General features: G+C 43.2%; 1 protein-coding gene across 3 annotated transcripts; it reads right to left on the bottom strand.

Moving 5' to 3' along the window:
* Positions 1-13717: 13717 nt before the first annotated feature.
* Positions 13718-237232, bottom strand: PDE7B (phosphodiesterase 7B). Of its 3 annotated transcripts, XM_084827613.1 has the most exons (15): positions 236891-237224; positions 160054-160114; positions 129407-129493; positions 121652-121909; positions 59340-59423; positions 54774-54925; positions 51079-51142; positions 47454-47549; positions 42192-42292; positions 38129-38260; positions 32268-32359; positions 29172-29316; positions 20786-20882; positions 19301-19381; positions 13718-15116 (listed from the first exon to the last, which is right to left on the bottom strand). In XM_084827613.1, the coding sequence occupies exons 4-15, from the start codon at positions 121887-121889 to the stop codon at positions 14896-14898; spliced, it is 1503 nt and encodes a 500-aa protein (XP_084683739.1). In that variant the 5' UTR covers positions 121890-121909; positions 129407-129493; positions 160054-160114; positions 236891-237224; the 3' UTR covers positions 13718-14895. The 3 variants fall into 3 exon arrangements, with proteins under 3 accessions (XP_084683739.1, XP_084683738.1, XP_084683740.1); XM_084827612.1 differs by lacking the exon at positions 129407-129493 and having other exon boundaries at positions 121652-121912; positions 236891-237207; XM_084827614.1 differs by lacking the exons at positions 121652-121909; positions 129407-129493 and having other exon boundaries at positions 236891-237232.
* Positions 237233-247760: the final 10528 nt, after the last annotated feature.

Genomic DNA, 247760 nt, shown 5'->3' with positions numbered 1-247760 from the left:
TCAGTCACACTCTTACTTAAACATCAAGATCTTAAGAGCAGTTAGTACAGTTCTAGGAGTGATTAGCACATACAACTAACCACAAGAGGGCAATCGGACACTATCTGCAAAAATAGGATTGTTTTCATCTATTCCAGTTTTCCGTAGGGAACATCTTTTCCCCCCAGAGGTGTAGTCTCCCAGTTTAACAACCAAATATCCTGTTGTGTTGAGTGTTAGTCTGAGATTTTCAAGAAACATGCTACAGTTTCTAGGTTTCTGTAGGTATGGAGAGAACTTGAAATGTGAGGCTGGTGTCTCTTAAGTCTCAAACGTTCTGGTAGATTTGTGATGAACAGGGCTTTCACTAGTCCACAGGTAGTGCCCTGTCTCTGTGGGCTGTTCATTATCACACATTTTATTTATTTATTTATTTATTTATTTAATATACAATATTTGTCTACCACTCCATATCTAAAACAGATTTCAGAGCAGTGAACACAAAAGATAAAACAGTAAAAGAATAAAAAGATTAAAACACCAGATTAAAATTATGCTTTAAAAACAGAATGCCAATAGTAACCATGGCTGGTCAGTTAAGGAATGCCCCCTGGAACACTGCTGTTTTCAGGAGGTGCTGGAAACAACACATTGCTGGTGCCTGCCTGACCTCCAGGGGCAGGGAGTTCCAAAGAAAGGGGGCTGCCACACTGAAGGCTCTTCTCCTGGTGGACTCCAGTCGAGCCATAGGCCCATGTGGAATCACCAGGAGCAAGCCCTCCGATGACCTCAGTGACCAGGCAGGTCGGTAAGGGAGAGTATCCTGGTCCCAAGTTGTATAGGGCTCACTTACATCTAAACTATGCCTCTTGTATATCTCACTACTGCTCCCTCTTTCAGTTTTCTCTCCAGTCCTGATTTGTATTGTAGCCCCATCCTCTGGGTGCCTATCAAAGGCTGCTGATGTGCACTGGCCCATGGACCAGTGCAAGCTAGCTGGCTAGCTATTCCTAACTGGTATTGTGTGGATTTTGGTGACCTGGTGTTTTCCTGTCTGAGCTCTTTGCTCAGTGTGCTTTCTGCTGTTTCTCTGTCCCCTGTGCTTTGAGGTTTGGGGATATGTAAGTATCAGTGGAGTGAAATCTTTAGCAGCGCCATCTTGATCCATAGTTTGTCTGTGTATGCTGGTGCTTATGCTATTCAGGAACTAAAAGCCTTGGTACTCATTACTTTTCATATTGGTCCATAGGACTGGTCCCAAAAAACAAATGGTATTGTTAGACAAGTGGGAATCTGCACCAAAATACCTCAGAGTATGCCTAGCCTTGAATAAGGAGCCTTGTCATGCTCTTTGGGGCTTGCTGAAGTGGATAGGCTCCAAGATGGGGAAAGGAAAAAGAGGATGACTTCTTTCCCATCATTCTGAAACCTTCCCCCTCTGTGCTGTGTAACACTTTGAAGGGCTCAGTTTCAGGGAGGTTTCCAGCCCTGAACCTGAGTGCTTCATTGCTATATAACTGGGCGGAGGAAGGTTTTTAGAGAGAGGGTGAAAGTTGTCCCTTTTTCCTCCTGAGACTGCCCCATTTAGTACATTTAACCTTGTGGCATGCATCCCCCAACCCCAGTCTCCCTACTGTGATGCTATAAGCAGTTAGGGGCTCAGGCAGGCTAAACCGCCCAGAGAGCTTCGGCTATGGGGCGGTATAGAAATGCAATAAATTAATAAAAATAAAATAAACTTCCTCCTGCACCCCTCTTTTCTTCTCTCAGTTGATTCCATGATCCATCTGCCCTCAACATTCCATAATTCCTGGAAATCATAGCTTAAGTCCTTGTGATGTTCATTTTGTTCCTCCTCCTTTAAAAGAAAAAATTAATTTCCAAATATATATATTTTGTGTATGTGGGAATCCCCTATGTATGGAGAAACCATAATTTTGGGGTGGCTCTGTTTCACTTCCAAAGGGATAGTGCAGTGTTGCCTTGCACACATGCAGCACCTTCATTTGTGTAGTACAGAGAGAGCTTTGTGTGAAAGCAAACACATGTGCAGGGTGTTACTTCATCCCTGAATAAAAAGGACCGTCGAGGTGGCCGGCATCATTTGGCAGCTGTAGGTGATGAAACCGCCCTCTTGAGCATTGGTCAATGAGAGGCAGGTGAGCCATTCGGCCCAATATATTGTGTCTAATCTGCATTAGGCATGCTTGAGGAGTTTGAACTTTGTGAATTCAAATACCAGTTCACCTGATCCATGTGTATGGATCGGAATTTAGTTATCTGCTGGCTTTTACACTTTCGAATGTTCTGACGCAAGCTCAAAACAAAAAAAAAGTATCAATGTGTTTAGAAATGCATCTTTAAGAGAGAAATGTGTTTAGAAATGTGTATTTTGAGAGAAATACAGGCCTAGAGGTTATTTGGGAATTGCTGTTACAGAGCTTGCCATCGAGTAGGAATGTCTGAGTGGCATCTCTTGCTGCAGTCCAGCACCAAGCCATTTGTGGGGCTGACCTCAGGCCTTCCATACACACAGGTGGCTGAAAAGCACTGTGGAAATGGTGTGACAGGAACTGCAGTTGGTCAGTTTAGACTCTGGCAGCCTTAATGCTCAGGTACCTTAACGGCACAATCTTATGCATGTTTAGACAAAAAAAAAAGTCCTACATGGCTGGCTGGGGAATGCTGGGAGTTGTAGGACTTTTTCTGTCTAAACATGCATAGGATTGTGCCCTAAATGTCCTTACTGGTAGGCCCCTGCCTGCCTGCCCGCCTGCCTGCCCCTGTTGCTGAACGTACTGGAGACAGTACAGTGAAAAACAGGTTCCTTTTGTCAGAAGCATACTCTAAGAGCTCAGTAAAGTAAAAGCGTCATCTAGTAATACAATGCTGTAAACATATATATGAGCTTTGGTGCAATAACATAGTTACAAAAGTCCAGTAAGCTGCCCTCAAGTTAGGCTAATGATCGTAAATACTGCTTTCATGGGATAAAATTTTCAAGTTATGTACCTTTATGCGTTGGTTTACCTGTGTGGTCTCACACTTTGTACATTGAATTTTTTCCTGTAGTCTTTCATCACTCATTCATTATTCATTTAACAAAAATGGAGGGAAAATAACTTATCCAGATAGGGGCTATAGAAAATATCAACCTGAGAATATAGACAGCAGTTTATGTCTGTGTAGTGTGGCTATTTTTAAATCTGATTTGTTATCTCTGAGTAGATAAAATAATTTCTGGTATATGTTTTATACTAGGCTTAATTTAATTTGTGCAAGTTTTGTGTGGTTGATATCAATGAACTTGTTTGTGGATTTATGATTTCCACACTGCCTAGAGGTCTGAAACTTGATAAATTATGTATTGCAAGATGTCTTTAACAACTAGAAAGGCCTGAACCTGGGCTACAGGCATACATAGTGATCAAAACTTGGTGCATGAGTTTTACCTTATAATAGAGACCAGTACAAAGCAGGCCAAGTCGCAAATACCATGGGCTTCCATACTTTTCAGTCTTGCGTTTGGGGGTGGAGAATTCCTACTAGCAGTTAGGAATACATATTTTGCCTCCTTGACAAACAGATCAAAATGATTAGGGTACTTAATTAGGATGCCCATAAAAACAGAGTGGGTATTCAAGACACCCTGATTATAGGAAAGAGTGAAAATAGGATATTTGACATCCAATGGCTGAAACTTGCTAAGAGAGTATGGACCACAGTAGTGGTAAATTTACACACACACCAGTCCTGTATTGTTGAGTGATTATCAGTGGCAGCCTGCAATGCTCAACATGCTTGTAGAATGCAAACTGTACTGAACATAAACAGCATTTGGAAGTGTTGAAAATGTTCTTGCTTATGAAAGAAAGCACAAGGTTTGAGCAAGCACAAATGTTTTTCTAAATTGGCTATCATTTGAGGCATGCATGCATGCACCTATGCATCATCTTTTTTAATTTTAATTTTTAACACGAATACTTAGAGCGGTATGTTAAAGAAAGATACAATTAGGTCTCTTTAGTTCTTGGCATCACTGCATAGCAGTCACAACATTTCACACAAGGCTGCATTTGGATGTAACGCATGGTTTGTTCAGGCCAAATTTTTATGGCTTGTTTTGTAGTCACCAGACACTATCTAAAACCAAGCTTTGAAATTTGCTTGCAAATCTCTGGTTGTATTCACTGTGGTTTGTCATTAAATCTGAACTCACTCTCCTGGCTTAATCCTAATTTGCTTTGGTGCTCCACCCCAGCCACTTACCTGGCCAAAGTGACATGGTTAGAAGACAAAACCGCTCATGGGAGTAAGCAAATTTCTCCAGGCCTGACCCTCCTTCCTCCTGCCTGCCAACAGGCTCCTTTCCCTGCCCACCTTCTCACCCTCCCTCTAACCTCCCCACGTAGCTCCACGGCAGCCTCATAAGGGCTGCTTTACTAACATCTATCCAGGAATACATGTTGAAAGCACGCCTTTGCTTTTAGCAACTTACCCCAATTTGTTAAAAGGAGACATTTTCACAAAAACCCTCTTGAAAGGAAGTACATGACTTTTTTTTCTTCACACTTAAATGTACTTTGCAGCTCTGTTCCTGGGAAAGTCACGCTCATGACTCCTCAGTACTTAGCACCTCCTTGACCAAAAAGTGAGCCCAGAGAGCTATCTCATGAAGCCAGGAAGTTCAAGGAAAATTGCTCCCTCAAGGCAATTGTGTGAAGAGCATGTAAACCAATTGTTTGGGAAAGTGGGGAAAATGTTTGCATCCTGTGTTTCTTTGTGTTTCCTTGAAAGGGGATAAATACCCTAATTCAGCCTTCCCCAGCATGGTTCCCTTCAGATGTTTTGAATTACATCTCCAATAAGTCTCAGCCAGCATGGTCAATGGTCAAGAATAATGGGAGGAATACTCCAAAACATCTGGAGGGCACCAGGTTGTGGAAGGCTGCCCTAATCTTCAAAATCTAATTTGGGGTCAGTGGGACGTAAAGTGTACAGGTCAGGTTCTGTGCCACAACCGTGTTAGCAACAGCTGGACTATGGCAGGTAAGACCACACTCTTGCAGATACTCTTTGTTGCTGATGATGCCTTCCAGGTCTCTCAGCCGCTGTTGTCCCAAAGGGCCAAATATTGGAATGAAGAAGAAATATGGGTCTTGATTGATTGACTGATGGCAAAAGGAAAACTCCACTCTATACTGCAGTGATGTAGTATTTAATTGGCTTTTTAAAGAAATGGGCCTGGGGCAGAGATTAATTAATTCAGCTCGCCAGACAGCTCTGATGCCAGCTAGGTGGACTTCCTCATCCACTCCTGGAACATCTGGACAGGCAGGTTTGCTAGCAAGGCCACCTGGCCTCTGCTTCTCTAAGAGAAGTTGGTGTTTGTCTCCCCCACTCATCACTGTGAGCTCTTTTCACAGCCCAGCAGAAGGACAATGCCAAATGGCCAAAAATGCTCTGGACTGACTTCATCTAAGCACGTAACCAGCCAACTTGTGTTCACTTTGATAACCGAGAAGTGATAACCATGGGAAGCGCTACCGAGCAAAAACTGCTTCAAGATCCAGAGAGCTCTTTTACCTGTGGAGCTGTGGTGGATCAGCACAATGACATCACATCAGCCATGTACAAACAGCATGAGCAGGAGGAAGAATCGAATGCAACCCTGGATCTTGAGGTGGATGTCGCCTCCAACCTCTTAAAAGACAACGTTGCTCTAGAGGTGACTGCTACCCATATCAGCCTGAATGCCCTGTCAGAAGTCTCGGAACTATATGGTGGGGACGGGTAATAACAAAGCCCATGGATTTGCTATGGTCTTTTAAGGATCAATGTTTCACCGCCCATGGGTTCGAAGACCGCAGCCCTGGCCAGGAAAGCCTTGGCAGGAAAGCCTTGGCCTTGCAAACAACCCCACTGTATAGTACCCCAAACTACCTAGAGTTCAGAATTGACTTTTCTGTGTTCTAACTTCTCCACTCTATTCCTCTACAGCTGAAACTCTTGTTCAGGAGAAAGAGGGTGAAATACTTGAAAACGTGGATGCCAACCATGTTCCCTTGGACAATGTGGGGATCTTAATGTGGGTGGTGATATGGATGCAAGTGTGTTTGGAGGGCAACTATTACACTACGTTGCACCTGCTAAAGGAAGAGGCATTATTGCTCAACATGCTAAGGGCCACCAGACTTGGGAACAAAAGAGAAACAGGGCAGAGCTAGCCAAGGATCTTGTTGTAGCAGCCAGGGAAACTGGGGAGGGACCACCCTAGCCACTGATGTCACACAACTCTGTTTCTGGCTCGCGCATTCAAGCCCCTGTTAAAGCCCAACTAAAACTAATGTTTTTGCTTTTACCTGTTCTCCTTGCTAAACCATAAAGTTTCTAAATGAACCAAAAGTTGTGTCTTTATTGTTGATGGTGAGGGGAAGGGTTGGAGTCACAGACTGGTCCTCGGGAAGTTAGGTGCTGACTTTAGTAGTGTTCAGGAGTCATGTAAAGCCTGGTGTTTGTGGGTACAAACATGTCTGAGTTCACTTTACGTGGCTTCCAGCTGGGGACTTGGGTGTTAATTAGCAGGTCAGAGGTTCTCCCTGGAGGAAGACATTTTATTTATTATTTAATAAATGTATATACCGCTTACCATATTTAAAAACATCTTTAAGCAGAAATGGGGTAAGAGCTGTCTTAGTTTGTTGGATAATTGGTGAAGTCGGAGAGGGGTAGATTTCCTTTGAAGCTTGTTCTGGGTGACTGAGTGTTCAGTGGAGCAGTATTTGCACATCAGTCACCTTTTGGGGCTGCTATCAAATTTCATTAAAAGGCCATGGGACTATGGGCAGAACTAGCAGTAAGTGATTCAGGAAATTTGGGAGGGAAGTATTCAGAAACAATGGCAACAAGCCTCTGTAGTGCATGTCTAGGGATGGGGAAAGGGAGGAAAGCTTTATGACTGTTGGACACTGGGTGTGCTGAGAGCAGCCAAAGATCTCTGAAGAGAAGAGTGTTTGTGTTCCCCGCCCCAATTCTGTAGCTGGCCAAGAGCAGAACTGGTGATGCCATGCTAGTCCCCAGCAGCTTGCAAAGGCATTCGGCACAGCAGCTGGGTATTTATAGAGGAGGCAGGGGGACAATAAACATGGCTGACTGGGGGATTCTGGGAGTTATACTCCAACATATCTGGAGGGCACTAGGCTGGGGAAGGCTGTATTAGAGCAAAGAAATAGAGGCTTCCTTGCTCACCTGTGAGCTGGAACCTGGCTTGTTCAATAAACCGTGGTTAACCCAAATTATGGATTAGCATTATGTCCAAATGCAGCCTGTTGCTCATTTTCAGATGAATGCATATTATTTATTCACATAAATAGCAGCTGAATCTTGGTCCCATTTAAGCCCGTAGACATTGTTTTTGTTAGGACCATGACTTGACCCATATACTTATCTAACATATATTTTTGTGTCTGTTAAAAAAACACGTACTATCTTACATAATGTTGTGTATTAAAAAAAAATTAATAGAACATATTTTATACACAAATCAAACTTTTTCTCTCTGCATGTAACATTTCTGTGCCTAAAATATATGTGCTGAGATATTTGCACCAATACAAAAGTAAGATTTTCTTTCAGTACTTTCCCCCCTAAACAGTGTGTTATCTTGCCCTTTGTGGTAATAAAAAGTACATTTTTAGTGCATATTTGTTTACAGGCACTTCTTAAGCCCTTAAATATTAGGGAAGAAGCCTAGATTGATCAGGGACTATACTGCACTTGGTGCATGGCTGCAGGGCATCATTGTCCATGATGCAGCATATCCTGAGAGTTATAGGCAGACAGCCTTTATTCCTTGGGGGAAAATGGAAGATGAGAACTGCCCTTGAGAAATATTTCCTGTTTTTCAGATTAGTATATGTAGGAGCCATAAATCTCACTGTAGTTGTTGTGTTTGTCACTTAAAAGGCTGCAATTCCTAAGCACATTTACCTGGAAGTACGTTCCACTGAAATCAGTATATGAATTTGGCTTGGAAATATTACTTGAGTGAATTGAAGTTACGGGTTGTACCTGATGGTGTTATTCCACTAGCACAAATAACATTGTGCTTGCGGAAACCATGTTCTGAACTATGCACAAGGGGAGAATCCAACTAAAGTTCTGCTTGAGCAACCACTTGCAGATCTGAGTTTTACAAAGTGGTCTTCTAGCACTTGCATAACTGGAAAAGGCAGCGGAGGTTTGCCAGCACAGCTATTTCTTCTGCTAATGGTACACTGGAAGTTCATTGTCATTACAGTGTGGGAAATGGCCCACACCACCAATAGCAAAAAGAATCTGATAAGCTTATAAAATGCATGAAAATGTGAAAACAGAGTTAAATATTAAGAAATTAGGTTATTTATCCCTTTTCAGTTGTTTGTTAATATCCCCTTTTTGGTTGACATGAATCTTCAGAAAGTGAGGCAAAAAGAATGATCTGCTATGGAATCCTAAGTAGTTCATTCTTTCTCTTTTATTTCCCTTATGTTATGTTGGATGAAAATCTTGGGCTGTCTTTGCTATACTTTTGGCATGGTTAATCCTGCTATTACTGCCTATATAAAGCTCCTTTCTGCACAGTATGAAATTTGTCTTTGAACTCAAGTTAATCAGATATTTCTCCCTCCCCATCCCAACCAAAAGAGATCAGTAACCTTTTAGTATCTCAGCCTTAGCATTCCTTTCAGCCGTGAGGCTTGCTAAGGCTGCAGTTCTTTGGCTTGAACAGTCTGTGGCTGTTATGTATCCTAGCAGGGGTACTGTGGCTTGGTTGTTGTTTTGGCCCATGCAGCTCCTGTGGAGTTGGGAGTGGCAACAGTGGGTGGGGCTCCTGCTGGGTTCCTCACTTCTGTGTGTGATAAATAAAGAACAGTTGTGTGTGAGGCCTGCTGATTCTTGCAGCCATTCCTTCTCCCTGTGCAACATTTTCTGCCAATGAAGGTGGGTTCTGAAAGCTATACAGGCGGCGAGGACTGAATCCAATGAATACAGCTAACTGGTAAGCAGTCAACTAGGCCCACTTAAGAACTTGAGCAACTGGGGGTGGGGTGGGGGCAATCAAAATTAAAATGTCTGCTGTTGGATATATTGAAGAGTATGATGTAAGTCAACCTGCTTCCTGTGATTCTTATGCAGAACGGCTTTCATTTTATCTTGAAGCAAATAAGATAGCCAATGCTGAACAAAAGCGAGCTGTGCTCTTAACTGTTTGTGGGCCACAGGCATTTGTCATAATTAAGATCCCTCACTGCTCCTGCCTCACCCAAAACTAAGACATTTGATGAACTTTTAGGATTACTGAAGATACATTTCTTACCAAATCCTTCAATTATTATGCAGAGATTTAAATTTCACAAACAAATGCAGCAACCTGGAGGGGGCATTGCTGCTTATTTGCATCATTTTTCTCAACACTGCAACTTTGGGGATTTTCTAGATACGTTGAGGGATCACCTTGTCTATGGGGTTTATGATGAAGCGCTACAGCGCCGCCTCTTGTCCATGCCAAACTTGACATTTGCAAGGGCTCAAGAAAAGGCATTAGCCAGTGAGACTGCATATGTCACAGAACTCAAGAGACATGCAGATGATGTAAATGTCATCCAGAGCAAGCATGAGAATTCTGGGCAGCAAGGTCAACAACCAAGGTCAACAACAAGAAATACCCCCTCCATAAAATCTGTAGATAGGCCCTGGCTTACCTATTTCTGCTCAGGCTGTGGAGAACCACATCAGCACTCTCTGTGCAGATTCAAGGATGCTGAGTGCAGGTTTTGCAAGAATAGGGGTCACCTTGAGTGAGTCCACCATTCTAAATCTGTCAGCACAAGGCCAAGGAGCTATAACAAAGAGTCACTCCACCTAGCCTCTCATGGGGTTGATTGTCCACAGGGTGATGAAACTCAACAGCTATATCACATTTAGAAGATCTGTGGCAAGGAACCTCATGATTCTCTGTGGTATATAACAGTATTAATCAATGGCCAGAGGTGCAAAATGGAAGTGGATTCAGGGTCAGGGATATCCATAATTAACAGGGACACCTTTAAGTGCATATTTTCTGGGATCCTTGCTCCAAGGTTGTCAAGTCCATCATGCATTCTATGTGATTAGAATGCAAAGAAGGTTGATGTTGGATGCTGCACTGTAGATGTACAGTATGGCCCCTTCCAAGGAAAGTTTCCGCTTATAATTTTGGAGAGGCAGCGAAAACACCTCATGGGGAGAAACTGGTTCCCATCAATAGGAAACTGCGTTCAAGGAATTCATGCCCGTACTACGGGTTGGCTTGCAGCAATTGTTAATACATTTCCAAGGGTATTTTCTGAAGAATTGGGAGAATACAAGGGAAAGCCAGTGCCACTCCATCTGGATCCATCTATTGCACCAATTTGCATGGAAGCTAGGAACGTGCCTTTTGCATTACGAGAGAAAATTGAAGCGCTTGAGCATCTCATCAAACAAGGTGCACTAGAATCAGTTACACAGACCTAGTGGGCTACACCCATTGTGCCAGTATTGAAACCTGATGGTAAGGTGAGAGGATTACAAGTGCACTGTGAATAAAGCACTTAAGCAGCATCCATATCCAGTGCCTGCTGTCAATCAACTCCTCGCTGTTCTTGGTGGAAGGAAGGTCTTTGCAAAAACTTGATCTGGCCCAAGCATATCAACAATCAGTCATCGAGGGACATTCTGAGTAAAGCGTCTGCAGTTTGGAATTTTTGTGGACTCTGGACTGTTCCAACAATTCATGGAAACCCTACTTTCTGGAATTCCAGGTGCTATACCTTGTTTTGATGATGTCCTGCTCATGGGATCAACAGAGAAAGAACTTGCTGAACAACTTCAAGAAGTCCTACATATTTTTGGCACATCTTGCTTTCATGTAAAAAAGGAGAAATGTGACATTGGAACCTCCAGAGGAACATTTTGGGGCTAACATTTTTGCTTCTGGCATTCACTCCACTGAAGGAAAAATACGTGCAATTCATGATGCGCCTGCTCCAAAACCAAAGCAGGAACTTCAAGCCTTCTTGGAACTTCTCCATTTCTACCATGTGTTTCTTCCACAAAAGGCTACTGCTGCTGAACCACTGCATAGCTTGATGGGAAAAGGAGTTCCATGGAAATGGACCAGCCAGCACACGAATGCTTTCCAGAATATCAAACGCTTGTTGAATTCAAATTCTGTGCTTTTACATTATGATGAAAAAAAGCCACTGATCCTTATTACTGATGCTTCTTCTTATGGGGTTGGTGCTGTGCTAAGCCACAGTACGCCCCCTAGGATACATAACAGTGGCTCTTGTGTATTTCATAGTAGTTCTGTTTTTTGCCAGATCACTCAGTGATATTTGGCTTCCAATTGCCTGCTTCTAGCTCATGCTTGAAAAAAACAAAACAAATAGAGATAACTGATGTCCCTGAGAGAGCTGCCTTATTAACTGAACACTGTATCCATCTATGGCAGGGAAGCTGCGACATAAAAAACTGATAACCACTAGTGGTGTGAATTGGCCCTAAGGAGTTGCTATAGACATAATTAAAGTAATGGAAGTTTGGATGTTTCATAACCACAGACGTACCATCTTGAGAGAACATTTGAGTTTAATCAAAACTAATGGGATTGTATAGCAGTATGTGTTAAGAGTTCTCAAGCACTCTTTTTCTGTGAATTCCTTGTAGTATGTAGCAGCTAAAGAGAGTGCTTGTACTTGAAGCTCTATATACTCAATATGCATTCTTCTGTAGTAGTAAAAGAGGGAGAAAATACCTTAGAATTATACGGGTGTAGAACTGTTTGGGGGGGGGGGCTGGACTGCCTCCCCATCCCTCTCTGCAGGCCAGATGACGGGGTGTAGCCCCACATCACACCCTTTTTTCATTACTTCGTCCTGGCAGGAGCCTTCACCCAGCATGGAGAAAGAGAGCCAGGCCACCCCACCTCCCTGCTGCTATTTCCATGCCTAAGCCCCACCCCTGGAGGAGCCCCTAGAGCTGCCCAGGTGAGAGTAGGGTGTCCCATGGGCTGGAGTATGCCCGCAGGGTGGAGGTTCTGCATACGTAAGAATCCGATCTCTGAGCAAAGGTTAGTTCTTCGTTTGCAAGCAAAACCTACATCCATTTGCCGTATGATGAGTCCACTTTTTGCTGTGTCAGACAACTTCTAACATTTCATAGTAGTTGGTAATGAGTTGGAGCCAATGCTGTCTGTCTGCCAGTAGAACAGGAACCACTGGTGGAATGGGTTTCCCCTACCACTGCAGCTGCTTTCACACATTCCAAATCTGCCCTGGAGTGGGGAGACCCTCTGGAGCAGATGGGGGTCAGGGGGAGAGCAGGGGGAAGCCCCACTGCATGAGCAGAAGTCTGCTTCCACAACATTGGATCTAACCTTTTGTCTCTCACTTTCATATTGAACTGATTTAATTCGAAGCATGATAAATTTTTGCCATGATTCCATGTCTGCTGCATGATACACAAGGAGAGTTTGGCTGGCATGTACTTGTATGGGCCCACTTGCCTTTCGAAGTTAATTTGTCAAGCAAACTCCCCTCATTGTAGTTGTATAACTTTAGTTATGTCAGTCTGCCAACCTGAACTTATATTTATGTGGAAATGGTATCCATATAATAAGCAATGATATAGTAGGGCTGGAAATAGAGCCTAATATTGATATAAATTAAAAAATATAATGGGTTGGAATATAAAGATTTTTCTTGGAGTTGCTAAGCACATTCATTGCAATTTACCAAACAAGTGCAGCATAGTACCATGCACACATGGTGATTTGGGGAACAAAAGTGGGGGACTTTGCATTCTCCCCCCGCCCCCGAAATTCAGCAGCCCGTCATGTGTGGATGAGACTATCATAATGAAATATGCTAAGTAAACTGATCACTAATAGGATAGCTAAAATAACCAAAGCCATTACTGGATCTACTAACATGCAGGCCAGGCTAGCTCCATCTTTGACTTCTTCCTGCAGACAAAGATATTCAGACAGCTTTTGGGCCTATAAGCTTACTTGGCAGTTTGCTGAAATAGGTTTAACTGGTGAGTGCTGTTTATTTCTTGATTTGATTGGTGTGTTTTTAACTGATTTGCTTTTACATTTTGAATATAATTTTGTTTTATCCTATATTTTATAGTTTTATAGCCTTGACTGCCATTTGTGGTGGGAAAGTGGGATATAAATTTAATTAAATGAGAGCAGACATTACTGACCATTGGAGCTTTCCTAAATATTTGGCTGTAAGTTACTGCTGATGTGCTCCTAATTTTGACACACAGCGCTCCATTGTTTTGAAAGAGATCCTGAGCTTGAAAATGAGCCCCTAATGACTGTTGGATGGAGTATATCCCATTCTATGGCAAAAACAATTGAGCACACATTTTACAGGAAATGTGACCTTGAACAAATTTTCAAAGGTGTATGGCTCTGCTGCTAGTGGTATTTTTAAAAAATGGCTATATAGATACATTTCAGTACATATAATGACTGCACAATTTCAACAAAATCTATGACTATGACGGTACCCTCTTTTGTTGTTGATTTGACATAGGGAGCTTCAGTGTCTAGTTCAAGATTAATCTCCAGCCCTCATTTTGTTACAATCTGCCGTGGTGTTGCTAAACAGAAGTAAAATGTGATCTATATGGATTGATCCACTTAGAAAGGGTGGGGGGAGGAAATGCCAACAAATGTGTTGAGCTGTATCATGATTAGTCACTAGAACCGTGTGGCTTAAACACCGTGGGTCCAAAAGGAATATGTATGAACCTTTTAACAACACAAAAAGCCCAGGTAAATTTTGTTCTTATGTAACTTGGCTGGACAGATAAAAACAGGCCACACTGAAATAACTACTTTTGTAGCTATCAAAAAGTGAAGGATGCTAGAAGTTAAGGCCTTTATCTGCAAACAAAAGTGTATTAATAGTCTATAACATATTTACAAATGCTTCCAATACTAAAACCAACAGTATTTTGTTCACAGTGCCATTGTTTATACGGTAGCTTTCCCATAATACTTCGGTATTCTGGTATGGGAATCAGTAGCGCTTTATATATACAGGAGACATACATGTGTGAATATAAACAGGTCACGGATACAGTCATCAAAAGAGACATGTGAAAACATTTAAACTGTACAACTCTTCCCTTTTGATTTGATAGGAAATACTGTTCTTGCAGTGAGAAGAATGTCAGTCTTTTTATCTAAAGTGGCATAAAATGATTAATGGGTACCACCATGACAAAGCTTTGTGTACACAGAATAACCTTACTTCAAGGTTTTTTAGATTCCTTGTCCAGTGCACCGAATACAAAAATTTTAAAAATGCTTCAATTCTTTAAAATGAGATACTTTTCTCTTGCGTGGCCAGATTTCCTCTGAGTACTGGCAGTGCTGGTGGTGGCTTTTAATGTGCAGCCCAGCTGCTAGACTGAAGACTGTGCATTGCTCCAAGCCTTTGTTCAGAAGCACATGTCACAGTATGACCCGAAGTGAATGGAACAGCTGACCAGGAATGTACTGGTCTTTCCCTGGGCCCTCTAATCCTCCAGTTAGTTGGTACCTGCTCACTGGCCTAGCTTCAGCACTACTGAAAGAAACTTCTCATTCAAGCAGTTTATGATCAGAAGTGACGAATGGCTTCAGATATTAAGATGAGGAAGTGGGGTTTGGCAGAGCGTCACAACCAAACCCAGAAGTATCGTAGGTTTCCTTGCGGAGGACACTTGTAGCTTCACCGTTCCTCCCTGCTCTCTTCGCTTCCTGCATTGTTAACGATGGCCCAACAGACCCTTCGGAGTTTGTTCACTCTTGTGAAAGAGAGTGGCGCTGCAGCATAGAGTGCTGAGTTGCCACTATGGGGTTTCTCCTTTATTTAAAGTCTGTGCTTCATCGTCAGTCATTTGAACGGAGTGGTCAGTGCTCCTGCTGGTGCTGCTGTGTTGCTTATGAAGCAAACTCCTCCACTTGGTCTTGTTCCTCCTCAGGTGGTTTAGCATGTTTTCAGATAAGGGAGTGTTCCCAGTAAAGTTGGCCCATTCTTCAAAGAGTGGCTCCACAATGTAGGTCATGAAGCCTGGGGGAAAACACGAGGCAAAGCATATCAGCAGCGAAGTCATTCAGCAAAGTCACTTTTCCGCTAAGCCAACACCCTAACGCGGAGCCTGAAATAAAGTCTGGGGACCACAGTTTTCCTCTAGAACGGGGGGGGGGGGGGGATGCAGCAGCATAGTTCCAAGCTTGAATTTCTTTGGATGTATTTACTTTTTACATTAATGTAAAGGGCTTCTTTTTTTTTTTTCTTAAGTTGGCAGCAGCATCAGATACTGCCACATCAACCCCACTCCTCTGTTGGTCATAGGTCAAATAAAAAGGTAACTGTGTACCGTTAGAACTCTTCGAGCTACCCAGATTAGCAGGATGAACATTTATGTCTGTCTTGTTAGTTTGTGGCATGCTCTTGCACAAATGCTTAGATGGGGATAGGATATGATAGCTCTTGAATACAGCACAGGTAAGCACCCTTGCGTCCACTGAAACAAATGGGCTTAAGCTTGCTTCACCCTGTGTTAGACTGTGGCCCAAGTACTTAAATCTAATGTTCTTACCTATTTCTTGCTTTGAATTTCAAAAACAACAGAGTTCCTTAAGAATACTAACCCTTGTTGATTCGTTTTCTGTTTCTAATAACTGCTTGAACATATGATGTCTGTGTCTGTGGTTTGGTATGCCCTGCCCATCTCCAAAAGGCCCAAGAATCCAACTGCAATAAAACTCATTCACACTCTTATCAGTTCTATTGCCACAGCTACTTTTGTTTTTCATAGCAAGGCATAAACCATGATTCTATCACTTTAGGAAGAAACTAGTACCTTCTCTATTTTCCAGTCTGTCTATATGAGCCAGTCAATGGGTATTACCATCAGATAATAATACTGTTGTCCTGCATACAGAGATTCTGTTTATCTGTCTTTAAATGAGAAATCCAGAGCTCTTCAACAGTCTAAGGTGCATTAGCCTCCACAGACACCACAGCTTTAGCAAGCCTCAAAAAGGAGGTTAATTGAAGTGTGGTGAGTCTGGTGCCTACTGGAGCCTTATCATGTCCCTGTGGATATTTCTGTGGTATTGAAAAAAATTCACTCTAGGACAAAAATGGACTCTACCCACATGGATAAGAAAAGCTCTGGTTTGAAGGAATAAGGTCATATTCCTGGACGATGCCACTGAATGTAGTTCAGCCCTCTTATAGTATAACAACTGTTGTGTGTATCTTACTGCTGCTGAGGTCTTTACAGGAATGTTGTGCTGTTTTAGGTTTCCTTCTTTTCTTAGCTTTATCTATCCAGCTCTTACCAAATTCTGCTTTACCCGCACAACAGGTCCACTGGTGTTGGCTGCAGTAAACTTGCCAAGTGCAAAGGGGAGGCACATGTCTTCAGACTCTCAGTGGATATGCTCCAGAGAGCTTATGTCTCTTACAACTGCCATGTGCAAGTCCTCATGTGTCCCTGAAATTGGGAGATGCACACATCTCTCTCTCTCTCTCTCTCTCTGTCTCAACATGCTTACTGCAGCAAACATGATTCGAATACTGGTGCACCTTTGATGCTATGCAGAAGTATGTCTAATGCAATTGTGTTTTTTTGAATTTAAATCCAGTGCCTCCTTTATAAACGTTTGCACTTGTGCAATCCTGGTACTGCAGGGACTTGTGCCAGCACATCTGTTAATGTCCTTGTCCCAAGAGCTTATTTACTAGTTCAGGAAGTCTTAGGGCTACATCACACATTACAGAAAAGGGTATTTAACTGTGTATTTTCATAGTGACCACTTATGTGTGATGGGGAGATGAGTCTAAGAACTGGTAAATGTGTTTGAATTGGAGCTGGTCAAGATTCTTGGGAGCATTTAACTACTTTTTAAGACATATTGGCTGGGTTCACATAACATGCTAACCTACATTCAGTGGCTGAGTGTGGGTTGTTGTTGAACCATGGGTTGTTTGTTGAACCGTGGGTTAGTGTGTTGTGCGAACCCAGGACATTTTCCACAGGGTAGCTTGTTAACCATGCAGTGTGGCTTGTTATCCATCCTGAACAACCCAACAGCAAACCATGGGTTCTCAAGGTGGCTTGTTTGAGAAAAATAAGCCATACTGCATGGTTAACAAGCCAGCCTGCAGAAAATGTCCTGGGTTCAGACAACACGCTAACCCACAGTTCAACAACAACCCACACTCAGTGTTGTGTGAACCCAGCCATCTTCTCTGCACATTACAGTGATTGCCACAGACACACATGGTGAACAAACTCTTCTTAACGTCTGAAACCACCATTAGAGTTGGACCATAAGTTGTTACAAGTTCATTCCATGTGAAACTATTACTAATATTGATATATTAGGGAAAAATTAGCTGTTTGAATTTGATCTCTAGGGGAAAATCAACTTTTATTGCCCAAAGGACAAAGGTACTAGAACAATTTCATCTGTCATTGCTGTAATCATAGCTGGTCCAACATTATGTGCCCCCAAGCCTCCGAAGAAAGCACAATTGCATCTTTTATGAATAAGGTTCTTAATTGTTAACAGTGGGTATAACATTTTAATGGTTAAAACTGTCCTTTTTACTTGGCATGCACATTACTAGAAAACAGATGGTTTATTTTAAACAGGAAATGCCCCTTGGATTTTTCAACAGACCAATGGGTTAACAGGCAGCAAAGTTATAGCTTGAGTCTCTTGCCCTTTCGTTATGTTCTAGACTTAAGAGGACTGTGCAAATAGTTTATCCTGATTCTGGAGAATGGAAGCTTCTGTCATCTTAGTGACTTCAGACATTCTGGACAGTAAAGGGGGATCAACTCTTCCGTTTGCCTGTTTAACATGTGCAAACCTTTGTTAGATCCCATGGTGCACACAAACTTGAGAGATACATGTGCTTCAGATGCAGAGATTTGCAAAATCTCCCAGTGTGAACACTCAGCTTTGGGTATTCTAAGCAGATATAGGAGGAGAAAATACATTTGTGCATGTCTGCTCCCTAACCCTCATTTCAGATGTCTGCTGTTGCTCTTATGGCAAGCGCATGTACTGGGCTTCTCACTAAATTCTGCTTTTGGTTAGTCTTTGAAAGCAGATGCAGCCAACCAGCTGTGGAAAAAGGCAGGTCTGCTGGGTGCGTGGGTAGGTGGAAAGGATGAAAAACGGACGCATGGATGATTTGTGAAAAACAACAACAATTTTATCCCTCACATAAACAGTCTTTCAGATTTTGTTTGCTTGTTGAGTACTTCTTTGTGGGTGTGTTGCTGAAGGCAAAGAAGACTCATCTGGAGCTGAGAGGCTGTATGAAGCATGCTTCTTGACCAAGGCAATCTATGAATGCTTGTCCTTAATTACAGCTAGTAACAAAACCACAGTGTCTGGTCCCATTACACATAGTCTGGAGACTTTATTTTTCTCCTCAGAATGCTGATGGTGGTTTGAAAGCAGTGGCACTGCCTGTGGTGTCTATAGTCATCCTACTTTTCCTTCTTGTATGCAGGATTTGTTTTTCTGTGTGTGTGTCAGAGGGGGGTGGATTATGCTGTTTCAAAAACCTGCAAAAACTGGCAAATTGTGAATTAATTAACCAGTGATTTGCTGTGCCCAAGTGGGAGTGCGCTGCCTCCCGCATCTTCCACTTTGACTCAACAACCTATGATTGGCCCATTCAACGGTTGTTCAGCATGACATTCAAGCTCAGAGTGCTGGATTGTCTAGGGGCTAAACAACCGAGCGCTCTGGTTTGCATGTCATGATCAGCAGCATATAACCCAATCAATCGTAGATCGTTTATTAAAAGTGGAAGTGAGGAACATGCGGGAGGTAGCGCACTCATGCACTCCTGCTTGTGCATGGCACATCACGGGTTATTTAACGCATGATTGGCTGTTACGTGCAAACTGGGTCATTGTTTCCAGTGAAATGTCCAAGGTTTCATTTTCATTTTCAGTGGCATCTTATCTTGCCACATGCACTGAACATTTCACTTGTGACCTAGAATCAAATCATGGAAGTGAAAGGGGAACTAAAGACTGTTCTGTGTTTAAGGTCTTTTCTGTTACATACACATTAAATTTGTTTCCTGGATTATTTGCGAAACAGGCTTGATGTTCTTGAAAGGCCTTCCTGTGGTAACTTTTTCTATCAGTCTGTTCATGCTTCATTTTATGATGTCTGGTAGAAGGTTAGGCTACTGGTGCGAAGTATACTCACCAATTTGTATAGCAGGTATTGTGTCTTTCTGCTGATTACAAAGAGGGCTTATTTCCAAGTTAAATTTCTGCTCCAGGTCACCTATCAAAAAGAAGGAAAAACTTTTGAAGGCATATCTGCTTTTTGTGTATATGTAAGACATAAGATATAGATATAGGTTGAAGAAATTAACAGGAGAATGGAAATCCATTTTGATATGGTAATCAGGCTAGATATTACAAATTTACGAAGAAACTGAAAAATAATTCTGTCTTCATTTAGTACTCAAACACTGCTTTCTAAAAGATAGATTGCCCTGGTTCACATGCAAAACAGCTGACTGTGGGTTGTTTAAGCCACAGTGAGCTGCGGCACATGCCAGCCAGTATTTTGCATATTCAACCTCCAACCGTGGGTTGTTGTGTCATGTGAACCCAGCCAGCAGGGTTATGTAAGGGCTAAACAACCCAGATGATAGGTTATGCAAGGCACTAACCCTTGCATAACCCCTGCCAGCTGGGTTTGCAAGGCACAACAACCCACAGTTGGGGGTTGAATACGCAAAAGGCTGGCTGGAACACACCATTGCTCACTGTGGCTTAAACAACTCATGGTCGGCTATTTAATCCTACAAGCTGGCTCACTGTAAAAGCCTATTACCAGACCATATATGCCTAAGACATTTTTCACCATGACATGGCTCTGGCTCTCCACTTTCCAAGTTATTTAACACCAGTTTGTGTCCTTCAGATGCTGTGCTGAAGAATCTTAGACTTTCACAGGTTAGTTGTTTTAATATTTATTTACTTTACATTACGGTATTAGATTTTTGTAATGAACAGTAACCCGTTAAATTGTAATTTCATGTTACTTATTTGCAATGCCTTTTGAGGCCTTTTGAACTATGTGAAGCTCCATGAATAAGATATACCTTGCAGTGGGTGATATGCTGGCATCCCCTAGATATGCCCAATAAGTGCATTCCAATCAGCAGCAGTTCTGCAGTAACACAAGGACAACCTTTGAGATGATGCCTCACTTAATTTGGAAGCAAGCAGGGGTTTGCAAGTAATGGATAAATTTCTGAGTTGGGTTCTTGTTGCCCTTGTATGTTACTGTACCATATAATGTGAGCAGACAGAGCCTTCGCTTAAGACTCCTTCAAGTTTCTGAATGTGGTTTGGCACTGGTGTGGAATGGTAATGGGAGGCCAACATTTTGAGCATTCTACATACTTGACATGATTGTCCAAACATCTGGTTTTTAAAAAATAATGGCTCATTAGCACTGTTGTACAAGGTTAGTCAAGCCAATTACAGAGCTTTTGCCCTTCAATCCCAGACACTTATTTAATGAGATCACCTTTCTGTCAGCATAATTTTGTGGGGGACTCCAAATGAGCAGGCAGGGATGCGGAGTTGACTGGTGAGTAACTGACAGTTTAGGTTAACACGATTCTGATTTAGTGGCTGAGAGCACAAGGTGAAGGTATATCAGACTGCTGACCTTGCCTGTAGAATTCCTCACAAACTCGCTCGCTCCACTGTTTGCTCATCTCCCAGAGCCGACAAGGATTGCAGATGTCTGCACACTTCAGTGCAATCTGAAAGTAAAGGACAACATGGTATCGATGCAGCAAAGAGGTCTTTCAAAACTACTGTATATTCCAAGTGTGATGTTGTACTAAAAAGTGTCATCTTTGGGAATGAAAATTGTTCAATCCAGTAACAAAACTTTAACTCTTTTGTTGTTAAGCTTCAATTTGTTCGTTGTCATCCAATTCATTACCGTCATCGGACACAAATTTAGAGCTTGAACAGCTTCCTTAGATTTAGATGGAAATAAGAGTCAGAGCTGGGGGTTCTCAGCATACTGGTGGTACCGAACCTCCAACCTCCAGATGACCTCTCCCAGCGGTTTCATGTATATGTTAAACAGTATGAGGAACAAGATGGAACTATAGGCCAATAGCCCTTTCATCTTTCTGAAACCTAATAATTTTTGAACAGTTTCTGGTCTTAGAATTGTATGTTGCATGATATCTTAAATACTAATAGCAAACTCATTCTCTGAGTGTGGGTTCTTACGTAAACTTGTGCAACTGCTATTGGAACATGCAATCACTAGCGGAATAATACTTCTTTCACAAATGTTATGTTAGCTACAACCCATGGATTCCTTTCCTCTCCTTGCAATCTATGGCAAAATATGAAGCCTCTTTCTACAAATGTTGTTCTATCTGTACCCAATTAGAATGGGCTTCCTTTTTTCCCCACAGGCTCAATGCTCTTACTAGATAGGCAAAGCCACCATATATGTCTGATGTCATAAATAAAACATGCTTCATTGTACATCTACAGACTTCTAACCCCATCTAATTTAACATTCTGGAGAGTTTGAAATTTTATTCTTGGTAATTTCTTGTACTCAGGTAAACTGACATTTTACCTTCTGTCATCCTTTTAATAATGGCTTGAGAAATGACTATTGCAACCCTTATTGTGGCCATGATCAGGATTTCCAAGCTATTTTTTTTCTGCCTGTTTTTTCCTAGTTAAAAGATTTTTATAACCTTCCTGCCCCAACACACACACACCTTATTGGACATACGTACATGATAACTCCCTAGCACCAGAAGCTCTGTATTGCTTATAATGTTCTTAGAATGTTTACTTTAGTTGTATATAATCCCTGTCAAACCAGCTATTTGCTCTTATTAAATTGAGGTGTTGTACGTTTAATTGACCAGAACCTCATGGAAAACTGCAATTCAACCATAGTATTAAAGACAGCAATTAAAGTATCACTTCCCAATGCAGCCTTAAGGTATAAACATTCAAGGCATTTTAAAAGAGTACCAACTTTAGTCTCCAAATTGGATGACCACTTGAGCCTCTGGGGGTTAATTCACTCCACAGCTTTAAAAATAGGTTTACAGAACTTCATATAGAGAGAAAAAGTTGTTAATCATACTTATGGCTCTTCGGCTTAGAAATGGAGATGAGCACCACCCCCTAGAGTTGGACACGACTGGTTGGGGACACCTTTACCTTTTACTATACGCTTATGGTCACTCGAGACCTGAGAATTCAACAGTAGATTCTAATTGACTGGAGATCAATATATAATCTATAGTACTACTTCCAGATAAAGAATTATAGGTATATTTACCAATGAGACCGCCACATACAGAACTCAACTTAAACTGAAACAATTTGAACCCTGCAACATTAATCATTATATATTTGGAGTTTCTTGAACTAATTCCAAAGTCCTCGCTTCATCCATTACCACATGGTTCAGTATCTAGCCCTCAGTAGATACTGTTCTAAATTAGACCAGCAAGAGTTTAAACAGTCTTTAACAGGTGAATATATATATATATATATATATATATATTTTGCCCAAGTCTCTTGGAATAATATATTGTATTGATTTATATATTCGAGATTCTGGAAACTGGAAGGGCATGAAATATACAATAAAATTAGGCAAACCCATTTTTTTAAATAATGCAATCTTTCCAAACCAGGAAAAGTGTAAATTCTGCCAGTGATCTAAACTTTAATTCTCCCCATTAACTTTTCATAATTTTTGACCACCCCCAAGTCTGAGAGAGAGAGAGAAAAGGGTGTATTTTTCTTTGTGAGAGTATTTGTGTGAATGTGGGGGGGTGGGGTGCCAACTTTGTGTGGTGAGCCCACCCTCTGCTGGCATGTAGCCCCTGATGTCCTGGCTCAGGGCCAATTTGGCCCTCTGACCAAAAATGGTTCCCCACGCCTGCTTATAAACTACAGTGAATTAATTCACTGAGTTCCAATCCTTATGTACCTGAAACACTATCCCTGCACAAGAGGGAGATATCAACAGGCTTGGGGGGAGACCCAAAGTTTGCAGAAGTACAAGAGACAACTTTAGAACAAACTCTAAGGAGAGGACTGTACATATCCAGTAGCCACAGAATGCTGAGTCCTGGGCCAATTCCCTGAATGTGGAAGAGGGAGGGGACAGTGAAGCCAACTGAGTTGCAGCCTCGAGGCTGTGGCTCACTTGCTCTCCCACCCTTCTCTCTTTGGAGGAAGCAGAGCTTAGGGGAGGGGCCTCGTGTAAGGCCCAGCAGACCTGTTGGGCCAGCTTGGTGGCTGAAGGTTCCTGATCCCTGCTCTGTTTACAATGTTCAGAGGTGAGTGTTGTTGCTTAGGTAGTCAACGTGGCACCATCCATGCACAAGGAAGAGGCTTTAGCAGTTTTGGGGGAGGCCCAAGGTTTGCAGAAGTACAAAAAATTCTTTAGATAAAAACCCCAAACAGCCTAAAAGACACAGTGGACACAGAATGCTAAGTGGCTGTTGTGTAGCGGGAAATAATGGAAAATCAGGTAGGTGGGGGAATGGAATGGAGTATCGTAGAGGAGGACGTGGCTGGCTGTCAGAAACATTGAACAGGAGCACTCCACACTGCAACATTTTGTTGAAGCCAAAGATACGATTCTTGAATTTACTTGTTACTTCCTCATCTTTATCAATCCATTCAGCCAATTTTACCTTAGCAATTCTTTTGTAAAACCCTTTAATTGCATTCTCCAAATCTTTGAGAACTTTCACCACAAAGCGTTGGAGAATCAGCTGGCTGATACCTTCTAGCATAATTTCTTCCCCTTCTTCACTTCCTTATTTTCTGATCTTTTAGTAATCCTTCTATCCACCTAGTAAAAAAATGTTCAGATGTTTCTCTTGCTTTGTTAATATTATCAATATAATTAACATCAGTTGATTAATCATTTAATTACATCTTTCTATTAGTCTAAATCCTAAATTAATCCTCATAAGATATTAATCACAAAGTCAGCCAAGTGATCAAACAAAGTAGATCCACGATTCATCAAGCAGCCAGAAGGTTCATCATTCAGTTTAATTAACTGACTCGCATCCTAACTTAACTCTAATAAGTTGTTAATCAAATGCCAGGAAATCCCTTACACAACACAAACATTCAGTCAAGTAGACAAGACAGGTATCTTAGTGGCTCCACTTAATACTTCTTTCATTAATGCTCAAAGTTGTTCACCTTGTATCACAATGTTACTTATCTTGATCAGGCATTGAGCCTAAAACAAAGGTGTGCTATGTGTATAGTGGTAACAAAACAAGCAATGCCTGGATTTTTGGATGCAGTTTTTGCTTGGAGGGTCATGGTGGTGGCAGTAGCAAGCTAAGGAAGGGGCTAATCTCCTTCCTGCTAACTTTTGGGGCTCTGGCACCCTGATTCCATATATATTTACTTAATTCCACTCATTTCAGTGGATATTACTTCTGAGTTAGTATATTTAGGAATACGGCCTATATCCTTCAGTTGAAAACAAAATAAGGAAGATCAAAGATTTAGCATAAGAGTACTTGGGCGTCATTTTGTTGTGGTCCTAATGGATGATTCATTGGGTAGGGGAATAAATCAGGGCTGATAGTCAAGTTGCCTGACTCATTTTGGGATTACTAGGCCTCAGTGGCTCAAAAACCCTTTGTGGTCCTCAATCTGCCCCCCCCCCCATTCTGCTAATAGACCACAAATACAGTATTTGAGTCTGTGCTAACAGTAGTTGTTTCAGTTTTGTTTGATCTCTCCTGCAAATGTGGTTATGCCATGAAATACTATTTTGATGAAAGATGGAATGTTAGGTAAAAGGTATGGAAGATGGATGGATAAGTCTGTAATTATTCTTCTGAAGCAGTAGTACCTACTTTGTATTTTGTCATCATTTGTTCCTCTCTGCCTCCTCCACAGTAGCAAATATGTTAAGCAGTCTGCAAGACAGCTTTTCATTTGAAATGAAATAATTATCTAAGCTGCTGCTGCTTTATTTTTTTTAAGCTAAAAGCTATTTTGAAGTAGAAGGCATCTTCTAGTGTCATTTCTTTTGTAAAGCGCTCATCACAAGGTACATTTCAAGTTAATCACAATAAATGGCTGGTGGGGCCTTATTCTGAAGAGCCTATTAACGACTGCATTATGGCTAGAGCAACTAGTTTGAGCCCTTTTCAGCCTAAATTGGATTTGGTTTTCTCTGCCTTGTGAACAACCAAACCAGAAGTAGTTCCTAGAGCAGAGTCTCTCCACAGACAGAATGTAGCAGCTGAAACTTAAGGATGGGTTGGATCCAATGTTAGTCCTACTTAGAGTAGACCCATTGAAATGAATGGGACTTAAGTTAGTCATCACTAATTTAAATTCCAGTCATTTCCATGGGTCTGCTCTAAATAGGACTAATACTGGATACAAACCAAAATTGGGGGAAATACTTCCTGATAGCGGAAACTTCTAAAAGCAGGGTTGCCGGTTTCTCTTCTGGCAGGGCTCTTGTGCTTTTAGTAAAATTCCTGACAAACAGAAGTTTCTCAAGTGAAACTCTTCCTAGTATGGAGATCCATATCTACAAAGCTTCAGCTGCTGATTTTTGGCGAGCAGAGAGCTTCGATCCTTCATGTAGAACTCTAGTGGTGGTATACTGATGGGGTAAATTGCTGGAGACTACTTGGTCCTGGACTGTTCTGTGTCCCTTCCATAGTTAACAGGTTGTAAGCTAGTAACACGCAGGAATATAATTCTGCACAACTCAAAGTTTACTGCATGCTGTAAATGGCTTCTAGGAAGATGAATCTCTGTGGAATAACTGTCAGCATGCTAAAACAGCAGTGTGAAAAAGAGAACTTTTCCAAGCACCTACATCAGGCAAGGAATAGCAGTTCATATTAACTGCTGTATATTAGTTATCCTCTAGCATCTCTGCTGCTGTAGTTTTATTGAACGTTTATACAACACCATACCAGAGGCTCTACTGGAGATGTGAAAACCCAGGAAAAAAAACTCGAAAAAACCTGAAAACCTGTTTTTATGGTGAGGCGGGGGGAGAGTTCCCCAAAGTCCCATTTTGTTTTTTTTCTGAAAAAGGAACAATTTTGGATTATGAAATAATTTATTTTAGAAGTATGAATAAAATGTTTGAAATGAGGTGTTCATTTGGCAACCCAGCCTTTACTCCCTCAAAATGATTTATAAAAACTACATAATAGGAAGACTTTTATGTAATACTAGAGATATAACATCTCTGGAAATTTTGAAGCCATGGGGGAAAATGTTTTTAAGCCTGTCTGTAAGATTCCCAGCATAGTTATTTCTTCCATTCCTTATTACAATTCTAAGCGAAGGGAGGCACAGGGAGCACTGAAGTGCAAGATGAAACTGAAAAGTTTTTTGACAAGTACAGAATATGGCTCTGTTGGGCTAAAGGAAGTAGTGTATGGAGAAGATGGAGCTGACGAGGATATTTACAAAGGGGATATGCCTCTGCTGGACTAGCAGTCAGGTGGACTTGCACATGTGCACAAGACCCTGATTAAAAAATGTTTTTTAAAAAATTATGATCCCATTTGCACAAATTTAAAGACCGAAAGAAAGAAAGACCATCCCACCACAATCCCATTTGCACAAATTACAGGACCCAATTTTTTTTTGGTCTATTTAATGTATGCAAAAACCCTGAACATTTCTGGAATTGGAAAAAAAATCCATTACAGTGCAGCTGCTTATTGGAATGGAAACACTAAGAAATCCTGTCAGGCTTAAACAGAACAAAATTCCCAGCATCGCACATCCCTAGACGGAGGTGATTTTGCCTCCTTTTCTCTGTTCAAAATACAAAAAGCAGCTAGATGGGCTCCTGAGCCCATCTAGCTGACTTGCCTTTTGGTGGGCAGCGAGAGGACTGGAGAAGCCATATGATACTATGTATCCTGGCATTTTCCCTCCCCTGCCCACTAGCACATTGCCTTTTCTCCCTTTTGGACTTTTCTTACAAGGTTGCAGTTTCTGCAGCAGCTGGGTAGGGGAGGGAAGATCCACAACTGGATCTCCATGCTTGTAGGTCTGTCTATGGGTGTGGAGGAGGAGATCTGCAGCATCCTATGGTGCCCTTGACACTGGCTAGGGCCCACAGGATTGCTCTCTAAATGACTTATATGTAATGTATCCAATGTCATTATATTCCATTCATTCCAATGGGTCAACACTGAGTAGAAGTAACATTGGATACAACCCAATGCATCCAACATATCTGCAGTCAGGCCCTAATTTAAGGCAACAACCTGAAGTTTAGAAAGCTGCTAGAGCTGGACTTGGTGCTACAGAAACACCTTCATACGGATACTGTTTGAATTTATTTGTTTGCAATTGTCCCACAAGCATCTTGCATGAGGAAATGTTTCATGGGAATTGTAACTTTCTCATCAGCAGGAGCTCTAATCCCTGTGGAGCTTGGCTTAGCAGAGTTCTCATGTTTCTGTGTTAGCTCGTCGGAGAATTCCTCTGGAAAACAAACTATTGAGTGCAAAATGCCATGCTGGATGATGTCTCAGAGTGGACTAATAGTAGAAGAGAGGATGGAGGAGGAGAATACAGGATTTCCCTCACCCCTGTTAAGCCAGGAGGCAGCTTAACAGATTGGAGATAGAGAGAGCCCCCCGCTGTAATTCATTATGTGTTCAAGAGTCCCTCACCCACCCCCGGTTACCAATACTACTCTGATGTTTATCGCAAGGGTAGCTAAACATCAGCTGTGGATGCCCAAAACCCAAACCAGCATTACTTCCCATCAATCCTGTCATATCCCACCAACGTTCCTTGTAGTATATGGGCGGGAAAATGGTTTAACAGTGCATTTCATTTCTTTTCATACTGGTAATTATTGTGACTCTAAAAAATAAAGCAGGGGGTTTGTCAGCAGCCAGGCATCTAGTTCATCACCTCAGGGGCTTCACTCAGTCCAACTAGACTTGGGTGAGCCAAGTTACATGATCACAAGCACTTTTCTCCATATAGGGCTGGTCTTACCATTATGCAGGTGCTGGGGCAGGGTGTGGAAGTGCGGAGTTGGGGGAAGGACCTGTGTGTGCCCCAAGGCCTGCTCTGGGTCCCCTAAGCTAGCCTGCTGCCCTTAACTACAGTGGAGGATGCAGTCCCATTGCCAGTGCTGAGGTGAAATTCAACAGCCAGTCTGATTGGCTTCTGTATTTGGGACAGGGGGCATCTTGCCCTTCTCCTCAGGCACAAAATGTTTTGGGCCAGCACTGACTCCATATCAGGGATGCAGAATCTCAGGCCTCAGAGTCAAGTCTGGCCCTCTTGGGTTCCCTAGATGGCCATGCCCCCTTCCCCTGGCCTCACTCGCTTTCCCCTAGCCTCCAATCGTTTGGTGGTTTCCTGGCTCTTGTACAGTTTTTTGCCGTATTCTAAAAGGTTGCAATGCCTCTTTTAAGGCTTAGTTACTACCAGGAAGAGCTTTAAGCTACAATATGGTGGTATTTTGGCCACACCCCTTTTGCTTTTGGCACCACCCACCATTGGAATGCATGCGTACACACACAGCCCTGAGGACTCTCCGAAATGGAATTAAGCACTCAGGCTGAAAGAGGTTCGGCACCCCTGCTCTATGTCTGATCAGGAAAGTTCTTTTGTGTAAGAAGCATGTTGCATGGAGAGAAGTGGTATGTAATGCAAATTCTACACAGACGTGCACATACACACACCCCGAAATGAAATGAATGTACAATATTGTATTTTTAAGGGTTTTTTCTTTGTAAACGTGCCAGAGAACTTTGGTTATTGGGCAGTATAGAAATGTAATACATGAAATAAATGCAAACCACTCAGGATAGAAAATTGTCAGTTTTGACTCCCTGCTTCCCTGCCCCAATATATCCAAACTTTGACAAGACATTGGTAGGCAATCCATGCATTTTAATATCTATATGGATTGCTTAGTCACAGTTGCTTAGAAAAAGAGATGTTCAGAAAAATAACTATTATTTTCATGAAGAGGTAGGAAAACATTTACCATTTACCTGAAGCATAAAATGCCTATCTGGAGCATCCTCTAATTTCAAATCCTGATTTTTGAGATGGGTTTTCAGCCGGGTCAAAAATTCATTCTGCCTGTTGATGTCTGTTGCCAAGATCAGGGAGCCCAGCTGCTGTTCAATATCATGCCTGCAATTTACAAAGAAAAAAAAAAGCTGTGCTTTGAGCAAAAGATTGTTAAATGCCCCTTCATGCCATCATTCCCATCTTATGATGCCAATTCCTGCAGTGATTCCTCTTATTTAGGGGCCCGCCATTTATTACATTGCAGAACTACCACTGGCATACCATATAACCCTCACCATGCATCCTCCCATAGTTTCTCCCTCATGCCAGGGTTAAGCCTCAAGTCCGTTTCAGGGAGAAAGCAAGCACTCTGGGGTGGCATAGCTCCTATCAACACATGCTCTCTAACTGCTTCCTGCCTGGTAACCTGTTGGGACCTCACAGGTACTTGTTCTCTCCTTTCTTTGTACAAGACCCAAGAGCACATTTGATGGCAGGTGGAGGAGGGAAATCTATGGCTTTTAGAAGAAAACTTTGGTGGGTGGTGGTGGTTATAACCTCCTTGGAGATGAGAAATGTTTGGGATTGATATGGGAACTGGCATTGCCAAACCTGGCTAACAACTGAATAGGAGCGTGACACAAGACTGTGGATTCTGGGACTTGTAATTTGTTTAAACCTGCCTTCCCCAACCTGGTGCCCTCTGGATGTTTTAGACATGAACTCCCATGAGCCCCAGCCACCATGGCCAGTAGTCAGGAATCCTGGGAGTTGTAGTCCAAAACATTTGGAGGATATGAGGCTGGGGCAAGCTGGTTTAAATGAATTATCCTCCCAGAATACAGCATACCCCACCTTTCTGATGCTGAGTGGCAGGAGAGGTGGTCAGGGCGGAGGAAGGCGCTCTCTTTGGCCTCACTGCTGCTGCCACCACTGCTGCACCTCCTATTGCGAAGCAAGGTAGGAAAGGGAGGGACTGTGTGTTGGATATTGGGGATGGTCCGGGGGATCTCCCACTCCGATTTTGAATACTTAGGAGAGGAAGTTCGGGGGCTGGAAGGCTTGCGTCCCATGTGGACTCCTGTCCTCCAAATTCCCCAAGTTTATTTCCAGGTCAGGCATGGGTGAACTCTTGCGCCATCCCAAACTGATGAAAAGCTAGGCTTGAACCACACTGGCCAACGAGGGTGGGGTACCCCCAGGCCAGCTCTGTAATACAGCGGCGTTTTAAATGCTCAAGAGTTGCTAACGTTTATATTAAGAACCAGCTGAGCAGGGGTACTCAGTGCCCTCCAGATGTTTTGGACTGCAACTCTCAGAAGCCTCAGCGAGTGTGGTCAATGATCAGGGATTATGGGAATTGTAGGTTAACAGGTACCAGGTTGCCCAACCCTGGCGTAAAGAGCACTTTTTCCCATGGGAATGATAAAATCCCTGACTTTTTTTTTTACCATTATGACCAGATTCTGAATACATAAGTAAAATAATACTTCATAACAGATACTTGCTATTGCTATCCTACTCTTCTGTTTTTGTACTCAAGAGGGGCATTGATTTGTATAATTTACCCAGCTCATGAAATTAGTTGTCTGAGAAGACCGCTACATAGGTTTAAAAAAATCAAAGAGAGCAGATGTTCTGCTCCGAGAACACTAAGAAAATCCCTTCAAGTTTTGAAACCAGTCTATTTTAGCATTTTTGTCCAAAACCATGGAGGCTAAACTTGATACAAAAAAATGAGAACTGAGATTCTCCGAATTCTACTTATGTATTTTGTCTATACCGGAAAGCAGAATTCATGGCTTGATTGTGACTCTACCTTTCCAGAGCAGGAGTAGACAACCTCATGCCCTCTAGGCACGAGACAGCAACTCCCATAATGCCTTCACATTGGCCATGCTGCTGAGATTGATCGGAGTTGTAGTCCAAACATCTGGAGGGCAGCAGGTGGCCTACCTTTGTTCTGGAGCAGTTGTCTCTCATATTTGCATGCCTGCTGTCAGTATAGTGGGACGCTTTACATTGCTCTGGGACAACTTATCAGGCCTGTGTACATGTACATTTCAGGCCTGTTGGTGGCCGAATGGGGTTTTTCCAATTAAAAAAGTGAGCCAATATCTTATCCTTGGTCTTGCTTTGACTATTATTTAATCAAACAATGAAACATGCCATTATTTTGCCCCTTAAAACCAGTGGTGTAGGTTGAACAATTTTCTGTAATGGAAGATTTCCCACCACCACCACCACCACTACAGTATTTTAACTTGTATTTCCTCCCCCACTCCATTTCTAAAAATGCATTGTTTCACAACATGATTTGCTAACAAAATGAGTGAATTACGGCAGAGTCAGAAGTTTAAATATCTGAACTAACAGTTTAAACTTCCAGTGAGAAAGAGAGATTTTAGTGGAGGGGCAGCAAAATTACCTTACAAGTTTGGGGATGGTGGAGGAGTAGCAGCATTTTTTCCTTTTATTGTTGTTGTTGCTGCTGCTGTCTCTTTAGCAGCAGCAGGGGCAGAGCTGCTCTCACTGTCTATTGGCTGACAGCCACCAGCTTATTTTCCCAGAATGCCCTGGGCATAGTGTCTTTCCAGGGCACACAATGGGAAAAATGGTAGTCAGCAGTCAAGAATAGCACCTGCAAGGGGCGTGTATGTGGTTTATATATTTATTTTGCCCCAGAACAGCACTATGTTTGGGGCATTCTGGGAAAATAAAATGGCAGCTGGCAGTCACTGAAAGAAGCTCTGCTGTTGCTGGGAGGCAGATTTTCCCACACACCCCTGTAATTTGCCACCACCTCCCCAAACTCACAAAATGAGTAACAAAATGGGAGTGGGAGAATTTTGGTTTGGTGCTGGAATGGATACAATACCAGTCAAATTGGGCAGTTTCAAGGTTTATTGGATGACTATCACTAGGAAGCATATATATCCAATCTCCCTCTCTCATGCACACACCTATCTACTACACTTCTACCGCTAGGGCTTTGTAAAAATGTCTGATTCAGTTTTTTCTGGGAAAGATACATCAGTCCTGTGTTAGCCCATTTCCCAGAGTGCGGTGCTTACCTCTCTTCTTTTGGCAGATGTGAAAGCAGCCTTGATTCTCGAAGCATGCCTATTGTAGATCTCCAGTGATGGTTTTCTAATACAGAGACATTCTGGAGAAGGAGGAAGCAAAAGCAAAGACATTCCCACCCTGATCAAGCAGGGTGCCAGACGCATGCAGAAGCAGGCATCTGTGCATATATCCCTAATCAGCTGGGGAAATGACATGCCAATGGCTGCTGCATACATCATTCCGCATCCTATATACCAATCGGTTACGTGTGCAAAGCTCCAGCTCGATACTGACCTGCCTCCTTCCAGAAAGAAGAGTTTCCACTCATTTCAGGTTGCCCTGGAAGTGCTAAAATCACTACTGTGCAAGCAGCAGCAGCTGCATGCGTAACAGTAACAGAATTGGTGGGGAGTAAGATAATCAGTGGGAATGTAAGCACCCCATTGGATTCTGCCCTTGCCATGCTGTCCATCAGCTGCTTGGAATGGGTCAGGGACCAGGGCTCCCTCCTTAGCTTTATCGATGTAACGGCATTATGGGTCTTCACAGTGGAGGCTGGTGGTTCCAGTGTCAGTGGGGTGGTGAATCCATTCTGAGTTTCATTCAGAAATCTAAAAGAACCATCCAAGGTGCACCTTGGCTAGCTCCTTTAGAGATCTGACTGAAACCTGGAGTAGATTCACCACCCCACTGACATCGGAACCATCAGTTTCACTAGGTCTTCAAGTAACTAACAGAATGTTGTTAAATATATGTTTATAAAGTCAAGACAGGAAAGTGGGAGAAAAACTAGAGCTCATGTTTTCATTTTCAGTTGCCTATGGAAGTTAGAGGCAAAGCCTGCACAAGGTAGCGAGGCATATTTTAGTGGGAATAGTGATTCCCAGGTCCTTGTCATCATTGTTGAAGGCTCCCCTGCTGTCCTTGTGACATTAGAGGCTCAGATTAGACCTTTGTATTTTGAGAGGCAAATGATGGCACTTGGTACATGCTGTTCCCATCTGGAAGGCAGCTTCAACATGCATAAATGATTGAGTGTATTAGAAATAAAACATTGGGTGGAATCCAGCTAGTGTTTTTCTGCTGACAAGGTTTCCATCTCTAAAACGGGGAGGTGGCAATTCCTCCTTCCCTCTGGAGCCCCCTGCACTACTCCCCAAATCAGTTACCTTCACTTCTTCAATTGCCCTCACATTAACTGGATAAATTCATGTTCCAGTCACAATAAAGATGTCAGATTTCTAGATAACCTACACCAAGGCTGGGCAGAAGGTAAATTCCAGATATTTTGGACTTCAACTCCCAAAAGCCCTTGCTGGTAGAACCAGTGGTCAAGGATGCTGGGAGCTGAAGTCCAAAACATCTGGAGATCTTTCTGCCACCCTTCCCTAAACGACTGTGCCCTAGAACAGCTGGTCATGGAACCGACCAGAGGGGAGGCGACCCTGGACTTAATCCTAAGTGGTGCTGCCCAGGACCTAGTGGTGGTGTGTGTTGTTGAACCAATTGGAAACAGTGACCATAGGGCTATCAACTTTAATTTCTATTTAAGTGGGAACTTGCCTAAGTCCCAGCACAGCCACATTTGACTTCCAAATAGAAAAGTTCTCTAAAATGAGGGAACTGATAAAAACGGAATTGGAAAGGGGGAGTCAAGAGAATTAAATCTCTCCAAAATACCTGGGAGTTACTCAAAACCACAATAATAGAAACTCAACTGGAATGTATACTGCAGATCAGGAAAGGTAGCACCAAGCTCAAGAGGTCATCAGCCTGTTTAATGAGCAGTGTCAAAGAAGCTATGGGGTGGGGTGGGGTAGAGCCTTCCTTCAGAAACTGGTTTTTTTGCCCAGATGTGGAGAACAAAAAAGGAACACAAACTTGCACAAAGATGATGCAAGCAGACATAAGAGATGCAAAAAAATGTTTTTAGGAACATATCGCTAATAATATCAAGGCCAACAACAAATAATTCTTTAACATCATAAGTAGGAAATCACCTAGAGAAGCAGTTGGACCATTGGATGACATGGGAGTTAAAGGAGAACTAAAGGAGGATAAGGACAGCCAGTGTGGTGTAGTGGCAAGAGTGTTCGACTAGGAGTAGGGAGATCCGGGTTCTAGTCCCCACTCGGCCATGGAAGCCCACTGAGGGACTTTGGGCCAGTCACAGACTCTCAGCCCAACCCACCTCACAGGGTTGTTGTTGTGAGGATAAAATGGAGAGGAGGAGGATAACGTAAGCTGCCTTGGGTTCCTTGCAAGAGGAAAAAAGGCGGGGTATAAATGCAATCAATCAAGGATACTGCAGAGAGGCTGAATGAATTTGTTTTGTCTGTCTTCACTGCAAAAGACATAGGGCAGATATAGGGCTGAGCTGATTTTTTAGGAAGGGAGGAGCTGAAGCAAATAGTGGTGACAAGAGATGAAGTTCTTTATCTTATCGACAAATGGAAAGTAAATGAATCACCACATATCTGGTCCAGATGGTATACATCCTAGAGCTCGTAAAGAACTCAAATGTGATATTGTTGAACTTCTTAGAAAATATGTAACATATCCCTAAGATCAGCCTCTGTACCAGAAGATAGGGGACTAGCCAATGTGATGCCAATTTTTAAAAAGAGATCCAGTAGACTCTGGGGAAATTACAGGCTGGTTAGCTTAATGTGCTGGGAAAGATTGAAGGCAAAAGGAGAAAGGGACAGCAGAGGATGAGATGCTAGATAGCATCACCGATGCAATGAATATGAACTTGAGCACACTCCGGGAGAGAGCGGAGGACAGGAAGGCCTGGTGTCCTATGGTCCATGGGGTCACAAAGAGTCAGACACGACTTAACGACCGAACAACAACAATAGCTTAATGTCTGTTCTGGGTAAATTGGTGGAAAGCCTTATTAAAGATAAAATTATCAAGCATATAGAAGGACAACCCTGCTGAAAAAGAATCCACATGGCTTCCACAAAGGTATGTCCTGTCTCACTAACCTTTTAGAATTCTTTGAGAGTGTCAATAAAAATGTGGACAGGGGTGATTCAGTAGACACTGTTTACTTGGACTTCCAAAAGGCTTTTGACAAAGACCCTCACCAAAGACCCTGAGCAAATTTAGCAGTCATGAGATAAGAGAAGTCCTTTTATGGGTCGGTAACTGGTTAAAGAACCAAAAACATAGAGTAGGTCAATTCTTGTAGTGGATGGATGTAAACAGTGGATTTGTATTGAGACAGGTGCTTTTTGACTTGTTCATAAATGATCTGCAGTTAGGAGTGAGCAGTGTGGTGGCCAAGTTTGCCGATGACACCAAATTATTTAGGGTGGTTAAAACAAAGAAGAATTGTGAAAAACTCCAGAAGGATCTCTCCAAACTGGGAGAATGGGCATTAAAATGGCAAATGTAAGCAAGTGTAAAGTGATGCACATCAGGGCAAAAAGATCCTAACTTTATACTGGTGAGATCCCAGCTGACAGTGACTGACCAAAAAAGAAATCTTGGAGGCATGGTGAATAGCTCGATGAAAATGTCAACCCAATGTGTCCTGCTGTGAACAAGGCAGATTCCATGTTGGACATAATTAGAAAAGGAATTGAAAATAAAACTGCCAGTATCATAACGTCCTTATACAAATCTCTGGTGTGAGCACACTTGGAATACTGTGTACAGTCCTTGTCATTGCTCCTCAAAAATGATTTTGTAGAGTTGGAGGAGGTACAGAAAAGGACAACCAAAATGATGAAGGGGCTGGTGGAACTCCCCTATGACAAAAGGTTACAATATTTGGGACTGTTTCGCTCAGAAAAAAGGCAAGGGGACATGACAGAGGTATACAAAACTATGCATGCTATGGAGAAAGTGGTCAGTAATACTAGAACCCAGGGTCATCCCATGAAGCTGAATGGTGGGAGATAAAAGGAAGACAGATAAAAGGAAATACTTCTTCCCACAACAAATAATTAAACTTATGTCTGGTGCCAACATTACAATCTTTTTGATGCCAGATGAAGACTTCTTTTGTCAAGGCATTTTAAATGATAATGTTGCCCCTGCCTGCTTTGTAGGGTTTTTTTATAGTTTTACCTGCCTGTTGTCTGTTTTAATTGTTGTGGATGTTTTATTGTATTTATACTGGTGTTTATGATTTTATTAATGCCAGTGTACACTGGCTTGGAAATCCATTTGAATGAAGGGCAGTTAAAAATATTTTAACTACATTTCTCTTTCTCTCATATATATGAGAGAAAGAGAAATTTAGTTAAAATATTTCTAAACTTCCCTTCCTCCTACATAGAATATCAGGTCTACCTGTGAAAACTGTGCAGTTGTCCAAGAGTAATTCTGTCTTTATTGTATAGGGCATTAATGGTCCGCTGTCTTTTCTTTGCACCCCTCTCCAGAAGCCCTGACATTTAGAGGAGGCTGGAGCAGTGCCTCAGTTCATCCCAGCTGTATGTCTAGTGTTTGGCTTTGGCTTGTCAAAACTGATAGAACAAGCTGAGCTAGTCATGGGGTATCTCAGCATCCCTCTGTCATAGCCTTGGCTCTCATGGCCCTGTCTGTTCCTTTATCTAGGCTAGAAGGACAGTCTGGACTGTTACGCAATTGATATCTCTAAGGAGAAAGAAAAACATATGGGAAGGAGGCTTTAAGAGACAGAATGCTTCACTTCTTTTTCCTAATTTGTTAATTATAAAATCAGGGATTCTACTGGGAGACATCTACAGACCAGCAATACTGATCAAGTTTCCCAGGCATGAGCAGTGTACAACTGAAAGCAGCCCAGTCAAACCCACCCACTGAAACCTAATGCACGTGTTGCAGGATGGGAGCTGCTTCTGTGTGGTCAGGTCCCATCATGCCACACCAATAACATCTGTTAAGAGGAACTATGTGGATCATACAAATTATGTGGCTCCTCCTATGCCAGCATAATTCCAATGGTCATTGTTTATCAGGCTATTAGGTAGTATATAATGCAACCTGTATCCCTGAGGTTCTTTGGTCAGTGTTAGACACTTAAAAGTAATACTGCTCACTGAAGGCAGTGTCTCACATAGGTGCTGCATTGGGAGATTCACTTACATCTCAAAAGGTATCAGATTGCAACATTAGGCTTTTAATAGTATCCATCTGTCTGGGAGAGGACATGTAAACCCTGGAACCATTTCCATGTACTTTTCCTTCATGCTTCTTTCCTATACAGATAAATGTATTCTGGTTCCAGCATCTTAGATAATCAAACACAATTTTATATCCAGGGTGGTGTATATGCTGGGTGGTGGTGGTGGGTAAAACCTCTGCACCCAGGCAATCCAAATTTTTGACTAGAAAATCTGAATTCTGCAACTGGTAAAAATTATGAAAAGTAAGCAAATATGCATAATTTATTTTGTTTTGCCCAGTACATCCTGGTTTTGCTAATCATGGAGAGAAAGGAGGGATGGTATATTTTTGCAGCTATAACCTTTTTTTAAATGCATGATCTCATTATTACCATATTCTTCACTTGTCCTGCACAAAGCCATCTAGTGTTATCTCCTAGGAGTAGACCTGTGTCTTTCAAGAATAAGAAATGTTCCATATAGGTGCAGTGCTGTAACTAGTCACTTCATTTTTCATGGTGCTTTCTTTCCACTTTTTAATAGAGTGAATGAGTTATCTGAATTGTTTGGAGCAGGCACAGATGGCAATTTAGCATGCCCCCTGCCTAATTCACATCTGGAAGGGTTCTGTGGGACGGCAATTTGTGTCTGGGAAGTAGAGGTGGTGGAGGGGAGAAGTGGTTATCCATTTGCAATACAATCATGAGAAATGTAGACGTTTCAGCCCTTAATCAAAACAATAATTTACAGCAGAGTGACATTCTCACCTGATATAAACTGGCAAGATGGTGTTTGGTTTTTATCAAAAATGGTTGGTTGACTCCTGGATGATCTACATCATGTGCTGCTGCAGCCAGTAGTCCAAGCATAATGTCTAGAGGTGTGAGGAAGTGAGCAAGCTGTACCATGGGAAAAATAATGCAGGGTTAAATGAAATATAAAAGATGTCTCTTGCCATACATTCAGCTTTTATGGTTTGTATCCAATGTTAATCTAACGTAAGTCTCATTCATTTCAGTGGATCTACGCTAAGTAGAATTACTTAGACTCGACCTTGGGGGAGCTGGGGGTGGCGACGGCCTACAGGAAGCTCTGGCGTGGGCTGGTCCATGAAGTCACGAAGAGTCGGAAGCGACTGACCGAATAAACAACAACAAAAACGCTAAGTAGAACTAACACTGGATACAATCCTATGTCAATACACTGTAAGCTCATGATGGGGCTCATTTTTAGGATACTTAACAGGGCTAAAAAGTTTATATCACAGCCTATATTAATATAATATTAATATAGATAACCTATATTATAGGTTGGCAACTTTTGAAAATCTGCCGCCAAAGGGTGATGTAGATATAAATGATACCAGCTTAACCTTATCATGCAATTCAGTGCTGCCACAATGACAGATTTTAATGGTAAGCAAAGGTAGTGTATTGTAAGAAAACATGATGTTATCTCAAATCAAAAGCCAATGTTTTGATGTTATCTCAATCTCAAAAGCCAATGTTTTCAAAGAACGGTGCTCACTACTTAAAAAAGCAAAAGCAAGTGCTTAGGCATATTGAGTTGGATCCAGTCTTCATCATGATTACTTTGATTTCAATGTGTCTACTCTAAGGGTGTTTCTACATTAAGCAAAAAACTCACAAAACCCCACATCCTTTCTGGAGCTTCCTGCTTTCAGGTTCTTTGCGGGATTAGGAAGGGCTTCTCTACACGGCAGCCACATGGTTTGAACTGAGGGAGTGCCTTCCTCCCTCCCTGGCATGTGTGCAAAGGAAGCAGGGGAGTCTTGTTTTCGTAGCTCAACTTCTTCTGTACTGTTTTCTCGCAGCCCCCAGGAAACCTCTGACTTACTTCTGAGTAGAGATAATACCACGGTATAAGTCTGCAATCCTGGGCACACTTACTTGGGAATAAGCCACACTGAACTCAATGGGACTTACTTCTGAGTAGACATAAGATCACCCTGTAAGTCTGCAACCCTCAGCACACTTACTTGGGAGTAAGCCCCATTGAACTTAATAGGGTACTCTGAAACAACAGAGGACATTGCTTCTGAGCTTGGTGGGATGGGGGATCAGATGTGTCTCCCTTCATTGCAGGGAGGCATTTTATCCTCTTCTCCCTCCAACTGAGAAATGCAGAGGCAGGAGATGCAATCAGCAGGCGATTCTTGCCCTCCCGCCTGGCAAATCTGCTCGGGTCTCCTTCCCTGCAACCCTGCTCCCATTCTCAGTGCCTTCGTCATCCTGACTGCACCCCCAGCAACTGAAAACAAAAGCCCATAGCAGGCATAGCAGTTTCTTCTGCTATTGGAGAATTTCACGTGGAGGTCATGGCACTCCTGCTCTGTGGGCTGGGAAAAATACTGCATTTTCTTTGTTTGGGGAAAACACAGTACAGGCTGGGGGAAATGGCAGGAGACACACTGGAGTGGAACGGCATCATCTGAAGAGCCTGCAAACTTCCGCGACAGAGCCGTCTCAATAGCAGGATACAAGCGCCGTATGCTGAACCCCTAAGTATAACTAAGTCTGGATCAAACCCCAAATATATAAATAGAACTCTAAATGCATAAAACAAGCATTTCATATGGGGTGTTGGGGGGAGACACATTTTCTTACTTCAGGTTGCTTTGCTATTCTCTTCAAAAAGTTGAAATTGTTCTAAAATCCCTTTTCATATCACCCAATATAAAATATGTGTTTCTTCTTTTGGGATTGCACCTTTATTGACTTCCTCAGAAGTGTTACTGCTACAAACTCCAGAGCATTAACACTTTGTCATGGCAGAATGCAGGTGTGTTAATCCTGTCTTCCTCCACAGCATGTAGGTAACTAGACCAGGTAGATGTGAAGAACTCCAGTTTCTAAAGTTTCCTACCAAGAATGATGCCAGTGCTTCTTCTGCCCACAGAGAGGGGGTGGGATGGGGAGAAAGATGTTACCCTTTCCCTTTTGAGACCTTGCCAAAATGGGTTCCCACAGTTCACCCCCACCCCACCAGCCTCTCGCTCATCAAACTACAAATGCTGAAAGGAAACACAAGCAATTTCTGTTGGTTTATTATAAAAAAAAAAAAAGACTGGAAGAAAAGTTTGTGAGTAATTGAGAGTGGGTGGCAACACCATTTCCGAATAGTCCTGGAACTAAACTGGGTTCGGTGGGTAGTACAATATGTTTGGGACTGAGTTGATTGGGGTTTTTAAAATCACATCTTCAAGCCACCTTAAGTTACAGGAAGGCTGAAGGTTTCAAAAAAGAGATCCAAAGCTTTAGCCACAGCAAGCAGTGACCTCATTTCCTCCTCTTTCTCACCAGTGTTCTTCCCCCTTCTTCTTCCCATGGCTCTTCTCTACCTTCCCTGTGGCAATCTCACCTGCCTCCTTTCCTCGTTCACCCACCCTGCCTCTCCGCCTTGTCCTCTCCTCTCTTCCTCTGTTTCTTTCCTTCCCTCCCCCCATTTTCCACTCAGCCGTTCTGTGCTCCTTGCCTCCTCTCACCAACTCTGCCTCGGAGGCCTCCCCTGTTTCTCTCCCCGCCTTGCAGTTGATCGGCAGTGTTTTGAACAGGGTGTCGGGAAGCTGCAGGCTGCCCCAAGTGCCAGCAGGAGACTCAGGAGCCTTGTCCGGTGAGGAGGAGGTGTGGCCGCAGCAGCCCAAAAGCAGGCTTTAAAATAATGCTGGCGGGCAAGGCTAGTGGAGCGAAAAACAGGAGGCAGAGAGGTGGTGAGATGAGCAGTGGTGCAGCCAAGGCAGGACTTGCAAGGTCGAAGCCCTGACGCTTTTTGATCAGCAGGGATGATGACATCTCCTGCCACCCCCTCAGAATTCCCTGTTCCTCTGACCATAGCTGCAATCCTCACAGCAGGGGAGGGGGGAATGAATTTTCCCAAGAGCACTATGTTGTGAGCTATCCCTGTTGTAATGGCAACTATTTTGGAGTGTCTTGCTCTTGAATGGGCAATTAAGCCCCATTAGCTTTACAAAAGGCCTGCTCCTAGTGGAGATGAAAATTGCCAGTTCGTTGTTATGTGGATCAACACAGCTGCCTGCATTTTTGGACTCTCCTTAGGGGAGTGGCTGTAGGGCATGGCACGAGGAATGCCCGCACTTCAAAATGTACCACTATGTCACTGGAGAAGAGCCAAGTGGGAAGCGGAGGGAGGAAAGAGGCAGGAGCAACCTCCGCGATGGCTCAGTCGTGTGCAGGGGGAGGACATACCCAGATGCAGGAATAGTCACAGTCTATTTCAAACTGGAGAGGGTTGGCAAGCAGAGGCTCCAATTTCGTTCAGGGCTCTCAGTAAAACATTTGGGGTTACAGTCTCATCTGTGCATCACTGCCTACACCCTTGTGGAACATTGTTTCGATTTGGCCACTCTTACTTGTTTTATTAATTCTTCTGTGTGGGAAAATGTGTAGCTTTAACATTGCCTCGTTCATATCTGGCTTCACTCTCATTGGTAGAAATACTCATTTATGCATGTTCAAGCCATTATCAAATTTAGGAACCTAGATCAGCATTTCTGACTTCCGCCTGACCTGAGAATGGCCTATTATGATTTCTTGGTACAACTAGGGCCTATGCTGTTTTTAACACCGGCTCAATGATTGCCCACTTTTTAGTGCCGGCACGACTGAATATTCCATGCCTCTAAAGCAGCTCAGCCAAGGTGTGTCAGAGGCTTCACTGCCAGAAGGGCAATACAGTACAGATTTTGAGAAGTGCAACCTAGGCCATTTTTATTTTATCAGTAGAGAATGGGTTCAGTGTGGAATATGGAATAGTGCCTGGCATTTCTCAGTGGGAAAGTAGTATGGTTACCTTGGGCTCCTTTAGGTAGCAGTGCATAGCTTGTGTAACATCAGCAGCATGAACGGCATTGTGGTATGGGTTTTGGCTATGGTAATCTTCTTGCACCATAACTAGAAGCAAAAGAGAAAAGATTAGGTTAGCTTTTAGCCAAGCCATGATCATGCTTTGAAACTTTGATTCTAGGCCTCCAATTCAGCAGACTGGAGCTCTTTCTAAAAAAATTTATGGCCTGGTGCTCTAAGAAGACTGTCCCTTGGTGAAAGAAAAAAACACATACATTCTAGAAAAGATTTGTCAGACCTTAAAGGAAATGAGGCCTGCTTTATAAATCACCCTTTTATTGCTTTTAATGAAAGCACTGATTCAGAAGAAAAATAAATAGCATTTGGTAGGAGGAGGAAAGCAGGGCGGGGGGAATATACTATGGTGCAATTATTTAAGACTGTTTTCCTATATGGAAATCATATTATAAGTATGTAAGACGGTGCCTGCTTTAAAGCACAACAGCAAGGGGTCCTTTACTCCCAGTTTGTCATTCCCTTTACTTTACCAATAAATTAAAGGGCTCCTGCCTACTTCAGACAGTGCACCAGTGGCCAAACCAGACATGAACTGTGGGAATGCAATCAACATGCCCATTTTTTGTTGTGCAAATAGCAACCAAGGCGAGCAGGGATGGAGGTTTTTTTTTTTAAAAAACTTCCCGTCTTCCTACCTCGGTCCTAATAAAAACAGCCTCTCCAAAACTGCCATTTGCATGTCAAGAAAAGCGTCCTTCAGTGTCCATTGGAACTTCCCCCTGCACCTTTGCAGAGGCCATTTTTGACAGAGCTGTGGCAGGGAGATAAAGAGTTAAAACCCTCCCTCCCCATAGTCCTGAGGCTGCTCAGACTTCCCTTTGGCGGCTGTTTGCAGAACTAGAATGTGCAGGTTCATTGCACTCACACACGATTAACGTCATGTTTGGCCCTGGAGCTTTGTCTTCTGAGGGGTTGGTGGCACTGTTTTTAGCATATTTCATTGCTGCAAACCATGTGGCACCACAAGCTCAGCATAGGTTGGTCCCCTGCATCTTTCCACTGCAGAAGGTGACAACACTATGGCCAATATGGAGAGTGCTCTCTGCACCATCCGGTGTGTAAAGCCATCAGGGTTTTTTCCTGCCTCACAACCTTCCTACCTTTTCAAGAGTTTCCTCCCACCCTTTGGGTTGAGCCGTACAATGCGAAGCTCTTGTGCACATTCACACAAGGACTAAATCCACGTGACCCATTGTTAGTGACTTCTTTGTTAGAAAGGTCCGACATTCATTCAGATAACAGGCCCAGGTAACTTCAGCAAGTGTTAGAATCAGGCTTCCCAAAATCACCCCAGCACAGAGGCAAATGTAGTCCACACATTCTCAGCTTGAATCCTCACTTTTTGAACTCCAGCTCTTTTAAACTCCCTGTTTTCCAATTCTGGAATAGTTAACTTTCCTCTAGAAAACTGGCGGAGAACTTTACAGCTCCCTCTACCCCCATTAGCAGAAGAAGTGTGAAGTCTCCCATTTTGCCGCTGGAATCTGATTGTGCCATGTAGTGGTCTGGTTTCTATTCACCGAGGACTGATAAAGAATATGTCATACTATTCCAGCACTTAAGAAAAATATATTATATCCTCAGACGTCCTCCTTGAGAAAGCATTTGTTATAAACGGGGCAGAGCTATTCTGAAGGGTGAATAAGAACACCAGCCCACAATTCAGTTTCCCAAGAACACAGGAGACTAGTGGAAAGCACACCTTTAAAATAAGTCTCCACAGCCCTCCTGAGTTACCCTTCTCTCCCAAGAGATGGTGCTAAGACAGTGTGCCAGGGCCAGATTTCTAAAGTTATCCATTATCTTGTTGCATATGTGGCTATGTTGTGGGCTGAGGTTGCCTAGTTTGCTTTTGATGCTGCTATTCCACACTGACAAAACTTGTCAAGAGAAGGGGAGGCCAAGTAACTGGCAGACAGCAAGGACCACGAACAGCTTGGTTTGCAGAGAAGGCACATGGAAATATGGGAGTAGGTGGTGGCTCTTAGTGTAGAGGTGAGAGACCTCAGCCCCCAGCAGGTGTATCTGTGTCCTGGTTTGCATGATCAAAACAAGCCGTGGCAGCCTATGAAAATCGTAACGCAGGCGGGGGTACAATTTATATAAACACCACCTGGGTGCAGCTTGACGTGTTGTCCAAACTTGGCTTGTTGGCATGCCAAAAAATAAGACAGATATTAAAACCGTACTTGAAACATAGCATAAAAACAAATCCATTAAAAACACAATTCAAAAACCTCAACATTAGACGGAGCTCAAAGAGACTGGGCTCAGAGCTCTAGGGGCACCAGTGGCGGCATAGTGGGGAGAAGGAAACAAGCTAGAGTCAAAGATATGCTTAATTGGTGACACTATAGCATACAATGCAGCCTTCCCCAACCAGGTGCCCTCCGGATGTAGTATGCCACAACTCCCATTATCCCCAGCCTTGGCATGCTGGCTGGGGATGATGGGAGGTGTAGCAGAATACAACTGGAGGGCACCAGGTTGGGAAAGGCTGATACAGTGAATACATAGGATACAGCTAAAGAGTTGCCTGCCCTGACCCTGAGGCGGAAAATAAGTTAGCTGAAATGCCACCAGTGCTGACTAGTAACCAGACAGTGAGGTTGAATCCAGAGTTAAGTGCGTGTAAAGGGGCTGGCAGAAGTGGGCATCCCTGTCCCACTCCACCCCGTGGCAGCCCTTCCACCACCACCCCTAAATGCTACACAAAATAGCATTTTGAGGACCCTCTTGAAAAGGGTAGGATGTGGGGCAGGTAGGGTGGGGGGATTCCCAAAACCAGACAGAGGCACCTCCTGTGAGCTAAACAGAGTCCCCTGATCCACTGTGAAGCATTTGGAGTGGGGGGCTGGAGGGGCCGCTGTGGAGAGGAGGAGAGAAGGCAGGACAGGACGTCTGCTTCTGCCAGCCCAGATTTATCTAAATCTAGATTTAGGCACACACCTAAATCTAGATCCTCAATACCCACGTGGATTGTCCAAAACACATCAAAAGTCTTGAGGAAGCCCTCAGCCCAAGACTGTCATAGCTATAAATGACCAACAAACTGGACCTTTGGTAGTGATGGGATTGGCACATGTCTTGTGAGGCTCATGTGTAGGCAAAAAGAAAGGCTTGACTGGAGCACTTTCATGGATGATGGTACTGTGAGGAAGAATGGTTTCCAAATTGGTGAATAGATATTATTTGTACAAACTTTTCTGCATTAGATTTAGTGGTGATACCCTCTTTGAGGAAAACTACAAAGGCATATAATGACTTCTTTTAAAGGTGAAGAGGCCTCATGTGGCTGCACATCTGCGTAGAGGGGGAAAGGGGGGGCTGAACCTTTTCCTGCAAGCCGTTTTCCTGCTCAAAATCCTTTCCCGGCCTCTGTTTCCCTTGTGGAAAGCCAGATCCGTATTTACAAGGGTAAATGGTTAAATACCTCCTGATCCTTTGCTCAAAATCACAGCCAGCCAAAGCTGCTTTTTATTAAAAAGAAAACAAGTCAAGGCTTCATTACTTACTTTTGCTTATAGAAGGGGTGGGCAACTTGTGGCCCTCCAGATGTTTTGCTCTACAACTCCCATCAGCCCTAGCCAGCACAGGCAATGGAGAGGGATCATGGGAGCTGTGGCCCTCCAAATGTTTTTGCTTACAAGCCTCCCCCCACCCCCACAAGTTTATAATAAATATGTTAAGGGGAAAGGAGGTGGGTGGTTTCTTCGTTTTGCTTCTGTTACCCAGCTTCCACCTTGTATGCACATCTGAGGATCTCCAGTGACTCAAGGTGGTGAAAGATGCTATGGCTCTGATCTTTGACCTTGCATTAATTGAGAAAACAGGAGCCTAGGCACCTATACACACTTGCTTTGGTCACCATCTGGGGTCATTCTATGCATACCTTTGTGCCACCTGCCACAGTGAGCCAATAATAGTGCAGCCTTCCCCAACCAGGTGCCCGCCAGATATGTTGAACTGGAAGTCCCATCATTCCCAGCCAACATGGCCATTGGCTGGGAGATGGTGGACGTTGTAGTCCAACGCATGTGGAGGGTACCAGGCTGGGGAAGGCTGTAATAGTGGAACATGCAGGTAAGCCCTACTTTATTTCTTTATGTTATTTAGTTATTAAAACATGTATATTTCCCACCCTTTTGGTACAAAAGCACAATTCAGCATTTGCAACATTTAAGAAAATTACGTATGTTTGATTATGAGTGACAGTAAATGTATATATGAAATTGTTAAGGAAAGTACTATATCTAGGGTTTTTTTCCTCCTTTTCTTTTTTCTTGTTTTTCTGGTTGAAGTTCCTGTTTTAAGTTTGTATTGTTCACAAACCTTGGTTTTAATTATTGCACTGTTGTATATACGAAGACAAAAGATTGATTTAATGTTTTCGTTTTGTAAATTACAATTTAATAAAAATCACTCAAGGAGACTAGGTTGGCAGTTAAAACCAAAACATGAAAATATCATCTGCTACATTCAACAAAACCTGCTAGAATAAAACTGTTTTCAGTGACTGGCAAAAAGCACAAGGGAGGGTTCAACCACACTTCATGGCAACATGTTCCATAAACTGGGTGCAACCACTAAGAAGGCCCTCTCTTTTCCTACTCATAGAACATAGGAATATAGGAAGCTGCCTTATACTGAGTCGCACCCATGGTCCATCTAGCTCAGTATTGTCGACACTGACCGGCAGGGCTCTCCAGGGTTTCAGGCAGGATTCCTTGCTAGCCCAAGCCAGGGATTGAACCTGGGACCTTCTGAATGTAAAGCAGGTGCTCTACCACTGAGCTATAGCTTCCACCCTGGATAGGACAAGGAGAGAGGCCTTGCCTAATCACTGTAAGGTGCAATCCTATGCATGTTTAGACAGAAAAAGTCCTGGGAGATGCAGGACTTCTTTCTGCCTCAGCTTGCATAAGATTTTGCCCTTGGTGTGTGGGTAGGATGATATGGAAGGAAGCAGTCCCTCAGACAAGGTAGTCAACCTCATGCCCTCTAGATATTTTGGAATACAGCTCCCATAATCCCTGACCATTGTCATGCTGGCAGGGGCTGATGTGAGTTGTAGTCAAACATCTGAAGGGCACCGGATTGCCTAGCCCTGCCCTAAGGTATCCTGGACCTAAAACCATTTAAAGCTTTAAAGGTAATCACGAACACTAACAGAGTTGAAAGAAGTACTTACCTAAGAATCTGTGTAATGTAACCATGTCTAGCTGGAAATGGTGGATAAGCCCATGTACATTGAAGAGGTGGCACAGCAAGGTTACCAGGCTGTTTCCTGAGAGAACAGAAGGACTCATATTAACTCAATAATACATCCTATAATGTTTGTAGTACAGTTTGCCAATTGTTTAATTAGCAACCTTGTTAATTCTGCTACTGTCTTGTCTCACCTTCTCTGCCCATGGTTAACTGTATATATGAGTAACTTGCATGTGATAAGGTTGAACTGCATGGATGATTTTGCTAGAAGTATTCATCATGGCATTGTCTCCCATGGCCCTAAAACAAATCAGGTATGCAGGCTCCCTAGTCCTAGAAATATTTTTCCTACTTCTCCATGGTATAAAAATAGCATTTAGCACAGGGGTATTGCACCTCTTTCAGCTGGAGAGCCAAATTCAGTTTGGGAGAAGCTTTCAGGGGCTGCATTCCAGTGGTGGGTGGGGCAAAAGGGGGCAGGCCAAAGGCAGGGCCAAAAGTGCCAGCATATTTTAGGTTAAAGCTCTTACGGCTAGTAGCTAAGCCTTAGAAGATGCATTTCAACCTTTTAGAAAGGGAGAAAACGGTGCAAAAGCTGAGAAATCGCAAAATGATCGGCTGTCAAGAGAAAAGGGCTGGAGCACCAGTCTGGTCTCTGAACACAGCACCATCCTGCAGATGCACATTGCAAAGAAAGATGGGTAATGGCTGTGCTTTGGACAACTTATCCACTATTACCAATCTTCTTACTGAAGAAAATCCTGCTGAGCTTTGAAGAACAATCTGGGTTCCTAACTAAGCCTGTATTGAAATTCCCACCACAATTTCCTGAAAATATTCCTCTGTGGAAACAGCAGCTGATTTTCTATTGATTTCTTGCCCGGGGGGCGGCGGGTGGGGAGGCGCTGAAACTTTCAGGGAGGGTTGTGTATCCTCTGCTTAAGCTTTTGAGGTGGCTGAAGGGTATCCTTTCCTCCACCCCCACTCATGCTTTAAACACTTGTTTTTAAAAGCCCCATGCCGCTATGGAGGCACAAAGCTGACTTGGCAGTTTTCTTCCAGCTACATTTCCTGGAATGCCTTGGGAACTACACAACATGACACCATGCCATTCCCAAGGCATTCCAGGAAGTGTGGCCAGCAGGAAGCCATGGAAAACACCTCATGCCACTTCCTGCTAACCACACTTCCCAGAATGCCATGGGAGCAACACTATGTAAGGTAACGTGATGTCACACCCTTAGCATTCTGGGAAGTGCGATCAGCAAGAAGCAGTGAGGCTTAAAAAAGTTTTAAAAGACAGAGAAAAAAATCTCCAACAGCCTAATATAGTTAAGTGGTAACCCCGACCCCAAAATTTGGGAGAAATTTATTTCCCGCCAATATCTTTCAGGGGGGCCCATTTCATGCCACCCCCAACCACCCAATAAATGGTTGAAAAAGACATTTTTGGCCCAGTGTTATTCCCAACATCACAGTGTGAAGACTACTAAACTAAATAATGAGATGACTATGTCTAGTATCAAACAAATTACTGGGAAATCAACTGTTGTCTTTGTTTTGTTTTTAAGATTAACAAACAAGCATCTGAATAATGCATGTGTTCCAACAAGTACATTAACTGTAATTGAATTTCATGGTTTTAAAAATGCTCCATTTACCATAGAGGATGGGATACCTCCATAATTTGCCCTGTGGGATAAATAGCAGCTTCATGCAAATAGCTGGCATGGCTGCTTTGATCTTTTTCTTAAAAGAGTGAATGATCTCTTTTCTCTCACAGATCTCTCATATCACATCTGGTTTGGCCTTTTGTCTGTCTTTCTTCTCACATTCAGAACAGGCATCAATAGCAAAACCTCCAACCACTGACATTCAGATTCAGAATTCCTGGGGTTGGATCCAGATTTAGCCATACCTAGATTGGACCAACTGAAATCAATGGGACTTGTGTTACCATGAATAATTGAAGTCCTATTAATTTCAGTGACCCTACTTTAATGACTAAATCTGGATCCAATCCATTAGATATTCTTGATATTTTCAAAGTTCTGCAAATTCTGGAAACAGAAATCAGTGATTGTTAGACATTTATCCTGCTCAGTCTCAAAAGCTCATGATAGATAATAGCATTTCTTTTTTAAACCAAGGAACATTTTAAAAAATTCCAAGAAAATCGCATAATTTAATTTATTGAACATATTCCAAAGGCAAAATCTGGGTTTATAGCAGAAGATGGGCAGGATGATTGTTTTTAACAGGATCTGGGGTGGTGGAGACTGGTGAATGAGTGTTGGCAGATGTCAGGGAGGGGCAGGAATAAGGGCATCAACAGCCAGGAGAAGCAACATGCATATGCTGTACATCCTAACCACTGGAAATCACACAAATCTCTATTGCCTTCTGAGACCATACAGATTATGTGTGTGTGTGTGTATCCTTTTTTCATCATCCATGGGAACTGGAGATTTTGGTCTTTAAAAAAAATATGGTAGATATTTTTCAGAATTCTACACATGCCAATACATTGTGAATAGGACAGATTCCAAGATGCATGATGGTACAAATGCAGTTATACACATTTCTAATGCCCTCTGTTCATTTAGTGCGTAGAGAAAAACTCTAGCAATAAAAAGGTGAAAGGTTGACATAAGAAGAACCATACTGGATCAGACCAAGGTCCATCTAGCCCAGAATTACGTTTACACAGTGGCAAACAGCTGCCTATGGGAAACCCATGAACAGGACATATGTGCAACAGCACCCTCCCGCTCATGTTCCACAGCAACTGGTGTACATAGGCATACTGCCTCTGATACTGGATGTAGCATAGGGGCATTAGGACTAGTAGCCACTGATAGCCTTCTTCACCATGAATTTGTCTAATCCCTTTTTAAAAGCCATCCAAATTGGTGGCCATCACTACATGTGGTAGCAAATTCAATAGTTTAACTATGTACTGTATGAAGAAGTACTTTCTTTTATCTGTCCTAAGTCTTCCCACCAAGAAGCTTCAGGAGATGACCCCGAATATTATGAGAGACAGAGAGAAATGCCTTCCTATTAACTTTCTCCACATCATGCATAATTCTGTACACCTCTATCATGTCCCCCCTTACTTGCCTTTTTTTTTTTTTTCTAAGCTAAACAATGTCGGCTGTTGTAACCTTTCCTCATAGGGGAGTTGCTCTAGCCCCTTGATCATTTTAGTTGCCCTTTTCTACAATTTTTTAAAGGTACAGTGACCAGAACTGTACACAGTATTCCAAGTATGGTCACACCACAGATTTGTATAAGGGCAGTATGATATTGGCCGTTTTATTTTTGATCCCTTTCCTAATTACACCTAAAATGGAATTTGTCTTTTTCACAGCAGCCACACACAAGGTCAACATTTTCATTGAGCTGTCCACCACAACCCCAAGATCTCTTTCTTGGTCAGCTGCCGCTAGCTCAGATGCCATCAGCTTATAGGTGCAGTTGGGTTTTTTAGCCCCATTGATGCTGATGTTAGTTAGTTTTACTAACCTAGTTAGTAAAAAAATCAATAGCATCACTATCTGAAAGAGATTTCACAGCATAGTTTGTTCTTTTTTGTAACTTACCATTTGTCAAGCGGTCAAACAGGAAAATGTCAAAATCCCACATTCCCACTTTGGAGAGCATGTGCTGGAAATATAAATATGAAATGCAGAATGATTGTGTGTGCAAACTAACTTAAAACAGCTTTACATTAAACAGTACTTTACATTAAAAGCAGAGCCTGTATTGAGTAGCAAGTTTAACAAGATGATCTTCAAGGTGTCTTTCAATTTTCATCTACAAAATCTGAAGAACTGCTGTTTTGGACAGAGTAGCCCAAAATGGACACGCGTGGAATAGAAATATGTAACTTCAAGTGAAGAATCCACTCACCAGGCTAATTATGGTGACAGGCTCTCTCTGCTCTGGTGAGTGAATGAGGTAATAACAAGAAGTAGACTCTGGCCTCTAAAAAAACTATCCCCCGAAGAAGTTGTTAGTTTTTAAAGTGCCACACTTTAAAACTCTTTGAAACACTGGTCATTCACCTTTGCGATACAATTTCTTCAACAGAAAAATGAAATAAGCATCTTTCTGTTCAAATTCTGTACTTTCCCACACTTTGTGGTTGTACAAGTAAAATGGCAGGTTAAAATGTTGTTTAATATTTGAACTTATATAAAACACATATTTGAAAGTGGAAAAACCTGTCAAACACTGTGGAATGAAGCAAACAAAGCAACCTACATAAAGCCTGAGTTACATGGCTTCATCGGACAAAAAGTAATGTTGATAAATTCTTATAACATTCTTGTGCTATTATGGTGAGACTGGACTTTATAGCTGGTTCTATAGTAGAAATTAATGCTTGGCTACCAGGCCCAGCCATAATTTGTAGACCCCTGTGTATCTGAACAGGTCACGTACAGAGAAGGGGATGATCCAGAGTTTTTATTCCATGAAAGGAGCATCCCTGAGTGGAATTCTACTCAGAACACTGGTGGAACTGGGGAGGGCAGGGGGGAGGTGATTTTTGCTGATTCCCTTCCCTCTGCAGCCCCAAACACCACCTCCCCCACTGTTCTAGAGGGGATCAGATAATGTTTTATTAAAGTTTACCTTTTAGCTAGCTGAATTTTAACCATAGGGGAAGACTCTCTACAGCAGGGATAGGCAGAAAGTAGATCTCCAGATGTTCTGGACTTCAGTTCCAACCATTCCTGAGCATTGGCCATGCTGGCAGGAGCTTACAAAAGCTGAAATCCAAGACATCTTCTGCCTACCCCTGCTGTACAGAATAATATAGGAACACTACATAGGGGCTTGGATCCTAAGCTAAGTTAACTTATGGAACTTCACAGCAGGAAAGTCGATCGTGTTCTCCTCTCCCCTTCATCTACCTGCATCCCTGATTTGTACCAATTCCTGCCTCCCCCATAAGGTCCCCCCCACCATGCCCCATTGCACATTGTTCAGAAGGAGCCCTCGACCCTCTGGAGAGGTTTTTGGGAGTTGCAAGTGGCTGCAGTAGGGAAGAGGAGACAGGAAACTTTCCTTGCTGTGAACAACTTTAAGTTCACCGGTATCAGGATCCAAGCCCATTTATCTAACATTAGATTCTGGGGAGAGCAATCCTGTGTCCCCTAGGCAGCACCTGGGGGACATAGGATTCTTCAATTCCCTGGATATGAGGCCATAGTCAGGGCTCCGATCTCATAGCCAGGAAACTGCGCTCCCCTCCCTCTCCCCTAATAGCTGGCACATAGAGAACCACATCGGCTACCTCTTCGTTCAGAGAGGTAGCCGGCGTGGTTCTCTCCATGCCGGCTATGAGGGGAGGAGAAGGGGAGTGCAATTTCCTGGCAATGAGGTTGGAGCCCTGTCTATGACCTTATATCTCAGGCCAGAAGCCTCTGCTGGAAGGTTAAACGCAATGTGGGAAGCACAAGGCACCTCCTGCTCTGAATCGGATACTCATAATCGTCCGAGTTTGGGGGCTTATGAGTACCCATATTATTGCGCCCTTAAGTGCAATCCAGTAAGTTTCACTTAACCGCAGCTTTCCATCACATTACACTTGAACCAAGGCTCTCTTCACATGTGGCATCGTATCCCACTACAAACCAGTCCTTTTGATTCCAGATCCTTTCTGGGATTTGCACTGGCCCTGTAAACAGGCATCTCTCATAGCGCGTCCCTCTGCTCTATACCTTTTCATGGCTGGGTGGAGCTGCATGGAACAATCAGGACAGAAGGGGGCTGCTGGATCCATGCCCCCTCTCCTCCCCTGATCATTGGCTCCTCGCTCCTCCCCTGATTGTTGGCTCCGCCCATCCCTGCACTCCTCCACAGCAGGAGGGAAGTTGGAAGCCCTTCTAGTGACCTGGAGAGCAGGCTATGGGAGCTCGTCCCTTTCTCTGAGGGAGAGAGAGTCCTCTTGGTGGCTTACCCTGAGATTGCTGGTGTTGCTAGTTCTTCTCTGCTAAATATGTCAGTCTGTGATGGAATTACAGTAAATGCAGTACACTGCTTGCACTGCTGAGTTTGAAGGGTATACTTATTTGCAGGTTCCCAACTAGAAGTAAGAAATCCACAAACGGATTTGTATACAGTCAATGCACCAAGCCATCCCTAGCAACCCCCACCCCCAGGTGACTGCTTTACGGGGGACATCTTCATTAGACTCGGCTTGCTTCCCCCCTGCCCCCGTGCTGTTGTTGCTCTTTCCTCTTATTCTGGCTTCCCAACGACCCTGCAAGGTGGGCTAGGAGAAGAGATAGTGGCTGGCTAGGTGGGAGGGAGTACTATGGAAAACCGCCTCAAAATTACTGCCTTATCTAAAACAACTCTACACCCAAGAAGCAAACCTTTAAAAATGACCATTCCAAGCTCTGCACGATGAATTTATTCAGGGGAGGAGAAAAGGCACTTTTAATACCCATTGAAATCCTGACTGTCAAGCCTTTCTCCTGCATGGCTGAGAAGGGAGACTCCCCCATCCATCCTGGGAGGAAAAAAGCCTATCAATCTGGTGAGCAAAAGGGAGAAGAAGCAGTCAGTGATGTCAATGGGAGGGGGAGATTCAAAGTAAATGCATTGAAGGGGATGGGAGACCTTAAGACTGCTACTCTAAGTGGACTTACAGGGCACTTCTATGCATGCCTATTCAGAAGCAAACCACACAGATTTCAGTGGCACTTACTCCCAGGAAAGGAAAGCCTTACAGCCAATGGGTTTACTTAGAAGTAAGCATTGCTGTATTCAGGGGGATCTCGTACAAGCATTTGGGATGGTTAACCACTTTACAGTTGAAACGCCCATAGTGGAATGGGAGAGATGCAGAAATAGTCACTGGAAGCGTGGTCATTGACCTCTCCCCCCGTCCCGATTTGTTGTCATGACAATGTTATTCAACACTGCCCAGCAACACCTCCTAGCACAGGCCCACACAAAGCAGGACAAAGCACTACAGGGGAAATACACAGGGGGGAAATGGTGTTTTCAATCGCAAGCGCAGAAAATGCCAGGTTTTTCTTATTCTCAGATAACACAGGAAGAGGGAGGGGAAGTTGTGAGATAGCAGCAGGAGAGCAGTGGCATTGTTTAAAGCTCCTGTGAAAACCAATGATTAAAGAAGAGTGATCCTGCTATTAAAAAAAAAGGTGTGAAGACGAGAGTGCCCAGGAAGCTCACACATATCCTGGATGATTAAGCCAGGATTTTATAGTCTGAATGCTGCCTGTTTTTAAGAACTGAGTTCGTTAGAGATGGTTCTTACCCTTGCTTGTCCAAGGTAGTCTTCATCCAGCAAGTACAGAGAAGCTTGCGGTACGATTCCACGCAATAGCCTCGATGCATGGAAATATCTCTGGAAACTTAATAGCCTTTTTACTTTTTTCTTTGTTCCAATTTCCCCCGAATAAATGGTATCTGTGGGAGGAAAAAAATGGTACAAAAATCTTCACTAAACCAACAAGCTAGAACTCAACGAAGGCCAAATCTTGAGTGCCTATTTTAAAAATGCACAAATGGTAAAACTGGTTCCCCTACATACCCTATATAAGTCAGATGTGTTTCTACCACCATATTCTGTTCTCCCAAGGGGAACAACAAAATAAGTGATAAACTCATGAAGATACAGAGCATCAAAGTATGGTTCCTTTAACATTTTCTACTGGCAAAACAAATTTAACGATAAAGAGAATTATTTAAGTTTATCCTCATGATGTTTCAGTGAAAAATAAAATACAGAAGAGATATGGAACAGCAGTGTGATCCGTAGCACCCTATGCCTGCAACCAGCATTAATGTTTTATAGAATAATGTATTAGGGAATATTAGGTAAACCTCTCTCCTACTACCTCAATGTTGGGAGAAGAGCAGTGTTTTGCCTTTTATGTTGGGGAGGCTGGAAGAGAGAAACTAAACCCAATTTCAAACATAATGAAGCATCTTCTGCAGCCATAATTGTGTAAATAACAGAACTTTGTACAATAGCTTTAAAATAAACATTATTTCCAGTAGCAAAATGTGATGGTTTTCTTGGTTTGTATTTATAGATGAAAATACCCATTTACTTGAAGAGATCCTAAATTGAGCCAGAAAGTATAATAGATCATTCCACAAAGGAATCAATTGCTTCTGACTGATTTGAACCTTGCTTAGAATCTGATCAGCCCACAGCTGCCTCTGCTTGTGAGTTTATTCTCTGAACAAGCCTTGTTTTCCCATCTTCTAATCCAGTTCAGAAATCCCACTGAAAATTAGACTAACCAACCAAACAACCATTGACCACTGTTAGAAAAGCCACTGTTTTTCCAGCTGACCACTAGACAGGAATTGACTCCACAGAATGCACTGAAAACCCACTAAATTTAGTGGGGAAACCACCAAAATTAACAAGACTGCATTGGTGGGATTAGATGAAGGCAAGCAACCGAAGCACTCATTTACATTCAGCATGGGTCTGGGATCCCTGATCACACATTTGTGTGATCCCCAAGGTAAAGTGCTGCTTTAAATAAATATTATTTATTTATTGCATTTCTACACCATCCCATAGCCAAAGCTCTCTGGATGGTTTACAAAGATTAAAAACATTAAAATACAGTATACAAAGTTTAAAAACCATTTACATAACACACACAGACAATGTACACAAAGACAACATATATCTAGAGCAAGGGTGGGGAACCTCTTTCAGCCCAAGGCCCAAATTCCATTTCAGAGAAGCTCTTGGGGGCCACATTCCAGTGGTGGGCGGGGTTGAAGGCAAAGGGGTGGAGCCAAAGCAAAAGGGGTGAGGCCAAGATACAACACACACACTCCGGCACGTTGTAACTTAAAGCTCTTACTGCCAGTCATTAAGTCTTAGGAGGGACATTTCAATCTTTCAGAATGGGAAACATTCACAAAAGTGGGGAAAACACCAAGCAGTCAATGGATGAGGGAAAGGGTTTGGGACCAGAGAAAGAGGTGTGACCATCTGGGGAACTCCAGAGGACTGGACTGGGACCCCAGGAGAGCTGGATTGGGACCCTAGGCCTGAAGTTCTCCACCTCTGCTCTGAAGGGTCAGTGAATTGTCCTGGAAATGCAGTTGCAACATAGATCTCCATTGTGTTGCAGTTTTAAATGCAATGATTAAGGGACTTTAAGATTGAGTGTCTTCACCTAGAATAAATGAGTTTTTTTTTTTAAGTGTAAAAATATGACTGACTGCAGAGTAAGTGAAAGGAAATAGCCCTTCTTCTCCCATTCCTGTTCCCCCTTAAGGAAAATGAACATAACCTGTAATAACAGAAAACCCTACTTTTCATTTATCATCTTAATGGCCCTTTTGCTTTGTCCTTTCTCTTCCTTGTGTCAGCTGGAAAATCTCCTCAATGTTATCATCAGAATGCCTTTTTCCTTGGAACAGAAGGTCAGGTAACAAATTTAACAACTCATCATTTGCTTTAAAGGGAATAGTAAAAACATATATGGAAAAAGATGGAGTGTGGAAGTAGTCAGATCTGTGTGGAAGTAATGTCCAAGTAATATAAAACATCCTTATGGGATTAGAAAAGTAATTATTCACCGTGTTTGCAACATAATGCTGGAACATTATTTTAGTGAATAAAAATATCTCACCGGGTTGGTTTGGTTTTTCCAAATAAAATGAATTGAAGACTCAAATTTACTTTCAATAGTGGTTTTAACTGTTCAAAATGCTGGTGAGAATTTGAAAAAAAATTAAGGCACATTTATTGAAGCAGCATTCCTTTAGAAATGTTCAAGAATTCCATAATTACATCCTGTTCCATGTTATTTCAGCTTTTTCTGTATATCTTCTAGCCCAACGCCTCACCACATACTTTAACTTATGCAAGTTAGGAGTCAGCTTATTGGGAGGCTTGAACATACAATTAGTCATGACTAACTTAAGTTCCATTCATTTCAAAGGGTCTATTCTAAGTAGGACTTTTATTGGATATAACCCCATTTGACTGAATTTTATTTGATTACTGGTATTCAGTGTATCAAGAAATCAGAATCTGAAATCCAAAAGTGCGGGAGTTTTATCAATGTTTCTTTTATAGCTATTGGTGGCGAGTGAGTGTTCTGCAAAATCTAAAGGTGCATCTAGATGGCTCTGATGCTGGGTATCAATTTTAGTGCTTCCAATCCCTGCGTTTAAATATGCAGTGTCCTTCAGCCTGTGCTAATGACCAAGTCAATATTGATGTTAGGCAGCAGCATGGCGCAGACTACACTTTTGATAGTACGCACGGGAGTGTTGCAGGGAAAAGACGTCTGCCTTTCCCCAGGGCGCTTTCTCCACTCCAGTTGTGTCCTAGTGTTCAACCATAAGTGAAGGCAACCCCCCGCCCCCGTTATCTGGAAGCACACTAGAAACGATATGTCTGAACTTCATGACCATGTCTTAGAATAGCCTTTTTTGTCTGACTTGTTAGAATTTAGCATTTCTATATCCTTTTGTGAGGAACCTCTAAAGTGGTGGTGGCCAACCTTTTTGGCAAGTAAGTCACAAGTCAAGTCCAAGGTACAGAACTTGCTGTCCTAGAGCAAGGGCTGACTCAAGACGTTTTGGAGCTGAAAGGCGAATATTCCAATGGCAGTTCCCCCCACCCCCTTCCACCACTATTCCCAGCCCCATACTCATTAGTGTGAAGCTGTTTGGAAGTCTGGAGTCTGAAAACGCAACACAATAATTGCACTTATGTAGTTGCTAGTCAAATCAACATCCTAATGTTACATTTTTAGATATGGAAGTGACTTTGAAGGAGACCCTTGTGTTACTTGTTTGAATAAGTAATAATGAATGCAGTTCTCATTATCTACTGCTTATGTGGATTCATAATGGAGTATAGTAGAGGCTGGTGGCTCTGATTTCGGTGGGGCTGTGGATCCATTCTGGGTTTCAGTCAGAACCAGCCAGAACTCTAAAGGAACTAGCCAAAGTGCTGAACCTAGTTGGGGATATGATTCAGCACTCTGGATAGCTCCTTTAGAATTCTGGCTGGTTCTGACTGACACTCGCAGTGGATTCACAGCCCCATTGAAATTGGAGCCACCAGCCTCCACTGGTGGAATAGGTTGATATTGTTCCTAAGTCTAAGCCCTTTGTAGCGGGGTCAGTTTTGGATGCTTAGTAACAAGTTCTCAGTAAGGAACACGCATGAGAGAAAGCATGCCCAATTCTCTGCAAGCCGTGCTGTGATTCACTAATCCCACCGCAACGGCGCTGCATGGAATTCCCTCTTGTTCTTAATTAAGGCAATCAACAAATGTGCTGTATCAGTCATTGACAAGCTACATCATATGAAAATGAAAGTTAATTTTAATCACCACATGTGAGTCACTGAAACGATCTGCTTCAGTGAGTCACTGAGCATCTTAGTCAATCAGAGAATTAAATTATTGCTGCCTTACCATGAAAACCTCTTTGAGAATCCTTGCACAGAAAAGTGGCATATAAGTAGCATAAAAGTATTAAGTGCCATGCTCATTGACAGCACAAGAACAACACAGCACTTTGCAGCCACAGGATGGTGCCTGTGATTCTTGTGTGACAGCAGGCATGTACACTACTACTGGTGTGTACAGGCCGCTGCTAAACAGCTGGGTCCCCAAGCCCATGAATCCCATCCTCTGAAAACATTGTTCAGAGTTCATCAAGGATCAGGAAAGCAGTTTTTACTTGATGCTACAGCCCATGCAGGTATGTAGCAATTTTTACAGAATGTAAAAACAATCCTTAAATAATTTTTGGTATAACCATTTGAATAATGTCTTTTTTTTAATCCTCTGTGAACCCATTTCCCAATAAGTGTTGTACTTACTATTGAGAAGACGAAAGTCTATAAATGGGTAGGAACCACGCCTCTCAGAGAGAACCCCTGTCTGACCTCTCAGCCGTGCATCTCCTGCAAAACATGATCATCCAGTCAATATTAGAGACTTTGCTTCACCTTAGAGAACCTTCTTAAGCAATAAATTAGGGATGTCCATTGCTGGAAAATCTAGTTCTTTTTTTGGCTCGGTGGAGTTCCGCGGTATGTACCACCTGCTTGGTGTCTGTGAGCTGTGCTATGGGCTGTTCCCCAAACTTGGGAAACTTTTTTGTCCATTTTTTGAGGAAGGTTCTGCAATTTGTGCAAATTTCTAAGCAATCTGCACAAATAATGACTGAATTCGCTCAAATTATGGCCAAATTTGTGCAAATCACACAAATTCAGACACAATTTGCACAAATGTGGCCATGATTTGTGCAAATTGCTCAGAAATTCACACAAACTGCAGATCTCCAAATTTGTAAACTTCCCAGAAAATCCACAAGCTGGCCCAACTCGCTGCAGATCGAGTTGGGTCTCACTGGGAAATGAAACCAAGTCCAGGCGGGGGGGGGGGGGGGAGCGTCAGACTTTGAAGCTTTAGGAAGGAAACTCAAGAACTTTGAGGCCCAGATAGTTTTCTCATCCATCCTTCCAGTAGTTAGAAGAGGGATAGAAAGGGAAAGAAAAATACTCCTGGTGACTGACTGGCTACGAAGGTGGTGCTGATGAGAGAGATCTGGATTCTGGGACCACGGGCTATAGTTCCTGGAAGATGGACTGTTGGCAAAGGATGGGTTGCACCTCACAAAGGCTGGGAAGAATGTGTTTGGCCACAGCATGAAGAACTTTATCAGGAGGGCTTTAAAATGAATCCTATATTTGGGAGAAGTAAAGGTGGGGGTAACAATGGACGAAGGCTCATGCACTGCAATGGAGAGAACAGCTCTAATAGCACCCAATAATAGGCTTCACAAACATGTAGGAAGAAAGCTAGACTATGAAGCACATGGTCTTTGATGTCTATATACTAATGTCCAGAGTATGGGAAACAAACAAAACTCTTAATACAGGAGGGAAATTATGACTTGATAGGTGTAACTGAGACTTGGTAGGATGACACTCATGACTGGAATACAGCAATTGAAGGATATAACTTGTTCAAAAAGAACAGGAGGAACAGAAAGAGAGGTGGGGTTGCACTATATGTTAAAAATACATATCTTTGCACAGAAATACAGGAGGATGGCCTTGGTAGCCCCATCACATCTGGGTTAAAATAAATGGAGCAAAGAATAAAAGGAACCTTGTGGTCGGAGTCTACTACCGGCCACCCAATCAAGGAGAAGATGAGGATGAAACTTTTGAAAAGCAAACAGCCAATGTTTCAAGGAAGCATGATGTAGTAGTAATGGGGGACTTCAAATTCCCCGATATTTGTTGGAAGACAAATTCTGCAAAACATGGCCCCTCCAGGAAATTTCCAAATTGTGTTGCTGATAACTTCCTCCTACAGAAAGAAAGTAGAGGAAGGAACTAGAGGATCGGCTATCCTTGACTTGATCCTAACCAACAGAGATGACTTAGTGGATAAAGTAGCAGTTACAGGAACTCTGGGGGCAAGCGACCATGTTATACTTGAGTTCTTGGTTCTAAAGGAAGCAAAAGCCAAGTGTAGCCAAACGCATACCCTGGATTTTAGGAAAGCCAATTTTAATAAACTCAGAACAATGATAAGTAAGGTCCCATGGCAAGCGACTCTAATGAGAAAAGGAGTCCAGGATGGGTGGGAGTTTTTTTTAAAAGGAAATTCTAAAGGCACAATTTCAAATAAGTCCAACAAGAAAAAAAGGCAGAAGACAACAGAAGAATCCAATGTGGGTTCACAAAAAGCTTAGAGATGACCTGAAAACAGAAAAGGACACATATAGGAAGTGGAAGGAAGGACAAGCAACAAAGGAAGATTACAGGCAAGTAGCACAGAATTGCAGGGATGGTGTCAGGAAGGCTAAAGCTGAGAACGAGCTGAGGTTGGCGAGGGATGCTAAAAGCAACAAAAAGGCTTTATTCAGCTACGTGCATAGTAAAAGGCAGAGGAAAGAAATGGTTGTTCAGCTATTAAATAAGGATGGCAAAATGATAACAGATGACAAAGAAAAGGCAGAAGTGCTCAATTTCCACTTTGGCTCAGTCTTCTCCTGAAAGAGGGTCTATGATCCCCCTGGCAAAAGCAAAGTACAGGCTGAAGGGGCAGGATTGCAGCTTGAGATCGATAGGCATATGGTCAAGGAACACCTCATTACTTTGAATGAGTTCAAATCTCCAGGGTCAGATGAACTGCATCCTAGAGAAATAAAGGATCTGACAGAAGAACTCTCAGAACCACTGTCTATTCTCTTTGAGAAATCATGGAGGACGGGGGAAGTGCCAGATGACTGGAGGAGGGCTAATGTTGCCCCTGTCTTCAAAAAGGGTAAAAAGGAGGAACCTGGGAACTACAGACCAGTCAGTCTGACATCAGTCCCTGGGGAAATTCTAGAGCAGGTGATAAAGCAATCCATCTGTAAGCACCTTGAAAATAATGCAGTGATTACTCGAAGCCAACATGGATTTGTCAAGAACAAATCCTGCCAGACGAATCTGATCTCATTTTTTGATCAGGTAACCTCCTTCATGGACTGTGGGACTGCTCTGGACTTAATATACCTCGACTTCAGCAAAGCTTTCGACAAAGTGCCCCATGATATCCTGATGAGCAAACTAGCTCAAAGTGGGCTAGATGAAACAACAATCCAGTGGATCCACAGTTGGCTACAGAATCGGACTCAAAGAATGCTTATCAGTGGGACCTTCTCAAACTGGAGAGGTAATGAGTGGGGTACCACAGGGCTCAGTCCTGGGCCCAGTGCTCTTCAACATTTTTATTAATGACTTGGAGGAGGAGGTGCAGGGAATGCTGATCAGATTTGCAGATGACACAAAATTGGGCAGGATAGCTAATACCCTGGAAGGCAGAAACAAAATTCAAAGTGATATTGATAGGCTGGAGCGCTGGGCAGAAAACAACAAAATGAAATTTAATAGGGATAAATGCCAAGTTCTGCACCTAGGAAAAAGAAACCAAAGGTACAGTTACAAGATGAGGGATACATGGCTCAACAACACTGCAAGCGAGAAGGATCTTGGAATTGTTGTCGATCACAAGCTGAATATGAGCCAACAATGTGATGTGGCTGCAAAAAAGGCAAATGGTATTTGGGGCTGCATTAATAGAAGTATAGCTTCCAAGTCCTGTGAAGTACTAGTTCCCCCCTACTCAGCACTGGTTAGGCCTCATCTTGAGTACTGTGTCCAGTTCTGGGCACCACACTTTAAGAAGGATGCAGACAAGCTGGAGAGGGTTCAGAGGAGGGCAACAAAGATGATCAGGGGACTGGAAACAAAGCCCTATGAGGAGAGACTGAAAGAACTGGGCATGTTTAACCTTGAGAAGAGAAGACTGAGGGGAGATATGACAGCGCTGTTCAAGTACTTGAAAGGTTGTCACAGAGAGGAAGGCTAGGATCTTTTCTCAGTCATCCCAGCATGCAAGACATGGAATAATGGGCTCAAGTTACAGGAAGCCATATTCCAGCTGAACATCAGGAAAAAATTCCTGACTGTTAGAGCAATACAACAATGAAACCAATTAGGGAGGTAGTGGGCTCTCCCATGCTGGAGGCATTCAAGACGAGGCTGGACAGCCATCTGTCAGGGATGCTTTGACTTGGATTCCTGCATTGAGCAGGGGGTTGGATTTAATGGTCTTATAGGCCCCTTCCACCCTACTATACTATGATTCTATTATTCTATGAAAACCTATCGAACTCCACCCTAAACAGATTTCTCTGAAATCCCTAAAGCAAAATGATCTGACTAGAAAACAATGTTTAATCTGCTGAGTTAAATGATGCCCCTCTAAAACAGGGGCGCACAACCTGCAGCCCCCCTCCCCAGCCTTAACTGCAGCCCACAAGTGCCCTGAACCTCTCCCCACCACATTCTCCCCTATTTCCCACCAATTGTACCTTTGCTCCCAGAGATACAGATCACTCCTTCCAGGCCCTGCCCCAGCAATCCTCATACAGATCACCCTTTCACCACTGCTGCTGGCAGTGAGAAAAGAGTAATCTATATAAGGACTGCTGGTGTGTGCGTATGTGTGTGTACGGATACGTGTGTGCATGCATGTGTGGCCCCCAGCCCTGAGCCAGCATCACATGTGATCTTTGGGGCCAAAAAATTTGTGCACTCCTGCTCTAAAGGTAAAATGTCTTTATAGGTGTGTGGAGAACCAAGAATTCTGAGGAAAAAAATGTTTACATTTTATTTAAATGTAAAAACCAGAATGTGTTATGAAATGTTGTTGTGACTGTAAGTGCTTTAAAGTGAGAAGTTAAAAGGTTATCTCTACACATGTGTTCTCCAGGGGTTTTCTTTCTCTGCCTTTCTGTATGTTCCATTACACAACCACAAGATGGTGCTGTGGTATAACGGAAATGCTCAAATACACTAGGGTTTAATGCTGCCATTCACAGATATACCAGATATTCCTCCTTAGAAAAAAAAAAAGGGCTAAAATGGTTCCAAAGAACAGGAGAGGCCCTGGAGGAGGATAACATCATGTTAAGCACTCGTAAATTACTGTGGGCGAGGAATCACGAGCGTAGAATAAATGACTTGTGTAGAACGGCTTCAAGACTCTAGAGACAGTTCTCCAGGAAAGCTCCTGGCCAGATTGTCAGCTGGAAACAGTCAGCCTCAAGAAGCAGGAAGATCTCAGAGGAGGCAATTGAGTGTCTTCTTCTTTGCTGTGTCCTTGTCATCAAGGCCCTGACCACAAGGAAGATGTTAGGGAAAGCTGAAGTGAGCCTGCCAGAGGGATAATTCATCTCAGGAAGCTGGGAGTCCATCATGAGAGGCATATCCTTCCACTGAGTGGAAGAGGAAACATCAGCTCTTGTCCTCTGAGTCAGTTTGGGAAACCTAACTGGGGTGGAGTTAGGAAACAGGTAATTGGAACAGGACCTTAGTTAGTGAAGTGAACTTGGCTAAGATTATAGCAGTTTTCTTAAAGAGTTCTAAGCAAGGAACTAGTAGAATATATTGATATCATTTTGTAATGTATATTATTAAACTTCATTATATGTAAAAAGATTTAAATGAATATTAATATATTTGTTTCAACTTTTAAATAAATCTCTATGTTTTTTATCCCACATCTATAGCCTATAACCCTACTACTTCATGGTATGCTAAGGGGATACAGTTTTATAAAAACATGTATGGTGGCAGCAGAAATGTAAGGGATAAATAATTAAGGCATATGGATGAAATAATTTATGAGGTAGGATTGGTGAGTCAGATCCTCCATATTTGGCAATCTTGGTGGGATTTAATCCCCCCTTCCTTCACAGTTTGGTGGCATACCGGTGGGAACAATTCCCCAATCCTTGACAAAGATTATAAAAAGTAAAGTAATGAAGCTGAAGTCTGTATCCAGATGAGTGTGTACATTTTGAAATCCTAGTATGCTATCCCACTGATCATAATATTATAATCACTGATATTCTGATGGAGAAAGAAGACAATGCGGCCACTGAACTCAGCTACCTGCCTCACTCCCCTGTTTGTGCAAAAAAGCATTTGAGCACAATAATAAGAAACAATTCCTTTGAAAGCATTGGGTATCTTAATGGGAGTTGTGCAATAACCAATTGACAATTCAGTGACTGAGCCCAAAATTTTTTAGTCATTTCCCTCTTAAGGAGTAATTTACGAATTTCACATCCTGGAAAGCTATGTCTGCATCAGTATCTGGTTAGCAAAAAAAAAAAAGTAACCAGATGGAACATATGGAAAAGATCTTAATAGCTCTCTCCTGTGGTCTTGCCTTTTGCTCATTGATCAGTCACTTACAAATAGTGAACTTGTCAATTGTCATCATGTATCTCTAGGCCGACCCTACATGTCTTAATCTTTATTCTATGGGAAAATACATAGGATGAAATACCAAAGCAAAATCCCCCTTGAAGAGCTTGAAGGTTCTTGCCCTCTCTCATTCAAGGATCCTCACTGCAAAATCAACAGGCACTTTGCAATCCTACATAACATTTTCACAGGCATTTTTCAACACATTTTTTTAATGAAGGGAAAACATTACTCTGGAATCAGCCTTCTCTAGTCCCAACCCAACTACAGTTACTCATGAGATAAATACAAGCCTCTCACCCAAATTCTGCTAAGGGGATTCTATATGCATTATCAAACTCTCACATATACTTTCTAGATCAGCGATAACAGGCATAAATCAAATGTGCATGAAACTGCACAAATAAATCAGCACTGCACATCTGAGTCTAGATAGTATCTATCTGCACTGCATCCATATCCACAAGCTGAGTAACTTGTCACACGTAAACACTTTTAAAGTGTGTCTATAGTAGGATCCAGGTGACTGTCTCTCACGCCTATCTGAGGGTGGTTACCATTAGTTACAATCATCCGTGCCTTGACTACTTGATATTAGAGTTTGGAATATGTTTATGTTTCTCACGTGCCCCTCTTTAACACAGTGGAAAGGCGATGTCTATCAATAAATCTGGCCTTTTCTTATTTTATGCAACCTGACATCTAATTTTTACATTTCTAGGAATTCAGTTAACATTCGTTTATGGCTTGTATTTGTGAGCCTCCTGTCCCACCATCTTTTGTACTTTATTAGGCTGTTGCTTATTATACTAGATGAATAATAAGCCTAATGTCTAATACTACTTAGTGTGTTAACAATTACATAATATTTACCTGCTGAGATTAAAGACTTTCACTCAGATAGTGTATCCATTGCAAGGAAATTATATTTTCTCATCATTCAAATTGCAGTATTTGTCACTGGCAGATTTGAGCCTCCCTCCACCCCCACTAGCATATCTTCTGTAGTTCAGAATGCTGTATGAAATGTATGAAATGAGAAGTAGTGTCATGGATGCATATTGGCTAGTACCCAGGCCATCACTGATGAAGAGCTAACAGGGCACAAGAAAGAGTACCAGTGGCAAAGCATCTCAGACCCAGGGCCAAAAAGCCAAGTAAAAAGAAGGGAAGCACACACACATTAAGCACCTGTACAAGTTTACCAACAGGGTGAGGAGGCCAGGGCAGTCAACCCTGCCTTGCCCTCTCCTAGTAAATAACTTAGTTTTCCAGGTAAACAACCCCAATAATAACAATAAAAGAAAAAACTGTGCAGAAAGAAAGCTAGCAGAGATGTGGGAGCTATCCAACTCGATGGCCTTGTAGGCCCCTTCCAACCCTGCTATTCTATGATTCTATGTCTCTCTCAGTGCTATAGAGACATAGAATCATAGAATAGCAGGGTTGGAAGGGGCCTACAAGGCCATCGAGTCCAACCCCCTGCTCAATGCAGGGATCCAAGTCAGAGCATCCCTGACAGATGGCTGTCCAGCCTCGTCTTGAACGCCTCCAGTGTGGGAGAGCCCACCACCTCCCTGGGTAATTGGTTCCATTGGCATATTGCTGTAACAGTCAGGAAGTTTTTTCTGATGTTCAGCCGGAATCTGGCTTCCTGTAACTTGAGCCCATTATTCCATGTCCTGCACTCTGGGATGATCGAGAAGAGATCCTGGCCTTCCTCTCTGTGACAACCTTTCAAGTAGGTTGAAAGGACAACCTTTCAAGTTTCACAGAGACAACCTTTCTCTGTGACAACCCTTCAAACTCTGTGGAACTCCCTCCCTAGGGAACTCCGTCATGACCCCTCTTTAATGAGCTTCCGTCATGCATTAAAAATGTTGTTGTTCAGGCAGGCATTTGGGGTGGGTTAGGGTATTTTAGAAAATGTTTTTATTGTAGAATTTTATTGTTTTAAACTGTTTTTATTGTATGTTGTACATCGCCCAGAGTGGCTGGGTGATCAGCCAGATGGGCGATTAATAAATTTAATAATAATAATAATAATAATAATAATAATAATAATAATAAAAAAAGTACTTGAAGAGCGCTATCATATCTCCCCTCAGTCTTCTCTTCTCAAGGCTAAACATGCCCAGTTCTTTCAGTCTCTCCTCATAGGGCTTTGTTTCCAGTCCCCTGATCATCTTTGTTGCCCTCCTCTGAACCCTCTCCAGTTTGTCTGCATCCTTCTTAAAGTGTGGTGCCCAGAACTGGACACAGTACTCCAGGTGAGGCCTAACCAGTGCTGAGTAGAGGGGAACTAGTACTTCCTGGGATTTGGAAGCTATGCTTCTATTAATGCAGCCCAAAATAGCATTTGCCTTTTTTGCAGCCACATCACATTGTTGGCTCATATTCAGCTTGTGATCGACAACAATTCCAAGGTCCTTCTCGCTTGTAGTGTTGTTGAGCCACATATCCCCCATCTTGTAACTGTGCATTTGGTTTCTTTTTCCTAGGTGCAGAACTTGGCATTTATCCCTATTAAATGTCATTCTGTCGTTATCTGCCCAGCGCTCCAGTCTATCCAGATCACTTTGAATTTTGTTTCTGTCTTCCAAAGTATTAGCTATCCCGCCCAATTTTGTGTCATCTGCAAATTTGATCAGCATTCCCTGCACCTCCTCCTCCAAGTCATTAATAAAAATGTTGAAGAGCACTGGGCCCAGGACTGAGCCCTGCGGTACCCCACTCATTACCTCTCCCCAGTTTGAGAAGGTCCCACTGACAAGCACTCTTTGAGTCCGATTCCGTAGCCAACTGTGGATCCACCGGATCGTTGTTTCATCTAGCCCTCTTTGAGCTAGTTTGCTCATCAGGATATCATGGGGCACTTTGTCGAAAGCTTTGCTGAAGTCAAGGTATATTATGTCCACAGCATTCCCATGGTCCACAAGGGAGGTTACTTGATCAAAAAATGAGATCAGATTCATCTGGCAGGATTTGTTCTTGACAAATCCATGTTGGCTTCAAGTAATCACTGCATTATTTTCAAGGTGCTTACAGATGGATTGGTTTATTATCTGCTCCAGAATTTTCCCAGGGATTGATGTTAGACTGACTGGTCTGTAGTTCCCAGGTTCCTCCTTTTTACCCTTTTTGAAGACAGGGGCAACATTAGCCCTCCTCCAGTCATCTGGCACTTCCCCTGTCCTCCATGATTTCTCAAAAAGAATAGACAGCGGTTCTGAGAGTTCTTCTGCCAGTTCCTTTATTACTCTAGGATGCAGTTCATCTGACCCTGGAGATTTGAACTCATTCAAAGTAATGAGGTGTTCCTTGACCATATGCCTATCGATCTCAAGCTGCAATCCTGCCCCTTCAGCCTGTACTTTGCCTTTGCCAGGGGGATCATAGACCCTCTTTTGGGAGAAGACTGAGCCAAAGTAGGAATTGAGCAGCTCTGCCTTTTCTTTGTCATCTGTTATCATTTTGCCATCCTTATTTAATAGCTGAACAACCATTTCTTTCCTCTGCCTTTTACTATGCACATAGCTGAAGTAAGCCTTTTTGTTGTTTTTATCATCCCGCACTAACCTCAGCTCGTTCTCAGCTTCAGCCTTCCTGACGCCATCCCTGCAATTCTGTGCTACCTGCCTGTACTCTTCCTTTGTTACTTGGCCTTCTTTCCACTTCCTATATGTGTCCTTTTCTGTTTTCAGGTCATCTCTAAGCTTTTTGTGAACCCACATTGGCGGCTTCTGTTGTCTTCCACCTTTTCTTCTTGTTGGAATTGTTTGTAATTCTGCCTTTAGAATTTCCTTTTTTAAAAGCTCCCACCCATCTTGGACTCCTTTTCTCATTAGAGTCGCTTGCCATGGGACCTTATTTATCATTGTTCTGAGTTTATTAAAAGCAGCTTTCCTAAAATCCAGGGTATGCGTTTGACTACACTCGGCTTTTGCTTCCCTTAGAACCAAGAACTGAAGTACAACATGGTCGCTTTCCCCTGTAGTTCCTGTAACTACTACTTTATCCACTAAGTCATCTCTGTTGGTTAGGATCAAGTCAAGGATAGCCGATCCTCTAGTTCCTTCGTCTACTTTCTGTAGGAGGAAGTTATCCACCACACAAGTCAGGAATTTCCTGGAGGGGCCATGTTTTGCAGAATTTGTCTCCCAACAAATATCGGGGAGTCACATGGATGACTATCGGTCTGCTGAACAAAAGTCGTGGGTGTATGCCCATTGTAATGAGCTCCTGGCTCTCAGGGAACAAGTTCGTTCCTTTGAAGAAAAGGTTGCTGACCTGGAGAAGTTGACAGAGGTGGAGAGGATGGTGGACGAGACCTTCTGGGTCCTGATAGCGGTGCCCCAATCCCTGGGTGACTGGTCCTCTGTAGTCACGGAGAATGTGGGTTTCCAGGAAGGAGGGTATCACTCCAAGGAAGAGGGAAACGAACCCTTAGAAGGGACCCATTCCTTAGAGGGCTAACAGATAACTTCTTCCTTGAGGATATGTCTCTGGGGGCTGCGGGGTGCTTGTGGTTATTGGAGATCATTAGAAACATAGACAGCTGGGTTTGTGATGGGCATGCAATTAGGAGTGAGCACTGAGGTGACCAAATTTGCTGATAACACCAAATGATCTAGGGTGGTTAAAATAAAAAACGATTGTGAAGAGTGCCAGAGGGAGAGAATGGCAAATGCAGCTCAATGTAAGCAAGTGTAAAGTGACGCAATTCGGGCAAAACATCCAAACTTCATGTGTACACTGATGAGATCCAAGCTTGCAGTGACTAACCAAGAAAGAGAACTTTGCATTGTGGTGGATAGCTTGATGAAAATGTCCCATTGTACAGCTGCTGTGAAAAAGGCAAATTCCATATTGCACATAATTAGAAAAAGAACTGAAAATAAAACTGCTGCTATCATACTGCCCTTACACAAATCTAGGGTGTACAGTTCTGATCACTGCACCTAAAAAAGGATACTGGAGAGTGGGAAATGATGCAGACAATGTCATTCAAAAAGATGGAGCAACTCCTCTATGAGGAAAGCTTACATCTGTGACTGTTAGGGTTGGAAAAAAGATGAACATGGATAGAGGAGTTCAAAATTATGCATGATGTGGCAAAAGTGCTAGGGAGAAGTTTTTCTCCTTTCTCATAATACTGGCACCCAGAGTTATCCCAAGAAGTGGAATGGGAGGAGATTCATGAGAGATTAAAGGAAGTACTTCTTCACACAGCGCATAGTTAAACTATGGAATTCACTTCCATAAGATGTGGATGGCTTGGATCTTGGATGGCTTTAAAAGGGGATTAGACAAATTTATGGAGGATAAGAGCACAATCCTAAGCATGTTTAGACAGAAAAAAAGTCCTATAACTCCCAGCATTCCTTAGCCAGCATAGGATTTTTCCCTTATCAATGGCTACTAGTCATGATGGCTATATATTACCTCCAGTATTGGTGGTAATATGCTTCTGTATACCACTTGCTGGGAAACACAAGCAGAATGGTGCTAGTGTTCTCAAGTGGCCTTCCCATAAGCAGCTGGTTGCATATTGTCTGAACACAATGTTGGACTAGATAGGCCTTTGGTTAGATTCACCATGACTTTTTCATTTCCTCATGTAAAAGCAATACTTCCTTCCCGTGTCTACATGGTTTTATCAAAATGACAGATTAATTTATACTGTAGGCTTCTTTGTCTCCTTCAAAGGCTCATCTAAGTAGTGGTTTTCCACTGTTGTTCTTCTTATTTAGTTTGTGGGTATTTACTCTTCTTTCTGCAGTGCTGGAGTATGTATTTCCCATGTTTACAAAAACAAAACATCCCCACTAAACAACCAGGCCAGCGGACTCTCCGTCCACTGTGAGTTTCCATATCCCTGCTTTGTGTTCCTGATGGCCAATGACTGTGCTTTTGGAAACTCATGAAGTGATGAATGAAAATCACATGGTGAGAACTTGCAGAAGTTACAGCCCAGGTGAGGTCATCTTCAATAACATCTCCATGGCAACTATAATGTGTGCTCTGACCTTCAGATTTCTTAGATCTGATAGCAGTGTCATTAATTCTAGGAACCCAGTCTGCATTTTAGGCTTCCTTGTGTGTGTTCCACCTTCTAGTCTTATTCCTTCAAGCCAAAATAGAATGGATATTAAGTTCAAGTATTCCTCCTTTTCTTTTAAACCTTCCCCTCAGGTGAAAGGAGGATTCCATAGGAAAAGAACAGGAAATGATACTGTACAGCCAAGAGCATTGATCCAGACTCCAAAGCAAAACAAAGATAAATAGAACGTCCCCCCTTCCCCCCCCCACACACACACTCCTGTTTATTTGTCAAGCTGAAGTCAAAAGATAACATTCTGGAATGTTTAATGTTACAAACAGCTATATCTCTGTCAGAGCAAACTGCTAGGCCACTGGATGTCCCAGAGGAGACATTTCTTGGATTAATCTGTTGTCCACTTGGCAACTTGGCGTCTTACTTTGTCTCTGTTTAATAAAAGTCTGTGCTAGGTAACAGTGCTTTAAAAAAAAACAAACGGCTTATTATGTAACTGTCAGGGGGGGCGGATACTCTGATGACAGCTTGCCTTTACTGGAACATCAGCTAAACAACACACACATGCAGCTGGCTACAACTGAGCTGTCAAGGTCAATATGAGATGAGGGAGAAGAGAGCAAGAAAAGAAAGAAACATAGCTCACAACATAATCAGTTAAGAGCAGAGCTATGGAATGTGCTCTGCACTGATATTGCACACCAGAGAAACATCCTGAGCTGGTTGGTCACGTAAAACTTACTTTGTTTTAACGGCAGGTGATCCACACAATTTATATGTAATATCCAGGAACATGGAGTGACTCCAAACAACCAAACCAAGAAAAGGGAATGTATGTATACCTTGACACACAATATACAACAACCAAAAAAGTCTAAAGTTATGCCATTATTTCTACAACTTCAACATAATGTAATAAAGTATAAATACTGAGCACAAAATTTATTTAAACTGTTAGTACAATCCCCAATTATTTAAAAAGCACAACACAAAAATCAAAATCTGTACAATGCCATGTAACAGCTTCTCACAGAGCCTAGCACAGGCTACATAGGAATGGGGAAAAAAATTAATATATAGTCCATAAGATGAGAATGATGGGTTAGTAGTTCATATCTGTGCTGGATGCTCATGGAATTGGTGAACAGAAGAAAATACTCGTTGACCTCAAAACAAAGCCAAACGCATTTTGGCCTATGTGGCCTTCCTCAATGGCAGAAGGGATCCAGATGCCACTTATGCAATTCATAATATGCAGACTAGCTATCCGATTTTTGGTATATCAATATCAAGAGTGCTCGCTGCGTATTCTGCATTCAGTATATCCAGGTCTGTTACCCTGTGTGCGCAAAGAGATAATGAGAACGAAGGAACAACTGCTATGATCTATCTCCAATAATATTTGTGCAGCAATGCATGGCTCTACTGTAGTGTACCTCTGTCCAAAGGGAAAGAAATGCTCACATTAAGGTGGGGAAAGATAGGGGGCCCAACCTGAAATCCATAAGCCCCTCCCCTGACCCCCTCCAATTTTTATTGGTCCCCTTCAACTTTCTAAAAAAAACAGCAGCTAAGGGGGCCATCACAAAAGGTAAAACCCCTGTAATTTCAGCCCCTTCATGGATCACTGAAATTACAGGGGCTTTACCTTTTGTAATGGTGAGGAATAGATTTAAGGGATTAGACCTGAGAGACAGAGTGCCTGAGGAACTATGGACGGAGGTCCGTAACATTGTTCAGGAGGCAGCAACTCAATCCATCCCAAAGAAAAAGAAACGCAAGAAAGCAAAGTGGCTGTCTGAGGAGGCTTTACAAGTAGCTGACGAAAGAAGGGAAGCGAAAAGCAAGGGAGAAAGGGGAAGATATACCCAACTGAATGCAGAGTTCCAGAGAATAGCAAGGAGAGACAAGAAGGCTTTCTTAAATGAGCAATGCAAAGAAATCGAGGAAAGCAATAGAATGAGAAAGACTAGAGATCTTTTCAAGAAAATTGGAGATATCAAGGGAACATTTTGTGCAAAGACGGGCATGATAAAGGACAAAGAAGGCAGGAACCTAACAGAAGCAGATGAGATTAAGAAGAGGTGGAAAGAATACACAGAAGAACTATACAGGAAAGATGTTAATGTCCCTGATAGCCATGATAGTGTGGTCACTGAACTTGAGCCAGACATCCTAGAGAGTGAAGTCAAGTGGGCCTTAGGAAGCATTACTAACAACAAAGCTAGCAGAGATGACAGTCTTCCAGCTGAGCTATTGAAAATCCTAAAAGATGATGCTGTTAAAGTGCTGCACTCAATATGCCAACAAATTTGGAACACCCAACAGTGGCCACAAGACTGGAAAAGGTCAGTTTACATTCCAATTCCAAAGAAGGGCAATGCCAAAGAGTGTTCAAACTACTGTACAATTGTGCTCATTTCGCAAGCCAGCAAGGTTATGCTCAAAATCCTACAAGCTAGGCTTCAGCAGTATGCGAACCGAGAACTACCGGAAGTACAAGCTGGGTTCCAAAGAGGCAGAAGAACTAGAGATCAAATCGCCAACATTCGCTGCATCATGCAGAAAGCAAGAGAATTCCAGAAAAACATCTATTTCTGCTTCATTGACTACGCTAAAGCCTTTGATTGTGTGGATCACAACAAACTGTGGCAAATTCTGAAAGAGATGGGAGTACCAGACCACTTTACCTGTCTCCTGAGAAACCTGTACGAGGGTCAAGAAGCAACAGTAAGAACCAGACATGGAACAATCGATTGGTTCAAAATTGGGAAAGGAGTACGACAAGGCTGCATATTGTCGCCCTGCTTATTTAACTTATATGCAGAGTACATCATGAGAAACACCGGGTTGGATGAATCACAGGTCGGAATTAAGATTGCCGGGAGAATTATCAACAACCTCAGATACGCAGACGATACCACCCTAATGGCAGAAAGTGAAGAGGATCTAAAGAGCCTCTTGTTGAGGGTGAAAGTGGAGAGTGCAAAAGTTGGTTTGAAACTCAACATTAAAAAAACGAAGATCATGGCATCTGGCCCCATCACTTCCTGGCATATAGAAAGGGAAGAAATGGAAGCAGTGACAGATTTTATTTTCTTGGACTCCAAGATCACCGCAGACAGTAACTGTAGCCATGAAATTAAAAGACGCTTGCTCCTTGGGAGGCAAGCTATGGCAAACCTAGACAGCATAGTAAGAAGCAGAGTCATCACCTTGCCGACAAAGGTCCACATAATCAAAGCTATGGTTTACCCAGTAGTAACGTATGGCTGTGAGAGCTGGACTATAAGGAAGGCTGAGCGCCGAAGAATTGATGCTTTCAAACTGTGGTGCTGGAGAAGACTCTTACGAGTCCCCTGGACTGCAAGGAGGTCAAATCAGTCCATCCTAAAGGAAATCAACCGTGACTGCTCATTGGAAGGACAGATACTGAAACTGAAGCTCAAATATTTTGGCCACCTAATGCGAAGAGAAAACTCCCTGGAAAAGACCCTGATGCTGGGAAAGATTGAAGGCGAAAGGAGAAGGGGACGGCAGAGGATGAGATGGCTAGATAGTATCACTGATGCAATGAATATGAACTTGAGCACGGTCCGGGAGAGAGCGGAGGACAGGAAGGCCTGGCGTGCTGTGGTCCATGGGGTCACGAAGAGTCGGACACGACTTAACGACTGAACAACAATTTGAGCACTGCAAGAGATGCAATCTTAGTATAATCCCAATAGCAGATTGGCATTGTGCAGTGCCTGCTCCAGGTTTGGGGGGGCATGCCCCCCCTGCTTCTGTCACGCTTCCCAATCACTTGCCCTCTTGCTCTGGACCCAGTTTTTACAAGTATCCAGACAGAGTGCCAGGCAAGTGAAGGCAGCTGCTCTTAAATTCTCACTCTGGTCCCTGCTTGCATGCTCAGAGAACGAAGGTAGTGGCAGCAAGGAGGAGAAGCCACAGGGCCAGGAGGCTTTGGGGATTGACAGTGGGCCTCTGCAGAGGTTTTGGCCTCAGCAGGTGCCCAACAATGCCTACCCCTGATAGTCACTGTGGGCCAGAACTCTTTCCGAATGAAGCGTCTTACTGCTTGGTCAACTGTGGTGCCAGGAATAATTCCAGGTGCCCCCTCTCCCCCATATTCCCCCAGAATGCGACTAGCAGAGTCGTAGGGTGAAAGTCTTCATTCAGAAGCAGTCCCCGCTCATATGTATTGTGCAGGCTTTCCCAGTAAAGAGACCCACAGCAGTTTAGGTGGCTGAGTCACAAGGACAATGAAAATGGCAGGACTGGAAGTGACTCCACTGGCTTTACAAGGCCATTCACACCACACTGCCCGTTAGGTAACCCTGGAAGGGGCAAACAGCAGCACAGCCAGGGCTAGGCCAGCTAGTACCTTCCATGTGTTTTGGATTACAACTCCCATAATCTGGCTGGGGCTGTTGGGTGCTGTAATCCAAAAGATCAGGAGGCCGCCAAGTTGCCTGCACCTGGCCTAAATAGTTTGTCTGCTGGCTGCAATGCAATGCCAGCCTGTGAAACGACTTGGTAGAGTGTGTGTGTGTGTGTGTGTGTGTGTGTGTGTGTAGAAAAAGCCATCCTTCACTGAGCTGCACCCATGACTGGACCTGGTGACCCCTGCTTTCCTCCTCTCCAAGGAACAAGTCATACAGTGGCATCTGGCAATAGCATGGTCAACAGCAGGCCCAGCAGCAGTAGTAACAACAACAGGTAAAGCCATCCAGGCTTCAGACCATTCCCAAATCTCCAGACTTTCCTGTCTCCATGACTTTATTATAATGTGAGCCTTCTCACAGGAGTTGGATTGTAAGGCCAGTTTTATGGCTCTCCAAGCAATCGGAGTGGAGGGTCTTGATTTTCTAATCTGTGTAATGGGGAAGTGACTGCGGAGACATCTTTCCCCCACTCCCATCCATTTTGCCCTTTGACCATACAGTAATGTTAGAACACTCACAAATTCCAGCTAGAAGTTTCGACACATGTTGTTAAAAAAATATAGAGTTGGATCCAACGTTGGTCATTCACCAGGGAACAGAAACTGCTGGCAGAATGGATTTCTCCTCCCCCTACAGCCCCCTGCACACACCCTAAATCTGCTCTGATGGGTTGGAGCATGCAGGAGGAGTGGGGCGGGGCAGGGGGAGGAAGGCAAGGGGAAGTCCTGTTGTGTGAGTGTAACATTGAATGCAGCCCATACATTCTAAACTAAGCAAAAAAGAACATTTAGAAAGCCTAACTAAGTGTCTGAATTCACAATGATGGCCAGAGGTGTGTATTCTACACACGTGCAGAATTTGGCACCCTGAAAATATCGCACCACTTTTTCCTTTTTTTAAAGCATAATCCAGTAATAGAAAACATGCTGAAGTTGCACTGGTTTTTAAGAGAGTGATGCAAACACATATTTAATGGTGCAATCCTATATATGTCTACAGAAGTTCAATTGGGCTTACTCCTAGGTAAGCGGGTTTAGGACTGCAGCCTAAATCTTCTGTTTAAATAAATGGGGACTAAAAGAGCTTTAAATTGGCTGGATTGTGTTCCAAATATCTAGTTTCCATGCCTGTGAAAATGTACTAATTTCTGGTAATCTGGTAATCTGATGCTGAAACAACAAAAACAGAGAACTAGAAGGGCCAGGTATTTATTTATTTTATTTACTATTGCATTTATATCCCGCCTTTATTCCTCTTGCAAGGAACCCAAGGCGGCTTACATTATCCTCCTCCTCTCCATTTTATCCTCACAACAACAACCCTGTGAGGTAGGTTGGGCTGAGAGTGTGTGACTGGCCCAAAGTCACCCAGTGAGCTTCCATGGCCGAGTGGGGACTAGAACCCGGATCTCCCAGCTCCCAGTCCAACACTCTTGCCACTACACCATACTGGCTCTGTATGGTAGGCATTCTGATAGTTGGGGATTAGTCCTCCGGTACATTACATGACTTCTTTGCCCAGCCAATAATTAACAGAAGAAAAATAAAGGATTCCAAAGAATATATGGAATTCAGCCTCGGAGGACAAAGAATTTTGGTTATATTGTACAGATATGTTCTTTAGTGCAGAGTACGTGCTGTCTGATATAGCTAAATTGCTCACTTAGGAACAGATAATGCATACTGTTGCTATGGCAACATTACAGCCAGGGCCTTCATTAAAATACTTCTAAATTGTTTCATTACTATAATGCATGTTATTAATTATGTAAATATTGGTTGATGACACTTCATCTGCCTTGTAAAAATGCCTTTCGCAAGAACAATGTTCACATATACTGATACACAGGACGGAATTGAGAGTGAAACTAATCATGCTTTTTAAAAAATGTGCATAACTTTTCTTTTGAAAGAAAGCCAGTTCTGGATTCAGGCCCTTCACTGGTCTTCCGCTGAAAATCCCCTCCCTGCTGGTTTTGGCCCCCAAAGATGCTGCTTGCAGTTCAACACTATGTGCAGTAAGCTTCTGGCCATCTGCAGCACCTCTGACACATGATTTGCAAGCAATCCTACCATCAGTGGAGGCTGGTGGCTCCGATGTCAGTGGGGCAGCTCCGAGTTTCAGTCAAAACAAGTTAGAACTCTAAAGGAGATATCCAAGCACCTCGGAGAGCTCCTTTAGAGTTCTGACTAGTTCTGGCTAGTACTGATTCAGCTGCTAGTCATGCCTCAACCCACATGCTTCAGGCAAACAAGGGGCTTGCCCGTTTTCTTTCTTTCCAAAGCACTGCTTGTACATTTTGGCCAGTCTTCCCCAACTAGGCGCCCTCCAGATATGTTGGACTGCATCTCCCATAAACCCCAGGCGGCATGGCCATGTTATTTCCAAGTAGACTTACTTCCAAGCAGACGTGCCTAGGACTGTACTGTTAAGCAATCAAGAGCCTGTTGCTTATTTTGGGGGGAGGGTGTAGGGAGGGTGGGGGAAGAATCCTTTTTAAAATATTGTACCACTGCCCTGGGGAGACAGGATGCCTGATGTCACAATGTCACAGATGTCACTATGTCACGGGCTATGGCTGAGTCCACTTAGTTTCCGCCCTCACCGGCTTTGCTCCCCTTCCCCTTCCTCGATCAGGAGAAGTGGGGAGCAGAGCTGACTGAGCTGAGGCTCACTGGTTCTCCCCCCACCCTTCTCTGCCTTGAGGGGGGGTTGGGGGTGGGAACAGGTCAGATCGGGACGATGAGTAGTAGGTGGAGCTGGTGCGTGACTCAGCCAGCACCTGGAGGAGGTGACGTTTTCCATGTAGAGTGGCGTTTTCTGAGTGACATTTTCCATGTAGAGAGAGGCATGGAGACCCTGGATGATGCCAGGGGGGAGGGCTTCAGGGAAGGGGAGGGGCTTTGGGGAAGGACCCACTCCCTGACACCATCCAGCCCTCCAGATTGCCCCCAGGTTCCTCACCCCTGCTTTATATGCTAGTTCTTTTAATTGCAAGACTTTTTTTTTAAAAGAAGTCTGAAATGGTACAGCCTGATCCCCCTCTTTATTTTGCTGTATATGCAGACTAGGCCATTTTCACCAGACTGTTTGCAAATATGAGTTCAGCATTCCTGCAAAGAATGCCATCCCAAAGCTGCGGTTTCTAGCATTGTACTGGTTCATCAGCTGGTGTATATGCTATTCTATGAACTTATTTGCAGATGAAGCAAGACAGAATCAAACTGTTAACCTTTGATAATTTAGGCAATTGTGCCCTCCCCAGTTTCCTGAAGTATTTCTTTTGTAAATGACAAACAGATGTCTAATTAAGAACTGTCCTGGAGATCATTGATAGCTTGTAGCACATGCATATCCTTTCTTCTGTGCTCATGGATTTTATGAGTCACACAGCGTATACTTTGCTCTATGATTGTGCAATTGACGTAATTGTAGTGTGGCCCCAAGAAATAAAGCAAAATTAAATTGTTGTGCACCTTTACATGTCATCAGTTTCACTATTTTGTACTCTCAAGAGATTAACGATGAATAAACTCAAAGAGAAATATGAGCTGCACATTTCAGTGATGTGTGTGCTATTGGCAATCAAATGGAACAAGATGGCATAGTAGCTTATTTCCCTAGTATTTTTGTTCTGTTCACTGATCTCTCTCTCTCTCTCTCTCTCTCTCTCTGCATGGAATGCTAACTAATGCATCCCAATGCCAAGTAGATTCTGTAACATCTGGCTCCTGGACAGCCTCCCTTGCCAGATGTGTTACTATCATTGGTATAATTGAGCCAGTTGGAAACCTAAACCAGCTCATCTTTGATTTAGTTTATTCTTCCAAGTCCACCTGCATTATGTATATTTGCGGGGGAGTAGGTGGGTCAAAGGCTAGAAATGTGCTTTTATCACTTCTCCCAGTCTTCTGGATTGAATCATCTTTTTGTATCATGGGAATCTCCCCCCCCACACACACACACTTTTCTTTCTTTTTTTGAGCACTGAACCCAAGTTCGGGGCTCAATCATATTTGCATAATCTGGATATTTAGTCTGCAAGACTCTGATTGTAGTTTCTACAGAAATCTGAACATTTTGGCGATGGAGGAAAGAAAAAAGCATGGCTCTGGAAAATACAGTAGCAGTATGGGACTTAGTAGTAGGAGTTACAGAATGAGAGGGAGTGTTTTGCTGGGCACAGAAATAACCTTGTGCGAGACTTTTAGCAATCTCTAAAACCTTGGCAGAAATCACTCTTTGATTTCTAAAAGAGCTGCAAGCTTTAATTGATTTAATCAGTAGATTAATCAAGTAAAGCTTTGCTTGTTTAATATAGTGGTAAATTTTAATCACTAGGGGGCATTTTAATCAGTAGGGCTGAGACTGACAGGAACCCTTGCTTACTTTTTAAAGCTATTGTGACTCTTGTGAGTTCCTGTAATAAGAAATGAAAAGGTAAACATCAAAGGGCCCTTTCTGATATTGGGTGGTAACTTTCAGTCATGAAAAATGGCAAGTTATATCAACATTCCTTCAGTTTCCTCAAAAAAGACACCTACAAAGAGGTTTTGGTAATATTCAATTTTATTTCAATTTAATAAATTAAAATACTTAAAATTTTAATTAAAAAGATTAATCTACTAAAATATTCTTATTAGTGGATCACTATAGACAAAAAGTGGGCAACTGGTCACTCCCTCCAGATGTTTTGGCCTACGACAACCGTTGACTATGCTTGAGAGGCTGATGGAAACTGTAGGCCAAAACCCCTGGAGGCCCACCAGATGCCTACGCCTGCTATAGACACAGGGTTGGATCTAGGCTTAGTCATATTTAGAGTAGACTAGTTGAAATCAGGGGCACTTAAGTTTATCATGACTAACTTAAGGCCCATTGATTTCAATGGGTCTACTTTTAAGTATGATTAAATCTGGATCCAACCCATACAGCACCATCCTGTGCATTTCCAAAAGGCATTTTGCTATGAGGACTGTTGTACCTATATGAAGAGAGCAGTAATGAGAGCAGGGCTGTGTCTCAGCCAGAAGGAACAAGCACGCTGTAGTGTCTTCGCACCCCATCCAAAATCTGCCACTGAGAGACTGGCATACACAAGGACAGAGATTCTTGTGTTTCAAGCCGGGCCCCAGTGAGGAGAAGTCAGAAGTACACCTAAGTTTAGAACAGCTTATTTACAAACAGTCCAGACGTTCCTAGCTATCTCCCTCCCATTCTCCTACCTAAGAATCAGGGACATTCTGGCTTTCAGACAGTAAACTTTTCGGATAATGGATTTTGTATTGACTTGTATGATATGTTGTACATGCACCAAGGAAAATAGCTCAATAACAGCTGGCATTTCAAGCTGTAATCAGGCTCCTAAATGACTTGTTTTACATTTGAATTTTCTTCAATGGCTGATGTGCTTGCTACCCTCCACATTCCAGTGGCATCACACCAAGGTTTGAGCCATAGGCTTTCTTTACACCAAAGTTTTTTAGCAGGATCATTCTTCTTTAATCACTAGTTTTCACAGGAGCTTTAGATGACACCACTGCTCTCCTGCTGCTATCTCACAACTTCCCCTCCCTCATCCTGTGTTATCTGAGAACAGGGAAAACCAGGCATTTTCTGTGCTTGTGATTGAAATCGTCATTTCCTCCCCTGTGTATTTCCCCTTTAGCATCTTGTCCCGCTTTGTGTGAGCGTGTGCTAGGGGGTGTTGCTAGGCGGTGTTGAATAACATTGTCATGACAACAAATTGGTGGGAAGGGGGGGCAGGTCACTGACTGCTTCCAGTGACCGTTTCTGCCTCTCTCCCATTCTACTACGGGCTCCGAGATCCCCTTGAACACAGCAATGCTTACTTTTGAGTAAACCCATTGGCTGTACGGCTTTCCTTTCTTGGGAGTAAGTGCCATTGAAATCTGTGTGGCTTGCTTCTGAGTAGGCATGCATAGGAGTGCACTGTAAGTCTACTTAGAGTAGCAGTCTTAAGGTCTCCCATTCCCTTCAGTGCATTTACTTTGAACCTCCCCCTCCCATTGACTTCACTGACTGCTTCTTCTCCCTTTTGCTCACCAGACTGATGGGCTATTTTCTTCCCAGGGTGGATGGGGGAGAGTCTCCCTTCTCAGCCACGCAGGAGAAAGGCTTGACAGACAGGATTTCAATGGGTGTTAACAGTGCCTTTTCTCCTCCCCTGAATAAATTCTAGGGATGTACGAAACGACTTACCTATTTCGTTTCGTACATCCGCAATGGGGGGGAAGCTCCATCCTTCCCCCAGAAATTCCCTCCGGCCGGCTCCGCTCTACGGAGATTCTGTGGCAGAGATTCTGCCACTGGGCAGCCTGCAGGGGACTATTCAAGCCTGCAGGGGACAAATTCAACTGTAAAACACTGGGCAGCCTGCAGGGACACAAATGGCGGCTGCCGTAGCCATTTGTGTCCCTGTATTTTGCCGATAGGCTATGTAAATATTTACGTAGCCTATCACAGCAAAAAACACAAACAAACAGCGAACACAAATGGCAGCAGCTACAGCGGCTGCCATTTGCATTCCCTTTTTTTTTTGCTGTGATAGGTTACGTAAATATTTACGTGCCTATTACGGCAAAAAAAGAGGGGGGAACACAAACGGCAGCCACTACACCATTTGCGCCCCTCTCTTTTTCTGTAATTGCCTACGTAAATATTTACATAGGCTATCACGGCCAAAAAAAAAAGGGAACGCAAATTGCGGCCGTTCCCTTTTTTTTGCCGTGATAGGCTATGTAAATACTTACGCAGCCTATCACGGCTTCCGCAGGGACGCAAATGGCGTCCTTGCGTTAGCCGTGATAGGCTACGTAAGTATTTATGTAGCCTATCATGGCTATAGTGATGAAGCGAATGGCGGCCGCAGCCACCATTCGCAAGTCAGCGTGAACAGCAGCAGGTAGGTGTCCCGTTTCGTGCGCCTTTCGCAGGGGTGGGTGGGGGGGCTTCTTTCCACCACGGATTTTGGGGGGCCGAATGCACTGGCATTCGGCCTCACCGAGATCCATGGTGGAATTCTCTGACATCCCTAATGCCTCCACAGGGACACAAATGGCGTCCCTGCGTTAGCCCTGATAGGCTACGTAAGTATTTACGTAGCCTATCATGGCTAAAATGGTGAAGCGAATGGCGGCCGCGGATGTGGCTGCCATTCACAGAGCAGCGCGAATGGCAGCAGGTGAGTGCTCCATTTCGCGTGCCTTTCATGGGGTGGGGGGTGGGGGCTTCGTTCCGCCCCGTTTTTTGGGGGGGCGAATGCACTGGCATTCAGCCCAACCGAGGTCCGTGGTGGAATTCTCCACCGTCCCTAATAAATTCATCATGCAGAGCTTGGAATGGTCATTTTTAATAGTTACCTTTTGGGGTGTGGAGTTGTATCAGATAAGGCAGTAATGCTAAGGTGGTTTTCCATAGTACTCCCTCCCACCTACCCAGCCACTATCTCTTCTCCTAGCCCACCTTATAGGGTTGTTGGGGAGCCAGAATAAGGGGAAACAGCAACAACAGCACGGGGGGCACGGGAAGCAAGCTGAGTCTAATGAAGAAGGTGTCCCCCATGAAGCGATGAAGAAGGTGTCCCCCGGTGTGGAGGCTGCCAGGGATGGCTTGCTGCATTGACTGTACATAAGTCCATTTTGGATTTCTTACTTCTGCAGTTGGGAACCCGGAAATCGGTATACCCTTCAAACTCAGTAGTGCAAGCAATATACTGCATTTAATTTCATCTCACACTGACATATTTAGCAGAGAAGGACTAGCAAGGAAATCCCTGGGAAAATTCTTCTTTCAGGAGAAGACTGAGCCAAAGTAGGAATTGAGCACTTCTGCCTTTTCCTTGTCATCTGTTATCATTTTGCCATCCTTATTTAATCCTTGAACCACCATTTCTTTCCTCTGCCTTTTACTATGCACGTAGCTGAAGAAAGCCTTTTTGTTGCTTTTAACATCCCTCGCTAACCTCAGCTCGTTCTCAGCTTTAGCCTTCCTGACGCCATCCCTGCAATTCCATGCTACCTGCCTATACTCTTCCTTTGTAGCTTGGCCTTCTTTCGACTTCCTATATGTGTCCTTTTCTGTTTTCAGGTCATCTCTAAGCTTTTTGTGAAGCCACATTGGCTTCTTCTGTTGTCCTCTACCTTTTTTTCTTTTTGGAATAGTTTGTAATTGTGTCTTTAGAATTTCCTTTTTTAAAAGCTCCCACCCATCTTGGACTCCTTTTCTCGTCAGAGTCGTTTGCCATGGGACCTTACTTATCATGCTTCCACTCATGCAGAGTGCCTTCTAGTTCTTCTGCTGTCACCCTTTTCCAAGGAGTATCCTCTACTTCATTTTTTCTTGCCTCAGAATTTTCCTCTTCTGCTTCAGCTTGCTGTTGCTCTTATAGCTCCTGTACGTCGCTTTGCTGCTGTAGTTCCACTGTTCTGTCTAAGAACTCTTCATCTTCTCTTAACCCTCAAGAGTTGACACTCGCCGCTCCAGTCCTCTTACTTTTTCTTCCAACAGTGTAATCAACTTGCACTTGTGGCATGTGTAGGCCATGTTGATCTCAGGCAAGAAAACAAACATTGCACACACCTTGCAGGACCACTGGAGAGTCTTTTCCTTCCATAATCTCTATTCCCTTTTTGTTTCTAGCTTTCTGATTGTACTGGAATAGCCTGTGCTTTGTCCTCTATTCATTGGAGGTTAACAACAGAGTCCCACTGGTATAGAAGTGTGTGTTACAAGAAAAATAAAGTTTTAAAAAATTGTTAGGGATCTCCCCCTTGACCTCCCCTGCCAAACTCCTGTTTGCTCTCCCTGTTTGCTCGCTCTGATCACTCACTCTCTGGTAGCTTGCTTGCTTGTATAGCCCCTAGACCAGCTGGGGCACCTTCCTCTGCTCTGCTCTGTTAGGAGTCAGGAAATAGAATGCAACTCCCTGCCCACACAGCTGCTGAGAGTAATCAGACCATGCCCCTTCAGTTCCAGCTCTCAGGACATGCCCCTTCAATTGGAGCTCTCAGGAGCACATGGGGAGCACACGGTAACTCAGAATAGAAAGTCCTTGGGCTTACTCCAGCCCACCAGTGGAACCTCCACCACATAAATAGCATCTCCAAGTGCTGATTTTCATTGGGACTTTAGCAGGGGGACCTGGGTTAACCTCTTCTTCCCCAACCCCTGTGGTCCCAATGCTGCTCGGGCTTCCCTGCAGCTACCAATGTTTACATTTTTAAAAAATATGCACATTTATTGCATTTATGTAATTAACATTTAGTTTGGCCCTTCGATGTGCCCAAACACAGATTTTCTCAAGGGGAAAGGTTTTAGCTTAGCCTTTCCTCTAGTTATACATATACCTGTTTTGTATGAGAACTCAGAAGTAGTGGTTTGCTTCCTTCTCCAAAGTAGACTCTGGGATTTTTTCTGCTTTACTAATGGCTATGTAATCTGGCTTTAGACTTGTTTTCCCTTTATTAATGGCACATGAAAAGCTGTTACAATTATATTTGTTTGATACATACCTAGCTCTTTAAATGATATCGTCTCTGTTACATTTTGTGATTATTTTCATACATCCAAAATGAAGAAGTACAAGAAACCTATGGTTTATTCCTTCCCTGTAGCTTGGGCCTTTAAATTATGAACATCTGTATTAATTAAATACTTCAAGCATTTACTCAATGGGCTTTAGCTGCACCATCCAGTTCCCCAAACTATTCTTCAAATCATATTTGGAAACACATGAGCAGGATGTATAAAGGACTGGGTTGTATGATGAAGGTTCACTTTTGCCTTTTCATAAACCATTTTTTAATTCCAAAATAAAGTAACCCCAGGGCAAGTCTTTTTGGCAACTTTGTGCAAAGACAGCATATATAATGCAATCCTTAACTCATCATATCCTCATGCCATTTGTACAAAGTAGAATGTTTTCCCTTCTGATTCTGTTGCCCTCAGTGCCCATGCTTCATAAAGTATAGGTCAGAGTTGGAAAAACAGTGAAGATATTTATTTTGGCAAGAAAGTCCTGCAATCATATCTCTGTCCTTTATTCCATCCCAGGCAGTAGTTCTTCTTGTGAACGTGTGCTCCCCCCCCCCGCCCCCCAGTTTGGATGTTCACACAAAACAGATGGATAGTCTAAAATTCTAGATGAAAACATTTTGCAAATCTTCAAGTAATATAACCAACAGTTGCTCCCATGCTGGAGCTCTCAAACTGAGAGCTTGAATACTTAAATATGTTTTTGGGAACCAGCCAGCATCCACTTCTAATATATAAAAACATATGTCTGTGCAATATTGAATGTGAGTGATATGGCTGCTCAATGTAGCCTATTTTAGCATGTGTAAATTTGTGTGAAAATGTTGGACATGTTTGGGCGTACGCAATGGCTTTCTAAATTGTACTTTTTGCATTTTAGTAGGAGAAAAAAATCCAAAAGTGTATTTTTAACATGCCAGAAAAAGAAGTTAATAACAGGTGTCCAGGTGCTTCTGAATGTTTATTTTATTTAAAATATTCATTTATCAAATATCTGCTTGCTCAGTATATAATAGAAATGATTATATATAGATACAGAGATGATCATGCTGTTGTTTAGCAGTATTAAAGCCAAGCAGTGCCTTGGAAGCCTGTGTAAGCCACTCCAAGCTTTCCAAAGAAAGAGCTAGATATGCGTGTAATAAATACACACAGTTGCACAAAATGGAGAAATCAAAAGGTTATGAACCTTCCACTTTAAAATAATGAGAGTATGTCATCCTTACTCAGCCTGATGCCCTCCAGATGCGTAAGAGTACATGTCCCATCATCCCTAGCCAGCAGCCATCCTGGATGGAGATGATGGGAGTTGCAGTCTCATGCATCTGTAGAGCACCATGTTGGGGAAGGCTGGTGTATGCGATATAGGTATAAATATCTATATATATAAATATAGTATTTAAAATAAATGTAACTTGGAAATGCTGTAGGGAATATTTACAATTTGAATCAGAAAATCAACCCTAGAATACATGGGGTTGGATCCAGATTCAGTAATACTTAGAGCAGACCCAGTAAAATCAATGGGACTGAAATTACTCATGACCAACTTCAGTCTCATTGATTTCAATGGGTCTACTCTAAGTATAACTAAATCTGGATCCAACCCATGAAGTAATAGAGTCTAATTCAATGGATCATATGTAGAATGCCTTTTTCCATTTTTCCCTAATAGAGGCAAATAACACTTTCTCTCTCTCTCTCTCTCTCGCTCTGTGTGTGTGTGTGTGTGTGTGTTGTGTTGATTTGCTACACTGGGAGAAAATGGAACCAGGTAAACTAAACTCCTAGCACCACAATCCTGTCTGAATCAAGGGGTCCTGTGGTTGCTTAAAATAATAATAATAATAATAATAATAATAATAATAATAATAATAATAATAGCTGATTTTTTAAAATACAAATCATGTTAATAACATTAATAATCTGACAGAACATCTGATCTCAGACCTCCAAAGTCTTGTTTAATTTGGCCCTAAAACCAACAGCCTACTAAATATCTGTGATGAGGGAGAAAAGGTTTCAGGTTAGAAGACGTAATTTTACCATAGGTTTGAGCCTTGGCATCTTTCATTTTATGTAAAGCGCAAATTATTTCATATAAATACTATCTATAAATGCCATATTACATTAACAAGCATTTTCAAATGAAGATTATTATAATGGATACCTTCAGAAAATGACAGGCATGGGGTGTGTTCATGGTAATAGGAAGGGATGGGATAATGCCCAACTAGAAAACTCAATTAAAAATGGAAGCTACTGATTCAGGAACCATCATCAATTACTTTTGACTAAGTTGGTCAGCTGAAAGTGAGCGGCAGACATAAGTACCATGCTGGATCCATCTAGTTCAGCATTCTGTTCACACAGTGGCCAACCAGCTGTTGACAGGAGACCCTCAAGCAAGACATGAGTGCAACAGCACCTTCCTGCCCATTTTCCCCATCAACTGGTGTGGATATGCATTCTGCCTCTGATATTGGAGGTAGCATATAGCCATCAGGACTAGTAGCCATTGATAGCCTTCTCCTCCTAGAATTTGTCTAACTCCCTTTTAAAGCCATCCAAAGACAATGAAGTACTCCATTAAAACCTTGGTTTATTATGTAATGGAGTAACAGAAGCCAAAGAAAAGGAAAGGAGGCGTTCCCTAGGACTGTTCAGTAGGGTTGCAGGAGTTGTTTCTGAAAACATTTCCTCTAATGGCAGATGCCATGAATTGGAGGGGGTGAACTCAGGTGAACTGCTTTCCCATTGAAATGACTAGAACTTAACTTGATGGTTTGAAGACACAGTGCTTCCCATGAACAGCCACCATCATCTTATATATGTTGCCCTGAGCTTCTTGGAGGAAGGACAGGCTAAAAATGTAATAAATAAATGCACAATCAGTGTTAGATTAGGCCTCTACAATGTAGAGTCCTGGCATATCCACAATTTACCAGCCATTTTGTTTGGCCCACAAGGTAACTGATAAAACAACAGGAGTGTATTAAATTTGTCAAACTCCAGCATTTGGACAGTTGGCTGCTGCGAACAGGATTAGATCCAGATTTAGTTATACTTAGAGTAGATCCATTGCAATCAATGGGATTAAAGTTACCCATGGCTAACTTAAGTCTCACTGACTGCAATGGGTCTACTCTAAGTATGACTAAATCTGGATCCAACCCACTGTATTGAGTCCACTAGTTTTCACAAGACTGTGGTTAGCTGCCATTTCCACCTACAGTGAACATTTTTATATTGAGCTTCAGTTTCTTCAGACACATGATCCGCGCTAACTTGATCTTAATCAAGCAGCTGAGCTGCTCAGCAGGTAGCTGAAATCAAGCTGGAAAAAATGATTTGCAGAAATAAAGAGCAGACATGTCACAACATGTCAGAACGTGTCCAGATGCCTGGCTTCTTTCCTTCTTAATCAGCCAAGTAATTTCTTTAGCATTCCTTTATTTTTGTTTGGTTCAATTGGAGTGTCTACAGGTGTGTGGTGTGAAAATTGGGGAAGGGGGCAACCATCAATGACTCACACATCTTTATGGGTGGAGGGGAATGTTGCATATCAAACTCTCAAAATGGAAGTTCTTCAGCCTCCCTGTCAGCAATGAACTTTACTCCACACACAGCAGATGAGGTGAGGGTTAAGGAGGGTAAGGCACCAGGAATAATGTTTCTCCTGGCCAAGCTGACACAGAGGTCACAAATTGTGTGTCTGTATCTTCTAGTGGGGCTAACCCCAGCATTTGGCAGAGTGAGATGGCCATGTTGGGAGGCAGATGCTGAGCAGTGAAAAGCGGACAGCGCTCTGTGTGCAACACAGCCTTCAGGTGCAATGAAGGAAGCTGTGCTACTATTAGTGTTGAGGCAACACCGATCAGTTGCCACTCCAGCCAGCTTTTGTTGGGGAATGCTAGCTGGGGAATGCTGGGAGTTGTAGGACTTTTTTCTGTCGAACATGTGTAGGATTGTGTCATTAGCAGTTACTAATGGCATTCTTCCCTGCTTTTAGCTCACTAGGAGAGGCACTCTAGCCAAGTCACTGCAGTCCTCAGTTTCCCTACCTGACTGTGGCTGATGCAGCAGAAAGAAATGACCAGAAAACACAACTCCTGACTTCAAGGACTACTTTAAGAATCAAGTCTCTGTTTCAAGAATGGCAACAACAACAAAATCCCTCAAGGCAAAATGTTCTCAAGCAAGCACGGAATTCTATTATGTCTCCCCAACTGGTACAATTTACTTTGATACTGACAAATGAACTTGCCTCGTGGGGGGGCGGGGCAGGGGGCAGTTGTATAATCACTCTAGTGAACCAGATGTCCTGTCTGTGGCTATGCTTATTTTTAAAGGGCCAATACACAGAACAACCCTTGAGAGCCTTAGAGACAAAACTAACTTCCTTAGCAGCTGGGCCAAAGCAACAGAACAGGCTGCCAGGAGAAATTAGAATAGTTTGTTCTGTCTACAGGAAACACAATGTCAGTGCTCACAGCAGCACTGACACAGGTTTTCCACAATTTTCTTTTTGACAAGCCAAGCAGTAGACAATGTGTGTGAGAGTTCTCAAGGGAACTGTATAATGATCACCTCAAGAGTACATTGTTACCCCATATTGTATTTGTGCCCACTCATTTCTCCAAGGATCTCAGGATAGCTTACTAGTAATGGAGGTAGGTCCAAAGTCACCAATTGAGCTTCATGGCTAAGTGGAGACTTGAACTCAGGTCTCCCCAGTCCCAGCACCCTGACCATGACACCATCCTGGCTTTCTTCATTCAGCAGACTATACCAGGGATTCTATTAAAGCAGCGGTTCCCATATTTCCTAAAGAACACACCAACAAATTATTTTCTCTTTTAAAAACCTCTTTATTTTGATATGTTGTTCTACATTACAATATAAACCCGTGTCCCTTAATAGATCAAGCAGTGCTGGCCCCAGGTTTTTGAGTTCCTTTGGGCAAGACACCCTTATTGGCCCCCCCTCCCTCAGTGAATCTTCCTTCTAATCACCATTGTCACCAGCTTCTATTGCTCCTCACTAGGGCTGTGCATGGACCCCCGCTTTGCTTCGGATGCTGCTTCAGACCCTCCTAATCAGCCCTGTTTTGACTCGGGACCAATTCAGACCCACTCCATTTCAACTCGGTTCCAGATCCAAAGTGAGATTAGGATATCTGCAACACTGATCTGCATCAGTTTTCATGATAAATACATAAGACTTGGGGGCCTCTCTGCTGAAACTGAAGGGATCCCACCTGCTAAATTTCAGACAGTTTGGCCCAGTACTTTTTGTGCTATGTGCAGCTGAACTTTGAGTTTTTCCACAAAAATTCTCAAAGCAAAAAGCTATACCTCTCAGTGCCGCCCCGCCGCCACCCCCTGCCTGCTCAGCTGTCTGTGGCTGTGTTTTCATGACAATAGAAGGAGAAGCTAATGGAGGAGTACTGGATTTTAATTTAAAAGGGATCAGCTTTGCTGCAATGTGGTCCATGTAGGGCTCCACAAGCAGGTTCTCCACACCAGTTAAAATAGCTTCACAGAACATACTTCCCGGTGGGGCTGGGTGCTGGAGTGAACATCATCTGACTGGCAGGGGCTGCTCAACTAAAAAGAGAGGCTTCCCCCCTCTCCCCCGCTTTCTCCTTTCCCCTGAAAATCCAGATACACCTGCATTTCAGGAGCAAGCCTCATTGAGAACAATGGGAGTTACTTCTGAGTAGACAGACATAGCTTTTGCTGGGAAAGAGCAGTAAACACAAAGGGGACTAGGTAGAATGAGGATCCATAAAATCAAAAATGGATCCTCCTGATATCATAGGATTTTTAAAGGGGAGACCCACAAAACCACAGTCCAATCACAAAACACATCTGCCTCCATGGACTGAAGCAGAAAAATTATGGATTCACCACTCATGGGTGCAGCCACAGTGGAAAAAAAAATGGATTTGAGGCAGGGATCCTTAGGGATCCTCATGATTTTTACAAGAAAGTAGGGGTGTACGAAACCCTGCTTACCTGGCTCTGCTGGGTTCCGCAGGTGGGGGGAGGCGATCCGTTCCTCCCCCCTGGAATCCTGCCTGGCTGGCTCCACTCCGCGGCCAGGCCGCGGAGCTGCCAGCCGGGCCAACCCACAGCGGGACCTCCAGCCACTGCCGGGCTAGTGCGGACACAAATTGCTTCCTGAGTAGGGGACGCCATTTGCGTCCCTATGGTAGCCCGTGATAGGCTACGTAAATATTTACGTAGCCTATCACGGCCATTTGCGTCCCTGCTTTAGCCATGCTAGGCTATGTAAATATATACGTAGCCTATCACGGGGCCGGCGAAGGGACGCAAATGGCAGCCACTATGATGGCTGCCATTTGCGGCCGCAGCAGCTGGAGCCGCCACCGCCGGAGCCGCAGCCACAGCCAGGTAGGCTCCGTTTCACAGGGCTTTCGTGGGGTGGAGGGGCGGGGGGCTCCATTCCGCCACGGATTCCGGGGGGCCGAATTCACTGGAATTCAGCCCCCTGGGATCTGTGGTGGAATTCTCTAACATCAAGAAGATACCCCCAAACACCGTCATATCACAGAGCACATCTATCCTCATGGATTGAGTGACAAAAAACATTTTTTTTGGTTTTGGGGCTTCATAGCACCATCATGTTATAAGGCTATGGATAAGATGCCCAATTCAGTATGGATCCTCTGAATTTTTACATTGGGTCCCCCCTGCCCACCCACCCCCATCAAAGCACAGAACTCATTTTTGTCCAAACATCTGCACACTAAGAATCCCAGATCTGTTGCTTCACCTCAAATGGTGTGAAAAATCATATGAAATCAAGAGGATCCTTGCCTCAGATCCCTGTTTTTGTGCCATGGCTGTGCCCATGAGTGGTGAATCCATGATTTTTCTGCTTCAGTCCCTGGAGGCAGATGTGCTCTGTGATTGGATGGTGGTTTTGGGAGTCTCCCCTTTTAAAATCATATGAAATCATTAGGATCCCTTTTTGATTTCATCGATCCTTGTTTTACTTTCTTCCAACACAAAGACGGAAACCAGCCCCCATTTTAACCCTCAGGATCTAAATAATGAAGGGGCGCTGAGCCTTGTCAACTGAGGGGGTAAATCGCTGGTGGAAATACCCCCAAAGACTGCTTGCCATCTCCTGCTCATGAGGAGGAGACAGCTAGTGAGCGACAGTGACATGTGCCTCACCTCCTCCTCCTGCCTGGATGATTCACAGCACTTTTTGCATATAAGTCTACGTGCACATAGACTTTCAATTGCCATGTTTTTTTTAGAACATGGCGATTGTGGCAGAGGCGGAGGAACTGGCGAGCAGAGCAGGGGTGGGGGCTTTCTCACTTCACATATCCCTAAGTAACACCACCAGAATGACCTCTGTCTCTGAAACGCAGCCATTTTTCTCCAGTTATTCAATTGTCCCCCCTCTTCCACCACTGTCTCTGATTGGAGATTGCTGGGCTACGTTCAGCTCTGATTTGGCAACTAGAGTTTCCATTCGCCAAAGCTCTCTCTCTCCCTCCTCCTCCTCCTCCTCCTCCTCCACCATCTTTTACTGAACTTTCTGAAGTTGATACTTTTGGCGCCAGGCTGTCTGGGTTGCTCAGAACGAGTCACTGAGTTGGATGAGTCTCTTCATATACAAGCTGCTTTGCTCTGGGGTGCTTTGTTGCTATTCTGCTCCACCTCGTACCACATGGAGGCACTTCCAAAACAGCCTGCTTCAGCTCATTATTCGGGCTTTGGACAGAAGCAGTGCACAGCCCTACTCCTCACCCTCTTCCCCAGCATTACTGCCCCTTGCTTGCTTGATAGGCAGAGAGCCAGTGAGCAAACAGGCATCTACTACCCTCACCAACACTGTTATTTAGGTCAGAGTGAGAGGCAAGTGAACAAGCAGGCTGCAATAGTGAAGAGGAGGAGCAAGTCCAGGGGGCTGTTGTCAGTGGGCCCCTATTGGAGTATGGGGCCTTGGCAGGTGCCAACCATGGCCACCTTTGACGCTGGTTCAAAGATCAAGTATGGACAACTTAACAAAACAACAAATATACAGGGTTGGATCCAGACTAGGACAGTTGCACTTAGGCCCCTTGAATTCAGTGGGTCAGCTTAAGTTATGATGCACTTTTCACATAGATTCCAATGGAACCTAAGTGCAACTAACTTAGTCTGGATTAAATGATCAAATCAAATATTTAAAGGCTTATTATATAAACTTTTGTAAACCACTTTGGAATTTGTTCAGTGATAAGTGGTATATAACTATTGCTAATAAAAACAACAACAACAACAACTGATGGGGAGAGTAATCCTATGACCCCTAGGCTGTGTCTGGGGGAGGCACAGGATAGTTTGGATTCCTAGATCTGACATCAGAGTCAGTGCTCCAACCTCAGACCCAGGCATCTGGGCTTCCCTCCCCCTGCCTCTCCCTCTCACAGCTGGCACAGAGAGAACAGCACCAGCTGCCTCTCCAAGATCACAAAAGCAACCCTGGAGGGAAGGTAAAGGAGGTATTGGTACAAAGGGGACTGGGGAGACTGGCTTATGACGAATCCGCTGGCATCCCCAGCCTCCTTCTCCCCTCCATGACACCTCAGCTAGATGGGGGAGAAAGCCCTTCTAGCTGAAATGCAAAGTGGAAGGAACAGGGAGGATTGCCTCCGCTGCTTCTCCCTCTCTGCATTGGATGGCCGAGTTCGGAGGCTGATGGCCATCCCCAGAGGATTGCGCCCTTACAATGCAATCTTATGCATGTCTACCCAGAAGCATGACTACACAGGGGTTATAAACTAGCCTGGCCTATGGGCTTGTTGAGATGATAGGAAAGGCATGAGGTCCCATGAAGGGGGATAGGAAAGGCATGAGGCCCTAAATCACATCTTGTCATATTCAGATTCCCTTGCCACTGGCAACACAGCTGGTAGAGACAGGCCCCTCAGTGGTATGCTGCCCTTTCTTGTAAGAAATGAGAGATTGTAGGTAGTGACACATCCTTCCTGTCCCTGTTATTTTGCCAGCTATGGGAGGTCTGGCTGGGATTGAAAGGCCCCTTTTAGTAACTAGCGAGCCACAGGTGTGTGTGTGTGTGTGGGGGGGGGGACTGGCAGTCATTCATAGGCTACATTCTGCCTTTGGGCCACCAGTTGCTAACCTGTCCATTGAGAAGCAGTATTTGCATTTAAGTCAACAGGACTAAATTCGGTGAAGTTAAGGGCCTAGTCCTATGATTTGGTGCTCTGCTGCTGCATCTGCCTAGGAAGGGACAAATAGACCCTACCCGATAAATGTACAACTGTGTTCTTGCACTAACAGTCAACTGAACCCCAGATGCCAGCACAGCAAGCAATGTTGCATCCGGGGCCTCTCCCTTCCTTGCCAAGAATAGGACTCTGGAACAAGTTCCTATCTGGATTGTGGCAGCTACTGCTGACTGGGCAGCTTGATTATGAAAATAGCTTACTACCAAATGACCATATTTGAGACTGAAATGACAATCAGTTAGACCTAATTATTTTGACTTCACTGGGTCCTGAACAGGGGTGCAATTTACACTTTCCCCATCTCCATTCTTAGTGCTGAAACCAACTGTGATGGGCAATTACAACTTTTAGCCTGAACGTTTATTGTTAGTGTATTTTCTGGCCATCTCAGCCAGAAGTTCTCATTGTACTGCTGAAGCAACAGGAACCTTTATGTATACCTTGCCTCCTGCATTCTTCTTACGTAAGAAAAACAAAAGCAAATCCAGAACTGAATTGTTATAAAAATGTGTGTGTGTGTGTGGCAGGGGAAGGGTCTAGAGAAATAGCATTTCTGGTTAGCAAAGCTGTTGAGGCCCACCACCCACTGTTGCAGAAATAATCTGAATCTCATGGGAAAGATTTGTCTCTCTCCCAAAACTATATAGCACCAAATCTTACTTCATTTTGGAACTGCCCATTAGCAGGTTCATGCCAGAAAATTATAAGCACCTGAGAAATGTTAATCACAGGTTCTTTTAATGTCGTCTACTTACATGGGTCCATTTTCTTAATTAATATGAATGCATTTTCCTGAGATTTTGGAATAGGTGATACTCAGCAGGTGCTGAACACTGTACTGCTTGTATTGTGGTATGAGGAACATTCAAGGGCTACAGGAAACTTTTAATGCATTCAATGTTGTTAAATTTCTTTAGCACCATCAATGTACATGTTTCTTTAGAGCAAGGGTGGGGAGTAAGTGACCCCCCAATTCCCATCATCCCTGACAATTGACCATGTTGGCTGGGCTGATGGGAGTTGGAGTCACACAACATCTGGAGTCCCCGCACATTCCCCTTCCCTGCTTTATAGAGCAACATAATTAACGCCTACTGATGTACCATCAAGGGCGCCTGCCAGCGTCAATGGCCAGATGTACCTTTTGCTCTCTCTTACATGAAACCATTTCTAGTCAAAGATACATACCATCTCTTCACCACCCTCCCTGCCCAGAATTTCTCGATTTCCATTGCTGGATGACTGGGGAAGACCTGGCTTAAAGTTGTATATTGGTTGCCACCTCCATGTTTAGTTTGGCCCTAGATAAATGTTAAGTTATCACAAACATTTTAATTCACAAAGCTAGATCTGGAGATCTGTCTATACAGTTTGCCCTTTCATTACAGTGGAGGTAGCAAAAGACAGCATGTGTGGGAGCGCTCACACTAGTGAAATGTATGGAGAAGCTCCACGTGCACACCAGAGACAAGAGTTCAAGGTGATGATGTCATGCGTTAATTCTGTACCCAGTTCACTAGATTATGCCACAGTACAACCGTAGCAAAGTCATCTCGAGTGATTATAGTTCTGATGACAGGATTGATTCTGGGCCCAAAGTGTATTATATTTTAGGATGCACTATCACAGAAAAACAAACAAACAGCTTGGCAGTGTCACTTATACAAATCTTTCCTTTCAGTCCTTCTACAGCAGAGGCTTAATTCCATGTGGCCATCACCTTAATTTCATGCATCCCTAATTTCAGGCAGCCTACAGAGATGGGGTAGTCTAGAGAGAGATGGACATGGTGAGCATGTCTACACCAGCCTAAAATCCCACATTTAAAACGTGGCTTTCTGCTTCCATTTTAAAGGCAGGATCACAACGGACTCCCTTTACCTGTGCTTCCTTTCCCCCCTCCTTCTCCCCCTTATCTGAGTCTTCCATATGTTTCATTGATCTAGCTCCTCTTCTTGTGACCTTTCCTTTTTCACGGAGGGAACTCAAGTGGAACACAAGTGGGGTAATTTGATATCTCATTATCTCTGAACTATTAAAAAATGGAATAAAGGTCATTTAGTGCAGAAGATGTTTTGGAGGTTAACAATGTCATCTAAAGGGCTGCAAAGTTCTGTGAGTGAGCAATCTCAATAGGAGGATAAAAGCTCGGTGTGAAGAAGCCCGGTGGTTCAGAGAGTGAGGGGATCTCTACACCTCAAGTTTATTGCACATTCATGGTTGCTCACTCACTGAATTGTGCGGGTCCATTACATGACGTCATCATTATCCAGTCATTATTCCACTATTTCCTCCCACCTATCCTGTGTTTTCCTCAAATGGAAAAAATGGGGCATTTTTCCAGATATGTGCAAATGGAGCGCCATGTCCTCCCGGGTATTTCTCCCCTAGTGTGAATGAAGCACTGAGTGTGGTTGTTGGGGGTATGGTCATGATGTTGAAGGTGCTAACGAAGGTCTGATGGGCATTCAGCCTTCCCACGCCTGAGCCATTTTCAGCCTGCCTGTTCAAAACAGAGTGGCAGAGCGGCAGCGCATGGTGGTGGTGGTGGGGCGAAGCAGAGCAGAGGAGCAGCAGAAGGGCTGAGCAGCAGGGACTGGCAAAAAGCATGAAAGAGGGAGGGGGCCCAGGGAGATCGGAGGGGGCTGTCCGTGTGTCTCCATCCACCACTAATGTGCAAGAGGAGGGAAAGGGGCAGGAACCCAGGAGCAAGTATCACTGAACCTGGAGCGTGTGTAATGCCGCTTCACAGAAACATAACGCTAGGGATGGCGGAGAATTCCGCCACGGATTTCAGTGAGGCCAAATGCACTGGCATTCAGCCCCCCGAAATCCATGGCGGAACGGCCTGCCCCCCCGCCCCCCCACGGATCCCCCCCAGGACGAGACTTACCCGGGGCGGATGTTCCGGACGGCGGCAGCTCCAGCAGCAGCTCCAGCGGCGGTGGTGGCGGCAGCTGGTCTTTCGACCGGCTGCCACAGCCGCCATTTGCAGTCTGGTCTTTGCCGTGATAGGCTACGTAAGTCTTTACATAGCCTATCACATCTGGGTTAAGAAAACACAAACAAACAGCGTACGCAAATGGCGGCGGCTACGGCAGCCGCCATTTGCTTTCCTTATTTTTCGCCGTTTTAGTCTACGTAAATATTTAGGTAGACTATTACGGCGAAAAAAAGGGGAACGCAAATAGCGTAGTGGGTGCTATTTGTGTTCCTTATTTTTCACCGTTTTAGTCTACACAAATATTTACGTAGGCTAAAACGGCGAATAAAAAAGGAACGCAAATAGCACCCACTATGCTATTTGCGTTCCCCTTTTTTTTCACCGTAATAGTCTACGTAAATATTTACGTAGACTAAAATGGTGAAAAATAAGGAACGCAAATGGCGGCCGCTTATAGGCCATTTGCGTACGCTGTGTTTTTGGGGTTTTTTACCCAGACGTGATAGGCTACGTAAATACTTACGTAGCCTATCACGGCTCCCTGGCTGGATACAAATGGCAGCTGCTACGGTGGCCGCCATTTGCGTCCGCAGCAGCCAGTCCGCGGCCGGAAATCCGGCTGCAGACGGCCCTGGCCTGGCTGGCTGCTCCGCAGAGCCACTGCGGAGCGGAGCTGGCCATCGAGGATTCCAGGAGGGAGGACTGGATAGCCTCCCCCCCCCATTGAGGATTCCGGGGGGAGGGATGGAGCGCCTCCCTGCCCCCACAAACAGAATCTGCGAAAACATAAGTGACTTTCGTACACCCCTACATAACGCTATGGGAATGGCCATCTACAGAGAACGAAGCGCGTGTAAAGGGAATCAGTTGTGATCCTGCATTTAAAACTGAAGCAGAAAGGTCTCTTTTAAATGCAGGATTTTAGGCTGGTGTAGAAATCCCCTGAGAGAGAGAGAGAAACAGGGTAGGTCAGAGAAAGAGAGCTGTACCATGTGGCAAATACCACCCACTTTTGGCTCTGGCTCCACTCACTGCTGGCTCTGACCCTGCTCATCACCAACATGTAGCCCCCAACAGATTAGCCCTTGAGCAAATATGGCACCAGACAGAAAAAAGTTCCCCACCTCTGTTGCATAGGGTGAAAAATTTCAGCTTGTGGGAGAGGGGGGAATTGTTCTGAGGAACTGTGTATCAATACTGTGTAAAGTACTTTGAAAACCATTGGCACAGAACTGAAGTACTGTTTCTTCAGGAAAGTAACATAAGGTGGTGGTGCCATTAGCAAAGACAACCAGCACCATAAATATTTGCATTTGGCTTATTCTTACTGGAACAATAATAGCAACAGCTTACAGTACAGTTTTAAATGGCTGATTAAAATTACATACACCAGGCAACAGGCTTTCAAATAAGAAGGATGCGCCCCTGAAAAATCAGAGTGTGGGCATATAATAAGAACTCAGTCAGGTTTAAAAGTGACAGTGTATAGATTGTTATGAGAGAGAGAGAGAGAGAGAGAGAGAGAGAGAGAGAGATCCAAATCTTGCTGCCTGGAACATATTCTTCTTTCTCATGTCATGGTTATTGTGCCATCTTTAAAATGTCTCAGTTCTTGTGTGCAAAAGATAAGATACAATCAGCTGCTCCAGACCTATATAGCAAGTTTAACATCTCTCCCCTTTTGTGCAAGAATCTTTTGAGGGGGTAGGTATTTCTTGCCGAACCCATTATAATTGCTCTCTATTAGTAATTATCTGCATTATTTTACAGTTGCCATAGAATCCTGAGACAATTCTGTTCTTTCTCCCACCCTGCCTCCTTTTCCTCTGAGAATCATTTCGAGAACTTATGCTTAACAGGATCACATCCTATACATTGTTTTCTTGCTGAAGACAAGAGACAAAAGGAAAGAACAGAAGTCAGTAAGTTGGAAATCCTCATTGTTGCAGAATAGATGGATGCAGATCACATAAAGCTATGAAGCTCCCTTTAAAAAAGGGGTTGCTTTGTCCTTCACAATCTGAATAAAGATCGAAAGCAGTAAAAGTTTCGATCTGCCACTGTGACTGTAGACTGTAACAAGGGGGTCATTCCACAAAGGGGAGCAATGATTTGTTAAATTTATTATTTCATTAAAGTGTACGATGTCATCGCTCTTACTAACCTTTCTCAACTTACTCCCTCCTTATGGGAGAAGTAAACCATAAACAAGCCTTCTCAACCTGGTGCCTTCCAGATATGTTGGACTACAATCCCATCAGCCCAAGCCAGCATGACCACTGGCTGGGGATGATGGGATTTGTAGGATAACACATGTGAAGGCCACCAGGTTGGGGAAGGCTGCCATAAATGATTTCACATTTGGCAATTCAAATCCCTTCCTCCCCGCCCCACCATTGGTAGACCCTTTTTTGTGTGTGGCAGCTGCCATATTTTGCCCACAATGCCCCAGAACAACACTATATTATAATGGAAACAAAATGGTGGCTGAGATACTGAAAGAGGAGCACTGATTTTGCTGCTACTGCTGTCTGCATCAGTGGGGGAGGGCTGAAGAACAAGAACAAAGGAAGACAACAACCGTTGCTATTCATGGTGAGCTCACTCCCAGACACCCTCTCTGGTGACAAATTTCTCCCCTTGCCCAGAAAGTCTGGATACTTTTGGCTTGACCCTAGTATCAGCATAACTAAATGATGAATGTATGATTGCAAAAAAGGGAAATCTGCTTTTTATATAAATGGTCTCACAAATCCATGTTCTCTAATGCTTTTATTCTATCATGAAAAACAGTTAGTTTTGGGTATAGCAAAGGTATATCACTGTCTTCTATGACTTGAAAGATCCATTTCCCCCCAATGTATTTATTTTTTTTTTAGTTTAAAACCCCCCATTTAGCTAATGAGAACAATTTCAGGCTACATCTGTGATGGAAAATTGGTCCATCTTGAAACCATTTCAGACAGGAAGATAGCACTGGTTAGCGAGTGCTTGGCAGCAACCTATTTTAAGACTGGTCCATAAGAAAAATGTTTCGGTGGCTGGGTGGTCCTTAGGAGGCCCATCTTCAGCTAATAGTCTGGGCAAGCCTGAACACAAGATTGCTGTTAATGATGACAGAAGTTCTGCCTATGGATGATTAAGGCCTCTCAGCACTAAGACATCTTTATTTAAGCAGGAGAAAAACACTGGGGGTGAAAAATAGACCTGGTTTGTGATTACACTTAGCAGCAGGATTCCTACTGCTTATCAAGTTTTCATTTTCTTTTTTTATTCTCCTTGTCAAAAGCTATTTATTTCAGATACATGCATTGCTGAAGAAAATCTGCCAGCTACTCCTCCTGACTTTCTTTCTTTCTTTCTTTCTTTCTTTCTTTCTTTCTTTCTTTCTGATAAGAGAACCAGACCCATTTTTAAAATAACTGGATCATGTTTATGATGCAAACTTTTGAGTTAAGAGTGCCACGTTTGTGTCCAGCATCAATGGGCTATTAGATTTAACAAAGTCACTACAAAACATGGCACGCAAACAAATCACAAATAAATCAACCCACTGATTCAACCAACTGTAGCAACGTTTACCACATGGAGATCTTGAGGCAATTCTTGTTGGTAAACAGAGCTTTATTTCTCATCTAAATAGGCTTTGGTACACAGTCTGTTTGTTCTCTCCTAAGAGCTTTTCATTTGTGTCTGACTTTAGAAAGATCACACAGTTGGGGAGGTTGAAATATACTGTGCTTTCTAAATCTGTACCATCCCACTCCTTGTCCTGGCAATTTTAGACTGGTATTTTAAAATGGCTTTGCCACTGAAAACCTTTCCCCCAAAACCTTTCCCCCATGGAAAGCTACAGAATAATGAAATCAGAGGAAGCATTGTTGTTGGAGAACTTAATTCTTTCAAAATACGTCCCCTGGATATGATGCTGTTGTATGAATGAGAGGGAAAGTCCTGTGCAGCCAAAGAAGGCTTGGTGAATGCTTTTGACATAGCTAATCACCACTCCAAATGGACAGCCATCTTTTCCATTTAAAACTGTCTTGCCTGTTCAGTTGAGCAATTAGTTGCAGTGCATGCACATTTCTCCCCTGCCTATGCTGTAGCAGTCTCTATGAGTCTCTTTAACCTGGACTACTACTACTAATTGCATTTCTATACTGCCTCATAGTCTAAGCACTCTGGGTGGTTTACAAAGATTAAAAACCATTAAAAACACAGTATACAAAGTTTAAAAACCATTTACATAAAACAGACAGTACACACAGAGGCAACATATATCTAAAAAAAACTTTAAGCCATCAACCATAAGACAAAACATGATGTAACTCATCATATGCTGCTAAATGCCTGAGAAAAGAGAAAGGTCTTAATCTGGTTTTGAAAAGGTAACAATGTTGGTGCCAGGCAGGCCTCATTCCTGGAGGGCCACCACTGACAAGGCCCTCTCTCTCCTGTTGCCACCTTCCAAACCTCCCTCAGAAGAGGCAAACTGGAGGAGGACCCTAGATGCTGAGCGTAGTGTATGGGTAGGTTCATGTCGGGAGATCTGACTGTCTGATCTAGAAAGGAACTATGGCTTAGATCTATGATTTAGATCCTAAGGTTGGTAAAGCAAGTTCATAGACAGAGAATTTTCCACGCACTCTTCCCCCTGCAGCCACCTGTACCCCCAAAAGCCTTTATGGAGGGTCAGGGTGGGTGGGACTCCTGAACAATATGGAATAGGGCATGAGGGGCTGGTAGGAGAAGTGGAAATCAATCAAAATTGGGCTTGGATCCTAAGATGAGTTAACACCCATGAAGAAAGTTCATGGATGAAGTTTTCCATTCCCTCTTCTCCGCGTCTCACCCCACATTGTTTAGGAGGGGCTCCTGAACCTCCAGAAAGGCTTTTCAGGAGTCAGAGATAAGGGGCAGAAAGGGATAGAATTTTTTTCCCCTTCCATTCACCTTATATTACCTTATCTTAGGATCCAAACCTATGTTCTTGCATGTAGAAAGTACCTGTGTGCAGAGGGCAGGACCAGATTTTGGCTTAACATCTGCAAAAGCTTCCTAATGGTATGAGCTGTTTAATAGTGGAACAGATAGTCTCAGAAGGTGGAGTGCTCTCCTTCTCTGGAAGTATTAAAGCAGTAGATGGGCAAACGTCTGTCAGGGATGCGTAGTTGCCCACTGGCTTGTGTGCTAGGCGCAGGTGAAAATTGACTTTTCCACCAAAACTCCCAAAGCAAAGAGCCGGAACTTCTCCCTGTTTCCATGGATGCATGTGAAACCTGGGCATCTCCAAGCCCCCCTCGAGGGCATCCCACCCACCAAAGTCCAGGCAGTTTGGCCCACTGGCTTGTGTGCAAGGCGCTGGTGAAATTTGATTTTTTCCACAAAAACTCAGAAAGCAAAAAGCTGTAACTTTCCCCCGTTTCCACAAAAGTGCGTGACACCTGCCCCCTCCCAGCCCCCCTCAAGGGCATCCCACTTGCTAAATTCCAGGCAGTTTGGCCCACTGGCTTGTGTGCTAGGCACAGATGAAATCTGATGTTTTTCAACAAAACTCTCAAAGCAAAGAGCTGTAACTTCTCCCTGTTTCCATGCATGCATGTGAAACCTGGGCATCTCCAAGCCCCCCTTGAGGGCATCCCACCCACCAAAGTCCAGGCAGTTTGGCCCACTGGCTTGTATGCTAGATGCAGGTTGAATCTGATATTCCTAGAAACTCAGACCAAACTCAGAAGGGAAAGTGTGTTGAAGCAGAGGTCACTATCCCTAATCTCTGCTGCAGGTTTCTTTGAAGTGCAAAACAACCCTTATTCAGAAGAATCACTGGCTCAGCCTCTCAATGGCTGAATACACACATTACCTGGCAGGCTGGCTGAAAGAGGTTATTTTTTAATCTGCTTTTGTTTATTTCCAGCACACACCAAATGAGTATGTTGAATGTATCTTGAATGAACATGGTCGGTGCCTAGCCCAGAAGGGCCACTGATTTTTGAACACTGGAAACCTCCACCTGGTGGACCCATACTTCCCCCACCCCATCTCCTCCATGGTGGTCTGCCTGAACCTCTTGGCGGTGAGAGATGGAGAGCTTGCAGGAGTTCTGGAAGCACTACCAGACTTAGGCTTGACTGTGCTGCCGGCCTTGAGTCTGGGGGTGCACCACCAGAGCAGGGGGAACAATGGAAGAGGGGTTGGGTGCTGGAACCTCTGCCTGCTGCTCCTCTTCCAACACACCCTGGAGGATCTCCTCCTCTTTGCCCTCCACCATGCTGAGGATGTCAGACACATCTGACCTCATGTCCATCAGCGGGCTCCCCTCTTCCACTACAGAAGGAGATGCTGCTCCGCCTTGGGCAAGAGTGCGACTACTGCACCTGCTCATGCCACCCTCCTCAAACAGCGACCACTGAGCACTGCAACTGGCCTCCATGCTCTGCTGCCCTACTGCACCGGGATGCACTATCTGGACTAGGGGACAGACAGCTGGCCTAACGGTGCTGCTAGTGACAGCAGCCCTTCGCCCATCTCTGCCCTGGCCAGTACCCTGAAGATGCCTCATATTGTGCTGGATTGCTTTGCCACATAGTGGAGTGTTATTGAAATAAGAAGGTGATTAATATAAATACTATATGTCTTGTGCTTTTTCCACACTGTCTTGAAATTTGGACATATAGTGTTGGTGGAACAACAACCTAGCACGTATGCGCACACACGCACACAAACACTAAAGAAAAGCAGAACTACCTAAGCAAATGATGGGTGTCTTTAATTTTTTGTTTTATCTTTCATGTTCTTTTATGGAAGGCAGGGTAACTTCAAGAAAAATGGGACAACAGCGCAGGCGATAAGAGCCAAATCAAGCAATAATTTTTAAAAACTCTTCTTTAATTTCTGTTTTGGGAGGATCAACACAGAGAAGACACAGATGGTTCGCTTCAGCACGGGGGCAGGGGGGACCAAACACTACACATATAGGCTGCTATGCCTTTCTTTAAGAGTTTAGAAAGAAAGAAAAAACTGAATGTTTGAATATGACTTAAAGGGGGGTGAGGGGAGGAACGTGAACAGAAGTCAATGGTTGCTTTTAAAAATCGAAGTAAGACTGGCTTTTTAAAAATCTACAAGAGACAGAATTGACTGACAAAAACGACAAGGAAATAGAATGGAGAAAGCAGAAGTGAGGGTTGACCTTAAACAACAAACACAGCCTTTTCTGGAGTCCACGAGCAACATAAACAAACAAACACAGGAATGGCGGGGAGGGGGAGCATAGCAGCAACTTGCAAGGAAAAGCTATGTTACTGGAAGAGGTGCTGCAAAAGGCACCATCCCAAATGGGATAGAAGAACAAGGAGCGAGGGAAGGATCCCACTACAACCTAGCTGTTTCCTTTTAATTTAAATTTTGAGGAAAGACTAATGGTGATCAAAATCAAATAATTTGAAGGAACAAGTCCTAGGAATGCACGTGCGCGCGCACACACACATATACACACACACACACACTCAATCATCTGCCCACACCAGCCCTCTCCCAAAGACACAGCTAGCACAATAACCGAATGCAGCCTTTTGCCGAAGTATATATACCCCCTTCCTCCACCACTCTCTCTGACGAGACTGCTGGAGTCAGTTCTGGCTGAGAGCTCCTATTTGCCAAAGCACACTCTCTCCTCCTCCTGCGCTCACCTTCTCACCTCCCACCACCTTCCTGTGTCCACTCACCTTCCCCCCCCTCCTCGTGCCCCTCCGTGTGAGCATTCAGAAGTTGCTACATTTTGGAGACAGCCTGTCTCAACTGCTCAGGCATTAAGTAGAGCTCTGAATATACGAGGCGGAGGAGGTGCTTCATCGGGGGGGGGGGCGCTTTGCCCCAGGGCACCTCAGTACTGCTCTGACCCACCTCATATAGTGAGGATTTTGCTCTGAATAAGCCCGCTTTGCCTCGTTATTCGGGCTTGGTAACAAGCCAGTGTACAGCCCTACTTTTCATGTCAGAAAAGTGTTGCATGTGTAGTAGATTAATTCAAAGTTGAGGTGGCCCTGCTTGGATGGCCTGGGAGATCTGCTTGGCTTTGTATCAATGTTTTGATGTTTTGTATCAAACTGAGGATCTTTATGTTCCAGCAGACATTGGCAGCTGAATTATATTTTTTGGCTTCCCTCTTTTGTTTTCTTCCTTGTTCCTGCCCTTTTTGTGATGGTTGTTAGCTGCCATTCCAGGATGTTATTAATTTATATATTTTTAATTTTTATTTGTTTGGGGGAGTGTTCTTTAGTCTTTTGTGAGCTGCATTTTGTGAATTGTGGGTTATGAATCAATGTGCGCACGATTTGTCATTCAAAAAGTCCCCCAGGGAGAACATTCAGATTCACAGAAAAGAAAATTGTACATCACAACTGAACCTAAATCTCCTAGTTGGCATGAGAGATTTCCACTGGGAAGAGATCCTTTGACATGCTATCACTCAAATTGTTTACAAAACTTTTTCCCCCCATAAGATATAAGAGACGGAGTTGCACAAAGATTATGAAAGCCCTTTAATAATTCTTTAACATTTAACATATACAGGAGTATTGCAACTACAGAACCACCTGAAGTTCAGAGTTTTGAGGAAAATGTAATACAGTTTTGTTTCCTTGCATAAAAAACAATATGAAAATGTTTACTTTTCAAGCTATGTAAAAATATTAATTGTGTTTTAAATGTAAGATCTTTTTCATTTATTCCCACAGTGCAGAGCACATTCTTTCTTATTTCAAAGGAATGCTTGTAATTTTGTGGTATTATGAAACCCCAATTAGTGATCCACAAGATGTGTGGAAAAATAGTGCCTAAGGTGTGACACAGATATTTGGTGGCTGACTTCCAGAGGCCTGGCTAAATGTCTCTCTTGGAAGAAACATTAAGAATTGAGTAACTACAGTCTGACTGGGAAATACTCGTTGAAATAATTCCTCTAACAGTTAATAAAAGTCTTTCTACTGGGGAGGATACAATGTCTTCTGTGTACACAGCAGGATATAGGAGGTGACAAGAGGGCGATGTTACCTTTCACAGTATGGAGACTGGCAACTAAGTGAGATGTTGTTTACCGCCATGGTCTGTCTCACTGACTGGGAAACTATTTCAGGTTGTTGATTAATAGGTTCTGCTTGGCCACTGGATAATTCTGATTGCTAAACTGCCTATTAATTTAAGCAACGCGTCTAGTTCCGTAGTGATACTGCTGTTGTGAATAGCTGCTGTGCTTATTTTGCCTACATTTGCATTTCAGTTTGAATTGTCACAGACAGTACTTTTTGCATTTTGTGACATCTGACTGCACAGTTTACTTCTTTGATCCACTGCACCCATGTATATAAATGCCTTCCAGCTGTGTGTGTGTGTGTGTGTGTGAGAGAGAGAGAGACAGAGACATATGTACCTTCAAGCAGCCTGGAAGTGTTACTTTCTCTTTCCTTTCTGGAGGCCTGGGTGGGCCTCTCTTGTATCCTCTTTGTGCAGGCCTTGGAGCTGAGGCAGTCTGGTGTGTGGCTCTTCAGCAGTTATTCTCCTTTCGTGTGTATAACAATAAATAATGCTATTGTGAGAGTCTGAAGTGCACTGCCTGGAGAGCAAGGCCTAGGGGTGGACTGCAAGTTGAGCTGGTAAGCTCACTCCAACCACGCCCAAAGACCATTGCACAAACTGAGAACATCAGATGAAGTGGACTGTAGCCCACAAAATTTGCCACCATATTAAATGTGTTAGTCTTTAAGTTTCTACACCAGGGATGCAGAACTTCAGGCCTAGGAGTCATCCGAAGGTCCCAATTGCTGAATAATAGAAACAACTCTGCATGCTTCCAGATGCTAAGGACTAATAGAGAATGTCCTTGTTGTCTTATCAGTTCCTTCTCCTTTCTCCCTCCCCTTCCTCTTCCTTGTGGCTCTGCCTCTGCCACAACCAAGCACCATATGGTCTCGAAACAATTAACCATATCTCATGCATTTGCTCACTTACACTCACACACCCAACTTTAGGGGGTGCTTGTAGTTAAACAGTGTTAGCCTTCTCTGATGATGTGTATAAAAATAGGGCTATGCAGGGACCCTCTGATCCGATTCAGAAGCCACTTTATGGCTTCGGAGGCAGGCCTGATTCAGCTCAGGCAGATTCAGGGCCCCCAACCTGACTCGGCCCCCAACCCGAAGTGGGATTCTGATGTCAAACCCCATTTCAGGTCCCCCCCAAAGCCCTCATACAAAACCCCTTACCTTGCTGCCTCCATCGCCTTCTCCACCACTGTCATCACCATCACCGCCACCATCGCTATCATCCACACTGACTTCTCCGCCGCTGTCCTCGCCGCCGCCAACTCCTGGTGTAGGTGGAAGTGGCGAGGATGGCGGCAGAGAAGGTGGCGAGGATGGCGGCAATGATGGCAGTGGCAGCAGTGGTGGCGAGGGTGGTGGTGGCGGTGAGGACAGCGACGACAGCAGCGACAGAGGTGGCGGTAGAGGTGATGGCAAGGATGACAGTGGCGAGTATGGCGATGGTGGTGGCAGCAACAGAGACGGCAGTGGCAGCTCAGGTAAGGACCTAGCAGGGCTGGGCCAGGGGTGCCAAAGCTCCTAAGCACACTGAGTGCTTTGGGGAGCCCCCGACCCACTCCGAGTTTCTTCGTGCCCCCTCTGCTTCACCTCAGAAGGGGCTCAAAGCGACCCAAAGCAGCCTGCTTCGACTCTGGGTTCGGGCCTTGGGCCGAAGTGGTTCACAGCCCTATATAAAAGCACTAATAAAGTAAGTTGATTTGAACTTCTTTTTAACTGGCTTTAGCTTGTGTTTATTACCTCCAATACTAAATGCTCCGTTGTTACACTTTTTCTATATGAAGCAACTCTGTCGTAAGTCACTCCGGACTTTCCAACACTAATCTGGCCCTTCTTGTTTCTTAAAAGGTCCTTGCCCCAACCAATCATCATTTGGTGGATTCCCATTTTTTTGTGCATGTTTTTTCCCACTCTAAAAGGCTGAAATGCCTCTCCTAAGGCTTAGTTACTGGCAGTAACAGCTGTATACTAAAAAATGCTGGTATTTTTGGCTCCGCCTTTTGCCTTTGGCTCTGCCTAGCATGGAACGCAGGCCCTGAGAGCCTCTCCGAAATGGAATTCAGCCCATGGACTTAAAGAGGTTTAACACCCCTGCTCTAAAGCATGCTGGATTACATCCTCTAGCTCTATCACCATGCCTGCTCCGAATTATACCGGCTGCAAGTTGTGCTCAGGTACTAGAATTTATGATTTCAAGTGTTCACAACTCTATTTGTAGTGTAGTCATTTACTGTCTCCCTGGTGAAATTTTTCATGGCTGAAGGAATTAATTGCTATTCCTTTTATGCCTTTCTACCTTTACATTTCTACACATCTGAGTCTTAAGTAACATGAGTGTTTAGAGGGATACATGCACCCTAAATATTGAGCTCAGTCATGGGAATTAATTAACTAATTAAAAAGTAAAAGAGATTACTCACTTTTAACTTTAGTAATGTTTTACAGCTGTCATCTTTTAACTTAAACTTTTTTAAAAGCTTAACTTTTTTGAAAGTATAAGTTAAAAGTAAAAAAAGAAAAGAAGAAAGAAAACTGGCTTTCCCAGAATTTTCCCTGGCAGAGCTATTTTCAAGGAGTCTATATAGAATGATACTTCTTTACTGAAACTCTAGGACTTTTTGTTTGAGAGACAGAGAGTAGTTACCTTTCTCTGAACTTTTAAGAACTACAAGTCCCAGAGTTCCTTAGTTCATGGTGGCATTTTCTGTGCACTTGCAGAAGTCAAGGAGAGCCATTTGGCTGCTGGAGAGGGAAGAAGTATAAGCATGCAAATACTTCGATCCCAGTAAGAGTGGGAGCTATTTCTGCTGCTAAATTTACAGGCCCCAGGAGAATAAGCTATCGGTAATTTACAAGGTCTGGATATATGTCTTTGTAAAGTTACTATCAAGAGATCAGTCTTCTGAGCTGACAATAGCAGGCCAGCTTAAGTGCAAGCGTGCCAGCTTAAGTGGTTGATGGATTGCTGTCAAAGGTTGCTTACAGTTACACCAGAATAAATGGGACATCTCCTTCCTAACAGAATCCAAATATTTTGGATTAATTCTAGGCTAAGTGTGCATAGGCACACTTTGGCCTCTACATTAATATGCATTTCCATCCAACCAAAGTGCTCTCTAATATATGCCGTTCTGTTGCAGTATGAATATACAGGCCCAGTTTTCCCATGTTTTTCCTCCGCTCTTATAAACCAGAGGAAAAAACATGGTAAAACTGGTGAAAGAATCTGCCACTATGATCCTAAATAATGTGGATTTAGTCACGGGCTTTATTTCAAGTTCCTGTTAGTTTTGGAAAAGTGCCACTCTAGCTCAAATCTTTTCTGCCTGAAGCTGGCCATTTTATGCTGTGCAGAGAAGGAAGGGATGCGTACAGCTGCAAAGAAAGCAATATGCCTTCAGATTCAGCACTCACAGATCTGACTGATTTTGCATAACTAGAGCCATGAGTGAATGAGTGTCTGCTGGCCTGCTTCTTGCTAAAGCTCTGGAAATCTAACACTATACCACACAGCACGAAGGTAGTGCCAGACCACCCTTGATCCATATGAAGATCATCTATGACACATCAACACGTTTTCTCCAAAGAATTTCACATAATGGCTTACAGATCATTTATTCCTTCTTTCAAGCGGTCTAGGGAATGTTCAGTTTGCCGAACCTCTCAGACCTTGTTTCTCAACTGCTGCATGTCAGTGCATATGGGCTTAAGTACTAGCTGGCTACTCTCTTCTTGTGTAAACCACCAAGTTGTTCAGATGTGATTAATTTCAAGTTCTGTGCTGATTCCCCCACCTCACCCCACCCCAATTCTGATGTTATTAATTCCAGGGTTAACTCCATTGTTGTACCAAAACAAAACATCCTTTGATTTGTGCTGCTCTAGGCAGCTGCCTGTGGCTACACCATCAAGCCAGCTTCCAGATTTGTAAACAAACCATTTATCACAATGACATCATAAGCCACTGGGCCACTTCACACAACAACAAACCATGGACTAACCCACCGGTCTGGGTTTGCACGTCATGTTCAGCAATCTATGAAGGTGCCAATTGTGGGTTGCAGAATTAAAGTGGAAGTGGCAGGCACACTGCAGGCAGTGTATCTGCTCTCTCCCACTTGTTTAACCCATGGGCTCTTGGGTCATGCAAACCAGGTCACTGACTGTGTAAAAGGCATCTTCCGCGAACTTTGCCAGCTGGGGAAGGTGAGCGCAAAACAAATTTACTCTGCCCTCCTATTTTCATGCTACCCACAAACGTTCTCAGTTGCCTCCCCATTCAGCTGAACCATCCAGTAAGTTCACCTTGAAGAACCATATATAGCATTAGACTATATATAGCATCTTTTACATTTTTAATAGTACAGCAGTGGTATTTTGTGGATATTCCACACTGGATTCACTTATGTGTTTGATCGGAATGTGGTTGGATCTTCTACTGCAAAGCTTGAAGCTCATGCTTATTTTGATCATTTTAAATTTACATTTTAAATAAGTAAACTCTACAAAGTGCTCTTGGATCACTTAAATCAATCAACATACAAGTAAATTGGGTTGAGAACACACTTTAAGGATTGTTCTGTGAGCATCTCTACACCAGCCTAAAATCTCGCATTTAAAATGGGACTTTCTGCTTCCGTTTTAAATGCAGGATCACAATGGACTCCCTTTACATGTGCTTCTTTCCCCCCTTTCCCTCCTTATCTGAGTCTTCCATATGTTTCATTACACAGCCGCTAGATGGCGCTGTGGTCTAGCGACTCTTATTGCGGGTTTCCCTATTTTCACGAGGGAACTCAAGCATCTCTGATCTTTTAAAAATGGCATAGAGGTAATTTAGTGTGGGAAATGCCCTGGAGCTTGACGACGTCATCTAAAGGACATGCAAACTTCTGTGAGCAACCAATCTCAATAGCAGGTTAAAAGCTCCATGTGAAGAAGCCGTGTAATATGCTGCCCAGTCCTGACCAGTTCCTATTAGAGAGGCATATTTTTAATGATTCTCAAAGTTTGAATTGTTTGAAACTCAAAAAATCTGAGTTTTGAAGCTTAGGTTTCCACTAATTGATGATTCTCACATTTCTGCTAATTGTTTTTTTAATGACTCATGCTATTCATGAGTTTGCACATAAACAGTGTGCTCTTGAGTGTGTGCGTGCGTGCGTGTGATCAGCTATCTAAATATAGAGTATGCATTTCCCCTCAACGCTACAGTAATCTGACCTTGTCCAAACCATATAATTTCCCAGCCCTCCACTGTAAGCAAAGCCAGACATAAGCACATTTCTGGGTACACTATGCCTACAGAAATATTAGTGAAAGGCTTGTGAGGTCTGTGTGGCAAATGTGGTCAAGAAACATGAACATTTAATTAGCAACGGGTGTTTTGCACTTTTGTTACCCAACTTGCAGCATATAATTAGGAAACCTTGTTAAGCCTTTGCTCTACTCTGCCATTCATGTAGTAAGTGCTTTAAAATGATGCACCCTTTGGTCAAAATAAAATAAAATGAAGATCCTTGTATCTTTAACCACTGAGAGAATTTGTGTGAGCATATGAAGTTGAATTTTAGGCATGACTATATTTGGCTCTCACCTGATAAAGCTGGGCTTTAAAGTATTTCCCAGCCATGTACTCAAAGCATTTCAAAGCACTCTACAAGCCAGATTCTGGTACATATTTTTGCCACTATATGGACAGGATCAAGCTCTCTTTCTTTTTTTTAAACCAAGAAATACTGGCCCTGCAGAATTCTGCAGATGGGATTGTGAAGTTGTCAGCAATATATCCTCTCATTCTTTGTGCAGTAGCATGCATTATATGCATTATTATTAATACAAATAAATAAATATATCCAAATTCAAATGGACCTCCTGCCTGCATTTGGGTGTTTGCAGGTATACTGTAAAATCAGATAACTTCTCCACAACAAAAACAAACCTTATTTGTATTATATTGATTTCATGTAAGCTAAGTTGTGTACTTTTTGTAAAAAGGGCCAGGAGGGTTTACATTATTTGATTATAATAATTCTCACATTCATGAAGGGTACAGAAACATACTTTACTGTTTTTGTTCTATGTTATAACTGCCATTCATTTTAAACAGTGCTTATGCAGGTATTCTTGTGCAAGCTCCATTGAAATGAAACAAGATTGTGTAACAAGACCAGCAGAATTTTGTGGATTGTGTTCACAGATTATTTAAGGCTTTGTAAAGTTCACTGCCAACATGTAAGTAACAATCCATGAAAAGCAAACGTTCAGATGGGTTAAGTGGGAACTCACAATATTTATTTATTCATTACATTGATATCGCACCTTTTTCCCTCCTCAAGGAATGGAAGACGGCATACATAATCCTCTTCCTCTCCATTTTATCCTCACAACAACAACCCTGTGAGGTAGGTTGGGCGGAGAGTCTGTGACTGGCCCAAAGTCACCCAATGAGCTTCCATGGCTGAGTGGGGACTAGAACCCAGATCTCCTGGCTCCCAGTCCAACACTCCCACCACTACACCACGCTGGCTCTGGGTGGTTCACACAACATGACAGCCCACCATAGATTATTTAATTCAAGGTGAGGCTGTGGCACATGTGGGGTGCATGTGGCCACCATTTTGAATACCCAACCCCTGCTCGGGCGTTGCCGTGTCATGTGAACCTAGTGAGCATGAGTTATGTAAGGGTTAAACAAACCTCACATAGCCCATGGTCTGTTTTAGGGTTCAGACGACACAGGTTTTCACAACACAACAACCCCCAAGCGGGGTTGCACATGCAACTTGGTACCTGCATGCGCCGTGGTTCATCAGTATATTTTCAGTTACTGCAGTCTTTTGTGTACACGTTAATAGTTCAGCCCAAAGATGTTCATGAATGTGGTGTCTGAATAAATACCAAGCCCCCTCAGTTGTACGATCCATAGAAATTAAGCCAGGGGATATCAGGGTATGGAGTCATGGTTCAGTGGTAGAGTACATGCTTTGCATGGAGGAAATCCCAGGTTCAATCAGCAGAGCCTCTAAGTAGGGCTGGCAAATGCCCTTATCTGAAACCCTGGAGAGCTGTTGCCAGTCAGTGTAGACAATACTGAGCTAGATGAACCAACAATTTGATCTGACATAAGGTAGCTTCATATGTCGATGTGGATCTAAGATAAAATTCAGTGCCGATAAAGTGCCACAAGACTGTTCATTGTTAATGCCAGTAATGTCACTCATTGTCTTTGATGTTTAAAAACACACACATACCCAACTTCGATGACTGTTTTTTTTCTGACTCATAATAGGTTGATTGTATGATCAGCCATAACTGACTGAAAAGTAAACCACACAAGGAACTGAAATGAGTTGAATGAATAAAGTCTAAGGAAGTGTCATACCTGACCCAAACCCAGGCCAGGATGACTCTTCAGATGAAGACTCTGGGTAGTATCCAATGTTAGTCCTATGTAGAGTAGATCCATTGAAATGAATGAGACTTAAGTTAGTCACAACCAACTTAAGTCCCATTCATTTCAATGGGTTGGGGGTACATATGACTAACATTGGATACTACCATCTGATACCGCAGAGTCTAAACCTGCTGTGGGTCTCCTGCTACTGATGATACCCCAGGCACCTCCAGCATTGGTGGAGAAGCTAAAGCAGGTCCTCTCGCAATGATGGTCTCCAAGAAACCCCCAGACACGCCCCCTGAGGACTGCAGCTCCCCCATAGAATCAGAGGAGGCCAAGCTTCCGCCCAGCCCTAGAGCGAGCTGGTGCCAGAAGGTGGAGGCACAGACTGCTACTCAGAGGCTGTAAACAAGCTACTCAAGGGTGAAGGTCTACTCAAGAGCAAGGGTCTCCTTGGAAGTAGGGAAATGCTGAAGCCAGACCTAATGGCTTGTATCTGTACTTGGGTGTGGGCTGGGAGACTTGACTATATTACCTCTCAGTTGAAAGCTGCTGGGTGCTGGAACAACACCTTTATTTCAGTTCTAGGTTTCCTGATCCAGTTTCTCTGATTCTGATCTCTCATGCTTTCAACCCTTGGACGCCTGATAAGCCCCTGTTCCCTTGGCTTGTGCTTGGCTTGTACTGCTTGCCTCTGTTTGATTTTGGCTCTGCCTCAGACCCTGCTTTTGGACTGCCCTCCTCCTCCTCCTCTTCCTCCTCCTCTTTCTAGTCTTACATCACTATTGATGACACCAATAGCATATAGAGGATTTGCTTTTCAAATCACAGATATCAGATATCCTACAAAGTAAACAGAATGTGGTCCCTATGCAATCATACTCACCACTCACTACAATGGGAGGCCAACCCCACTCACTCAGGCTTTGCTCTGGAGATTATGGGGTCTCAAGGTGAGCACTTTCCTTTTTCTTTTCTTTTTAAAGAAAAACAAAACACAACAACAACCCTTCTTCTTGACTGGTAATACTGTGCTTCTGATCTCTGCCTGCCTTCCGACTTCGCTGAACAGATTTGCCCCACAGTTTGCCCCAGGACTGAGCTTGACCCAGCCATAGAAGGGCAGGAAGAAAACAAGTAATTTGGCTCTTAATCGAGATAATAATTATATTATTATATGACATAATTATATGTCAATAGGACTTCTTGTACTTCATGATTTTAATTATATTTGTTTTGCCACCACTAGATAGATACCACCCAGGTTTGTGAGCATCAGATACAATGAAAGAAAAATCAGCTCGGTCAAATGAACATAGGCATACTATCATAGCTATCAGTGCTACGGTCTCCTCTATGTCCTGCTACAATACCTATGGAAAATGGGAGAGTGATCTCTTAATAGTGACTCTCATGAAGCAAGTACAAATGGTGAGACAAGCAAAAGGTTGTTTTGGTGGCCGCTCTAAAGATTGAACTTCCCTTCTTCCCGTGGTTTCTGAAAGACGAGCTTGACTAGGGAAGGAGTGGGTACCTGTTTATTTTTAATTGAAATTGTATTAATTATTCACTCAGGATTTTGTGGGACGAATACACAGTAAGGAGATTTTAGAAAAATATAGGTTTCTAAAGGATTGACATTTATTCCAACCAGGTTGATCAGCTCTAATTTTTTTCCCTAAACAATTTCAATCATCTGACAGAAAGCTGCAGTTCTTTGTGTTGACATACCTTGGGGAAAACGTTCGTGCAGTGAAGTTGTTAAAAGATCTACAGGAAAAGGGAGAGGCTACTAAGATGTTTCACTTCCTGATGGCATCTGAAAAATAAAGTAGCAACTACACACTTCTGCATCCTTATTGTATGTAACCACATTTGTAGTGATTGCATGTGTCCTTCCCATTGGTGGATATAAAGATTAAAATATCAAGGCAGGAAATGGAGGGAGACTGATAGTTCTGAATGATGACAGGAAGCCCAGAGTGATAATTGCTGTACCATAGAACAAAGCTGCCAGGCTTAAAACAGAGCTCATTTGACAATTGGTTTAAGTGTTTAGGAACATAAAATTAAATTCTGCTCTGTTATGCTGGAGTTAGTCCAGTGAAATTCTGTTTTACATGACCACTAAAGCGTTCACCTATGTTGTACTTTGTAGCATGGGTTGCTTTTCTTTGATGCGCCAGAGCTTTTAGACAATTGTTCTGATGCTCATGGCTTGCAGTTCCACCTCAGTGACGCATGTGAAGTTCAAGCTGAGAGCAGGGGTAGATTCTTTCCTCCTGTGAATATCCTGTCATGCACTTCTTTGGAAACCTATGAATCTTAATTTTCTCTTGCCTTTCCAGAAAAGGAATGAAGGGTACACTGATCCTTGTGCTTCCTCCATCAGAATCTGCCACTTTACACGTCAACATCAAACATAATGGTCCACAGTGCCTCATTGCTACAAAACAACAGTTTCCATGGTACTAGGAAACAGCAGTTACACACTGCATTTTTAGTGGGTTGGATTTAGAATCTGTCTCCTGTGGATAAAAGGAGTCCTTCTGTCTGTGGGAGGCTTCTCATAGGATAGTAAGGTTGGAAGGGGCCTATAAGACCATCGAGTCCAACGCCTTCTCAATGCAGGAATCCAAGTCAAAGCATCCCTGGCAGATGGCTGTCCAGCCTCGTCTTGAATGCCTCCAGTGTGGGAGAGCCCACCACCTCCCTAGGGAATTGGTTCCATTGTCGTATTGCTCTTACAGTCAGGAAGTTTTTCCTGATGTTCAGCCGGAATCTGGCTTCCTGTAACGTGAGCCCATTATTCCATACACTCCATGCACTCTGGGATGATCGAGAAGAGATGCTGGCCTTCTTCTCTGTGAGAACCTTTCACGTACTTGAAGAGCGCTGTCATATCTCCCCTCAGTCTTCTCTTCTCGAGGCTAAACATTCCCAGTTCTTTCAGTCTCTCCTCACAGGGCTTTGTTTCCAGTCTCCTGATCATCTTTGTTGCCCTCCTCTGAACCCTCTCCAGCTTGTCTGCATCCTTCTTAAAGTGTGGTGCCCAGAACTGGACACAGTACTCCAGTTGAGGCCTAACCAGTGCTGAGTAGAGGGGAACTGATCCAGTGGAGGAAAGCAGGGGAGGAGAAGTGATCTTGGTCAATTCCCTCTCCTGCTACAGTCCCCTATGCCCCTCCCCAAATGTGCTGTGAAAGTTTGGAGGACCATCTGGAACAGTGGCATAGGTGGTGCCAGGGATTGCAGAGGGAGGTGGAAGTTGGCATAGATTGCCTTCTCCATCTTTCCACCAATTTGGCAATTTGGCACCAATTTAGTACCTTTCTTCCTCACATATACGAATGGCACTGGAGAAGTGGTTTGGAAGGGAATAGATAAAGCAGGGTACAGTGAAGAAAGGCAGTTAATTTGATGAAGCGTGATGTACTGAGAAGGTAACGAGAACAGATGATTGCTGTTGCTGAACAGATGATTGCTGTAAAGCTCTTGGTTAAATGAATTCTTAAGAAAACACATGGAAAGCAACTAATTTCTTCACAATTCTGGACATCTCTCAGCCTGCCCAAATAACTGGTAACAATAATCAGTTAATTATGGAGATGAAAGTGAAATCATTGGATAATTTATTGAAGGCACTTTGTCGTTCTTAAGGTGTACCAGTAAATGTTGGAAATGTTCCTGTCATGGAGCTTTCTTTGGATATTTACAGACTAGTTTATGGTAAATGTCATTGTAAGAGAGCAATCCTATCTGGATTGGGGGTCGCCTCGGAGCCTGGGGTCAACTGCCAATCCAGTGCAGGGCGGGAGGAATGGTGGGGAGCGGATCTCCTTCTCGCACCCCCCACTCTGCTTTTGTGGCTAGATAGCCGATTTTGGCTGTCTATCCATGGGACCTTGGAGCGTGGGAAGCGGCAGCCAGATGACACATAGGATGTGTCATACCAGCATGTCCAATCACCCTGCCCCTGGGAACGCCCCATTTTCGCCGCTCTGTGCTGCTGTTCTGAGCACGGAGCACGGGGGCGATCCACACTGCCTACAAGGCAGAGTGGGAGGGGGTGGGTTCTCTGGAACTGACCTCAGAGAGCAGGCTCCGAGGTCGGTTCCTTGGAACAGACCTGTCCTATGACCATCTGGCCACTGACTAGCGGCCCTAGGATTGTGCCCTAAGTGACTAAAATGACAATCACAGTGACAAGTGGCACTTAGTTGTCCTTAGAATTTACTGATTAATGTTGTGTGTGTGTGATAGACATGCACACACATATTTACTTTCCCCATTAGACTGCTAAAATCTTAAGAAATCAAATTTCTGAGATTTATTGCAACATGTAACCAATTTTTATACATACACACTTTTATTAGAATACTCTTCATTTCTACAGAATATAGTAAATGCACCTGCTCCCTATACAGATACACGTTCCTCACAGACATACAAGAGCCAGTGGTAGCCTTAGAGGCAACCATTTTCTGTTGAATTAATAGAAGGAGGTTTCCTCTGGCTCTAGCAAGTAAATCACAATATTATTTTTCCTGCTCTAGTAGGCTTTTCCGATATTTTCCAGCATCACTAGCCCACAATATGTGGTTGATATAGGATTAGCTCATGCCTTTCTCACCGAGGACCATTCCTCAGAATATTCAATTGCTAATTGCCCCACAAAAGTTCAAAATCCTGCTCCGGTTTCTCTACCCCCCTTCCCAAGCCATAGCACTTTAAAAATCATACACGGCTTGGTCTCCTTCCTTTACCCAAAATAACCTCTCTCGAAAGACATCTAATTTAGTGTCATTTTTATATAAATTGTTCCCAGCTTGCAAAATTGAATATATAGTACTTTTTCTCTGGAGGCTGACATTATTCTCTCCCTTATCAGACCCAGATTTTTTTTTAAAAAAGTAGAATATTTAATCCCCCCGCCATTTTGATTACTAATTTTAAGCTGCAGTTGCAGGGCTACATCCACCTACCTAAGCTAGTCATTCCCTCCACATTCACCACAATATCATGTGGACTAGAAGCCATCTTGACAAAAGCACTACATACAATCTCCAACTCACCCTGCCCCCTCCAAAGATACTGTTCCCCCCCCTTGATGATTCAAAGGAGCAGCAAAGTTTTTCATGCCAATCTTAATCTTCAAATCAGGACCCGTGCATTCCTACAGTGGATTACGTACTGAGCACTCACGGCATGCCTTCGCTGGCTGAAACCTTTCTTTCTGACTGCAAAAATATTGTGCAGCCAACACGACATCTGCATACCGTACCTTCATGTTGCCTGCTTGCTTATCAAAAACCTCACCCTGACCACTTTTTACTTAGATTGTAAAGTGCTATTTGTACAGTAGCAAGAAGAGAAAAGCCGGGGGGAGCAGTTCTTGGTATTTACTCCTCCAAATCCCCATAAAGCACTAATATTCTTGCTTGTCCTAGTATCTAAAAATCCAAATTGAGATGGGGCTCCCAATATGTTATAAACTTAAACAAATACTCATTGGGCTTGTCCAGGAATGTGCCCAGGGGGCACAAATCTCTATGGCTTTAAAATCCAAACACTATCAAAGTTGATGCAGTAGATACAAAGTGGAAAGACAACAGTAGAAGCAGTTGTGATACCTTTGCCTTTTACTTCCCTCTACTTATTACCTGTGGTGGCCTATGTTATGTTTTAGCATACTGCATCTAGATCTATTCATATTTATGTTAGGGATGGAAGAGAAATGCATTTGCTTCGCATTTTAATGCAAACCTACCTAATTCGCACTTCCTCAACTAACATGTGAACTGACATGCAGTTGTCCTTTGGTATTTGCACTTTGCCAAATTTTGCAATTTAGTTCTCCAGTCAAAAAAATGCATACCAAAATTCACATATTAGGGAGAAGTGTGCACATATTAGTGAAAATAACATACAAAAATGCATTATATTAGGGGAATTGGCTGCTTGCAAAAAATGCATATATCAGGCAAAATTGCAAACAAAAATGTGTATGTAAGGAGAAATGCACATGAGAATGCTAACACATTTTTGGATGGGCCTCTTTTAAAAATTCACAGACAGATGTGGGATGGAATGAGCTTAAGACTGAAAAAATGAGAAACTGCAAGAAACTGAAATTGAAGTCCATCCTAATTCATATATATATTTGGAATTTTTTTTATATTGCCTGTCTAATAGCACAAGTCTTCTGTGATCAAAATAAGGGCAGGTCAGTAGACCAAATATTCAATACAGAGTGTTTTTACATATTGGATATCCCCCATGCAACCAAACTTTAGATATAGTCCTTATCCAAACAAACTACATAGAGCATAAATACAAATAATCAAGACAAGAATGATATCTCAAAACCAATGTTACTGTCCTATTTTGAAGATAAGGAACACAGAAGAGAGGTCTGAAAATGACTGGGTTTTTCCCCAGTGGTATCTTATTGACTTTACTGACCTTTATGCAAATAGAAATACATCGGTGTTGATAGTTTCATACCATCTGAAAATGTGGATGAAATTAAGATCTCAGCAACTGTCAGTATGAATACAATGCCTCAATGACACAGGTAAATTTGTCTTTTCGAGTTCTTTGAATCTTTTATTTATAAATACACTAAATAGCATCTACAATACTTAGTAATGCTAAGTATTGTACAAATGCATTGTTATCTTGTTTTAATTGACATTTTTAAAAGAATTTACTTGGCCTGCATATTTGACTGGAAATGTGCACTGGAAAAAAATACATGCATTTAACATGTTTGCAAAAATGCAGTAGCACTAAAGGTAACATCTTCAGAAGTGCCCAAGCACCCAAACCACTTAAAAAAATGATTTTAATACCAAAATCCAAGCTGTTTATTTTGACTTTTGCCCCTACCCTATCCTCTTAGGCTCAGGACAGCCAAAACATTTATGAACAAGTAATAAAGATATTTTGGATACACTCCTGGCAAAATTAAGCACTCCTAACTCCCTCTGATGTTTTGCCCCACTCATTCCCTTCTTCGCTTCTAGAACATATTGAGGCTTGGTCTGGAGAAGACTCAGATTTTGAAAGCTTGGGAATAGTCACCAAGACTATGTCTCTGAATGCCCAGAGGATTTTGGGTATATGGAGGTCAGGAGAAGCCATTCTTGGTGACTCTGAATACACTATCCCAAATGTAGAAGATTCCTTCTTAGCATGTTAATTAACCGCACAATACATGTCTGCTCAGAAGAAAGTCTCTTTGACTTCAACGGGGTTTACTCCCAGGAAAGTGGATGTAGGATTGCAGCCTTAATGATGCATGCAAAAGAGTTTGATTTTTCATGGCTGACTGCAGTTAGGGAGGTAGACTCTGGAATGCTGTTTCAAATTATATAAGTAAATTGGTCCTACATCTCACAACCCTGATGCTCTTAATCACCTAAAAATACTTTGCCACATTTGGGGTAATGTACTACATATACATACTTCATTGGTTCAGACGATACATGATTAAATATACAGCTTGTCTGCTTTGATTTTTCTCAAGCCTATTAGAAATGCACCTGCACAAATTACAGATTTTAAATTTACCTGATAAAGCATCTGGACCACTGTCGCTTGCCAGAACTCCTCTCTGCTTCGTCCCCCGCAGCTCACTTTTTGATTTCCAAAGGAGCTTTACCATTCTGAACATCTTGGGCAACTCCCAGGCTAGGATCCCTTGCTGACAGAAGGGCAGGCTGCCCATGGACAGGGACATCAGATCTTCCTCAGTTCCCCACCGCCTACCCATGTCCGAGACGTTGAAAAGCCCATTCAGGACTGGCATCCTCAAAGCGGCTGCTGCTACTGCTGGAGAGGAAAACTCCTTAGACTCCAGGAAGAATAGAAACACCATACACCGTTGTCCCAGCCTACAGAGAAAGTTTCTCTAAGCTCACAGCAGCCTCATTACTCCTAAAGTTGAATCGAAAAACTCCATGGAGAAATGTACTTTTCAAAGTTTCCCAGCCGTGAGCGTTCAGAAACTGTTCCTTCCCAGATAAATGCAAATGTTCTCCCTCTTCCCTTTACCTCCCCCTCTCTCAGGTTTCGAGTGAACTGTCCTTGATTAATCTCAGCCTACAGCTGGAACCAGAAGAAGAAGAAAAAACAAACAAACTGGGAATATATTTCATTTCTTTTGCTTCCCCACCCTTCACTCCTTTGTTGGCGAAGACCACCAGCCAAATGAAAAGTACTGGCAATTACAGCCACAGGAACATTTTTATTTACCAGTTCTGTGATAATTAGACACTATGATGTGAACAGCTGCTGGCTCTAACACGAAAGCTTCTTGCCAAGCTATGCCCTGTATTTATTTATTTATTTATTTATGGGAGGTGGGAAGATACCTTGAGCAGCCCACCAAAGCCAGCTGAAATTTACCTCACTCTGACTGGCTTAGTCCTTAAGGCCATTTTCCTGCTCAGCTAATGACTGCCTTCTGATGAAGATATTAAGAAGGCCGTGTTTGAATTTATGTGCAAAGCAATCCAATTAAATAAGCGTCCCAACCCCCTCTTTCCTCTTCCCAGTTGTTTGGTTTTCAATCTCAGCAAATCTGGAGCTCAGACTATTAATCAAGCCACTTTGTAACCTCAGCTGCCCTTCAGCTGGACAGGAAATAACACTGATTCACATTCCAGAATGAACTGTGAATGAAATGAATCAGGGAAGCAGTAAGATTCAGAGGTGGCGTAATATCTGACAAACTGCTTGGATTTGTTTTGAATGTAAAATTCCAGTTTTTAAAAGAAAAACGATTGTGCGTGTGTGTGTGTGAAAGGGAGAGAGAGAGAGAGGGAGGGAGGGAGATGGTACCTTGGTTGACTGGTAAATAAAAAACAAGCCTTTGAAATTTCGCTCTTTTTCAGTTCCATTATGAGCTCATTTAAACAGCATAAAAAGACGGGTACTGTATAGAACTCCACCTGAGTGAAGCAGCAAGTTCATGTGAACACATCCATTGGGTGGGCTAGTAGATTAGACAAAGAACTAAAAGGGTCCTCATTATTCACCTTCAAAGGCAAAACCAGAACCTTCTTTCTCACTGCTCTGTGTGGACACTTGTGTCATCAATAGAAATGGAGTTCCGTTCATTTCAAATGTTTTTGCTAACAGCCAGGTGCCTATGAAGGGAGGCAATTCCAGAGCGACTAATGTTTTTATTAATGGATGTAATTGATTACATTTTAGTGTATAAAGGGCTTTATCATTCTTAAATAATTCATTTTTGTTAATTTCATCATTTGTCTTCATTTACTTTATTTACTTTGGTAGGTTAACAGAGTAGCTCTGTTAACCTACCAAAGCAAACAAAAGAAGTGAAACAGGCAACAGTCCTATGGAATTTCAAAGACTAAGAAGTGTATTGGGACACAAGAAGTGGGCTCTAATCCAGTTGTGGGCAGAAGGAAGATCTCCAGATGTTTGTGACTTCAACTCCCAGAAGCCCCTGCTAGCATGGGCAATGGCCAGGAATGTTGGGAGTGAGGTCCAGAATATCTGGAGATCCACTTTCTGCCCACCCCTGCTTTAATCCATGTTAAATTTTTACTGTGGCATAAATTGTTAGTCTGCAAGGTGCCACAGGACTCTATTAGTTTGTAAGAAACACAGGATACACTTTTGTTTATTCTAGAGCTTCTAAGTCACCTTTCTGCCATATGGCCCTCAGAGCAGTTTACAAATGATTACATTGTTTTGTTGTTGGGCTTTAAACTGAATTGTCCATGCCCTGGACATGTTTTATTTAAAGGGAGATGGCCAAAGTTTTAAATAAATAGATTCCCCCCCCCCAAAATAAAATATTAAATTATAAACTATATCTGTAGGAACACTTTAGTACCAGTCTAAGAAAGGTTAGCTATGGTTAAATTCCATTTAAATCAATAGAGATTAAATCAGCCATCACAAACATCAGCGGGACTTATAGCTTCATGAATAGCTCTGTCTGGAATGGGCATTTCGTTGCTCTTCTCTCCTTACTGATCTACTCTACAGCGACATCATTTCTGTAGTGCAGAGACAGCACAGATTCCGTATCAACTCCCTAGCAGTTGCTGGGAAAGGCTGGCACGGTGGATTGAGACTTGCACCGAGGTTCAATCCCTGCTCAGTGATCAAGCTCATTGGTTGGCCTTGGACCATATTTCTCCAACCTAGTGCCCTCCAGATATGTAGAACTGCAACTCCATCATTCCCAGCCAGCATAGCTGTTGGGAACGGCAGCAATGATGTGAGTTGAAGTTAGGGATGTATGGACTGTGTAAACTCCGCTCCGTCTGTGTTTTGCGGATTGTCAGGTGCCTTTTGTTCTGTCGTCCGCTCACAGATGGATGCAAAATTTGTTTTTTCATCACACAGAAAAATACACAAATAATTATAATAAGAGGTTTCATAACAATTTGCATAATTTATCTTACTACGTAACATTTAGCGTATTGTCCCCCATTCTATTTAACTTTTCCTTAGCAGAAACTTGTGCATTTTCTTACGGATAAATATGAGTACATTTCAGGAAAGTAAAAAAAAACATCCAAAAGTCCATGGACTCCACACGCCCTGAGGGGGGTCGCTCTGCAGCAGATTCGGCAGGTCAGATTCTTATAAATCCAAGCTCATTTTAGTCCATCTCAATTTTCTCCAGAATTCCTAGTTGTAGTCCAACACATCTGCAGGGTCCAGGGTTGGGGAAGGCTGCTGTAGGCAAATAACTATCTCTCAGTCTTCACTACTTCACAGAGTTGTTGTGGGAATAAAATAAGATAAACCCATGTAAACTACCCTGAGCTCGTTTGAGGAAGGCTGGGATACTAATGCCTTAGTAAGGCTACAATCTGAAACTCAGTAAGGGAAAAGCCCTATTGAACACAGTGATATTTACTTCTGAGTAAACATGAAGAGGATTTCATTGTCAAATAGCTAATAAGTTTGCATGATGGCTAGTGAGCCAATTATCTGAGCTCTCACGCAAGTTAGGCTAGACACAGAAAACAAGTTTTAAGTGTGTTGAAAGTACTTTGAAAGAGGCATAGCATGCTACAGTTTCTGTAGAACTGTACAAACACCTTGCTTTTGTTCACTGTCACTTCCAGTCAGACAGATTTGTAGGTTTTAAAACCATACAAAAGCCTATAAACCCTGCTTAATAAAGGCAAAACTTTTACAAACTGCTTTTAGCACTCTGGGGAAAAAAGCCCTCTCACTCTCTAGCCTTTAAGCACTTCTGCCTCTTTTAGAGTACAGTTTTATTACAAATAAAATCATGAGATTCATTAACTTTGATTTTAATTTCACCATCCCATGGTTTAATTTTTATTTCCCTCCCAGGCTAAAATTAAGCATATTGTCTTTTTTTTCTAGACAGAAAAATACATGTGCAGATAAACAGGATCTTCATTCATAGACGAAAGAGGAAAAACAGAGTGGATTGAATTTTAACATCCTCAGGTTTTAAAAAACAGAACATACAAGTTTATCTTGCTGATGCCAAAATCATCAGAAGGAACAGCATGATACTTCCACTGTCCAAGCAACCTTAGTGTTCCCACCTCAGACAGAAGATGGTTGTATTATTAAGAGTTTCTCAAATGTTTTCCAATGTGCTCTGTTATTAGATTACTTCTTGAATATACTCTTATAGTAAGCACTTTAATGGCATGAAGAGTGATGTTCTTAAGTATAACACCACTGTTGTTGTAATGATATTATTTCCAGTAGTGGTTAGCACCAGGATATCCTGACCTTTAGAACAAAGGGGTTATGAAGAAAGAAAACAATCATATTCTGTAGCATTGCACAGATGCACTGATCCATTCATAAAACGCATGTTGCCAAGCATGTTATGTCCCAGATCAGTGGAAGTTCAACTACTTTTTAAAATATTTGATAGCATTGGCAGCGCTCTCAGGACTTTCTTTCTGGAAACTCCCAGGCTGGCTGAGCTCTGATGGAGTTGCAACCATGCTACTTTTGCCTTGGTGTACTAAACGTCAACCATCTGGTATTGACCAGACTTGCCTCACTTTCTGGCTGGACCCACCCAATATGGCTGGAACTCTGATATGGATTATGTGGGGATGGGGAAGACTCTTTCATCTCCTGCCCAAGGCCTGAGTTTTTTTTTAAAAAATCTGCAGTTATATGGCAAAAGCTGATCTGTGCATGATAGCATGTCACATGACCTGGAACTGGAAGCCAGTATAGGTGGGCTGAACCGTCATGTGATTAGAGTCCCTGACGAATAACAGTCAAATCAGCAATGCCAGCTGTTTCCTAATATGACCAGCTCCCCAGGAATGGAAACAATCTTTTTTGATGTTGGGTGTGAGGATGAGATACTTCTGTGGCTGTGGTAAGAGTAGGAGCGCACGAAAGCCACTTACCTGGTCTCGCAGTTTGCTTCGCGGTGGGGGGAGACACTTCGCTGCTCCCCCCGAAGTTCAGGCCGGGGGGGGAGGCTTCCCACCTCGCCCGGCTGAAATTCAGGCCGGGGAGGAGGCGCCTCGCCTCGCCCGGCCGCGAAATAAAAAGTTAAAAAAAAAAAAACGCCCCCGTGATAGGCTACGTGACGATTAACGTAGCCTATCGCAGCTAGATCTGCAAAGTCAGCCGTGATAGGCTATGTTAATCGTCACGTAGCCTATCATGGGTGACTTTAATAAAAAAAAAAAACGCGTACGCAAATGGTGGCCCCCATAGGGAGCTGCCATTCGCGTTCCTTATTTGGTCGCTGTAGTCTACGTAAAGATTTACGTAGACTACAGCAACCAAATAAGGAACGTGAATGGCGGCTCCCTATGGGGGCCGCCATTAGCCGTACGCGCTTTTTTTTTTTTTAAAGTCACCCGTGATAGGCTACGTGACGATTTACGTAGCCTATCACGGCTGACTTTGCAAATCTAGCCGTGATAGGCTACGTTAATCGTCACGTAGCCTATCACAGGGGCGTTTTTTTTTTTTTACTTTTATTGGAATGGCGGCGGCAGCAGCCGGTCGAAAAACCGGCTGCTGCCTCTGCCCCTGTCGAAGACCTGACGAACCGCCGCCGGGACCCGCCGCCGGGAGGGACATTCGGGAAAGGTAAGCCCCGTCCCGGGGGGGGGTGCGGGGGGCGGGGGGTTGCGGAGAATTTCTCCCCGAAACTACTTTGGGGGGCCGAACACGTTGGCACTCAGCCCCCCGAAGTTTCGGGGAGAAATTCTCCCCCATCCCTAGGTAAGAGGTACAGAAAGGGCAGAGGGTTAGATGGGCAAAAATAGGATATGGCCGATTAAGGATTAATTTTCTTCACACAAAGGATGTGGATCAATGACAGTACCCCTAGTTGGGGTCTAGGTGATGGTGGGATGAACTTTCAGCAGAGGAGGCCATGTCAGGGTTACAGTCAAGAACAACATGCAGAGCATGCAAACTACCTACTGCCCATGAACCGTTTGGATCTTCTGGACAGAGTCTACATGCTTACAATCAACGTACAGAAGTTTGAGGGTGGCAGTATGGTCCTGTTCCACCTTCCTGGCATTGATTAGACACTAAGGGCACAATCCTCTGTGGATTGCCAACAGCCTCTGAACTCGGAGGCTGCTGTGTATCCAGTGCAGGATGGGCCATCTTCGCCTGTGCACTCCAGCTGCCCTGCATTTCTGCTAGACAGGCAATTTCGCCCACCCAGCGGGGTCACCTTGGAGGGGGAGGGAAGGAGCCTTGGGCAGCCATAGGATACTTCATATCGCAGCCACCCCGGTCTCCCCCCCCCGCTCCTGGGAACGCCCCCTTTTCCCCATTTCTGCACTCCATTTTCCAAGCGCAGAGGGGTAGCTGGCGCAGTTCTCTCTGCACTGGCAACAAGGGGAGGAGGCGGAGGTGCTTTCCTGTCTCCAATCTTGGAGCCAAGAAACTGAGCTATCTTATTTCCCCCCACCCCCCCATTGCCTGAAGCGAGGCATAGGATTGTGCCCTCCACTGTTGTCTGAATAGGACTACAGAGAACAGGCATTGGACCGAAAGCAAAGTGTTGCTTTATTTTATTTTAAAATATGACAGGTCTAAAATCAGTGCTTTTATCTTCCTAGGGATGAAATAATGTAAAAGTGGATCCTATTAAAGATCTCTTCCTCTATTAGATGGGCAGCTTGATCAAAATGGCTGGTTAGCTAATAGGTAGGTTGCATCTTTTCACTCCACCTAGCAAATGCCACTAGAAATGATAGTTCAAATTAAAAAACAGAACAAAAAAGCATAGAAGTATCCAGCCTTGCTGTATGTATATCGGCCACTCTTGAGAAGAACCTCTGCTATGCTGAATTCCTCTCCCAAGCCCATGCTAAGGAGAACCTGGAATGAATGAGAAGACACTTCTGTAGTTGTGAAATTATCAAAAGCCCTATTCATGCATTCTGAAGAATATGCAAGGGCCCCAAGCGGGGATGGGACTGTGCATGTTGGCCCCACCTGCAATGTCCCTGTGTGCACTGGGCCCTGCTCCTTCCTTCCCTGGGGTTCTACTTGTGTTCAGTTGAATGCGACTGGGGATCCTGTTTTATCAGGGTCCCTGATAGCCCAGAGTTACTACTTGCGTTCAACTGAATGTAAGTAGGGTCACTGGGCAAACCTTTCTGCTCAATGCAGGGAGGGTAGGGAATGGAGGGGAGGGGCCTGGGATGCACTGGGATGTTGGGAGTGGGGCTGGTGAACAATGCCTGTTCTCTGTAGTCCTATTCAGACAACAATGGAGGGAGCAATCCTATGCCCCCCAGACAGCGTTTGGGAGAGGGGCATAGGATAGTTTGGCTTCTCCACTTTGAGCCCTTACATGTCTTCAGAATGTGTGAATAGGGCTAGAGTTATCTGAACACTACCACCACCATTTGATTCCTAACTAACTGAGGTGAACAGCTATTGGCTGTGCAAGGATTTCTGCAGTAGCTCACACCAAGATACAAAAATTAAAGAGAGACTGGTGATAATGTGAGGAAGAAAGGTGATAAAATGAAGAAAGGGAATGAGTAGCTATTTTTGTTGCTCGTGTTTCACAACTGCTAAACCTGAAGAATGTTTTATATATTTGTATTTCACTTTTAATCTACACAGCAAGATAATCTACAGAGCAAGATCAGCATCGCTGTGTGCCTGATGATAAAAGAAATGTCTCCTGTATATAGGGTGGTCCCTTACACATCACAGAAAAAGAAGAAAAAGAAAATGGGACACAGTTTAGTACAATATTTGCATATGCTAATTTATATATGCTGATACAAATTTAGAAGTGATTACTATAACTTAAATAGAAATACAACACACCTCACCATAGTGGAGAAGACTGACTAGGTGACCCGTGTGCCTGTTCAGTCTGCTGACCAGGGGCTGCATCTTTAAACTGGAGCTGCCCTATACAAAGAGAGGATACCTTTTAATAGAAAACTGTCCTCTGTAAAGTGGGACATACGGTCACCCTAACTGTGTATTTTGCCAGTCTGCTGCCGCATACAGGGCCATCATTAACCCAATGCACTGATTTTCATTGTAGTTTCTGTCTCTCTCATCCATTCTCTTTGAAAGGATTTCAGTTGGCACAGAACTGTCCTTTTGGCTCTCCGCTGTCTTGGCCTACTGCCTCCAACAGCAATCCCACAGCAAACAAGTCAGGTCCCACAAAAGCTGTAAAAGATCCTTCTTCCCTCCTCTCCAATCAGTTTTGATACCCACAGTCCAGATATCCATTTTCCAGAGATAACCTCCTTCTCCTGTTTCAAGAACTTAAATGATACCCAAACGTCCAATTCAGTTTTCCCCAAAGATGTCATTAGTATTCAGCTGTTGTGGCCTAAATAAACAGAACAAGGGGAAGACCAATTTTTATATTTTAATTCCCAACACTAGTCAGTATCACTCCAGTGTTGGGAAGCTCCTGGGTCTCATTGTAAAATGGTAAGTTCATGCTGTAAGGACATAGGGCTCAGAAGAATACTTTGGAGGAAGAGGAAAGATGATAATATAAATTAATGTAATATAATTATAATACCATGTAATGTAATAGAAAATATGTTGAGAAGATGAGGGTTCAACAATATTTTCTGGCAGTTTGTTCAATATCCTTTAAGAAGGTCAGTTTTTTTTCCTGGTATTAAATTGCTTTTCCTCATAATTGTTTGCATCCATTATTTTTTAGCCCCTGGTTTGCATTCCATTTGTTAAGAGTACTCAATCTGTGAAGGTGGGGGCTTCTCTATTTTGGGCCCTCAGATTTGGAAGTCCCATCTGAGAGAAGCCTACCCAAACCTGGCACTCCAGATCTTTTATCAGGGGATGACTTTTTCCCCACTTCAGAAAGATTTCTGGTAAACTGTGCTGAATAATAATTGTTTTAATATTTGAGGAAAAGAAGAGTACTTTTATGTGGCATCTCAGGCATCATCAAAAAAGAGGACACAGATTTACATAACATTTGCATATGCTAATTTATATTAGCACATTTAGAAATAATTGTTGTTGTTGTTCAGTCGTTCAGTCGTGTCCAACTCTTCATGACCCCATGGACCATAGCACGCCAGGCCTTCCTGTCCTGCATTCTCTCCCGGACTGTGCTCAAGTTCATATTCATTGCATCAGTGATACTATCTAGCCATCTCATCCTCTGCCGTCCCCTTCTCCTTTTGCCTTCATTCTTTCCCAGCATCAGGGTCTTTTCCAGAGAGTTTTCTCTTCGCATTAGGTGGCCAAAATATTGGAGCTTCAGCTTCATTATCTGTCCTTCCAATGAGCACTCAGGGTTGATTTCCTTTAGGATGGACTGATTTGACCTCCTTGCAGTCCAGGGGACTCGTAAGAGTCTTCTCCAGCACCACAGTTCGAAAGCATCAATTCTTCGGCGCTCAGCCTTCCTTATATTCCAGCTCTCACAGCCATACGTTGCTACTGGGAAAACCATAGCTTTGATTAGACGGACCTTTGTCGGCAAGGTGATGTCTCTGCTTCTTACTATGCTGTCTAGGTTGGCCATAGCTTTCCTCCCAAGGAGCAAGCGTCTTTTAATTTCATGGCTACAGTCACCGTCTGCGGTGATCTTGGAGCCCAAGAAAGTAAAATCTGTCACTGCTTCCATTTCTTCCCCTTCTATATGCCAGGAAGTGATAGGGCCAGATGCCATGATCTTCGTTTTTTTAATGTTGAGTTTCAAACCAGCTTTTGCACTCTCCTCTTTCACCCTCAACAAGAGGCTCTTGAGATCCTCTTCGCTTTCTGCCATTAGGGTGGTATCGTCTGCATATCGGAGGTTGTTGATAATTCTCCCAGCAATCTTAATTCCGACCTGTGATTCATCCAACCCGGCGTTTCTCATGATGTACTCTACATATAAGTTAAATAAGCAGGGCGACAATATGCAGCCTTGTTGTACTCCTTTCCCAATTTTGAACCACTCGGTTGTTCCATGTCTGGTTCTTACTGTTGCTTCTTGACCCTCGTACAGGTTTCTCAGGAGACAGGTAAGGTGGTCTGGTACTCCCATCACTTTCAGAATTTGCCACAGTTTGTTGTGATCCACACAATCAAAGGCTTTAGTGTAGTCAATGAAGCAGAAATAGACATTTTTCTGGAGTTCTCTTGCTTTCTCCATGATCCAGCGAAAGTTGGCGATTTGATCTCTAGTTCCTCTGCCTCTTCGAAACCCCGCTTGTACTTCCGGTAGTTCTCGGTTCGCATAGTGCTGAAGCCTAGCTTGTAGGATTTTGAGCATCACCTTGCTGGCATGTGAAATGAGTGCAATTGTGCGGTAGTTTGAACACTCTTTGGCGTTGCCCTTCTTTGGAATTGGAATGTAAACTGACCTTTTCCACTCTTGCGGCCATTGTTGAGTGTTCCAAATTTGTTGGCATATTGAATGCAGCACTTTAACAGCATCATCTTTTAGGATTTTAAATAGCTCAGCTGGAATACTGTCATCTCCGCTAGCTTTGTTGTTACTAATGCTTCCTAAGGCCCACTTGACTTCACTCTCTAGGATGTCCGGCTCAAGTTCAGTGACCGCACTATCATGGCTAACAGGGACATTAAGATCTTTCCTGTATAGTTCTTCTGTGTATTCTTGCCACCTCTTCTTAATCTCATCTGCTTCTGTTAGGTTCCTGCCTTCCTTGTCCGTTATCATGCCCGTCTTTGCACAAACGTTCCCTTGAGATCTCCAATTTTTTTGAAGAGATCTCTAGTCTTTCCCATTCTGTTGTTTTCCTCAATGTCTTTGCATTGTTCATTTAAGAAGGCCTTCTTGTCTCTCCTTGCTATTCTCTGGAACTCTGCATTCAGTTGGGTATATCTTCCCCTCTCTCCCTTGCTTTTCGCTTCCCTTCTTTCGTCAGCTACTTGTAAAGCTTCATCAGACAGCCACTTGGCTTTCTTGCACTTCTTTTTCTTTGGGATGGATTTCGTTGCTGCCTCCTGAACAATGTTACGGACCTCCGTCCATAGTTCCTCAGGCATTCTGTCTATCAGGTCTAATCCCTGAAATCTATTCATCACCTCCACTGTATATTCATAAGGGATATGATTTAGGTCATACCTGAATGGTTTAGTGGTTTTCCCTACATTCTTCAATTTAAGCCAAAATTTTTCAACAAGCAGCTCATGATCTGAGCCACAGTCAGCTCCAGGTCTTGTTTTTACTGACTGTATAGAGCTTCTCCATCTTTGGCTGCAAAGGACATAATCAATCTGATTTTGATATTGACCATCTGGTGATGTCCATGTGTAGAGTCGTCTCTTGTGCTGTTGGAAAAGAGTGTTTGCTATGATCAGCGTGTTCTCTTGGCAAAACTCTATTAGCTTTTGTCCTGCTTCATTTTGTACATCAAGGCCATGCCTGCCTGTTATCCCGGTGATTTCTTGACTTCCTACTTTAGCATTCCAATCCCCTATGATGAAGAGGACATCTTTGTTTGGTGTTAGTTCTAGAAGGTGTTGTAGGTCTTCATAGAACCGATCAGCCTCAGCTTCTTCAGCATCAGTGGTTGGGGCATAGACTTGAATTACGGTGATGTTGAATGGTTTGCCTTGGATTCGTACTGAGATCATTCTATCGTTTTTAAGATTGTACCCCAGTACTGCTTTTCCCACCCTTTTGTTGACTATGAGTGCTACTCCATTTCTTCTAAGGGATTCTTGCCCACAGTAGTAGATATGATGGTCACCTGAATTAAATTCGCCCATGCCTGTCCATTTTAGTTCGCTGATTCCCAAGATGTCGATGTTCAGTCTTGCCATCTCATGTTTGACCACCTCCAGCTTACCTTGATTCATTGATCTGACATTCCAGGTTCCTAAACAATATTGTTCTTTACAGCATCGGATTTTCTTTTCACCACCAGACACATCCACAGCTGAGTGTCCTTTCGGCTTTTGCCCAGCCGCTTCACTCTTTCTGGCGCTACTTGGAACTTCCCTCTGCTCTTCCCCAGTAGTATATTGGACACCTTCCGACCTGAGGGGCTCATCTTCCGGCGTCATATCTTTTAGCCTTGTGATACGTTCCATGGGGTTTTCTTGGCAAGAATACTGGAGTGGGTTGCCATTTCCTTCTCCAGCAGACCACATTTTGTCAGAACTCTCTGCCGTGACCTGTCCGTCTTGGGTGGCCCTGCACGGCATAGCTTATGGCTTCACTGAGTTACGCAAGCCCCTTCGCCACAACAAGGCAGTGATCCATGAAGGGGTAAAAATAATTACTATAATTTAAATAGAAATAAAATACCTCTAACTATACTGTGGAAGACTGAGATCAGGTGAGCCATGGGCAGCTTTAAGGCCCCTGTGATCCTTCCCTCTTTATGGCTCTTTATCTTCAAAAACACTTTGGTCAGCTCTTCTAATAGAGGACAACTTCAAATAGAGGACTGTCCCCTGTAAAGTAGATAGATGGCCACCCTATGTGGTGAGGAGATGACCTGATTTCTAATCTTTTATTTACTAATTTCCTTAATCGGCACTCTACCTGAAGGATGGATAGGGGCTCTGGATAGGGGTGCCACAGGGTTCCATCCTCTCCCCAATGCTATTTAACATCTATGTGAAGCAGCTGGGGGCTATCATCAGGAGGTCTGGGGTATGGTGTCATCAATATGCAGATGACATGCAGCTCTACCTCTCATTCAAATCTTCACCAAGGCTGGCCGTAGAATCCCTGTCCAAATGTCTGGAGACAGTGAGTGGCTGGATGTGGAGGAACAAGCTGAAGCTGAACCCTGACAAGACCGAGGTACTTTTGGTGGGAGACAAGAGGAAGTTGGGGGTTGTTGACTTGGTGTTGAATGGGGTACGGTTACCCTTGAAAGACCAGGTCCGCAGCTGGTCATCTTAGTCTCCCAGCTTAGTCTCCGCAGGGGGTCATCTTAGTCTCCCAGCTGTCCATGGAGGCTCAGGTGTCAGCTGTGAGCCGGACAGCGCTGTACCAACTCCATCTGATACGGCGGCTGTGCCCCTACCTTCCCGACCACCTGCTCCCATCAGTAGTACATGCCCTGGTCTCCTCTCGTTTAGATTACTGTAATTTGCTCTACATGGGGTTACCCTTGAAGATGGTTCGGAAGCTGCAGCTGGTACAGAACGCGGTGGCTCGCCTGATTAAAGGCAGCCCCCAGCGAGATCACATCACTCCAGTGCTGAAGGAGCTGCACTGGCTACCAGTTGTTTTCTGGGCCAAATTCAAGGTGTTGGTTTTGACCTTTAAAACCCTATATGGTTCTGGCCCAGCCTATCTCAAGGAGTGCCTCCAGCAACACCAGATAGGCTGCTCAACAAGATCAGCCTCGGATGGCCTTCTCTCTGTCCCATCAGCCAGGACAGCTAGGCTGGTGATGATGAGGGAGAGGGCCTTCTCTGTGGTGGCCCCCACTCTGTGGAACTCCTTCCCTAGGGAACTCCGCCATGCCTCCTCTTTAATGAGCTTCCACCATGCATTAAAAACATGGTTGTTCAGGCGGGCATTTGGGGTGGGCTAGGGTAATGTTAGAAATGTGATGTTTTTAATGTTGAATTTTATTGTATAAATTGTTTTTATTGTTGTACATTGCCCAGAGTAGCTGGGTGACCAGCCAGAAGGACGATTAATAAATTTAATAAACAAATAAAATAAAATGGGGCCTGATATTTATGTGTAAATGGTTTGCAAGAAGGAGCCATGATCTTGGGCGCTCCATAGGCATACTGTTTGCTTTGGGGGAACTGACATGCTGCTTTACCATGCAGACTATTCAGTTATTTATTTACTGAAAACATTTGTGCCCCTCCTTTCAATAAAATATTTCCAAGGTGGCTTACAACATATAAATTAATAAAAAATAAAACAGTTATATATTAAAACAATTTTGGCTGTAGCTATCTTTTCAAGAGCCAACTAAACACCTATCTAAAATCCATGAAAAGATGGGAAAATCAAGATAGTTTTAACCTAGCACCTAAAAGACTAGGCACTAGGTAAGATAAGAGAGGGAGTAACACGTAGCCAAGCTGCGACCACTGAGAAGGCCCTACTCCTGGTAGTGATCCACCTCGCCTCAGAAGGCAAGAATACCCAGAAATGGGCTTTTATTCAATATTGGGCAAGTTCATAAAGGAGTAGGTAGTCTTTCGAATACTCTTGCCTGCACCACCACGCCGAACTTCTATATTTTCAAATGAACTGCTTTTAAAAGGGCCCCGAGGGTCATTATAGTGTACCACTGGGACTTCTCATGAAGAATGGGCGAAAATGCAACATGATAATATTTTAAGTACTGTGTTTTTACAAGCTGGATGTACTGAGTTTGGATTTTTGTTAGCTGATTTGGAATCCTATTTGAAAAGGAAAAGCAGGCCAAAAAAAGAAAAGGAAAGGAAAAAAAGGTTCATAAATAAATCTAAGGAGAATGTAGACTTAGAAAATGGGGAAGGAGTGAATCCAGAACATCTTTTACTCTAATCTAGAGTTTAGGGTGGTTATTGCTAATGTACCTATATTTGTATACCTGAATAACAATGAAGTAAGATCATGCCTTTTAGTTGCCATTTTTGTGCCCCAACAAGAGTGTATAAAGAGATTGACTTATAAACTAGAAGAGCTCTTGTTTCATATAGGATGACAAACGGTTTTCCTCTAGCATTTTGGCACACTGTGTGAACTCTGGTTTAACATTCTTTCCTAGAAACCACTTTGCAGCAAGAGTAAATGGGGCATGAATATTGTAATAGCCAGAGGAGAGCAATGAGGTACTTGTGTGCCTGTTTGCTTGGAAATGAGATGTGATGCGCCTGTGATATGATATCTTCATCATAGTTTCTGCCTTTGACAACAGAATGAGGCAGCACAGATGCCCTCCTTGCAATGAAAACTCCCACTGAAAATACAATGCCTACTGGTGAAGTTTTCTAAATAATTGGGGAATTGCATTCACTGAGGTGGAAGAGTGCATCCACTGCTTTCTCCCTTTAGTACAGAGTTCCCCAACGTGGTGCCTTCCAAATGTGTTGGGTTTGCAGACCCAGCACATCTGGAGGGCACCAGATTGGGGAAGGTTGATTTAATGCATAGTTAGAACTTTAAGGATTTTGTTACTGGATCAGATGAAAAGGCCCATCAAGTTTTCCCTTTGTCTCTGACTGTTCCTAACCAATTAGGAAGCTTGGTCTTGATGGAGACAGCTTTCCCTTGTAGCAGGGGCTGTTTATGAACGTAGGGTTTCTTTTCGGGCTTCTACAGCTCATTCATGGATCACTGCCTTGTTGTGGCGAAGGGGCTTGCGTAACTCAGTGAAGCCATAAGCTATGCCGTGCAGGGCCACCCAAGACGGAAAGGTCATGGCAGAGAGTTCTGACAAAATGTGGTCCACTGGAGAAGGAAATGGCAACCCACTCCAGTATTCTTGCCAAGAAAACCCCATGGAACGTATCACAAGGCTAAAAGATATGACGCCGGAAGATGAGCCCCTCAGGTCGGAAGGTGTCCAATATGCTACTGGGGAAGAGCAGAGGGTATTTCCAAGTAGCGCCAGAAAGAGTGAAGCGGCTGGGCCAAAGCCGAAAGGACACTCAGCTGTGGATGTGTCTGGTGGTGAAAAGAAAATCCGATGCTGTAAAGAACAATATTGTTTAGGAACCTGGAATGTCAGATCAATGAATCAAGGTAAGCTGGAGGTGGTCAAACATGAGATGGCAAGATTGAACATCGACATCTTGGGAATCAGCGAACTCAAATGGACAGGCATGGGCGAATTTAATTCAGGTGACCATCATATCTACTATTGTGGGCAAGAATCCCTTAGAAGAAATGGAGTAGCACTCATAGTCAACAAAAGGGTGGGAAAAGCAGTACTGGGGTACAATCTTAAAAATGATAGAATGATCTCAGTACGAATCCAAGGCAAACCATTCAACATCACAGTAATTCAAGTCTATGCCCCAACCACTGAGGCCGAAGAAGCTGAGGTTGATCGGTTCTATGAAGACCTACAACACCTTCTAGAACTAACACCAAACAAAGATGTCCTCTTCATCATAGGGGATTGGAATGCTAAAGTAGGAAGTCAAGAAATCACCGGGATAACAGGCAGGCATGGCCTTGGTGTACAAAATGAAGCAGGACAAAAGCTAATAGAGTTTTGCCAAGAGAACATGCTGATCATAGCAAACACTCTTTTCCAACAGCACAAGAGGCGACTCTACACATGGACGTCACCAGATGGTCAATATCGAAATCAGATTGATTATGTCCTTTGCAGCCAAAGATGGAGAAGCTCCATACAGTCAGTAAAAACAAGACCTGGAGCTGACTGTGGCTCAGATCATGAGCTGCTTCTTGCAAAATTTCGGCTTAAATTGAAGAACGTCGGGAAAACCACTAAACCGTTCAGGTATGACCTAAATCATATCCCTGATGAATATACAGTGGAGGTGAGGAATAGATTTCAGGGATTAGACCTGATAGACAGAGTGCCTGAGGAACTATGGACGGAGGTCCGTAACATTGTTCAGGAGGCAGCAACGAAATCCATCCCAAAGAAAAAGAAATGCAAGAAAGCAAAGTGGCTGTCTGATGAGGCTTTACAAGTAGCTGACGAAAGAAGGGAAGCGAAAAGCAAGGGAGAAAGGGGAAGATATACCCAACTGAACGCAGAGTTCCAGAGAATAGCAAGGAGAGACAAGAAGGCCTTCTTAAATGAACAATGCAAAGAAATCGAGGAAAACAACAGAATGGGAAAGACTAGAGATCTCTTCAAGAAAATTGGAGATCTCAAGGGAACGTTTTGTGCAAAGACGGGCATGATAAAGGACCAAGAAGGCAGGGACCTAACAGAAGCAGATGAGATTAAGAAGAGGTGGCAAGAATACACAGAAGAACTATACAGGAAAGATCTGAATGTCCCTGATAGCCATGATAGTGCGGTCACTGAACTTGAGCCGGACATCCTAGAGAGTGAAGTCAAGTGGGCCTTAGGAAGCATTAGTAACAACAAAGCTAGCGGAGATGACAGTATTCCAGCCGAACTATTTAAAATCCTAAAAGATGATGCTGTTAAAGTGCTGCATTCAATATGTCAACAAATCTGGAACACTCAACAGTGGCCACAAGACTGGAAAAGGTCAGTTTACATTCCAATTCCAAAGAAGGGCAACGCCAAAGAGTGTTCAAACTACCGCACAATTGCGCTCATTTCACATGCCAGCAAGGTGATGCTCAAAATCCTACAAGCTAGGCTTCAGCAGTATGCGAACCGAGAACTACCGGAAGTACAAGCTGGGTTTAGAAGAGGCAGAGGAACTAGAGATCAAATCGCCAACATTCGCTGCATCATGGAGAAAGCAAGAGAATTCCAGAAAAATGTCTATTTCTGCTTCATTGACTACGCTAAAGCCTTTGATTGTGTGGATCACAACAAACTGTGGCAAATTCTTAAAGTGATGGGAGTACCAGACCACCTTACCTGTCTCCTGAGAAACCTGTACGAGGGTCAAGAAGCAACAGTAAGAACCAGACATGGAACAACCGATTGGTTCAAAATTGGGAAAGGAGTACGACAAGGCTGCATATTGTCACCCTGCTTATTTAACTTATATGCAGAGTACATCATGAGAAATGCCGGGTTGGATGAATCAGAGGTCGGAATTAAGATTGCTGGGAGAATTATCAACAACCTCCGATATGCAGACGATACCACCCTAATGGCAGAAAGCGAAGAGGATCTCAAGAGCCTCTTGTTGAGGGTGAAAGAGGAGAGTGCAAAAGCTGGTTTGAAACTCAACATTAAAAAAACGAAGATCATGGCATCTGGCCCTATCACTTCCTGGCATATAGAAGGGGAAGAAATGGAAGCAGTGACAGATTTTACTTTCTTGGGCTCCAAGATCACCGCAGACGGTGACTGTAGCCATGAAATTAAAAGACGCTTGCTCCTTGGGAGGAAAGCTATGGCCAACCTAGACAGCATAGTAAGAAGCAGAGACATCACCTTGCCGACAAAGGTCCGTCTAATCAAAGCTATGGTTTTCCCAGTAGCAACGTATGGCTGTGAGAGCTGGACTATAAGGAAGGCTGAGCGCCGAAGAATTGATGCTTTCGAACTGTGGTGCTGGAGAAGACTCTTACGAGTCCCCTGGACTGCAAGGAGGTCAAATCAGTCCATCCTAAAGGAAATCAACCCTGAGTGCTCATTGGAAGGACAGATAATGAAGCTCCAATATTTTGGCCACCTAATGCGAAGAGAAAACTCCCTGGAAAAGACCCTGATGCTGGGAAAGACTGAAGGCAAAAGGAGAAGGGGACGGCAGAGGATGAGATGGCTAGATAGCATCACGGATGCAATGAATATGAACTTGAGCACGCTCCGGGAGAGAGCGCAGGACAGGAAGGCCTGGCGTGCTATGGTCCATGGGGTCACGAAGAGTCGGACACGACTGAACGACTGAACAACAACAACAACAACAGCTCATTGCCATGGATAGACCTGTTAGGATTTATCTGAGAGATAAAAGAACTGTACCCCTGTGCTTCTTCTTACACAAACTTCTACAAACCTCTGAATAGGTAAGATATACATGGTGGACAGCACAGTGTACATAGTTTATAAAAGCCTCCCCCAACCTGGTGCCTTCCAGATATGTTGGACTACAACTCCCAGAATTCAGTTGGGGAAGGCTGGCTTCTTCTTCTTAAAGTGCCATTTCCTATTGGAGGTTAGCTATCATTACAGCTATTTTAGTTTTTGACGCTGCTACTCTGAATAGTTGTATAGAAGTACAGCTGAACCATTCCCTCGGATTCTTTAACCATGATGTTCGTCTTCTTCCTATTGATCTTTTCCCATCCATTTCGCCTTGTATAATGAGTTGGACTATGGTGTATTTTTCACCTCGGATAATATGACCAAGGTATTGTAACCTTCTTCTTTTGATGGTCTTTACCAATTCTGTTTGTTTACACTGTATAGTACGTTCTCATGTGTTGATCAGTCCATGGTATTTTCAGCATGCACCAATATATTCATATGCTTCTAAGGCTGGCTTAGAAGATGCAAAGAGCAGAGCAACCCTCTCCACCCTCAGGCTACCTGTTCATAGAACTAGACATGGGAGAACCCTATGCACAACAAAAAATATTAGGGAATTCATTTTCATACATCAGGCTCTGAGGTCGGCATCACATGTGTGTGCACACCCATGCCCACACACACACCAGTGATGCGTACACTGGTTGTTGTTTTCCTGCCTGTGCTACCAGTGACGAAAGAGTGATTTGTACCAAGATCTCTGGGGGAGGGCATGCCGTCTACCCCTTCCACAGTGATCCTGATACAATTGCTCTTTCCTCGCTGGTAGCAGTGGCAGGAAAAAAGCCATCTGTATCAAGATCGTTGGGGGAGGGGATGGAGAGATGTCTAGCCCCGTGGGGGCGTCTGTTAAGGCCTTGGGTGGGTGCATGGCCTGTGGGTTGTGTAGCTCTGCCATACAAAGTGGTGATAGCCACTAACATAGATGGCATTAAAAAAAAAGTGTTGAGAAACTCATGGAGGATAGGTTATCAATGGCTATTGGCTAAGCTAGCCAAAAATGGAACCACCATATTTAAAGGGAGCATTCTTCTGATTACCAGATACTGGGGACAAACAACAGGGAACAGCGCTCTTCATCATGTCTGTCAGGAATGCCCTTGCTGCCTTCTGAAATCCTCAAGTAGCCAGAATCAACACGCAGACGATAGGGCTCTTTTCCAAGGCTTTATTTCCATTCAACCTAATGACGCTTACAGATGCTAATTGCATCAACCTAATGAGGGAAACTTAAGTGAGCTGCCTACCAGAGGTTTCTAGCCTTAGTGAATCAGTTGATCTCCGTTTGGAGGGCAGAGGTGGGAAACCTCTGAATTTAAGGGCTAGGAGGCGAAAGTCCACCCCTTTCCTGTGGAGCATCGGGACACAGCTGTTGACGTCGTGCCAAGTGGGCTGAGCGCCTCCTCTCGGCACCCTCCATCTCCCACTTGTCCTTTCGCCGGTGCCTAGCGTCCCAAAGCTCCAATTGTCCCTTCCCCTGCCTGCCAGGGTCGCTACCACTCTCAGGAATGTGAGCAGGGAGGGACTCTCCCTCCGGTGGCACCTCTGAACAGCGCGTGGGTTCCTCTCCCACGGTTTCTATCTCTTGTTCAGAATCAGAACTGCTTTGGGGCTCTCTGGGCTCCAATCCAACCCTGACAATGTCCTGCTTGTGAGTCTGTCAAGAGTGGATAGCTAGCTACTTTTGAAGGGAATGTTGGGCAAGATGGACTTTTGGTCTGATCCAGCAAGGCAATTCTGATGTTATTCCTGGAAGGGTTCCTGTAGTTTCAATAGCTGTGTGTTAAGGAAAAGTTCTGGAGATGCAGCTTCTCTTATTACTTTAATAGGGGGAAAGTGCACCAGTTGTTTGCTATACAGGTATTAAGAGAGACAAAAGCAGCCCCTGGGTTCATAATTTGGCAGCCTTAGCATCTTCATAAGAATGTAAGAAGATAGAAGAACCCTGCTGGACCAGACCAAAGGACGACTAAATTCCCCAATGGGAAGCCCGCAAGTAAGATATGAGTCCAATAGCACCCTCCTGCCCATGTTCCCCAGCAACTGGTATACTTAGGCATACTGCCTCTGATACTGGAGATAATTTATAGCCATCATGACTAGTAGCCATTGATAGCCTTAATGTCTATGATAGCCTTTATCAAACTACATGTAATGAAACCCTGATTTCTTCTCCATTGTAAAGCACTTGTGGGAGAGGGTGCATGGAAACAGAAAAGTGTGTGTGTGGGGGGGGGGTAACCATTCCCCTGCTGGTCACTTTCCCCTGGAAATATCTCCTCAGTTGCTTTAACACATGCTAGTATTCTCTACTCATCTTTACATGCAGACATAGATCTGGAATAAGAACATAAGAACAGCCATGCTGGATCAGACCAAAGATCCATCTAGTCCAGCATTCTGTTCACACAGTAGCCAGCCAGCTCCCATGGGAAACCCACAAGTAGCAAAAGCAGTGGGGTGCAGGATTTCAAAGGGAATGAACCTGGCACTCCCATCTCTACTCTGATGCAAAATGCTCTCTCCCCAAAGGGCGTTTGCAATGGAGATGGAACCATTGTGCTTTGCTACATGCACCATGCAGTGTAATGTGTACTTTGTTCCTCAGACAGAGTGACTGAAGAGAGACCAAGTAGCCAGCACTAGGGTGGCCATATATCCTCTTTTACAGAGGACAGTCCTCCAATTGAAGGGCTGCCAGAGGACCGCCCTCAATTTGCAGGGCTGTCTGGTTTAATCTTCAGCAAAGGAGATCGTTACCTTGTCGTGGTGCTGGAGCTTGAGCACCTCAATGACGTCATGAGCTAAACCGTGAAGGGACACCCAAGATGGGAAGGTCATGGCAGAGAGGTCAGACTAAATACGATCCCTGGGGAAGGAAATGGCAACCCACCCCAGTATTCTTGCCATGAAAACTAAATGGATCAGTACAACCAGAGATATGTCGATATATCATCAGAAGATGGGACTCCCAGGTCAGAAGATGGTCAAAATGCTACTGGGGAAGAACAGAGGATAAGTTCATGTAGCCCCAGATATGATGACGCAGCTAGCTCAAAGCCGAAAGGACGGCTAGCAGCCGATGGTGCTGGTGGTGAACGACGAATCCGATGTTCTAAAGATCAACACACCATAGGAACCTGGAATGTAAGATCTATGAGCCAGGGCAAATTGGATGTGGTTATTGGGGAGATGTCAAGATTAAATATAGACATTTTGGGTGTCAGTGAACTGAAATGGACTGGAATGGGCCACTTCACATCAAATGACCACCAGATCTACTACTGTGGACAAGAGGACCACAGAAGAAATGGAGTAGCCTTCATAATTAATAATAAAGTGGCTAAAGCAGTGCTTGGATACAATCCAAAAAATGACAGAATGATCTCAATTTGAATTCAGGGTAAGCCATTTAACATCACAGTGATCCAAATATACACCCCAACCACAGATGCTGAAGAAGCAGAAGTAGATCAGTTCTATGAGGATCTGCAGCACCTACTGGATAGTACGCCAAACAAAGATGTTATTTTCATTACAGGAGACTGGAATGCTAAGGTGGGTAGTCAAACGACACCTGGAATTACAGGCAAGCAAGGTCTGGGAGAACAAAATGAAGCAGGACATAGGCTGATAGAATTTTGCCAAGACAACTCACTGTGCATAACAAACACTCTCTTCCAACAACCTAAGAGACGACTTTATACATGGACTTCACCAGACGGTCAACACCAAAATCAGATTGACTACATCCTTTGTAGCCAAAGGTGGCGGACATCTATGCAGTTGGTAAAAACAAGACCTGGAGCTGATTGTAGTTCAGATCACGAACTTCTTATTGCACAGTTTAGAATCAGACTAAAGAGCATAGGGAAGACCCACAGATCAGTTAGATATGAGCTCACTATTCCTAATGAATATGCAGTGGAGGTGAAGAATAGATTTAAGGGACTAGATTTAGTAGATAGGGTCCTGGAAGAACTATGGACAGAAGTTCGCAACATTGTTCAGGAGGCGGCAACAAAAAACATCCCAAAGAAAAAGAAAACCAAGAAGGCAAGATGGCTGTCTGCTGAGACACTGGAAGCAGCCCAAGAAAGAAGGAAAGCAAAAGGCAACAGTGATAGGGGGAGATATGCCCAATTAAATGCAAAATTCCAGAGGTTAGCCAGAAGAGATAAGGAATTATTTTTAAACAAGCAATGCCTGGAAGTGGAAGAAGATAATAGAATAGGGAGGACAAGAGACCTTTTCCAGAAAATTAGAAACATCGGAGGTAAATTCCAGGCAAAAATGGGTATGATCAAAAACAAAGATGGCAAGGACCTAACAGAAGCAGAAGAGATCAAGAAAAGGTGGCAAGAATATACGGAAGATCTGTATAGGAAGGATAATAATATCGGGGATAGATTTGACGGTGTGGTCAGTGAGCTAGAGCCAGACATCCTGAAGAGTGAGGTTGAATGGGCCTTAAGAAGCATTGCTAATAACAAGGCAGCAGGAGATGACGGTATCCTAGCTGAACTGTTTAAAATCTTGCAAGATGATGCTGTCAAGGTGATGCATGCCATATGCCAACAAATTTGGAAAACACAAGAATGGCCATGAGATTAGAAAAAATCAACTTATATCCTCATACCAAAAAAGGGAAGCACCAAAAAATGTTCAAACTATCGAACAGTGGCACTTATTTCACATGCCAGTAAGGTAATGCTCAAGATCTTGCAAGGTAGACTGCAGCAATTCATGGAACGAGAATTGCCAGATGTACAAGCTGGGTTTAGAAAAGGCAGAGGAACTAGAGACCAAATTGCCAATATCCGCGGGATAATGGAGAAAGCCAGGGAGTTTCAGAAAAACATCTATTTCTGTTTTATTGACTATTCTAAAGCCTTTGACTGTGTGGATCATAACAAACTGTGGCAAGTTCTTGGTGGTATGGGGACACTGAGTAATCTTGTCTGCCTCCTGAGAAATCTGTATAACAACCAAGTAGCAACGGTAAGAACAGACCACAGAACAACGGATTGGTTTAAGATTGGGAAAGGAGTATGGCAGGGGTGTATACTCTCACCTTACCTATTCAACCTGTACGCAGAACACATCATGCGACATGCTGGGCTTGATGAAGCCAAGGCTGGAGTTAAAATTGCTGGAAGAAACATTAACAATCTCTGATATGCAGATGACACCACTTTGATGGCTGAAAGTGAGGAGGAGCTGAGGAACCTCATGACGAAGGTGAAAGAAGAAAGTGCAAAAGCTGGGTTGCAGTTAAACCTCAAAAAAACCAAGATTATGGCAACCAGCTTGATTGATAACTGGCAAATAGAGGGAGAAAACGTGGAGGCAGTGACAGACTTTGTCTTTCTAGGCGCAAAGATTACTGCACTCGCTGACTGCAGCCAGGAAATCAGAAGATGTTTACTTCTTGGGAGGACAGCAATGACAAATGTTGCTAAAATAGTGAAGAGCAGAGACATCACACTGACAACAAAGGTCCGCATAGTTCAAGCAATGGTATTCCCTGTAGTAACCTATGGCTGCGAGAGCTGGACCATAAGGAAGGCTGAGCAAAGGAAGATAGATGCTTTTGAACTGTGGTGCTGGAGGAAAATTCTGAGAGTGCCTTGGACTGCAAGAAGATCAAACCAGTCCATACTCCAGGAAATAAAGCCAGACTGCTCACTGGAGGGAATGATGTTAAAGGCAAAACTGAAGTCCTTTGGCCACATAATGAGAAGACAGGATACCCTGGAGAAGATGCTGATGCTAGGGAAAGTGGAAGGCAAAAGGAAGAGGGGCCGACCAAGGGCAAGATGGATGGATGATATTCTGGAGGTGACGGACTCGACCTTGGGGGAGCTGGGCGTGGCGACGGCCAACAGGAAGGTCTGGCGTGGGCTGGTCCATGAAGTCACGAAGAGTCGGAAGCGACTGACCAAATAAACAACAACTGGTTTAATAATACAGAACCACAGGAAGAGTTGCCCATCAACCATCAGCACCTGGGCAGCAGACTGAACAGGCAGGCACACAGGTCACCTGTGTCACTGCCTTCCACGCTATGGTGGGATGGACTGTATTTCTATTTAAATTATAATAATTATTTCTAAATTTACATCTATACATATTATATTGCAAATAACATATTGCAAATGTTATGCAAATTAGTTCCCTCTATTGTCCCCTTTTGTGTGATGCATTTCCTCATTTTTGGCCATTCAAAAGTGGCTACCCTAATGCAGCCCCTGAAAGGTTTTCCCCAAGGGAATGCGGCTTTCAGTAGAAAAAAGCTTCCTCAGCTCTGATGTAGGGTTTCTCATCTCTAAGCCTGCAGTGGAGATCAGATTAGACCAAGATTGGAATAAACCCCCAGTACTCAGTTTTACAGCATGACTATGGCTTGTATGTTGTATCCACCTTCACAGCTTTAGAATAGTGTCAAGCTCTTTTGGTTGAACAAAGCTTCAAATTGAAGGATGTCAAGAATATGGGGCAATAAATCAGGAATTTTGCCAATTTGTAAACAACTGCAACTGGAGAACTTTTTACTAGACATCTGTCAGCTACTACTGTGTGGAGGGATGTTTTGCAGAGCAGGTGTGGGCATGTACACTTTGCATCTGTTTACATTTTTTGCAAGCTATGCATCAGGTGAGATATCATTGGCAGCTACTTCTTTCTTCCTTCAAGGCCCTTTCAACCACAGGCAACTTAATGGACTTGATAGAATCTATTAAGAGCTGTCAGCAGGGCTCAAACAGCCCTCTCCTTTGGATAGCAGGTTTAGCACATGCACTTCTCCCACTTGAATCACAGATGTTGAACAGGTGGTTTACATGCTGCTGGTTAAGTCCTCCCCTCTGCTTTATTACACAATAACAAATCATATCTTGAATATGTTCTTGCTCACATAACTACTTTTGTTCTGAAATAATAGTGTACGTTTGTTTTACATCAGGAACTGTGCAGTTCCTTCTCTATCAATGAATGGAACACCCTCCGTTCTGGAACCCATCTACTGAAAAGTGTGGGATTATTGCAGTGTGCTGAGATACCCAATGGCTAGATTAAGAAAATAGTATTAAACTGCCAGTCAGCTGTAAATCAAAGGCAAGGATTTTGAAGCAAGGACGCTATGTCCTCTTGGAAAAATGTATGGTGTAGTGGCAAGAGTGTTGGACTGGGAGCTGGGAGATCCGGGTTCTAGTCCCCACTCGGCCATGGAAGCTCACTGGGTGACTTTGGGCCAGTCACACACTCTCAGCCCAACCTACCTCATAGGGTTGTTGTTATGAGGATAAAATGGAGAGGAGGAGGATAATGTAAGCCGCCTTGGGTTCCTTGCAAGAGGAATAAAGGCGGGATATAAATGCAAAAAAAATAATAATGCAGCATTAATAATCAGATAGAGGTTCCTTTATGCGATCCCAAAGCATTTTATAACTATTTGATCTAGGGCTTCATCTCTTTAATTTTTTTCCTTACTTTGCAGCAGAGAGATATCTCTCATTTAATTTTGGAGACAAATGATAGTGGGATTTTTTTAAAACAGTTGAAGGTAATTTGAAACAGGAATTGTTTCCTCTAGCATGTTCATTCATCCCACTCTTGCATCTGGTAAAACAGGGTGTATTTTTGTGTATTGTTTCAGGAACCTGCAAAATGTTCTTGACCTGAAGCAACAGTGGGATAAAAGAAATGGCAAATTATGCTTTTCTCAAACCACTCTTTGGTGCATCAGTGCTGATACACCAGCAAAAGCTGACACCCGCAATATGGTGCACTCACACCATATGGCACCTTGGGTGGGGAAGGTATTGGTAGCATGTTCAGGGAACTTAACATAGCACACCACAGGGCTTGCTCTGTTGCTGTATCACTATTGTGCTTAACAGGCAGCCCTTTTATAATGGGGTTGCACTGTACTAGATTGGACTTGCCCCATTTACGAAGTGTAGAATGGCAGTGTAATTACATTGGGAAAGCTACTCCACACACTATTGTGGCTAGTTCTTTATAGAATCGAGATATTAGACATCCAACCCTCGGAAGTCCACCAGTCATTTTCTGCATGAAAGGTAGGAAAAGCCATTCTTCCAACTAAAAATACTTTAATGCCACCCTTGTTTATGGACAATTAGTGCACTCCTGGGCTTCAATGCCAGTGCCCTCACTTTTTTTAACAAAAAAATTACACTAACTACTAGGATTACTTGCCTATTGGATTTAAGTTGATGAGGTCCCAGTGACTTCAGATGTCTTGGGCATGTCAGGTTTGCAGCTCCCTGAGAAATTTTAATGACGACATAATGCTGTCACCAGAGGGCGCACGTTTAAGTCATGCAGTGCTATGAGCTCCAAAATGGAACACTTAACAATAAAATGATATCAGCTGCCAAGCAGAATGTGAAAGATATTGCCATGTATCTGTTTCTACAAATTGGGAGTTCTCATAATTTTCCAATAGATTCTTAATGTTCTATTGCCATTCTCTTCACAACGCTGTGGCATCCTCCAGCCATATGGTGCAGCTGTCTCTAACCATGCTGGTACTAAAATAAGCCTTTATCAGCTTTTTAGATAGTTTATTGAAAGGATGGAAACATTTTGGTAGCAGTTTCCCAGTTTCCATAGAAAGCATTTCTGTTCAACTGGAAGGCTTTGATCCCAAGGGCTTCTTCACACAGAGCTTTTATCCTGCTATTGAGATTGGTTACTCATGGAAGTTTGCAGATCCTTTAGCTGACATCGTCAACCTTCAGGGCATCTTCCCACACTAAATGACCTTTATTCCATTTTTTTAAAGATCAGAGATAATGAGCTATCAAATTACGGAGCTCGAGTTCCACTTGAGTTCCTTCGTGAAAAGAGGAAAACCCACAATAAGAGGAGCTAGACCAATGAAACATATCGAAGACTCAGATAAGGGGGGAAAGGGGGCGGGGGAAAGGAAGCTCATGTAAAGGGCGTCTGTCATGATCCTGCATTTAAAATGGAAGCAGAAAGCCCTATTTTAAATGCACGATGTTAGGCTGGTGCAGAGGTGCTCCAAGGGCCACACCAGATTCAAAATTTCCATACATCTACATACATACATGTGTGTGTACGTATGTGTGTGTACACACACACACACACACACTCAACTTTTAGAACAATTAGAATTCCTGTCCTGCAGAAAATGAAGGGATGTCAGTAAACAAAGAGAGGTTCACAACTATACGAAAAATGAAGACCTGTACTCCTGTGTAGCTTGACAACCCTGACTATTCTCCTGATTCAGTGACATCATCAAATGTCACATGGCTTATTCCAGTTCTACCTAATTCCTGCTTTTTTCCAGATACCATATATTTTACGGATAAAAGTTGAAGTAAGAGCATGAGCATGGCTCATATACACAACTTTTAAAGCCCAGTTTACAAAATGATCTTCTCACCATCATTAGAATTCTTTTCCAGACAGCTGAGAAAATGTGGTCCAAGAGTGAGCAATTAAAATCTCATTAAGCTCCATAAGTGGAGGATGAAACATACTTCTAACAAAGTCCAGCCAATTATTTTTAGTAAAAACAATACCCTTACATAGTAATCTACAACTGTTTCCTTCACTAACAGTGCACTTGTATGATGGTTTATGGTGGTATTACTCCAGATGTTTGGTGTTGAGTTTTTATTCTCTAGCTGCTTGTGCATTGAGGAGGAACCACCAGAAAATGCTTAGCGTAGTTTTTTCTTTGCACCTTGTTTTGCTCAAAGAAATAACCTGAACAATAGCCTGTGCATTGTTTTGTGTGTCATTGTCGCAAGTTCATTGGCTTCCATGTGTAGGCAGCATATCGGTATCTTTGCTGGCACAGTCCCTGATTGGTGGAATATGTTAGTGTTTCTAGGAAGGAACACTGGGGACATGTCTGCTGCAGTTGTGCCATTTTCTGAAATTCTGTGTTATGTGTTTTCTCCTGTCCTCCCATGCTGAGCAGGTATAGGATATGGAGGCTGTTCCCCCCAGTGCAATTTGTGTATAGGATTGCTCAGCCCAAATCTTGCGGGGTGAGAATGTGGTTATTTACAATGATATCAAAAACTTCTTCCTAGCAAGAACTTTTCCCATTTGTATTTGACCTTAGTGCCATATATTATTCCATAAACTAATGAAAATATATTGTTTGATTTTTAACAGTGTACATTTTGAAGTCGTGGAAATGGCTGGTCTTTGACAGAGTATAGATCTCACTGCAGCAGGGAAACTAGACTGAAATAAAATGGAAGCTTCAACAACATTACTTTCTGTCCAAACTCTTCTGAGAATAATTATTATGTGATTTTTTTTCCCTTACAGATATTACGCAGACTTCAAAGGCCTATACTTTGTTTTCCTACAGATGGCAGCAAATGAGATTAGACAGCCAGATTTATGCTCCTGCAATTCTGTCTTCCCTTTTAAAAAATGAAAGTATGTTAACAATTAAAATCACATGGGTTTCAATTAGTCTGGCTCCTAAATAACAGCGGTGTGTATTTGCTTCGGACTAAGTCCGAATCCAAAGCTGAAGTGCGTTGCTTTGGGGCAACTTGGGCTCCATCCAAAACAAAGTGGGGTACTTCCAAAGTGGCCTCAAATGGATCACAATGCTTCCAAAGCCTTGGGACCTGTTTCAGAGATTCAGAGGAACACAGACATCTCACAGAAGTTAGTTTAAAATGGATACATCCCCCACATTGTCCATAAAAAGAAAATGACAGGCAGGGGGGAAGGAGAGTGTAGTATTGTGAATGGCAGCTCTAGCTTCCAACCAGGGAAAAACTACCAGGGGTCTCCTTTTGACTTCCAATTGCAGTGCTTTTGGGAAGGATGTAGAAGGAACTTATCAGCTGGTGTCAGCTGAGGAGAAAACAAAACAGAACAAAAACCCCTCAAACCATTTCTCATTCATCATAACTCCCTAATCCCTGCACATATCTTTCTGAAATTTTGCAGGTTACTTAGGGATAGCTCTGCGATGTCTGCCATTTTCATACAAATGCCCCCCCTGCCAAAAAAACATGGGTGGGGAGAGTAAATCCCTTCTCCCCAAAAACCCTTAAGGGCTCCCCTTACACAAAAATCCCTGTACCTATCTGTCTGAAACTTGGCAAACTTTCATCATCTACTCAGAAGGGGCCATTTATGCTTGTAAATTGGATGTAAATTTCATCCAATTTAGTCAAAAGGTTTAAATAGTTATAGCCATTTGTTCATTTCCCCATGTTAATCAATGGGGAGACATACAAAGCCTCCGATTTCTGAAGCTCCACTTTGGACCTGAGGTGAAATGGGTTGCACCCAAAGTGATCCAAGGCAAAGGATCACTTTATGAAGTACTGAAGCAGGATCCAAACTGTCTTCAGTGCACAATCCTACTAAATAATAAGGCAGATGATTACTTTGATTCACTAAAAGAAGAGCGGGTATTCTGTGGATCACAGGCAGCCCACCAGAGTTTTTCCTGCTTGGGTGGGGAGGAGGCAACACCCTTCTTGCCCAAACTGGGAAAGAAGAACACTTTGGAAAGCATGGATCTAGCCCCTTTTCTACCCAAGTAGGGAAAGAAGACACTTTGAAAAGCATGGATCCAGTCAGGTCTGTGCTTTCCAAAACCTTCCCTGTGTGTATGAGTCTTGTGAGAGCCAATGGGGTATTGTGAATGAGTGTTGTGAATGGAAGGGGTGGTGTGTGTGTGTGTGCGCGTGTGTGTGTAAGAGAGAGAGAGAGACAGAGAGAGACAGAAAGAGAGAGAGAGAGAGAGAGAGAGATGTATGAATATATGTGTCTCTCTGTGTGTGTATCTGTGTAAGAGAGAGAGAGAGAGAGAGAGAAAGGGTATGTGTTGGTCATGGCCTTACCATTAGGACTGTGCACCAACCACAAGATTAAGTTCAGACCCTGGATCGGTGATTCGCAAAATGTCAGACAGATTCAGAAACCATCCTATTTGACTCAGGGGCTGAATATGCCTAGGCAAGAAACCTACATATTATCAGAAGGATAGGTGCAGGGGCTAGAGAGTTATGATGTATGAAAAACAGTTTAAGGCTTTTTTGTTTTCTATTGAATAGGCACCAAAGTAATGGAAAATGCAATAGGACGGGTGGACAATGGATGTGTAGCATACAATGGCAGAGGCAGAAGAACTTGAACATCCAGCATTTTTCCAGCAAGCACCCAACGTGACACTTTCCCAGGTCCCACAAAAACTCTTAAGTTTCCTGCTCCTGGGAGAGAAGGCTACTTGCCAAGGCTACTTGCCAATTATACAATGTTGCTGTAATTTTCAGCTGCACAAGCCCATTAGTGCGCCACTGCAGAATTTTAGGACTGTAGTGTGAGAACAGCAGATTCTAACGATTTAGTCGAAAGAGAAGCTGTGGAATTTGTCCAGTGCTAAACTATCTGCTTCTGGGATACCAAAAAACTCATAAGCTTTCCAGGCATGGAATGCATTATTCATGTCTGTCTAGTTTTTTCATGGTTTGCATAATCATGCTAAAACAAAAAGCCCTCAACAAAACCCAGTATAATTTATCTCAATCTGTTTTGCACTCCTGCACTATACCATTCACCCAGGAATATGATAAATAATCTCCAAACAAAAAGTACAATGAAATAATAATTAGAGATTTAAATCCAGAGGCAGGCTACAACATTTCCAATTAGGCATTTGCTCCAACTGGCCCAGGAAAAATCACTGTCCCTGTTTTAGCTTTGATGAGATTATGGGGAATGCCGCTTACATATTTTGTTATTATTTACTACTACTACTACTACTACTACTACTACTACTACTACAACAAATATTTCTGTCCTGCCCTTCCATCCTTGTGAGATTCTCAAGATAGTTAGCTATCATAAAACAGCAAAAATGAATACAATAATATTAAGAATAAAACCCCAAACGAATAACAGCTTAATAAACCAGGGGGAAAATAAGACAGAAGAACAGTAAGAATCTGGTCATGGATGGTGACTTTCCCACCCTGTCCAGCCCCTGAGAGTTTCCCCCCAGCCCCCTGAAAAGCATTTCCTAAGGGTAGTGGGCCCCTCCTGAATGGTGCAGACTGTGGTGGTAGGGAGGAAGGGGAGGACTGCTGAAAATCAGGCGAGCAGGATTCACCTTCCACTAAGCACCTTCAGACAGCGCTTGCCTGGATCCAAGCCATGGAGTCTAAACCTGCAGTTGTTAGTATATGTTGCTGCTATTCCTATTCTTCAACTCCATCTCCAAGTTAAATCTCTTGAGAGAAGGGCTGTATTGTGGCTTTAGTGCACCCGCATACACAAGCACAGAAACACTATGCGCAGAGCCTGTCACAGGATACGCTACCGCATACGAGGTTAATTTTGAGTGGCTAAGTATGATACTATTATAAGACAGTCCAGGCAAACTGTCATGGAGAAAGTGCACAAAGCATACATCACACAAAGAAGAGCTTTCAGCAATGTGGAATAGTAGTGGGTGGGAGGGAAAGGAAGGAGAGGCTCCGTTTGGCTAAAGTTCCTTGGTATGAGAACAGTGGTGTTACATATATATAGAAATTCTCCTATATTCATCTGTGAAATGCTGGAGGGTATGGGAAAGGAATCTGCATTCATGTATGGCATGGCAACATAAGGGAAGCAGCCTCCTGCCCTCTCCTCCATATTATACTGTGGTCAGGTTACCCACACAGGCACCAAAGACAGCCAGGCTAGATTAACTGACATAACACAGACTGTCTGTTTACTCAATACTTAACAACTGTAATTAATTGGCATCAATTCAGGAAAGAGCAACAGCCTTGCAGTTTCAACACAGCATCTGTGAGGAAAAGCCTCCCTCAGTTTCAGATTCATTTACCCAACATCGGTCTACCTAAGTATTGTCAAAACAAAATTAATCTCTCTCAGATGTTCCAAGGGCAGTATTGCCTCTAAGCAACGCTAGACAGGGCAGCCCTGCTTCCATGGCAGCAGACTGGTGGAATGTTCCCTTCCTGGCACCGTCTGGCCTCACATGATTCTTTCTGAAGATCAGAAATGGCAGAAGGCAAAGGAAAGACAGGGGAGCCCAAACTGTAAGGGTTCAAAAAACGGACCACGCCACAGCAGCATTAGGTAGGCGTGAGGAATCTAGTGGGTACAGAACCGGAAGAACTAAGGGAGGTGCATTTATGTGTATGAAGGAGGCCCTGTTCGTCCTGAAGAAAAATCCAAAATGGGGGGAAGAGAAGCCATTAGGCCATGGTAGGGTGGCCACTTTTGAACTGACCAAAAAGAGGACATGCATCACCAAAAAAGAGGACAAATAAGGACACTGTTCTGCATCTAATTTGCACATGTAAAAATGCAAAATTATTAATAATTATTGTAATTTAAATAGAAATACAATGCATATCACATGGTCGGGAAGGCTGTGACCAGCTGACATGTGCTCCTGCCTGTTTTTCCTGCTGTCCAGGTGCTAACTGCTGATGGTGCTGCTTACAGTTCTTATGGTTCTTTATCTTTAAACTGGACTTGGACCGGACAACCCTTCAAATAGATGTCACCTTCAAATAAAGGACAGTCCTTTGATGGCCCCTTAAACAGAGGACAGTCCTCCCTAAAAGGGGGACACATGGCCACCCTAGCAAGGTCCAGTGCACAATAGAGGAATACCATTTTTAGAATTTCAACTACTGCACCTCAATCTGCCCTGCAGATGTTTTGGCTGACAACTTCCATGATCCCGCATCATTAGCTATGCTGGCTAAGGCTGATGAGAGTTGTAGACAAAAACATCTGGAGGGCCACAAGCTGCCCACCCTTAACTTAGAAGAAGCACTGATGATGATGATGATGATTCCTTTAAACTGACAGAAGAAAGCACTTAAGTAGAGCAATAGTAGTGTACCTACCCTGGAAACAATGACAAAAAATGGTCAGTACTCAGAATGTAGGCCCCGGTACAACATGAGGAGCTGTATTTAGATGGGAAATCTGGGAAACAATGGTACTCCTACGGAACAACTTGGGAATGTGCATGGGGCTATTTGGATCCTGGCCATAAGGGAGTATGTGAAGTCAATTTAGGATGCAATCCTATGCATGTTTAGACAGAAAAACTCCTACAGTTCCCAGCATTCTCCAGCCAGCATGTTAATCACTGATGTACTGAGTGCAAATAGGAGCTTCTGTCTCTAGTTAAGGTTATGCTTTGCACTGAAAGTCATCCTAAAATCTTGCACGGTCCTTAATTATCTTATACAAGTGGGACCTGCAACAGAATGTTGCGTTGTGGAATATTCCTGATCAGCCATGCCCTCTTCCAATTTCATTCCCCTCCCTGCCACACCAACCACTTTTCTATTCCCTCACAACAGTCAGTCAGTACTCTATGCTGAGTGAGCATACTGATGCCTCATTGGACTGTCCTGTGTGGTCACCCCATCCCCTTCTCTAGGTTTTGTATCTCAAGTTTTTGTGTATTTCTACAAACTTTGGGGTTACCCTGGGCCTTCTGGTGCCTCCCAGTTGTGTGTGGATGGTGCTGTTTGGCTGCATCAGGATCCACACTTGGAAATGAGTTCACTGGTAGTATATAGGATGAATGATAGATGCTGACAAGAACAGGGAGTTGTGCCAACTGACACAACATAAGGGACCGATTGTTATCTTAATTTCTGAATAGAGTTTTAAGCGCAAGTGTATTTTGAATTGGCCCGGCCCAGCTTTCAACATTGGCAACAGGGCCTCAGTCATATTCGAGGGTGGTGATTTATAACCTACTATTCATTTGGTCACAATCATTCAGATTTTTCATCCCAAATGAAGAGCCGTGTAGAAACTCTAGGGACCTGCGAAGGATTTTGTTGTATTTCTGTGACTTCTAAACAAGCTTATTTCTCAATGGGGACAAAAGTAGGATGGCACGCCTGAAACCTGCAATGAGAAGCTGTCAGTCGGGAAGTAGTTGCATCAGGATTAGAGAAGCCTCTACCCAAAGAAGAAGTCAGGCAAGGACTATGGCTATGGCAGTGTGACAGAAGAGTAAGCTATGGGAAACATACGCAACAGCTTCTGCATTTGACAAACCTGTTGCTATGGCTACCTATCCTACCACATTTCAGACAACCAGAGCTCACTCAGAAGAACAATTAATGCTGCATACCCAGGGGAACTATACCACATACATTTGGTATATATGTACAAAACGTGAATTTAAAAACAAACAATATTTTAAAGAAAGCTTGATATTATCACCATATCTTTATATACTGGTGAACCAAAATGTCCATAACTTAAAACAAACAAACAGAAATTTGGTTATAAGGGTTTTAATGAAAGCTGGGAGCTTTTCTGTTTTCTACAGAAGGTATATGGTTTGAAGGTATATGGGTTGAAAAGACTGAGAGCAGACAAGCTGAGTGAGAAGGGTCGTATTAACCAGGCATGAGTAAAAAGAGGGGCAGCCCCAGAACAAAATAGAAAGAACATGAGAAGAGCAGTGCCAGATCAGACCAGGGGTCCATCCAGTCCAGCATTCTGTTCATACAGTGGCCAACCAGCTGTCGACCTGGAAACCACAAGCTGAACATGAGTGCAACAGCACCCTCCCACCCATGTTCCCCAGCAACTAGTGTACAATAGGAATACTGCCTGTCACGTTCCTTCATCCTCTCCTTTCTCAATCAACGCACTCCAAGATACCAGGCATCAGGCTCACTACTTTATTAGTTAACAGCCAAGTTCCTTACAAATGTAAATTCTAGGAAACTCTGAGGCTACAAATGAAACAGCTGCTCCACACAATTACGAATACCAATAGCCAAAGTGGAAGTTAGAGAAGTTGCCGGCAGTTTGAGCCAGAACTTCCCAGCCAGACTAGCTTAGGGGGAATGCCCCTCCCTCACAGTGGCTCCCGCCTACATAGGCTATCACGCCAACCTGGAGGAGCATCTGGGGTCCACTTCTAACTTTTCCCGCTTCACTCTGTGGCGGACCCTAGCATCCCTCAAGTCATGCCCCTCACTCTTGTCCCCACAAGAGAGGAGAAGAGGGGAGCCCCTTCAGTTTGAGCCATCTGCGTGTCAAGGTCTTTAGAAGAATGTCTTGCCATATCTGAGCTCACTAGGGAGGGAGCCTCCCCCGGTTCTGGCTGTTCCCATTCTGAGTCCGAGCTGCTAACTATCCCCACATGCTCAGATTCATTTCTGTCACTGCCTCAGATACTGGTGTACATCAACCACATGACCTTGAGTGGAACCAGAAGGAGGAATACTACTACTATGCTACCTAAATCTCCCACACCCCCCAGAAATGACCTTTCTTTCGAAGAGAAATCCCTTAGAATCCTTTTTGCAAAAGCTAGGTCATCTGGGGATGATGAGATATAACAGATGACTGGAAATGAGCCCATGTGATTCTGAGGAAGGAAGGCAAACAAGAGCTAAAATGAGTATGGGAGAGAAGCAATGTGCTATTGCAGGGGTCAGCAATGTGGTGCTCTCCAGAAGTTTTGGACTTCAACTCCCATCAGCCCCAGGCAGCATGGACAATGGCCGGGGGAACTGTCAACCAAAATATCTGGTGGGCACTGGGTTACCTACCTCTATATTACTGGGATCTGTTGGTAGTTTGAAATCCTTAGGGGCTCTACTATAGCTACTGCATCCACTATTAGAGGTAGCCCACAACGTGAACACAGCATTGAGAATTAAAGATTTTAAACAATTAATTGATTAGCTGATTGAAATAAACTTAGTTGATTAAAACAAATGTATCGTTTCATGATTATTACAGAATGAATATACATGAATTGGAGACTGTTTAATGAGGATAACAATTATTGTGACACAAAGTATTAATTGTATGGAACCCGATTCATGGTACAGCTGTCCATCAGTACTGAATGCTGCACTATGCAGGACAACTGTGACTAAAAGCCAGAGTTTAATAACTGACATTAATGAGTTATTTGTACCACTGTCCTCTTTGTCGTATTTGCCACTAATGCGCAAAACTGTACGAACTGTTTTGTGAGTACCATAAAGACTTATTGGCAAACTTCACGTAACATACACCCATCCAGTTAAAAAACAAAACAAAAAACAGTTCCACAAGACCAGAATGGTATCCAGGAACAACCTATGAAAGGATTAGTAGGACCAAGGACCAAGAAGAGAATGTGACAAAACACCACATAATCTAATGATGGTGCAGTGGAAGCCTAACGTGGTGCTGGTGTAAACCAAAATTTGGCCAGTGCTAAATTTCAGCAGCAAATCACCACTAGTAGCCTAGTGGCTACTCAAAATGGCTACTCTTCAGTAGCCACAGTCCACATAACAAAAACACAGACACAGCAGCCAGACTCTGCAATAAACCCAGATGCCAAGTCTGTCCACATTTTATTACAGGACAGATCTACACCTCGCGTCATATCGATGCAATCCCATCATGGTGACCCTATATCCCTCTTGCACATTTACACCTTGTAGTACACACAATTACATCTGTTGTAGTATTTTGGATAATACGGAATAAATAGCGGGGAATAACTCTAGGAAAGCAGTATACGGAATGCGTAATGTGCCCCAACAGTTATCAGTGCATTTCAATACCTATAAAAAGCACTAGTGTAGATCTAGCCTTGATAATATGAACAATAACATCTGAGGCTCATTCACCTAATTGTCCTCCAACATGATATATGTGATCAGCTGCCCCCAATACCATTCTGTTTTCTCCTTAGGAAGAATAAGTTCATCTCTACATGAAAAAACAAATGGACAAATCTGACATCAGAAATGGCAACATTTAGAAATCTGTGGAAGAACAATTCCGTCTCCCATGACACTCCATTGCGGATCTGTAAGTTGACATTCTCCTACAAAGTTTAAATTTTAAAATGGAGCATCCAGAGAAAACCTATTGACTTAAAATCAAACTTTGTATACATTCTATCAATTTAGGCTTGAATTGAAATAATGATTTCCTATCCCAATAATACCAGGATGAATGTGTTATCGCGAGTTACTGCTCTTAGGAGTCGTTACTTTGCTTATTGAAAGCTTTTAACAGAATTGTCACAGGCTGTATTTTTTTTCATTTGACCTCACCGTTTACAGTTTTCCCCTTCTTTATACATTTACTTGCCAACTGACTTGCCAACAGATTCCATGGATCTGATGAAGTGGAATCTAGTCCACAAAACTGTGCCATAATAAATTGGTTCGTCTTTAAGGTGCCACATGCCTCTTTGTGGTTTTTGCTGCTAAAGACTAACCTGGTTACCCCTTCGGAAGTTGCACATACATTTCCTACAATATTTGGGAATCCTGACAGTTTAAAAAAATAAAATGGTTAAATACTGAAGCTTTCAGTCATCACAAAGGCCCTTTTTGTCCTCCTAAACATATACTGAGTTAACAGAGTCCTAATTTACTTCTCAGTTAAAAGAGTACCCATCAGACCATTGCAGTGAAGCTACTTGGATGTATAGCAGATTTTTTTTAAAGAACAGAATGAAAATGTAAGAACCTCAGCTCTTTAGCTTGCTAAGATCCGAAGGAGTTAAACATGCGTTTCTAGTTACACAGTGTTTTACAACAATCTGCATTTAGGATTCATAAGCAATAGTCAGAAATCACTCTGTCAACTTTCTACAAGTGAACTGAGGACTCATTATAATCAATTAGTACTCATATGCATTCAGTATTCATACCATTTGTCCCACAGCCAACTATACATCCAGAAGAATTATGGCTACAAACCAACCTCATTAAAATTCAGACACTCTTTCAAAAGAAACACCTCATTAAAACAGTGCATATTTCTCCACATACCAAAGCCCAGATTAGGAGAATGGACACCACTTACCTAGCATGCGAACACATTTGGCATTCTGCTCTGGACCATCAAATGAGATTTCTCCGCACCTCTGAAAAAGGAGGGGAACAAATTCAATACAAGACCCTAAGATAGAAGACATATATAATCCGTATTAGCTTCACAACTTCACTTTTGCTTTCCATGTGGTCATTCCTTGATCCAAATATTAGAAGCCAAAGTTCTACGTAATGAGAGCCTTTTTATTATGTAAGAGAAAATGACTTGCATGGAGTGATAATAATGGAGAAAGAAAATCCTAAAAAATGAATCTAGGTTTCAATAAGGCTTAAATCACAGTAAACTCAAGTATGCAATTTAGATGGGAGGCTAGAAGAACAAATACCTACTGGTATTTCCCCTCACCTCCCAGAAGTATCATAAAATCAGAAGGATGTTTTTTATAGATTGATAATTGAAATAAAGCACTGCTTTAGTATTGTCAAAAACAAAACAGATATGATAACAGAAGAGCAGTTATCTGCAACATTTTTCATAAACTATGTTAATGATGATACTTCCAGGAAAAAGTTAACATCTTTTTAGCAGCTCCAAGTTTAATACCTTTTATTTCCTTGATGCAGAGGCTCTTTGCATATGTTGTGGAACTCTAGTGCACGTAGGGTTTCCATCAGGGACAGCTCCAAATACACCACTCCATGGCACATACAGAGAAGCTCTGAAATGGGTGTAAATGAGGAAATACACATACTCCCTCCTCAGAAATTATGCTCACACCTTCAATCAACGTGTGAGATGGGCTCCGTTGACTAGCGAGGCATGGGGTGGGTGAAGATGTCCCAAAAGGGCACTGGGGAAAACTTTCATTGCCAAGCACAGTGGGCTGGGAGATACACACACTGCTGTCACACCTGCCCCATGCTTGGTGGTGGTGGGTCCCATCAGGTGCTACAACCAGGTTTATCAGGCAACACATATGGCTGTGGGGCATGCATTTTGAATGTTGATGGTGTGTTTCTGGTGTCTCCACAACTCTGGGGAACGTGTGATGAAGACACCCGAGAAGGCAGCCAAGGTCATGATGGTGTGTTTCATGCTGTAACCCAGGAAAGAACCCTACAAGCTTTAAGCTGAAATATGCTGATATTTTTTGTTATTTGGCCCCACCCCTATTGCCTTGTGCCCTGCCCACTGGTGGAATGCACCCATGAGAACTCCCTGAAATGGAATTTGGGCCGTTGGGTACATGTTACCCATTGTGCCTGCAGGGCCAGGCCAGAATGCTTCCAAGGTCCCACCTGTCACTGAGAAGAAGCCAGCACTGCACCGGGCCAGATCCATGTAGCATCATGGTCAGGGAACGCATCACTAGGAACTTTTCCAGGGATGGAGGGCGAGCACAGAACACCCATTTGGGGTGAGGGAGCATCCAGGGGCATCAAGTTGCTAGATCAAAGTGAGCTGGCCAGCTGGGAAGCTCATGGCATACCCACCTGGTATGTGTGGTTGGGGGTGTGGGCAGCAGGGGGATGGGGGTCCAGGCAGTCATGCCAGGATTGTTGGGTGCAGGGGCTAGTGGGAGTAGCCATCCGTTTTTTAAAAAACCAAGAATACTCCTGACATAGCATTGTTCTCATTGTACTGGGCTGTACCTGCTTGAAGCGGCAGCAAAATTTCTTTCTGGTAAAAAGAAGGCTGCAACCCCCCCCCCCCACACACACACATAACATAGTAAGCCAACCACCTCCACCAAAAAAGAAGATTTCTCCAATCCCCCCAAAGTCTCTAAAAATCTCCCCTTTTTATGGGAGACAAATGGCCCCGAGAAAAAGGGGGGGGGGATTTCAGCTCAGCTATAATACATGTACCAGATTAATTTGTGCTTTATTCCCTTTTGCACTCTTTCATGTTTAAGTTGCTTTGTTGTTAAGGCTTTTCTTGAGTAACAATTTTACCACTTGTTGTTCTGCTGAACATAACATGGGAGTTTAGAGGAGCTCAGTTAACAAGACCCACCTGTGAGACTATACTAGATTTTAGGGCTGCAGGGTGTTGGAGAAGCTGGAGCCTAAAGCGCAGAGGGGAAGCTCTATTGACCAAGCAAGGTCAGGCAGCCAGGCTTGTGGTATTTATACTAGGCCTGGTCAATCCAGAGTCTTCCTAGTACCTGCCAATTACAGGGGCTGACGTACATTCCTACTTTCCTTCTGTGCCTGAAGAGGGCTCCAAGGCATGTGCACATATAGTTCAAGATAGCCAAATGGAGCTAGGTCCCAAACTCAAGACTATGTCGGCCAACAGACATTACTCTACATCCGTGTCTAGCATCTATCTCTTTTGTTCGTTTTTACTCTAGAGTGGGTGCAGGGCCCCTGATTTGGCCCTTAAAAGCCCCCCTACCCCTCATGCTAATGTCCCAATCTGAACTGGGACCCCTGTGCCTAGGGCCTGTGCAAGACCTCCCACCACCTGAGGTGGGAGGTTGCATCGCTGCCCTTCCCCTCCTGCAATGATGATGAGGATGGCAGCAGTGGGCCCCACCTGCCTCCATGATGGTGGCTGTTGCAGTGGCCCACCCCCATGATGATGGTGGTGGCGGCAGTGCCCTCACCTGATGGTGGTGGTGGTGGCAATCACTACCACCACCCACTCTCTTTTCCCTCCCTCCCCCCAGTGGCAGTGCACTGCAGGCCTAACCCTCGATGCCTCACAGTGAGGGCGGGGTACTTCCTCAGAGTGAGGCATTGGCAGGGAGTTGGAGCTCTAGACAGCCTGTGCTGTGGCAATTTCAGGGACCCCCTTCCTGCCAATGCCTCGCTCTGCCCCCTTACAGTGAGGCATTTAGGCTAGACTCGCTGGGGAACTGTGCTAGGTGGTTGGTGGGGCTTCCCAGAGGGTCTACCAGCCTGATGCCACACTCTGAGGAGTCCTCAAAGTGAGGCATCAGGTGGGTGGCTCTCCAGAGAGCTGTGCCAGCCGCTCTCCCGCTGCAGTTTGCCTACAGTTCTCTGGCTAATGGTGGCAGGACACAAAGGATCCACCACCCCTTGGATCTACCACCTGAAGTGGGGGATTCGCCCCATCTCATGGAAGGGCCGACCCTGCCTGCACCTGCTTTAGAGTAAAAATGAAAAAAAGACTTAGCCACTAGACACAGATTTAAAGTAATATCTGTTTTGCTCCTAAGATTTCTAGTTGAAGCGCTCCAGTCCCCAACAAATACAATCCATTTGATATAAATAGCCATGAAAGCTAAAGATAGATGGAAGAGCTGGTTGAAAAAATTATCCCATTTTCCTTCTCAGTGTGCCTTTAGTGAAGGACCATTTATAGATAGGAAATCCTTTCCATTAATTTGAAGCCATGGTAGCAGCCTATGCATTCCTTTTTAAAATGTATATGTGTGATGTGTGTGTGTGTACACACACACACACACACACACACAAACACATCTCCAATATCTTTTGGAAGAGAAGAAAGGTGGGATGAGAATTGGACATCATACACAATATACTAGATTACTGGCAAACAAATTTCTATCCTTTTGCGACCATTTCTGATTGTTGAGAAAATATAAATAGTGTCAACAGTCGCTATATTCTGTTTGGTTTGCTTGCTTAATTAATTTCAGTGTCTACCATTTAAAATTCTGTACTCCAGTTTACAGTTTTAATTGAAATAAGCATATCCACTTTGGAAAAGATGGAATCCAAAAGACATTGTAAAAAGTGACTTAACTGAATAGCAAAAACATTTTTGTTCCAAACATGTTGGGAGTTCCAAGATGGTTAACTTGGACTTCTATGTATTCTTTACTCGGAAATGAATGGGAGATTTCCCTTGGACTTTAATGAAAAATGGATTCATCCCTCAAGTATATTTTAGGAGCCACGGCTCTACACTGGTGAGCTCATTCAATATTTTCCAAGAATGCAATACATTTTACTCTGGTTTACCACAGGAGGAAATGGACTATACAGTACAACATCGTTTGGTTAAGAAAATCATTTTTTCCTTTCCTCATTTCACAGTATTTAATAGGCTTCTGCATTCCTACAGAATTTTTTTTCATTTAATAGAGCAGAAAATGCCCTGCTTTAAAAGATATACATTGAAGTTATTAGTGTCTGAGTAGAAAGATAGCTGTATATTTTTCTGAGAAATTATGTGTAGGGGTGGGGGTGGTCTGTTTTTGAGAAAGCAAACACTTTCATTTCCATGTACCTTTTTTAAAAAAACATTCACTGTTATTAATATATTTTCCAGCAAATAAGGCACTGACAAACACCCCAAAGATTTATTTCCTCTTACAATGTGTTCCTTTCAAAATCCTCATTTTGAAATAACAAAACAATTGTGAGGCCGGCTTGTCGAATGGACCTGGTATGTGTAAGTTATGAAAGAGCTGTGCCTCCTTTCTCCTTTGTTCCTGTGGTGTTTCTCCTGTTGTGTTCCCCTGTAGTGTTTCTCCTCGAACGCATGAAGCTCAGCATGGGGCCAGTGAAAGCAGTTCTTGACTCCTATAGTCCATGCATTCATGTATATATGGGAATCAATAACTGGACTGGCTTCCAAGCCAATACATATGTCACATGCAGTCGCTGTGATATGGCTGCTCAGAAGTGGCTGCCAGAAAGTGTCATAGGAACATAGTAGACTGTTGTGTTCCCCTGTAGTGTTTCTCCTCGAACGCATGAAGCTCAGCATGGGGCCAGTGAAAGCAGTCCTTGACTCCTATAGTCCATGCATTCATTTATATATATGGGAATCAATAACTGGACTGGCTTCTACACCAATACATATGTCACATGCACTTGCTGTGATATGGCTGCTCAGAAGTGGCTGCCAGAAAGTGTCATAGGAACATAGTATAGACTGCCTTATACGGAGTCAGACCCTGGGTCCATCTAGCCCAGTATTGTTGACACTCTCTGGCAGCGGCTCTCCAGGGTTTCAGGCAGGATTCTTTCCTAGCCCTACCTGGAAATGCTGGGTATTGTGCTTGGGAGCTTCTACATGCAAAACATGTGCTCTATTACTGAGTTACAGCCTCTCCATAGGTTTGCTAACTCCACTTGCCATGGCAAGCACCCCATCCCCCTTTTGGTGAGCATGACAAGCTCCAGCCCTCCTCCTAATTACCTGGGGAGGTGGTGGGCTCTCCCACCCTGGAGGCATTCAAGATGAGGCTGGTCAGCCATCTGTCAGGGATGCTCTGACTTGGATTCCTGCAGTGAGCAAGGGGCTGGACTCGATGGTCTTATAGGCCCCTTCCAACCCTACTATTCTGTGATTCTAATCTTGGAGCGCTTCCAAAGTATAATGCAATTGGAGGAATTATTCTTTGTTTTGGAGGTCTTGTGAGCACAACTCAACACAAATACACTCCTGAGTATGACACAGGGAGCAGAACAGGGTGATCTCACCCTGAGCTTTAGAAGTGCTTCAAGTACCCGTGAAGCTCAATATGGCACCAGAGACAAGCCTCTGCCCTTCACAGGTTGGAGGAGCTGCAAGTTCCCAGTGGCCGCAAGTTTTGAAAGGCCACCAAGCGCAGTCAAAATCTGTAGCACACTGGCTGCTGCTAACCTGTGAAACAGCCATTCAGTTGAGTGGATTGGGGCTGCCTGCCTGGTTCATTTCTGCGCCAACTCGGGCACTGATAGTGTAGAAGATACCCAGACTGCTGGCCAATGCCTATGAAACCATACAACAAGCAGTGGCCCAGAAGCAATCAGGTTGCAGTGGGCTGCACTGCAATGGAAGTCATGTAAAAAAAAACAAACCTGTTGGCTCAAACTATTTTAGTTTAGATTTTATTTATCCCCCATTGTGATAAGTGGCAAATTTAGGCTTTGGGGACAATGCACAAAATAAGTCATATGTCCATCCATTTAACATCATTCTTTTTGTATACACACTAACAATAAATGAGGATAGCAGGAAAACTTGATCAATATCATGTCCATATTATGGACAAATTGCACACATCCAATGCTAACAGCAAAGACTCACACTCAAAAAGCCCTACAAGAAGCCTTATTAACTTGATGGAAATATTGAACCTCATATCATGAGCTGTGCCCAGTCTAATCTCACATCATCTTCTCCTTGATTTTTAATTGCACTTACTGGGAGTCTTTTGGTTATTTGCCCAAGGCCAACCATTTAAAGTAACTGCACCGACGTTTATAAATAACAAAAATTCAACACACTATATACAGTAGCATCCATATGAAATCTAGATCTTCTGTGCAAATACCACAATTCAAATATTTGTGGGATGCCTCTCCAGCATGTGACCAAATGGGTAATTGACATTGAACAGAAGAGCATTTGTAAAGGCCTCGTTGCATCTCCAGCCCAAGATGCTCCAGCATGCGAAACTAACAATCAAATGTTATTTTATTCCCTTCAGTTTTCAAAATGCTAAACCAAGCCATGGAACTAAGTAACTTCAATGAACAGTGAAAATGAATTCCAGAACTCCAAAATGTAGCATGTTCCTAAAAGGCTGTATGAAGTCATGAACTAGTAAGTGGCATTTCTGTAGGTGGGGATGGGGAGATCGGGGGGGGGGGGGAGAGAGAGAGAGAGAGAGAGAGAAGGAAGCTTGCCTTTTGCCATTGATGGCAACAAACCACTGAATGCATCTAGAAATCTCCCCAAATAATAGCTGTGAGAGGAGCACACATTTAAGTTTTTATGCAGATCAGAATATGAAGTCAGTGCTGCTTTTTGCACTTAAGGGGAGGATGCATTTGAAACTATTTGAGAAACAGAAGTTATACAACTTAGATCCTTCCCAAAAATAAAGCTACCATTTAATGATGATGATGATGATAAGGAGAATCCCTTCCAAAATGGGCAAGCTGAAATCTGAATTTGAAGACTTCTTTGTAAATGCAGTCCTCCAGAGGTCCCCCCACTGCAATTTCACCACATCCCAGCAATTTGCTTCAACTTCAGTATTCAAATTCAGATTTCAGCTTGCCCATTTTGGAAGGGATTCTCCTCTACCTCCTCCTCCTCCTCCTCCTCAGTTCCTCTTTTTGTTTCTCAGAACTCCTTTGGGAGACGTTGGCTGCAATTCTAAACCCAGGGGAGAAAGGGGAGACAAGCCCCATTGTTCTCTTACAGGGGAGAAAGCCCCATTGAACCCAATGGGACTTACTTCTGAGTAGAGATGCTCAGGATTGCAGTGTTCCCCATTTCAAGCTTCCCATCCCACCCCAATTGCCACATCCCAGCAATCTGCTGCGGAGTTACTGCTCCCCACTCCATTTTTCCCCATGTGTGCACTTTTGCCTACTGCTTCCACCCTCCTCTTTTTCTCCCTTTCTCCTTCCCCCTGCAATGAGAAGGCAGGATCATTACTGTGATCAAGTGGAGAAGTGATTTTACATAACAGAGAAACTACAGAACGTCAAAGAAGCACAATTTCGCAGTCACGATTTGAGAGAGCAACGGAGAAGCAAAAGAGTGTTTTAAGCCACATTTCTACAGTTAGCCTTTAACCTTCGGGTTCACGATGGAAAGGCAATGTGCTATTCCAACGTTGTGCTTTTAAGGGGATCTTTTAAAAAGGTAGAGGCTGCTGAGCAGAGCACACCCATACTTTCAGGGGGATGTCCGCCAGAGGTTAGTGGTAGGCAAGGTGAAGTAAATACCATGAAGTAGCTCAGAATTCCTGAACAGCCAGCTGCAAAAGGGCGGAAACACTGGAGAAACATGGAGAGGAAATATTGGGGGAATAACCCTTAACCAGGGTCAGTGAGGTTATGGCCAGGTGAAAGACACAACCCTGGGCAGGGCTATCATGCTGATGTAAATGCGGAAGGCTGGTACATACCGCAACAGAAGTACAGACAAGGCGAATTAAGAAAAACAATCAGACTAAAAGTAGTCTCAGAAAACACTTTTTTCTGTGAAAATCTCCAGGATGGCTGCGAGATGGCCATGATGTCATGTATCCCTAGTGACCTCCAAATGAAGCCAGCTCAGAGTAAATCACTCATGGAGACACCCCTCTGGAGGGGACATTCAGCCCCTATCCCTTAAAGACCCCACTTGTTTAAATTCTCAGAGGAAGTGAGAAGACTTTAAAGAGATTTAACAGATGAGAAATTCACATCTCCTATGGTGTTAGCTGTAAACAATGCTTGTTGACCTAATATTTATAAATGTAAATTTTAAGAGTTCCCAAAAATTTAGCCGAGCTGTCTGTAAGGTTGTAACAGCAAGCTTGTAACAGCAGTTCTGGGATGATTTCCTATCCCTTGACAAATATGTGACATCTCCTCAGTCAGCCCTGGCCAATGTAAGTTCTCAACTATGGGCCTAACTACCCATTACACACTGAAATGATGAATTTCCAGAAGCACAGCATGCCTGCTATCTACATCTCTTTCTAACAACTAGGCAAGGATTGCTAGGTTTTCATAACTATGAAGAAATATTAACATCTCTTTCTAACAACTATATTGATTTAAACCTGGAAACTCATTGGTAAACAAAATGAAAAGGCCCCTATATCAAAATGTATAGGGCCAATGGTATAGTGGTAAATTTGAAGTGAAGTTGCTCATTGTGGCAGTCCCACAGCTAACACCCCCAAGGAGAGGCCAAAAATGCAGGCAGCTCTGTTGATCCAGATCAACAAACCAATTCTAGCCGTTTTCCTCTCCACTAGGAGCAGGTCTTTTATAATACTATTGGGACTTAATTATCCATTCAAGACCAGGCCGCCCCAAAATACTTTGCATTACCACTGGAATAGTTCACAAATATATATTGTTGTTGAGAAAATTCATCCCCCCACCCCAGCTACTGTGAAGATTACAGCTAAGCTCAGAGGGAAGAGGGGAATTCTGAAGGGAGGTGGCAGATGATGTCAGTATTCCTGCTAATCAAAAAGTGGCCTCACTACATCCCTGTGAGCCCTGACTCCCAGGCATACAGTTATTGCCCTGTAGAAGAGATGGGGGTAATGGTAGTGCCAAAGCTGAGAAACATGCCTTGCCTAAGGCTAGCTAATAAATTCATGACTAAGGCTGCAATCCGGGACTTACCTCTGAATAATGTAAGGCGGGGTTTAGAACCAGCAGCTTCCTGGCTTGCAGCTCATACTCCCAGCTGTTGCATTACACCAGCTCTTAATCAAGCAGGAAAACCATACCAATGGATCTCTTTGTTTTATTGACATAATTCGTTTTCCAGATGTTTACAGAAGGATAAATTTGTTCCTGCAACATCCTGCTTCTTTTGCACCCAATGGCCTTCTAGGCAAGGACTATTGGGTTTTTATACACAAAAAGCAAGCATGTCCTTTAAGCTCGTCCATTTGGTTAGTTTTGGAATATGAGGAGGAGAAGCAGCAGCAGCAGCAGCAGTAGCCGCGGGTTTTCTACTGTGTGTTTGTTAAACACAGAAGAACTCTGTTAAAATTACCAGCAGGCAGACAATGTATATATATCCTGCAGACTGACTTCCAGTCTTATTGAAATAATTAGAATGCACATATACAATGGATACCTTTCAGCAAAAGGGATGGACAGCAAGAGGGAAGGTTTTGACCGTATAAACCAAGTTAATGCAAAAATGCATAATTCACAAAATTTCAGGATTCATACTCAACATTTTGCATTTCAAAAACATTTTCTTTCAAAGGACTCATTAAGCACATATGTAACATTCTCCAGTTGGGAACAACGAAGATTTAATTTTGGATGGAGTGTGCCCTTACACCATAAGTGTTTTTCATGATTTTTATGGGCTAGTGAGAATTTATTATCTTTATTTATTTAATTTATATCCTGCCTTTCCACTAGAAATGGTACTCAAGGTGGCTAACAATAATAACTACTGATTAAAAACAGAAATGTAATTAAAACCTAACATGAAAACAGACATGTTAAAACACAATTAAGAACACAACAGTAAAAGAAATAGGCAGCACCCAACCAATTAAACCCCCCTTAAGCAGCAGACTAGCTTATATGCCAAAGGCCTACCTGAATAAGAACATATTTGCCTGCTGGTGGAAGGAAAACAGATATGGAGTCAACCTAGCCTCTCTCAACAGGGAGTTCAACATTTAACTTGGTAAATTTAAAAGTTTTGCACCTTGTTTTCCCCTCCAAAGCCCATAAACCAAACAGCACCCATAACTGAGTATGGGGGGGGGAGTCCCTGAATTATGAGAATATAAATTATAATTTGCTTGCAGAAAGTTGATTTTGGAAAATTTTGGTTGAGCGGTAAACAATGCCCTCACTCTTATTTGCCTTTGTGATGTCATCATGTAGCCAAATCTAATGGGCTAAGAATGATGTCACATTGTTGTATTGCCAATATGATTCCTAACTGACTGGGACCATCTCAGGAAGAAGCCCTTTGCTTTTAAAGATGTTGTGCTAAACCAGCAGCTCAGGGAAAGAAGCAGCTGTGGAGAGGCAGCGAACAGCATGCACAAGTAGTAAAGGGGTGTGTGAACTTGTTGTCTGCAACCTCCCTTTGAGTCATAATATTATTGTGGGTGAAAATTTGGTGGGACCCTAGTTAAGTATGCAATACTGACATTTTTCAAACTCTCCTCCCTTTAAGCAAGAAGTGATGCTGCAGATCAGGCTGCTGGCCTGTACTTAGGCACTGCTCTGTGCTTTTGAGTAAGCACAGAGTAAGCCCATGGAAAGTCTTGAGTAAGACTTTCCATGGGCTCCATTTTCATCATCCTAAATCATCTTAGCATATTTAATATTTATTTTCCATTATGTTTGACATATGCTATAATGTCTCATATCATTCTTTCAGCATTATAGCGAAGTTGATCATTTAGGACAAAGGGTCAAACATAATCTCCCTCCCAAACTGTTACATAATTTTTGAAACGATGAGGATGGAGTAGTATGGGGAAATGCCCATGAAGAAATCTGGTTCACGTGTCTCAGGGCCCAACTAGACATTGGGCTGGTTTGCAAGAAACAAGGGTGGTTATTAATAAGCCACAGTGGCTTGTTAACCACCCTATGTATGCTGATTATTACATGCTGCCCAGTTTACCTAATTATCCTCGCCGGCTGCAAGTTGTGATGTCTGAGCCCAGCAAGGCTGGGTGTCTAGGGTGGTTAACAAACCACCCAGAACCCATGGTCTGTTCTTGGGTAGCTGGGTGGTTAGTTAACCACCTCAACCACCCAGCCTTGCTGGGTTCGAGCACCACAACACAAGCCATGCCCGGTGACGATAATTAGGGAAAATGGGCGGCACGTGACTAGCACGCATGGGGATGGTTAACAAGGCACTGTGGCTTATTAACCACCCTCATGTCATGCAAAACCAGTCATTACCTTAAAGATGTAGCTGCCATTTGCTTTATGGATCACAATTTTGCTTCATGGATCACTATTTATGGATCAATATTTTTCAATAGAAATTACAGGCGTCGGGAAGGCCAATCTAGAACAGACCCATAGTAGGAGAAGGGAAGGGTTAAAGCCTCCCCTATATCCACGCTAGAATCTTTATCATGCCTGCTGTACAGTGAAAATGAAAGAATGTCTAATTTTGGACTTCGGTAAGGCTACAATCCTGTATGCAGTTGGGCTCCTTAAACCCAAACTGATTGTGCATAGGATTGAAACCTAGGGTGCTTCCACGCTAGAGGTTTAATGTGAAAATGCCACACTTTGTTCACTCACTTTTTAGGGAGCATCCACACAATACCAGCATCCAGTCATAGTCATCCTGTATTTTCATGGATTCATCTGTCTTTTCTCAGACCACAGAAAATTCAACTTTTTTTCAGAAGAATGAAAGAGTTGTGCAATCTCCACTGGTGTAGATGCTTTTAGTGCTAATCTTCCTTTTTTAAAAAAAAGAAAGAAAAAGGGAGGGATTTTGATGTGGGTGATGACATATCAGGGAAGTTAACCTATCACAGCTTGGCACACATCCATTATAACCTTTGTGGTGGATGCCATTTCATGGCCAATTTTAAATTGATATTTTAATTTGCACTAAAATGCTTTTCCTGCTATAATTTTTTTTAAAATTGAAGAGAGTTATAGCATTCACATTATGATGCTATAACATTAAATTAAAAAAAAATCAGGTTGCTGCAATGGTGTGACTGGAAAGTCTTTTAAAAATAATGTTAAAACATTTGCATTATTTCTCTTATAGTGCTATAGCACTATAACACCATAATGCAAAAAAGTAGCATTATAGCATTATAGCAAAAATTAGCATTATATATTATATGTTATAATGCTATACCTCCGTTTCATTAAAAAGAAGCCAGAAAAGTATTTGAGCACTAATTAAAAAATAAATTTTAAAATGGGATCATGTATGCTTACCTTCTAGTGGTCACACCCACAGCTACGACACACCCACTGATGTGGGTGGAATACAGCAGGATGTATACACAGAGAAAGCACAGTATTTCCAATACTATGGACAGTTAATTGTAGTTCTGCTTGTAGTCAGTTGGAAGACCAATGCTTCAGTAGTGCTAGAAACAGCCCTAAATACTTCTGAAAGGGGTTACGACCCCACATAACATTTCCTGTGAAACCTGCTGCAGTTATTCCTGGGAAACTGTGTGCTTCTCCAAGACACATAAATATAGATGCACCAATCATCTTATACAATAGAATCCTCTTTTTTACTCTATCTCAGAATTCTATTACCTGAAGTAATTGGCTATATAAATTAGCAAAAGATAATTAGCCTACATTAAACATCTTCAGACTACTTTTGTGTCAGAGTTAAGGATGTTTGCTCATTTACATTAACTAGTAATTTTATTTTATTTTATTTATTTATTGCATTTATACCCCGCCTTTTTTCCTCTTGCAAGGAACCCAAGGTGGCTTACATAATCCTCCTCCTCTCCATTTTATCCTCACAACAACAACCCTGTGAGGTGGGTTGGGCTGAGAGTCTGTGACTGGCCCAAAGTCACCCAGTGAGCTTCCATGGCCGAGCGGGGACTAGAACCCGGATCTCCCAGCTCCTAGTCCAACACTCTTGCCACTACACCACACTGACAATTCCCTTCATTAAAAAAATGCCATCAGTATAAAGCAAGCTCAGTATTGATGGTCCAGTCCTATTAGCAACTACGAAGGAAGGAAGGAAGGAAGGAAGGAAGGAAGGAAGGAAGGCATTCAAATTGCCCTTGGTTTGGATTTTCACATAGACTTATATAACCCCAGTTAATGTCAAATGTCTGTTACACGTGTACACCTGAGTGAAGACTTGGGCCTCTCAATTGTAGAGTTTTACATTTTCTTCCTATCTAAATAAATATGCTTCCTTGAACCTAATGAGAACAAAATGTAACAACGTATCTGCAGCATAAAAATAAAAATAGGTTGTTGTAACTTTGTTTTTATAGATGCATCATATAATTTTAGTCCCTGATTCAATGCATCTTAGAAAGATCAGACATTAAAAAGGGAGTCTGTATTTATGGCCTAAAACACCCCCAACCCACCAACATTAAGAAACCTCTTAGGAAGGTTACTCTCGCCATCTGGATGTAATGTAGTCCAGTGAAAGGATAACAAAGTTATGGTTTGGGTTTATAATGTTTTCTTTAGTGTTTTATGTGGTGTTTCACAATCCATCAGGGCCTCCTCAGTTAGTACATTAGGAAATGTCTATTGCAATATTAAATTCACTATGTGAAAAATGACAGTTTGTGAGATACAAGTCTTTTAAAGGAACATCCCTGTTCAAGCAACGAAGATCTCAGTCATTTGGAAGTAAATTAATTAAATGATCCAATAGACAACCAGTTTGATCTCTAACAGTAAATAGAAAAATGATCATATATTTTAAAGGGTAGCAATTGGTCAGTAATAATAAATCCCCAAACCTACCATACAGGTTATAATGTAAATCCACAAGAAAACCATATGCTCATGAAATCACAGATATAGAAACCTGAAATGGTAGAGGCCAACACTTTTAGTTAGATTTGCTATTATCCTTTAGTGGATCTTGAGATCTCAGATCAATAGAATGGGACAGTGCTATACAAGTATTGTGGTGTGATCAGAGAACCTTGATAATTTAATTCTATTCCTACTCATACTATGTTTCAAATATCTGTTAAGTGGGAATAGTGTCCTTGGTAGGGATGTACGAAAGGTACTTACCTTTCGCGGATTATGTTTATGGTTGGGGGGGAGGCGCTCCGTCCCTCCCCCCCCCGGGAATCCTGGGTGGCCGGCTGTGCTCCACAGGGATTCTGCGGAGCCACCGGCTGGCTCCGCCAGCAGCCGGACGTCCAGCCGCTGGCTAGCAGGGACGCAAATGGCGGCAGCCGTAGCCGCCGCCGTTTGCGTCCCTGCAGTCAGCCGTGATAGGCTACGTAAATGTTTACGTAGCCTATCACGGCTGACTAAAAAAACCACCAAAAAACGTGCGTACGCAAATGGCGGTGGCCATGGCCGCCGCCATTTGCATATGCGCGTTGTTGTTTTTTTAAAAAAAAGTCAGCCGTGATAGGCTATGTAAACATTTACGTAGCCTATCACGGGTTTTTTTAAAAAACCTAGCCGTGATAGGCTACGTAAATCTTTACGTAGCCTATCACGTTTGTTTTTTTTAAAACTGGAAATGGTGGTGGTGGCAGCCGGTCGGAAGACGGGCTGCCGCAGCCGCCGCCGCCGCCGAACCGCCGCCGAACCGCCACCAGAGCCGCCGCCGCCAGGAAGATCAGCCCAAGGTAAGTCTCGTCCCGGGGGGGCGGGAGGGGGGGGCGGGCCGTTCCGCCACCGATTTCGGGGGGCTGAATGCGCTGGCATTTGGCCTCCCCGAGATCCGTGGTGGAATTTTTGTACATCCCTAGTCCTTGGTGAAATGATACAGATGTGGTACCATCACCTCTACGCATTGTGGCATGGTATTGCCTATATCCAGCTACAGGCTGACATTCCCTGTTTTGCTGAGTTGCACTGGCAGTTTTATTGCCTTCCAGCACTGCAGGCCAAGGCATTCACCCTGATCCAGTGTCATTCACACATAGTTCTACACGACTAATTGTTGGGGCAGGATGTCAATGGAGATGTGCATTCAGAAGTAGAACTGAATCTGCATCCCATGAAAAGTGGATGGATGACATCTGCATCTGCTTGGCTTCCCTACTGACGTTCTATCCCAGATGGTCAACTTCACGTGGCTGGATTGGTCCAAAAATAGCATCAGCCTCATTGCTTTGTCAGTGGGGACATCTTCATTCTTTCCCAGGCACCTGCCAAGAAGGGGCACAAATATTCACTAAACATCCGCCCCCGCCCCCATGCACACATCATTTCAGCTCAGCACTGTTAACTACTATTGACCAAATGAAACAAACACAACCTAGAAAAAAGGGCCTTCCTTACCAAATATCCTGGACAATGTAATGTATGATGCTTGAAGGAATCCAAGGCTACCAGCACTTTTTGTGCCAAAGATACTAAGCCCTGGGTAAATTCAAGGTTCCCTTCATAATGAAGATTAATTATCAAAAAGTTCTCAGCCTTCCACTAAAAGGACTAGACACAGCATTCTAGTCACCAGGATATATAGCCAAGGTTGTTCACAATGCAATGCTCTTTGAAATGGATTCAGACAGTTGCTCCCCAGAATCCAGCTGGGTGTCTCAAGTCAGACACCTTTACAAACTCGACTGTTCAAAGAAATCCAGAGAAGAAGAAACATTGCTGGAGTATAGAAAAACTGGCTGTCCTTAGCTGACCTCACCACAAACTAAATGAAGAGCACTTAAGATCTTTTCAAAGCCACAGGGCAGGATGTTTGAAAACTAACTGAAAACCAATTCATTGTGTCATAAATACATAGCAAATTAATGTTGCCCTTTCCATTTCCACCACCCGTGAAAAGGAACACTTAGGCTGCGATCCTATGCAAACTTAGCAAAGAGTAACCCTAACTGAAGGCAGTGGGATTACTTCCAAGTAAACACACATGGATTGCATCGATAGTGATCTAAATTCTCCACTTTAAATTAAAATACCAGGTCCTTACCTCATAGTCACATATGCATTATTCTATGCACATTAATTGGGTCCAGACTTTGTCACATTTAGAGTAGACCTAATGAAATCAATGAAACTGTTAGTCATGACTAAAGTCCCATTGATTTCAATGGGTCTACTCTTAAGCATTTAGAATTGTGCCTGACCAGCCTTATCATAAGGGCATAAGCTGTCCTGGAAAAGTGTGGTAGAGGAGTGCAGAACCCCAAGTCTGGGGGCCAAATCTGCACCACCTAGGTTCCTTATCTGGCCTTCTGGGGTTCCTCAGGTGGCCTTGCCCTTTCTCAGATGGCCTTGCCCTTTCCTCAGATGGCCCTGCCCTTTCTCCTGCCCCTGGCCCCAGCCACTGATCATTTGGTGGTTTCCTGGCTTTTTGCAGTCCCCCCCCCCCAAGGTTGAAATTCCTCTCTTAAGGCTTAATTATTGGCAGTAAAAGCTTTAAGCTAAAATATTCTGGCCCCTCCTCTTTTGCCTTTGACCCCACCCACCACTGGAATGTGGCCCCCAAGAGCTTCTCCAAAACTGAATTTGGCCCTTGGGCTGAAAGAGGTTCTGCATCCCTGATGTAGTAGATAAGACATGGAAATTGACCCCATACTTCACTTCTGCCCTCACTTTCCCAGCTGATGGATAAATGAGCACCAAAAACCGAGGGTGGTTTGAATAAAAGTTGAAAAAGTATTTAAGAGAGGCATCGCTTGCTATTGCGTATGCAAATTTCTTTTGTCCTACTGTTGCCACTGGTCAAGCAGATTTTGAAATATCTTGCACATGTTTACCAGAGGCAAAAATGGGCTGAGTGGCAACTCCGCTGTCAAATGGCCGTCAACTCTGGTAAAAATCATTTTTAAATCATTTGTTTCCAGCCTAATTCATCCCTGCAAATCATTTGTTTCCAGCCTAATTCATCCCTGCAGAACCATTTCTTGGCAGGAGGTCAGAAGAAGGTTTCTGACAGCTTGCAATTGAATCACCTCAGTTACACAAGTATTTTCACTGTGCAAGCAGGCAGATGTTTATGAACACTGACAAGACACAGCACCACACATGTCACTGAACTTCAACTTCAATGTTGTTTCCTATTATACATACTACACAGGAAGAGGAAGTGAAAATCTAAGGAAGACCAACTAACCTGAGAGCCTCACTGCATGATTAATGAGACCAGGTGTTTAAGCCATTGTGCAGATGTTCTGCAAGAGACCTTTCAATGACAATAGTGTCTACATATAACAGACAGAGGATTTTCAATGACTATGGGTGCCTCTACACCTGTTGTGCATTCGTCATTCCTCAAGCACGGAATTTTCTGGGTGCTTTACATGACATCATTATCCTCCAGTGGTTTCCCCCTGCTTTCCCCTTGCATATCCCATGCTATTTCAGAACAGGGAAAATGCAGTAATTTCTCTGGTTGCACCATGAAAACACCAGTGCCAGCCCATGTACTTTTACCATGAGCCACTGTGTGTGGGCGGTCATGGGGGGTGCAGTTATGATGACAGCGGCAGTGACAATGGGGTGGGAGTGTCACCCCATCATGCCTGCACCCTTCCACCTCCTCATTCCGTATTGTTTGCTAGCACAGCACAATGTGGTGGACGTCTGTAAGAGCAGCAGAATTGCATGCCGCCATGCTGTAATCATGAAACAGCCAACCTCGGTGCAACACGGAATGGCCGGCACAGTGCCATTCTGGCAGTCTGTTGGGCAACCAAAAGCCATGTCTTGGGTGGGCGTGGGTTTGGTGGGGTTGCTGTCTGTCTGTATTATGTGGCTGTGTCAATCACAATCCACCAACCAGTAATCTGTGAGGGGAGGGAAAGGGGCAGATACCACGGAGAAAATTGTGCAATGCCCCCGCCACATGTAAGGGTTTGTTATGCAAGAGTAGCAATGCTTACGAGAGGCTCTGACCTCCTGAAAAGATAATAAGCAGAATGTAGTGAGATAAAAACAACCAGTGTAGAGAACCTGTGCTTGAACAGGAATTAGAAACAGTGGTACAGTGGTGGGATAAACCAGTCATTTGGAGAAGCCCTGCATCTATATAGACAGAAGATTAAAAAAGAAATTACTCTAGTTTTATCCCTCCCTTCCTCCAAGGAGCTCAGGAATGGAGTATGTAGTTCTGCCTCCCCATTTTAACTTCATAATAACACTGTGAGGTAGGTCATGCCTATTTATTTATTTATTTATTTATTTATTTCTATACCACCCAATAGCCAAAGCTGCCAAGAGAGAATTACTGGCCCAAGGGTCACCCAATGAGTTTCATGGCTGAATGGAGTGTCCTAGCAGCAATAAGATAGCCATCCTGTTCTTTCATTATTGGTATTTTTTAAAAAATGTTGCTAGATATGCACTCCAGCACAGGAATCCTACAGCGGGACAGCACCCAATCCACAGATGATTAAAATAATAAATATTCATAAAACGGTGGAGGAATAGCTTCTGGGGTTCTCTTCACATTTTATAAAGAAAAAAAATGTCTTGACAGGAGTTGTCTGGTGACAGGAGCAAACAGCTTCCAAGCGGTGTTTTTTCTTTTTCTTTAAAGCTATTCAAACATGTTTGAAGAATGGCATGTGGATGGGGAAAGGAGGAAATTCTGTTGCTCAGCATTAATTACACCACAAACAATATCCAACGGGTGCTCATGACACTTTTGTAGTAATCACAATAGCAATGTGCTATCTGGGGAAGTATCACATTTCCCTAAATACAACACCTTCCTCTTGAGTGCTTTGGAAAGGCAACAGTTCCCACAACAAAAGCATAGCAAAGGCAATATGTGCAAAAAATGGAAAAGAAATGCACAGAAGAACATAGGAAGCGGTCTTATCCTGTGTCAGACCATTGGTCCATCTTGCTCAGTGTTGTCTACAACAGCCTTCCCCAACCTGGTGCTCTCCAGTTAAGTTGGTCTAGAACTCCCAGCATCCTCCAGACATCATGGTTGACTGGGGGATAATGGAAGTAGGAAGGCTGGTCTGCAACACTGACTGGCAGCAGCTCTCCAGGGTTTCAGACATGGGTCTTTCCCAGCCCTACTTGTATATGCAAAGTATGGGCAGTATCCAATACTGCTGCTGCACTTCTGCTTATTCCCTTGTGCCATTGGGACCCACCGCTAGCAGAAAGGGGAGTCAGCACTGCCTAAAGCAAGCCCAGAAATGAGCAGAAACGCTCATTTCTGGATTGGGACTGGCCAGCGGAGCTCCCTTACGTGAGCTTCGCTGACCTGCCCAGTTCTGGAAAGGAGAGATTCCACTAATTTCCGGGCTTGCTTTAAGAACCACTAACTCCCTGTTATGCTAGCAGTGGGTCCTGCTGGTGCACTGGCAGTGCAGGATACTGTCCTGTGTGCCTTTCCAGTGAGCTACAGCCCTTAGCGTAATTATTGCCTGAGAAAAATGTGATCATGTAGAAAAGTCCAACAACTAAGCCACATATGATAGGAAACGTATTCAGACCTCTACAAGAGAAAACGATACCTTCCTGGTGTTGGTAGTTTCCCCCATTTAAATGCTTGTGAACCCAAATGTTTATTGGCTTGGGAGAAAGAATGGTCAGGGTGGTAACATGTTCTATACATCCACTGGTTTGTTGGGCAAACAGAATCTGCTCACTTGCACCCACCAGCATCTTGGGAATGCCATTTTTATTTTTATTTTTTAAAGCTAGTTTCTAGCCCTCATGAACACTGAGAAAAGCTTGGAAACAACTCCTTCCCCCCATTCCTTCCCCAAAATGTTTTCAAATTATCTGATTTTTTAAAAAGCTGAATTATGGAAGCAAAATTAATTATGCAAACCTAATGTATGCAAGGGGCCACGGTGGCTTAGTGGTTAAGACGCTGAACTGCAGACTGGAAGGTCAGCAGGTCAGCAGTTCGAGACCCGAGTGCCGCGTGACGGAGTGAGCTCCGTCTTCAGTCCCAGCTTCTGCCAACCTAGCAGTTCGAAAGCAAGAAATTGCAAGTAGATAAATAGGTACCGCCTCAGCGGGAAAGGTAACAGCGTTCCATGCACCTCGGTGTTGAGTCATGCCAGCCACATGACCATGGAAGCGTCTTTGGACAGCGCTGGCTCTTCGGCTTAGAAACGGGGATGAGCACCGCACCCTAGAGTCGGACACGACTGGTTGGGGACACCTTTACCTTTTTTAATGTATGCAAACATGCTTGATATATACTTTTATACACACTTGATAAAAATGTTGTCTCCTTGGTTGGGGTTTTTGCAGAGGTTATACAGTAGGCTGAAGAATAGTCATTGCAGCCCTTTGGTTCCTTAGCGCAGGGCAATGGCTGAGATATACATCCCATGCACACCTGACCCAGGTGGCTATGATCAAACCACACACCTTTGAAAACTGCATTAGTAGGACAACAGATTTGTCTCTAATATATGTGTATGTGTATGTGTATGTGTGTGTGTGTGTGTGTCTCTCTCTCTCTGTCTCTCTCTCTCTCTCTCCAGAAAGAGAAAACATAGTTTAATTAGTAGTCTAGTCATGTCCTTGTCTGTGCGATTTCTTGTTGCACACAATAATAAAAGAGAATTTGTGTGCTTTGAAACCAGTAGGAATAGTGAGCCAGCTCTCCAGGAGATGGCTGAATCCTATTGTTTGAAGCCTTTGTAGCATATTCATTGGCAGAGACTCAAGAAGCCTGACGTGGGTTTTGCTGGAGGGTCAGAGAGAGTGCTGTAGTTTACAGCCAAGCTCTGCAGATGAAACTGAGAACTAAAAATACCCTGCAAGTTATAGGATGGGTCAACAGGGGGAAACCTCTCTTCATTATATGATTGTGTAAACTAAACTTAACTAAGAACACAGGATTCCCCCAGAGAGTGGTTAGTCTCAAATGCAGATGATAGGTACATTGCAAAAAGAAGAAGGGGAAAAAAGCAAGGCCAGATTAATACTAGGAAAATAACTGGGTGGAATAAATCAAAATCTTACAGAACCTGCCTAGGTCTTACAGCCATTGCCAATATGTACGTACATTACCCTAAAGATATCCCCTTAATATATCCACTATGAGCTGATTTCCCCAAGCATTTTATCTAGGTGAGCTGAAATAGGGACAGTTGCTGCGGGAGGGGGGCAGTATTCTCAAATGCTTTCAGCAGCACTGTATTTTGGAGATTTGCGGGGGGCAAAACACACAACAAAATGGGGCAAAACACTTTCCCACTCAGGCCAGAGAACAAAATGAAAGATAGGAAGCATTGCCCTCACTCTGAATTGGCTTCATTGCCCCCACAGCGATGATGCCACAGGGCCAAATCTGATTGGATACATAATGTCATTTCTTTTATTCATTTTTATTGTGAAATTGAAATTGCATCAACAAAAACAACAAAAGAAAAGAAAGAAGAGAAGAGAAGAGAAAAAGATAAGAAATTATATACATGCATAATTTGTATATATCCATATCAATGAATATATACATATATGAAATGCATATATATGAAAATACAACTTTCTTGCAATTAAACATAAGCTTCAATAAAAGTTATCCAAAAGATATCAAAATAAGTAACCATTTGTACGTGGCGTACACAGAATACAGAAAACAATGTAAGGCCCTCAATCCACTGCTTTATAGGAGGTGGGTGTTTATCCTTCCAGTGTTGTAATATCAGTCTTTTAGCTGTCAAAAGTCCATGGAGAATCCATTTATGCTGACCATTCATTAATTTCCAAGAAGCAGGCGGATAATTCTAAAGAGCATGTTCATCAGCTAATGTTATTTATTTATTTATTTAATTTCTATACTGCCTAATAGCTGAAGCCCAATGGCCAAATATTAAAGACTATTCCAGTACAAACGTTATCCATATAAAAACGTCCTCCCCAAAAGAAGCCGCTATTGGTCATTGCCAAAAGATATGTTTAAAAGAAGCATTAGCTACATTGCACTGCCAGCAAATAGCCGAGTTAGACAAACCCTTATTACAGAGACATTGTGGCATCCAATAGACGTGAAACAAAAGGTTTTGCTGAATAAGATACATAGCACTATGACATCATCACATTCACTACATGAATTTGTCATTATTTCAAAGAAGGCAACAGCCTAGGTGTTGTTTTTTTTTTAATTAATTGCACCAAAGAAGCAGCAGGACTGGGCAATGAACAGATACTGTAGCTAACAAGGTGAGTAAGGTGGTGCAAACATTTCAGAAAGCATTTTAGTTCCACCGCAAGTCCTACTTTTGTCCCTTAATTTGATTCAAACACTTAGTGCAGCCCTAAGTTTAATCAGGGGTGCTTTAACTACTAGACAGTATGTATGCTTTCTCAGAGGAATTACTCCCAAGTAGGTCTGCATAGGATTTCTGCCCAACATCTTTTTGGCCTAAGACAGTTTTTTGGGATCAACAAGTCAACCAATCAGTACAAAAAATATATACAATATATTTATCAATGGTGAAAGGGAGATGTATATACAACAGTAATGCCCCAAACGGCCTTCAACTCCACAAAAACAAAACAACAATGTCTGTCTCAAGCCAAGTCCCCCCACCCCCCTTATCTGATCCAGGATCAGTAGTTTCATCCCTGGTCTAGATGAAGATTAACAAACTAAAGCTGGATCCAGGTAAATAAAGACGTTATAATGATTGATGATCTATGGGATCAGTCAGGGTGTATTTTGTGTGCACACCTATTCTGGATTATTTATTTATTTAATATATTTCTTACTTGCCTTTCAAGACCAAGGTCATTCCAAGGTAGCTTATAATATAAAACAATAAAATTCAATATAAAATTATACTTCAACATTTAAACAGTTTTAAAATAACCTAGGAATGAAGTCATTGATCTAGAAAAGATGTATGGGGAGAGAATGGGCTCATGGCAGCTCGAGTGTGGATGGGTTCACACCCTTCCTGCTAGTGCAAGTTTAAAACGTGGGATTAGCCCTAGACCCAGTTTTCAACCTAGATTCTCATATTGTGGCTGTGACACAGGCACTTTTTGTCAGTTCCAGCTTATTTGCCAGTTCTGCCCCTTCCTGAAGAATAAGGATCTGGCCATTGATATTGGCAAAGTGTCAAGATAGACAGTTAAGTAGATAGGCAAGTTAAGCACCTGTGCAAGGAGAAGGCAAGTACTACCCGTTTATTTAATTTATTAATCATCAGCTGAAGCTGAAAGAAGGGCACAGCAAGGGTGATGCATGCCAGCAGCTAAATCCTGGGTGTATGTGTATTAATACTGCAGATATTTACCACTCAGAAGCTGAATCGGATGGTGGGGGGTAATTAAGGAGGCCAGATGCAAAACAGGATAGGGGTCCTGCTCCTTTAATCGTTGTGCAGAAGAAAGAATTTCAGCAGGTGAAGCTTGACCTGCAAGCTACACCTGCTGAATTTCTTATACACAACTAGTAAACGGTAGTCTTAGCCTTCAGTTCAAACTCAATGTACGCTCAGTTTAGGCTTTAACTGGAGCTTATAAGCTAAAGGGTAAGTGGATCCATCACTGGAGACACAGGTGGCTGTGGCATAGAGTGCCCTCTACCAGCTTTGTTTGGTGGCCCAGTTGCGACCCTATCTGGATGGGGATAGCCTGGCTTCAATGGTCTACACTCTGGTAACCTCTAAATTAGATTACTGCAGTGCATGAAAAATTCTTGAAGGAGAATCCTGTGCCTTGTCAAGGAGACTGAGCTCTTTAAGTTCATGAGTGATTTTAATATAATTTTATATAGGTTATGTAAATTTTAGCTAGAGATCCAGAATTTTAAGTTTATTCTATGTGATCTGAGTTTGTATTAACTTTATATGTCATCTTTGTATTGATATCTAGTGTCTTTTGCTAAATGTTTGTTCTGTGACAGTCTGAGGACTATGTGCTGAGGCTGAATTGTAAGCTACCAGCCGCATCCACAGGTTGCGGATAGTGGAGTAACGTTCAGATATGATGACTGGCTGTGACAGAAACAGATATTTCTGATGACTCAGCAGTTGTGGACAATCCAATGGCAACAATAACAGGACGTAGCAGGTAGCCCTTGGGAAGGCTACCTCAGGAAATGCTACAAGTCCAATGACGTTTCAACGCGGTGAGTTATGAGTCAGAGAAATGGTTTCGGAATGGCTCAGCTGAAGAAAATCATGGATATCAGGCAGCGGCTATAGTGGTCATGCTGCTGCCATGAGGAAAGCACTGGGAAGGGACCTCATTAAATAACCCTAGTATAATCTTTATGGCTAGAATGTGTAACAAAATGGCCCTCAGTCCCTGGCAGACTTTAAACGGTCAGAGGGTGCTAAGAATCCCCGGGTGTACACTCAAATAGCCACATGAAATGTGCAAAACATGTTCCAGGCTGGAAAACTAGATAATGTTGTCGCCGAAATGCAAAGATTGCATATAGATATCCTAGGAGTCAGCGATGTTCAATGGCCAGGAAATGGAGAATGCCCTTTTGATAAAGGGTTAATGTATTATGCAGGAAGAAATGGCAAGAATCATAGGTATGGAGTAGCAGTACTGGAACGTGAAGAAATTAAAAGATCGATTTTGAATGTTGTGAGATACTCTGAGAGATTAATAATAATACAGCCCATGTCAGTAAAATAAATATCATTCAAGTATATGCCCCTACAGCAGATAAGAGTGATGACGAAATTGATGACTTTTATGATCAAATAAATGAGGTTCTTAAAATGACTAAGGAACATGACATCACTATAATTTTAGGAGATTTCAATGCAAAAGTAGGTGAAGGAAAAGTTGGCAAATATGTTGGAGCAAACGGGTTAGGTAACAGAAATGATAGAGGGGAAAAGCTGATAGAGTTTTGTCAAATGAAGGATCTGGTTATAACAAATACATGGTTTAAACTCCCAAAAAGAAGACTATATACATGGACATCACCTGGACATACAAAAGAGAATATCATCAGAAATCAAATTGATTTTATCATCATTAATAAAAGATATAGAAATGCTATAAAGTCAGTAAAAACATATCCAGGCACTGATGTAAAATCGGATCACAACTCACTTGTTGCAGTTTTTAATATAAGATTAAAGAAATTAAGAAAAAATAACAACACAACGCTTAAATATCGATATGCTTAGAAATACTGAAATAAAAGAAGAGGTGAAGAGAAAAATAAAGGAGAATTTACAAAATATTAAGAGCAACAATGAAACTCATTTAAATGTCAATGAAAGATGGAATGAAATAAAAGAAGCTATATTGAAAGCAAGTAAGACCAACTTCAAAAAGAATAGATTAAAATGAAAGCAAAAGTGGATGACTTCTGAGATCCTGGCCTTGATGGAAGAAAGAAGAAAATATAAGGGACATGATGTAATAAAATATAATGATATACCTAAAATAATAAAGTATAGGATCATAGAAGTGAAACAGAAATTTATGGTAGACAGATGTAAAGAAATTGAAGACTAGAAAGCAAGCATGACACATTTGGGTTACATAAAAAAGTGAAGGAAGTGCCAGCTGTAGGGAAAATGAAACAGTCCAATTTACTAAAAGACAAACATGGAACAATTATAGTAGAATTATCACAAAAACTTAAGAGGTGGGAAGAATACATTAAGGAATTATTTGATGATATGAGACCAGAGTTGAATAAAGAGGATGGAGTTAGAAATGGACCTGATATTATGTGTGAGGAGGTAGAATATGCTATAAGGATTACAAAGGGCTGCAGGCTCTGATGGGATACCAAATGAACTACTCAGGTTAATTGAAGGGGATGAAATACAACTCTTGGTACATTTATATAATACTATTTATAAAACTGGTATCATACCAAGAGAATGGCTTAAATCAGCGTTCATAGTATTGCCCCAAAAAGACAATGTTAAAGAATGCTCCGAATGTAGAACAATCAGCCTTATGTGCCACGCATTAAAAATATTTCTCAAAATTATTCACAGTTGAATGTATAAAAAATTAGAATTGTATATAAGTGAAACGCAGTATGGATTTAGAAGTGGAATGGGAACAAGAGAAGCTTTATTTGGAGTTAACATCTTAATTCAAAGATGTCTTGATATGAATAAAGACATATACTTGGGATCTATTGATTATGAGGGGGCATTTGATAAAGTTCAGCATGAGCGATTGTTTGACATACTGAGAAAAACTGATATTGATAGTCAGGAGATTTGGATTATAGAAAATTGGTATTGGAATCAAACAGCCTCAGTTCGTATAGATGGAGAAAGAAATTCAAATCCAAAGAGGAGTAAGACAAAACTGTGTCCTATCACCTACGCTGTTCAATGTATATTCTAAAGCTATGTTTAATGAAGCACTTGCTGAACAAATGGCTGGCATAAACATAAATGGAAAATAATTAACACAGTTCAATATGCTGATGACACCGTAGTAATGATAGACTTACAAAAATTACTAGATCAGATTAATAAAGTAAATAATGAGTATGGCCTTAAAATGAATATCAAGAAAACAAAATATATGGAGATAAGCAAAAATCCCTTTACTGAATTTACTATTACAATAAATAATATGCCAGTTGAGCGAGTCGCAAAATAAAAATACCTAGGAACTTGGCTCAATGAAAGAAATGAACAAACACAAGAGATAAACGCAAGAGTGGAGATGGCAAGAACAGCATTTGTTAAAATGAAACAATTATTATGTAATCGGGACCTTAATCTTGCAGTAAGGATTCGTATTGTAAGATGCTATGTGTTCTCAATGTTATTTTACAGAGTGGAGGTTTGGACACTTAAGAAGAACAATCTGAGGAAAATTGAATCCTTTGAAATGTGGATATACTGAATGTATTGGCCCCCGGTCTATAGTTTTAGAGGGGCTTAGAGATCCATAATGCTTTCTGACTTTAGTCCATCAGCTGCAATTTTCCTCTTGATTGGTAAGATGACTCAAAGCTTGATATTGCTGCCTCAGCACATCCCATGCTAACGAGCACAGGTCTTATCAGGGCCTAGGATGCACTTGAGAAGTGAGGCTATGTTTATGCTAAGCTACAGGTGGCTGTGCTGGGAAAGTTCTGATTGTTTTCCTTCTGAACAAGCAGTATGCTGGGAAAGTTGCAGATGAATGCTAATTAACACTTGCTGCTGTCATGCTGCCTCACTACTAACATGTATAGTAAGAGACCCATTGTACCCCTTGGCTTGGTGTTCAGAGAAGTTGTCTGATCCAACCATTGAGTACGCCTGTGTGCTGTAAGTACTCAATAAAGTCTCCTTGTAAGCAAACCTGGATCTGGCTTATCACTATCTTGGCACCTCCAAACCTTAGCAGCCCACGGCCAGGGCATACAGTGACGCATGCTGAAAATACCGTGGACTGATCAAGTAACAAATGAGAACATACTATGCAGAGTAAGCAAACACACAGAATTGGTAAAGACCATCAAGAGAAGAAAGTTACAATACCTTGGTCATATTATCTGAGGTGAAAAATGTGCCATACTCCAACTCAGTATACAAGGGAAAATGGAAGGAAAAAGATCAATAGGAAGAAGATGAACATCATGGTTAAAGAATCTGAGAGAATGGTTCAGCTGTACTTCTATATAACTATTCAGAGCAGTGGCATCAAAAATGAAAATAGTTGTAATGATAGCTAATCTCTGATAGGAGACAGCACCTTAAGAAGAAGAGGACTATATTCAAATAAACAAATCTGAATCTACTGCAATGCACTTTACGCTGAGCTGCCTTTGATGACAGTCCGGAAACTGCAGCTAGTGCAGAGTGCTGCAGCCAGACTTTTGGCCAGAACCAGGCATTCTGAACATATAACTTCAGTTCTGGCCCATCTGCACTGGCTGCCAATTCCTTTCCAAGCCCAGTTCAAAGTGCTGGTTTTGATGTATAAAGTTTTGCACAGCTCAAGGACTGCCTTCCCCATATGAACTTGCCTAGTCCCTGAGATCAACACCTTAGGCCTTTCTCTCCATGTCCTCTCCAAGAGATGTGGTGATGAGATAAGAGGCCTTATCTGTGGTAGCTCTCTCCCCGATTATGGGAAGGGTTGCCTGGCACAAGCTTTATCATTTTTTAGGAACCAGGAGAAGACATTTCCCTTTTCCTGGGCATTTGGATAGTTTTATTTATTTATTTATTACATTTATTTATCAAATTTCTATACCGCCCACTAGCCAAAGCTTTTTGGCCTGGCTTTGGTGGTTATTTTTGTGGTTCACTCCTGTATTGGACAGGTGGTGGGGCAGTTTTTGTCCTTTAGATGATCTTTTAGATGGTTACTTTTCTAAATATGTGTGCTTTTAATGAACATGTTATTGTATATTGCACTGTGTGTGTGTGCTTCTTTTTCTTTTGTAAATGGCTTTGGGACTGCTTTTGGTTGTGTGAAGTGATACATACGTGTAATAAACTGAACTGAAGTAAACTAAACTTCAGTTCAGCGTAACAGTTCCATTTTAAAATGTGGAGTGCAAGGTTAGAAACATGCACACTGAGGGTTGTGTCTAGCGAATCAGGCCCTTGCACTTCCAGAGAAGCTCAAAATGCCCTTATCTTCTCCTAACCATTTATTGTCCAGTCCTCTGATTAAAAATCACCATCTCAAGGCTACTGTTTTCATAGGCAAGAAGAACATTCTTCATTAGAAGAGAAAATTGGGAAATCAAGTTATTTCATTGCTCTTGATTTCTACCCCCACCCCCCAAAATCCCGGTGAGCCAAGGTGTATTACATAATAATATTTATTTTGCCTGAAAAGAGAATGTTTTTTAAACAAACCACCTTTTATTGAAGTAGGAATAAGCTGTCTGTACTAAGCAGGTTTTATGATGTATGTATATTCAAAACCACCATGCTTTCCTTAATGAAACTGGATGATGTGGAAACAAATTTATTATAATTCTATGCTGTACTGCAGTGGGGGGGACATAAACATGTCCAGAGTTCATAGGTGAAAAGGAGAGACAAAGTCCCAGGATGAAAAAATAGAGTTTTATTCCTCCGAGTAGCCCACATCAAAGAATAAAACTCTATTTTTTACATCCTGGAAATTTCTCTCTCCTTTTCACCATGTGACTTTGGATGTTCTCCAGTTTTGTTTGACCAGAGTTCATAGGTACCTTAAGTATTATACCAAGATGTACCAGAAAGAGATGAAGATCTAAAGGATAAGCGTCTAGGAAGTATTTCCAGAGGGGCAGCCATGTTAGACTGTTGCAGCAAAAGCAACAGATTCTTGTAGCACCTTATAAGGACAACAAATTTATTATGGCCTAAGCTATCATGGCTTAAGGTTCACTTCACTTCATGGATCAAGGGGACCTTAGTCCATGAATGCTTATTCCATAGTACATTTATTAGTCTTTAAAGTGCCAGAAGACTCTTTGTTGTCCAGGAAGCGTCATCAAAATGACGGAATCCCTACCACAGCCTTCCCCAACCTGGTGTCCTCCAGAGGTTCTGGAATACAACTCCCATCATTCCTGCTGTTGGTCATGCTGGCTGATGGGAGTTGTAGCCCAAAACATCTGGAGGGCACCAGGTTAGGAAAGGCTGCCCCAAGGGGAAGAAAGGTAAAGATGGAAGCAAAAAAGGGGGGCAGCTTTCTCTAAGGTATAGTAGTTCCAAAATCATCAATTAATCTAGTAGAGAACCAGGAAAATAAAAATGGTGTGGCATGTTAAAGATTGGATTCCTATTACTGTAGTGCAACAGCTGGATTACTAAATAAGAAGAGACTGTGAAAAGTGCTTACTTCAGAAACAATACTGGAATAAATAAAACGGAATCACATCTTCATCACACTTTAAAAAGAAAAGAATGAATTTTCAATAGCATGAATCAAGATTTCCTTCTCTTTTTCTAGAAGGGCTCCTGTACCTTTACCAGGCAGCATGACAAGCAAGAAAGTAACAAATACAAGCTTTTCTTTGCCCAGAAGTGCAATGAGGGGGGAATTCCATACCTATTCAACTTCTGCTTGACATGTGCAGACGTTGCTGGGGAACATGGGATGGAGGGTGCTGGTGGACTCATGTCCTGCTTGTGGGTTTGCCATGAGCAGCTGGTTGGCCACTGTGTGAATGGAATACTAAATCAGATGGACCCTTGGTCTGATCCTTGGTCTGTTCTTATCTTCTTAAGGCACAGGAGCTGTGCCAGAATAAAATGTTGGAACCACAGCCTGATTTTTTTTTTTAATATACATTAAAAAATGTTGAAATAACTGAGAAATGTTACAGAGGCAATAAATGGTACAACACTGAAGATGTGACCTTACAGAAAATGAACAAAGTAATTAAAAAGGCAAAATGTAATCTGCATTTGCCAGTTGGAAAAACCTTTTCAATTGAGTAAACTGATGTTTTGGCACTGACACATCTCAGATTCTATTACCACTTCATATTAATTAATGTTTGGCACTGATCAGTTTCACTTGCCACTGTGGCATTATGTTAATTACAAACTACCTAGAAATGTCTAATTCCATTTGATTTATTGTCTTTAAATAAGGCCTTACCCATTCAAAACAGATATCCAAATACCTAGTCAACAACCTGGTGCCCCAGAAGGATGAATATGTAATCTCCATACTTGGGAGTAAATATACTGGGTCTAATACTATGCATGTTTACTCAGGGTTATGTTTCATAGAATTCAGTGGGACTAAACTCCAGGTATGCATAGATAGGATTGGGCTGCAAGTTGGGGCAAAAAATCCCAACTTCAAGTATAGCCTGATGGGATCAGAGCTAATAGTGACCGACTAGGAAAGAGATCTCGGGGTTGTGGTGGACAGCTCAATGAAGATGTCAACCCAGTGTGCGGCTGCTGTAAAAAAGGCAAACTCCATGTTAGGAATAATTAGAAAAGGAATTGAGAATGAAATTGCCAATATAAGCCCGTATACAAATCTATGGTGCAAACACACTTGGAATACTATGTAGTTCTGGCCACCACACCTAAAAAAAGATATTGTAGAGCTGGAAAAAGTGCAGAAAAGGGCAACTAAAATAATGAAGGGTCTGGAGCATTTCCCCTAAGAGAGAAGGTTACAACAGCTGGGATTATTTAGCTTAGAAAAAAAGGAGAGTAAGGGGAGACATTATAGAGGTCTACAAAATTATGCATGGTGTGGAGAATGTGGATAGGGATTTCCCTGTGGAATGATTTCCCCCTTGAACTCGGACAGGCATTGACTTCGTTGAACTTTCAGTGCCTTTTGAAAACTCATTTGATTTTAACTTGTCCTGGATCATGGCTGTATTGTATTATTTGGATACTTTGATTTATTATTTAATGTATGTTTTAGATTGTTTACTTGTCTGTATGTTCTTCTTCTTTGTACACTGCCTTGGGATGTTTTATGAAAGGCAGTATAGGAAGACAACAGGCAGACAGGCAGGCAAGCAGACAGACAGACAGTTGTCCTCCTGGTTGCAAAAGGGTATCCTGCAGAAAATTCAAATATTCTGTAAGAGCACAGTTCAGCAAGCCAAGCAGTGTATATGTTTGAAGTTATTTTAAAAAATTACATTTATTTTGATATGAGAGTTCAGCCCCTGCTTTAATATCTCCCATGGAAATCAAAGGGATTTAGAAGTGCTTAATAGTGACTGGATCATGTCCTAAGTAAGTATTCATGCACAGGGCGCATCCTTTAGCTCCAACTTTGATGAGCAATGTTCCACAAACTTGTTTTCATCCGATACACAGATGGTTCTTGTATTGTACTAAAAATATTGACTTCAGAAATACTGAGAATAGAATCACACTGCTAGTGTGTCGTTAGGAGTACATCTCCCAGGGAAGCAGGAAAAATCTCCTTTAAAATTGAGACTGGCTCATACAGTCGTAGAAAACAATCCATCACTGGCATGCAAATAAAACAAAGTAACCTATCTTCCCAGTTTCTCAGTTCATACAATCCATTTCAGAGTAAGAGTTCAGCATACTTTATTATGTTTTCTTAAACGATGTCCCATTTTCTGAAAGAGCTCTGCCTAAATACTATTCCTTCACACAATGTGTTACAAGGCAGATTGTTTGCAAACCTGTTCAGATCTTCAACTGTGCAGCATCCATATTGTTTGCTATGTCAGTGCGGTTGCACTTTACAGCAAAAACTCTGTTCTTCCAATGTATGAAATGTGAGACATTTATACAGCTTGGTGTGCTGTTTGTTTAAGATGGAAACACAAGATTCTTAGCATGCCAGGTATGTCCTGTTTTTACTGTAGCAACAGGAGAGAAAACCTAATACCATAGTGCATGACAAGTTTGATAGCTATGGAGGAAAACAATCTGGTTTTAACAGTGCAATCCTATATATGTTTACTCAGAAGTAAATCTCATTGGGTTTAGTGGGACTTATTTCCAAGTAAATGCATATAGAATTGCACCCTAACAGCCTGCTCTCTACTCAGAAGTAAACACTTCGGGAACACTAAACTGAAATCTGTGCTCCCATCTACTGGCTTTGTTCTCTGCATGCTGATGGATTTCTGGTGTTTCCTGTTGGCAGGACTCTCTCTCTCCTGGTACTTCCCATTATTTCCTGCATCTTCCATAAATGTGGTATAGACCCAGGCTACGCATTGTGATGTGTGTGTGCTCTGTTTCCCTGCAGTTGCATGTATGTGCCTAGACCTGTGATGTCATTTGCCCTAGGCTTTTTCTCAAATCCCCTAGGCATTTGCCTAGGGCTTGATAGGATCCTAACTTCCAACCCATGCAGAAATTCCTCAGTCATACTCCCATCTACATAGGGGTGCATGGACTCCTTGCACTTGAGTGGAGATTTCAGTGCATGCCCATCGTCCTCTGTGCATCCCAAAGTTGTCTCCATATTATTGTCCCTGGTATAAACTCAACATTAAAAAAACTAAAATCCTGGCATCTGGTCCCATCACTTCCTGGCATATAGAAGGGGAAGAAATGGAAGCAGTGACAGATTTTATTTTCTTGGGCTCCAAGATCACTGTAGACGGTGACTGTAGCCATGAAATTAAAAGTCACTTGCTCCTTGGGAGGAAAGCTATGGCAAACGTAGACAGCATAGTAAGAAGCAGAGACATCACCTTGCCGACAAAGGTTCGTATAATCAAAGCTATGGTTTTCCCAGTAGCAACGTATGGCTGTGAGAGCTGGACTATAAGGAAGGCTGAGCGCCGAAGAATCGATGCTTTCGAATTGTGGTGCTGGAGAAGACTCTTATGAGTCCCCTGGACTGCAAGGAGGTCAAATCAGTCCATCCTAAAGGAAATCAACCCTGAGTGCTCATTGGAAGGACAGATACTGAAGCTGAAATATTTTGGCCACCTAATGCGAAGAGAAAAGGCACTGGAAAAGACCCTGATGCTGGGAAAGATTGAAGGCAAAAGGAGAAGGGGACGGCAGAGGATGAGATGGCTAGCATCACCGATGCAATGAATATGGACTTGAGCACACTCCGGGAGAGAGCGGAGGACAGGAAGGCCTGGCGTGCTATGGTCCATGGGGTCACGAAGAGTTGGACACGACTGAACGACTGAACAACAACAAAATTAGCAGAGTAGCCTAAGCTCCAGGTAAGGCAGTTGGTCCCCGTTTGAAGGAGGAGGGCAGGAAGACTCTGAACTTATGGGCTATGGAGAGGTCCACCCTCTTACCATTGGGTCCTCGGGATGCGACTGTTGTTTTAGCGCCAAGCGAGCAGAGTGCCTCCTCTCGGCACCCTCCATCTGGCGCCACTCCCTGCGTCTGCGCCGAGCGTCCAGCAAGGCCCCATCCGCCGCTCTCTTGCTGTCAGGGTCACTATCTCTCTCAGGAATGCAGGCAGGAGGAATCTCTCCCTGCCGCTGTGCCTGTGAGAGATGAGTGAGCTCCTCTCCCACAGGTTGTTGCCCTTCCTCAGAATCAGAACTGCTCTGGGGCTCTATGGGCTCAGTTTCCACCCTGACAGGCAGCAGTATAGAAATGAAATGAACGAATGAATGAATGAAAGTAGGTAAGTTTACATTAAATGTGAATGGAGTGAATTTCTCCCCATCCCTAGAGACGGGTGCTCTGTAGAATACATTGGTGCTGCGCCTGCACCTGCAGCAACTCCTGTGACTGTGACAGCTGAAAGAAAACCATGTCATTGTGATCACAGGAATTGCTGCTGGCTGTGTCTCAAATTACCGAGTTACATTTCTCAGTGTGAATGTGTGCTTAGAGACAGTTTGAACTGCTCACATGGAGGAAGCAGGAATGGCCCCAGTTTGACATATTAAAAAGAAACAGACTTTAGCCCCCTTCAGGTGTGCATCACATGAAGGGGAATTTGTGCACAGAATGGGCTGTGGGACTGTGCTCCATGGTTACACAGTAGTGCTGGGCCTGCCCCCCAAGCACACATTAGACACCAACATCTGAAGGGGAAACTATGCATGTGAATTTTTCCCCCATTCTGGAATCCTGCACAATTGGGGTTCAGAGTCGCACCTCCAACCAATCATTAAGGCTACTCCTGGCCTATGATCTCTCCTGAGGAGTCAATATGCCTAGATCGTGTTACTTTAACATTTTTACAATTTAAAAAAGTGAATCACAAGTTTTGAAACCATCCCAAAAAGCCACAGTGAGAAGGTTCCATCTGTGAGATGACATCACTGTGGGACTTCTACCAAACTGTATGTTCTGGTAAACAAAGCTACTGTGCCAATTGCCACAGGACAGGAAGAAGAAAAACATCAAACCCAATATATGTTGCCTCAGTAATTGTTAGGCTTGCATGTCAAAGGACCACAAAAAGAACATGGCAATAAGTGGGGTACCATTAAAGAAAACCTTAGAGGGGCTAAGGATTTTAGAGCAGAGCAAGTCACTACATGTCTACACCTTTATGAATGGCATCAGGGTGTATTAATGGTAGGTTTTGCTTGAAAAAATACACGATACTAGGTTGGACCAGAGAATAAGATGAGCTTTGGTCTATGGCTCTGATCAGCAATTAGTTTTGCAAAAAGGACACCATGACCTTAAAGAAGTGTTGGTGGGGTCCAATGACCTACTACTGCTCAACTTTTATACTCCTGGCTAGCTTCCCCCAATTTCTGGTACAGATTGGCAAGCTAAGCCTGTGCACCAAGCTCCAGTGAGTGGAAATGTATAGGGGGCTTTACGTCAGTTAAAACAGTAAAACAATTTTCTTGCCTATGAAAATTCATGCACCGGTACATCTGTTAGTCCTTGAGGTGTTTTTGTTGCAACAGACAAACATGGCTGCTCTTCTAGAATGATCCATTCTCTTTCTGATGTTCAGGCTTTGAGTGTGCTACTTGCGTAGCCAAAATGGTAACATGCACCCATAAAAATGAGGTATCAGCAGCCTTGAGGAAACTCAATTTTTGCAGAAGTACAACATTTTCTTTTAGAAAAATAACCCTAAGTGGGTAGCGGTGGGGAATGCCAACAAATAACCAGATAAGAACTGAGCATGCTGAGTGCCCACAGAATGCTACAGCAGAGGGAATGGACCAGAAAACCAGGGAGGGGAAATAGAATGGAGTGGCTGGAATCCTGAACAGGGAGAACTCCACACTGCAAAATGGTTATTCCCTTTTTTCTAACTTTTCCTAAAATTAATTATAAGAATATAAGAAGAGCCATAATAGATCAGACCAAGATCCAGCTAGTCCAGCATTCTGTTCACACAGTGGCCAAACAGCTGCTTGTGGGAAACCCACAAGCAGGACCTAATTGCAATGGCACCCTCCCACCCATGTTCCCCAGCAACTGGTGTACATAGGCGTACTGTCTCTGATGCTGGAGGTAGCATATAGCCATTAGGACTAGTAGCCATTGATAGCTTTCTCCTCCAGGAATTTGTCAAGTCCCCTTTTAAAGCCATCCAAATTGGTGGCCATCATTATATCTTTTGGTAGTTGATTCCACTATGTGCTGTATGAAGAAGTACTTCATAAGTGCACTCTGAATAAGGCACTTAAGCAGCATCCATACCCAGTGCCTGCTGTCAATCAACTCCTTGCTGTTCTTGGACAAGGGAAGGTCTTTGCAAAACTTGATCTGGCCCAAGCATATCAACAGTTGGTCATTGATGATGCTACAGCAGATGCCCAAATAACAATTACTCATTGAGGGGCATTCTGAGTGAAGCATCTGCAATTCGGAATGTCTGTGGCCTCTGGACTGTTCCAACAATTCATGGAAACCCTACTTTCTGCAATTCCTGGAGTTGTACTATATTTTGATGATGTCCTGCTCAGGGGATCAACAGCAAGGTTATGCTCAAAATCCTACAAGCTAGGCTTCAGCAGTATGTGAACCGAGAACTACTGGAAGTACAAGCTGGGTTTCGAAGAAGCAGAGGAACTAGAGATCAAATCGCCAACATTCGCTGGATCATGCAGAAAGCAAGAGAATTCCAGAAAAATGTCTATTTCTGCTTCATTGACTACGCTAAAGCCTTTGATTGTATGGATCACAACAAACTCTGGCAAATTCTTAAAGAGATGGGAGTACCAGACCACCTTACCTGTCCCCTGAGAAACCTGTACGAGGGTCAAGAAGCAACAGTAAGAACTGGACATGAAACAACCAAAATTGGGAAAGGAGTACGACAAGGCTGCATATTGTCACCCTGCTTATTTAATTTATATGCAGAGTACATCATGAGAAACACCGGGTTGGATGAATCACAGGTCGGAATTAAGATTGCCGGGAGAATTATCAATAACCTCAGATATGCAGACGATACCACCCTAACAGCAGAAAGCGAAGAGGATCTAAAGAGCCTCTTGTTGAGGGTGAAAGTGGAGAGTGCTAAAGCTGGTTTGAAACTCAACATTAAAAAAACGAAGATCATGGCATCTGCCCCCATCACTTCCTGGCATATAGAAGGGGAAGAAATGGAAGCAGTGACAGATTTTATTTTCTTGGGCTCCAAGATAGGGATGGCGGAGAATTTCTCCCCGAAACTTCGGGGGGCCGAGTGCCAACGTGTTCGGCCCCCCGAACAGGTTTCGGGGAGAAATCCTCTGCACCCCCCCACCCCCCGCACCCCCCGGGACGGGACTTACCTTCCCTGAAAGTCCCTCCCGGCGGCGGGTCCGGCTGGCGGTTCGTCCGGTGTTCGAGCGGGGCGGGAGCGGCAGCCGGTCTTTCGACCGGCTGCCACCCCCGCCATTGCAATCAAAGAAAAAAAAAAAAGTCCCCTGATAGGCTACGTGACGATTCACGTAGCCTATCACGGCTAGATTTGCAAAGTCAGCCATGATAGGCTACGTGAATTGTCACGTAGCCTATCACGGGTGACTTAAAAAAAAAAAAAAAAGTGTGTACGGATAATGGCGGCCCCCATAGGGAGCCGCCATTCCCGTTCCTTATTTGGTCGCTGTAGTCTACGTAAATCTTTACGTAGACTACGGCGAAAATAAGGGCAACGCTATTTGCGTTGCCCTTATTTTCGCCGTAGTCTACGTAAACATTTACGTAGACTACAGCAACTAAATAAGGAACGCGAATGGCAGCTCCCTATGGGGGCCGCCATTCGCGTACGCGCTTTTTTTTTTTTAAGTCACCCGTGATAGGCTACGTGACGATTCACGTAGCCTATCACGGCTGACTTTCCAGATCTAGCCATGATAGGCTACGTGAATCGTCACGTAGCCTATCAGGGGACTTTTTTTTTTTTTTTACTTTCATGTTCGCGGCCGGGCGAGGCGGGAAGCCTCCTCCCCGGCCTGAATTTCGGCCGGGCGAGGCGGAAAGCCTCCCCCCCGGCCTGAATTTCGGCCGGGCGAGGCGGGAAGCCTCCCCCCGCCGGCCTGAACTTCGTGGGGGGAGCAGCGAAGCGCTCCCCCCCACCGCAAACAAGCTGCGAGAAAAGGTAAGTGACTTTCGTCCGCCCCTACTCCAAGATCAACGCAGACGGTGACTGTAGCCATGAAATTAAACGACGCCTGTTCCTTGGGAGGAAAGCTATGGCAAACCTACAGCATAGTAAGAAGCAGAGACATCACCTTGCCGACAAAGATTCATATAATCAAAGCTATGGTTTTCCCAGTAGCAACGTATGGCTGTGAGAGCTGGACTATAAGGAAGGCTGAGTGCCGAAGAATTGATGCTTTTGAACTGTGGTGCTGGAGAAGACTCCTACGAGTCCCCTGGACTGCAAGGAGGCCACTTCAGTCAATCCTAAAAGAAATCAACCCTGACTGCTCATCGGAAGGACAGATACTGAAGCTGAAGCTCAAATATTTTGGCCACCTAATGCGAAGAGAAAAGTCACTGGAAAAGACCCTGATGCTGGGAAAGATTGAAGGCAAAAGGAGAAGGGTGCGGCAGAGGATGAGATGGCTAGATAGCATCACCGATGCAATGAATATGAACTTGAATATGAACCGGGAGAGAGTGGAGGACAGGAAGGCCTGGTGTGCTATGGTCCATGGGGTCATGAAGAGTCAGACATGACTTAACGACTGAACAACAACAAGTCTAGGGATGTTGGAGAAATCTGCCACGGACTCCAGTGAGGATGGATTCTAATTAAGCCCCACCACCACCCTGCGGAATCCCCCTGGGATGGACCTACCTGGCGGTGGATGTGGCCGCGGCAGTGGATGCAGCGGTGAATACGGCGGTGGCTCCAGCTCATCCTCCGGCCACTGCCTATCACGGCAAAAGGCAGGGACGCAAATGGCATAGCGGCCGCCATTTGCGTCCCTGCCTTTTGCCGTGATAGGCTACATAAATACTTACGTAGTCCATCATGGCCTAATGCAAGGACACAAATGGCGGCCACTACGATGGCCGCCATTTGTGGCCACAGCAGCCTGGCAGCGGCTGGAAGTCCAGCTGCGGTCGGCCCTGGTCAGTGGCTCTGCGGCCTTGCTGCGGAGTGGAGCCGGCTGGGGAGGATTCCAAGGGGAGGGACGGATCGCCTCCCCCCCACCGCGGATCCCCGGAACGGAACAAGGTAAGGGATTCGTACATCCCTAAAGTAGTCCTACATCGCTTTAACGCATCTGGCCTTCATGTAAAAAAGGAGAAACGTGAAATTGGAACCTCCAGTGTAACGTTTTGGCGATATCATATTGATGCTTCTGGCATTCACCCCATTGGCTAAAAAATCCATGCAATTCACGATGCCCCTGCTCCAAAAACAAAGCAGGAACTTCAAGCCTTCTTGGGACTTTGCCATTTCTACCATGTGTTTTTTCCACAAAAGGCTACCATTGTTGATCCACTGCATTGTTTGCTGGGAAAAGGAGTTCCATGGAAATGGACCAGCCAGCATGAGAATGTTTTCCAGAATGTCAAGCACTTGTTCAAATTCTGTGCTTGTACATTATGATGAAGAAAAGCCAGTAATCCTTACTACTGATGCTTCTTCTTACGGGGTTGGTGCTGTGCTAAGCCACAAATTTCCAGATGGTACAGAGGCACCAATAACTTATTATTCAAAGACTATGTCATCCACTGAAAGGAACTTTGCACAGATTGACAGAGAAGCCCTGGCTATCATTGCAGGAGTCAAAAAGTTCCACAACTATTTCTACGGCCATGCTTTTGAAATATGCACAGACCACAAGCCTCTTTTAGAAATCTTCTCTCCTGGTAAGCCTACCCCCTGCATGCTATCACCTCACATGCAGTGCTGGAGCATTCTGCTCAATGCTCATGATTATACACTTGTCTACAAACCAGGAAAGGCAATAGCTAATGCCGATGGATTGAGTCGGGTACCACTTCAAATTCCAGATTTTGTTGTACCTCTTCCACTGGAAGTCTTGATGCTTGAAGCCCTTCCTGACCCACCTCTTCAGGCTGATCAGATTGCTAGGCTGACTGCTTGAGATCCTGTACTGGCTTATGTTTTAAACTAGGTATGGTGAGGATGGCCAGATGAGGAACTGCTAGATGAATTTAAGCCATTCAAACGCTGAGATCAGCATGAGATGTCTGCCCATAAGGGATGTCTACTATGGGGAAACCGTGTTGTTATTCCAGATAAGGGTTGTCAAACCATCTTGACCATGCTGCATGCAGCTCATCCAGGGACTGTTTGTATGAAAGTATTGGCCAGAAGCTATGTCTGGTGGCCAGGTATCAACTTAGAAATTGAAAAAACTTGCCTTGATAGTCTCCACCCAGATTTAGCTGAAGATTTACAAAACAAATGGGAGCAAGCTCTGGATGCTGCCTTCTCAGGTCCTACTCTCCATTCATTTGCCCCACAAGATGAGGTGTTTGCTAGGAACTATGCTGCTGGACCAAGGTGGGGTGCTTCCTGTGGTCCCTGAACCTGTGTCTTACATAGGGATGGCGGAGAATTTCTCCCCGAAACTTCGGGGGGCCGAGCGCCAACGTGTTCGGCCCCCCAAACAAGTTTCGGGGAGAAATTCTCCGCACCCCCTGCACCCCGCACCCCCCCGGGATGGGACTTACCTTTGGCGAATGTCCCTCCCGGCGGCGGGTCCGGCCGGCGGTTCGTCGGGTCTTCGTCCGGGGCAGGAGCAGCAGCCGGTCTTTCGACCGGCTGCCGCCGCTGCCATTCCAATAAAAGAAAAAAAAAACGCCCCCGTGATAGGCTACGTGACAATTAACGTAGCCTATCATGGCTAGATTTGCAAAGTCAGCCGTGATAGGCTACGTAAATCGTCACATAGCCTATCACGGGTGACTTTAAAAAAAAAAAAAAGCGCGTACGGATAATGGCGGCCCCCATAGGGAGCCACCATTCCCGTTCCTTATTTGGTCGCTGTAGTCTACGTAAAGATTTACGTAGACTACAGCGACCAAATAAGGAATGCGAATGGCGGCTCCCTATGGGGGTCGCCATTTGCGTACGTGCTTTTTTTTTTTTTAAGTCACCCGTGATAGGCTACGTGATGATTTACGTAACCTATCACGGCTGACTTTGCAGATCTAGCCGTGATAGGCTATGTTAATCGTCACGTAGCCTATCACGGGGGCGTGTTGTTTTTTTTTAACTTTTAATTTCGCGGCCGGGCGAGGCGAGGCGCCTCCTCCCCGGACTGAATTTCGGCCGGGCGAGGCGGTAAGCCCCCCCCCCGGCCTGAACTTCGCGGGGGGAGCAGCGAAGCGCCTCCCCCCCACCGCAAAAAGCTGCGAGACCAGGTAAGTGACTTTCGTGCACCCCTAGTCTTACAAGGTCCAGTGTACATATGGGTCAGTGTGGCATTGCCATGTTGACCAGTTGAGAAAGTGTTCTGGCCAGAAGGGGTTGTCATCAACAGAAGTAGCTGCTGAAGATTTATCTGGAACTGATGTCTTTCACCACCAGTTAAAGTGCCAGAACCACTAAGTGATGGAAGCAATACTCCTTCCTTACCTATGGCAGTTACTAGGGTTGGCGGAGAATTTCTCCCTGAAACTTCGGGGGGCCGAGTGCCAACGTGTTCGGCCCCCCGAACAAGTTTCGGGGAGAAATCCTCTGAACCCCCCCCGCACCCCCCCGGGACGGGACTTACCTTCGCCGAATGTCCCTCCCGGCGGCAGGTCCGGCTGGCGGTTCAGCAGGTGTTCGAGCGGGGCGGGAGCGGCAGCCGGTCTTTCGACCGGCTGCCGCCGCCGCCATTGCAATAAAAGAAAAAAAAACAATGCCCCCTGATAGGCTACGTAACAATTAACGTAGCCTATCACGGCTAGATTTGCAAAGTCAGCCGTGATAGGCTACGTCAATCGTCACGTAGCCTATCACGGGTGACTTTAAAAAAAAAAAGTGCGTACGGATAATGGCGGCCCCCATAGGGAGCCGCCATTCCCGTTCCTTATTTGGTCGCTGTAGTCTACGTAAAGATTTACGTAGACTACGGCGAAAATAAGGTTTAATAGGTTTAAAAATAAGTTAAGGAAAATAAGGAAAATAAGGTAAATAAACATTTACGTAGACTACAGCGACTAAATAAGGAACGCGAATGGCGGCTCCCTATGGGGGCCGCCATTAGCGTACGCGCTTTTTTTTTTTTTTTAAAGTCACCCGTGATAGGCTACGTGATGATTGACGTAGCCTATCATGGCTGACTTTGCAGATCTAGCCGTGATAGGCTACGTGAATCGTCATGTAGCCTATCAGGGGGCGTGTTTTTTTTTAAAAAAAAACTTTCGCGTTCGCGGCTGGGCGAGGCGGGAAGCCTCCCCCCCCCGGCCTGAATTTCGGCCGGGGCGAGGCGGGAAGCCTCCCCCCCCGGCCTGAATTTCGGCCAGGGCGAGGCGGGAAGCCTCCCCCCCCCGGCCTGAACTTCGCAGGGGGAGCATCGAAGCGCCTCCCCCCCACCGCGAACGTCCTTCGAGGAAAGGTAAAGGACTTTCATCCACCCCTAGCAGTTACTGAAAGAAAATCATCTGAGCAATCTACACCTACTAGTCGAGTACAGAGACCATGCCGTGAAAGGATACCTCCTTGCTGGTTGGAAGACTATGATAGCTAAGGGGGAGGAATGTTAGGTATCCTGGGGGAGGGGGTACTGTGGGTTAGTTATTGTTTTGAACCTTGGCAGCTCCTGTAGAGTTGGGAGTAGCAGCAGTGGGTGGAGCCTCTGCTAAGTTCTTCACTTCTGTGTGTGAGAAATAAAGAACAGTTGTGTCTGAGACCTGCTGAGTCTTGCAGTCATTCCCTCTGCCTATGCAACACTTTCCTATATAGAACTTGAACAAATGTCTTTCAACATTTTAAGTAGGGTTTCAGCTAAAATTTGATCAAGAGGTGCCGAGACAAGCAGAGATTTGTTTGCCTTGCTAGAGCAAAGTAACAACCTCTAAAACAACCTTGATCATTTAAAGCATTGGGCCCAACAAAATAAAATGCAACAAAAAGACACATCCTGCTAAATTGCAAGATGGGATATAACTTGCTAGATCCCAGCATATCCAGGATGGAGCGTTGAACTAAAGTGGATTACAATCTGAATAGGAGACACCAATGAAATTCAGCAACGACAACATAGCTCCAGTCCTGCACACATGCTGATTAAATTTCATTAAAGCCAATGGGGACTGACTGACATAGTCAGTGGATAAGTCAGTGCACGGACATAGATGTTGACTTATTAAGTTAATATTCTTATTATGATTTCTAGACAGTTTTCCCATTTGTTAATTCAAAGGTTGGGTTTTGAATAATTTTAAAAAATAATAATATTTCCCTTAAATATTGTTTCTAGTTTGGCACATTTACCATAAACAGAACAGCCAATCACAATGGTTTTGCCTAACTTGGTACCTGATTGGAAGTGATAAGAGGTTAATGGTCCTTAGAGGCCAGAAATCTTTTCCCAGCCTTTAGAATGTCAGACCCATCAGAGTTTGGGGTCAGGAAGACAAAAAGACAATTTGAGGCAGTTGGGCAAGAGAGCTGAGAGCTTTGCTGGATTTAACTAAAAATGGGATGACACCTTGGGGTTGCTTTTTGAGAACCTGATGCAGGATTAGCAGTTATGCTGTCTGCTTTAGGAGTTCACTTGCTCCCAAATTGTGCTGCTTGTAAATTTCTAACGGAACAGATTTTGCAAAGGCGCTACAAATCTCCATTGCTCTTGTAATATAGAAACAAATCTTGTAAAGAGGCCATCCTTTGAATGTCCTACTACTCAGGAAAGTAGGGCGAATCTCCACTATCATGAGAGTTATGATGTATTACTGTCCATTTTAGAAAACAAAAGTTTCACTCCTAGTTTTGAATGCTTCGTACTGGAAATCTATACCCCCTTACTTGGAAGTAAGTTCTGTTGAACTCAGTAGGACAGGACTTACTTCAAATAAATTGCTAAGATTACGATTCCATACTGATGATTTCAATGGGGCTACAGCATATGTATAAGCACATAACTGTAGCAAGAGTTTCAATTATGTTACCTCAAGGCATTAACCTTAAAGTATTTTCAACAAGATTTCTGTAATTATCCAAGAGGTACACACAGTATAAAAAAGATGGCTATTTAAATGTAAATGAACAGAACTATAAACAACAACAACAACGTTATATTAAAAAAGGAATGGATAAAGTGTTTTATTAATTTTATTTGTGCATATTGGGTCACCTTGAATGTCCTGGGCTTTAATCCTTGCTTTTAAAAGTTCCACATTAAAAAAAAAAGTCCTTTATCCAAATTAGGAAAAAAGTAACATTCTGGCATTTAACCAGGAATATTTGCTTCTAGCTTCAAAGGAGTTTTGCTTCAGCAACAGAAATATAAGATAGGACAAATGTTCTAGAAAGAGTATATCACAAATGACCTCAGCCAGTAACATTAGTCTACGCTGACATTCCACTGTATGTCACTAAACCCACGTCAGCTCCAAGAATAGTAGGGGATAAAATAAGCCAGTGTGTCAGCAAAGCAAGAGCAATCACTACGTCAGCAAATATTCAGAACTATCTCTATGCCTAAGACCACATGAGACATCTGAAGTCACTTGTCCTTGATCATGATACATACTTGGAATATGACAATATATTTACATGCCCACACTGTGTGAAGTAAGGAGAGAGAAAACAAGACAAATCTGTTCTTCTCCAAGGCTGCCATCCTGAATGTACCTGAAGCATGATTAGTTGAAATGAATGGGACACCAATGTAGCAGGAATGAGGAGAGTGAAATTGTATTTGTCTTGGTCCAGTATAATCTTCTTGTGAATCCAGGGGGGCAGACATACTTATGTGGTTCAGCTTCTAGAAAGGTCTGTCCCCAAAGCCAGGAATCAAGTAGATGCATTAAGGTCTTAATACAACCTTTATTCTAAATACAGCACAGCCTAGAACAGCCTTCCCCAACCTGGTGCTCTCCATATGTTTTGGACTGCAGCTCCCAGAATTCCTGACCATTGGCCATGCTGGCTGGGGCTGATGGGAGTTGAAGTTCAAAATATCTCAAGGGCACCTGGTTGGGGAAGGCTGGTCTAGAACATGGGCTGATGGGGGGAGTCCATCAGTGAGGTAGAGATTCCCCCTGAGAGATTTGGAGGATGAGCAGTAGGCTTTGTAAAGATACATTCACATATATCACACCCAGCAGTTAGGTCTAAATCAAACATCAATTAGGTTGTATCCAATTGGCCCCTCTCACCTATGGGATAGTATCTGTCAGTAAACAGGGAAGGGGCAATTTCCCCACCCGCTGTAGCCTTCCCATGCACCCTCAAGAGACCATCTGGAGCAAATTTGGGGGTGGGGTTACGGGGCAGGAGGAAAGGAAGTTAGCTACTGTGGCACTGGATTTCATCCATGTCACACTGTCATGTCACACAATTTGACTTCCTCACAATTTGTATGGAATGGATTACTTGTTTGAAAGTGTCCCCATTAAAGCATAATACTTCAGCGAACAAGCTTTCAAGCTGGCCCTTCTCTCAAAGATGGCCACCTCTTGACTTAGAAGATTATGTTATCTGAATTGGGCCTAGGGAGACAGCCCAGCGCAGCTCTGGGTAAAGAATCAATCATTTCTGACATTCCTAGCGCTGGAACTTCAAGTCTCCTGGTGGGTCCAGGGTATGGATAGATAAATCTGTCCCTTTTGCTTTCTCTTGCATTCAGTTTTTTTAAAAAAATCTGAAGTTATGTTTGTCCCAGAAGAAACTTACAAATTTTGATAAATTCTTATCTGAAACAAATATTTTCATCTGTCTGCACCAGACAAATTCAACACGTAGAGCTATTCCTAGCATGGAAAGGAGCTGCCTGCCATATAGCTGTTAAAGATCAGAAGCCAGTCAGAAAAAAGAGGTGGCACCCTAATTCAGCAACAGAAACATGGTTGAATGCACTGGTATTCAAACAAGACTTTTAAGAGCAAAGCACTCAAATCCATGGGTCTAGAGGGACAAACCCGTCAGTTTTGGTTTCTCTGACTTTAAAAAAAAAATCTATCTAAAATTATTTCTAAAATCCTCTGAAGTTCTTTCTGTCCCATTTATGAAGAAATTTGCAAATGTGAATAAATTCTTACCAAAAACAAATTTAACACATCCCTAGTCTAGGGGCAGCACAAAAATTGTCTATTCACAAGGAGCTCTCTTTTTTCTTTACTAAGACAGTTAAATAAAAACAACAAACCCTGGCCTTTCACCTTGTTTTTCTGGCAACTGGCCTAGAAGCCACAACAACAACAAAGAGGTCAGCCCGATGTTTTAATGGTACGTTGGGAACCCTATTTCACTCGGAGATGATAGGTTTTAAGTTGAATTGTGCTTGTCATGCACTGGGTTTTTCAAAGCAACCCCCCTCATGGGCTGTACAGTGCATGAAAGGAGTGATCTGTATCCGTTCCCAAATGTCCCAGAACCATGTTGACTTAATCACTCAAGCATTTGACAAATACGCATGTAGGCCTGAGCGCTATAGGAGCATTATATAGGAGCATCTGCCACAAATTTAGATTGCTAGAATGACCGTTGACAAGACAACCTGTTTAGTAAGTTTGTTAACAGCACACTAAGGCTGCAATACACACTTCCCTGGGAGCAAGCTCCATTTACTTCTGACGGAGTAGACATACACAGGCTTGTGCTATAAATGCAAAGAGTTTCTTTGGTGGGTTAGTTTTTGGGCAGACTTTTAGTTTATAAGAAATTCCAAAGGGGTATATGCATTTTTGTGTACATTTCTCCATATGTATGTATGTATGTATGTATTTTGCATGTTATTTTCACTATATACACATTTTTGTACACATTTTTTGATTCGAGAAATTTAACCCAAACAAGACAGATGGGGTTGGATCCAGATTTAGTCATATTTAGAGTAGACATACTGAAATCAATGGGACTTAAGTTAGTCGTGACCAACATAAGTCACATTGATTTCAATGGGAGTACTCTAAGTATGACTAAATCTGGATCCAACCCATGTGCTCCTGATCAGTAGAAAGGCAGATTGGGAACTGAGGTTTAGCCCACTGCTGAATTGGGTTGCATTTCCCTTTTAAAAAATCAGGTCCATAGTTCTGGGGTACTCCTAGATTCACTCCTGGATCTGAATGTCCAGGTTTCGTTGATAGCTAGGGATGCTTTTGCTCTACTGAGCCTGGTGCACCAAGTAGGCTCATCCCTACAGATGTCTGTTCCAGCCATGGTGACACATGCCTTAATTACATCTCATTTGGGTTACTGCCACATATTCTATATGGGGCTGCCTTTGAAAACTGTTCAAAAACTTCAGCTGACTGGGACAATTATAGGGTTTGCATGACTCCTAGGTTATAACTGGTACACTGGCTGCAAGTCCATTTCCAGGCACAATTCAAAGTGCTTGTTATGACCTATAAAACCCTAAACATCCTAGTACCAAATTATCTAAGGACTGCCTTCTCCCATATGAACCTGCTCAAGTGTTGGGATCTTCTGAGCAGGCCCTTCTCTGGCCCACCAACATCTGATGTGCATTTGGTGCGAATTTGAGCAAGGGCCTTCTCAGTGACAATGCTCAGACATTGCAATTCCCTGTAATATGTGTGACCTGTTTCTTTAAGGGCCTGGGTTATGATAGCAGCTGCCCTTCCTCCTTTGCTGGGAGTGTTTTTCTTCTTTTTCCATGGCTGAATCTACACATAGCAGTTTTACCGTTACCATACTACAGTGATAACTATTGGTGCCCATTGGTATCATGTGCACCAATAGTTATCATTGCAGTATGATAACAGTAAAACTGCTAAGTGTAGATTCAGCCCATTAAACAGTTTGAAATGGTTAGGGGGTGTTAGTCTATCTGTATAGCAAGCCCAAGATGCAAAGTTATTTTGGTAGGCAAACTGGAAGGTCATCTCACACAGTGAGTTCTGTCCACCAAACCGACAGAACTAAGCAAGGAAAGACTACAGTTCTTACTGAGAGAAGCTTGTCTAGCCCCCTTGTTCATGGCCTTTCACCAACATGCAAAAATCTGATTTAAACAGGCATTTGGCCTATAGAGATGATTTGTCTTCTCTTCTGCTCTGGGTGTTTATGCGTATTTAAATTTAACAATGATTCAACAGGCTGCTGTTTGCATATTTTATATGCTCTTATTTGTTTTTTAGATCATTTGATGCTGTTCATTGATGCTGTTGGTTTGATGTTGTTTTTTGTGTATTTTATTATTTTTGGTGACCTTCAACATAATTTGTGAAAATGCAGGGTATAAATATAATAAATAAAATAATTAAAGTCATAAAGACTGTTATTATCACCAGTCACTGCTGTTGTGAATCTTTGTGAGGGGGTGGGGGGAGAGAGTGTTTATATATATATAATCTGCCAATTTAGGATAATACTTCATGCATTTGATGAAGTACATTAACATCTTACAGTGTAATCCTATGCATGTCTATTCAGAAGTAAGGATGGGGGGGGGAGGGGAGTTTGTTCAGTTCGGTTCAGTATCTAATTTGCACTTCCCAAACCAATCTGTGAACCAAAATGCAGTTATACTTTGATATTTGCACTTTTCTGGATTTTGTGATTCAATGTGTTTGCCTTCATCCATTACCAAAACCAGACATTGATTCAGGTTCAGAATATCAACCGTTTTCTTGGATTGCGATGGAAAGGAGAGAGATAATTGGGTGTCATCTGCATATTGGTGGCAACAAACTGCAAACCCTGGACGATCGACCCCAGCACTTCTATGCAGATATGAAATAGCGTGGAGCACACCACAGAACCCTGTGAGACTTCCTGTAACCAAGGCGCCAAACAGTAGTCCCTCATCGCTGTGCCATAATGTAACACATGTAGTGTGAAAGAGAACCTTGGTCTCACATCCTAAATAGATACAGTCAAACTTGCTGACAAATTCTAATTCAGCAATTTCGTGCCAGAATCTCACCTATATATACTTTTGTTGAAAAAAAATTCAGATCAGCAGCAGAAGGTCTTGGGTGATTCCAGCTTATGCTTATGCTATACTGTGTTTCATTTGCAGACAATGTAAGAAATAATGTGAATATACCTAGTGCTGCATTGATGTAAGGGAATGTGCATTAAGATGACAGAACATTATATTTGGTGTAGTATTTATTACTATATGGAGTTTGGTGCTATCAATATGCAAATGACACCCAAGGTGGTTTGTTTGGGGTACAGGTATTGCCATACTTATGCAAACATCCCAAAGAAGTGTGTATGCTTGAAACATATAAACATGGGGGTATTGACCCCTTGGATTATTTCCCCATCTCTTTCAGTTTTTAAAATTTCAGCATAAGATTTTCTTAGGATGAGCACTGGTGCTGCTAAGTGGAGCACCATTCCTGTGCCCCAAAACAGCCTTCCCTTAACTGGGTTCCCTCAAGATATTTTGGGCTACAACTCCCATCACCCCACTGCCCTACCTCATGCAACAGCCCTACCTCACTTTCCTAAGAAGTAGAGAATTGCAGTTGTCCACAGTTCTAGTTCTTCCTATGCTAGTCTTTCCCTTCCCCAAATACAAGAGAGTATTACAGCAAGCTTTGTAGAGTGTTCCAAGTGCTTCATATACACTATTATTGGTAATCCTGATGATGACTCTGTAAGGCAGGCTAGTATTATCTCTCTATGAGAGATGGAGAGATAAGCCTGAAGGAATAATGGCTCACCTAAGGCCACCTACTGTGCCTGTAGCAAAAATTGAACTTGGGACTTTCATAATCCTAGCCACATTCTTGGCCTCTATGTTACACCAGATCAGCTCTCACAGGCCAACATAGGGATGGGGTTATTATACACATTCAATCAAATTGCAAGACATTTTATTGCTATGCACCTTTTAAAGTTAAAAAAAATCAAGCCAAATTTAAATCTCGTATAGTATAAAAGAATCTACCTTGAAACAAGTTGGTTCCAAATGACAGAAGTTGAACCTTAAGTCTTTTCTTCGCGTATGAGTTCCCTTGGAATGGGATCTTAGGAACTGCAAGTTAATTATTTATTATGACAACACATTGTATCACAAGGGAACTAAACTAGAGACCACGCATGGCCAACTTCTTCTGTAAGTGATAAACACAAATGAGGAGGGCCTTATGGGGATGCCATAGTCAATTTTTCCGCCTTTTGTATGCAGATAAATCAACAGCAGAGAGAAGGGTGGCCCCTTGTGAATGACCCCAAAATATGACAAATGAGGAGACAGATTTGCATAACATTTGCATATGCTTACATGTGTGTGTGCACGTGTGTACGTGCAACTTTAAAAATGAGTGTTATGGGCAGGATCTAATTCTACCACTGCACTCCCTTTCCATTTATTGCACAAGCGGGAACCACTCCTTGACAGGAAGTAGCAGTTCAAAAAGCCAGAAATGCTTGTTTCCATGTCAGGACAGGTGAGAGGAGCTTCCTTCTGCAAGCTCCAGAATATTGCAAGTAGAAGTACTGGAACTCTAGAGAGTAGTGGGCTATAAAGCTTATCCCCATGCCGTGAAACACTCTGGGCCGATTTACACTTACAGGTTTTTTCGCTTCCAATGAGGTTTCACCGCCCGTCTTTCACACTACGCAGTAGCCACCTCGAATTGGAACCAGAATTTCCCGCTTCCATGCTCCTGCTTTCAATACCCTGATATCCCAGTATTTCCCCTTAATGTGCTCTGATTTTCCACCTTCGCTACTGTATCTGGTCATAGTCCCCTCCCTTGCCTGTCCATATACGGCAGTGTTTGTATTTCCCTCCTGTCCAATCACAGCTCTCGACGGCCCCATGTCATCTTCCGGCTCCTGATCGCATAGCTTCCTCAGCACTAGGGATGGACGAAAGGGACTTACCTTGTCCCGCAGCTTGCTTCGCGGTGGGGGGGAGGTGCTTCAGTTCTCCCCCCGAAGTTCAGGTGAGGGGGGGGCGCCCTGCCTCGCCCGGCCGAAATTCAGGCCGGGGGGGGAGGCGCCCCATCCCTCACCGGCGAAATTCAGGCCGGGGAGGAGCGCCCCATCTCCCCAGCCGTGAAAAAAAAGTAAAAAACACACCCACACACCCACACACACACACCCGTGATAGGCTACGCAAATCGTTACGTAGCCTATCACGGCTAGATTTCCAAAGTCAGCCGTGATAGGCTACGTAAATCGTCACATAGCCTATCACGGGTGACTTTGGAAAAAAAACAACAACACATATGCAAATGGCGGCGCCCCATGGGCGCCGCCATTTGCATTCCTTATTTTGGCACGTCTAGTCTACGTAAAGATTTATATAGACTACAGCGAAAATAAGGGCAACGCAAATAGCGTTCCCTTATTTTCGCTGTAGTCTACGTAAATCTTTACGTAGACTACCCCTGTCCAAATAAGGAATGCAAATGGCGGCGCCCATGGGGTGCCACCATTTGCATACACGCTTTTTTTTTCCCCCCAAAGTCACCCGTGATAGGCTACGTGACGATTTATGTAGCCTATCACAGCTGACTTTGGAAATCTAGCCGTGATAGGCTACATAAATCGTCACGTAGCCTATCACGGGTTTGTTTTTTTTTTTACTGTACTTTTTTATTTTGTAATGGCGGCGGTGGCAGCTGGTCGGGAGACTGGCCGTCGCCCCCGCCCCCGCCGAAATGCCGCCGGGACCTGCCTCTGAGAGGGACATTCGGCCACGGTAAGTCCCATCCCAGGGGGGGGGCGGCGGAGAATTTCCCCAACACTTTTGGGGGGCCGAATGCGTCGGCACTCGGCCTCCCGAAGATTCGTCGAGAAATTCTCCGCCATCCCTAATCAGCACTCAATGTTCCCTCAGCAACAAGCAAAGGGCTGGATGTGCACGTGCTTGTCTGATCTCAGAAGCTAAGCTGGTTTGGCCCCGGTCAGTAGTTGGATGGGTGACTGCCTGGCAATCAGGCTTCCTGCATTGAGCAGGGGGTTCCTCTATCCCTTCCAACGAGACTAAGTTTTACCCCCTCCTATCCCCCGCTCCGGATTTTTTTTTTTCAATTAAGGCGTTATCTTCGAAGAATCGTGGCTTCTCTGCAATGTTTTTTTTTCTAATTCAAGCATGATCTTCGAAGATTTGAATCTGTGAAGCCACGATTCTTCGATTCTTCAAAGATCATGCCTGAGGTAGAAAAAAAATCATCGTGGAGAAGCCACGATTCTTTGAAGATAATGCCTTAATTGGAAAAAAAATCCGGAGCAGGGGATAGGAGGGGGTAAAACTTAGCAGGAAGCCTGATTCCCAGGCAGCCGCCCATCCAACTACTGACCGGGGCTGACCCTGCTTAGCTTCTGGAAGACGACATTGGGCTGTCGAGAGCTGTGAGCGTGGTGGGCATGGAATCAGCAGAAACAGGAAGCGTTTCTGATCCTCCAATGGGAGCCTCCGTCTTTAAGAGCAGGAAAACAGCACAGCGCTTGAGTGTGAACCGAGCTCGTGAATTCAATGAAGTATTGCAAAGGGGAAAATGGCTGAGTGTGGATAATCATGTTGTAACGCAAGAGCATTTAACCTAATGGGACACTGAATTCATTGCGATGGTGAGTGCAATGTAGATCGGCCCTATATCTGCTGGTTTCTGCAAAGATGCTATGGTTAAAGGCACAGACCATTTTCCGCATCAGCTTGCAATTCGGTGGTGTTTGTGTGTTTATAGAAAAGCTCCATCCAATTCCTTTCATTCACCTACTCTCTCCCTCAAAGAAGTACCAGTCTAACCTTACCCAGTTTCTCCTCACTGCTCAGACTTTTGCATGTCTGTTTATTCAGGAGAAAGTCTCATTGAGTTAAATGGAACTTACTTTTGAGAATACACAGGACTGCAGCTTTAAAAGAATTCACTTGCTTTGTCTCTTAACAGGCTATTAAAAGTTGGCTGTCCTTCCTCCTCACCTCCCAGACCAAACATAGTGCTGCTGCACATATACTTCTCCAAACCAGATTGCCTTCTCACACTGCCCAATCCCTAATGAAAACCAGCTCTAAAACTAAGATGGGATATGCTAATCTGATTTGACTAACATCTGCAGTTGATTTGAAAAGAGGTTCCCCCCCAAGCACTGCAGCAACACTGTCTAGCTTGCAGGTGGCAGTATCCTGCATAACTCTCCCTAAAACACTCATGGGAGAGAAACATCAGCAGAACTTGGTGTGTTGCACTTTTGATACGCATTTTGCTGTGTGTACATGAAAATTCAAAATGATTTATTTTGTATTTCCAGTACTCTGTGTGTGCGTAGGTTTCCTGCTGACTTCACTCACATTAAAAATCCTCGTTTGTGTTCTGTATTATTACCCTAATGTAGATATTTCCCTAATTTCAATGAAAGCCAATTTGAAATATTACAAATGGCTAGAGTACATAAATAGGAGGCCTGGATACTTGGGCTGTTTTCAAGTGTTAGGATCATTCCACTTGGCTTTTGAACCTTTTCATTTAGCAAGATGTTTTCTGACCCCCGTTCAGCTTTCTTTTTCTGGACATCCATAGACACATGCAGGACTGGCCCTAACATTAGGCAGAATTGAGGCAGCCACCTCAGGTGGTAGTTGCTGGGGAACGGGGAGCTGCGGGAAGATGTTGGAGGATAGGGCTGTGTGTGCCAAGTGGCCTGCCCTGTAATCCCTAAGCTTGCCTGCTGCCCTCAGGTGTAGTAGAACACTGTCCTTTCAGCAGTGTTGAAGTAAGACTGACAGTCTTATCAACTTCTGTACATGCAATGGTAAGGGGGGGTGCCATCTTGTCATTTGCCTCAGGCAGCAAGATGTTTTGGGTAGGCCCTGGACCATGTGGGATTTTTTAACAAGAAAATCTACAGTGGTGATGAAGTATACAAAAGAACAGCTGCTTAGAAACTATTACTGTACATTGTTGGTTGTGATTTGGGCATCTTTTGCTTTCTTTCTGCAGCTGTGAAATAATTTATATTTCTTCCTATGTTTTCTGCCAGAAAATACTGAATTAAATATATATATATATATAAACACACACACACACATACTATGACTGCACAGTCACTCCGCACAAATTTGGTGTGCATTTTACATACAACAGTTCAAAAATGATTACAGGTTTTTGAAACCTCGCTTTCATTGTATCAAGAGAAATGAGTCTGGTCCAATATGTTAACTTGTTTTCTTTTGTATCAAATGTTTCTTATGGAAGACCTTCCACGAACAAAGATAACAAGAGAAATATTGTAACATTATGCTTCAATGCTGAGGAATGACTTCGTTTACTTCATCATCATTTCCCTCCATTTCCAATATTCTGGCATGGGAGTTGCTTATACAACCAAAACGGCAACATCCCCACACAAGAGAGAGGTATCAGCAGAGGCAGGGGAACCCTGAAAGTTGCAGAAGTACAAAACATATTTTTTAAGTCCTGTAAAGGAAGGGGATCCCTTTAAAACAACCTTGTAAAAGCTGAGAGTGTTCAGAGGCCATGGAATGCTCACTGACCGTTGGGGCAGGGGTGGGGGACAAAAATAGGAAATGGGTGAGAGGGGAAACGGAATGGAGTATCACATAAGAAGGTACAGCTGACTAATTGAAACAATGAACAGAAGCACTCCACGCTGCAACATTTTGAGTTTTCTACACAAGGCTGTTAATCTACTGTATGTACTTTTGGGTTCATTGCAGAATTGAGATCCAAGCACTAAACAAAGAGAGTTTCTTTTCCACTAGATAACCTCTAGGTAGCACTGTGGTATAGCAGAATAGCACAACTACACAAGCTGAATTTGCTTTCTTTAAATAACACCGCATTTTCCCTGCTCTAAAAAAACTCCCTGAAAGTGCTGTTTAAAATCAGAAGCAAAACTGGGGGGGTCATGTTGTTGTCTAAAGAACCCGTAAATAACTGTATGTAGGGAATGATGGCTGCACAATAAATGCCTCGTATAGAAAAGCTCTTTGTTGCAGGTCCCACTTGTTGCTTGCTAATGGTCAGAGTCACTTGAGATTTCCTCAGTAAGCTCTAATGTCTGGAATATTTTTTCCCAAGTAGCTACTCTCAGCCAGGTTATTCCGCCAATGTGGGGTTGAAATCAAGACTCTACAGCAAAGGTGGGTGGCAGGCATATAAGAGAATAACAATGCTGCCACCTTGAGAGACTTGCACTGTAGCCAGTGAAGAAGTTACATGTCTGAATTTTGCTGATCGTTAAAGGAGCCAAGTTGATTCTGCTTGCTTCAAATGGAATTGATATAGCTTTAGAGACTATCCAAGTGCATCTCTACTCCTCCATGTTCATATATATGTGTGTGTGTGTGTATGTATGCATATATGTGTATATGTGTGTGTGTGTGTGTGTGTGTGAGTGTGTGTGTGTTTCAGCTCTTATACTTACTGTCAGTGGTGAAGGCAGAAGCTGAAATGTTTGATAGAAATTAAAGAATATATATTTATCCCCATTTTGCCAATTTTTAAAATTAAGAATATTGATTCTTCTCATACTTGGTTGCATACTTCTGGGATCCAGGGTTTTCCTGATTGCATTGCTTTGTAGTTGCTTTTCATATATATAATATTACCAAGGTACTGTAACTCATCCCAAAGGAAAGTAAATTCTGCAGTACTGCCCCTGGAACTTCTCAAGAGAAGTGGAGTGTGTCTAACACTACATAGTTCCATACCCATGAAAGTTACACAAATAATGCTCATAGATCAAAATATGACTTGTGTTAGATATCATAGAATCACAGAATCATAGAATAGTAGGGTTGGAAGGGGCCTACAAGGCCATCGAGTCCAACCCCCTGCTCAATGCAGGAATCCAAGTCAGAGCATCCCTGACAAATTGCTGTCCAGCCTCGTCTTGAAGGCCTCCAGTGTGGGAGAGCCCACCACCTCCCCAGGTAATTGGTTCCATTGTCGTATTGCTCTTACAGTCAGGAAGTTTTTCCTGATGTTCAGCCGGAATCTGGCTTCCTGTAACTTGAGCCCATTATTCCGTGCCCTGCATTCTGGGATGATCAAGAAGAGATCCTGGCCTTCTTTGTGACAACCTTTCAAGTACTTGAAGAGTGCTATCATATCTCTCCTCAGTCTTCTCTTCTCAAGGCTAAACATGCACAGTTCTTTCATTCTCTCTTCATAGGGCTTTGTTTCCAGTCCCCTGATCATCTTTGTTGCCCTCCTCTGAACCCTCTCCAGTTTGTCTGCATCCTTCTTAAAGTGTGGTGCCCAGAACTGGACACAATACTCCAGATGAGGCCTAACCAGTGCTGAGTAGAGGGGAACTAGTTCTTCCTGGGATTTGGAAGCGATGCTTCTATTAATGCAGCCCAAAAGAGCATTGGCCTTTTTTGCAGCCACATCACATTGTTGGCTCATATTCAGCTTGTGATCGACAACAATTCCAAGATCCTTCTCGCTTGTAGTGTGGTTGAGCCACGTATCCCCCATCTTGTAACTGTGCATTTGCTCTCTTTTTCCTAGGTGCAGAACTCGGCATTTATCCCTATTAAATGTCATTCTGTTGTTTTCTACCCAGCGCTCCAGTCTATCCAGATCACTTTGAATTTTGTTTCTGTCTTCCAAAGTATTAGCTATCCTGCCCAATTTTGTGTCATCTGCAAATTTGATCAGCATTCCCTGCACCTCCTCCTCCAAGTCATTAATAAACATGTTGAAGAGCACTGGGCCCAGGATGAGCCCTGCGGTACCCCACTCATTACCTCTCCCCAGTTTGAGAAGGTCCCATTGATAAGCACTCTTTGAGTCCGATTCTGTAGCCAACTGTGGATCCACCGGATGTTTTTTCATTTAGCCCACTTTGAGCTAGTTTGCTCATCAGGATATCATGGGGCACTTTGTCGAAAGCTTTGCTGAAGTCGAGGTATATGATGTCTACAGCATTCCCACGGTCTACAAGGGAGGTTACTTGATCAAAAAATGAGATCAGATTTGTCTGGCAGGACTTGTTTTTGACAAATCCATGTTGGCTTCAAGTAATCACAGCATTGTTGTCAAGGTGCTTCCAGATGGATTCCTTTATCATCTGCTCCAGAATTTTCCCAGGGATTGATGTCAGACTGACTGGTCTGTAGTTCTCAGGTTCCTCCTTTTTACCCTTTTTGAAGATAGGGACAACGTTAGCCCTCCTCCAGTCATCTGGCACTTTCCCCGTCCTCCATGATTTCTCAAAGAGAATAGACAGCGGTTTTGAGAGTTCTTCTGCCAGTTCCTTTATTACTCTAGGATGCAGTTCATCTGGCCCTGGTGATTTGAACTCATTCAAAATAATTAGGTGTTCCTTGACCGTATGCCTATCGATCTCAAGCTGCAATCCTGCCCCTTAGATAAGTAACTATCTAATGTAGTTAGATATTACTTATTCCTTCACTGCACAGCCAGAGAAAAGCACCAACTTGCTCCAGTAGCTCATTTGAGAACTATAACATTTCAAAGCTCCATTAGAAACCCAATGTGTTAAAGAATTTTGTTATGCTGATGGGAAGTGAGTACGCTACTTATTGGCAGTGATGTTACAGGAGCTAACCAATAGGTTCCTGTCATGGCCATTTTTGAAGTGCTACAAAAACAAGGGTGTTTCCAGGCGAGGCTTTTATTGTGTAGTCGCCTTGCCTCATTCATGGAATTGTACAGGGGGTGCCCCATAAAATCATCATCTTCCACTTATAACCCTCCTGTATTTTCCCACCACTTCTTCCATCATTTTCTTACTGCAGAAAATCCATTAAGGAGAAAAAGAAAAAAAAAGATGGAATAGCTGTACAATGCCTTCTGAGTGTTAATGTTCAGAGTCCACCAGGAAGCACACCAGGTTTGGCAGAGGATGGCAGGAGAGAAAAACAACAGCATAGAAAGTGGGGGCAGCTCTACAATTTTAGCTCCATGTTTTTGAGAAGCTATCACGTACATAGCCTTTAGAAAGAAACGTTGAAAACTCTGCAAATTTATGGAGTCTTTAAGAGACAGAGACCATGCAGTCCTGCCCATGTCTGCTCAGAAGTAAAGCCCCTTGAGTTCAATGGGGTTTATTCCAAGGTATGCGGACCTGGGCTCCAGCCTAGGGATGTACGAAACACCTACCTGGCTCCGCGTCGGGCAATCCACAGTGGGGGGGAGGCGCTCCGTCCCTCACCCCGGAATCCTCGATGAGGGGGGAGATGCTCCAACCCTCCCTCCGGAATCCTGCCCAGCCGGCTGCGCTCCGCGGCCAAGCTGCGGAGCTGCCAGCCGGCTCCAGCCGCCCGCAGCTGGACATCCGGCCGCTGGGCAGCCCTGCAGGGACAGAAATGGTAGCTGTCGTAGCCTCCGCCATTTGCGTCCCTGTATTGAGCCGTGATAGGCTACGTAAATATTTACGTAGCCTATCACGGCAGGGGGAAAAGCCCCAGCATACGCAAATGGCAGTAGCCGCCACCATTTGCGTACGCTGGGTTTTTTCCCCCCTGCCGTGATAGGCTACGTAAATATTTACGTAGCCTATCACGGCAGGGGGAAAAGCCCCAGCGTACGCAAATGGCAGTAGCCGCTGCCATTTGCGTATGCTGGTTCCCCCCCCCCCTGCTGTGATAGGCTATGTAAATACTTAGCCTATCACGGCCTCCGCATGGATGCAAATGGCGTCCCTGCATTAGCCGTGATAGGCTACGTAAGTATTTACATAGCCTATCATGGCTATGAAGAGGAGGAAGTGAATAGTGGCCGCAGGACGGCCGCCATTCGCAAAGCAGCGTGGACGGGAGCAGGTAAGTGCTCCGTTTCATGTGCCTTTCGTGGGGTGGGGGGGCGGGGGCTTCGTTCCACGACGGATTTCGGGGGGCTGAATGCACTGGCATTCGGCCCCACCGAGATCCATCATGGAATTCTCTGACATCCCTACTCCAGCCACAGAGAATTTCAAACAAGCTACAGGCTAGATGCTACCCTGGTCAGAACTGTAGTCACAAGGAACTGCTTACTACTTTACTAATTTGCAAATGCTGACAGTTTGAATGCTGTGCAGGGGTTTATTTTCACAGTGCTGTGGCTGGCCCGGAGGAAAGGCAGGAGGAGGAACACAAGGGCAATAGAAGTGCAAAACGCTGTTCTGAATTATAGCAGCTTCCAAATACTAGGCAGCAATACTGAGAAGATCATGGCTGCCCTGTCTTTTAAAATACACTGAAGACAGATGCTGCAATAAAGTTGGATGGACATTAAAAAAAAATGAAAGCAATATACCTATTTTATTAGCAAACATATGACTTGTGAGTTGGACAAGACTGTAGGTTTGTTTCTTTATGTGTTATTGGCAAAGTCCTAGAGAAACATTATCTTCTAATCTATCCAGAATAGAAAGACAGGGCCCTGTTAGAGTAAAATGTAAGGTGAATAGACATGAGGAAGTTAAATTCTCCATACACTCCTTGTTGTAAGGACACTAAACACAATTCTTTCCTACACTGGTGTTCAATGGTATTTATTTATTTATTTCATTTCTATACTGCCCAATAGCCGAAGCTCTCTGGGCGGTTTACAATGGTATATGGGGGAGAAACCTCTGTACTCTCTGAACAGTTCCCAAAGTCTGTACCTCCACTAAAAAAGCCATGTGTATAATCTTCACACATAACTGAGTACACCAGTATATTTTTTCTGATACTTGTGGAGGTAAAATGTCCTTTATGAAGTGGCTGTGAATTTTCAAGGTCTAAACATTTTGTTGTAACTAAAGGTGAAATCGTATACATGTTTAGACATACAAAAAAGGCCTGCAACTCCCGGCCAGGCATGCAGGGAGTTGTAGGACTTTTTTATGTCTAAACATGCATAGGATTGCACCCTAAATAAATGTTTACATGTTGCAACTAAATAAAATGAAGTACAGAACATCTTTCCAAACTCCATACATCTCCCCCTCCTTTTGGTTATTATTCCTTTAGGTATGGCTCCATATTTCCAAAATGTCAAAACTTTCCTCTGACTGCCCTTCTCCCTCATGTTGGATCATAGAGCAGATACACTTCATCAAATACAGACTCAGAAAATCAGAAACAGGCGGGGAAAGCCCTATGCAATTGGTCCCAATAACGTGGTTCTGGTACGTGCACGCATGCTGTAGCTACAAGAGTATCACAGCCCTTGAGAGCAGGCCTCGGTTGTTGGGAAGCATTTATGGATGAGGAAATGGCTAGTCCAAACTTCTCCAAACAAGTGCCTTGCAGGTGAGTTGGACTACATCTCCTATCATCTTCAGCCAACATGGCCCATGCTGCAATGGGGGTTGTAGTCCAACACATCTGCAAGGCGCCTGGTGGGGGAAAGCTGGGCTAGAACATAGGAAGCTGCTTTATACCAGGTCAGACTATTTGTCCATCTAGTACTGTCTACTCTGACTGCCAGTGGTTTTCCAGGGTCTCAGAAGGGTCTTTCACAACACCTGATGCTTTTAACTGGAGGTGACAGGGATTGATCCTTCTGCATGCAAGTCATAAGTTCTACTGCTGAGCTATGGTCCCTCCCCTCAAATGCTCCTTTATCCATAAAACAAAACTGAAATTTGAACTTTTGCTGCAATTTGAACCTCTTACGAGCTCCGTTCAGACAAATACCCAGGGTGAGAGAACATGTGTGTGGGATGTGTGTCAGGATAATATCCACTGGCCCTGCCCCTTAGCTACATTCCTTCTGTAGACCTTGTGAACAAGTCCAATGTGTGTACAAATTTTACACCAGCTTTCCCCAATGTGGTACCCTCCAGAAGTTTTGAAATTCAACTCCCAGGATTCCTGACCATTGACTATGTTGAATGGGGCTAATGGGAGCTGAAGCCCAAAAACATCTGTAGGGCAACAGATTGGGAAAAGCTGTTTTGCACTGGTAGGCTGGTCTGTACAATTGGAGACTCTTGTAAGGCACCGGGGGAGATCTCAAACCGGGACCTCCAGCAGCCAGCCTCTAGTGCCTTTCCTCCTCCTGCACCACCAGTAGGGATGTACGAAAGTCACTTACCTTTTCGACGGGGTGATTCGCGGTGGGGGGGAGGCGCTCTGCACCTCCCCCGAAATCCTGATCCAGCCAGCTCCACTCTGCAGACATTCCATGGAGCCGCTGGCAGGGGCCACCCACAGCCGGACATCCAGCCACTGGGCAGCCTTCCGGGAAAAAAAACCCTGCGTACGCAAATGGCAGCTACGGCGGCTGCCATTTGTGTTCCATTGTTTTTCGCTGTTTTAGCCTGCGTAAATATTTACGTAAGCTATTACGGTGAAAAAAAGAGGAACGCAAATAGCGTCCACTATGCTATTTGCGTCCCCCCTTTTTTTTTTGCCATAATAGCTTACGTAAATATTTACATAAGCTAAAACAGCGAAAAAAAGGGAACGCAAATGGCGGCCGCCGTAGCCACCGCCATTTGCGTACGGGGTTTGTTGTTGCTGTTGTTGTTGCGGTGATAGGCTACGTAAGTATTTACGTAGCCTATCACGGCAAAGGCAGCTACGCAAATGGCATGGTGGCTGCCATTTGCATGGCTGCCTTTGCCGTGATAGGCTACGTAAATACTTACGTAGCCTATCACGGCAGCCTGGCCCGATGCAAATGGCGGCCGCTACGGTGGCCACCATTTGAGTCCACAGCAGCCAGCCAAGAAGCCAGCTGCCGCCGCCAGAGCCACCACTGGAGCTGCCGTCAGAGCTACCGCCACCGGAATATCCACCCCAGGTAAGCTTCGTCCCAGGGGGGATTCCACAGGGGGGTGGGGGGTGGGAGGCCGTTCCGCCATGGGTTTTGGGAGGCTGAATGCCAGTGCATTCGGCCTCACTGAAATCCGTGGCGGAATTCTCCGCCATCCCTAACCACCAACAGTCTGGTCCCTCAGTCAGACAAACAGACTAGACTCTGGGGGTCAAGAGAACCCTGTAAGCTGCAGCACTGGCTTGAGTGCTATCAGCTGTCTCCTGCACTCTGAAGATGGTCAGCAGACCTCACAAGTTAATGGAAACACACCAGGCCCTATAAAACCTTTCGTTCTAAGCCTGTTCTCCTCAGGTTGAGCAACGCGTCACTTTAGTAGTAACAGAAGAATTCCATTGCCTCATTTACCTGATTCCAACCACTCTATGACTATGTTCTTGCCTTTGGCCCTTCGGTTTTCATCTGCCCAACCTGGTACCTGACCACCACCAGCCCATTTATTTTACAATATCTTCAGCCTCTACCTCCTCACTTGATTCTCATCTAGATTTATGGAATCAGACCTCAACTCAGCCTGCTGCAAAGCTCACATCCAGCTAAGACAACCCCCCCCCTTTTTTTCAGAGCCCCACTTCACTTGTACACAGCTTATGCACATACAGGTTCAATGCATTTAAGGTCTATTCATAAGGTCAATTGAATTCATGCTGATTCTCCCCACACCCAACATGTTCAGTCATACTAAATACGTTGTCTGAACAAGGCTTCTGTTTTCTTTCCCACAAGATTCCTCGTAAGAAGATGTTTTCATAATCTTTCAAGTAGCCTTTTAGAAATTTCCACTATAACTACCATTATTCCTGCAGACAAACTATGCTCACCAAGTTCCCACATCTGTTTCAAAACCCGACAGTATATCCCTGAATTCTCTCCCATTTGTCGAGTATCAACCAGTCCACATGCTGAGCCAAATGAATCTGGAAAAACAATTGACAAGCAAATTATTCTGTCGTATGTTCTCCAAAGGAAAGGAAAGGAAAGGAAAGGAAAGGAAAGGAAAGGAAAGGAAAGGAAAAGTGTGTGCTTGCTCTTACTTCAGACATTCTCCTGTGTTCCCAACAAGTGGTATGAACATTTATGTAGAGGTTTTAGGAAAAGAAACATGGTGTAAACAACTGGATGTTATAAGTGACTACCTAACATTATTGATTTAAATTGATTTATAGGACCTTGAGATTTAGGGTTTAAAAAAAATTATCCTATGGCTGCAATCTTGTACTCACTTTCCTCAGAGTAAGCCTCATTGAACTCAATGGGATTTCCTTCTGAGTAGACATGCGTAGGACTGTACTGTGAGCTAAATTTCCGAAATGAAATTTGAAAATGCTTTGAAATTTAAAAAACACAGAAAAATTAAACTTTTGTACTGAGAGACTTCAAAAGAAATATCTTTGATTTATGCAATAATAGTCTCTCCATTCATAACTAGCTACTGTTAATTCCTCTGTTTCTTTGCTCACGGAAAACACTGTGATACAAGACTACTTATTTCCTCTTGATGATCAGCATTTAAAGTCCTCTGAGTTCAAGAAGCACTTTAACTAGAGGAAAATACTGCTTGAATATTGGTAACGCTTCTCCTTTGGATAGTTTGTGATCCTCCCAATACTTTTTTTTTTTTTTTTACTCAGGTTTTTCCAAAGAGCAGCATGGCATTTAGAAAGGGGATAATATCTAGGGGGAAAACAGGGAAGAAATGTGGTACATTAGCACCCATCCTGATCCTGAGCCCCGTTTCCCTCTCGCTCTCATGCCAAAAATGTTGATATTCATGATTCTCCTAGTCATCTGCTAATTCGGGCCATAGTGTCTTCAGTGCGGTTTCTAGCAGCAATGCACTTAGGAGCCTCTGCCAGAGTCAGTTTGACATGTCATATAAAGAAAACATCCTCGGATTTGTATGGAAAACACATACCCATGATCTGACAGTGGATAATAGGTGCATGTGTTTAGCATTATGTGTACAAGGGGTTGGCTCATAGCATGGTCATGAGCAAACCAAATAAGCCAACCACTTCTGTGAGGTCTGGTGGCATACACTGTCAAATAATTTTTGCAAGGTTAATTTCAAAATATATTCTTCCTACAGTCCAGGAATTTTTGCATGATCTGCAGCATTTGTAACTGGGCAGTTCATTTCTAATGCCCTCTCCTGATTTGCGACATGATTCAGGTTTTTAAAATGAAAACCATGGTATGAAAGGATCTGTCTTCTCTTATGCCTGTAAAGTGCCATGTACAGTTAATAAAATGCTATCAGTATACATGGCACTTTAAGTAAACAATCGCACAGTAGGTTGGACAAAGGTCTCACTCTGCCTTTCCTCTTCTACAGATATAGAAGTTATTTTACAAAAGAAATTTTTAAAATCTGATTGTGCACGCATCTGCTTTGTGAAAAATTTTCACAGCTAGAATACTGTTTTTGACATTTTCCACCTGTCTTCTGGTGTTTCATATTTCCACCATCTAACTTTTGAAAGGGACACTCCTGTAACTATTTTTCAGATTTCTGTGGCCCCACAACTAGGGAAATGTATATCTGGGTGTCCAAAAATACGGCATGGTTTTATTAAAAACAAAAACTAAACGTGCTCTGAAAATGGAAAGAACCGCACAGTCATTATGGATGGATAAAGTCCAGTTGTACTTTAACCAAGATATATGTCACAAGGAACTGTTGCGTGGAGACAAGGAACAAAAAAAGCCAAGGACTATAATGAAGGTAACAGTAATTGGTACCGATTCAGTACAATCCAGCAACCTGTTCCCACGGTGAGGAAGCAGGTGCTGTCTCTCTCTTAAATACAAACAGTTAGAAGGCATGGAAAAGTCTCTCTGCATTCCCCAAAGCCCAAAGCTTCGATCCGCTCAGTGGAACCGGAGGCTTTTCCTGAGCCTACAGTACGTCTCCTGTGAAAACAATGTTGGCAAACCTGCCAAACCTGGAAGGTATTTAGGATCTATTTCCCTGTGGCAGGTCATTTTTTACTGCCAAGTTGAGGGAAGCCAGTGGAAACCTGGAAAAATCTAGTGGATGAACAAAGTGTTCTTTCAGCTCAGTCACCTTAACTAAGCATGGCACCGTATAAAGGTCTGTTGCAAGGGTGGGCAACTTGGTGCCTTCCAGATACTTTGGATCTCATCTGTCATCAGCCGAAGCCACAATGGCAAATGGTCAAGAACTGTGGGAGTTGTCATCCAAAACAACTGGAGGGTACGAGATGGCCTACTCCTGTTCTAGTGAAAGCATTTTTAACCTCAGCAGTAATCTCCCCGTGCCGTTGCCTTTGAACCAGTGTGGCTATGGCCATTTCTACACAAGGCATTTATCGTGCGCTGATGATTGGCCACTCACAGACGTTTCAGGGTCCTTTACATGACATCATAAACCTCCAGGACGTCTCCCAAGGTTTTCCCCAATTATCCCACCTTAAAAAAGACTGGAGATAAGCTGGAATCATAGAATCATAGAATCATAGAATAGTAGGGTTGGAAGGGGCCTACAAGGCCATCGAATATCACCCCCACTCCCACCCTGCAATTTCTGCAGTGTGTAGTGCTGGCGTATCACAATAATTTCACCAGCAGATGGCACTGTTCCAATGAAAACTATAGAAAGCCCCAGTAAGGCTGCTGAGAAACGGCGTTTTCAATGCACATTCATCATCTAAAGGAGCCAATCCTAAATGCGCCACAGAAAGGGAAGCAAAATACTCCAGTAGTGTAGCAGGATTGTGCCTTAAGGTAGAAACACCCTTAGTGCATGGATAAAATGATTGGGTCAGGACACTTCATGTTTTTTACATGAAAACATTAAATGTTTTACCTGTACAGAGGTCCAGACGTTCTGGCTAATCTGGAGAGCCAATCACTACTTGTGATCAGCACTGGTACCCCCCTCCTGCCTGAATTCTTTGGCTCATGCAGAGAACATGGGGGAAGGAGAAGCTAGTCTCTCACATTTGGCACCTGGATCTGGAGACATATTGGAGGGGGAGCAAATCTTTCTTGCTGGTACTGGTTGCCTCTGAAGCCTGGTGAAAAGTTAGAGACCAAACCCACCCTCCTCATGCGAAGCTCCCTGAAACATTCTCTCATCTTGCACTGGACTCTGGTGACCCCTAAAACCAGCAAGAGAGAACCTTTCTGCCTCCAAGTGTCTCCAACCTCCCCCCCCCCCATAATGTTATTTAAAATATTTATAAGCCAAGCCACCTTTTAGGGAAACCCCTCTCAAGGCTGCATTTATTTAATTTATTTATTTAAAATATTTCTTGGCCACCTTTCAGGGCAGCAGCCCTCCCAAGGCAACTTACAACAATAAAATACATAAAAACAATTAAAATATTAAAAGTGATAAAAAACTATAAAAACAACAATAAAAGCCAACAATAAAACCAACTACGATGTTAATAGCAGCAACAGCAACAATAGCAGTCATATCAATAGAAGGCCAAGGTAAAAGAATACGCTTTCTAGACCTTCTTAAAAGTTTGCAATGATGGAGCATGGAGGACCTCTGATGGCAGCTTGTTCCAAAGGCATGGGGCCACTGCAGAGAAGGCCCTCTTACGTGTGGTCACCCACCTGATTGCTCTCACGGGTGGGCAAATGAGAAGGGCCTCTCTTTCTGATCTTAAAGTGCGGGCACGCTGATATGGGTGTAGGAGGTCCTTCAAGTAACTTGGTCCCAAACCGTGTCAGGCTTTAAAGGTCAAAACCAGCACTTTGAATTGGGCTTGGAAACGCACTGGTAACCAGTGCAGCTGGTGCAGTATAGGTGTTATATGATCGAATCGCCTCGCCCCCACCAATATTTGGGCAGCTGCATTCTGCACAAGCTGGAGTTTCTGAACCATCTTCAAAGGCAGCCCCATCTATAGTGCATTGCAGTAGTCCAGCCTGGATGTGAGTAGTGTGTGGATGACTGAGGCAAGGTCCATACTCTCCAGATAGGGCCGCAGTTGATGTACCAGACCAGGCTGGTAAAAAGCACTCCTGGACACCGCAGCCACTTGGGCTTCCCCAGTTAGCTCAGAGTCCAGGAGGACTCCCAAACTCCATACTTGGTCTTTCAAGGGGAGTGCAACCCCATCTAAGACCAGTTGTAAACCTCCAACCAAAGTAGTTGGTTTCCCAACCCACAGTGCCTCCATCTTGTCTGGATTAAGTTCCAGCTTGTTCACCCTCATCCATCCCAAAACAGCCTCCAGACACTGGTTCAGGAGTTCCACAGCTTCCCTGGGATGTGCAGATGGAAATGAGAGGTAGAGCTGAATATCATCCACATACTGAAACCCCGGAGGTTTCATGTAGATGTTAAAAAGCATCGGGAACAAGATAGAACCTTGCGGCACCCCACAGGCTAATGGCCATGGCGCTGAATTGGTCCCCCAGCACCACCTTCTGAGACCAGTCCTCCAGAAAGGACCGGAATCAATTTAAAACTGTGTCTCCCAAGCCCAATCCAGATAAACGATCTGGAAGGATAGCATGGTCGATGATATCGAAAGGCGCTGAGAGGCTTTTTTTTACAAATTTTGCATACAAAATTTAAAACTGTATAACAATGATAAAAACAATAAGAAAGCAATAATAAAATCAAAGTTAATCATTAAAACCAGATAACACTGTATACACCACCTGGTTCACATGCTCAAACAACCCATGGCTAACAAATCACGGGTTGTTTGCGAGTACATGGGAGCAAGCAAGTGAGCATTCTTGCTCCTGCCTGCTCCTGCTTTGTAAACAACCCAGGAACATTCCTGGGTTATTGTTTTGATGTGCAAACCTGCCACTCTAGGTTGCTTAGGGTTAAACAACCCAGAGTTTTAACCCATGGTTTGTTAACATCATGACAACAACCCAGGAAGGGGCTTTCCTGGGTTATTTACAAAGTGGAAGCAGGGGAGCAGCAGGAGGCAGTGTGTGCACTTACTCTGGAGCAGCCACAGCTAACTAGTTTAACCCATCGTTAGCCATTACATGAGAACCAGGTCAGATGTACCCAATAAAGTCCTGAGTCAAAGAAAGGCCAAAGTTTTTACATCTTTCAGGCCTGCTTGAAGGCTTGTAATGATGGAGCCCTGGCAGACATAAATTGGAATGGAGTTCCAGGAGCAGGGAGCCACTACTGAGAAGGCCCTCATGCCTGCCAATGTAATTGCTTTGACAGGCAGGCACACAAACACGGCCTCCATTGCTGATCTCAGAGTGGGAGTAGATTTTTATGGGTAAAGGCAGTACTTTCAAGTAAAAGTGAAAGAGACTGACTCCCCTAAGTTTTCTGTGCATGCAAACATGGTGAGAGACTTGTTGTTCCTCTGAGTTCTCTTCAGTGCCCTGAGAACTTGGGGGGAGGGTTCTCTTCAGTTTGTGTTGGGCAACCAGAGGCAGCTGAATGCCAGGAAGAAAATTTTAGAAATTGATGGCGACCTGGAAACTGTGCTTGTACATTCCTGTATATGTACAGTCTGGATGGTAAAGTAGGCTGCTTTTGAAGACTCTTGAGGAAAGGGAAGGAGAGAAAGAAACAAGATTACTGCAGCCAGACAGAGATAAGTCTTTTCAGGAAATCACAGTCCAAATCCCCACCCTGTATGTATCTATGTAAAAAATGACTTAAATAAAAAGCTCTAAGCCTTCATTCAACATGGAAAGAATGAGACGAGAAAATCCACATGTACCTTAAACAGGATACATGTCACAAGTAGGGATAAATGGATCTTTCAATTTCAATTTCTCTCTATTTATCATTTTTCCAATCTTAAGTTCAGTTTGTCCCATTTCATCATCAGTTTGAGGGTTTAAAAAAAGTGTACACAAAAAAGTGTACAAATATTTGTACACATTTTTGGTGCATTCCTCCAACTGCATGCATGCAAGGAATTTTCCCTAATGTAGTGCATTTTTAATGTTCTTTTCATAATATATGCATTTTTTGTGCAGGTTTCCCTAATATATGCATTTTGTACCACAAATCAATGTGGTACAGTGTTGGATGGAGATTCAGGAGATCCAGGTTCTAGTCCACATTTGGCTCACTGGGGGACTTTGGGCCAGTCTCTGGCTGGATTCGCATGTTCACAGGGGTAAAGGCAGCCATTGTGACTTCTCCCCCTGCTGCACATGCGGCCATTGTTTACATAATCATCTATGCTGCGTTGCAGGTTCACGTGTCATCTGGACCTGGTGCATGGCATGCAGGGTTGACTTCATACCCACACTACAACCTATGACGTGCTGTAGAGGTTGTAGGGTGAGTATGAAGCCCACCCACCTCGCTGCATGCCGGGTTCAGACAACACACCAACCCGTGATGCAGCGTGGGTAATTATGTAAACAATGGCTGCATGCGCAGCACGTGCAGGGGGAGAAGCCATGATGGCTTCTTTTACCCCCGCAATCATGGGATCCCAGTCACTGACTCTCAGCCTAACCTAACTCACAGGGTTGTTACGAGGATAAAATGCAGTAGAGGAGGAAGACAATATACTGTAAATTGCCTTGGATTCACTGTACAAGGAAAAAGGCAGGATATAAAAGTAATAATAATAAATATGTGTATTAATAAATAATTTTTTTGATTACAGAACTCCATCACAAAATTGGAAGAAATGCAAATTTTGAAGGATAATTGAATTTCAGTCTGCATATCAGTGCTGAAGTGCAAAATTAGGTATATGTGCATTAAAATGCATAGATATATCCTGCATCTATAGTCATATGACACATTTACATTTAGTTGTAAACATGCAGAGCTACATTCACCAGGGAGATGAGGTGGCCATGGCTCCCTACCATAAGGGTACACCAAGGCATAGTATGTGAGGTGGTACTTAGGTACAAGATGCTTAAGTTCAAATGTTCACTCACATGGCCAACCGAGGGGTCATATTAACATTATGACTGCCATATGGTAGCTATTGGAAACACAGCTCTACAACAGCTGTGAGATCCACTCTCATGGCTTTGACCCTTATCCTATAGCAATTTTCCACACTGGTGACAGCTACTTCCACAAATGTGTTTTGAGGGCATGGAAGCTCTCCATGTGTTAGGACTGACACATGTGGAGAGCATCTCTCACACATTCTGGACACTGTAGCTGCAATTCTATGCTCATTATTTAGGCCTAAGCCCCACTGAACACAGTGGGACATAATGCTGAGTAAATATACACAGGATTATTCTGCATGTGGAGCTGTTGCCATGTCAGTGGGGTGGTGTTTCATTCAGAACCAGTCAGAACTCTAAAGGAGTTATCCAAGGTGTGAATAGTTAGCTGTCAGCATCTTGCATATATTGGATTGCTCTTTTAGAGTTCTGACTTGTTAGCTTCTGCACCTTGGATAGCTCCTTTAGAGTTATGACTGGTTCTGACTGAAACCCAGAGCCGATTCACTGACCCACTGACATCAGAGCAACCAATCTCCACTGTGCCATGTAGAAGCATTTCTAGCACCTTCCATTTGATGGCTGTAGCATAAGGATATGCAATTAATGGTATTGGCCAAGTTCCTGTTTCCTGATACCAAATTTGTCTGTGAATTGGGAATGGGAACAATAACTTCCATCACAAAGTTCTTATGAGGTTGGATGAGAGAATGATTGCAAACTATTCACAGTTAGCAGGATTACAAACTGATCAATAACTATGCAATGAATGGATTTGTTGTGACCTGATCATACAAGACGTATTAAACCGAAGAACAAAGTTCCAGAGCAAAAACAAGATTTCCTAGCTCGGTGAGGAAAATGTTAATCAAAGTATTTGTGTATAATGAACAATGTTCAAAACAAATTTATTTTGATATGTTATTACTGAAAAAATCCCATTATAAATGCATTCTAAAAGCACGGTGACCAAAAAATATAGCAGATAATGATTGCATCTGACTTTCACTGCACATCTGCAACCAAATTAACATTTTGGCAAAATTTAATTTCCTGGATTCATTAATATGCATTGCAAATGACATTTTTATTGTTTGTTGTTTTTACGCTGTTTTAGGCTTTAAAAAATTCTTGCAAACCACCTTGGGCAATTTTCATTCCAAAAGTGGACTAAAATAGTGTAAATAAAGATAAATAAGCAACAACAAGCCTACATACATGTAACTTTATTTGAATGTATTCATCCCCTGATATCCTTCCTTCTCACTTTCCTGCCTTGCCTCTTCCCTTCAGTAAAATTTAAGCTTACTGAAGAAAAGACCTGTCTTTTGTTGTTGTTGTTGTTGCTTATGTTACTCTGTACACTGATGGTGGGACATAGGAAGGGTGGCTGTCTGAATAGTTCTCAACCTAATTCCAAACCCTACTTCATTCATTAAGCTAAAACCTTTCAGCCACTCCCTGTAATGATACTAATAAAAAAGAAGCAGCTTGAAGTGTGCCTGTAAAGCAATAACAATAAATATTTCACCTGAACATCTGGACCTTTGGGGATTATCTACATTCCAGTCTTATATGGAGAGAGAGCAAATCTTAAATCCCTGCAATTCTTATTCGATTCTAGTTCAGGCATAACTTCTATTGGGAATAAGGAAGGAATGATAATGTAAGATTTGGCCTAGAGGAACAACTCCTTCAAGGAGTTGATTTTAATCAGTTCAAGACTGTTTATACAATAAAACCCAACACAAATTGAACATTTATATCCCAAGACAATTCTTTTCATAATGAGAACTTCTCAAAACACTGTCCCTAAACAATGGCTCACTTCTCACACTGCATAGTGTGCATGTGAAACCAAAACCACTTTGATATTTCTGCCACTGCCTTGAATAAATTTTGTCTCTCATTCTCTCCTCTTTTTTCAGTAAGATCAGCAAAGGTATATAGGAAAGGAGAATTAGGTTAACCCTTAGAAGAAACTTCCTACCTAAAATAAGAGCAATTCAGCAGTAGAATAAGCTACCTAGTGGAGCTGTGGAATCTCTTTCTTTCAAGAAACGTTTGGTCTGGTTGAGGATGCTGAGGTACATGATGTCCTGTTTTTAGGGTTGAACTCCAACTGGCTAATCTGCTGCATGTAGTAGCTGCAACACTGGAATTAAACTCAGTGCCCAGAGTTTCTCAGAGAGTGAGGAGGACTCACAGAAATATGTTAGGCACATACTTGTACAAGTCAAAAGAATGAACAGAAGACAACAGTAAGAAAACCAAACCATCACCAAAAGTCACAATAAATCACTAAGGAGGTGCTTCCAGGTAGAGGGTTCCTACCACTAGCAAGATATTTTCTAAATTAAGTAAAAAAACAGAAGCAGCAGTAAAACACAGGATGGTCACAAGTAGAAGACATCGTCATCTGGATGCCTGTAATCGTCTGTGAATGAGGCAGGGTAATGATGCCATAGAAACCTCATCTGAAAGCATCCTTAGTAATTCTGAAAGGCAAGGTCTTAGCAGTACTTTTCTTCTGTTCTTTTACAAACCATCCACTCAGTGTTCTGTGAATTCCAGTTCCATCAACATTATCCCTTTAGGCATCCAAACTCTACCTGCCACTTCTTGAATCCTGTCTGCCAGCCTGTTGTCTGGTCTTACTCTGAGTTACTGATAGTGCCACAACCTTAAATAAAATTCCTATGCATTTTTTGTGCACATTTCTCGAAATACATGCATTTTTGTACACAATTTTGCCCAATTTACACATTTTTTGCAAGCGATTGTCCAAAAACATTGCATTTTTACTGTTATTTTCACTAATATAACATTTACGTGTGCACTTCCCCCTAATATACACATTTTTGTATGCACTGTTAGACTGGAGAACTCCATTGCAAAATTAAGAGAAGTGTGGATTTTGAAGGATAACTTTCAGTCACATGCAGCCCCTAACACCGCCCCCAGTGCAGCCTCTGCCACCCCCCAAAGGACTCCAAAAGCAATTAATTTCCCCCCTCAAACAAAATGGCATCCGAAGTTGCTACAGTGTGGCAAAAGAGCCAAAATTCGCTTGTTCATAAAATAAATTATTTTGACCCTTTGAGACTCTGTAGCACCTATGGGTGCCATTCTCTTTTTCTTCTTTTTTACCCCCCCTTTTGGCGCCTACAGGCAGGGTGTGGGTGGTGGCCCAGGGGGCCAGGAAGCAAAAAATGAGAACTGAACAAATTTCTCCCCCACCCTTAGCCATCAGAAATTTAGCCTAGGAATATTGTGGAAAGAGGTTAGATGAAGATGCTTTCCAAGCAAGAGTAGGGCTAACAGGTGGTTCCCCAGAAAACAGATAGCTGTTAATGGTACCCCTTAGCAAAAGGTTTAGGAAGAATTGTCTTACACTAGGCTATTGGCAATGAAGATAAGAATATAAAAGCAGAGCAGGCTTGGATCTGCTATTCACCCACAAAGAATAACTATATGAAATATCTTTTGGCTGCTGCAGTTATTACAGGATGCCATAATAAAGGAGATGCAACTGACTGCTCTCCCTTGCTGCTGCCATGTACATGTGATGCAACTCTTTGCATTCTGACTTCTAGCAAGCATTAAGGTCAAGGTCTCTTTATTAAGACAACTATTAACCATGAGGTCAGAAGGTGGAGACTTATGAAGCCAGAGATGATGAATATACGACTGGGTGATAAGGACACAATGGTTCTGTGATTTCCCAGGCATTTGTGGAAGGATGCAGAACAGCTATGCCCAACCTGGTGCTGTTGTCCCTGTTCTAAGTCATCAGCTTCCGCTGGAGGGGACAGAGAAACACACAGCACGATGACATCTGGAGAGCACTGGGTTAGGCAAGGCTGATGCAGAGCACAGTCCTGACGTATCTACTAAGTCACTGAAAGCACAAAAGAATGGCTTCTCTTTGCCTCTGTATGAAATCACCTAGTGAGTGACCCACCGTCTGTCTATCCCAGGTTAGATTGATGGCAATAGGGTGGGCAGTGTGTGTGTGTGTGTGTACATACACACAACACAATACTGTATGAGAGATGGACCAGAATGGTTTCTTAGTATCTATTATGATGCATTTCAGCCTGTGTCCACTTCACAGAAGCTGAAATGAGCACATGCAAGAAAACCTCAAGGGCTCTGTTGCAGAAAGAAAAACAGTATATAAGAAAAAGAAAGTATGGTTACTCATAGCAGGCTCACCCACACTGGAGGCATTCAAGATGAAGCTGGACAGCCATCTGTCAGGATGCTTTGACTTAGATTCCTGCACTGAGCAGGGGGTTGGACTCGAAGGTCTTATGGGCCCCTTCCAACCCTACTATTCTATAATTCTATGATTCTATGATATGGCGCTACTTGGATTGTATCCCGTGTTAGTCTAACTTAAGTCCCACTCATTTCAATGGGTCTACTTTAAGTAGGACTAACATTGGATACTACCATGTATGGTTTCACGCTGAACTTTGATCAGTTTTAAGATATTGGTTGGACAAAGCAAAGCTGCAAATCAAACCCCAGCTAATTAGATTCCAGTCATTTTATCCAATCCTGACTTTTAGCTGTCCACATTGTCTTAACATTTCTAATGCATACTTTCCTGTCCTGAGGTCTTTTGGAGTTTCCCTCCTCAGGGAACTGGCCAAATCAGATATTTTTGAAAGGATAATAGAGTATTATTTAGGCTAGTATTTATTGGCATGGGCTAACCAGTCAGAGGGTGGATAATTTTAGAATTTGTTATGTATCTAACCTGACAAATGAATGAAACATTGTGATCTACACAATGAGCATTTGGGATGCAGTGGGACAAAAATTTAAATAAGGCCACAATCCTATGCAGGTGACATGCAAAATGTTTGCATAAAATGGAGCTTGAAAAGAGGAAAGTGCTCCAAAATCTGGCATAGGAGTATATGGGAGACACCGTCTAGCTCCCAACTTATTGAAACCAATGGGACAAATTAGAATGACATGTTATAAGAACAACAATATGCAAGAGACACTGGCCTGGTGCTGAAAATGGTATCCTCATGTCAAGGTCTTCCATGTAACATAGAATCTCACTTACTCCATGTCACCACATTGTGTGTTTCCTTGTCCTCATTCTAAGTTATTGGCTTCCACTGAAGGGTACAGCAAAATACACAACATGGTGAGATCATGTCATGGGGTAAATTGTTACATGAGACTGGAGGAAAATGCAACTTGGGATGCTAGTTTTGCCAGAATTTCCATAGCTTCAGTAACGTGTAGTTTCTCCTTGGCTGGGACTGATACAAATTCCATTTATTTCATTGGGACAAATAAAAACAATCTGCTCTTGGTCAGGCCCAAAGACTTCAGGTAATGAAGACATCTGGAAAATAAGGGGGAGGATTTTCTTTCAGTTTGCAGCCTTCACCACTGACTTGGTATACTGCAGTGTTAGTTATGTGCACCAACATAAATTCACAGAAGGAACATTTGTCCTGTTTATGTACTGTGTAGCAAGCATGTGCCCTCAGAAACTAGGGTCCTTCAGGAAGTTTGAAGACTTCTTTACAGTATCCTCTGGTTTCCCCATATTCCGTTCCCTGCTAGCAGTAATAATTTACCCTTGAATAATGCACAATCTCTACACAGCAGTCAAAACTGTTCTCTCTGAAAAAGAGTGTTTTGAATTTATGGAGCTATGTAACATTTTCCGTGTAAAAGGTCTACTGTGAAAGGAGGACAAAACAAAAGAATATTGGGAGAGAGAAGAAGATATCTTCAACTGTTCAGCTAATAAAAATTGCTTGTGGGCTGATAGTAAAAAAAGAAAAAGGGATGCTTTAGCACAACATGTGAGATGTGTCATTAAGCAATTTATTAATGACAGCAGCTTCTTTGTTCTGCAGCCATCAGTGAAGATACAGCAAAGGAAATGGAGGAGCTGCAGTTATGCATTTGTAATACACAAAGTCCTTATTTTTCCCACCAGGCACTGCAGAATAGCAATTGTCCATTCACAGCACATAGCAGATAGTCTGCATTTTGGAGCTATATTTTGCCATTCCTAAGCTGGCACTTATGAATCAAGTGCAGTTAATTCTCTCCCCCCCCCCCGCGCATAGCCCCTTCAAAGTGCATTGTCAGGGTGACCCATCCCATGTTTCTGGATTTGCCACCTGTTTATAAAGGCAAAATGAGTTTGAAATTAAAAAAAACAAGCATTTAAACAAAATATAAAGCAACATCCCCCCCCCCCCAAACACAATACACACACAACAGCTTGGTACAGCTTCCAGCGTGATTAAACCTTGCAGTCTCTCAGTCAAACAATATGTCTCTCCGCCAAATGTTACTTTTCTTTTTTTTAGTCCACCGTTGGCTACTTTGGCTGGATTTTAAACATGCATCTCTCGCTGAGTGAGTTGCCTCTCCAAATGCTTGTTGCAGCTACACTCCTGAAAACAATGTGAGCTCTGTTGTGATCCATGGCTCGCGTTTCCTGCGGCACATGCAGGCCACTTTAACGCTGCAACAGTCATCCAAGTTAAGGCTACGGGCTGCTGCCTTATGACCAGTTGAACGTACATGTCACCAAACAGTCCTAAGAGACAGTGGCTCCATTTTCCTACAGAAGTATCCACTATCTTTCTTTCAGCTAGCTGTTAAAAGTGTCAAGAAAGAGACGAAATATCAACACAACCGATTTCCCTTTCGGTGAAGTTAAAGAAACGCACAAGCATCTGTAACTTTGTATTTGGAAAGCCAAAGTAGCTAAGCACTCAGACGCTAAACATCCGTATCACATATACGAAATTACACACTTATATACACACATAAGAAATTATTTGGATATATATTGTCATTCATTGCCCCCCCTCCCCCAACTATTTGTTCAAAAAACTGTGTCCTTAGTTATCTGCTGTTACACATTCAGTCTCTTCTTCAAGACACTGAAGCGTTGAAGAACTGAAGACAGCTTATTGGGAAAAATATCCCCTCACTCTCCTAATGTTAAAAATATTGGGAAAAATATCCCCTTAACTCTCCTAATGTTACTGTACCAGAATCCTTTCTTTATCATTTGCACTCAGTACAGTTACAATCCATTCAAGTTTCTTGGTTTCCTTGTCTCAGGATAATATCTTCAACAATGAAAATGCAGGTAGGAACATTGGGGGGGGGGGAATTGGTTTCCATAGTAAGAGCCATTAATATTTCCTTCCGAATACAAATATAACTTCCCTCATTAACTTTGGCAAATGCAGTTCCCCCTTAAATAAAAACAACAGCCACAACAACATAAGCACGCTGCCTCTTAGGATTTGCTGTACATACCTCAACCATTAAACAAGACATTTAACCATAGTGGCAATTCTGTGACCTTTGAATGCTGTGAAACCTGTAAGCGGTGCAGCTTGTTCATGAAGACTTGTACTGCAGGGTCCAGAAACTGCATCCAGGATTAGGCAAAGAATTAAGTGGGACGCACACGGGGACAGAGAAAGGTGTGCATGAACATGGACGAGGGTGGGAGGGGAAGAAATGCCCGAGAAAATAGATAACACGAAGAAGCGGGGAGGGAGGGAGAGAGACTCTAACAAGAGACTGCACTTTTCTGCCAGGCAAGTGCTGGGATAGAGCTCAGCTGTGCTTGCTGCAGTCTCTGACTGGCTGAGTGTTAAGCAGCAAGCAGAAGGCCGTGCCTGGCTGGGAGGTGCTGTCAACTGCCACAGGCACAGCAAAGCCGGCCAATCAGCTCGAGTCCTGCGAGCTCGCTGGAGTGAAGCCTTCTCTGTTTATGTTTCCTCGTTTCACGAGTGACGTCAAAGGGGTTTAGTTTTTCCTCTGCATGTGCTATTAATTTTAAAGGACTACTATGGGAAGAATGTGGCAGTGATTTCGGCAAGCTACCATCCTACTCCAGAAAGAAACCAGAGCTCCGTGTGTAGAGAGAGAGAGGGTGGTTGGGTGTTGTTGATTTTAATCAGATCTAGATTGCTTGGAAATGTTTCTGTAGTCAGAGGCTCCTGGAAAGATCAGGCGTAAATAAAAAGGAAAGCAGTCAATGTATAGGAATGTGCCAGTGAGGGTGTAAACCTGCACATTGCAAGGGCGTGATAGAATGAATCTAAATCAAAAGGAGCTTCAGTGAGGTAAATTAGGATCTGTTCTCGTTCTGTGTTCTGTTCTGAGTATAATGTACCCAATATGTATAAGGGACAGTCCACAGATCACCCTGGGTTATATTCCTCCACTTTCCAGGTTTTGTTCCAGAGGGTGGGGTGAAATCAGCACTTCTATGAAGAACTATCTCTTTACTTTCAAGTAGCTATGGGAAGCTTGTTTGTTAATTAATTAATTACCTTTCTATACTGCCCATTAGCTGAAGCTCTCTGGGCAGTTTATTAGGCAAAGCTGAAAACCATAAAATACAATAACATAGTAAAACATAATACGAAACCATAACTTTAAAACAGAATAAAATCAAAGCAGTGACCAAGATAAAAGGCAGTGGCCGTGCAGAGACCTAAAAACAGACTGACAGTATTTTTAATAATGAAGAGTTAAAAAGCCTGGGGAAATAAAAAGGTCTTTACCTGGCACTGAAAAGATCACAACGTAGATGCCAGGTGGGCTTCTCAGACCTTCTATAGCCAATGGAAAAGTCTCTTGATGCCCTTTTAGCAGTGACACACCTGGCATCCAACCCGTGGAAGGGAACTGTCCAATTTTGAAACAGTGAACTTTACAGGTACATTTGGTTTTGATGTTACGTCAGCCTGGAAAAGGCAAATTAACTCCTCGTAGGTTTAAATGACTTCAGACAGAGACCCATTTGAAAGCATTTCAGAATGCACCTCACTAAGCCATTGTATAAGAACTCAAGAACATAAGAAGAGGTGTACTGAATCAGACCAAGGTCCATCTAGTCCTGCATTCTGTTCACACAGTGGCCAATCAGCTGCCCATGGGAAACCCACAAGCAGGACATGAGTGCAACAGCACCCTCCTGCTCATGTTCCCATCAATTGGTGTGCTTAGGCATACTGCCTCTGATACTGGAGATAGCATATAGCCATCAGGACTAGTAGCCATTGATAGCCTTCTCCCCCAGGAATTTATCCAATCCCCTTTTAAAGCCATCCAAATTGGTGACCATTACTGCATCTTGTGGAAGTGAATTCTACTATGCACTGTATGACAAAGTCCTTCCTTTTATCTGTCCTGAATCTCCCACCAATCAGCTTCATGGGATGACTCTGGGTTCTAGAATTATGAGAGAGGGAGAAAAATGTCTCCCTATCCACTTTCTCAAAACCATCCATAATTTTGTACACCTCTATTATGTCTCCCCTTACCCTCCTTTTTCCCAAACTAAACAATCCCAGCTGTTGTAACTTTTCTTCATAGGGGAGATGCTCCAGCCCTTGATCATTTTTTCCCAGCTCTACAATATCTTCCTTTTTTTAGGTGTGGTGACCAGAACTGTACAGAGTATTCTAAGTGTGGTTGCACCATAGACTTGTACAAGGGCAGTATGATATTGGTGGTTTTATTCTCAATGCCTTTCCTAATTCTGCCTAACATGGAGTTTGCCTTTTTTACAGCGGCCGCACATTGGGTTGGCATTTTCATCGAGCTGTCCACCACAGCCCCAAGATCTCTTTCTTGCTTGGCCATTGCTAGCCCAGATCCCATCAGGTTATACTTGACATTGGGATTTTTTGCCCCAAGGTGCATCACTTACACTTGCATTTGCTGTTTTGATGCCCATTCTGCCAGTTTGGAGAGATCCTCTTGGAGACTTTTTGTTTTAATCACTCTAAATTATTTGATGTCATCATCAAACTTAGCAACCTCACTGCTCACCCTTCATTCCAGTTCATTTATGAACTAGTTGAAAAGCATTGTTCCCAATAAACATCCCTGTGGGACTTCACTGTTTACATCCTTCCATTGGGAGGATTTACCATTTTTTCCTACTCTCTGCTTTCTGTTCTTACTCCTCTTATTCCATGACTTAAGTCTGCTCAAGAATCTTTGGTGAGGGACTCTATCAAAGGACTATCTCAACTTTATCTCTCTCTTGCTGTGTAACTGGGTAGACTGATTTAGCCACAGTTTTTGTGGGCAACTAACTGAGGGAACAATCCTGTGCATGTTTAGACAGAAAAAAGTCCTACAACTCCCAGTATGCCCCAACCAGCATAGGACTTTTTTTCTGTCTAAAAATGCACAGCATTTTGCCCTAAGATGCTTAACTGAATATGGACCAAGCCAACTTGGTTGATTACTGGCTTAGGTAATGACAATGGCAAAAGTAACGGCTGGTGATCACTACAAATTTTAAGTCCAATTACAGTAGTATGAGACTCCCAAATATTCACTGCAGGAGTGGAGCTCTGCTATCAGTCCATATTAGCAATGTGGATCCGTGTATGTGTGTGTGATCTCAATATAAAGCTTTTTACACATCTGCAATATACAGACTTAAAGTGGCAAAACAGGACATCCAATCCCTGAAACTGGAAGAAAGCTCCTTAAATGTAAACCTAGCCTTATTTATTACTCTACTGTGGCTATTATCACTATGCTATTGTTGCAGTCCACATATCTTCTCTTCTCATCATAGAGAATTTGCTATGAATTTGGAGGATCATAGGGGCGAAAGAACCCATCATGGGTGCAGGCTGCCGTGTCATCTGAACCCAGCACGGGACACAGCAGCTGTTACTTCTCACCCACCCCACAATCCCTGCTGCAGGCCATGGATTGTGGGGTAGGTAAGATGCCACCCCTGCTGCACGCTGGGTTTGAACGACATGGCAACTCGTGCTGCATCATGGGTAATTATGCAAATCGCAGTCACACATGCATCACACGTGGGGGCAGGGAAGAACCCATGATGGTGGGTTCTTCCCCACGATCACCACGCGATTGTCCAAACCTGGTCATTATACAACCGCTTTGCTTCCTTCTAAATTTGTCCTATGGGTTTACAAGTACTGTGGCAACTAGCCAAAAAAGAAAAAAGAAAAAAAAGAGCAGAGATGCTACACACAGTTACAACTTCAATTGTTATGAATCAGGATGCAATGTTATATTTTAGCAAAGTACAGTTGCTGTTTTAGCTCAAGTGTTAGAGCTTTGGGCAGGATCTTGGAAGGTTAAAGGTTCAAACTCAGTTCATGAACAAGGACGTTGATATCATGCAGTTTTTCCATTTTCTAGATTGGCTCATTTAAGGTTTCTGGTACTAGAGATGTGGCTAAATGCTTTCTATACTATTGGTTTGATTATAGATATGCTGACTTGTAGGGGAGTATAGGAGAGAGCAGTAAGGGTAATATAGTGTAGCAGTTAGAGTGCTGGACTGGGATTCAGGAAATCCAGGTTCTAGTCCCTACTTAGTCACGAAGCTTACTAGGTGACTTTGGGCCAGTCACTGATTCTCACTTAGCCTCACCTACCTCATAGGGTTGTTGTGAGGATAAAACAGAGAGGGGGAGGACTAGGTAAGTTGCTTTAGGTTTCTTTCAAGATGAAAAAGGTGAAATGTAAATGTAATGATAAATAAATAAGGGGAAGGAAATATTGTTTGCAGCTAGAATAAATACATTTTAAAAGTATATTTCTATTGGATTCTGCAGGTGCTTTGACACAGATAGCTCCTAACACTTCCAGTCAAAAGACGTCATGCAGCTATTCTTCCTTTCTGTCCTTAATGGATTTTCTGTGGTAAGAAAAAAGATGGAAGAGGTGGTGGGAAAATGTGCAGGTTACAAATGAGAGACGATGATGATATCTCGACATATAAAATTCCGTGAATGAGGCAATTGCACAATAAAAGCCTTGTCTGAGACAGCACCCTGCGTCAAGAGACTTGGTAGGAAACCTAAGTCATATTCTGTATAATTTCCTCTGGGTTTATACAAATTCATTCATTCACTCATGTCATTTCTATACTGCCTAAGCCAAAGCTCTCTGGGTGGTTCACCAAAATTATACACATAAGTACATACATGTTTGTACAGATTTACATACATAAACCTGCACATACATATTTTTAAATGATGTAGAATAAAATACGGCATTGTAACTTCAGTGACTGATATTTCTGTTCCAGAATTTATAGCTTAGTACAAATTAGCATCATCTCCCTCTTGGTTTTGTTTTTTAATGTCATATAAGCTCATGGCAAAATAGTAGTGAGAGTGAGCTTGCATGGCACTGGATGGCACTTTTGTCATGGCCCTGCTAGTGTCTTCCATTTACAAGAAGTAGCATCTCCGCTGAATCTTGCATATCCCAAATCCATGTCCTCAGAAACCATGAACAGATGTGGTGGAAATAGCAGAGATTCACTTGACGATAACAAGGAGGTTCCTCAGTGCTCTGCTCCCCTTCTCAATGGAGGGCGAGTGGCACACAGGGGAATACCCTTGTTATATTCCATCACACATCAAAGGGACTGGGGGAGTGGTGGCTTCGCCTGCCCTGCATCCTCCAATGGGAGAAGGTACAGGGCAGGTGAAGAGCTTCCCTGCACACAGGCCTTCTCAAAATGGGAGATGATCTGCACATAGTGAAGCTGGTTCTTGGCAGGCATGCCGGGAGGATCATTCTCCCAACATGCCCTCAGGGGACCAAAGGCTTCACCTGCCCTGCATCTTCTTCCCAATGGGAGATGTTCCAGGGCAGGCAAAGTAGCTTTGCTGTGCATGGGCCTTCTCTGATGGAAGAAGACCTTTCTGCAATGAAGCTGGTTCCTGGTGACCAAATGGTGTCAGGGGGAAGGACCCCAGCCTTTGATGCCTGCAGGTTGGCCTGGCCCCCAATGTCACCCTGCCCATGGAGGACAGGGTGGGTAGGTGCCCTGCCCCATTCTGGTTGCCTGCCCCTGTTCTATGGCCTGTTAATTACGGGACCAGACCCTGAAATCTGGTCCCGTGCTAGTCATGCATGGAGTGAAGTTGGTCTGTCCTTACCCACCTTTGCTGCTATTGCCCAGTCTGCCTGGCACTAAAGATGGCCAAGCACCATGATTTTCTGCCTGTGTTATGTTATGTTTTGGGGCATGGTTTTTTGTTTTGGGTTGTGTGTGTGTTTTGCTTTTATTTGCACATTACTCTGAGGGTTGGGTTGTTATTTGTTTTGGGCTTTTTTTTTGCAACTGCATGATTTCCTATGGGGAGTTGATCTATATTTCTCTGTTTATCAACTGATCAATAGACATGATTGTGGCACAAGAAGCAATCCCCCTGACAAAGGCGAGGGGAAGCTGATAATTCAACAAAGACTTTGCTTCCAACAGTAGCTAATATTAGGAAGTCAATGTGATATGAAGGTAGTACCAGCTCTGAGAATCAACACCATGTTTGAGCCATAATAAATGTTCATGTGTATACAAAGTCCTCACTTGGTAGCAGAGAATGATCTCTCTAATTCATCTTTCAAAAGCAAAGGTGAACTTTAAAAGAGCCCTGTGAAGGGCTATGATTATGCTGGAGGGGTGAAGAGGCAAAACAAAATTCCTTAAAATCCTAGAGAGTCTGATAGAACTTTTCTTAAAAAAAAAAAAAAATCACTTACAAAATGTTCTGCAAGTTCAGTAAAAGCTTACTTCACATGTTCTCCCAAGGGGAAAATAAAGCTTCTCAGCTGCTGAAATCCTTTAAGCAAAAGTTTCCAGAACAATTTTGCTTATTGAGTTATTAGAATTGATGGTTACATTTCTAATAGGATACACAAGATAAAATGATAGACCCTCAGGTATCCTGTAGCCCAGACTTCCTTCCCCAACCTGGTGCCTTCCAGATGTGTTGGACTACAACTCCCATAATACCCAGCCAGCATGGCCATTGGCCATTGACCATGCTGGCTGGGAATTATGGGAGTCTGGAAGGCACATCTGGAAGGCACCAAGTTGGGGAAGGCTGCTGTAGCTTCCAGATTTTAAAAAAAGTTTCAATACAATCTAAATTTATTTTTAAAAGAGAGAAAAGGATAAATACTAACAGAGTAGAAACAGATGTAGTGTGATGAGAATCAACAGAGATACTGATGTGATGCAGCAGAGGCATTGTTCATCATAGTACTAATTCAAGTACAGTTTTAAAGCAGATGAATAGCAGTGTATGAGAATGCCAGTTTTGCTTGCAAAATATGCAAGCATGCCCTGCTCAAAGCCCTGAATGTGATTGCGAGCAAAAGCACATATCCATCAAAAATGTTTGCAAATTGCTGGACGTGTGCTTGTGTTCGATTTTCTGCAAATTTCCTAATTTGTGCAGGTTTCCCCTGTAGACTGAATCAGCCCTGCTTTAGTCTATGGAGGAAAGTTCACATTTTGCACAATTTTCCTGTTCATGTGAAGTGAGCAGCGATCAAAAAAGGAAACAGGAAATGGGCACAAGATGAGTGGCAAGACGACATTTGGAGAATCCTAGCGATCTTGAACGTTGCTCATTCACCCATCCCTACGTATTGTTCACCTTTGTAAACACCTTGGGGGGATTGGTTTCCCAGCCCCCATTTATAATTTATAGATTCTAAGGCAGGGGTAGGGAACCTCTGGCCTGCAAGATGGATACAGGCCTGTAGGGGGTCTCCACTTGGCCCACCAGCTTCTTCCCCAGCCTCTCCCTAAGCCCTTCCGTTCATCCAGGCAGAGAAAATCTCTTATCTCTGATCAGAAATAAAAGGGTTTTTTTTTTCCTGCTTCCCTCTGCTACATTTAGGCCTTTAAAAAGCTTCCATTGGTGCCAAATGGAGGCTTAAAAAAACCCACCTCCATTGGTGCTAAATGGAGGCTTTTAAAAAGCCTAATTGCAACACTGGGGGCATTTTCAGGGGGGATCTCTGCAAGGGAGGAAAGGACTAACCATGCTGGGGAGGGAAACAAATAACTATTCTAGAGTAAAAAATGTGTGTGTGGGAAGACATAGCTGTTAGACAAACATTTAAAGTAGAGTCTGTTTTGGCCCTCAGTTAGTTGTGATGGTACAGCAGAGAATGTGCATAGATGATATTCTAATTATAATCCCATGCAGGTGGAATGCTTATAGGCATTTCTTTTTACATGAAATTTTATGTTATTTTCAAGTAAAGTTAAAAAAATAAAGGCAACAAAAAGGAGAACATAAATAATAATATAATGAGATCACTAGATGAACAAAGACGTTAACTAATTATAATTCTTAGTCTGTCACCAATATGCTTGAGGAACATCTAGAGTAAAACAGCCTTAATTAGGAGCTATCTAATGAAAGAATAAAACTACAAGTTATACAGCATATCAAAGGTGTGTGTATGAATGTGTATTATTTTATGCATGTATATGTGTATTAGTCAGAAAAAATATGGGCTGTTGTACTTAGTTGGAATTCAATCAAAAGTTTGAAGGGCTACCACATAGAAAATAAATGGAAACCTGTAGCCATTCTGTTCATGAGAGGCCTAAAGGTATATTCCCTCACAAATGACTCTTGTACACAAGGTTGCAGAGAATAAATTGTCAACTGAAAATCTATAAAAGCATGGGCCTGTGTTACCACCTTGCTGGCATTTCCTAGCTCTACTTGTGCTGAAGAGGGCATCCCTCACTAAACACAGCTTTTCCATCATACAGTGGGTTTGTAAATAGTTTCAGTAAAAATGCCCCTGTTGCATTGCTAGTGGGGCATTTTCGCCTCACGATAACATCATCCTACTGATGGTCTTAATTTCATATCCTGAACCTTAACGTGGAAGCTGAAAAGTCACTGTTGCAAGTACCAACATGAACAGCCACTCCCAGGTAAGGGAACACCACTGAACTTATAGCTTACTGCATTAGCTTAGCAGTTTATTATTACCTGACTGTGTGATGTAACACAGATTACCACTGCCACTCCAGGGTGGCAGGAAAGCAACTCATCAGGATCAGGCTTCTAATTGGTTGATTATTCATACATCAAATGGTATTAGCTGATAACAAAGAATGCAATCCTGTGATATGTGTGTGTGTGTGTGTGTGTGTGTGTGTAAAACTGTGCACAGGATTGCAACCAAACACTAGAAGCATTCATGGGTGACAATCTGCAAATAAATGAAGTATATTCGAGTAATTTTATAAATCCATGGGCTTGGATTCTAACTTTCCTTCCATGAATGGAGCAGGGTTCATATTCATGGGACAGGACGTTCCTGCCTCCCTCCTTCCCTCTGCTGCCCCCTAAAAATCTGCTACTGGGGGTGGGGGGCACTTGAGAATGGAACCAGGAATGGTATGGGGGAATTGCAGATGGAGAAAGGAGTTGGCAGCAATTGTGACTAGTGGAGCAACATAGGATTCAAGCCTTGGTTATTTTCTCAGGACCCATGAATGGAATACATGAACGGAGGAATAATTTAGATCCCACACTATGGTTATTTTCTGAGGGAACGTATCAAGTAGGTAGTCAGAGCAGGGCAACACTTCCATTTCAATTGAACATTTTAAACAGAATGCTTGATTTATATTTTTGGACAAGATACAGAAGTGATGCTAAGAAATGGAAGAAAAGTTCTCAGATTGGCTGTTGGAGCCCACAGTTCCACACAGGTTATGTCAATGGAGTTCTCTGGAGCTTCCTTCTCTTGGAGGCAAACCTGGATCAAGGGAAATGGGACTCCCTTTGTCCTTCTTTAAAAACATCGGGCTGACAAGCAATTTAATAATTTTCCTGCATACTTTTCACAGCATTTGTATGTAAAAGAGAAATGTACCTGCCTCTTTTCTGAACACTTCTAGTTTATATCTCTCAGAAGTATTTAAATAAATGGCAGAAAAAAATAATTCTTTTATCTTTGCCACAAAACACCCAAGGATTAGAGCAGCCCTACTCTACCTGCAAGCACAACAGGGGGGTTGGGGGCTACTGAACTGGCAACTTTATTAGGATGCCTGTCAACTTCAGCAGGTAATCCCCATAATTTTAAAAGACAAGGGAAAGCAATGGGTTTCAATGGAAAACACAGAGATAAAGGGAATATCATTAAGCTATCACCTATTGCTAAAAAATAAAACTAACCTTAGGCACCTAGTTGAAAATAGGTTTACACAAACCATTTGCCAGAGCTGGACAAGGTGGGCAACGAAATTGTTCCCTTGGACATCGCCACTACTCCCAGGGGAAAGTCACCCTAATTTCTGTAACAAGGCCAGGACACATAATTTTGCTGAATGGAAAGAAAGAGGGCTCCATTGGCTGTACCAATTTTATGAGCAGGGTCAATAAAAATGGAGGCTTTAAAAGAAAAGTTGGGCAATGTAACATTGCCCTGGCCTTTGAGCTGCCAACTCTGGTCCTTTCTGTGTTCCCCTACGGTGAAAAAAAAGGACACTAGAAGCTTAACTATGTTTGAGAAATAAATGGTAGGGAACTAGGGAGAGACCGGGGGATTTATTTCTGTAACATACAAACACTTCCTGCATTTCACATTTGATTTTACCACACCACAAAAAACTTGGTGGGAAACAAACTAGAACTTTAAAGTAGATGACTATGACTGGCAACAACTATGGGTTAAGCCTCCATATAAATCAATATCAGCCCGAACTAGAGAGATGTCACTGAAAATAGTCCATGGGTGGTATCTAACTCAAGGCATCTCTCACTTATGACACACTCAACTTCTCCTCAGTGTTGGAGGGGGTGCCAGGAGTCAGGAACGTACCGGCACATGAGGTGGGTTTGTGCAGAAGCCCAACCATTCCAGCGGACAGTGGCAGCAGAGATGTGCCATATTACAAACTAAATATCCCACATATGCCAAGTCTAGCAGTATTAAATTTGTTTATAGGGGAGGCCAGTGACTTAAACAGTAAGGGGCTGATTACTAATTTACTTCTAGCTGCCAGATCCACGATAGCTAGTTTTTGGAAGGGATTCGCCTTCCAGGGATTAGATTATTGGTATGCCATGGTCTGGCAAATTGCCATAATGGAAAAAATATCGCACAAATTGAAGGTGGCCAGGGGTGAAAGCAAACATGATTCATGCCATGCAATATGGTTTGACTTTATCGCATATACGAACATAACAGAACATCAATATTTGATTCCCTTGCACTATAAAACCCTGTGGCTTTTATAGGGAAGAAAATAGATGGAGAATAATCCTGACTTCATCTGATAAAATATCTAGTAGCACTGACAAGAATTACCTGTGACCTCTGTACA

Source organism: Heloderma suspectum, chromosome 1 (genome assembly GCF_057233095.1).
Source record: "Heloderma suspectum isolate Gila_16-S chromosome 1, 16-S_ref, whole genome shotgun sequence".
Classification (NCBI taxonomy): domain Eukaryota; kingdom Metazoa; phylum Chordata; class Lepidosauria; order Squamata; family Helodermatidae; genus Heloderma; species Heloderma suspectum.
This window is presented reverse-complemented; position numbering and strand designations above follow the sequence as displayed.

Coding starts and splice junctions, on each gene's coding strand:
- PDE7B (XM_084827612.1), bottom strand. CDS start 236,911: ATGTCTTGTTTAATGGTTGAG. Junction 160,115..236,890: donor TGTCTTGTTTAATGGTTGAG/GTATGTACAGCA, acceptor CTCCTTTTTCAG/AGGTGCGGAGAAATCTCATT. Junction 19,382..20,785: donor TGAGGAATTCTACAGGCAAG/GTCAGCAGTCTG, acceptor TCTTTTTGATAG/GTGACCTGGAGCAGAAATTT.